This window comes from Vidua macroura, chromosome 16, assembly GCF_024509145.1.
Source record: "Vidua macroura isolate BioBank_ID:100142 chromosome 16, ASM2450914v1, whole genome shotgun sequence".
Taxonomy (NCBI): Eukaryota; Metazoa; Chordata; class Aves; order Passeriformes; family Viduidae; genus Vidua; species Vidua macroura.
Genome location: NC_071586.1, coordinates 1,001,537 through 1,276,057, shown reverse-complemented (window position 1 = coordinate 1,276,057; position 274,521 = coordinate 1,001,537). Strand labels below are relative to the sequence as shown.

Sequence of the window (274,521 nt, the reverse complement as noted above, 5' to 3'; positions counted from 1 at the left end):
CAGTCTAACACCCAGTTTTGGTCTGTTTATAGGAGGCACCTGGGGACATCACTTTGAGGTGCTCTGTGCTCGTGTCTGCAGCACAGAGCTGGCAGAGGGTGACTTTGCCTCTCGGAGCATCGCAAGTGACACTGTGAGAGCTGCCCGCGCACATGTGAGCCTGCAAGTGGTAAGAATCGGGCAGGGCAGCTGCCTGTCTTGCTTTTACTATTTCATGGAGTGCTAAGAATGTATGACCTGCATAAGAGAGCCCAGAAGTCCCTGGGATGTGAGCTCTGCTTTCACGTGAAGCTCCCCCCTGCCACACAGTGCTGTGCCGGCTCAATGGGAACAGAGCGGTTGCCCTCTGGCTGGGATTGAGCTTCTTAGATCGGACCTCTTTGCTGTTTTGCTGCACAAACATCCCTTTCTAACAGTGCAGAGGAGTAGGTGGACTAATAGTTTCTTTAAATGCACATGGCCACAAACCCCCATCACCTCTCAGCAGGTGCAGGCAGCACTCGTGGTGCAGCCCTGCCAGGCCAGGTGGATTGAGCTGTTGAACTCCAGACAAGCCTGTGAGGACCTCAAAGAGCATAATCTCCTTTTGTGCAGGGCTTTTCCTTATCTCTGAGATGGAGAGAAGTGATTTCCCAGCCCTCCATCTTAAAGCAGAGCTGTAAGATCTTGTTAATTAGTGATTAGCAAGTGCTCTGAGGCTTTTGGCTACAGGGCAGGGGGAAAGGCACGCTGGGGCATGGGGGTGTTTTGTGGCAGCACTATCTTGAGGTCTTGTCCTTGCTGTTCCAAGTGCAGGGCAAATCTCAGTTTGGCCTTGGAGTGGGAGCTGTGTAGTGCCTGAGGTACTGAAGCGCAGCCCCGTGAGCAGGTGACTCTGTGACAGCGGGTGGGTTAAATCAGGCCCTGACTGCAGGTGATTCTGAGTGAGAAGTGTTTAAACCTTCCCTGTGCCACAGCCGGCTTCCCAATCTGCCTCCCACTGCCCGCTGGGATCCCAGCCGCTCTCCGGAGCAGCAGGATCCTTGTCCCAGCCCTCAGGGTGTCAGTCAGGGGCTATTCCCTCTGCTTTATCCCTGCAACCTGACAGATCCGAGCGTCTCTTTCTCGGGCATGAGGAGAGATGCCCTTGCTGGGGCAGCTTGCTCTGAAGCTGATACATGCTGAACGTCCCTGGCGTGTCTGTAAGTACACAAAGGGGAAAACATAATTTGGAAAGGTGGCTTTTCATGGAAGTACTTGGGAAGGATCCTCGCTGCTGTGCCAGTGCCTCGTGCAGGACACCAGACTGACTCGAGGGCAGCTGTAGCTCCGTTTAGCGGCTAATGCCTCGTAAGATGGGAGGTGTGAGAGCTTTCAGGAGCTGCTGGTCAGCTCCACACACAGGGAGGCTAATAACTGTGGTGTGAAATGTGCCAAATCTCTGCGACCCTCACAGTGAGTTTGGATGCCCCGAGTTGTTCTCTTCATTCACAAAGACGAGATGAGATGTAGGTTTGTGATGGAAGAGGAGCAAACCTGCTGTGCAGGTCTGGCAGGGATCTGCCGAGGTTGGGATGTAGCAGCTTGACCTGGTGCCTGCTTTGAAGAGGCAGGGAACGGAGGGCTGCCCCCCACCGGCCCTGCATCTCGGGTTATTGCTCCTGGCTGCAGAGTGATGTTTCTCCCATGCTCTCAATCCAGATTGCTTCCCAGGGAACAGCCTCTGGATATGCGGGTGTTGGCTTGGGTTTCCTCCTATGCAAATGAGTTTATAGGAATGTACTAAGCTCCTTTACAAAACAGCTTGAGCGCTAATGAAAGACATCACTGTGTAAGAGAGAAATATTGTTAGCCCATTACTACCACCGTTAACGAGGTCACAGCATTGCCTTGCAACAAAATTAGTTTGTTTTGCTCTAATCAGTTTTAGTAGCTAGAGTGCTCAATAATTACTCGTGTCCTTGTGAAAGGGATGGGACGGCATGACTAGAGCTGCTGGCAGACTGCTCTCACTCTGAAAGGAATTGTGCAGATGATTTTTTTGAGAGTGCATCTTTCCAGCTGCACAGTGCCCCTGGAGTGATGCTGGCAGAGCCCAGTTTCAGCCAGGAACAGTCATGGTCCGTAGCATGGCTCCTGTGGAAAGAGTGTCTGCAGGGGGATTGAGAGAGGCATTAGCAGCAGGAGCATCTTTGGAGTCTGCTGTTGTCTTCATGTTTATGATCCTGTTTGACTTACAGCATGTAAATGTCTCTCTGAACGATTCTTTTCTCTAGTCTATGCAAATTTTCAAGACCCCAGGAGCTCTCAAATACAGCTGCTCTGTAAACCAGAAGATTCACTCCTGGGTATTTGCACCTCTAGAATCTTCTCTTTATTTTTTGTTTTGTGTTTCCTGATGTCGTTGGTGTGTTCCTGAAAAGACAGCCTGTGGCCACCAGAGTGGATGCACAGGGTGCTGAGAGCTGCTGCTGTGGTGGTGCCCTGGCTCAGGAGGAATGACTGTCAGCAGGCTGTGCCTTCCCTTACAGGTGTGATGGGTGTGCATGTGGCTTCTGCGTGCACAGCTGCTGCCCAGCAAGAGCACAGCTGTGGTGATGGAGACCTTCTCCTGTGCCTCGCTCAGGCTGGGCTGAGACCACAGAACCTGCTGTGCCCTCGGTCTCTCTCACTAGTCCTGCAGCTGTGAACCGAGTCTGAGTGCAGCTTCTGATCAAAAATCAGGCTGAGCTCAACCATCCCAGCCATGCTGGAGGTGAAAGGTTCTTTGGTTCCTCTCCAGCATCTGCCTGGCAGCTCCCTGGGAGTGCAGTGCAGGGACAGCAGAGCTGCAGCATTGTGGAGTTGGAGCAGGGAATGGCTCTTGCTGGCACCGTGGCCTCCTTCTGGTTGTGCTCTCCCGTGTCCTTGATGGGTCCTTGCAGGAACCTGGATCGGGCTCACAGTACCACAGCTCAGCAGTTTCTTTTTAAGTGGCTCATTCCTGCTAAAGGACAAGTTTATGCTGAAGCCCCCAGCTTTCCCTCCCCTTAATCCACTTGCTGACTTCAGCAAAAATGGTGTTAATTTTTGCTATACTTTCCATTTCCTTCCTCGTATTTCCTTCTGGCTCAGCTCAGATGTGTTTTCTCCCCTGAAACTGAGGGAGCTGCTGCTGGGCAGTGACTCTCTTGAAAGGGTGCCAGGAGTGTTGAAGTTGGGGCAGTCTGAGGGCTGGATCTCTGCACCTTAGGGTTTGCCATCTGCCTGGCCACGACCAGCGAACTGTCACTTGTCAGGACTTCACAGGGGCCTTGCTGGGGTTGCTGCTCCGTCACTGTCCCCCACACCTCGTGGGCACTGCACCAAGACTGCTCAAGGCCTTCACACCCCTGACCAGTTCTTCCTCATTTGTAGTGAGGCCCAGCAGAGTGTCTCTTCCCGCTGTCCCCTCTCTCCTGTGTTAGGGAGCTGTCACCAGTGCTCCCCAGAAGCCACCTGACTTGCTTGAGTCCCACTGTGGTGTTCCTCCAGCACATGTTTGGGTTGTTGAAATCCCGTGAGGATCAGGATCTGCAAACACAGGACCTCTACCATTTGCCACAATGTCTGAACTACTTTGCCCTGAGCAGGTGGTCTGCTGACACCCACCACAATATCACCTGTGTTGGTCTGTCCCCCCAGCCTTGCGCTCTCAACAGGCTCATCAGCTCTCCTAAGGCACAGCCTGATGGGCCCTAAGCAGCTCTTCCTTGCTGACCCACAGAGCCCATGTCCATCCATGGCAGCACTTGGTCGCTTGGCTGTCCCATGGTGTCCTGTGGAGGCTGCAGCCCCAGCCGTGCCCCAGCCCTGCCCCCAGGCACCATCCTGGGTGTGGGGCTCGAGCCATGCACCAGCTGCACCGTGTACCTCTCTCTTAATCTGTTTTGAATTTCCCACATTTTAATTCCATTGAATGCCCTTAATTCCTGTATCACGGAACAAGGCGAGCTCTGTCCAGAAAAGCTCTGGTAGAGACGTGTATTTTGGCAATTCTAAAAATACACCTCTCTCGCCCAGGCTTGTGTGGGGTAGCCATGGCAACGTGGCTCCAGGAGCAGGGTTAAAAACAATTGCACCAATTAAGGGAGAAACAGAGCTGTTCAAACTTATCAAACCTAAAAATTTAGAAAATATGAAGTAACAAACACCATGTGTGATGCTGTTTTGGGTTGATTGAACCTGTGCCCCTTCCACTCTTAAGGAGCATCCCAAGTGCTGATAGAGCTGGGGATGCTCAGTCTGGAGAACAGACAGCTCCAGGGAGAGTTCACAGCCCCTTGCAGGGCCTAAAGGGGCTCCAGGAGAGCTGGAGAGAGACTTGGGACAAGGGATGGAGGGACAGGACACAGGGAATGGCTTCCCACTGCAAGAGGGCAGGGATGGATGGGATATTGGGCAGGAATTGTTCCCTGGGAGGGTGGGCAGGCCCTGGCACAGGGTGCCCAGAGCAGCTGTGGCTGCCCCTGGATCCCTGGAAGTGACCAAGACCAGGCTGGATGAGGCTTGGAGTGACCTGGGACAGTGGAAGGTGTCCCTGGACATGGCAGGGGCTGGAATGGGATGGTCCTAAAGGTCCCTTCCCACCACTGCATGGCTCTATGAAAGGGAGCAGCCTGGCTGAAACATGGAGGGTGTTTTGTGGACAAAAGCATGATCTCAAGAACAGTTCTGGCCTGCAGTGCTGGCTTGTGAGAGGACAGGTGGATGTTACAATTTGTGTGCTGATCTAAAGTCCCTCAAAATCACTGGAGACGCTTTCATTGTTAGATTAGTTTAGGACTAGGAACACAGGCTAAAAGCGACCAGAGGAGTCTGAAAGCAATGTACTCTTGTTTTTAAACTAGATTTGCTTTAATTGTACTTGCTGGACACTGGCCATGGCCAGAGGAACCCTCAGGAGTGTCACCAGCTTGCTAGGAATGGTGCTGGGGCTTGTCTGTCTAGTGGAGCTGACTGAGCAACGTGGTGCTTCAAAAAGCTTTAAATAAAATTATTTCAAGCACCTTGTTTTTGCTGTGCCTCACAGAAAAACAGAATGAAAGGATTCAGGGCATGTCTTCACAAAATATTTCCAGGTTTTTGTCAATGTTGCAGGTGTTTTTCTTCCGTGGCTGATTGTGCTTCGCCACCTCGGCACACTGATGCCATCCCATGTTTTTTGGGGGATGGAAAAAGGGATTTGGGTGCAAATGTCCCTCTGCCTGATCCTCAGAGAAGTTTCTGAGCTCAGGGCAGAGCGTGGTGATGCTGCTGCTCCCTGTTTGTGGGCTTGGACCTGAGCTGGTGAGGATCCTGCCCTGCCTGTTCCCCCCAGGGAGCTCAGCTTGGCTCTTGATCAGCCCCATCGACCCCGAGGAGCCTCTGGAAGCTGCTTGCTGCGTGTGGAAGCACTGGAGAAGAAGACCCCAGGGAAGAGTCCCAATCCCTGACTGGTTTGGCTGTCCTGGAGCACACAGGCGAGCTGGAGGTTAAAGCCTGGCCTGAGGGAGGGTGGATGTGAGGCAGAGGCCGTGCAGAGGAAGGAAGCGGGGGCGTGCAGCTGCGTGGGGAGGATGCTGCGCCCGCTGGAAAGCAGCAGCGGGGTCTCCTGAGACAATTTAGGTGAAGGAAGCTGTGATGAAGTCACTGCTTTGCTTGGCTTGCTGGTGGCAGGAGGTGTCGTTAGCGCTGCTGGGGGTGAGGAGTTCAGGTTGAAGGTAGTAAAAAGCCAAGGGGCACATGTGCTGCGTGCAGGACACCGTCCCTGGGCTGGCAGCTGCTGTGCAGTGCACACATGGGGAGGTCAGTGCTTCACAGAACCACAGACTGGTTTGGGTTGGAATGGACCTTAAAGGTTATCTCAATCCAATGCCTTCTGTGGGCATTAACATAGCTGCCACAGAGAGGGACCTCTGCTTTCCAGGGTCTGGTCCTTCCCCTCCCTCCCCTGGGTGTGAGCGAGACCAGCTGTGTCCTGTGAACAGGCTGTGCTGGTGCTTTGGGTCTCAGGGGGGTGTTAGTCCCCGGGGAAGGCAGGCGTGGGTGTCCCCATGGCTCCTGGGAGCTGCAGGGGTGGCATTGGCCCAGGTAGAAGAAGTGCAGCCCCTGTGACTCTGCAGCAATTCCTTCCACTTGCAGAGAAGCTTCAGGTAGAACAGGAATTGGAGTCTTTTAAGATGATTTAGGCAAATTAAAAAAAAAATAGGGTTGGTGTCTTGAACGCCCTTTGAATTATGGTTTGCATCAATTTGGGTTAATGGAGCTGGAGGCCATCCCATAGTGTGGGTTTTTTTGCATAGGTTAGACCAGAAGTGTGCATGGAGCTGTTCTGGGAGCTCGGCCAGGCTGGGAAGAGGCAGAGCCAGTGGGGGAAGGCTCGAGCAGGGCTGGTGGTGAAGCTGGGGGTGCACGGTGGTGCCAGGAGCCTTCCCAGGCTCTGACTCAGGTGCTGGCTCCTGGCTAGAACTGGTTTGGTGGGTAAGGACTCATGGTGAAGCTCCTGAGGAGGAGATGTACCTTGTGCTTAGGAAGCAGTGAGCTTGGAAGGGCAGAGCAGCAGGGCTGTGTGTGGAACAGCCAAGGGCTCACGCTGTGACTGACCCTGGCCACCCCTGGAGCCCTGGCAGATGCAGGTTTGGCTCCAGGCCTTGTGGGGTGGGAGGGAGCTGGGCAGTGGGATTTCACCCTGCTCCACAGGCCGCTTGGAAGGGCTGTCCAAGGCTGAGCTTTCCCACATGCTCTCAAGATGTCACACCTTGCAATGTGTGGCACATCTCCAGCAGGGTTCAGTGCTGGTTTTCCTCCATGGCTTTGTGTGCTCTTTGCATGTTACTCAATGTCAGTCTGGTCCTTCAGCTCTCTGCAGCCCTTCCTCCAGTGAATCTGGTGTTTAAGTGTCCATGTGCCTTTCCTTTGCCCATAGCAGGGATGCTGTGGAAGTGAAATCCTATGCTTTCTTCTGTCTATTGCCTTGGTGGCCATGGCCCTGTGTGAAATGCCTCTGCTCTTCCAGCTGAGCCTGTATGGGAGGCTGCAGATGGATAATGTGTGTGTGTAAGGAAAGGAGGAGAGGTGGCATAAAGAGCTCTGTTCCCTCCCTGTGAGGTGTAATGTCAAGAGGATCTATTACAATGCATGCTTGCCCTATTCCCGCAAAATTACAATTAGTTCTAATTAAGTGGAGGTTAACCACCACTGTGCATCCTGCAAATTAATGGAATGTGCCATTACCTTATCTTGCAGCACTAGAGGTTCTTGAAAATTACTTGGAAAGGGGTATATTCTTGTGTGTTTGAATTTTTAATTTATGTTAATAGTTCAAGCTTGAATTAATTAATTGTAAATGACGGACCTTTGATCTTTTTTTAACACTCTTGCCTCTGCAGCTTAATATAGCTTTCCAGCTCTTCTCCCATTGTAGTGAAATGAATTGGGTAAACATACATAATATGATAAAAATGTGCAAAATACACCCCAAGCCACAAGGGTGGTGAAGCTGGTCTGGTCTCTGTGTGTGGGTGTGCACCGAGTGGGCTCTGCTGCTGCCACTCCAAGGGGGAAATACAGCAGGATCCACAGGTTTAGTGCAAGATATTGTGTTATTTCATCTTGGAGGGAGTTCTGGGTACAAAACTCATCCTGTGGCTTTGGGCTTGCCTTTGGAGGTGGTAATTTGGGTTTGTGGTTGTGTGTTTGTGCAGAGCTTCATCTTTGCTGGGCAGTCTTTTCTTGTGTAAGGCTCCCTGCTGCAACACCCAGGGAGCACAGGCAGGTCATGCATGACCCCAGGATCAGAGGTGCCTCAGCAGTGCCCAGTGCAGGGGAATGGTCAGTGCCCTGGGTCTCTGGCCACACTGGAGCTGGTGTAAGCCAGGTACCATAGTCCTTCTTGCCCACTTGGGCACACCTGTCTCATTCAGCTGCACCATTTGACCAGCACCCCCAAGGCCTTCCCCACTGGGCACATTCTAGCCACAGTGTTCCAGTCTCAGAGCATCCCGTGGGGTTGTTGTGACCCAGGTGCAGGACCAGGCACTGAGCCTTGTTGGATCTTCATGCAGGGGCACTGGCCCATGGATGCAGCCTGTCCAGATCCCTCTGCAGTCTTCTTGCCCTCCAGCAGATCAATACGCTGCCCAAATTGGTGTCAGCTGTGATCTGAGGGTGCCCTCGACCTTCTTGGCCAGCTCATCAAAGATCTGGAACAGACCTGGCCCCATCACTGAGCCCTGGGGAACACCACTAGTGACTGGCTGCCAGCTGGATGGAGCTTCGTACCTCACCCCTCTGGGCCCGGCCTTCCAGCCCATTTTTCACCCAGCAAACAGTGCCCCTGTCCAAGCCATGAACAGCCACTTTCCGCAGGAGAATGCTGTGGGTAACAGAGGCTTTAATGAAGTCCAGGTAGACACATCCATGCACTTTTTCTACCCATCAGCTGAAGGGATCACCCTGTCACAGAAGGAGGTCAGGTTGCTCAAGCAGGTCCTGCCTTTCATGAGCCTGTGCCGGCTGGCCCTGATTTGCTGGTTGTCCTGAGCGTGCCATGTGGTTGCCCCAAGATGATCTGCTCCATGAACTTCCCCTGGTTCATGAGGTTCAGAGGTCACACTGGCATTCCTGCAGTTCCCCAGATTCTTCTTCCAACCCTTCTTGTGGATGGGCATCACACTGGCACCTCCAGGCAGCTGGGACAGCCAGGACTGCTGGTAAATGATGGAAAGTGCTTCAGTGAGCTCTTCCAGCACCTTCCTCAGCACCCTTGGGTAGATCCCATGCGGACACAGAAACTTGTGGGTGTCTGAGTGCTGCAGCATTTTGCTGACTTTTTCCTCTTTTGGAATTGATGGGGTCTTCATTCTGCTCCTTGTCCCCAGCTTGGGGGGCTGAGTACCCAGAGAACAACTGGACTTATTATTTGAGCCAGTCCTGCAATGTTATAAAATTAAAACAACAGACATCATCTCAGAAGTTTCCCAGTCCCTGCCAGAGCGTTGACCTTGCGAGGCTGACTTCAGATGAAGCCAAATCTTCTGAGAAGGGGGGAGAAAATAGCCGAGCTTCCTTTCCCTGTGTGCTCCCCAGATGTGGGGACCCATGGGTGTCTCTGGATCCTGATCCAAGCCTGCCCTTCTGGATTGATGTCGATGGCCCTGCTCCCAGCAGTCCCCTGCTCTGGTGGGAAGCTTTGGTTGTGCTGTTCCCAGCTCCTTATCTCACAGTGCAGAGACTGGCAGAGACTTCACCATGGTCACCATCCAGCTTTCCTGTTTTCTGCCTCTGTCTAGCAGCTGTGTTACCTGAGACTGAGGGGTTTCTGTCTGGGAAGAGCAAATTGACTGGGGGAAGAGCAGGCCTTAAGGGTGAACTTGTTATTTCCTTAGCCCACAAGGGGGATTTGGAGAAGCAGAAGGGTTGGCAGCAGTGCTCTTGCTCTTTATTTTTGTGGTCAGTTGTTGTCTCTGAAATGACAGTGATGGCTGCTGCCCGTGTAGCAGAGGAGATCTTGCAGGAGGGGGAAAGAGATGCTGAAAGGGGCTGCCATAGCAGTTGCTTCTTCAACAAAGCACTCCAGATGGACTGGGCACATCGTCCAATCCTGGATCACTGAGTCCAGCTCCTGTCCCTGCACAGACACCCCAACAATCCCACCCTGGGCATCCCTGGCAGTGCTGTCCAAGCACTCCTGGAGCTCTGGCAGCCCTGGGGCTGTGCCCATTCCCTGGGGAGCCTGGGCAGTGCCCAGCACCCTCTGGGGGAAGAACCTTTCCTGATCTCCAACCTAAACCTCCCCTGGCACAGCTCCAGCCATTCCTTGGTCACAGAGAGCAGAGATTGAAACTGCCCCCTCGAGAGGAAACTGCAGACCCTGATGAAGTCTGACCTCAGTCTCCTCCAGGCTGAAGAAGCCCTCAGCTGCTCCTCCTATGGCCCCTCCAGACGCTTCACCATCCTCCTGTCCCTTTTTTAGATGTTTTCCTGTTTAGGTCCTTCTGATATTGCGGCACCCAAAAGGTGCCCCCAGGACTCAAGGTCAGGCTGGACCAGCACAGAGTGCTGGTGCTGGTGTGATGCTGTTGAGCAGTTTTAGGAGCTTACAATGTCCAGGAGTACAGAGAAAAAGTTCAGAACTGTAATGGTGATGTTCTGGAGTGACATCTCCCAGAGTGGCTATGACAAGGGCTGGTAGCACCCAGCACCCATAACTCATCTGGTCCTGGCCTTGCACGACTGTTTTGGGCCTGAGCTGGGGAAGGGAGAGATGGCTGGGGCTGGATCAGGGACTCTGCTCTGCTGGAGCCAGAGGGGCTTTTCTTCAGCCTTGCAGGGTGGGGGAAGCTGCCTGACCTTTAGTGCAGATTTGTTTCTGCATTACTTGCCCTTTTAACACATGATTGAAAACAGGCTGTAGGGGAGAGGGAGCCAAAGCTTAGAAATTGGGCTACTAGGATTGGTCAGGAGCATTTGTAGGAGAAACAGAGCAGAAAAAGGAGCATGTAGAGGGAATAGATTTTGCCGTTGGTGATGGATTGCCTGCCTGTGTGGAGATACAGACCTGGCTCTGGGGTGCTGCCACACAAACTGAACATGAGGGTCACAACCCCCTGTGTCATTGTTCAGTGCAAAAAGCTCAAGAACATGCTGTCATCTGGCATTTGGGGAGTTGTGGAAGAGACTCCCAGAGGTGTTTGTTGCAAATCTTACCTCCTGGAAGAGCACTCACCTCCAGCCATGGCTGTGCCCATGCTGGCTCAGTCCTCTGGGGTGGTGTCTGCTGGGCTGTGGGGACAGTGGGCATTGACATGCACAAATTGGTGAATGTGATCTGAACATCCATCCCTGGGACTGGCAAGGGGGCAGTGACGGGTGAGCACGGGAGCCTGCCGTGGCACCGGCACGCCGGGTCCCTGCCTGCTCATGGATGCCAATTGTTTCCCTGTGGCAACAGTGCCTTGCTGGTGTTTGTGTTGAAGTCTTATTAAATCTTTATATCTTAAGTGTACGTGACCTGTTCATTTATCTTTGGGCACTGGGCAAACACGGAGGGATATTGGATAAAACACTGCAAATATTTGCAGTTCCGTGGTAAGAGAGCTTGGTGAAACTTGAGGTTTCGTGTTACATGTGGTCCTTTATTGCTCTGCTTTTCAGGTTTAGATCTTGAACTGCTTGGCAGAGGGGCAAGGCTGATCTTCCACAGCCAGGGAATTGCAGGGCCCTGTCACCTCTGCCAGTCCTGTGCCTCACACCTGTGACTCTCGTAATCTGCATGGCACCAGGATCTGCCCGGGATGGAGGTGGGCACAGGCAATGGGCTAAACCCTCTAACCCTTTGTCCAGGGGCTGATACTGCAGCCTTGTGTGGAGTCCACTGAAATCCCATGGCTTGGCCAAGTGCTTTTGGACCTTGCGCAGGGACTTCTGTCCTTCTGGACCATCCTTTGGGCCTGGTTGGAGAGAAATGGTGAGTAGAAATACAGAGGAGTTAGCAGGCATGCCTCCAGGTAGAGGGTGGCATGATGTGGTACAGGAGAGACCCATTCCCCAGGGCCGGGATGGTATAAGGTGTTTGGAAGTCAAGTTTTCTTCTCTATCATGGACAGCATAGGAGAAAGGCCCATACTTGACAGTGGTGGCTGGAGGGGAAGGTGAGGTGCTGGCTCACCATGGGTGTGAGGGTGCTGCTTCCAACCCCCTAGGATCACCTCAAGTTGGAGCCCAAGAATTTTGGGCTTCAGCCACTCTTCACTGACTGACACATCAGCTGCTGTGAACTCTGTAGTGTTTCCATTCCACCTTTTGGAAACTTGGAAGAAATGTTTCCATGTCTACCCCAAGCAGGTGGGGTGAGATGGGAAGTTCCCAGGCTGTGAGGGTTCTGAGGGATGGTGGTTTGGGGTGCTGCATCATTTGTGCTGCATCATTCATAAACCCCAGGCACTTAAGGGCAGGGAAGTGGACAGCTTAAGTACATTGTAAATCTTACCTCCACCCATACTGGAAACATGAAGAGTATCCTTCAAACCCTGAGTAGGGAACACTACTTTAAGGATCACAAACTCTCCTTTTTGCTGAGACATTAAAATTTAACCATAACTAGGAATTCTCCTGCAGAAGTGACAATTGCAGCAGGTCTGATCCTGGAATAAGGGCTTAAGTGTGAGTAACCTGGTTTGGCATAATCAGAGGGATTGCCTGGGGCCAAGTCCAGTGGCAGCAGAGTTGAGGGGGAAGGTCTTGCCATAGACTTGAGTGGTTTTTGGCCAGGAATACTTGCTGTGTGCGTACAAAAATGAGCTCAGGATGTCCTAAACCAGGAGTCTGTGACCAGCTAAGTGTATCTGAGGTTGTTCCCAGTTTCTCTTCCCTTCTCCTGTTTGAGCTCTCAGCTGAGCCCCAAGCTGTCACTTGTTCCCAATTCACTGTGAGCCACGTGAGATGGATTTGCTATAATCTCTGAGCCAGAGCCCAAGGTTTTCCAGCTAAGCTATGCTTACAGAAATGTTCCCAAGAGATGTTTTCTGGGAGGACTTGGAAATTTAGTTGTAAACAGAGATATCAGAAACATGTGATTATATTATTCCTCTTGTTTCCCACATGATGATAACAATGTTTTCAAGCAACAGAGCATTGCAGTCCTCCAGAGCAGGGGGCTGGGAGTCAGTCCTGCAGGATGGCCTTGTGGCTACCTTCAGAGTGGTGGCTGTGGCACTCTCTCATAAGGTTTTGCTGAGGGCATGGGTCTGGCACCACCTGGGGGTGCCCTGGCCAGAGAATTTGTCAGCGGATTTGTGAAAAAAAACAGATCCTCTGTGTGCAACTCCAAGGGTTCTGTTCACCCCGTTTGGTTAGAGCCACCCCTTCCCTCTGGGCTGGAGCTGGGGCTCTCAGTGCCGCTTCCTCTGGAGTCGTGTGATGAACATGTGATTCCAGCTTTGCTCAGGAAAATTCCAAACTTCAGCACTAAGGTCAACATTTAGGAAACATCATAGAGTAGGGCTCAGGTAGAAGTTTATACTTTTGCTTCCTCACATGTTTTCAGATGTGTCCCTTGACAGGCACGTTTTAAGGTAGGACTTTGGCCCTTACAGCAAATATATGCACTAAATTTCTACCCTCACCCACTACTCCCTACTCCTTATTGGGGCCAAAATTGAAAAAAGACTCTTGTTTTGGTAGTGGTTCTCATCTGGGTTTGTAAAATAATACATGCTTTGAGGGGCCCCTTCACAAAACCACAAGGTCTCCCTAGCTCTCAGCAATCATCTGTTTGAAAAATGTTGAGGTTTTTTTCCCTTTCTTTGGAGTTCCTCCAAGCCGGGCACTTTGGGGTTTAGCAAATGTTGAGAAGCAAAGATGTAGCTTACACTGGGATCACAGGGTGTTTAAGCAAAGCCTCCTGGTGAAGCTGCTGCCACAGAGATGTTCAGGCATGACCTGAGGCAGCAGGGTTTGTTTTGTTTGCGGGGCTGCTCTCCTGTTGGGATGGATGATGGCTGTTTGCCCAAACTGTGGCTTTGCTGTTGGTCACAGCAGCAGGAGAATGAGCCAGGAGCTTTGCAGTGAAGGATGCTGCACCCCCAGCATGGAGGAATTGAGAGTCTCTGAGCCTGATCCAGCCAGCAGCTGGACACCAGGAGGTACAATGTGTTTACCACTCCCTCAGGTGCCACCATGGAGTCTGGCGTGTGCTGATGGGTCCAGGTGCTGGCTGGGTGGTGGGATGCACCTGGAAAGGTGCTCTCTGGGGTGAGCAGCACCTTGGCCCCACATGCCCCTGCAGGATTCAGCTCAGCTGTTTCTCACTGCTGGTGCTCCAGCACACAAAGCTGAGGTGAACATGGTGGTGGTGCTGGGTGGGTGGTTGGATTTTGTGATCTTAAAGGTCCTTTCCAATCTTAACAACTCTGCTTGTAAGAAGGGTCTTTCAGGTGCTGGAAAGGAGTTGTGTGATAGAAGGCAAAGGGTCAGCTGTGTGTCACTTTTGGAGTGTTAAGGATGGAGAAGTCTGTGGTGGTAACACCTCAGGACTGGTGTGGGGGCTCCATCAGCAGTCTGGAAACGGGAGTGAAATGAAATGTGCATTGATTGAATGAAAATGGAAATGAAAACCTGGTCCAGGCTTACAAAATCATGAAGGCTCTGAGTAAGAGGAAGGTGTAACTATCACTCACCTCGTCTCTCTATACAAAAAACAGAAGTTGGCAGTAAAACTCGGGAGTAGCTAATGGAAAAAGGATGAAGGGAGGTGCTGCTTCCCCGAGCAGGTAATGAGTGCCAGCACCTTGGTGCTGCAGTAGGCTTGGGAGGCAGGTGGCTCATTTGAAAGGCACCAGGCACATTCTTGGCCAGCAGGTCTATAGATGGATCCAAAAAGGACTCACCTGGGATATATCCACTGTCATACCTCATCAGTTGTGGATGCTGAGAATGGACCATGGAGCACCCAAGCTCCTGTATTCTCCCTAAGCAGCCTCTTTGGAGAAGAAGAGCAGAAAAACTGGCAGTTACTGATGGTCTTTGGGGTTGCTGAAATCTGCTGGGGACACTCCAAAGGTCAGGAGAAATGTGTCTAGAGCAAGAACATCCCCAGTCTGTCTTGAACTCTGCTTGACCATAAAATGTGTCTGTGGCACTGCCAGGCTAAACTGGCTCTACTCAGATCAGGGTCTGCCTCCTGCAAGGACTCTTTTTTCTAGGCTGTGGATTGTACGTCTCTGTTATTCAATGAATGTTCTGGGCTGCAGCAGGTTTCACTTGAGATCTGCAAAGGTGTTTTGGGGCCCAAACTCCCTTGAGAGAGCAACTTCTCTTCCCAAAGCCAAGTGTGTGCTGGTCCCCATCACGTCGGTCTTTACCCCGTGCCAGGACCGGGGCTGGCAGAGCATCCAAGTGCAGCAGTGGGAGGGCGTCAGGGGAATAGGAGGAGATCAGGCCCAGGAGGAAGGATGCTGTTTACACTGGGTTTGTTGCAAGCCAATGATTTGTCACTGGCTTTAATGGTAGAACAAAGCATATTTACTCAGCTTGCTTGGCCGGTGAACAAGTGCTGGATAAGAAACTGTCAGATGGGAATCAATTAGAGACTTCATCTCTGAGTGAACAATCCTATTTGACATCAGATGCCCCGTGAAACCCAGTAAGGACAATGCTGCTATTTATATGGTTCTTTTATTGCTCCTTCCGTGCTTCCCTGTCATCATCTGTGCTCTAATATTAGAGCACTGACCCTGTGTGTTGCTCCCAGAGCAAGCACTGACACCGACCCTTTCACATGGCTCCTGTGAAGAGATCTTTGTGTTTGTGAGGGGGAAGGAGCTGGCCCAGCCTTGCATCCCTCTCCCCTGCTGGCGGGGCTGAGGCAGTGATTGCGGAGGGCAGAGCAGCACGGGTGGCAGCGTGTGCCCTGCAGGTGCCAGGGAGATGTGGCTTGTGTGGCAGCTGGAGCCCAGGCTGCCATGCAGCAGGTCAGGGGTGGTGCCTGGGGGCTGGCTGCTGCTTTGCCTCCGAATTCTCTGCTTTGTGCTGCATTGTGGCCTTTTGCTGCTGTCCACTTGACTGCTTGGCACATTGAACAGTGCGACGACTTGCCTCGCTTTTGCTGGGAGCTGTCCTGTCACAAGAGCAGATGAAGTCCCTTCCTGCGTGATGATGGCCTGTGGCATGAGGAGGTGGGAGTGAGTGCAGAAGAGCAGAGGGGGGGCTGATTGCTGTTGCAAACAAGCTCCTGCCATCCTGGAGAACCTGTAAGACTCCTGTGTTAGGGGACAGTCACTGAGTCCTTGCCACCATGACATCTCCTTGCCTACAACTCAGCTCAGGCTGCCCAAGTGAATGAGTCAGCAGGCAGTGACTCAATAAGGTCACTGGCCAGATCTACCCTCCAGGCAGAGACATTCCTGGCTGCATTTATGACATAACTTGCCTAAAAGTCTCATCACTGACTGGTGACTCTCCATACCCTTGCCCAGGGCCTCTGGGCAGGCTACTGTGGGGAGCCTGCATTCAGCAGGGTTCCAGGAACTGCAGCTATCAGAAAGGAAAGCACATGAGAATCCCTTCCCTGACCTGGGGAAACATGGCAGCTGGAACTGCGAGCACCGTGCAAAAACATGAGGCTGTGGAAGGTTTGCAGTGGGCTTGCCTCTGCCCTACCTTGGTACCACTGACTGCATCAAAGAGCATTTCCCCTGAACACACCCAGTCCTGAGTGGGAATGTTCTCGTCATGGGTAAAAGAAAAGCTTTTCAGGGAGGTAATTACTTTGTTCTTCTTACCTCGGGACTTAATTTTGAGGTTTGCTTGAGGCTGACAGCACTTAATCTTATCATATCTTCTTAATCTCCTTTTCCTCCCTTTAATGATGGTGCAGATGAGATTTGCAACTTCTTTTAACTGCTGTCTCTCTAGGAATGCTTCAGTGGAGGTGCAAAATGCAGTAGGATCTCCTTAGATCGGTGTGTTGGCCTGTAACTGTGGCATTGTACCTTGTACATGCCTTAGAAATAACTTCCAGATCTGAAGGGTTTGAAGGGGTTTTGGTCTGCAATCTGACCTCCTCTTGTAGCAGGGGTGTGCTGTTAGATTTGGCAGAACTGAGGAGGTCAAAGCCAGCCCTGCCCTCTCTGTGCCTGGTTTGCTGGGCTCCTCCTCCACCCTCTGAGCCCCAGTGAGGTCTCTCTTCCTGGCACAGCCTCAGGCAGCGTGCTGGGACCAGCCTTGGAGCCAAGCACGGGCACTGGTGCAGCTTGGCTTTGCAGCACATGGAGGTGGACTTGCAAGAGAAGAGGAGCAGGTGAGTGTGCTCCAGGAGAGATCCTCAGAGGTTGGAATGAGCTGTGGTGTTAGACAAAGAACAGCTGGAGCTGCTGGGGCTCAAACCCAGCACAGCTGTCCTGCTTTTCATTGATGCAGCCCCTCCTGTGTATGGCTGGAGCTGATGAGGATCAGTGGATAGGGCACCTGGGAGAGGCAGAGTGACCCTGCTTGCCTGGGCAGGTTATGTCAGCCCTCTGTGTCCCACTTCCTCAGGACAGGAGTCCTGCTCTGCTTTCCCTTGGGTGTGTGCAGAGGGGCCACCATGAGCTGGGCAGGCTCTGCGGCTCAGCAAGTGGGAAACCACTTTTACCTTCTTCCCTGAATTTGACTGAGGCTGTCCCTCACAGAAACGCTGATAGCTGGCCAGGTGCTAAATAACTGGGACAGGAATTACCCCTCCTGGGTACATTGTACTGCCTGCACAGAGCTTGATGCCAGGGACAGCGGGGGTGAGGACTGGCTTTTCCCTTCCCTAATATTTTCCAGGGAATGCTGAGCATGTCCTGGCAGTGAAGGGTGGATGTGGAGTGCCTTTGGGAACAGTGCTTCCTGAGGCTGCCACTCCTCCCCTGCCCGTGGGGAGAATAGGCTGTGCTCTCAGAGGGGACAGCTGCCATGGCTGGTGGATGTCCTGTGGGAGCTCTGGCTGTGCTCTTGGCTCATCATGGGGAACTGGATGAGGAGAGGTGGGTGGGAGAGCAGCTGAGAGGGACATGGCCTCCTTGCACGGAGTGGTTGTGAAGCTTTCCCAGTCCAGATGTGTGTGTGCACCCCAGAGCAGAGCAATGCCTGTGCCTGGGGGTTTGGGGGTTGGCCCTTTGTCCAGAGAAGGCTCAGGGTGAGGTGCTGGATGCTGTGGGAGATGCCAGGCTGGCAGGACATGGCCTGAGCACTGCCAGCATCCAGCCCTGCCCTGGGGGGCTCCCTGGCCTGGCCCTGGCTGCAGGCAGCTGCTGGGAGCCATGGCAGGGCTGAGAGTCTTGGCAAGTTCTTACTGTTGATTTTGCCTCCAGTGCCAGCATCAGGAAGCACACTGAAATTAATTAAGATGACTAGAGGAAAGCCAAAGTCTCCCCATGGCTCCTGCTGGAGACATTCCCACCAGAATGCTTAAGGCCTGAAGTGTCCTTCCGTGCCTGGATCAGCTCCGGGCTGTAAGTCGGATTGAGATGGGAGCTGATGAGCATTCTCTGGGCTTCCAGGAGATGTGCATGGAGTAAATCCATCCATACACCTGTAAAGTTGTAGCTGTGCAATGTATTAACAATGCATTGCAGCTTATCTTGGTAGCTCTGTTGAGCTGAGTGTCCGAAGAGTTTAGAGCTGTAATGGCTGGGCCCTGTAAGGACAGGGCTGTTCTTTCACACTGCTGCTGGTCAGTTTTGAGCAGGGACATGGCTTTTCTTTGGTTACAGCGTACTTTAAATGTCTGGTTAACAACTCTGCTCCCGCCAGCTCTTAGCCTGGCCCTGTCTGCCAGCCTTTCCCATCCAGGATGGCAGCACTTCCAGCAGCACTTCCAGCAGCACAGGCACATCCAGGCCACGTCCCTGTGCCAGCCCCACTGTGCTGCGGCTGCTGTTGAGTTTGGCCCTGGTGCTGTGCCTGGCATTGCTTCTCAGGTTCTGGGGTTTTGGTGCGCTGTGCCAGGCTGGGCAAAGGTGAGAGCTGACTGTCCAGGTGTTCCTTGTAGCCTGCCTGGATCTCAGCCCCCGCTGGGTCCTGGTTCGTCCTGCAGCAGCGGAGCATGCTGGAAGCTCAGCAGTCAGACATCCTGCTGTCTCTTGCCCACAGATTTTATTGGTGTGGCTTGTCTTTCTGGCTCATAGGTGAACTAACAAGAAACAAAACCATTTTCTCTCTTTTCTTGCTTCATGGATTTAATTTGTGTTTTATTTGTGTGGTGTGACATGGTGGCAGGTCATGGATTTGATTTGGGTTTTATTTGCGTGGTATGACAGGTCACTAGAGCTGATGTGCAGCCTCACAGAGCCACTGGAAGAGGGAAAGGTTGGATGGCTGAGGAGAATGAGATCTCCTGTGCTAGACCCAACTGTTGGATCAGAAAAATGCTGGCAGAGACTGCAGGGAGGTTACACTGCTGAGTTCTCCCTCCATGCTGGAGCTCGTTATCTGAAGCAGCTGGATGGTGCTGCAGGGCCTGGCAAAGGGAGAGGAGGGTGATGGTGCCAGCCCAGCCCACAGAGGCCCTGCCTGACATATGATGGGTGTAATGACCATTTGTTCATCCTCTGGTACTCATAAATTGTTACATCTGAAGCTATAGAGTTCTCTTGGGCTTTTGGGGGGCTGAGTTATATTTGGAGAGGAAAGACTCCCCTTCCTCCAGCTGTGCTGAGCTGCAGGAGGATCCTGCAGTGCCCTGGAGGCTGCACCCAGGCTCAGATCACTGTCAGGGCTCTACTGGGAGAAAAACCACCCAGGCATACACAATGGGTAACTTGGCAGCCAAGAAGTGGATGGTTGGGAATTAACAGCATTTTTATCAGCAGACTTTGGTGCGTGTGTTCCCAGGCTGCTTTATTGCACAGGGCTGGGCTGCTGTACTGGTCCAGCACTGGTTATTGCAACTCATTCCTCTCAGGGGTAATCAGGCCCTGGGGAGGATGTTTGCAATCATGAGCTGCTGTTCTGGAGCTGGGGCCCTGTCAAACCCGTTATCTTTGAACATATCCGTCCCCATGAGGGGTGGAGCCAGGTCCTGTCCCAGCACAGGACAGGGCTGGGAGCTCTCAGCTGCTCCAGAGGGAGCCGTGGCAGTCATGGCTCCCCTCGTGCCTTCTCCTGTAGCTCTGAGCTGCCCCTTGCCTTTGGGATGGGTGACTCCTGTCTCCCAGGAGCACCACTGCTCTTGCCATGTGCCATTCCCCAGGGCCCAGGTGTCCTGAGAAGCCTGGTGACAGGTCCCATGGCACTTTCCTTGGGAAGCCATTTGAGCACTCAAATGGAGAAAACAATGTCTCCTCTTTTTTTATCTTTTTGTTTTAATCTATGGGGTTTTTTGGAGCTGGCAAATTTAAAGAAACACTGTTAATCAGGGTGTGGGGGAAGAGCTTTGCTCTGAGTAATGAGGCTGGTCCCTGCAGGGTTTTGCTTAGATAAGCAACTTTATCAAATCATGGAGGATACCTGAGGTTTTGGGCTATTAATGCTGGATTTACTCCTAAAGTTAAAAAAAAGGTAATTGTGTGTGTGTTTGTCTCATTACCCTGCAGTTTTGCAGAGCAGCTCCATGGTAAAGGAAGAAGCTGAACAAACAACTGGGAAAGCTGTGAGATGCTTAGATTAGGGCAGCTGCCTGGTGAGGAAGTTTGTGCTTGTGTTTAATCAGTGATGTTGTCTGTGTAGGGCTCAGGCTTGGCCTCATCAGCCTCTGGGCCTGTCAAGAAGAGAGATATATATGCATATCTCAATCTTATTTTTTAAATATATATTTTATGTGTTAAAATGGCTTTCCCGGCTTTCCTTGTGCTTTGCTGCTTTATTAAGGGGAGTGTTGTGGCTTAAACTGAGGCAGCCTGCACTTTGGGCAATGACCTCCTCTCTGAGCTGAAACAGGGGAAATTGGTTTGCCCAGCACAGGTGGGACCCCAGGGCAGGTAATCCTCACCATCACAAAGGCATGGAGTGACAGGACAAGGGGTAATGGCTTCCAACTGGCACAGAGTGGGGTTAGATTGGACATTGGGAAGAAATTCTTACCTATGAGGGTGGTGAGGCCCTGGCACAGGGTGCCCAGAGAAGCTGTGGCTGCCCTGGATCCCTGGAAGTGTCCAAGGTCAGGTTGGATGGGGCTTGGAGCACCCTGGGGTAGTGGAAGGTGTCCCTGCCCATGGCAGGGGGTGGGAATGAGATGGGCTTTAAAGCCCTTCCAACCCAAACCATTCTGGGATTTATGGTTCCCACCATGAGCAGCTGCAGGTTGGAGGGAAGAGAGGGACAGTCCCTGGGACACCCACTGCCTTCTCAGCACTGCTGTGCTCTCAGGGGAAGCTCCTAGAGTTTTGAGAAGAGGCCCTACAACTTGTTCCTATCAGAGAAATCTCTCTGACACAGCAGAAATAAAAACAAAGAGCTCTTCTTTAGTGTTTACTTTTATTTTTAGAGGACAATAAGTGAGCGGAGGGATCTCAGGCGGAAATGATGGCTCCCAAGTCCAGAGCCCCCCCCCCCGCCCTCACCAGGAAGCTCACGCTGCACGTGCGCCCGGCTGGGACGTTTGGAGACAAAGAGTTTCTTGATGCTTTTTTTTCCTCCCCCTTTCAGTTCTCTTGCCCATAAGCAAAGAGGATTTGCTTGCTGACATGCTGGAGTCTTGTAGGGAGCAGGGCTCCGGGTGCTGGGGCAGCACAGCTGTGCCAGGCCATGTCTGTTAGCAGCCTTGGCTGGAGGGAGAGCTTCCCGATTCCTCTGCTTGGATCAGTGAATTAAATTGCTGCTGCGTGGTGCTGGTGGTGATGAGGATGGGAGGCTGAGGTGGCTCCCACACCCGTCCATCGGGCCAGCCCTCCTCGGTGCGACCGACCTGGAGGTGGACGGAGCTGAGCTGCAGCCTGGCGTGGGCCCCGCGGGCTCCCGGAGCAGGATGAGTACGTAGCCCTGTTTCTGTCGCTCCTTTGCTGTGCCCTGGGGGCCGGGGTGTTCCCGAGGAGCCACAGGGCTGTGTGGCAGCATGGCACGGTGATGGGGTTTGTGTGAGGCTCCTTTGTGTTGGCTCTGGCCAGGAATCACTGACAGCTCCTGTGATACCCCTTTTCTTTTTCCACCAAGAAGAGATGCTGTGAAAAGCCAAGCTGAAAACTGAGGAATGTTCTTCTCCTTGCCATGCAGGTGACCAGGATCTGGCTGTGCTGGCTGTGTTGATCAGGCAGACAGCCTAGCCCGCTCCTCCAGACCATGTGCTCCTCCAGGAGCCGGGCTCTGCCCAGGGAGACACCCGGTGCCCTGTTTGGAGCCGTGTGAGTTATGGTGCTTGCTTTCCATGGGGGTTGGAGTTTTCTCTGTGCCTATGATGTCTCTTCTGTGTCTGTGGCAGAGGAGCCCAATCTGAAGCAAACCCTGGGCAGTGGCAGCCCTGGTGTGCCAGGTGAGGGAGCAATGGGCAGGTGCCCCTTGCAGCAGCTGTGACCACTTGTGGGGCCGTGTCCTGCCATGGTGCCGGGGACAGCTTATCCAGGGCTGTGGCTTGGGTCATGGACAGAGAGAATTCGTGTTTGTGCACAAAAGCAGCAAAAGCTCATTCATGCAGCCTGTGGCTGCCATAGCATGGCACGGTCCTTGCTCTTCATGGTCTGGTCCCCTTGCACAGCTCCAGCTGGGGTCTGCAATGTCTGGAGCCAGCTCTGAAAGCAAAGGGCTGTCTGCCTTTGCAGGGAGGAGGAGGCACAGCTGCTGGTTGGGAATGAAATGGAAGAGCTGCTGCTGCTTTGGGGACATAGTGATGCAGCCCAGCCTGCCTGTATCTGCCAGGGTGTGGCTGACAGCTCCCCATCCAAACAGGCTGCTGGGTGCCTGGGATGGCTCGTCCTGCCTTGCTCTGCATCCAGAGAGACTGTGTCTTGCCTTTAATGAGTTTTCTCCATGCCCTCGAGTTGGCAGGCAAGGGAGTAGCTTGTTCCTGAATGCTTGCCAACCCTAACAGAGTGAGTGTTTTACATGGACTGTGCAACAATCCCCATTCCTGCCGGGCAGCAGCGTGGAGGGCAGGCTGCAGAGGAGCAGGGCTCTGTCCTCCCTGCCTGCCAGAGCTGGAGGGTGGCAGGCGGTCTCTGGCAGCTATCAGTCCCCACCACTGAGCTCCTGCAAAGGCCTTTGCCGCTGTGGGATGTGGGTTAATTCCTCTTCTTGGATTGTGGCTCATCCCCTGTGCTGGTGCTGTGGGTCTGGTGCTGCCTGCTCTGCTCTTGGAGGGTCTAACCCACAGCAGAGCAGCAGCCTTCTCACCCCAAGGTCCCTTTGATCTCAGCCTGGGGAGCAAAGCCCTGCCCAAGGGGTTTAAAGGCTGAGTGTGCAGCACTGGCTGGCTGGTCTCTTGCCCCTCTGCTGTAGTATCGAGGAGATGTGGTGTTGTATTGCCCTGTGAGTAGCGTGTCTGTATCCCTTTCTGTGGACAAGTGCAGCTCTGCTTCCTCCCTGAGCTGGGGGAAACTTTATAACCCGCAGCAGTCCTCTGCCAGATCCCCACCCCGAGCTGGCTGTGGCGAGAGTTTAAGGCATTGCTCCTATTCCACATGGAGCCTGAAAATTTCTCTGTATTTTGTTTTCACACTGTATCTTTCCCAGGTGCCTGCTCTTGGAAAGGCTGGGGGAATTTGGCAGCTTGGGCAGCCCCTTTGAGGACTGCAGGGCTGTGCAGTGCCTGTGGCATCAGTGCTGTCCCTGCCCAGGACAGGGGGCTCCTGGTGTGGTGGGCTGTGGGGTTTTTTGCCTGGTGTGGTGTGAAGCTTTCCCTTCTTACAGCAGGGTGGGTGGGCAGGGACTGGGAGTCCTGCCCTTTGCCAGCTCCTGCCAGCTGCTCTGGATCTGGATGGCTGCAGAGGCTGGCATGGCAGTGTCTCCCTCATCTTGTCCAAGCAGTGACTGTGTAAGTCTCACTTCCTCCTCATTCAGTGCTTAGCTGGTGGCACATGCAATAGTTAAGGGCACAAAACTCTTTCAGTGACTATGAATTAAAAGGAAGACCAGACAAACAAAACTAACCCAAGCTCCCAGGAATTCCTGAATGGTCTATATTTGCTCTTGGCAAAAGGGGGTTTTCTCTCCTTTTGAAGGAACCTGCTGAAGTTGTTCATTTCCTGGCTTGCTTGGCTGGGACCATTTCAGGCAAAGAAGTCAAAATCATTGATGTAGCCAGTCCAGTGATCCTTGCTCTGCAAATACTTCAGAAGATTTGGCTAAAAATGCAGTGACTGAGCCCTGGTATGAGCTCAACCCCCTTTTGTGAGAGAAGACAGGTGGGGCTGTTCCTCTAAGGGATCTTGTGTGGGCTGTGGGTTTGCATCCCTGGCTGTCAGTGCTAATGTCTCGGAGTATGGAATAAATCCTCTTCTGGGAAGCAGCTGCTGCCAGACCACGGGACCAAACCTGCAGCAAGCATCCTTTTGGTCCTGTGCCGATCTGGACAGTTTTACTTTGTCTGATGGAACAGTTTCCCAGGTCCTGAGGCAACACTGGAAAAATGGAAGGAGTAAGCCAGGTTTTGTGGTAACAGAACTTTGCTGCTCTTTGGCTCTGTCCTGCAGCGACAGCAACAGGGAACCTTTCCCAAGGTGGGTTTGTGCCCAGGCACCCTCTCTGCAGAGGGAAAAGCCAGGTGCCTCTCCAAAGTCAGAAGTGTGGGTTCTCGTCGCTTCCTGCGTGTACTTTCCTCAACCTCTTGGCCCCAGCTGGACAAGTTCTGGACAGCAAACCTATGGCCAGAGGGGCTGAAACAGGCTCTGGGAGAGACAAGAAGCAGCATCCCATCTCAGCTCCTTTTGAGTCTGTCCTTTAAAGGCAAAAAACCTATTTTCTTTCCATTCCATGAGAATTTCAATTCAGCCTTGTCCTGGCTATGAAGGAGATGTGTTGCAGTGGTAAAACCTGGTTTTGCATGGATTTGGGACGAGGGCTGGGAACCACTCTTTCCCACTCTGGGTGCTATGGTTCCCTATCCACAGCTGCCACAGGTGGGTTTTGAAGTGCTCAGCCCCCACAGGAGTCTGGTCTGTAGCTCTGATGTCAGATCCTGGCAGTGAGCCCTGCCCGTGTGAAGGGGTTTGCCCTCAGGTGGGCTCATCTCTGACTGCTGGTGCCAGGACAGGGAGAACAAACTAAAGCACGGGAATTACACTTAAAACATCAAAAAATGCTGTTTTACTGGGCTATTCTCAGAGAGGTTGTGGAGTCTTCAGCCTTGGAGATATTCAAAACTCAGGTAGAAGCTGTCCTGAGCAGCTGTAGCAGGCCCTGCTGGGAAGGGTCTGGACTGGGGGATCTCCAGAGGCCCCCGCTACCCTCAGCCATACCATGATCTTCATTCCTGAAGCACCAGGTGAAGCTGGTTCCTGTGACTGCCACCATTTGAGGCACTGCTGCTTTGGCTCTTCCCTACCTTCCTTCCTTGCCTCAGGGCCTGGGGCTGCTGGTCACTGGCAAGTTGAATGTGTGTCACAGTGTGCCCTTCTCGGGGTTCTGTGGTCAAGATGACCCTGAGATGGTAAAAAGTCTTTTTCTCCCAGCCCCAGAGCCAAAGAAGAAGTCCAGATGCGTTGGTTTTGTTTCTCAGGGTTGCTTATTTTCTCTTATCTATAACATTCTTTCTCTGACCTGCTGAGCTCTGTCTAGCAAGTCAAATCGTGGCATTCTGTCCACCCTCTAGGGCGGTGTTTGCATTTTATACTATGAACTATGTGTACTTTATGATTAATTCCCAATACCTATCATCTATTTGGACAGTGTGTCTCTACTCTAAACCAATAAAAAGTGTCACCATCACAGTGAAAGATGGAGGACAGGAAGAAGGACAAGACACACCCAAATTCCTCCATCTTGCCTCCTGAACCCCATTCTAAAAAACCCCAAAATTCTGCTTTTTCACCCTATGTTACTTTAACTCAAACCCTTGTGACCTGTAAATCTTCACACAAAGTTGGCAGTTTTTTCCACGGGCTAAAATCAAAGCCACAGGTGTTTTTGACTTCGTGCCAATGTCTCGAGTCAGCCAGGGCAGCCAGAGGGATGTCCTGGGTTCCCACATGCCCTGAGAGCCAGGAGGAACAGCCATGTCCTGGGGTGTGCTGGGCCAAGCATCGCCCGGTGAGGGAAGGGATTGTCCCTGCCTGGGGCAGCCTCACCTCGAGTGCTGGGGGCACTTTGGGGCACCACAATATCAGAAGGGTCTATAACTGTTAGAGAGTGCCCAAGGGGAGGGATATGAGGATGGGGAGGGGTCTCAAGGGGAAGCCATAGGAGGAGCAGCTGAGGGCACTTGGTTTGTTCAGCTGGAGGAGATGGAGCACAGAGCTCACCAGGGCTGCAGCTCCTCCCGAGGGGCAGCTCCAATCTCTGCTCTGTGACCAGGGACAGGAAATGGCTGGAGCCCTGCCAGGGCAGGTTTAGGTTGGAGATCAGGAAAGGTTCTTCCCCCAGAGCACTGCCCAGGCTCCACAGGGAATGGGCACCGCCCCGAGGCTGCCAGAGCTCCAGGAGAATTTGGACAACGCTCTCAGGGATGCCCAGGGTGGGATTGTTGGGGTCTGTGCAGGGCCAGAAATTGATTCTTGTGGGTCCTTCCAATTCAGGATATTCCATGGTTCTATGATTTTTCTCCTCAGCAGCGCAGGCCCCACGTGTCTGTCGGTGTGTGGGACTATCACAGAGTGCCCAGTTCCCTTCGGTTTTGTCCTCTGCTCCAGCAAACCTCCCTCCCTGGCTGCAAGAGCAGCACAGTGGAAGAACAGAGTCACTGGGAGAGAAGTGATGACCAAGGCTCCTTCTTGGTCAGGATGCCCTTGATGGCCTTGGCAGTTATGCTCATCCCACTTGCTGCATTCTTTTTGCCTGCATATTGCCTTTTAAATTTCTGCAATCTGCATCACTTGTGTGTGCAAAAGTTTTCTTCCAGACCTTCTTCTTTGTCAGAAATTTGATGCTTCCCCTGTACTTTGGGAGCCCAAGGATGCCTCAGCTTTGTTTCAGTTTTCCAGACAAACCAGGGAAGAGCCGACCTTGGCTGAGAGATGCTCACAAAGTGAGAGGGAAAAGCAGTTCTGTATTGAGCTGCTTACCCCTGCCCTGCACTCAGGATGTTACTGAGCACTAGGGGTGCTGTGTGGGGAGGGTGACCAGGAGGGGCAGATGGAATGTTTTCTTTTGCGGGTCAGTTTAAGGTAAATCAGAGAGCTGCTCTGCAGACTCGACTTTCCAATCTCTAATTTGTCCAAGTGTTTCTTAACATTGGGTAATGAACTGGAAGATTTGTCCAGTGCTTAAGGGCAAACCCTATTTGCTGTGTTGCAATAAAATTTCCCTGACACCTTTCTCCATGTCAGACACAGTGATTTGATCCATAACTGCTTGGCTAAGGTTGCAGCCTCCAGTTTACAACCAGATAAATAATTCTGGCTGAAACTGGGGTTTCCAGACTTCCACCTGTCAATTGTCATAGAATCACAGGAGAGGCCCTGAAGATCATCTCATTCCACTCCCTTGCAATGGGCAGGGACATAATGGTCCGGAGTTTATATGGTTTTCTGAGGGTAAGTAATTTTTGGAGGATGCTTTCTGCTGCCTTGGCAGCCCCAGCTGGGCCAGGAAAGAAGCAGTTCACTTGGTTGTGTGCATTAATCCAGTTTCAGTCCTGGCTGGATGAGAGCAGGAGCCCTGATTAGCAGGTATGACTAAGGATGTGATGCAAATATTCCTTTTGCATCAGTGTCCAGCTCTAGTGAAGCAAAATAATGATTTGCACATCATGGTCTTAGTTGTGCTTTTTCCCCCACAAATTTGCTTTGAATGTAAATGCTGGAGCAGCAGCAGTTCCACTCTGGAGACTGAAGCCAGGCTCAGATTAGTCTGAAATTCAGTGATGCTGAAAGCTCGCAGCTGCCTTTTTCTGTCTGTCACACGGTGAATGTGCAACAGGCAGTGAGTGACAGGCATGTCAGGGCTTGGGGGCTAAAAGCGCAGGTGTCATGAGCTAAAACAGAGGAAAATATAGCAGTTGTGCACAAAAAGCACTGAGAGGCCTCTTTCTAGTGGGTGAATTTTCCCTCTATTATCCCTAATAGAGTAAAACTTGATGCTGAAGGTTTCTGTCCAGACAGCTTTTGGCACTTCTCTGTACTCCCTAGTTTTTGCTAACAAAATCCCAGTGAGCTTCCCCTCAGGGGAGCCTGCACAATGCCGTGAGAGGGGCTGTGGCTCCCACTGGCCGAGGCTCCCTGTGCATCAGCTGTTCCCTAGCACAGCAACCCCTTCAGCCCACAGCAGTGTCTGCTGATGGTCTCACCCCATTTAACCTTGTCCTTCCCATCTCCTTGTTCTCTGGAGTGCAGGCTGGCCAAGGACAGCCTGGATACAAAGCTGGGCTTTTCCCCCCTATAGTGTGACTGATCCTCACCAGTTCCCACTCCTGGGGGAGGCTTTCTCTTTCCCCAGCAGTTTGTGCCTTGGCTTCTGAACAGGGCACATCACCTCTCCTAACACCCCAGGCTGCAGGCTAACGAGCATGGGGCCATGTAATTAATAAATGACCATCAGCATTGCCACTCATGTGGCAGTGAGTGAATGCATCAGGCACTCTTGCCAAGCTGTACATGCTTGCTGCAGTCAGGAGGAAGCACAAATAAATTTTTGCTGCTGGTGCTAAATAGAGGGGAGAAAGGATATATGAATGTAGAAGCCCATAGTTCCTATCCGCACATCTGCATTTTACTGCTGAATAAGAAATTAATGTAATCCATTAGCTAATGCAATCTCTCATCAGTCCAGTGATTGATAATCATCCCAAAAGAGGGCAGCACGTCCTGCTTTAATGTCAGAGCAAGGAAGGGAGGTTTGTCTCCTCACAGAGACTCAGGCTTATGGCTGCTGAGATCATAGAATCTGAAATGGTTTGGGTTGGAAGGGATGTTGAAGTTCATCTCATTCCACCCCCTGCCATGGGCACAGACACCTTCCACTATCCCAGGTTGCTCCAAGCCCTGTCCAACCTGGACACAACCAAGACCCACAGCCCTGCTGATTTCCCTGCAGCCCTGCCAAAATGTGCCTTGGACACTTCCAGGGATCCAGGGGCAGCCACAGCTTCTCTGGGCATCCTGTGCCAGGACCTCTCCACCCTGACAGGGAAGTTTCTTCCCAGTATCCAAGCCAAACCTTCCATCCTTCATGTTAAGGCCATGAAGTTTCTCTAAACTGAGCTCATTGCTCAGGCCTGAGAGAGGGGTGTGAACTGAAGCTGCTGGGTGGGACAGTGCTGGACCAGAGGTCCCTGGGGTTCATGTCCCTGTGTTGGGGGGAAGCTTAGCTGTGCTGGGCATGGGGCTGCTCTCCTGTGCAGGACTCAGGTGTCACTCACTTCTCACTGACTGCTGCTGTGTGGGGATCACCAGGTCACTGCTGGGCAGGGTCTCCGTGTCTCTGTCCCTTGCAGGGGCACAGGCTGGCTGGGAGGCAGAGCATGGGTGGCTGTGTGCTGGCACATGGACTCTGGGCTGCCCAGAGCCCAGGAGCAGCTGCTGTGACAGGTCCTGGAGGGAGGGGTGGGATGGATCCTGCAAAGGGCCAGTCAGGCCATGTTCCCTGAGGAGTGAGAGCCAGGTACTGTCACATCTGACAGTCTGACTGCAGCAGTGGTTAAACACATCTGTGTAATCTCCATGCATGACATCACTTTCCAGAGTGGGGAAAGCAGTTTTCCTGATTCCCTTTATATTAGGTGTTGTTTTTTGCATTAAGTTGGGGGGAGAATTTGCCTTTTCAGGGAGGATCCCTTTGGAAGCATGTGCTGGCTGAGCTGTCCTGGCTGTTCAGCAGGCATCAGCAACCACTGCTAAATGTTCCCACCTGTGAGATCCATGCTGAGATCACTTGAGAGTGACCCCAGGGGTGTGGGGGTGAAGGCAGTACTGTTGTGTGACATGGGCAGCAGTGAGGACAGGCCGCTGGCTCGCTGCAGGCAGCAGAGCTGCTCTCATCCCAGAGCTGGGAAATGAAGGAAGTGGGATAAAACCTGTTGTCCTTGGGGATTTGTTTTTCTGCATATGGAAATCATTGCTGGCAGGGATGTGAAGTGCAAGTGCTGGGGAGGAACAGGATGGGCCAGGTCCAAGGGCAGGAGCACAGGCCCTGCTTTTCTTTGGTCCCCTGAAGGAACTCGTTGGAGCCCCTGGCTCTCTGCCAGTCTGTGGGCAAAAGAAAAACAGGGATGATAAAGGGATTCAAGCTGGGATGTGTCAAATCATACAAGAGGAGGGCTACAAGAGAGCTGGAGAGGGAGTTGGGACAAGGGCCTGGAGTGATGGAACAAAGGGAATGGCTTCTCACTGCCAGAGGGCAGGGTTAGATGGGATATTGGGAAGAAATTCTTGGCTGTGAGGGTGGTGAGGCCCTGGCAAAGGTTGCCCAGAGAAGCTGTGGCTGCCCCTGGAGCTCTGGAAGTGTCCAGGGCCAGGCTGGACAGGGCTTGGAGCAGCCTGGGGTAGGGGAAGATGTCCCTGCCTATGGCAGGGGTGGGATGAGATGGCTTTAATGTCCCTCCCAACTTAAACCCAAACCATTCTCTGATTATATGGAACCCCTCTTGTCTTGGTCTTCTGTTGCTATGAGAGTACTCTCATGGCCCCTCTGTGTGCACCAGGCCCTTGCACGAGGGGGTACCTGTGATGGGCCCCCTACCTGGTCTCATGAGTGGAGCAGCAAGAGAAGGGGCGTGTTGGACACTTCTGCTGCTGTCTGCACGTGGGTTACCATCTCCAAGTGAAAAGCAGCCAAAGCATTGCTCCAGTGGTGGAGCTCTCCCCCATCTTCTCCCCAAAGCTAACTTTGCCTTTGCAGACACAAAGGCGGGTCTGTGTCCCTGCCTTGGCAGGCTCGCCGTGGCCCAGCGGTGGCTTTGTGTGCCCCGGGCTCCCGGAGCTGCAGATGGGCTGCAGCGAGTGGCTGTCAATGCCGCATTGTCCGTGGCCACCCTGCCTCCCTCAGGGGGATGGGCAGGGGGTGCTGGCTGTGCCCCCCTTGCTGCTGCTCTGGGTCCCTGGCACCCCCGAGAGCCAGGCACTGCCTGGGGGCACAGAGCTGCTGTGCTGACCCCATCTGTCCCCATGGTCCCCTTGCTCCTGCAGGGACCTGTCCTCTGGCTGCCCACCCCCTCAAAGCAGGGAGGAGGGCTCATCCCAAGAGCATGTGGTCCTGCTCAGATGGCATTGCACCCACCTCAGCATTTGCCATCTGCACTGCTGCCATGTGGGTGAGAGAAAGGAACGTGGGATGTCCCCATTCCAGCAAGGTTTAGTGCTCCTGCCACGGGACAGAGGGATGGAGTTCCTTGGAGAGAGTCTACCCCACCAGGTGTAGGGACCAACCCTCTGCATTGTTGCTCTCTGGCTCCCTGCCCTCTGGTCTCCCTTTGTCCATGTCTGTCTCAGACTGCGGAAGGAAAAGGCAGAAAAACCAACCTGTGAATAGTGCAGGGACAAGCTGGGGGTGCTGGAGCTGGGACAGGGGCTTGGTGTATGTGGATTCACACAGGGCCTTGAGGGTGTGTGCTGTACGTTCTCCAAGTGCAAGTATGGACTGCAGCGTCCTTCAGGTTAACCTGAAGGAAGAGACAAGCAGGTGTGTGGTCAGGGAGAGCTTGGGAGGAGCTGCCTGTGGACAATGTGGTCTTTGTGACTGCTGTGAGAAGAGGTGGCACAAAGCAGCACATGGCAGGTGGAACCTTGCCTGGTTCCTGGCACCCTTCCTCTTTGGGTCTGCCTGTGAACACCTCCTCGGCTGCCTGGAGGTTGTAGGAATGGGGGGTCAGGGTTGTTTTAATGCCTGAGCAAAGGTGAGAGCAGGTTTCTATGGGCTCCTCTGCCCCAGGCTCCTGGCAGGAGTCTGGTCCTTGTGTGTTTCCTTCCTGCATCCTGTCTGCATGGGGATGGTCAGGGGAGTCTGGCAGCTGTCACTAGAGCCCTCTTCCCCCTTTTCCATGTTCCCACAGTGGAGTTTCAGGGTGAACTCTTTCCTTGAGAACTGGGAAACTGCAAGCACTGCCCCTGTCTCCGATCCCCCATGCAACCCCCCTGATTTCCAGATGAAACTGGGAGGAGAGGAGGGAGTAGCAGGAGACTGGAGCTGTTGCAGGGTGGGGAAGTGATTTATGTCCCCATGGTGTGTGGGCTAGGGGCATAAGAGGGTGGCTAGGCACTGCTGCTCCTATGGCTCTGGCACTTGTGGGACTGGGATGCACTGCCGGAACCCCTCATCTGTGCTCAGCCCTCTACCCTGTCTTGATCCCACTGCCTTCTTCCACCCCACCTCTGTGTGCTCTCTTCACTCAGCATCAGACTCTCTTGGGTGGCCAAATATCTGTATCTATCTCATGGAAGTTCCATCTTCTTGAAGAATTACTTCTTCATTTTCACAAGGGTTGTCTCCTGAGAAGGACAGACCTCATGCTTTTGGAGCATTTGGTACAGCTCCTGCTGAAGGAGCATCTGTCCTCCAGTGGCCTGTGGGAGTTGCTGCTGTCCTTTGTGCCCGGTCACCTGCCTGCCCTCTGTGCTGCTGGGCACGGTGGTGGATGGTACCACAAGGGTGGGCTGAGAGAGGCTTCACAGAGGCTGCTCTTTCTCTGGGTAGTGCTCCTGGGGCTTCTGCTGTGAGCTCTGCCTGGGTTACAGCTCTGGGGAGAGGGAAAATGCCTCTGCAGAAGATAGTGGTTAAGACATCAAAGGCATTGAAGTGGGAGGGATGTAAATATAATTGTCATGGGGTGCTTCCCTCTCGGTGCTAGGAGTGAGCTGTGTGAGATGGAGAGAGATGCTCTGCACAGAGATGTGCTCTGGTGGTGTCAGAGGCAGCTGAGGTGTCAGAGATGTCAGATGACAAGGTGTGATTCCCATCTAAGCTCTTGCTACAAGGTGCTGGCTCTGGCAGGAAGAGGCAGAGCAGGGTGCTAATCCCTTGGGAATGAACAGGAAGCAGAGCACTAAGGCTCTTTTTCCTTTTTTCCCCTCCCCAATGCTTGTAGTTCTGACCTAGAAATTCCTTACTACATTTGCTGAGCTGGCTTAGTTAAAGACTTAACTAATTTCTGGAGGATTAATTATTCAGAGAGTATGGGGAAGGAGGGTAATGTCTACTCCTAGCACTGTAGGCCAACCTGCTCAGGATTCCTGGCTTGGGGACAGATGCTGGTCCGTCCCCAGATGTCCTAAGGGCAGATCTGCTCTGCAGGTGCCCATTGGGGAGCACATCAAGATGTAGTTGTGTCTTGCTCTGGTCCTTTTATTTGTTTTCATTCTGTTTAAGCAGAAAACCTAATTCTGGTCTCCAGTGGCACAATTTCAGCTCATGCTGCTGTTCCTCCTCCCTGGAGGTCCCTATGACTGATGTCCCCAAGGCCCTGTCTCAGCCTCCCAGTTTGGGGTGGGCACCTCCACCTTGGCCAGGACTCTCCCAGTGGGGCCTTAGCCACAGGGATCTCTGGAGTCCCCTGGGGAGGGGCTGTCAGCAGCAGATCTGCAGAACTCTGGTGGTAGTGCTGGGGTCTGGGGGATCCTTGGGCCGTGTCTCTGTGGGTGGGGTGGTGCTGGTCCTCCCTGCAAATTGCTTCCCAGTCTATCCAGAGGCACTTTGGAGGGAGCATGCAACAAGCTGCAGTGTGGGTAGTACTTGTTCCTTTAAATCCACGTTGTTGTGCTCAGGACCATTCCTCAGATGTGCAGTGACAGCAGCTGTTTTTCAGGTTGCAAATAGCTCCATGCCTTGGAGAGTGTGTGGAGGAATTTATTCCCTTGATCTCCACAGGCTCTTGATGTGCTGATGAAAGTGGGTTCCCTGTTTAACAGCAAAGTAAGGGCAGGTTGGCAGTTTTGCTCCTTTCTCTGCTTTTCCCATGGTGTTTTGGCAGGAAGGAGTGTGAAGAGGCTGTCAGCAGCCCTTGGACCCATCTGCAGTGCTGGGGGATGACTGAGGGGCTTGGTCCTTCACTGCAGTTGTGGGAAGGTGGGGGAGAGACCCAGAGCTCCTCTGGGTTCCCTGCAGCCCTGCCAAAAAGTGCCTGGAGAGAACATGAGCTCCTCAGGAGACCTTCTGCAGGGAGTGATTGTGTTGCTGTCTGCTCCTCAGCAGAGGGGCTTTGGCAGAAGGCTGAGTTCGTCCCAGGCACCATTGTACATCTGTCACAGCTGGAGGAGCCCGGGCCACCCAGGGTTCTGCAAACCCCCTTTTCAGAAGGCAGTACCCAAAACGTCTGTTTCCCTGACCTGTGTGAACAGGCAGCTTTGCTGGTAGTGACTGCAATGTTTTTTGTTTGTGTTTTGGCAGAATGACTGCAATAAACAGTGAATGATTTATTAATAACCTGCAAATAGCTGCTCACCAGCTGAGCAGGGGGATGTGTTTGCGCTCTCTCCTTGGCCGCAGGGAGCTGCCAAAAGCACCAGCGTTCAAAGCTGACACGTTCAGCTGAGAAACAGGGGTGTGCAGCTGCTGGGGCTGCTCCTGGGGCTGCAGTCAGTGAGTGCTGAGGCTCTCCCCAAGCCCAGCTGCTTTCATTGGGCAGCGCCGTGGCTTTGGGGAGGATTGCTCTGCTGGATCCATGCTGACGCTCATAGCAGAAGAATGTGGAGGTGAGGAGTGCTCTGCCTGCAGCAGATGAGGGATGAGCTCTCTCTTTGGGATGAGCTGCTCTCATCCCAAAGGGCCAGCCCAGGGCAGTGCCCTGCAGCCTGCCCATGCCTCCCACACTGATGGCAGGAGTTGGCATTTCACACCAAGTAGTCATCTCAGGCAGTCTGCAGGCATCTCTTTTCCAGTTTTTCCAATTTCTCTCCCCGCTGGAATTTGAAAATCTGTGGGCATCCTTGCTTGGATCAGAGTAGCTGAATTTTAGCTGTTTTTTCCTTCTGTAAGTCCACCTTCATCTGGGTCCTGCAGGAGCTTTCACACAAGCTCCTGAACCATGAGGGGTTTAAAGGGAATGGGGAAGGGTTGGGAGAGGATGTGAGTGGCTCAGCTTCACCCCGCTACGGGAAGCTGGGGGGATCTGGAGGATGAGGACAATGGTGGGGAGTGAGTGAAGGGCAGGCTGTGTTTATGGAACGGAGCCCAGTCCTGTGGCATGGGGAATGACACTACAGGGTAGTGCTTGGCTGCATGGGATGTTTCCAGAGCCAGGCTAGGACTGTGGAATGGCCTTCCCAAGGAGCAAAGCACTATACAGCAGTGAAGGTGGTGGGGGCAGGTGCTACAAGGACCTGTCTCCAGGTGTGTGCAGCCTGTGTGAAGCAAACTGCACCAGAGATCCACTGCAAAGGAGTGTTATCCATGAGTGTAACCTTCCTCCGGACATTGTGTGCTTGTGAAAGCACCTGGAGTGGAGCACCTGAAAGCTCTGCAGTGGAGCCTGGCACAGCATCCAAGCCAACAGGTTCCCTTCGGCAGCTGTAAGCCCAGAGAGCAGGAAAGAGTGTGAGATGTGCAGGTGTCTGGACCTGGAAACTCACACTCAGGTCCTGGAAATGCTCCCTGCATCTGTGAGCGAGCCCAGGGTGTCAGCTCTGGTTCCCTGGGAAAATTATCTGCAGGTGCCTTGTGCTGGGTGGATGAGTTTGCTCTGCAGAAAGGGCTCTGTGGATGCCAATGGGATCTCTGCTGCGTGAACTCTTCCCCTGCATCTGCTTCCCCTGGACAAGTCCAGTGTTTTACTGCTCAGGCTCCATTGTAAAGGTGAGGGGGTGTTGGAGTCCAGTTTAATGTAGTCTGTGCTGCTTACGAAGTGGCACTTGGCTACACCCTCGACAATGCTGTACTAAACTAGGTTATCTCCCCAAAGCCATGAGATTCTTTAGCATATGATGTTCCTGATGCTGTGACAGCCTCTGCTCCTCTGGTCCCATCAGCCCTGATGAGGGAGCTGGGGTTAATTGCTGCCTGCTGTCAGAACCAGCAAGTGCTTTGGATCCCAAAGTGCCACGGTCTGGAGGAGGATGGCTGTGTCACTCAATCTTCTCTGGGAAGGAAGGTGTTGAAGCTCCCTGCTACCCCTGGCCTGGGGCTGTCTGTCCTGTTCCTGCAGCCTTAGGAGCCCCTGGATTCCAGTGAGAAGCAGTGAGCGTTCCTTTGCTTCTTCCCTTGGAATCAAGGTCTGCCTCGCCCTCCGCAGGCATGGCACAGCTGTGTCTGCACATTTGCTTTACTGCTAATGGAGCTGTTGCTTTACCCATTGGTTCCTGCATCCAGAAAGGGCTCACGAGAGCAACTGCAGCTTTTCCTTTGCTCCACAGGGCCACTCGGGTGCCCGGATAGCTGCAATGTTTGCTGGATTTCATCAGATGAAAGGCGCATCTTTCTTAATCGCCTGTGTAATTTTTTCCAAAGGGACCCATTGCATTAAATCTTTAATCCAGCCAGCTGCTAAGGGAGAAGAGTCAGTCTCCCTGCCTTTGCTGTGGAGCTCTTGCACTGCCCTGATGTTACCCGAGAGGCTTTCTCCTTCGGAGTAGCTGGAGCTGGTGCAGTTGGAGCCTTTGGGGTGGCAAAGGGCTTTGTTGCTCCTCTGCTTTCTCCCTGTCCTTTGCTGTAATGCCACATCCACTCTGTGCCAGGGAAGCAGGATCCTCTCCGTGTTGTTTGTACTTGGGACACATCAGCTGGAACAATGTGAGATAAATTGCGTAGGATTTGGGATGTGCTGTTGCAGGGCTGCTACCAAAAACCCTGTTCCAGCAGGTTGCTTCTGCTTGTGATTTCTTTTATTTCCATGCTCAAAAATCCTTGCTTGTCCCAATTTCTTAAGAGTTTCTGGGTTGCTGACTGTCATTTTTTGGAAGCTTTTTTAATAAAATGCCTTTTGGAAATGAGGTGACATTTTGCTTAGCCTGGTGCTGCCTGCCCTGCTCCTGGGCAGAGGAGAGGGAGGGCTTTGCTAACCCAGCTCACGCTGTCCCATCCTACCTGCGCTGATTTGACTTTTATGATGCATTTACTGCATGCTCTGACCTTTTCTTCCTTCCTGTCCCCTGCTTTCTGCCCTCACAGCATTCTCTGTGAGGCAAGAGTAATTTGGGAGGAAAGCCTCATTCATTTTTTGTGCACAACCACGGGTGCAGCTGTTGACTGCTGGCAATTGCCTTTGAGAGACATTTACAGAGACAGTGACCCATGAAAGAGTAAATCAAAGACTCAAAGCTGGTTCCTGGGAGGCACCTTAATCTGATGTGTTCCTCTGAAAACAGTGGGCAGGTAACAAAGACACATCTGCAAATCAGGCCGAGTTCAATAGGGGATGCAGTTTACCAAAGAAAAGGGGCCTGAGGATGGCTGGGACATCTTCAGACTTACCATAGAATCATGGAATGTCCTGAGAGGGGAAAAAACTCATAAGGATCATGGAGTCCAACTCCTGGCCCTGCAGAGGCACCCCAACAATCCCACCCTGTGCATCCCTGAGCTCTGCAGTCTTGGGGCTGTGACCATTCCCTGGGGAGCCTGGATATCACTGGTCACCAGAGCTGTGAGGCTGGAGGGAGAGTTATTAAGCTTGGATTGCACAGCTTGGCTCCTGCAGCTGTAGTTCTGCAGGAGGATTTTCTGTCGATGAAAAAGATGCTTTGCATCTTTATTTATTTTTAATTTTCATGTTATCTATTTTTATTTGCATCATGGTGCCTTGAAAAAGCCTTAGCTCTGAGCACCTCTCTGTGATCCCATGGCTGGGTTCTTGGGATGCCAGGACTTAATCTGGGGCCAGAGGAATCCTGGCCCTTGTCCTCCTTCAGGGCTGGACTCACTGCCTACGTCTGGAGGCGATTCAGGTGAATTTCAGCCATGACCAACCTCCCAGGCAGTGGCACCCAGTGTGGCAGATGTGCCCCACAGGTGACACCTGGCTCAGACACTGCCACTCCCGTGCTCTGAGCTGAGTGTCTGTAGTGGGAAAGCTGCTCCAAGTGCCAGAGCTGCCCTATTATCACTTCATCTTATTCCTGAGCCCTGTGGGGCTGCTTGTGCTGTTCCAAGAGCATTCATCCATGAGTGTTCACAGGTCTGGCTGCTCTGCTGGCAGCTCCCATCTCTGCCTGGCTGGGACAGCACCAGCCTGCCAGCAGTGACAGTGTGGCCTGTCGGATGTCCTCTAGTACTTCCCACCTTCACTGCTTGTTTGCAATTTTCCTTGCTCCGTGCATGAAATGCAGAATGACCTTTTAAAACGTGTTCTCCTGGACATGGGTGAGGATTTGTCCATAAGGCATCTGTGCCCTCCCTGCTCTGCATCCCTGGGGGTGGCACAAGGATGCCAAGCTGTTTGTGCTGGGGAGGAGGAGGACATTGTCCTGATGACTGTCTCTCCTGCAGGACAAGAGGCTGCTTCCCTGGTGCACTATTTCTGCTTTAATCTGCTGGTGCAGGGTTGGGGAGGTTGGTCCTGCTGAGCAGCATTCCTGCATGGTCACTCTGTGGCTCTGAGCAGCATCCCGACACCTGTCCAGGCAGGCAGGGACACCTTCCCAGCCCTGCTGTGAGCACCAAGCAGAAAATCATCCCCTGACCCGTTTAGGTCCTACCCATTTGTGGCCAAATCTCTGGCCAACAAGGAGGTTGAGGGCATGGATTGCCATCTGCCACCGCAGTACCTGGTCCTGCCGTAGCCCCCACAGCAAGGGGGGCGTGGCGTTCACTGCACGGGGGGGGGAAAGCTAAGCTTGGTTGGAAAATGAACGGCTGGAAAGACACAGCTGAGTTGGAACCATGGCCCAGCGGGGCAGAGCCTGAGGATATTGGAATGAAAAAGTCCCAGACTGTTTTTGGCAGCCTGAATGCTGCAGGGTAGGACGGGGTGGTCTTGCCCATTCACGGGTGCTGGTTGCCCTCACCTCTGGCCCTCCTCTGTCCATGCTCTGCAGGAGCTGATGTGAAGGAGCCCCAGGGGTTTGCTGAACAACCCAAAACTGCTGCTTCCTGTGGGGATGCTGTGGGCCCCAACATGAGGACAGAGCTGTGGTGGAACCCATGGAGATGAGCCATGTGAGGCTGTACCAGGGAAACCCATCAGCTTCTGCATTTGAAATGTGGCTGCCTGTGTTCAGCTTTTGCTTTCTATGTGTTGCCAGAGGGCTGCTGTGGGCAGATTCAGGTGATTTGAAACAACTCTGAAGAGAAGGGTGAGGATTCCTGATTTTGGTAAGGTTGAGACTTCTTTTTCTAGAACTTCTTTTGAGGCCTTTGGGAGAGAGGAGTTTTCCCTGTGTGTCCCAGGCCTCAGCTGACACTTGTGGATGTAGATTGGGGGTTCACAAAGGTGCTGACTCCTTCTACTGGAAGTGAAGGTTGAAGTGGGTTTGAGGGTCTGACAGTGGATGAGACCATGGTGTGACAGAAGGGCAGAGAGCTGCTGCCAGAGAGCTGGGGACCAAAGCAGTGACATCCAGCACTAGACAACTTTGGCTAAGATGCAATCTTCCTTTTACCCTTCCTTTTTCTTGTTTTCCCCCTTTTTCTGTTGAGGTGTTACACCTGGGGAAACATCTCCTGTGCCCTCAAGCCAGCCTGGCACCAGGTGGGGAACTGTTGGCACCTGGGATAACCATGCAGGAAAGTAGAATCCCAGGATGGTTTGGGTTGGAGGGATATTAAAGCTCATCCCATTCCAAGGTTCCACTACCCCAGGGTGCTCCAAGTCCTGTCCAGCCTGGCCTTGGGCACTGCCAGGGATCCAGGGGCAGCCACAGCTTCTCTGGGCACCCTGTGCCAGGGCCTCCCCACCCTGCCAGGGAACAATTCCTTCCCAATATCCCATCCATCCCTGCCCTCTGGCAGTGGGAAGCCATTCCCTGTGTCCTGTCCCTCCATCCCTTGTCCCCAGTCCCTCTCCAGCTCTCCTGGAGCCCCTTTAGGCCCTGCAAGGGGCTCTGAGCTCTCCCTGGAGCCTTCTCCTCTCCAGGTGAGCACCCCCAGCTCTCCCAGCCTGGCTCCAGAGCAGAGGGGCTCCAGCCCTGGAAGAAGCCCAAGAGACCTTCCTGAGCCCTGCTGGGAGGGAAGGCAGCAGCCTGAGTTCTGCTGCAGGCCTGTGGGAGGGGGCACGTCCCGATGTTAATTGGGCGGGTTGCACAATGCCGAGCTGCACCGCTGAGCTCTGCCTGCCCCTGGCGGCCGGCCCTGAGCCCGCGGCCGTTCCCAGCGCCGCGGCCCAAGGCCTGACCTCTGCCCCGGTCAGTTCATGGGCCAGGGCTGAGCCTGGGGGCCTGCGGCCGGGGAGGGAGCGGCAGGGCGGGTTTGTGCTGTGCCATGGTGTGCCGTGCCTCCCACCTGTGTCTGCTGCAGGCCTCGGGCAGCGAGGGACCCGGCTGTGCTGCCCGGGGGGAGGCAGACACGTCGGATGGGGCTCTCCAGCCTTTGGGAGGCCAAAGCACAGCACCCAGAGCTGCCTTGTCAGAGTCCAGAGCATCCTTTTGGCTGCTCTGGATGTCTCGAGACCCTGGCAGGGGGCTCAGGGACCTTGGCAACAAGTCAAAAACACCTGTGGCTTCGATTTTAGCCCGTGGGAGAGGCTGCCAACCTTATATGAGGAATTACAAGCCAAAAGGGTTCGAGTAGTGTAATAGGGGAACAGACACAGGGTGAAAATTTAGAATTTTGGGGTATTTTAGAATGTAATTCAGGGATACAATATGGAGGAATCTGGGCGTGCCCTAGCCTTTTCTTCCTTCTTCTTGTCCTCCATGTCTCAGTGTGATGGTGACACTTTTCTATTGGTCTAGGATAGGGACACACTGTCCAACATAGATTTTAGGTATTGGTACGGGAACTGTAAACATGGTACACGTAATTTTGAGTATATAATGTGGGAGACGCCCGGGGCTCGGGGCAGAGTGCCATAGCTTCTGTACTAGGTGGACCTCGGCAGGTCAGAGAGAAAATATTTTAAATAAGAAGAAATAAACAACCTTGAAAACTCAGCTTCACGCCTTCCAGACCTTTTCTTTGGTTGCCGGGCTACGGAACAAGGACTTTCACACTGTTGGGGTCTTGCCAACCTGACCACGACACTGCCTGAGGTGTGGCAGAGGTGTCTTGGCTGCTGCGTGGGACAGCGCAGCCGCTCAGCCCTGCAGGTGCCGTGGTGCTGGTCCTGCCTGTGCGCTCAGAGGTGGGGCTGAGCTGTGCCGGTGTCTCTGCTTGTGCACGGGTGCACGTTGGGCTGAGCGACAGCTCACAGCAACGTCATGGACAAATCTTTGGTGTACTTCAAGCTTTTTTTCTCATTTGGGAATACTAAGGGATGAATTCCTTGGCATTTTCGCTGAACACAACCTGTGTGTTTGTATGCTGGTGAGAGCAGATGTAGTAAGTAGCCTGTTCTGTCACACACTTGCGATGCTGGTTTTAGGTATTTGACAGGGAGAACCAGTGGCCTCAGTGCCTTGTGCTCCACCATCTCCTATCTCATGGCAGCTGGTAACTGATGTAGAAATTTCCATTTCTATTTCACTTTCTCTTTTAAGCAAAACGTTTTCCCTCCTGTCAGTGGTTGCTGTTTCCTAGCAGTGCCTGTGCAGAGCACATGCTGTGAGTTATTTTTCTCACCACATTGACATCATGAGTTTGGAAGTTTGGAGGGTTTTCTTCTGTGGGATGTGGCCGCGACGCTGGACCTCCTTCCTCCACACTGCAGGCAAGGTGTGCTCTGCTTCCCCTGTTTCTTGGCACAGCTTGACAGACCCCAGTGGGGTGTTCATAAAAGGTGTTGCCTTACAGCTGTTGCCCCCCTCTCTTTGGGGAAGGGCACTGAGTTCTGGTGGGAGCCCAGGGGATCCTTGACCCCAGCTGTTTGGCAGAAACCCCCTTGGCTAAACCCTCTGGCCAGCTAGCACTTAAACATTGGGGTTTGAATGTGCTGGATGTGCAGCAGTTATAGTGCCTTTCCTGGTGTGGTCCAGGCTCTGGCAGGATCCTAGGGTGCTTTGCAAGGGCTGGAGGCTTGTCTCCCCACAGTTCTTCAGGGCACAACTTCACATTGCTCGTCCCCTGGTGGGTGCTGGGGCAAGGTTCAAACCCCCCCGCCCTGGAAGGAGTCCCCTCCTTCCCCTGCCCCTGTGTCAGGTCCAGTGCTTGCCATGGGATGAGTCAGCTCACTCGGGTGCTGAGGCAGTGTGGTTGGACTGGGTTGTGTTTTGGCTCTCAGATCAGCTGAACTGACTCATTTCTGCTCCTTTCTGCTGGTGGTGTGAGTTTCACAGTGTGACACAGACCTGTCCCACAGCCAGTTCCCATCAGCCTGCACAGACACCTCCCTCTGTCAGCACAGCAGCATCCTTTGAAGGCAGCAGCGAGGTAAAGGTGGGAATGGAGGTGAGAAGAGCTGATGCTGCGGATGGTGCAGGATGGCAGGGTCTCCCTCCTTCTCTGCATCTTTGTCCACAGCAGCAGCCTTGGTCTCACCGCACAGGGCTGCAGTGTTGGATTTGAGCCATGTGCTCCTGGCATAGCATGAGCATGTGGAGCAGAGTCCTGGAAGCAGCCGGGTTCCTCAGGGCTAATGCTGGAAAATGGAGAGCCTCCCTGAACCCCGGTGTATGGCTGCCCCATGCACAGCTAATCCCACCAACTTCCAGACCTCTGGGTGTCCCTGAGCTGTCAGAGCTTAGGGAGCTATGTGAGTGCCCCAAGCAGCTCCATGACTGGAGCTCTGTCCCTGCTGCCTGCATGTGGGGTGTGAGAAGGGACAGCAGTGCCTTGGAGCTGTATGGCAGCAGAGTTCCTCTCAGGTGAGGAGTCTCACCATGCAACTGCTCATTTTGTTGGCACTGACCATCTGGGTAATTGTCCTGCCCAATGGGGCTTTAAATATTTTGCCTATATTGTGAAGGATCGGGTGTGATTTGCTTTGTCAGTTGTCTTATTCTCCTGAAATAAGTCAAAGTATTTGTTTTCCCTTGGGTGCTATTTGGGCTCTGTACTCTGGCAGTCCTGGAGGTTTTAATTTTACACAACTAGGGTTTCAGAAGTTGTAGAGGTTTGTTTTGACTTTGTTTTAATTAAATTGCTATAACCTGGGGGAAATCTTTGGCCTTAATTTAAATGGAAAGCCTTATTCTGTGTAAATCCAACATCCCTGTCTAGCTGGTGATTGTGCTGTTCAGAGTTTTGACAGGAAAGGTTAAAATTTTACTCCAGGCTTGAAAGTTTGCAATCATTGACTGCAACAGGCAGGGCCAGCTCGGTGGCGTAAAAGGATTACGTTAATCTATTGTTTGGGAAAGAACTAAGATTTTAATAGATTCTCTTTTGATGCAGAAATGAGATAATTACTGCTTGAGAGGTGAAAAGAAAATGGTTGGAAGTAGAAATGGTGCCTAGTGTTGGATCCTAGGCTTGTTGAGGATGTGTGTGCCCCTCTGGGCCAGTGCTTCCTGAGGGATGTGGTGCTTGTTTGGGGAGTAGGGAGGATTCAAATTCCCATGGGGTCCAAGCACCATCTCCTTCCTGGAACATCATCTCCACCGCACCAGCCCCAGCTGCCAGGCTGGGTCTGTTGCCAGTGCTCAGAGGTCCAGGTGAGCTTGAGCTGTGAAGCTCTGGGAAGGAGAGGTGCTCAGGACTGTGTCTCCATGGCCATGGGATCAGTGGAAGGACTTCATACAAATCAGAGGGAAGCTTGAGCCTGTCATTTCCCAGACAGGCTCATATTAGGAAGAGATTTTTCCCTGTGAGGATGGACAGGCCCTGGCACAGGGTGCCCAGAGAAGCTGTGGCTGTCCCTGGATCCCTGGAAGTGTCCAAGGCTGGGCTGGACAGGACTTGGAGCAGCCTGGGACAGTGGAAGGTGTCTCTGCCCATGGCAGGGGGTGGAATGAGATGGGCTTTAAGGTCCCATCTAACCCAAATCATTCTGTGATTCCCTGTTTCTGTGATTTATCCATAATTCCCTTCCAAGCAGGCCATGCCAAGTGCTGAGAGGTCAGATGTTCATCCAGCTCATTTTGTTGTGTATGAGGTGATCTTCTGTGCCTGGCTGTTGATTGAATTGTGATCCCTCTCCAGCCTGTGGCCACTGGTGCCCCCTCCCGGCCCTGGTGAGCCCCATAAGGGGACACAGCGGGCGTGGGCAGTGCCCAGCTGTCACAGGTGTTTTAGGAAGCTGAGGGCACAAGGCTGGGGTGAAGGGAACAGCAGGAGCTCACTGAACAGCCACCACGATGTGTACAGGACCAGGAGGAGTAGGGACAGCACAACACACAGTGAAAATTGTGTGGCTGGGGTGGCTTTGCCCCATGGGCTGGCAGCTGGGCACAACCCCTCCGTTTTTCCTGCTTCATCTTTCCCCAGCCACAGCACTGCGAGTCCTGGCCCCTTTTGGGAAGCCTTGAGGGTTGTGTGCTTGCTAAGGCAACCCTTGTAACAGTCCCCCTGGGTGTGACGGGGGTGGTGGGGGACACAATTGTCAGGAGCCAGTTGTGGGAGGGGGCTGCTCCTCCTTGGAGCTCTGCTGTCTGTGGGATGTCAGCAGCTGCATCGATCCGGTCCCCTGCTCTCCCAGCCTGGAGACTGCTTGCTCCATATTGATTATAATTTTTTTTTCTGAAGACTGATGAAGTTTGCTGGGCTCTAATTGCACGAATTATTCTCCTTCCCATTTTCTGAAACCCTTGATCATGTTAATGAGTTTTCCAATTTTTGCTTTGGGTTTTGCCAGGGCTCGTTTTTCAGGGGAAAAGAACAACTGGTGTGCAGTGAGCTGGGACTGTTCCCAGGCTGCTTGAGTAAGTGGGGATTATACATGTCCCAGTTTGCCCCAGTTGGGCAGGATCTGGGGGTTTTGTCCCTTTTGATTTGAAAGAATCATAGAATTACAGAATGTCCCGACTTGGATGGGACTCACGAGGATCCCTGAGTCCAGCCACTGGCCCTGCACAGACACCCCAACAATCCCACCCTGTGCATCCCTGAGAGAGTTGTTCAAACTCTCCCAAGGCTCTGGCAGCCTTGGGGCTGAGATCATTCCCTGGGGATCAAATTAATTTTGGGTGGATCTCAAGCAGTGTGAGGGCAGGGCCAGTGGGGCTGCACTGGGGAATGGTTCAGCAGAGGCAGCACCCCTTGCCCATAAGACAGTCCTGCCAGCTCCAAATGTCCTCAAATTATCCTGCCTTTGTTTCTCCTCTCTGTTCACTCTCATCACCTCACTGTTGATGTTTTAGACTTTCTTCAGTCCTTTTGAACTCAACAAACTATTTTTAGGAGGTATCAACCAATTCTCTCTCTATTTTTTTTCACTTAGCAAGTGTCTAAAGGCCTCTGTGACCTCCAGCTGCCTGTGCTGCTGGCTGCTTTTCCCTGCCCTTATCTCTTCCCTGCAAGCCTGAGCCAGGTTTTTATGCAGCCGTCAGGGAGCAGCAGCAGGGACAGCCCTGCTTTGGGAGGTAATTATCCCTGTGTGCCCATGATTTAACTGCACAGTGCTGCCAGTGGGGAGAAACTTTTGAAGTGGGATGAAATAACCTGGCAATTTCCATCTGAGGGGTTAAAAAGGGAATTGAATTTCAGGAGCATGCACATCCCATGCTGCTCCAAAAAGGAATAGCTGCTGACCAACTGCTGCAGGTGGGTTACTGCATCAGCACCGGCATCTCTGTGCCAGGGGCTGGGGCTGCATCTGTGATTCCACCTCTGCTTCCTGGCTGCTTCTCTGGGAAGGTGAATTTTCATAGAATCATAGGAAGGATCCACAGGGATCACGAGTCCAACTCCCAGCCCTGCACAGACATCCCAACAATCCCACCCTGTGCATCCCTGAGATCATTGTCCAAGCACTCCTGGAGCTCTGGCAGCCTCAGGGCTGTGCCCATTCCCTGGGGAGCCTGGACAGTGCCCAGCACCCTCTGGGGGAAGAACCTTTCCTGATCTCCAACCTAAACCTGCCCTGGCACAGCTCCAGCCATTTCCTGTCCCTGTCACAGAGCAGAGATTGGAGCTGCAGCCCTGGTGAGCTCTGTGCTCCATCTCCTCCAGCTGAACAGACCAAGTGCCCTCAGCTGCTCCTCCTATGGCTTCCCCTTGAGACCCTTCCCCATCCTTGTAGTGCAATGCTCTCCCTATGTGATTCTTTGTTATTCCAAGAAAGAGGGTATTTTAATTTAATTTGAGAATGAGGGTGTTTTACCTTAATTTGGGCAGCACATCTGAGTTTGCTGCTGGAATTAGAGTGGTTGTGCTGAGTGATACATTGGGTAAATCAGTAAATTGATGTGGTTGGCTCATGGTAGGTACCGGCATGCAAGTGTGTGAATAATGCAATAGAGCTGGCAATTACAGCAAAGTGCCTGCTTAGACTGAAATTATCGAGCCTTTTGCACACTCTGCACTTTATTACAGCTGTGTTGAGATGTAGCACTTCCCAGAGGGCCCCACAGCTCTGCCAGCAAGTGTGTTGCTCCCAGATCCGTGCTGTTCCCAGGAGCTGACTCCAGGAGCCTCCAGAGTTGTTTCTCCAGGGCACTGGGCACCAGAGAGGACCTGCAGCCTGTTGTGCCATTGTGAGCTCATGTTTGCACCGAGCATCGGCACTTTTAGAATCAAGATGAAATGCTTTGATGAATTCTGGATGGAATCATTTAGGTTGGAAAAGTCCTCCAAGGTCACTGAGGCCAAGTGTTACCTCAGCACTGCTGAGCCCACTCATGTACCCTCACAGAGAGGAATTTCTTGCCAATATCCCATCTAATCCTGCCCTTGGTCAAGGGACAGCCATTCCCTCTTGTTCTGTCACTCCAAAGTCCCTCTTCAGCTCTTCTGGAGCCCCTTTAGGCCCTGCAAGGGGCTCTGAGCTCTCCCTGGAGCCTTCTCTTCTCCAGCACCCCCAGCTCTCCCAGCCTGGCTCCAGAGCAGAGGGGCTCCAGCCCTTGGAGCATCTCCATGGGCTCCTCTAGATTTGTTCCGATGTCTCTTGTGCATCTGTTTCTTTAATCAGGTCACACATGCATTTAACATATTTCTTCACATGCACATGTTGATAATTGGTTTTGAACATTCTGTGAAATAATGTATTACATTTTTATTTTTATAACTATCCCAAAACATTTGTTGATTTTCTCGTATGCTGGGTTAACCAGCAGTGAAAAATTTGGCCTGTCACTGTGGGTATATTTAAAATAGGGTGGAAGAAGTTTACTTCTTAAACCCCAAGGATTAATGCTCAGAATGAAAAAAAAAATAGTGTTTATCAAAATTCTTCTGAATTGGCTGAAAGATTTGACTGGGAGCTGATGTGTGACAGTGGCCAGTTTTCAGCAGTTAGGAAAATTCCTGCCCCAAAGTCCTTTGAGATCCCCATGGTGCTTTCAGGTGACTTCCCAGGTAACTTGAGAGGCCAGTCCCTCTTCAGTTGGCACTAAGAGAAATTCTCTTCTACCTGACCTGAGGACACAGATGTTCTTGGGGGATTAGCAAGCTTCCTCTCACCCAGTTTTGGGGATCTCTGCAGGGATTTTTCCCTTGTGGGGAGAGGGACTCTGATGACAACAGATGGAAACAGGACTCCCATGGTGAAATGACCCCTTTGCCACAGGACATCCTGGGATGAGCAGGCAGCAGTGCCTCCTGTTCTGGCTCTGTTCCTCATGAGCTGCTTAGGCTCCAGCTCCTCCTTTGGCCCACCTGGCAGCTTTTCTAGACTGTTCTGCTCTTGTCACTGCTCAGTGTCACACCTCCAGTCTAGGACTGCACTTGTGCGTCCTGCTGGGCTCCGTTCTCTGTGTTGCTGGAGCTCTGCTCTCCAGGTATAAGCCAGCCTGGGAAAGGGACAAAGGGAAAGGGAGCCTTTAAACCAGCCAAGGTTTTGCTTGTAGAGATGGGGTGGCTGCTCCCACAATGGCTTAAACCTTTAATTGCTTCCCCCACTCACTGGGAGGTCAGGTACTGGTGAGCATCCCCCGTGCTGTCCTGGGGAAGGGATAAGCTATGGGAAGCATGGCTGAAGGAGGAACAGGATGGGCTCTGCATCAGCTGCTGGGTGGCTTTTAGGGATGCAGCACCCCAGAAGAGCCAGGGCTGGAAAGTCGAGGTGTTTAACTGGTGTTGAGTAGTCTAGGTGTGGAGGGAAACTGGAACCCTGGAGAAAAACATTTAGGGTCCTCTTGGACTGTAGGAGTGGATGGAGCAGCTGTCAGCTCAATAGAACCTCCTTTTCCTCTTTCCCTGCTTCTGCCTATCCATATTGAAGAAGTGTAATTGGAGCAAAAACTGCTTGGGGAAGCCACGGAGATGTAACCAGATCTGGTTTGCTCACAATGGGCTCAGGAGCATAGGGACTGGGGGTTGCAAGAATGGTGCAAGGGCCACCTTCCAGGGCTGTCTGGCTTGTCCCACTGTGCTGGTTCGCCACAAGACCTGGCAGAGAAGCTTCTCAGTTCGCACTTAGGATGTCTGAGCTGCTGGGATGTAGCTCTGATGATTTCTGCCTGAAAAAGCATTGTGGTCGATTGCAGTCTGGGACCGGTGCTGGTTCCCATATCTGTGATGGCTTCATTGTGTTTGGAGGGTTCTGAAATGGGGAATGTTGGTCTCTAGGGCCTAAAGCAGTATGCACACAGGAATGTGTGAGATGACCCAGACAACCAGGCTGTGTTTGACTTGTGGGTATTTTCTCCTCCCAAATGCTGCAGCCTGTGTGAGATGCCTGTGCCAGGGCTGGGTGATAGCTGTGCAGCTGTGCTCAGCATCCCTCAAGTCCCAGTGCCGTGCGGGTTCTGATTCCTGCTTTTACATCTCCTCCACAGCTCCTCTTAAAAATCAGTTTATGTCTCTGCAAATTAAACCACTGTTTTGCTTATGAAGTGTTTCATTCCACTGATAAGTGGAAGTGGGAAGCTGTTGCATCGCTGAGTGCGTGGCTGCAAACCCCAGCACAGCAGATTGTTAATGTGAAATTAGAGAGTTCAGCAATATCTTGGCAGATTGCCTCTGCTGCCTAATAGGAGGCACCGAGCTCCTCTGGGAGCCAGCTGGTGTGACAGCCCTGTTTGAAGGGCTGACCACTCTGAGCAAGGAAGGGTCTGAGGGTTGTTCCATGTCCTTAGGGCAAAGGAGACAGCCCTTCCCTTGCCCCAAGGCACCAGCACAAAAGCAGAGGCTGTAACTCAGAGGAATGATGTGGGAGCTTGTGCTGCCTCTGTGCCAGCCCTGGTTGTGCTTTCAGCCGGATGGGTCTCAGTCAGCCTGGTCCAGGGTGACTGGGGGGGGGGGGGGCTGTGGGGTTTGAATCCCCTTTCTGGGCACAGATTGAGGTGTTTATGGAGATGTCTGAGCTTTCAGGCATTGGTACCTTCAAAGCCACCATCCCCAGCTTATCCAGAGGTTTCATGAAGGTGTCATTTCCTCCTGTTTGTTTTCCAAGTGCTGGCAGTGTTGGGCTCACAGACTGAGCTCTGCAACTTTGTAGGGAGCCTGACTCCCTGCCAAGAGCTGTGGTTCCTACCTGCCCCGCACTGCAGGGAACTGCAGGAATGTGTGGTGTCCTGGCTGTAGCTGGAATGCTGGGGAAGTCTGCTTTGCTTCTTGGATTTTGTGTCCACCAGTCTGTCGAATCCTCCTGCTGGCTTTTTTCCTGCAGTCTTCCAAATTACCCTTTTGTCCCCAAACAGTTTTGCTTTGCAAATGCCAAAGGAGGATCCCTGGGGCAGCGTCGCTGCTCCTCTGCCCTCCCAGGTGATGGGAGGAAGGGGGGAAGGGAGGGATTCAAATTAACGCCACTCTTCCTCTCCACTCTTCCTGCTGCTCTGTCCAGCCCCCTCTCCTGTTGCCTTGGCATCGCCAGGAGCAGGTAACATCACCACTGCCAGGTGACCCCGCTGTCCTGCTCACACTCCAAGGTGTGTGTGCCTGAGCCCGGCTTCCTCCGGGAGAGCCGCTGCTGTGCCTTTTTCCATAGCAGGGAAACAAGAGTTTGTCCTTTTCTGCCTCCCCTTCTCTGCTCCCCACCTCGGCTGCTTCCCGCTGCCTCCTGCCAGCCCCCTCTGCTCTCCCCGTCTCCTCCGCTCTGCTCCGGCTCCTCTGACCTCCTTTGACGTGTTACATTTCACCGTGGTCGGTAACGGGGAGCCGATGGCAGATAAGAGGGGTGACAGTGTTACCGGCTCGCTGCGCCGCGCGGAGCCCGCCGGCGGATGCTGTGCCCTCGGCACAAACCCAGCGATTCGGGGAAGCGCCCTGGACCCCTCCCGGCTGCAGCGGAGCCCATCGGAGGGAGCAGGTGGGAGCCGGGGGAGGGTGGCTGTGCGAAGCAGTGCGTGAGCAGCTTTATTTCCCCAGCTGCCAGAGGGGAGCAGCCCCACTCTCCCTCCCCGTGTGTGCCAGGGAGGAGAAGGTGCCCGGGGACCGAGTGCCTGCCCGGTGGAGGTGCTGGCAGGGTCCCCCATGGCCGCGGGTCCCCCCCGAGCATCGCCAGCCCCCTGCTTTGTGTGCAGGTCTGCGGCGGCTCGCTCTGTTAGCCGGCATGAATGTCAGCGCCCGGAACGGGAGCAGGGAGTGGGGATGCTGCAAACAAATTATCCCCCCCCAAAAAGCGCGGGCGGGAACGGGGACGGGGACGGTGACGGGGACTATGACTCTGCCGGTCACAGGCAGCCGGCGGGGGCGGCTGCCCGGGTGTCCTGGGCCGTGCTCCGCGGGGCGCTCCCAGCTGCTCAGGCATTTAATTCCAAGGGGAAAGCTGAGCCAGAGTCTACAGGAAAAGAAAGAAAATAAGGGGGGAGGGAAGCGAAGGTCAGGAAGGGCTTTCGGCAGCGGATGGCCGTCCCTGGTGGCGAGGGGGCTGCTCGCAGGGGATGGCTCTAAGCAGGGAAATAGCGATGAATGCAGGTTGTTTATTTTTTAACATGGCATCCACACCGGAGGGATAAAAGGGTATTCAGGCAGCCTGGGGCTCTGCCAGCTGAGTTACCACCAGTTTTCCTTGCTGTTTCCTCTCTTGTCATGGTGGGGAGTCGCTGTCAGACACCCCTTCCCCTGGATAAGCTTCACTGACTTGATCTGGCTTTGCTCCGTGGGGCTGGAGCAAGGTTTGGGTGGTTTTTTCTGAAGCCCTTGTTTTTTCTCCGCCCAGCTGGCGTCAGGCGCCGAGGATGCAGAGACAAGTGCTCCTGACTAGGGGAGGGCTGGCAGGAGGATTTCCCTTCGGGTTCGCAGCATCCCCGTGTCTGCTGTCTGCTGTGGAAAGGCTTTGTGCTGAAGCATGGGGAGCAGAGCTCACAGGTGACCTCTAACTGGATCAGCCTCTCTTGCTTTAAATGCCTGTCCCTCTCCTTGGGGTCAGGTGTTTGGTGACAGGCTGGAAAGTCATGGTAGGTTGGTGCTGCTGGCAGCTGAGGGTGCCTTCTGCTCTGGAAAACAGGGAGGGAGGAAAGCTGGTGGACTCTGAATAGCCTTGGGAAGAGCAAGCGGGGATCCTCTCCACGCTGTAAGAACAGACCCTTTGGAAATTCATCCGAGCAGCTGATTTCTTGGGGTTTCTCATCTCCTCTGAGATCAAACCCCATCCCCTTCTTCATCCAAGGGCCACCACAGCCACGCTGGGCCACCTACTCAGAGGGCAGCTCCTTCACCTGCCCAGTGCCACTCGCCGTTGGGGCTTGCAGACCTGTGCCAGTGCTACCGAGGGACCCTTTCCAGCGAACACTTTTAATTTTTCCTCTTCCTCCTTCACTCAGCTCTGCAGCATCACATGAAATACATGTGCAGCCGCCAGCTGCCCTGAGCTGTGACCATCGCTTGGCTCAGGGAGACAGGACTTAGCACCCTCCAGATCTGAGGGCTTGCTGGAGCACGCTGTGGACTGTCCAAGTAACTGGTGGTGGCTGAACTCCTCCTGCCCTGCGCTGGGTCCCTCTGGCCCCGCTCCTTCCCGGTGCCGAGGGCTGGTGGAGCGCACGGGGCAGCAGGCACCGCTGGGGTGTAGCATGCACAAGTGTGCAGAGGGACACAGGGGCACCAGCAGGAGCCATGGCTTCGTTTGGGAAGCTGACGGAGTATTTCAGCCTGAGGAAGTCGAGGCCGGAGCTGCGCTCCAGGCGCTGGGGCCGGCGAAGCGGGAGCTGTTGCTGTAGTGTCACGGAGTGCAGGTACGGGGTGGCAGCAGCCCGACTGTCCTGGTGCCTCTGCATGTGCTTGGGGGCTGTGGGATGGCATGTGCAATCCTCGGTGCTTTGCTTTCTGTTTACCTCTCTTGGGGCTGGGAGCAAGCCAAGGGCTCTGGGAGCATCACCCTATTCCTGTGTGGGGCTCCTGCACAGCTCATCGCTGCGGGATGTCTCTGGCGGGCTCTGTGACCTGGGCATGTCCCAGGTATCAGTGGCACATCTTGGGCGTCTGATGGGTGACCACATGCACCTGTGCCTGCCTTCCTCTGCCTGGTGCTCTCTGCTGTGCCACAGCATTGTCCCTTGATCAGAGGAGTGAGGTCATTGTACCAAAATCGCCCTTCCCTCCACCTGCCCTGTGCAAAGCCCTCTCTGCAGGGGCACCAAGAAGTGGCTTCTCAGCTGAAGTGGAATCTATGTGTCTGAGGTGCTGATGGAGCTTCCTGTCATATTGGAAGGGTCTGGGCAGTGGAGAGGGGAGCTCTTCTGGGCAGACAGACATGCAGCTCATCGGCAGCTTGTCTGGGGTATGGATTGCTGAGGGGATCACAGTGGGGATGGGGAAGGTGGCTTTTGGGCTGACTGGAAATTCTCTAGGAGCATGCGAGTGCTCAGAGTTGTGTGAGGGGGGTTGCACACATCCTTGTTTTGCATGTAAACACAGTTACTGCAATTAAGAAAATTGCTCTGGGTGCCTGGGTGGCTTCTCCTTGGATGTTTTGTGCAGCATGTAGGACAGAGCTAGCATTCAGTGCTGCTCTGGGCTCTTCCACATTTATGTGGGCTCAGCCTGAGCAGTGCATCCCAAATCTCCTGCTGATGCAGTTGGTGCCTCCCTGCTGCTGTGGGGTGTAGGTTTGTGAAGGGACACACAGGGCAAAAAAATAATACCAAGGCATTCACTTACCTTGCTCCCTGGCTGGTGAGCACTTTGTACTCTGTAAAGGTACTTAAAATATCTACAGATTCAAATGAAGTTGGAGCCCCTCCTGCTGCTGCCTGTGCTGCTGCTGAGACAGTGAGGCGTGCACAGCTGCCGCTGTCTCCCCTCTTCCCTCGGTGGCTGGAGAGGAGTCGCCTCTTCCCCGCTCACTTGTTTCTCCAGAAACACTCCTGGCAGAGCCAGGAGCTTTGTTCTGCTCTTTTTTGGTGTCGTGGACAGAAACCCTGGTTTCTGCCCTCGGGTTTTTGCTGTCCTGCTGTGGAGCTGGGTGTGAGGAAGGTCTATTGTCCAAGTGCTGCTGGGCGCAGGGTGTGCCTGGGTTTGCAGTGTGCAGCCAAGCGTGTGCCAGTGCCTAGCCCAAGGGAGAGGAGGAGGTGACACCCCCGTGCACAGGGTGCTATTGTCCTGATCCTTGGGGTGTGGGGTGAGTTGGGTGGTTTCCTCTGCAGTGGGAGATGTCGTGGTGCCTTCCTAGCTCTGGGACGTGAGCCACACAAAAGCGGCATTGATGGTGTGTAGCTCACGTACCAAATTTTCCTGGGGATGCTGGCTATGGATGTGGGACTCTGAGCAGCCTGCTCTGCTGGAAGACATCCCTGCCCATGGCAGAGAATGGAATGGAATGAACTTTAAGGTCCTTTCAGCCAAAACCATTCTGTGTCTGAGTTGTCCCCTCATGCAGGACTGTGGCTCACTCTGCATCAGATGTGGCCACCAAGGCCACTGCCTGTCAGTGCCGTGTGGGGCTGATGGACCCACTTGCCCCAAGCAGAGGCCCTGTGTGTGCCTGGCTGCTCTGGTGTGGCCAAGCTCGAGTTGCATGGAGCTGTGCTCTGCCTTTTTTGCCCCCTGGGCCAATGCATCTGCTCCAGGGCAGCTCCTCTGGCCTGGATTGTGAACAGATTTCCTGGTGTCCCTGACCCCCACAGTGACAAGGCTTGAGTGCACCTGTGGATACTGAGCCCATTCCCTTGATTGCTATGGTTGATTATGAACGTAAAACTAAGTGTTGATTGAAGTGTGGGATGCTTTGAAATCAGTGTCACTTGTCAACCCCGCTGCTTGAGCTTCTGCCTGTTTCCCTGCTGCCTCCCCAGTGTCTATACCTTGAGAAACCCCAGGAAATCTCCATGGCTGAGATCCAAAAGCCAACACAATGCTGCTGCTACAATGCCTGGCCCTGCCCTTGCTCTAGATGGTGCTTCTTCCAGCTCTGCTGATCAGCTTTCTGCTTTTACTTCCTTTCTTCACTCTATTGTGGGCAAGTGAAGCATGGAGATATAAGGTCCTCAGCTCCCACATTTCCATGTGCATGGAGGTTCCAGAGGTCCTGCACCCCAGGTGCAGCACGGTGATGTCTAACAGCCCTCAGCACAGCCCTCAGCAGAGCCCTGCCCTGGTCTTGCTCAGGGCAGCCAGGCTCCCACCACGCTTCCCAAGGCTGCATAATCCCATGGGACCACAGGGAACAGATGTCGGCAGGTACTCAGTCGAGAGCTTCCAATGACTGGAGTTATTAAATTCTAAATATAGTGGTCCCACGCATTCTCATAGGACCTAACAGAAATCAGCAGGTATGCAGTTATGGTTTTAAATAATATTCCTGCATTTCTAAACTACGCCTCCAGATAAAGCAACATGAGTGAGCTGGGATGAGTAAGTCTGCTGGCTTGAGAATTTGTGAGCTCAGACTTGTGCACAGAAGTGGAGCCCAGCAGGAGATCATCTCACTCAAGGTGCTTTTGGGCAAAGGTGCTGCTTGCAGGAGCTCTTCAGCCTCTGCCCCCCTGCTCTGCCCCCACCTGTGGCACAGTGTGTCCTGCTTTGTCCCTCTGCATTGTGTCAGCTGGAGGCTCCTCCAGCCTGAGCCCTGTGCTGCAGGAGAGGCTGTGGCACGGCTGCCTCCTGTTACTAAATCAATCACCTGGACAGTTGTCCCTGGGGCTGGGAGGCCCGAGGTGTGACAAGGTGGGGATCAGGGTGTCCCCTGTGGAGCTGTGCTGGGACAGGGGCTGGCAGTGTGAGTGAACACCCCAGCCAAGCCCAGCCCAGGGGAGCAGCTGATTTATTTGCAGCAACTTTTTTTCCGTCTAGCAGGGACAGTGATGGATGAAGGAGAAACTCCAGGCTTGGAGCAGGACTGCTCCGTGAGGGATGAGAGCCCAGGGCATGGCAAGGAGATGAGGATTTGTCTGCAGAACGGGGTGCAGGTGCCTGTGGGTGAAGCACAGGAGGTGTTTGCTGAGGTCTGGGGGGTTGTTCTTTGTGTTATCTTGTGGTGCCAGCCTTGAGGTGCTTGTGCCCAGCTCTGTGTTGTCTGGAAAGGCACAGAGGCTCTGCTCTGGGATGGAGGAGAAATGGAAGGGAAAGGAAAGTTATACTAAATAGTTCTTCTTTTAGTGTGCTGTTTGTAAACTGAAAGGTCTGGGCAACTGATTTTGGGTTCCTGCAGCTTTTGCAAAGTGGATCAGAGCATCAGTGTTGTGTTGTTGTGCTGTCACTGGGCTGACAGAGCAGTGCTGCCTGCTGTGAATGAGCCAGGGGGGCTCCAGGGTAGGCTGGAACTGTCTGGAGCATGATGGCACTTCCCAGGCTGCTGTTTGCTGCCAGGGCTGCTTAGCAGTGAGCCAGCCTGGCAGAGTGTTGCCCTGATTTTTAAAAGTGTTACGTTTTCTTTTATAGTTATTTTGAAAATTTTAAAGTTCTCATAAAACTTCTTTAGCCTTCTGATAATGTTTACATATTTGAGAGTCATAATTCCCACACAATTTCATGTATAAATAGAATAGTTTACGTATTTCTCTGTGGGTAGAGAGAAATGATTGATTGATCTTTGGACCAGTGTGGTTGGAGAGGTGGCAATTCCATCCTCCAATCCACAGTCACCTTTGGAATTCTGTAAATACCAGATGTTTGAATAAAAGTGGCTCGTTTTTCTCTTTTGAACTTACCAAGCTTCTGTGTACTCATTTCGTGTCCAATAGTGACAGCAGAGCACTGGGCTGGGACCCTGGGGGCCTGCATGAATTCTGGGAGGACAGAAGTCAGAGTTAACAGGTGTGAGAGAAGTTGTCAAGGACACTCTTGGAGCTGCTCTCAGTCTTGGTACAATGCAGGAAAGCAGAACTGCCTGAGAAGGCCTGTTTTATCACCACAGAGGAGACCTGCAACAGTAACTAATTCATTAAAAAAATAATTAAAAATCCCAGTTGAAAGTCGTTAAAAATCCCAAGTCCTGTCCAGAGGTGGCTTTTGAGAGAAATTTCTCCTCTAGGCAGGGGCTTGGGGACTGATTCAGTGGCTTTCACTGTTGGCCCAGGACTGTTCTGAGATAGATCCATTCCCTGGCTTCAGGAAGTTGATGCCTGTTCCCTCTTTGACCTTTCCCCTTCTCTGTGGTCCCCAGAGCCCCACAGGGTCCCCACAGAGGGGCTTTGATGAGCTCCTCAGGATATCACTGCCTAGATATGGAAAAGAAGATATTCAGGATGGTGGAATAGAGGGGGAAATTTGTGCCAGGGTTTGGATCCTGCATTCTGCTCCTGGGGGCACCTTCAGCCCTGAAGGCAGCAGAGCTGACAACCCCAAAAACCTCAGGGTGAAGACCCTACATCCTCAGTGGGCTCCAGGAGAGGAGATTTTCTCTGGCTTGGGGTGGCCAGGGAAGCTCAGCATGGGAAAGGGGGAGGAGTTTTTCTGCGCTGGGCCTGCAGGGTGGCACCTTTAAGGGTTCCACTACCTTTCTTCTCTCAGTACCTGAGCTGGAAGTTGGTGTTAATTAACAATAAATTAGATTATGTAAGAATTAAATTACATAAAAATTCCAACTTGCTGGGCCTGTTTTTGCCCATGTCATTAGACAATATCTAGCTGAAGAAGGGGTGCTTGGGGTCATCTTTGCACTCCTGGGGGGTAGAGGTGGGTCCAGGTGTTTCTGTTGCTCCCAGGGTCAGAGCCTGTCCCAAGCCTTGTGGGAAGCTGGACCAAGGAGCTGCTTTTTGCCATGGGGAGCTGTTACCTCCTCTCCTTTAGGGGTCTGTTCCACACTGATATCCTGATTCATGTCCTCACTGTGCAGTGTGATGGGCTTTGAGGTGGGGAGGGGTAGTGGGGAATGTTTTCCTGGCAAGATTGTGCTTCGTTGTTTTTGGGTGCTTAAAAATATCTCCTCAGCTCTGACAGCATGTCTGTGTTCAAGCACACGATTGTGGTGGGGGACAGGAGGAACTGGCAAGTTTTGGGGCTGGGAAATCGCACTGAGAGAACAGCTCCTGTGTTAGCAGCATGAGGCAGGTAAAGATGGCACGTAAAGACACCCAGAGGGTGACTCTGAGGGGCTGTCCTACATGGCTGAGAGTTTGACTGACTTCTCCTACTGTGTTTTTTGGCATTTTGAACAAAACCTTTCTGCTTCCAAATGACAAGTCCATATGGAAAGATATCTGCATTTTAAAGGAGAAAACTAGCAAGGAACTTGGAAGTGTTTTGGGTTAAGTGAAAAGTTTCCACTTGGAATTAGCCAACAGTGTTTGTGACACTTACACTCCAAACTTCCCAGTGCTCACACCTCCCTTGCCTGCTGAGATGCCAGCAGGAAAATGTGTGCGGCTGCGTGGATTCCTATTTTTTGCTGCAACAGATCATTTTTGTAACATATTAACAAGTCAATGTCCATGGTCACTGCATGGGAGTCGGCAGTGCAGGTGCTGGAAGTCCTACATCCAGTGTTGGTGACTCAGCCTGTGCCTGCTTCGAGAGGTGCTGAGCACCCATTAATCCTCTTAACTGGAACAGGCAGCCGAGCACTTTTGCAGCTTGGCTGGGCAGGAATGAGGGAAAGGGCTCCAGGAGCTGGAGCTGGAAACTTCAGCCTCATTCAGCTAGAGGTTGGGAATGTGGTGACAGGTTTTGGGGTGCCTGAGGCTGCACAGCTCTGTGTGGGGCTGTCTTCAAGGGCAGCCTGTGTCCTCTTGGGTGAGGCTTGTTTGGAATGATGCTCCAAAGACTGGAGCCCCTCTGCCATGGAGACAGGCTGAGAGCTGGAGAAGAGAAGGCTCTAAGGACACCTTAGAGCCCCTTCCAGTGCCTAAAGGGGTATTATAAAAAGTGGGAGAGTGACTTTTTACATGTGCAGACAGTGACAGGACAGGGGGGAATAGTTGTAAACTACAAGAGGGGAGATTTAGATTAGATATTGGGAAGGAATTGTTCCCTGGGAGGGTGGAGAGGCTCTGGCACAGGGTGCCCAGAGAAGCTGTGGCTGCCCCTGGATTCCTGGCAGTGTCCAAGGCCAGGCTGGACAGGGCTTGGAGCACCCTGGGATAGTGGGAGGCGCCCCTGCCCATGGTAGGGAGTGGGGTGAGATGGGCTTTAAGGTCCCTCCCAACCCAATCCATTCCATGATTCTGTGCTGTTTCCCACCTGCCCTGTGTGGTTGTGCCTGGCGGGGTCCCTTGTGCCCTTTAGCTCACACAGGTGCCCCATCTCTCTTGGTGCTGGTGTCTGTGGAGGCTGCAGGACTGAGCCTTCCTCCCCTCTCTTCTGTGCCAGCCTCTCCCCAGGCTGTGTCCCCGGTGTCTCATGACGATGACAAGCTGTCAGACGTGCACAACTGTGAGCAGAGTGGCAGTGCCACGGGAGGAAATGACATTTAGCTTTTGTTGCTTGATTGAGCTGCCTGGGTTTTGTATATTAAACCTAAAGAAGCCTTTTGGCTTTGTTCTCCCTCCTGTTTGCAGCACCGTGCCTGGGATCTGGCAGGAAGGGGCTTGGGGAACAGCACAGAGAAAAAATCTGTCTCCCCATCAAACTTGTCATTGCAAGGGGCCTCTCCACCAAACCTTGACTTATCCTGGTTCTCCGTTTCTGTGCTCTGAGGGACACCTGGATGCATTCCCAGTTCCAGCCCCCACTAATGTCTCAGTTCCACAGAGCTCCTGGTCTCGCTCTGGGCTGTGGCTCTGTCCCCTCCTGTGCTGTTAGGGTGCAGGGGGAGGTGATGTGGACAGAGCCGGGGATGCTCTGGGCCTCTGCCTCTTCCTGCTCCTCAAAAGCCTGCTCCCGTGGCTGTGTGTAAAGGGATGTTTAAGATCTGTCCCATAAAAGTGCGTGTATGTGTGGCCCGGGAGCTGGCAGGGAAAGCCCCCATGGATCTGACAGACTTGAAAAGCACATCCGAGCCCTCAGGGTCATCTTTTTGGGGTTTGGGGCCATGTTTTAGGTTAAGACAAGGCTTGCACCCGCTTTTCTCCCTTTCTGCCTGGCTTCCAGTTTCTTTTGAAGACCAATCTTTGGGATGGGAGATGAGCTTGGGAGCTGCCTGGTTTCTGCACAAGCTGAAGCTCATCTTTGCCTGGATTAGGCAGAAAAAGATGAATGGGCATCCTTTATTTTGGAGTGGTAGTTGGATGGGTAGTGGGAGGAAGGGAATGAAACTGGTATTATTAAGGGGAGTTACAGACAGAGCGTGACTGCAGAGCCAGCTCCTCCAGCAGAAAGCCTTGGCCTGTGAGTCACACTTTGCTCGAAAGGCTGTTGGGTTCCTAATTCCCACTGCTTTGGCACTGAGTCACAGCTGGGTGGGGGCGCAGGTAGGAAACACAAGCCCCAGCAATCCACAGTTATTCCAGACAGCAGTGGGAATGTTAACAGCTTCTGGGAGGAATGGTGGCTCCACGGGGAAGATTCCCAGTGGGGTTGTTCCTGGGTGCCCTTCTCTGCCTGCTCCTGACTGTGCAGGGCGGTCCCTGGGGAGTGGGGGGGACACCTGTGAGCCCCCAGGGTGCAGGGGGACACTAGGCAGCCCAGGTCCTGGCTTGGGTGGCAGGGGTGGCTTTGTGTGCTCCAGGTGGGGGTGGGATTTGGGGGGGCCCTGGCAGGCACAGGGCAGCTGTGGCGTGCTGCCTGCCCCAAAACACCTGGGAAATGTCCCTCTGCATCGGCATCACCTGGGGCTGAGGGCAAGGGGCTCGGTGTCCTTGTATCATGTTGAGCTGAAGGGTGGAAGTGTCAGAGCTGTGAGTGCCCGTGGGTTGGTGGCAGAGCCCGGGAGCAGGGAGGAGATGCCACTGGGATTTGGAGGCATCCGGGCACAGAATATCCTCTGTCCACCCCCTGGGGCAGGAGCCTGGCACCCTCCCGCAGGGAAGTTTGGGTGCGTTATGTCCTTCAAACAGCCCCTTGGTGGGGGAAGAGCCCCCCTAGGAGGAGAGGACTGCTCCAGGGAGAGCACCCAGGTGATGCTGTCCTGCAGGAGGTGGGCTGAGCCAGCTCTGGGAGAGCTGGGGAGGAAGGGAGAAGGGATAGATCAACAAAAGAGATTTTCTCTGGACCCAGGAAGAAACATTTCAAAGAGGAAAGGAAAAAAGGACACTACTGTTGGGAATATTTCAAATGGTAGAACTAGAATACTTACTTCAATAATTAAAATGTTTTTTTCCCCACAAAAATTCTGTGTTTTTTCCTGTAGGAATAGTTGGCAATTATACAAATTAATGCAAGATATCTTTACTTTGCATTTTTTGACTTTTTGATGGTAAGAATGCAGATGGGAATGAGCAGCTCCTCCTGGTTCTCTTGCTGCAGCATCCCCTGGCGTGGGGGGAGCAGAGCAGATCCCCCACCCGAGGCAGCCCCTGGGTGTACTGCTGCTGCCTGGAGCATCCATGTGCTTCCACAGGTGTTTGGAAACCACTGGATTTGGCATTTGTTCCTGTTGGCTGCTTGGAGGCCCCGGGCCCTCTGCTGTCTGCCCTGCGTGCAGGATTTGTGTGGCTGTCTCTAGTACATCTATGTTTTGGCTGCAAAACCATGTTTGTAGAAAAACTGGGTGCGTTTTTATGTTGCTTTAAAAAACAAACAGCTAAAATTTATCACAGAATCCCAGGATGGTTTGGGCTGGAATGGAGCTTTCAGCTCACCTCATTCCAAGCCCATGGGCAGGGACACCTTCCACTATCCCATCCAAGCTGGCCTTGGACGCTTCCAGGGATGGGGCAGGCACAAGCTCTTCACTGGGAGATTGGGAGGCTATCCCAACTGAGATTTTAGGGGATGTTTTTCCTGCAGCAGGGATGTGTTTCCCTGGCAGAGCCTGGCTCTGCCTTCCTCTGCGGGCTCTGAGCTGCAGCTGCTCACAGAAGTGGCAGAGTCCCCATCCCTGGAAGCATTGAAAAATGTGTGGATGTGGCACATGGAAAATGGTGGTGGTGCTGGGTTGGTTGTTGGATTTTATAACCTTAGAGGTCTTTTCCAACCTTGATGATTCTGTGATTCTCCAGACAGCCTGGCAGCTGAAGCTGTGCCAGGGTTCTTGTCTGGAAGTAGGACATTTTTGGGCTCTGCTTCCTTGCATCCCATGGCCAGCCCCCAGCCCAGCCCTGTGGCTCGGTTCCTGCTGTGCAGCGGGGCCCTGGGGCTGCCTGGGACCCTGACCTGATTCCACCCTGGAGGAATCCTGTCCCTAAGTGCTGCTGCCCAGGCTGGGCTTCCTCTGGGCTGTTTTGGAGCTGTTTGCTCCTGTTCTTCCCCTCACAAGACAGATGAAATCCATTACTCTGGCCACGAGCAGCTGCTGGGTTTTGCCAGAGCTCTACTCCCTGCTCCCCTCAGACCCCATTACTCTTGCACTGAAAACCCTCTTTTTAAGGAATTTTACTGTGATACACTGGGAACATAACAATTTTTTCCTGTTCAATGATCTTGTCTCTCTGACCATGGTGGTGACCTGCCTCTTGTGCTTCAGAGGAAAATGAAAACCAGCCTAAGGCTCTGGTTGAAAGGTGGTGCCCAGGGAGGTTTAAAACAACAACATGCCAAGGATTGATTATAAATCTGCTTTTTGACCAAAACATATATGAATAATTATTTTACCAGGGATTAATAGTCAGAGATGGATCAGCTCAGCCCCTGTTTATCTCCAGTGCTGAAAAACTTGGTGATGCTGCAGAAATTATGGGATTTCAAGCAAACCAAGCAGCTCCACCAGCTGTCTGGAGTGCCTTCCTGTGCTGGAGCACATCAAATTCAGGCCTGAAGCATCTCCCCTGTGGTTGTCAGGAGCAGCAGTATCCTTTCCAAGATGATCTCAGCAGCTTTTTGTCTCCTCTGTCGTGTGACTTGGATTTTGAAGCAACAGGGGAGAGCAGTCCTGTGTCATGAGACTGGGAACGGGACCAGGAGCTGGGGGGTTGTGGTGCAGGAGCATCTTGGCTCGTCTTGCCCAGGGAATGGGAGGAGGGCAGGAGGTGGGTTCTGGAGGTGACTGTGATACTGAACCCCTTCACATCCTCCCTGAAAGGTGTTTGTAAATGCACAGGAGGCAGTTAAGTTATTTATCTTGTAAATCAGCCAACCTTTTACCATCGGAGCCGGATGTTTGTCATCCATTACTTGTGCTTCATTAGCTTTTGTCTCCGAAGTGTTTCAGAGGAGACAGGAGATACATAAACATCACAGAAGAAAAGCCGGGAGCTGGGGCACAGCATCTGGTGAAGCTGGGGGAGTGGGAGGCGTTTGCTGTGTCCTTGGCAGGTGCCCGGAATGACCAGTGACCGGGTCACAGGAGTGACCAGTGACCAGGTCACCTGGCTCCTGCCAGGGCGACTCCAGGGCTCTGTCCTTCTCAGCCGGGAGCTGCTCCTGGGGCCGCTCCCTCTGCCCGGTGCTGTGTTCCCAGCCGTGCTCTGCTGTGTCTCTCCTGCTTCAGAGCTGGCCAGGCACTGCTGTGTCCCTGTGGGTCACATCCTGCTCATGAGCTGACTGTCAGCCTGGAAGGAGCTTCCTTCTGCATCTCAAACAGCCTTTTTTGTAAGCCTCAGAGCTACTCCATCTAGAGAGTGATCCCTGAGCCTCTTGTGGAACATCCCAGATGCCTTTGGCCATCCTCTCTGCTTCATTTGGATGGCATAGCCTGGCTATAAGCACGGGGACCCTGGGACAGTCACCACACTGGTCCCTGAGGATGCAGGTCACGCTCTGGAGCTGCCAGGAGGGAGGGTGCTCATCTGCTCCACTGTTGTGCTGGGATTAATTTCACCTTTGTCTGCCATCTCTCCCCATTTTTCAGAGAGAACTCAGCAGGATAAACGTTCATGTTCCATGAATATTCCTGCTTCTTTCCCTGGCCCTAGGGAATTTTTGTCTTTGTGGACTTTTTTGTTGTGCAAGTGCAGCTCCAGCAGGTCTGAGCTGGGCTCTGCCAGAGCCTTCCCCAGCGCCTGGTCCCTGCTCTGCCCCGGTGTGATCAGGGCAGCAGGAGGGCAGGGAGTGCGCAGGGCTCCTCTCACTCCAGGATGTGGAGGGGAGGTCTGGTGGCACCACAGCGACAGAGGGTGACAGAGAGGGCAGGGTGGCCACCAGCAAGGGCCCTGTGGGATGCTGCTGGGCTGGGAAGTGGAGGGAGCATCCCCCTGGCTAGGGATGTCATTCAGTGCCTGCAACAGAGCTGGAAAAAAAGATTCTTTTAACAAAGAAACCAACATACTTCTGAATGAATTAATGGCAGTGTCTGGCTCCAACATATTTCCTTATCTGTTCAACAATTGGATTCCAGTGAATGGTGAAATAGAGGCGTTGCTACAAAACACAGCCACAGCTCATAGTTAGTGAGTGCTGCCATGAAGGGTTTGTGTTTTTTCACCTTGTTTCCCTGGGGATGGCTTTGCCCAGCTTGGCATGCTGGGATGGTGTCGTGGTGCCAGGGGTGAGTAGCAGCAGCAGCTCTTTAGCACTCGGTAAATGCCTGGTGGGAGAGAGGCTGTGGGCAGTGGCTGGTGTGACACCGGCTGTCACACACCCAAGAACTCAGGGTTTTCAGGCAGCATCTGCCACAAAAAGAACTTCTGGCCCTTTTCAAGGCCATTTGGTACTTGGCTCCCAATGTCCTTGGTGCTGGGAGCAGGGCTGGGCTTTGGGCACAGGAGGCTCATAGCAGGGAATGGTGCTGAATTCTCCTCCAGGCAGCTCTGAAGTGTTTTCCTGAGGGCTGCCCTCAGCACAAGAGGTGTGTGACCCGCCTGTCCTGCCCTCCCACACCCCTCCAAACCAAAATGCAGTTTGTAGGGACAGCAGCACTTATTCCCTGGATGGCAGTGGTGTTTAGTTCAGCGCTGGGGTGATGGCCCTGCTGCAGAGATGCTCTGCAAGTCAGAGAGGTGGCAGGAGAAGAAGCTTTTGGAAAGCATCTGGTGGAAATCATGGTATTTCCCAGTTCACAGCTGAGTACTGGAAGGTATTTTTATAGCTTCACATAGTTGGTTTTCTCCTTTTCTGAACTTGCACACTGAATGCTGTTCTGGGTTTTGTTTTGCTTTGAAACTGTCTCACAGTCAGATGAAAGATGCTCTGTTTCAGCTCTCATTTTCCACTCTTCACACACATACACCAGCCAGCCAGAAAGGAAGGTGTTTTGTTTGGGTGTTTTTTGAATGCGAAGGGATTTCTCAGTGATTTTCTCTGGCTTTGTCATCCACAGGGTCACTGGAAATAGTGCCAGTGACTCACGAGTTTGCTCACAGCTGCTAAGGTTTGCAGAGCAAACTGGTGATTTGAACAGGTGAGGATGCCCCGCGAAGGCTCTGCTCTGCCAAAATCCTCAGGCTTTGGTTTCCAAGGCTACTCTGTGTGTTACCAGTTGACTTCCTCTCACACTCCTTCCCTAGGCTTCACTACTGCTGTGTGATCCCCTTAAACTGCATTCCCTGCCCTCCATGGGGTCCTGCCACTGCTTTGGGTGTTGGACTGCACTGAAGCACATCCCAGGGGCTGCTGCCTCGAGCTTCTGTCCAGAAAGAGCTTCTGATGCACAACAGCCTCCTGTGCTTCCCCTCTCCTGCTGCTGCTGCCTTCTCCTGCAGAGCCCCTTTGCAGAAACCAGCTACAGGTAGATGTTGGCTTGTCTACTGCTGCTGTCAGGGTGGGGATGGAGAAGATCCCTGCTCAAATCTCTGCCCAGCCCCGTGGCTCAGAGCAGAGCTCACACCCAGTGAGCACTATGCATTCCTGGGGGGTCAGAGGCACAGCCGTGCCTTGCCTCGGGCTTTGGGGGCTGGGCTGGCCTGGCCTGGCTGCAGCTCAGCCTGGTGGGGTGCCCCAGCTGCCTCCTGCAGGAGCCAGTTCTGTGTCTGCCCTGGGCTGGGACACCGAGTGGGGTGAGGCACCATGGCAGGACAGGGTGAATCCTGTGCCCTGGAGCTGAGACCTGTGGGGAAACCTCACAGAATCCCAGAAGGGTTTGGGTTGCAAGGAACCTTAAAGCCCATCCAGTCCCACCCCCTGCCATGGGCAGGGACACCTCCCACTATCCCAGGTTGCTCCAAGCCCTGTCCAGGCTGGCCTTGGACACTTCCATGGACCCAGGGTCAGCCACAGCTTCTCCGGGCACCCTGTGCCAGGGCCTCAACAGCCCTCTGCCAAGAATTTCTTCCCAGTATCCCATCTATCCCTGCCCCTGTACCTTTCACACCCAGCTGCATCTCCACAAGCTGTTTCAGGAATGGATGTGGGTGTTCTGTTGATTTGTTTCCATTTTGCAGCCATTGTTTGCGTTGCCAGGGGTCTCAGGCTGTGCATCCCCCCTCCCCCCACCCCACCTGCTTTGGGAGGGTGTTTGGTGGGTAATGGCTCCTCCTGGCTTGTAACATCTCTGATTTTCTGAATCCAGATGGAACCCTTGCCGAGTTTTTAAGGTCAGGTTGCTAAGTTACATCTCCTTGGAGGAGCAGGCTGGGAAGTGAGTGAGCAACCACAGGCTAGGAAGATCTGGGAGACCTGTTCCTCTGCAATAATTGGGCTCTCCTGGCCCCTGTCCCTGCCACCCTCTCAGCCTGTACCACATTTAGCTGTTCTTCCCCAAACCTTCTGCTTTATCAACTTCTTTTGCTCGGTAGATTTAGTGAATTAATTAACTCAGGGGGTAGAGGAGCCCTCTCCAGTTACCTGTGGGATGCTGGGTGGTGCTGCAGGAGGAGGGGCTGCCCTTTGTCTACTCTGTCTATCTTTGGTTTGAGTTTTGGGGCTGTGAGCTCTTTGGGGCACATGTTGTCCCCCTTGGATCTTGCAAGTGTCGTCACACATTCCTCGCAGGGCATATGGCTGTCACCAAGCCACAGCTCTGGAGCAGGTGGGCAAGGTCTGGAGTAGCTGCTGCCCTGCTGCTCTGCCCCCTTCTCTCCTTGGTTTTCCTGCCCAGGTTAACCTCCTCTCCTTCTTGCTGTGTTCCAGCAGCAGCCTGCCCCAGGGAAGGGAGTAGCACAGTGGCTGCTCAGGTTTGTGTCAGAGGTGCTGGGACTGGGTGCTGTTGCAGGATGAAGGCTTCCCTGTTCTCAGGAGTGGGACATCTCTGGAGGGTCACCATCCTCAGGCATTTCCAGGACACATGCAGGAGGTTTCCTTGCTTTGCTCCTGGGCAAATAATATAAATCAGTGAGGCTTATTGGGGTACTTTTTGGATTGTGAGAGCAGCTGCTCCTCCTGCTGCTCTCTCTGGTGCTGTTGGGGTTCTGCTGGGGCTGCTGGGGTGACTCCCCCATCCTGCCCTGGGAAGCTGCAGACTCCACACTCTCTGGGTTGGGCTGGAAGTGCTCTCCGGAGAGCAGCTTCTCTCACACAAAAACGAGCTGGGAGGGGAGGCTGGTGTGTGTGCAGTTTGTTCCCAGCTTGCAGGAGGGCTGCAGGAGCTGGCTTTTAATTTGCATTAAACTTTTCTTTCTCCCTTCCTTCCCTTTATCTGAGCCCTTCCCCTCTCTTTCGTGGATTGGAGAAGGACATCACCATGGGGAAGGTGCTGGACACAGCACAGCTTTGGAGATGAGTTCTGCTGGGTGTGTGGGGCTGTGGCCAGGCTGTGGCTGGGCTGGGGGTGCTGGAGCAGCCTTGCCCCCTGCCTGGCACGGTCACCCCTGCCCCACAGCTGTCCCTGGGGCACATTTCCCTGTCTGGCTGTGGGCTGGAGTGACAGAGCTGTCACTGGGCTCCTGCCTGAGCTCTCACACCCAGCCAGGAGGATTTTTCAACCCCTGTCATGACTCGATTATGTGCTCTCCTTCCTACCGAAATGCCGAACAGCAGCTAAATATAGGCTGTAAAGCGTTGATTGTGGCTTTTCTAATTGAGCTTTACACTCCGTCAGGGATTTTTACTAATGGGATGTGGCATCCTTGATAGCACCCAGCTGGGACGCCTGCTTGGGAAGCAGACGGAGATGCAATGTGACTTCCCGGTGCTCTCAGGTCCTGCCTGGCAGTGGCTGCTGAGGGCTCTGGAGCTGTGCACCAGCTCTGGCTTGGGCTGGGATAGAGTTCATTTTCTTCCCAGAGCTGGTCCAGGTCTGTGTTTTGGATTCAGGATGAGAACAACGTTGATAACACAATGCTGCTTTGGTTGTTGCTGGAAAATGTTCTCCCTAAGTCAAGGACTTTTCCATTTCTCATGCTCTGCCACTGGGGAGGTGACAAAGACTGGGAGGGATATTCCAGACCATGGAATGTCATACCCAGTATGGAAACTGGGGGGTTGGCTGGGAGAGGCCTATTGCTGCTGAGGAACAGGCTGGGCTTTTTGGTTGGGCACCACTTGTCTATCTGGGATTATATTCCTCTCTCTCTTTTTCTTATCTCCATTTCCATTACAATAATAACAACAACAATAATAATGATAATAATAATAAACACCACCAGCAACTGTATTTCAATTATTACCTCAACTCACGGGTTTTACCTTTTCTCAGTTCTCCTCCCCACCCCACCGGGGGGCTGGGATGAACGAGGGGCTTTGTGGTACTTGTGTGCCAGCTGTGGTTCAACAATGACAAGTGGGGTAGTAAATCCATGGAGCTGAATTGTGCTTGGGAATTTGAGTTCAGATTTCAGTGGTAAACAGGTTTCTAGTTGCTTTGCTTTTTCTGACAATATAAATCGCTGCCTGAAGATACATAGCTTGAAAATTGCTTCTCTGACAGAGTGAATTCTTCTGGTTTTTTTCCCCATGTGACTCTTGTGAGTGGCCCTGTGAGGACAAAAGGAACAGGAGCACTAAAATGCTAATGGGGTTCTGCAGGTGATGGAGCTGTACACAGGTATCCTGGGATTTACATGCACAGAAAAAGGAATGTTTTGAACTCATTTATGCAGCAGAGCGATGTGTTAAGCTCTGTCCCTGTTGCCTTGTGCCAGTGAAATATGTTACGATGAGATGTACAAATGTTCTGTTGGAATGGAAACTGCTTGGGAAGCTAATTCTGGCTTTGTATCTCTTGGCACATCTTGTTTCCATGCTGATCCCACTGAAGCGTGGGGCCTGGGGTGGGCAGGATAGTGCTGAGCGCCGGGCACAGCTGAGGCACTGCTGCCCCAGGCCTAGGGCAGTGCTGTCCCTGCCCCAACCCCAGAGAGCAGCAGAGCAGCAGCACCTGGGAACTGAGAGAGAATGTGATTGATTTATACCAATAAACTGCTGACCTAATGTCAAAATGTGCTGCCCAGCCCTGCTCTGGGGATGTGCTGTGTGGGGCTGCCCGGGCCTGCCCTCTGCCCCAGCCCGTGTGCCCCAGGGCTCAGTGTGACCATCCCTGGGAGGTGGCTGCACGGCTGTGGCACCGCTCTGGCCCTGTGCCTGCTCTCCTGAGTGACATCAGACTGGCACCACTGGGAGCTGCTGCCATGGGAGTGCAGGGCTGTTGTGACAAACATCCCAGGGACAGGCCAGCACTGAGGCTCAGGAGCTTTGGCACGATGGCCTCTGCCTGTGTGACCCTGAGCACTGGAGCATGAAATAGGATAAAATTTAGTGGTGGAACGTGCAGGGAGGCAGAGGAGTTGCCCTGCTGTCTGCATCAGGAGCTCAGGTCTGCATGATCACTGGGCTGGAGCCCCTCTGCTATGGAGCCAGGCTGGGAGAGCTGGGGGTGCTCACCTGGAGAGGAGAAGGCTCCAGGGAGAGCTCAGAGCCCCTTCCAGGACCTAAAGGAGCTCCAGGAGAGCTGGAGAGGGACTGGGGACAAGGGATGGAGGGACAGGACACAGGGAATGGCTCCCACTGCCAGAGGGCAGGGATGGATGGGATATTGGGCAGGAATTGTTCCCTGGGAGGGTGGGCAGGCGCTGGCACAGGGTGCCCAGAGCAGCTGTGGCTGCCCCTGGATCCCTGGCAGTGCCCAAGACAAGGTTGGACGGAGCTTGGAGCAACCTGGGACAGTGGAAGGTGTCCCTGGACATGGCAGGGGGTGGAATGAAATGGGCTTTAAGGTTCCTTCCAGCCCAAACTAAACTGGGATTCTATGATGCTCCAGGATGGGTGGAGAAAGCTGAGTCCAAGAGAGAAGGAGGGCAGTGAGGGGTGTGGAAACATCCGTGGGGAAATGAAAGCTAATTTTCTGGGAGGAAAGTGAAAGAATTTGCGTTAATCAGCCTTGAAAAATGCAGGCAGAAAGGGGCTGGGACTTCATTATAATGGAAATTAATCATGGGAGCAAACACCATAGAGGGGGGATAATTATTTAAGCTAAAGGTTAATATTGGCACAAGAAGAAATGAGCATAAGCAGTGAAGAATTGAGTTCTAGATAGAAATTTGAGTGAACTGTACCATTCATTATGAGATTTGCCCATGGCAGGGTGTTGGAATATGATCTTTAAGGTCCTTTCCAACCCAAAACATTCAGTGGTTCTGTTATTTTGGAACAGCCTTGGGGTGTGCTGGGGAGCTCGTTTGAGCTCAGCTGTGGGTTTTGTGAAAGCAGGGGACAAGGGACAGCCTTGGGGTAACCTTCAGCACAGGACACCCCACAACAGTGCTGGGCTCTGTTCCTTTTTATTGCATTTCTGGGTTCCTTGGAGCACCACTGGGGCCAGTGTCGTCCCCGAGGAGGGCACCTGGGGACCATGCCCAGGTGGGGACGGGCTGGAGCAGGAGGAGGGTGCCACTCTCCTGTGCCCCTGTGGGCGTGGGCTGCCGCTGGGCTTTGGGATGCGTGGCTGTGCGTGGTCATGCTGACACGTGGGGGTGTGTCCTGGTCACCCCGGCAGATTTGGAGCCCCAGCATCAAACTCAGTTGAGTTTTGACCTCACAGAGACATTGAATTTATGTTTCTACATGTTCCATGACACTCTGGAGACCTCTGCAGTACCAGCTGTGTGAGCCTGGCTTGCTGGAGTCTGGACCTTCCCTAGTACTTGCCAGTGACCTGTTTTCTACCTCAAATCCCTTTCTGGTGCTGTGGATGGTGTTCAATGGGGGTTTTACTGTCTCAAAGGAAATTTTTATCCCTTCAGTCTTGAACTGTCTGGTTTCCTTATTTGGTTAATTCAGATTATCTGGGAGTTTTGAGGTGGGCTGGGATCTTGAATTCTTTTTGTTCTGGTTGTGCCTTGCAGCTCAAGATGCTAATCCTGGTTACAGTACCTGGCCAGGGGAGAAGGCTTCACTGGCACAGAAGCAGCTTTGCTAACAGAGAGTGGAGTGTGGTTCTGAGCCAGGTGTGCCCAGGTGGGCAAGAGGCCAGTGACACCTGGCCTGTACCACCCGTGATGTGGCCACAGGCCCAGGGCAGTGACTGTCCCCTGTGCTGGGCACTGCTGAGGCACCTCCAGTCCTGGGGTCAGTTCTGAGATCCTCACGACAAGGCAGACACGGAGGGGCTGGGGCATGTCCAGGGAAGGGAACAAAGCTGGGAAGGGACTGGAGCACCAGGAGGGGCTGAGGGAGCTGGGAAGGGGCTCAGCCTGGAGAAAAGGAGGCTCAGGGGGGACCTTGTGGCTCTGCACGACTCCTGACAGGAGGGGACAGTCAGGGGGGTCGGGCTCTGCTCCCAGGGAACGGGGACAGGACAAGGGGAAATGGCCTCAGGTTGTGCTGTTAGGGGAGAGTTAGATTGGATCTTGGGGAAAATTTCTTCACAGAACAGGCTGCCCAGGGCAATGGTGGAGTCACTGTTCCTGGAAGTGTTGAAAAGACCTGTGGATGTGGCCCTTAGAGACATGGTTTAGTGCTGGGGTAATGGTTGGATTTGTTAATCCTAGAAGGCTTTTGCAACCTGAACAATTCCATGACTCCATGAAGGGCATAGCTGTGTTCAGCCAGGGGCTGCGTGTCACAGAGGGGTCCTGGCCTGAGTGACCCTTCCCACCTCCTGAAAGCCCTGTGTCCTGTCCTAGCTCTGAACACCCCTGTCCTTTGTCCTTTGTCCTGTCCCAGCTCTGAACGCCCTGTCCTTTGTCCTGTCCCAGCTCTGAACGCCCTGTCCTGTGTCCTGTGTCCTGTCCCAGCTCTGAACGCCCTGTCCTGTGTCCTTTGTCCTGTCCCAGCTCTGAACGCCCTGTCCTGTGCCCTGTGTCCTGTCCCAGCTCTGAACGCCCTGTCCTGTGTCCTTTGTCCTGTCCCAGCTCTGAACGCCCTGTCCTGTGCCCTGTGTCCTGTCCCAGCTCTGAACGCCCTGTCCTGTGTCCTTTGTCCTGTCCCAGCTCTGAACGCCCTGTCCTGTGCCCTGTGTCCTGTCCCAGCTCTGAACGCCCTGTCCTGTGCCCTGTGTCCTGTCCCAGCTCTGAACGCCCTGTCCTGTGTCCTGTGTCCTGTCCCAGCTCTGAACGCCCTGTCCTGTGTCCTTTGTCCTGTCCCAGCTCTGAACGCCCTGTCCTGTGCCCTGTGTCCTGTCCCAGCTCTGAACGCCCTGTCCTGTGTCCTTTGTCCTGTCCCAGCTCTGAACGCCCTGTCCTGTGCCCTGTGTCCTGTCCCAGCTCTGAACGCCCTGTCCCGTGCTGTGTCCCTGCAGGTCTCTGGACAGAAAGCTGCAGCGGCCGCTCCTGGGGAAGTCGCGGACGCTGCCCAGCATCCCGCAGTCGCCAGTGCTGAGCCGGCTGCCCCTGCTCGAGCCCGCGGCCTACAGGGACGCGATGCCGGAGCAGAAGCCCTACAAGAAGCACTCGGCCTCCGAGCACCAGAAAGGCTGCACGGTCCCTTCTGCCGGTGAGTGCACCCACCCCTCTGTGCCTACAGGATCCCAGCAAAGCTTTCCTGCTTCTCCAGGGGCACAAATTCCACTCCAGCCCATGTGGAATTTATTCTGCTCTGAAAATAGCACTTCTTGGTAAACTTTTGGGGTTTTTGCCCCTGGTTGAGTCTTTCTTTGAGCTTGATACTTAAACTTTCCAATCCTTCATATTATGCTGGTGAAAAAGAAGAACTGGTTGTTGGAAGCCACCCCAGGTAGAGAGGTGACGCTTGGAGCCTTCTGCCTGAGGGTGCTGGGGTGAGATACCACCCTGGGGCCTCCTTGGCCAATGCAACAGGCCCAGGTGCCTCTTTCCTGTGTCACTTCAGGGCGCTTGTAGCTGGCCTCCACCGGGAGTGGTGGCAGGAACATCACTGCTGTGCTCCCAGCCTAGCACTGTGTTTTGGCCTTTGGGTCAGCCCTAAGGATTTTTATCATGTTCTTCTACTCTCATGCTGATCCTGATGAAATACTAATATTGCTGGGCCAGCTGCTCTGAGCAAGTTTATTGGCAAAGCCACTGATGGCCAAAGTGTTTCAGTGCTTTTGGTGCCAGCAGAATCACGCTGGGACTATAAAAGTGATGGGAATGGGGATTATTAACACTGAAACAAAGATAAAGCCTGGAAGCCAGGGCTGACAACCCAGTGCTGAATAAAATCCTTATAAAACAGCTCCCATCAAACAGCACCCTTGGATTTTTTTATTTTTATGGGTTTTTTAAAATTATCTCTCTCACAGTCAGAGCCCTGTGTTGCTCAGCAGAGCAGCTGTCCAAACCCTGGATTAATTTTGATGCTTTGCAGGCTGCATTTCATTTCCTGGTACTACTAATTTTCCCAAAAGTTGTGCACAGAGCGGATCTTTGCACATCGCTGAACCCTTCCTGCCACTCTTGTCGTGACAGAGCTCCTGGGTGTCCTGCAGCACCTGAGCCACTGCTTCCATGTGTGGGACCCGTGGGTTTTCCTTCGGTCCTTCAAATTGTTAGAGTGGGTCTTGGAATGGGAGGAAACCTGTGGGAAAGCTGTGTAGGCTCCACCACGAAGGACATGACATGCAGAGCTCCCTTGCACACCTACAGGTCCCCATTTGCTCTGTTGGTGCTTCCAGTGAGCTGTGCTGGAGGTGAAGGAAGGGAGTGGGATGCTGGTGTGAGACTGTGGGGTGATGTTGCCATGTGGGTCAGACCCACTGCAAACACCTCGCCTTCTGCTGCAGACACCTTTTGTCCTGGGAGTGCAGACAGGCTTGTGCTCCATGAAACAGCCGTCCTGGAGCAAAGCCTGTGCACATCCCTCCCTGCACAGCAGGAGCCATGGAAACTCTGAGTACACGTAAGAAGTGCTTAAGATCTTTGTTCGTGGCTGGAAGGGGCCGGGGATGCCAAGAGGAGAAGGAGTAGGAAAACCCATGGAGACTGGAGGGCTCCCTCCACAGCCAGAGCAGTGGATGAATGTGTGTGTTGTTTTCAGTCCAGATTCTCCCACGTTGTTTTCCTGGCTCAATTAGGAACTGCTAATTATTTCCTTATGAAGGCTGTCAGGATGATGTCTCAGAGGAGAAAAAGAAGAGATGGCACTGCTGGCAGGGTGGGACATTTGGACAGCACGAAGGGAATGGAACAGCATGCGGTGCTGCAGGTTAACAATCCCTGGGATGCTGACCAGGAATGCAGGATTCCCATAAGGATTTATGAAAAAGAGCTGGGCTGCTGGGTATCAGGATGGAGAGAAGTTGGAACAGGTTGCCCAGAAAGCTGTGGCTACCCCTGGATCCCTGGAAGTGTCCAAGGCCAGGTTGGACAGGGCTTGGAGCAGCCTGGGATAGTGGAAGGTGTCCCTGCCCATTGCAGGGGGTGGAATGAGATGAGCTTTAAGGTCCCTTCCAGCCCAAACCATCCTGGGATTGTCAGATAAGGTCCTTTCCCTAAAGAAGTGATGAATTTTCTGTGAGCAGGTACCACCACTCCCCATTCAAGGTGGGGGGACCCAGGACCAAAACCAGCTCAGGAAGAGGCTCATGCACAGGGACATGGCAGGAGCAGGGCTGTCCTTGGGAGAGGTGATGAGCTCATCTTCAGGGAGAGTTCACAGCTCTGGGGAGGAACCACACTCTGCTTGCTGCTGTTTTGGGGGTCATGACCAGATGGCCCAAGCAAGATGGAAGAAGTGATTATGTCTGGCGTGGATGAGATGTGACATCCTCATCTGCCCACTGGGACATGTTCCTCAACCTTTTCCTTTGTGTCCTATGGTTCCAGTATGGCAGCACTGGAGGAGGGATGTGCCCTGGCACTTGACGGGAGGTCACAGGAGGTTGTCTTGCTGTGGCACCACAGCTCCTCTGCAGGTCCTTGTGAGGACGTCAAGGTGCCTGGTGGGGATCTGGGGCCCTGCAGATGGGCAGAAGAGCTGAGCCTGTGGCTGCTGAGCCTCCCAGAGCCCTTCTTTCCCTTCAAAACAACGTTCCACTTCATTCCATGAGCTCAGGAACTGGCTGGGCTGGTCAGCAGGTCTGGGTTTCCTGCTGGTCTGGTTTTGTTTTTCCCCTGCAGGATACCCATAACAGTGCTGTGGTCAGCTGGGACAGGCTATGGGCTCTTCCTCTCCGTCCTATATTCTTCAACTCCTTGCCTGGAGCTGCTCCAGGATTAACCCCAAATCCTTATGGCTACAAGTCCTAGAGAGGAGAAGACAAGCACAAATGGGGCTTGATTGGATAGGGACAGTGCCTGCCTTGTCCAAGCCATTATCCCTTGGGTGTCACACATCAGTCTGCCAGGAGGTCTCTCACATCCTGGTGGCACAGAGCAATGAGCTGCCTGTTGCTTCTCATCTCTTGTTCCCCTGTGAAGATTTAGGAGTGGGACTGAGGAAAAGCTCTCCTTTGCTCTCTCACCTCTTCCTTCTACAGCAGGCAGGGGCTTCTCGGCCTCTGACCAGCTGCAGCCCTCAGCTGCAGCCTGCACAGAAACTCCCTGCATGGTTTACGTGCCTGGTCCTTGCAGTTCCCTCCTCTTGCACCTGGAAGGAGCAGACAACTCTGGAGCACTTCCCTGCCTCCACTCTCCCTTGTCTGTCAGGCAACAGGCAGAGCTCTTCAGGAGTTGGCTCCATGCCCTGCTGTGGGTCTGGGAAGAAGTTAACTTGTAGCATGGTTGGGGTGAGTTTATTGGAATTTGTGCCCATGGGAGGAAAATAAAGAAACCACATGGAAGCAGCTGGATTTGAGCTTAGACCAGGACCCTGGCATTAATTTTTCTTCTGCTTGTAGAGGAGGTGCTGGAGAGGCACTGTCCTTGCTGTCCCCTCCATCCTTTGATGTGTGTCCTCCCCAACACCTCAAATTCAGAAAGAAAAAAGGGTTTGCAGGAATTGTTACTGTCACGCCCAAAGAGATGGGTCAGAAGATCTTACAGAGGTGCTGATGTTGAGGGCAGAGCTCTTGAAGTGAATAAAAGGACCAGGAGACCTTGTGCTCCTTTCTTGATAAGGCCTTTATTAAAAGATAGCCTAAGGGGGTGGGGTACGGGGTTCGCGATGCTGCCGCCACTCCCAGGTGAGTCAGCGTCCCAGAGGAGGGGTAGAGAATCCTGTCCGTTACGGCAGGGTTGGAGTCTTCACCCTCGGAGGATACGTCCAAAGAATCCACTTGTGGCTTCTTCCTCTAAGGGGTTTACTTCATTTGGACCTCTCTCAAGTCATGGCGACCAGCTCCAGGGGTGTTGAAGGCTTTCTCGGATTCTTTGAGACTTTCCTATCCCGTAGATGTGGATTGTTGTGCAGTCCCTACTTTGGTTTGTGGTCTGAGTCCAGTTTTGGTCCACTGCTGGGGTCTGGCAATTAACATGCAATAGACACTAGGCCTTCTGGGAATCAGGAAGTCACCTCAGGGAGCAGCGGCTGAGTTACCCGACACCATGCAGGGGACAAAGAGGGTTCAACTTACTGGGTACAAAGGGTTCTAACAAAGGGGTTATCATCAGGGAGAAATATCGAAACTTGAGGAGTACAACCAGAGTGTGAACTGGGCATAGGGGCAAATACATCATGTAGGGAAGATACGAACAGGGGTAGAATTAGTGAATACACTCAAGCGAACTTTCGAACTGTGGAATAAGTGGATAAATGATTAAACATACAAACAATTTCCAGCTGTGGAGTAAACAGACAAATGGTTAAACATACAAACAAATGGTTAAACCCTAGATTTATTCATAACAGCTCTGAGTGACAGAGGGGTGAGCAGCTCCAAGACACAAGAGCATGAGGATTGTTGGCCTCCAGTCTGTGGGCTTGCTTCTGTTCCTGGCATTTCCTCTCCAGGTTGGATGGGACCCTGAGCAACCTGATCTAGTGAGTGATATCCCTGCCTGTGGCAGGGGTTGGAACACGATGAGCTTTTATTTCCCTTCCTGCCCAAGCCAGTCTGTGATTCTCTGACTTCTTGATCTTCCCCTTCTGACTGTTCTGGACTTGATCATTGATTTATTCTTTGGTAGCAATCAGGACAAGCTCCTTCAGCAGGTAGAAAAGCATTTTGGGGTAGACAAGGTCCTGTGGTGGCTCCCTGTGTGCAGGGAAGAAGGACCCAGTTTGGTGAGGATCACCCCTTGGGCAGGCCAGCTCCTGCTGGAGAATGCAGCTCCTATAGGTGAGAGACAAGACCAAAAGCTGCAAAATCCTTGGGGAACTGGGATTAGTGAGAGCAGATGAGGCCCAGCTGCTCTGTAGGATTTGAAACCCAACTCCTCATCCTTGGGTGAGGTGCCCTGCACAGAGGCATGGGTACAGCAGGTGAGTCCTTTCCCTCATTCAGCACATGGCCTTGGCCCTCCTTGCTTAGGGCAGCAGAACAGTCTGGGTGACCTGTGGGGCTGGGAGGGGACAATCTCGAGGGCACAGGATGGCACAGGCAGTGGTTGGGCCATCTCAGGTGAGCATCGGGGGCATGCTCCTCCTTTCATGTGCCATTTCCCTGCATGTCCCCTGCTCTCTGTGCCAGTGTTCCCTGCTGCGCTCCCAGAGCGATGCTATCTCACAATGGCAGTCTGAATCTGCCTCCGATTGACGTGTTTGTGCATGGAATAATCACAGCTTTCAAACAGCAGTTCCTGTGTTGTGTGAGGTGACATTTGGAGAGGAGCAGCAGCAGCTTAGTAAATTGAAAGTAGGGGAGGAAAAATCTACATGATGCTCAGAGTGCTGTGCTCTGGGTTGCCTCTTTCATGGAATGGTTTGGGTTTGGGTTGGAAGGGACCTTCAAGATAATCTTGTTCCACCCTCTGTCATGAGCAGAGGCATCTCCCACTATCCCAGGTCACTCCAAGCCCTGTCCATCCTGGCTTTGGACCCTTCCAGGGATCCAGGGGCAGCCACAGCTTCTCTGGGCACCCTGTGCCAGGGCCTGCCCACCCTCACAAGGAAGAATTCCTTCCTAATGTCCAATCTAATCCTGTCCTCTGGCAGTGTGTGTAGGTGGTTCCTCTTCTGGTGGCTTGTAGTCCAGCCTGTGTCTCACCATATTCCATGTAAACCCCACAGCCTTGCCGGGTAAACTGGACTGCACTGCTGAACTGGGGCTTAGGGCCATTATCTGCTTTAAACCCCAGAAGTGTTTTGCTCCTCAGCCCTGGTGTACTGGGATCCTGGTTGTTCATGCTCGAAGGTGCTGGCTTTTTCAGAAATGAGAGGCAAAGGATGTTGCCTTGGTAAGCGGCTGCAGGAGGGGGAGAGCCCCTGGAGGCAGTGAGATGCCCTTTTGGGCTAGTAATTGAGAAGGTTTTCAAGAGTGAGGCTTTTATTGATTGTTTGTCATGGCTAGAGCAGTTATTTTGGCTGAGGGGAGGAGGCAGGGCAAGCTCCAGATGTAAAGAGGAGATTGGCAACAAAAAGCCGGCGACAATCTGAGCTGAAGGGAAAAGAGTGCAGCAGTGATATTCTGGAAACATCTCCTGTTGTTTTGCTGTTTTTCCCTTTTGTTGCAATGAAATGTGGCCAGTCCTACCCTGGGATCACCAGCCCTGCATGGTGCCAACTGTGCTCTCCCACTGTCACCACTGTGGCAGTGTTAGTGAGGTCTGTCCCTGGGGCTCTCAGCCCTGCACTGCTGCATCCTGTTGCTGCTGGCGACGGGCAGGTGGGGAAAGGAGGTCTGGCTTCTGTCCTTCATGGGGCTGTTGATTTGCTCCTGGCTGTGCCATAATGGGTTTTAGGTTTTTTTCTGCAGGAGGAGATGGCAGTAAATAATTTTGTCGTTTGTAACACCTGTGATGCCTCATTTTTCCCATTCACAAAGCAAGACTTCAAGGCCAGACTGGACAGGGCTTGGAGCAACCTGATGAAGTGGAAAGTGTCCCTGCCCATGGCAGGAGGTTGGAACGAGATGAGCTTTAAGCTACCTTCCAACAAAAAGCATTCCATGATTTGAACTGTATTTGACTGATTCCTGCCAGGAGATGGTGGGGACTGTGGGTTCCTGGGCAGGTTGAGTGCAGGGGCTGTTGCCTGGGGCAGGGGTACGTGGGGATTTGTCGGCAGGACCTGCTTTCTGTACAGCATCTGTACCCTGCAGCTGTGGGATGGCCAGAGGGGGGTCCAGGGATGCCCTCTGAGCATCCCCAGAGCTGGCTCTGGGGGTAGGACATGTCTGGGTCATGCTCTGATGGGGACACATCTTTTCCTCTGCAGGGGAGGCCTGGCGGCTGGAGGATGACTGCTCGGAGCCCCCCAGGGCCCCCCAGCTCGGCACGGCCGTGGAGGACGCCCCGTTCAGCTACTTCCGCACCCGCTCCTTCTACATGAGGAAGAGCCTGTCTGTGGACAACCACCTGGGCTCGCTGGGTTACACCGTGCACCCGGCCGAGAGCAAGGCCGAGCGCGTCAGGACCAAGCTGCGGCGGCAGTTCGTGAGTATCGGCCTCTGGCCGCCCACGCTCACACGCACGCGGCTTCCCAAAAACACTGACATCTTGGAGAGCTATTTTTGTGCCCAACATTAGTAAAACAACAGAGAGGCTGCTCCAGAGTGGTGGAGCAGATGGTGGCGGCAGCTCGGCTTTGCCCAGCCTGTGACAGAGCCCCTCTCCTGGGGGTCCTGTCCCCCCAGCTCCCGAGGGGCTCAGGGCGGCTGCTGCTCAGCCAGGTGATGAGTGGCATGAGGGCCTGGACTCTGAGCACTGTTGTCCAAAGCATGGAACAAGGCTGAAAGGAGGAAATGAGTTTTCCTGTCCTCAGATTTTTGTCTGTGAGGAAGTGCACCTTCCCAAATGTTTGCCAGGGGCCAGCAGTGAGGGGCTGGGGCAACAAGGAGCCAGCACCGAGTCCCTGGGGCAGCTCAGACCTTCCTGGCCCTCGGGAGCTCCTGGTGGTAGGACAGCAGGGATGTGCCGGGGCTGCACCGCAGCTGTGGGAGCCTCTGATCAATATTTCATGGGCTCTGCCTCTTCTCTTTCCCAGAGACACCGAACTCCGGGGTTCGGATGTCCTTCCCCCGTCTCGTTAGCGGCTCAGGGTTGTAATGAGGGCTCGGGTGCCGGGGGGATGAGAAGCACTCGGTGTTGATTGGCAATGGCTGAGCGAGCCGGTACAATGGGAATGGAGCAGGGAACAAGTTGAGGCAGTACAGCTCACCTGCCCCAAACTGTGCACAAACACTTCTGCTGGGACCCTGGGAGCACAGACTTCCTCTGCCCCAGAAGAAAGACTGGTCCCTCTGGGGCCACACCTCTGGGGGTTTCTCCTGGTGCACCTGGGCAGTGTCACAGCTGGGTGTTGTGGGTCTGGGGGCTCACCCTCGCTGCTTGTGCCTGCATTGCTGGATGTAAGCCACCACTTCTGCCCCAGCAGAGCAGCTCTGGTCTCACAGCGAGTTGGGGGCAGCAGTGGGTGCGTCTGTGGGAGCTGCTCATGGTCCCAGCACTGCCAGTGAGCCTTTTCTGTGGGAACTGCTGCAGAACATCAGGGATGGAGATGAGCACAAGCAGGATGGGGCACCTGATGAGCGGCTGAAAGATGTTGGAGATGTTTAAGATGAGGCGGCCCTGCTGTGGGGTAAGGAATTGTCTGCTTTTTCTGTCTGCCTGGATCTGTGGCTCCAAGCTGTACCCAGGAGGGACAGGAGGGCAGTGAGATGTTGGGGACCATTGTCTTTTGGGGATGTTTTTCCAGAATCTCTGTGAGACCTGTTCCCCACAGCCTCTGTGCTGCAGTAGAGATGGGCACAAAAGGTGTGGAAGCACTTGGGTTTTAAGCACCGTGTCCTGGTACCTGCAGAGAACTGGGTTCTGTGCTTCCTGTGGGGCAGCCCCCTGTCCCTCCCTGCTTGGTGCCATGCCAGCACCTCTCTGTGCTGTCTGTGGTCAGTTTGATTTGGCCTTTGACTTACTCAGGTTTTGGGGACCTTTAGCTTTCCTTGGTGTACCCACAGAGCTGGCTGTCTGTCAAGGAACAGAGCAGATTTTTTGTAGAATGTGGGAATATGGATTTTTTTTCGTTGCTAAATAATTTCTGGCTCATTCCAATGTAAAAGTTGTTGCTGTAGACTTAGCCATGGGCTCTGACCTTGTGAGACCTGCTGAGAAAAGCAGACTCGTCCTACTTGGAAAGGGCTTCCAGAGGGCCCTTCAGCAGAAGCAGAAAGTGTGGAGGAAGGTGAACTGGCAGCGCTTGGCTGAGGCTTGGGCCAGTACAGGACCAGCATTCCTGACACAGCCCCAGAGCTGGGTTTGTAAGTTCAAAGAACAGATCCTGCCAAGCTGAGGAAATTATTTCCAAGAACAGTTCTGGGCTCTGTATCCTCCCAGGGCTGGGTCAGTTAGTTTCCATCTCTGTGCTGGAGGTGTTGCAGCTTCCTCTGGGCTGGTGTTGTGCCCTGGCCCTGCATGACACCGGCTCTGCCAGCCCTCGCTGGGGGAGGAATTGCTGTCAGGTGGGATCTGCTCTCCTCATGCATGGCACAGCAGTACAGGAGAGAGCACGATTTGCCATGTCAGTGCCTCATCTTTTAGGAAGAAGCTGGATTCATTTTTCTGGGCTGTTGCACTTCCCCAGCCTGTAATGTTGATTTCTGACTTTGCTCTTTCCATGCTGACAGTCTGAACCACCTTTGCTGTGTGATGCAGCTGCTGGCTTGGTTTTAAATTTCCCCAAAAATGGAATTTTGGGAATTGCTGAGAGAGGGGAGAGGCTCTTGAGTCTTTGGGTGGGACTCTCCTATGACAGGTGGATGGTGACTGGGCAGACCTGCTGCCCACATGCATCCAGTGCTGTGAGGCCACCTCACATCCACATGATTAGGTGCTGCCTGACAAGGGTTTTGTGCTGGTCATGGGCACCCGAGCTTGTCCAAGGGAGAATTTGCTATAATTTATGTGAAAACACTAGAATCTGGCTTCCCTGCTCCCCAGGCTGTGACATGCTAGATGCTGCCAGGGCTGCCAAAGCATTTTTCACTGCAAAGGGGGCACCTGCAAATCCTGCCTGGCTCCACTGTCCCAGAGCAGCCGCTCCTCCCGTGCCTGCCAGAGGCCAGCACACCTGCCCTCCTCCCAGAGCACTGGGGAGGGTGGCATTTCTCCAGCCATGTCGCTAGTGACATGTGTCTGTGGTCCCACTCTGCTGTGTGATGGATCTGCACGTACAGATTACTGGAATTTGCATAATTTGAATTTTAAATTAATTCTAATTTTTGTGATTGTCAGAACAAGTTTTCTTTCTAATAAGCCTTTCTTTTTAACTCCTCCAAGGCCTGTAGTGCTGTCAGCATTCCTGCCTTGGAGACAGGGGAGCAGCTGATTGCTTTTGACATCTGTCTCTCACTCGGATCCCCTGCCTTGTGCCAGTCACTCCAGCTGTGACAGAGACAACGACCGTGGCCAGGCTGGGACTGTGCTCTGAGGCCTTGGGCATGTTGTTTGGGGTCACTCGGTGATGGCCAAGGGACTGTTTTGGTTTTGGGCCCAGCTGGCTCCTGAGATGGGCTGTAGGAGTAGGGATGGGACCTTCTGCAGTGTCCCTTGTCGGGGGAGGAGAAGCGAGACATGGCTGAGTTACAGACTGTGCTGATCTCCTTGCCTTCACTGGAAAACTGGTCATTAAAGGCAGAATTAACCCTGTTAAACTCAGCATTAACCTTATGGAGTATTAAAAGAGGTCACCAGGGCTGAGTCACTCTTTGTGGTGGGATTGGGTGTGACTGGGACAGTCAGTGCAGAGTGCAGCAGGGCTCTGAGGGAATTGTCCTCTTCCCTTTTCCCTATGGGAATTTCAAGTTCTCTGTATCTAGGCCAGTCGTTCTGGCATTGCCCACTCGTTTTGTGGTGTTATGGCACAGACCCTGCTGCCTCTGAAGAGGAAGAGCCAGCAGTGCCTGGGGTCTCACATGCTGACCCAGCTTGGTTTGAGGTCTCTACCCTGACCCCTCTGCTGCTCTGAAATGATGTGCTGCTCTCTGAGCATCACGGAGGAGTTGCCCAGTTTGTGCAGTGGAGGTGGAGGAGAGCAGCCCTTGGCATTGCCATGGCATCCCTGATGCTGCCCCAGCTGCCCTGGCACTTCTGCTCGCTGTAGTTCCTGCAGGTTTCAAGTAGGTGACTCAAGGTTTTATTGCTTTCCTGCCTCTGCACTAATTAATTTTACTCTGTACTCTCATGCACTAATTTATTTTTTAATTATTATTATTTGTGTATGGTATTTTTCCAGGCAGTGATTTTGATATGAAATGTCTGTGCCCTGCAGGAAACACTTAGACTCTGTTTGTCTTGGGAGTTCTACAGATGAGTTGAGCAGAGGAAATCCCTGCATGACAAAGCGATGATGACAGAGAGGGGTGGATTGGGATAGCAGAGCCTGGGAAGGGAGGCAGTGAGGGGAGGAACTCACTGTGTGGCAGAGACCTGGTCACACCTGGTGCTCACTGGAGTCACTGACAACACCTGGGCTGGCACTAGCTGACAGGTACCTGTCCAGGTTTTCCTATTCCAATGAATAATGATCAACCCAGAAATGCCTCCTGTCCCTGGTTGTCACTTCCGTGATGTTGAGGAGTGCAGAAACTGCCTCACCCCAGAGCAGCACCAGTCCATGGGCTGTGATTATCCTGGTCTGGGTTTTGGGTGCCAGGTGAGCTGGAGACAAGGTAGGACCTTGGTGGAACCCAACTGTGCATTATCCTAATGGTTTGGTCTCATTCCTAAGTGTGTAGGGACCTCCCCAAGCCTGCTGGGTGCAGCCTGTTGTGTCCTGTGTGCAGCCAGTGCTAGAGGCTCTGGGGTGATGTTTATGGTGACAGGAAGGTCATGTCACCCTGCCATGATCCCTCTGGTCCAGTGAAATCCCACTCTCTCTGTGCTGGTGGTACCTCTCTCCTTGCTGTATTTTACTGGGTTCTGTTCTGACTGCTATGAACCGTGCACTCCCATACTTAATTTCAGAATGGATCAGCAAGCAGACAGAAGATTCCTGGCTGTGTCTGTAGTTCAGTGTGATAAAAAAAGAAATACGTATATAAAAATAGAATCATAGAATGCTAAGGTAGTTTGGTTTGGAAGGAGCCCTAAAAACTATCTCATCCCAACCCCTGCCAAGAGCAGGGACACCTTCCACTACCCCAGGTTGCTCCAAGCCCTGTCCAATCTGGACTTGGATACTACCAGGGGTGGGGCAGCCACAGCTGCTCTGGGTTGAAAAAATGACCATGTGAGAGGCAGGTCAGCTGTGCTTGGTGAGGAGGAGGAGCAGAGTGATGAGAGCCATCCTGGAGCTCCACACAGACTGCCTCAGCTCCCAGAGCAGAGTGGCAGTGACTGCCTGAGGGGGGTAATTGCAAAGGCAGGTGATGTTTGAGCTCTGTGCATCACTCCTGTGCCCAGCCCCTCCTCTACACATTGCTCACTTGCTGACTGTTGCTCACTGAGTGCTCAGCAGAAAAACCCAAACCTGATAAATAACGTGTTGCTGGAGCCAGAGAGCGACTCATTCCCTGGAGAGCAGTCCCTGGGAGCCGGGAAGAGGCTCCCTGTGAATCACCCCACTTTGCAAATTAGTGTGGGAGTGAACAGGCACAGCAAAGCTCGAAACCCAAACGTACCCGGCTCATTTCTCTGGTGAACGTGGTTTTATTTACAACAGCAGCTTGTGATGTCCCAGCTGGTGCTTTGTGGTGCCAGTAGGAAAGCAGGGATGGCTTGGGAAGAGCACAGCATGCTCTGGGACTGCTCTCAGCATCCCACACAAAGGAAGATGTCTCCTGTGGGAGGAATTAGGAAGCAGAGGAGCAGTTTGTAGGGGAATGCAGCAGGCCATGCTGGTAGAGAGGAGGTTCTGGTGGGGTTGGGGACAGTGTTAGACATCCCACTTTGTCAAAGCCAGACTGGGACCAGGCGGCTGTGACAATCAGAATGAGCTGGGGTGGGTGAGGCCTCTTCTGTTTGCTGTGAGAGAGGTGGGCCCAGTGCTGGGAAGGTTTAAGGCACAGGAATCTAAAATTGACACACAGAAAATGTGGGATCCTGAGCTTGAAACTGGGAGGGCTTTGTTGCTGAGGACCAGACTTTGGGTTTGATTTCAATGCTGTCGTTGCAGGGTGGATACTAGTGAGACTGACATGTCATTTTCCAAGAAAATATGCAGGCTGGCTTTGGTCCTAACCTGGGCCTTTCTGTGGAGTTTTTATCTTCTTTTTGCCAGGGTCAGGATTAAATTGCGAGATGGTATTTCTTGTTGGGACTCAGATGTTTATTAGTTCTTATCTGTGTTACAGTCTCATAAACCCTGAGTTCTATAGCACTTCACTGTAACAAACTAAAATCTCTCATCTCTCAGAGAGAGAGCCCCATCTCTCTCTCTACAAGACCTTTTAAGGATAAACTGTCCAGTTAAGAAATGACACCTAAATTATTTTTCCTTTTAACCCAATAACCAACCACTCATGCCCACAATGTGGACTTTTTATCCAATTACACAAACCCACCCACACCCATGGAGAAGAAGGACTAGCCTCTGCCCTAAAGCCTCCATCTTGCTTGCTATATTCTATAGCCTAAACTCTGAGTTTCCCACCATGTAATATTACGCTCTTCTATTCAAACTCCACACCCACAATCCCAGTGCTGTCATTCCATTTTGGAAGCTTCTCCATGGCCTCAGGTCAAATGCAGTGTTCTCTTGGGGGTCAGTGCCTGTCAGCACAGAAAGTCTCAAATTCTCAGCAGCCAGGGTTCCACCACCTTTCCAAATAACTTGTGGAAACTCCCACGACATAACCTCTAGATTCAAAATATAACAACCACAGTGAGAAACCATCACACTCTCCCTGCAAACCTGCAGTGTTTGCTCCCTCTGCTGGCTTCGCTCTGGGGAGGAAAGCCTGAATCCACCTGCCAAGGGCTGCCAGTGCTGTGGAGCATGGGGTGTCCCACAGACTGGCAGAGAGACAAGCAGCAGCTTCAACAAGCCCCCAGTGCAACGTCCTGCACCCAGGTCGGGGCAATCCCAAACACAAGCACAGACAGGACTGGGAATGGATCAAGAGGAGGCCTGAGTAGGGCTTAGAGATGTTGGTGGATGAGGGTTGGACCTGCCCAGGTCATATGCACTCAGAAGCCCCCAGGGCTGGGCTGAGCCCTGGTATGGGCAGCAGGAGGGGGGATTCTGCCCCTCTGCCCCCTCAGGTGAGACCCCACCTGCAGACCCCACCCCCAGCCCTGGGGCCCAACAGCAGCAGGACCTGGAGCTGCTGGAGAGAGCCCAGGGGAGCCCATGGAGATGCTCCAAGGGCTGGAGCCCCTCTGCTCTGAAGCCAGGCTGGGAGAGCTGGGGGTGCTCACCTGGAGAGGAGAAGGCTCCAGGGAGAGCTCAGAGCCCCTTCCAGGACCTAAAGGGGCTCCAGGAGAGCTGGAGAGGGACTGGGGGTGAGGGATGGAGGAACAGGACACAGGGAATGGCTTCCCATTGCCAGAGGGCAGGGTTAGATGGGATATTGGGAAGGAATTGTTCCCTGGGAGGGTGGGGAGGCCCTGGCACAGGGTTCCAGAGAAGCTGTGGCTGCCCCTGGATCCCTGGCAGGTTGGGTGTCCAAGGCCAGGTTGGACAGGACTTGGAGCAACCTGGGATAGTGGAAGGTGTCCCTGGACATGGCAGGGGGTTGGGATGAGTTTTAATGGGCCTTTCAATCCAATCCATTCTATGACTCTGTGAAATTTCCAGTTTCTGCTGTGTTACCATTTATATTTCTGCACAAGGAACATCAAATGCTCAGCAAGCTGCAGGGGAGGTGGAGGAGAGCAGTCGTTTGCCAACTTCCAATTTTACTTTGCTTCTACCAGTGAGACTTACCAAAAATGTGCACTGTGTCCTTTGGTTTGTGAAGTTTGTGTGGAAAAAAAAAATATAACCACAGTGCTTTAAAATAAGTGAGACACTATTTTGTGAGCTGGAGTATTCCTCCTCCGTGGCAGGACTGGAGCCTTACGTGAAACTCAAAAGATTTTTAGGGTTGGAGCTCCAGGCCTTTTGGCAGTGCAGGGTGGGCTGGGGATGCTTTGGGCTGCAGCCAGCAATGCTCCAGCTGTGTGGAAAATTAAATGCTTTTGGCTCCAACCTGCTGAGCATGAGGGCTTGTGCTGGCACGACCCAGACCAGTGTCTGGTTGGTGTGAGGGGAAGCTTCAGCTTCTCCACCTGCCTTTGGCTGGTTGTCCCCTCCCAACAGCTGTGATGGTGACAGTGGCCTTCCTGCCATGTCAGGTGACATGTCTGCTGCCCAGGCCCTTCCTGGCCTTGACATCCAGCAAGAGAGGTCCTGGCTGCTGGGGCTGTTCCTGTTAATCCCAAAGTGCACACTCTGGTGGGTTTTGTCGTCCTGATTTGCCTTTTTTCTGGGGTTTGCCAGTAAGAATGGCTTTGTGATGGCAGGTCCCTGGATCCAGCTGGGTCACTGCTTAGACTAGGTGTATTAAATCCCATCCTCTGCTGCCCATGGGCCTCTTAGTCCACCTGCAGTCCTTCCTTTCGTTTCCCTGGGAGATATGTTCCTCTGCTCTCCCTCTCGAGCCCTTTGCAGTTGTTTCCCAGATCTCAGAAAGGAAATCTGGCTGTTGCAATGTGTCCTCAGACCCACAGTCTGCAGCTCTTTGGGTCTCTTGCTGTGAGGGAGGCAGGTGCCCCAGGTTTGTGAGCAAATGGTGCCATCCCCATGTGCCTTTCCTGCACAATTGGAGCATGCCAGTGAAGAAAGTGCTTTGATAGCCTGAGGTTTAAATCGTTCTGAGCACTTTCCCTACAAGCACATCCCTGCAGGAAGGTGCTTGTGCTTGAATAAGCCCTTTGGGACACAGCTGTGGCTTCACACAGACTCGGGTGGATTCAACTACAGGACTGGGAGCTCCTGAGTGCAGTGGCTGCGTGGAGGTGGCACTGTGTGTGTGCCGGGTGCCCTCAGCTGCGGCTGCAGAGCCTCTCCAGGTGCAGCCTGCCTGGGATGTGCTGGGTAAATCACCGGCGGGCTGTAAGGCAGTTCTCCCATGAGGAGCCGGAGCTCCGAGCTGCCGGGCAGTGCTGCAGCATGGCTGCAGTAGCAGCTGAGCGCTGCAAGAGGTCTCTGCAGCACCGCGAAGCAGCCGCCCGCTGCTGCTGCTCCTCGGCCGCTCCAGCCTTGCTCTCGTCCCCTGCCTGCAGGGCTGTATCGTACCTGCCCCTGCTCTCGCTACAGAGCTCTGAGTTCTCAGCTTCTGCATCAGGGGATTCCAGGCTGGTTTGAGTTGGGATGGACCTTAAAGCTCATCCCAATCCCACTGCCTGCCATGATAGGGATGCCTTCCATAGCCCAGGCTGCTCCAAGGCCTGTCCATCCCGGCCTTGGATCCTTCCAGGGATCTAGGGTCAGCACAGCTTCTCTGAGCACCCTGTGCCAGGGCCTCCTCACCCTCCCAGGGAACAATTCCTTCCCAATATCCCATCTGTCCCTGCCCTCCAGCAGTGGGAAGCCATTCCCTGTGTCCTGTCACTCCAAGTCCCTGCCTAAAGCCCTTCTCCTGCCCTCTTGTACCTCACAATTTCCCCATTCCTTATGCCTGGCACTCTGTGGGAAACTCCCAAAGCTCCTCACAGCACTGGGGGGTCACCGTGTCAGCACCCAGTGGTCACCTCTGACTGCCCATCATTAGTGAGCACTGCCCATCATTAGTGAGCACTGCCAGGGCTCTGTGCTGTCCCTGCACATGGAGCCAAGGCTCAGCTCTTTGCTGCTGCCCACTCTCCAGGGTGACCTGTGAGTGGTGGGACACGACACTGGTGCTCCCGGGGCATGCTTGTCCTGCTGCAGGTCCCAGCACCTCATGCAGGGTTTGCTGCTTGCTGGTTATTGCTGATCTCAGCTGGGACAGGAGGGATTGAGGGGGGATGTTGTTACAGACCAGAACTCGATGTGAACATAGCTTTTTGTGGCACACAGACACAGACCTGTCCCTCCTGCCCTGCAGCTCCCGTGGGGCTCACAGTGACAGAGCTGATGTTTAGTAGTTCCCTGGCAGTGGGATGTGGCAGGACAGTGCCACCCTGCTCCATGGGACACTGGCACGTACAGGGCAGACCTGACGGTCCCACTGGGGTTGCCATGTGTCTCCTTTCCTCCTTTGTTGCACAGTGCCCACCGTGGCACATGGGAACCCATGGACACCGAGAGTTGGGGCACAGACTAGAGTTGGATTTCACTCCACTGCACGCTGCACTGGAATTCCAGTGGGGCACAGACTGGAGCTGGTTCAGCTTCTTGGGGAAGGTTGACAGTGGCAGGTTTGGTGGAGACTGGGGATGGAGAGAGCTCTGCCATCCCAGGGTCCCTGGCAGCCCCCACAGCTTTTCTCCCTCTCCAAGAGGAGCCTGACACTTCCCCTGGAGCAGGTGGGGCTGGGGAAGGAGCTGGCATCGATCTCAAAAGGGACGTTGAGGTTGGAGATTAAGTGGAGCATTTCCTGTGGGAACAGGCTGGGGTCTGGGGTCGGGTGTCACCTCCCTTTGACTGCAGCAACAGCCTTGTTGCAGTTGGAGAGGATGGAAAAAGAAAGGCTTCTGAAACCCAAGAGCTGTTTTGCTATTTACTTTGGTTCTGGTTTTACTCCAAGAATAGAAACAAAGATGATGGATTTGCATCACCACGAGCAATTTGAGGAGGGAGGAGGAAGCGATGGGACCTCACTAGTGACAGGAATGTGCTGGCAGGAGGAGGGCCCCGGTGACAGGGAGGCGGTTTGACCTGGGGGCTCCTATTAGCATTTTGTTAATCTCACTTGTGTCTTATTTTTTAATGGTGAGTTGGTGAGGTTCAGCAGCTGAGCCCTATCTCTGTAAGGGAGCACTTGCAGAGGCATAGGGTGCCCAGGCTGCTGCACAGAGGAAGGTGCCTTTGGAGGTGCCCCACTTGTATAATTGGCTCTTGATCTCCTGGAAAGAAGAGGAGATCAATCTCTCTCTGCATTGACTATTTACATGCCACATGTAAAGCTGGTTTTCCTCCTTCCTGCTGCTGCAGTCATATCTCCAGTCTGAGCCCAGCCCCCCCAGAAGACTGAGAACAGCCACAGTGGGGTCCTAGAGGGGTTTCTGTGAGACCCTCAGGCCCTCACCCTAGGGGAGGGAGGGCTGGGATGAGGAGGGATGGGATGGATGCTTTGCCTGTGGAGCTCTAGATGCTCATTTAAAGGCAAGGGGTGTGTTTGTTGCTGGCCTGCTGAACCTCTCCTTGCTGAAGCCTCCAGGCAGCCCAGGAGGAGGGGACCTGGCTGGCACCAGGAGCAACTGGGAGGGGAGCAGGAAGGCTGAATGGTGTTTTTGTAGGAGAGAATTTCCCCATTTCTTTGGCTGTTACAGAGGTGGCTTTCCAGGGTAGAGAGGAGCTTTTCTGAGATGTCCAGCTATCAGCATGACAACATTCAACTTCCGGATGTCCCTGTTTCCTGACAGAAGAAATGTCCAGCCTTGTGATAAGTTTCAGCACTTCTGGACACTTTGAGGAAAGCAGGATGAAACAGCTGTCCTGGAATGACCCTACATGCTCCCAGTGCCCCTGTGGGGTGATGGGGTCTTGGAAAGACCCCAGTTTCAGCTTGGGGTGTTGGGGTCTTGACACTCTTGTCCAGGCCCCTGTTCCCCCCTGGGGAGAGAGGGAGGAAACTGATTGCTGGAGCAGATCGGGGATGGAGCTTCGTGTCAGGAAGCTCCAAGGGACACTGATAGGTCCCTGCTGGACCTCTGGCTGGGCCCTGGTCCAGCCCCTACTGCCTCTGGCAGTAACTGGTGCACAGGGAGGAGGAGCCACACGCTGGGCTGTGGTACCTGGGCTGGGAGGGAGCTCGTGCCCACTCTGCTTGGGGTTTGTGCTGCTTCCCCTCTTGAGGGGGGGTGTCATTCTCTTTCAATAATTGGCCTCTGCATCTTTGTGGATGGGTTCCTCTTTCAGGCTTGAAAGTCAGCAGTGAACCCAGCCCATGGCTCTGCTGATCATCCAGGTTTTGTCCAGATGACCGTTCACTGTTCCATGTGGCCACCAGGTACCTCTGGTGCCATCTGCAGCATTGGCTCTGCAGCAATATGTTGTACAATGGGTGGTAGGGGGGAGCACTGGATGCCTCAAAAGTAAGGAAAGCAGAGTCCTAGTGCCTGGTGCTGGCCTGGGAGGAGATTTGTTCTGACTGCAGCCCTTTGCTTGCTGTGAAAAGGCACCAGGTTTTTTGCCCTGAGACTGAGCTTTGTGATGCTCCAAAAGGAACACAGACAACAGTTTCCTGGGAGCCCTTCTGTTGTTGATCCCATGGGAAGGATTTGGGCAGGAAGCAGGAGGTGTGCCTGGAGAGTTCCAGTGGGCTTCAGGTGAATCCAGCCTTTCCCTCACAGCTCTGGCTGGTCTGTGGTTCTGTGTGCTTTTAGCCAAGAGCCTCAGGGTGATGTTTTGTTCATCTCACTTCTAGAGAGTGCTGAAGAGGCTGCCCAGAGAATTTGTGGAGTCTCCCTCACAGGGTTATTCCAAACCCACCTGGACAGAATCCTGTGCCATGTGCTCTGGGATGACCCTGCTTGAGCAGGAAGGTGGGACCAGATGACCCCTCCAGTGGTCCTTCCAACCTGAACTATTCTGGAATTCTGTGACAATATTGGTGGTCTGATCCACCTTTCCTAACTTTTCTGCATTGTGCCTGTGAGTAGGCACCTTCTCACAGTCCTTCTGCCATCCTTCATCTTCTTCCTGAGATTGCATTGCCACCAGAGAGCCTTTGGATGTAATCAAGCATTGCCTGGTGTATCAGCAAAGCTGCTTTGGCATCTGGGAAGTCAAGTGGACAAGCTGCAGATCTTCAGCTTGAGTGTTGCCGTGGGTGAATTAATAACAGGAGCACCCCTGGACATGGCCTGCTCTGAGTCCTGCAGGACACCTGGAGATGGAGCAGCTGAACACGGCATGACCAGAGCTCTGTCAGCTGGGCACATTCTCCTCGAGGTGTCAAACCAACCAACCAAACTGGGCTAAATTCCTGGCACATTCAGAAATCAGAGTGTTTTCCTTACCTACCCTGGCATCCACAGATGGTGTCACTGAGCTCTGTGGTTGTGGTGCCTGAGCTCCTGCTGGGGGTTGTCTGTCCTCCCTCTGGGGTGGCTGTTTGTCCAGCCAGGGTCATGCTCCTGAGTGCCCTGTTCTTGCTCACAGTGCTGGCTGGGAGTGCTGAGCTGCACCACCTGTCTGTTGGAGCTGGATTTTCATGGGAACCCTGAGGAATTGTACTGTGGTGAAGTGGATCTGCCCCAGCACACGTGCCCAGGGTATGGATGGACCTGGTCACTCCTGGGGAGCTCCTTTCAGCTTTGCCAGGGTGAGCCTGCTCCCATCAGGCCTGCAGTGCTTGAGGCAGCAGCAGGCATGGCTTCCTCTGGGGTCAGGCTTTGTCCTGCGTTGTGGGAGCTGTCATGGGAGCATTCTGGGGCTCTGCTGGCAGGATGGGCAGTGCTTGGCATGCAGAGTCCTTCTGCTGCTTTTCCAGCCCAGCCACAGTTGGGTTTGGTTCACTCTCCTTGTTTTCTGTGTGTGGGTCTAACAAAAGCCCAGTTACTTCCCTTAGGAGAGCACTGGGGAAGCCATGAGAGCCACCAAGTGTGCTGCAAAATCTTTACTGAAGAAGTCAATGCCTGTGCTGAGGAAAGGCAGCTTTTTCATCCTGACAAGGAAATAGATGACAAAGTTACTTTCAGAGAGTGGTGGTGGAAAATATCCTGCGTTTGGAGACCTCTTTCAAACAGTGACAAGCCACCTTTGTTCTGTGCAGGTCTCCTTGGCCACAGAAAGGCATTTAGATCAGCAGCAAAGGCAAATCTTGGCCCAGGGATGTGAAAGTTTTACTTTGCAGGTTCTTTTTGCATAGGGTAGACCTTTATTTAGTCTTGGTTTTGTTTCACAGTTCCCATCACACACAGACTCGCACCCTCACACCCTTGAACCTTTCTCCAGGACTATCCCATGCCCCACAGGCATCACTCCCCCTTCCCAAAAAGTTATTGTTCCTAGCTCTGCTGGAATGTTAATTGGGGGAAGTGAATAACCAGGGCTCCCCTCTGCCTAACCTTCCCCAGCCCCCTCTTAACGAGCAAATTACATTTATTTAGGCATTGAAGGTCCTGTCTCTCCTCCCCTGCCAGGCTGAAGTGTCCATTGTGCAGCTCTGCCTTGGGATTTGCTGCCATTTGTTCAAGGAATGTTTCTTCAAAGAAAGGCAGTTTTTAAGGAGGGTGGGGGGGTACAACAGCCCTTTCTCTTGCTGCAGGCACAGATGAGTTACAGTGGGCAGAGGTGGGCACAGGAATGGGTTTGTCATTGGTGCTGTTCCCAGGGTCACTCAGGCTTTGTGCCTGGGAGGGAATGTGAATGTTTCCCTATCTTTCCTTGTTGAGGCCGTGGAGGAGGCAGGGAATGTGAAATCCAGCCGTATCTGTAGTGGGAAGCAAATGGATCATGTGTTGGTGCTCAGGGTGTTGCTTCCTGCCAACTGTGGGGCCTGGGTCCCCATCCCACCTCCTGCCAGCCCATTCAGTGTGGCACTGCAGGGCTGGGACTGAGCCTGTGCCTGTGGGGAGAGGTTTTCCCAGCGAGAATGCAGTTTGAGGCCAGCCCTGAAAAGTCACAAACCCATCCTGGGGGGCTGTGGGTTCGTGTCCGTGTTTCTCAGTGGTGAATGCTCCATTGGGTACAGCCCTGACAGCCCCAGGCTGTGGTTTGTGGCAGAGGTGACAGTTCCCACAGGTGTGCACAGCTGCCTGGGGAGCCCCAGCTGTGGGCTGGGCTGGGGGCCCCTCGCCAGAGCCCAGACACCCATGGTGTAAAGGCTGGAGGACAAGTTTGCCTGCAGGCTTTGAGGTGTGTTTATCCATGAAAGCATCAATATTTTTGTTTTCCTGGGCTTTGGATTCCCCAGGTGAACCACTGGAGGGGTTTTAGATCACAGAATGGTTTGGGTTGAAAAGGATGTTAAATCTCAGCTCGTTCCACCCCTGCCATGGGCACAGACACCTTCCACCATCCCAGGCGGCTCCAAGTCCTGTCCAATCTGGCCTTGGACACTTCCAGGGGTCCAGGAGCAGCCACAGCTGCTCTGGGCACCCTGTGCCAGGGCCTGCCCACCCTCCCAGGGTGCAATTCCTTCCCAATATCCCATCTAATCCTGCCCTCTGGCAGTGCAAAGCTGTTCCCCTTGTGCTGTCCTTCCAGCCCTCACCCAAAGCCCTTCTCCAGCCTTACTGTAGATCCCTCGGAAGGGGCTCTGAGGTCTCCTTTTGGTGGTGACTGTAGGGACGTGGATGTCCTGTCCTTGGATCCCCAGCTCGTGCTGCTTACGTCACAATTGTCCCAGATGTCACAGCCCAGCTGGGCTTGGGCTCAGGACTTACCACATGTGGAGCAAGTGCTTTGCTTAGATGAAAGTGTGAAATTTTAGTTACGAATGGGATTGGCTGGTGGGGCATCTCTGGTGCTGTTTATTTTGATACTGACTTTGTCATGCAGGATGTTTGCACAGGTAATTCCAGTCCCACAGCAGGCTCCTGTGGTACCCTGCAGGTGAGGCGCTTGCTGGGAGGGTTATGGCACAGAGTGGGGTCCTGGCATTGCCATGACGTGCTTCTGCCCCGAGGACCAAGGCTGATGAGCTGCAGAATCCTGGAGGCTCCAGAGTGGTGGTAGTGGAGGGGAGACGTTATTCCTGTCTGATTCTTTCCATTATAGGGAACTGGCCTGTTTTCTTAGGTACAGTGATTTTTATTGTGTCAGCATCCTGCATTTGGTGTTGTTTGGTGGCCCCAGGATCGATTTGGGAACCTGATGTAAAGTTTGGAGGGAGCTTTGTCTCGTGGTCCTGTGGTGGACGTGGAGGGGAGGCAAGGGGGTGTCAGGAGTGGGCTGGCCCTGGAGCTGGGCTGGAGAGAGGGAGAGCACCAGGAACAGTGCTCTGGGGGTCTTGGAAAGCTCAAATTCCCCAGAGAGGTATCAAATATTGTGGGGGAGTCTGCAAAAGGGGATACAGAGAGTTTGCAAGTATGAGAGCTCAGGTGAACCCCCTGGATCACCTCTCTCCCTCCGTGTGCAAACCTGTTTGGCGATCATGGAATGATACAGATTGGGAAAAAACTCCAAGATCATTGAGTCTAACTGTTAATCCAGTGCCACTGTGTTCACCACTAAACCATGTCCCCATGTGTCACATCCACAGATTTTTTAAATTCCCCCAGGGATGGTGACTCCTCCACTGCCCTGGACAGCCTGAGTCAGTGCCTGACCACTCTTTCCATGAAGAAATTATCCCCAGTAGCCAATCTAAACTTCCCCTGGCACAATTTGAGGCCATTTCCTCTCATCCTTGTTCCCTGGGAGCAGTGTCTGACCCTCACCTGGTTGCACCCTCCTGTCAGTGAAAAGCCAGAAGGTCCCTGTGCAAGAGAAGAGGATGGGGCCCTTCCCAACGTGGGGCAGCTGGGACCCTCCCTTCTGGAGCCTGATAGATGTAGATGCCCTGTTGGGATCCAAATGCTACATTGCAGTGGGCAGCAAAATGGATTTGTTTCTCCCACTGCATGAGAATATGAGCACCATGTAACTTTGAAGCTTGATGTGGAGCAGTTTGTTGTAACACAGGAAGGTGTTGCTGGGACTGACTGCTGGAGCCATGCCGTGGCACAGATTTTGGTCTCCCAGGCTGCCAGGACTGTCCATGAGTCTGTCCACCCTGCCGTCCCACCCACAGCCCCAGCACGGCCTGGCAGACCAAAGGAGAGGCTGGGTGTGCTCTGGGAGGCTCAAAAACCACTTATTTCCCTGACTGGTTTGGTTATTTTTATTTCTAAAGCTTGCACTTTGGAAGCACATCACCCTCACCCCATCACTTCTAGACAGACCAAATGAATAATTCCACAGAGTGGTTGAAGTTAAAGCAGGTAATTCTGCAGAAATAGCACTGGGTTGGAAACTGAGAGCTCAGTCCAGATCTCTGACACAATGTCCTGCAGGATCTCAGGCCCTTGGAAAGCAAATTCCTTGTGGTGTGTGCTGAGTTTTGGCAAGTGGGCCTGGGAGCTGGTGAGCACTGCACAGCTCCCAGCAGCAGGAGAGACGACGTTTGTGCTGGGCTGATGCTCAGCCCTGTCTTGTACTCAGTCCCTGCCCTTTTCAAAGAATCATAGAATATCCTGAGTTGGAAAAGATCCACAAGAATCATTGAATCCAACTCCTGGCCCTGCCCAGACACCCCAACAATCCCTCCCTGGGCATCCCTGAGATCATTGTCCAAATGCTCCTGGAGCTCTGGCAGCCTTGGGGCTGTGCCCATTCCCTGGGGAGCCTGGGCAGTGCCCAGCACCCTCTGGGGGAAGAACCTTTCCTGATCTCCAGCCTAAACCTGCCCTGGCAGAGCTCCAGCCGTCCCCTGGTCCTGCCCCTGGTCAGAGAGAGCAGAGATTGAAGTTGCCCTTTTGCTGCCCCTCCTGAGGAAGCTGTAGACCTGATGAGATTCTTTCTGTGAAGCAACCCTCTGGAAGCTCGGGATAGCTCCTGCTTCCCAGCTCTCTTTCCCATGTGGCACACAGTGCTTTGCACTGATGGGTATCACTGCCTGCCCCGTGTCCAGTTGCTCACCAGCTTTGGAGCATGTGAGCATGCATAAAACACCTGAGAGGCAGCAGAAGCGGGTGTTGGATGCTTGGGAAGGCTCCTTAGCCTGCTTGGCAGCAGCAGCCCCTGCAGAACCCCTCTTTAGCAGGGCTGGTGTTTGATGTTGAGTGTAGCAGCAGCAGTGCCTGCCTGGGGACTTGCACCCCCTCCCTGGGCTGCACGCCCCTCTGGGAACCCCCGCCCTGTGGTGCCACCCCTGCGCTCTGCCCGGCCAAGGCTGCACAAAGTGAGCAGTTCCCATCTCCTGCAGGGATTAAACCCTGTTTTTTCCTTGTCAGCTCGAGTGCCTGTGCAGCTCCAGCCCCTCTCTGTCCCCAGCCTCTCCTTCCCTCCAGCCCTTGCCCCCCATCCTCGCTTCTCCCTCTCCTCTTCCCTTTGCTCCCCTCTTGCAGCTGCCGCTTCCTGCGCAGTGCTGGACCAGCTTTGTCAGTAGGGAGAGGTGCAGGCAGCATTCCCGTGTCTGGGATTCAATGGGAGGGGCACTGTGGTGGCAGGAGGAGGTGGCAGGTCCTGGCTTTACCCATCCCCTCCTTCTTTCAGTGCAAAGGAGGGAGAGCAGCAGCTGAACCAGACCGAATTCTGGGCCTTGTCTGTTGCATTTGGATACTCTTTGTTGTTCATGTGTTGCTGATTTGTATATTCATGATTAAACCTGCAGCTGTCCAGTGCTGGGAGGATTTGGGATGAATTAGAATGACAAGAGACATGGTCTTTACAAATAAAGTAATCATTTCTCCCTGCTCTTCACATTCATCCTCTTTCAAAGGGTCTCTGTGTGACGCAGATTTGCTGCACTTTGATGCTGGGACTGCTGGGAGATGTCTGGATCTTGCAGTGCTCTTTATTCCCGTGGCAGCCGTGGGTGCAGTGACGTGGGAGGAAGGGGCAGTGTGTTAAATGGTCTGATAGTTTCTAATGGTGTCAAATTCTGCCATTTAAATTGGAACTTTCATGCTAGAGAAGAACTGAAAGGGGAAGATGGGCGTGAAAATCGCTGCTGTGGGCCTCCGTTCCTGCTCAGCGTCCCTGTCGGGTGCTCGTTTGTGAAGCTCCCTCCCCATGGTCCTGCTTCCCCTCCCACTGGAGCTTAATCCTCTGCCATGGCATCCCTGTGTTGCCATGGAAATGGCCATCTGCCGGGTCGGGCGCTTCACCTCTGCCTGCTGGAGAGCAGGAGCCAGGGGTGACCCGGTGGGGAGGTGGCACGGTTCCTGCTGGACCTCGGGGTGGGACTGTGGTGCCTGGAGGTCAGCACGTGCCCTGCAGCACCAGGGGACTGGGAAGCAGGTGGCATCAGCAGTGTTCCTATCTGACATGTTGTTATGGCTTTGACTTTTTGTTGGTGTCCGAAGTTTAACAGTCAGGAGAAGTAGTGGCCCATGCTGCTGGTGGCAGCATGGGTGGTCGGTCACTCCCTGGCCCCTGTTTTCCCATGACCAAGTGGTTCTGCATCCTTCTATTCCCAGGAGTTGTACCCTACATCCATGCTGCCAGTGCCTTAGGGCGAGGTTCTTCCAGTAATCACCCACAGCTCATGCTAAAGGTTCCTGAAATGACTGCAGCTTCTGGTCCTCACCCTCCTGGAGTCTGAGAATGTGAGCTATTTGCTCATAAAAACACCCCAGAGATGCCTGGGACCTCTCCACTGGGTGCCAGACAGGTTCCTGGTTCCTTCCCAGGGTGGTGCTAGAGGCAGTTGCTCCATTTTCCTGGCATGGCATGAAGGGTATGGGTAGTCTCAGTTCAGTCAGAGAGAAAGGAAAAGTTTCTATCAGGCTAGAGCCTGGGAGAGAGTTGGAAAAGAATGTAAAAAATTCACTATCTCTCTTGTTCACATTGTTATAGATATGTTCTGCCACTGTGCGTCATTCACTGCACACCAACGGTGTGAGATGTTTTTACTTTAAGACCAATGAAATTGGTCTGCACAATGTTCTCTATAAATACAGCAATGTATTTGAAATAAATCAGTGGTAAGAGTTTTCTTCTCACCTTTTGATCTTGGAGTTTTTCTGTTCCCGTCCTGCCTCAACAGCGACGTGAAGGGTTTGTGTGGGAGTGGTGGCAGAGGACAGGCAGAGCTCGGGGTGAGCCCTGGCCCAAGGCCATGAGGGTGATGCAGGAACCATATTCCCAGGGCTGTGGGACCTGCCTGGCTGGGGAAGCAGAGGAGTGCAGATGTGAATCAACAGTTTTGGTATTGAACGTTTTTCCCAAGCTCCGCTGAGGACTGTTGAAGCCCCAAGAATTCCAGCATGAGAGGAGGGCTCAGTGGGGGACTTGAGGTTTCTGTGGGTCTCTCTGTAGGGATGGCAGTGTCTGGTAGCTCTCGGGGTGATCTCTGACTCTCTTCTGCTGCACGGTGGTGGCAGGGGGCTCGTGGGCATATCTGCGGGAGGTTGGTGGTTGTGCCTGAAGGCCTGGGCAAGGGCAGCTCTACCATAGCTGGCACAGGCTGTTGTGGCACTGGTGGGTGACAGATACGTGGTACAGTGTTGTTTTAGGCACCAGGGCTGGGTGGAAGGAGATCCACTGGGTCATGGTGTTAGTGGTGTCCAAGGCTAGTTGGACAGGGCTTGGAGCACCCTGGGATAGTGGGAGGTGCCCCTGCCCATGGTAGGGTTGGAAAGGAAGAACTTTAAGGTCCCTTCCAACCCAAACCATCCTAGGATTCTAAAGCAAAAATGGATATGGCTGCATGGAAAAGCTGGAAGTTGTGTAGTAGGTAAGACAACATGGAAAGTACTTTTATTTCTGTGTTTTCTAATTGAAAGCCAAACATATTATAGTTTTACAGTCATCCATCTGATTTAAATGAAACCATAAAGCATCACAATTTCCCAATAAAAAGCTTTTGACAAAGTTGCTGCCAAGCTCCCAGAAACAGAAATTCTCTTTGAATGAAATGCTGGGTGCACATTTGGGAAGAGTGAGTTGAGTAAGCCTCCAAGCTGTTTTTTTCCCCCTTTAAATAGCACATTTGGAAGATAAGGAAGTAGGAGAACTGTTATTTGATAATAGGTCTGTTCCTGGAGGGAAGCACATGGAGCACGTGGGGTGTTTGCTGTGCCTGTGGTATAGAGTTGGAAGGATCTGTGGTGGGGAGGGCTGGGCAGGGCTGAGATCTTCATCCCCCTTTTTAGGCAGCACATATGTTGTTATTAGAGGCTGGCTTGGGAAGCCATAAACAGAGGAAAGTTTGCTTTGTTGCCAACCCAGATGAGATAAAATAGTTTTATAGAGATTTATGGGGATAATAAACTATGTAGGGAAGTTTATGACACATCTAGCTGTGATCAGTGAACCTTTAAAGGGTTTATTGGGCAGGGATGTTGTCTGCCACGGACAAGCCTTGTGTGGTGTTGGAATAGTTGGAATTGTGCTGTTGGTGTAAAATATTTTGATTTAAATAATGTATTTGCCTCTTCCCAGAGCCTCTCCATAAATGAGCCTGGCAGAAACTCTGTGCAGGGGGAGGACTGGTGGTCAGTCACCTCTAAATTTTCATCCAAACAAGAGATGAAGCTGAGAGAGATCAGCTGCATCACCAAGCACCTTGTGCAGTACAAGGTTGTGTCAGCTTCTAGTGCTTAAAACTGGGATAAACTGAATTTCTGTCCCTAAGCCATTCATTCAGGATTTCTGATTGCCTAGATGAGTATGTGTCCTTCTGCAAGTAACCAAATAATACCACAAAAAAAGGAAAAAAAACTACAGGAGTGGGAAACATGGAGACTGTTGGAGTGCAGGACAGCACTGCTGTGGGAGGATGCTGAACTGAGCATCTCCTGCTATGCCAAAGGAGCTCAGATGTGAGAACAATCTGGGATTCTCCATGTAGGAACCTGGACCTGTGTTGCACAAGAGATCTTAGAGTGAAACCACTGACTGGCAAATCTGAGATGACAAATGTGCATGGCTGTGGGAGAAATCCCAACTCCCCTTTTACTTTGAGCAGAGTACCACCTAGATACTACAGCTTTGCACAGACTTGGTCTACTAAATGGTCTCTGAAATCCTGAAGTAAATGCAACCTCTGTTGGGTTTTAGCAGGTTGTGGGTAGAAGAAGCTGCTTTACAGTTAAGTGACTAGAGAAGGTGAGAGATGGCTTTGGTATGGGTCTGTGTCCTGAGGTTGTACCAGCTCACTCCTTGCTGCCCACCAGCAAGGTCCCAGTGGGACCCCCTGGCTCTGCAGCAGCCTGGCCACATTAGCTCGTGCCTTCCTCATCCATGTTCCATATCCAGCAAGCATTAAGTGTCATTAATTGCTTTGATTCTTGCCCACAGCTGGGAGATTTTATGGAGAATTGTGTTCCTTTCCATCTCTTGCTGTCAGTCTGTGTGGAGCAGAAGGGGATTGGGAAGGGAAGAGGCTGCCATGGGGGTGACAGGGCTTCCCCTGTCATTGAGCTGAGCACCTGAGCAGTTACCCCAGTGCAGAGGGGTGGGTAAGTCAGGGGGACGGAGTCAGTCTCCAGTTGTGTTCCCAAATGCAGGCATGTGGCCTTCAGATCTCCCTACAGTGTTTCACCTCACTTTTCCTTATGCTTGGTGCCTTAGGAAACCTTTTTCTTCCTCTTTTGTATTTTTCAAGCAAGGGAAAGCTGGCCCTGATGTCCCCAAACTGGGGCAGTGATTTTAGATCACACTGTCATTTCTGCAGGGGGGTGTTGCACAGATGGGCCTGTCCCTCTTGCACCCACTGCTCCCCCGGGGCACAGGCCTCCACAGCCTGGTCAGTGCTGCCTTCCTATCAGCTGGAGCTTCCCTGCCCTCGCTCTGCGCTCCTGGTGGTGCTGATCTGCAGCTCTGCAGAATTTGTGGTGCCTGCTCCAGGCAGGATGCCTATTCCTGCTGTTCAAGGAGAATAAGGTGTCTTTAGTTTTCCAAGCACAAAATCGATTTACATGGGAAGATTTCCCCTGTAGCTTTGGGAGGTAAGCTCCACTCGTGATCTGCAGACTGCCTGGAGGTGGAAGCAGACTTTGCCTGTGGGGGTTTGACAGTGCAGGGATGGAGCCACATCCTCTGAGCCTGGCAGGGCTGAGGCAGGATGAGCTCCACAGAAATGGTCCACTGTGCAGCTGGGACCTGAGCACTGGCCAAGGGAGACAGAATTATAGAATGGTTTGGGTTGGAAGGGACCTTAAAGCCTGTCTCATCCCAACCCCTGCCATGTCTAGGGACACCTTCCACTAGCCCAGGTCACTCCAAGCCCCGTCCAACCTGGCCTTGGACACTTCCAGGGATCCAGGGGCAGCCACAGCTTCTCTGGGCACCCTGTGCCAGGGCCTGCCCACCCTCTCAGGGAACAATTCTTTCCCAATATCCCATCCAGCCCTGCCCTCTGGCAGTGGGAAGCCATTCCCCCCTGATCCTGTCACTGTCTACTGGCATGGAAAGTCTCTCTCATTCCTTTTTATAGCCCCCCTTTATGCCCTGCAAGGGGCTCTGAGCTCTCCCTGGAGCCTTCTCCTCTCCAGGTGAGCACCCCCAGCTCTCCCAGCCTGTCTCCAGAGCAGAGGGGCTCCAGCCCTTAGGGCAGCTCTGTGGGCTCCTCTGGATCCACTCTAACAGGTCCCACACATGGATGCTTGAAGGATCTGGCTGGAAAGGCTCTGGGACTAGAAAGCCTGATTCTCACTCTGAACTCTGCTTTCTTTTCTTTTTTTAATGAACTTGCCCTTTCTCTCACAGTACACAAGGATTGTATGAAATGCCTCCTGTGTGGTGGTCCCTGCAGAGGTTCCGTGCGTGCCCCGTGAGGAAGCGTGGTGGTGGTGGTGGTGGTTTGCTTCGCTCATGTTGTCACGTCTTCCTTCAGTTATGGGATAAACATTAACACCATAACCACCCACTAACTAGGCACTGCCTGCCATGGCTTATCATCCCAGCCTAAGCTCTTGGAAAAACTTTACAACACCCTTAAGTTTAAAACAAACACACGTGAAACCCAGTCCCTCTGGGTCTATTAGGGCTGACCAGCAAATGTGTGTTTCATTACCCAAAATATGCTGGTAGACCTAGCAGAGTGAGTGAGCCAAGGGGAAGTAGACCTGCAAAACACTTTGGATAAAATACAAAAAGTGTTTTTCATTTTTTCACCCTCCCCTTTCTCTTCTTGCTTTCTCCTGCCATGAATTCCTGGGTAAAGACTTGCATTTCTGAGGGAAGCTCGGGCGCCAAGCTGGGAGACAGATTGCACAGCCCAGGCCCAGGAATGGCAGGAGTGAACCAGTGGGCGGTCAGAGAACACACTGTGTTTTATTTTTATTTATTTTTTCTTCTTAATGGTGTCAGTGCTTGGCTCCAGGTGCCTGGGTGGGAGAGTTCCTTGGTCTCTCATGGAGGTGTTGTCCCTCCATGTGGCTCAGAGTCCCGTCAGGGTCCTGCGGTGGGAGCAGAGCTTTGCTGGACTGGCATCCTGGGGGAAGGGGGACAGGGTGTTCCTGCTCTGGCTGGGGTACTTGGCACAGCAGGGACCTGCATGGCTGGGGACCACGGAGCTTGGCTCTGCCCGAGTCTGGCTCATCCACTACCAAGAATTCTGTTTTCACCTCTGTAAATGGGAGGGAACAGTTTTAAACTAAGAGAGGAGAGATTTAGATGAGATACTCAGAAGAAATTCTTGGTTGTGAGGGTGGGGAGGCCCTGACACAGGGTGCTCAGAGAAGCTGTGGCACCCCTGGATCCCTGGAAGTTTTCCAGGCCAGGTTAGATGGGGCTTGGAGCAGCCTGGAACAGTGGAAGGTGTCTCTGGACATGGCAGAGGGTTGGGGTGAGATGAGTTTTGGGGTCTTTCCCAACCCAAACCATTCTAGGATTCACATGTGATCAGCAGGTGTGGCTCCAAGGTTAGCCCCATCCATGCAGAGTATCTGGGATGAGAACTGGTAACACCCAGCCCTCCATTTGTCCAGCCTGGTGCAAATTACAGCCATCAGGGCTCCCCTTTCATCCCTTCTTGGTGGGCTTGGCAGCAAAAGCGCCTGCCTTTTCCAGTGGGATTTTGAAGGCGTTCATTACTGTGCAGTGTTGATGATATCTCCTGGTGCTTGGAAGGATTTTGTCATCTGAGCTGTGCTGCACAAGGATCCTGTGTTGGCCTGATGTGCAGGGGAGGCCGAGGCCCAGCCCATTTCCATGGACTTCGAAGAGGCACACAGCAAAAAGTGTCTAAAGAGTTATCTGCTTTTTTTGGGGAAATATTTTGCCTTTGGATGACTAGCTCGTTGTTCATGTGGAGCAATGGTTTTTTATTCAGTAATGTCCACATATCCCACTGCTCTCCCTCCAAGAAAAACACAGTGAGCCGTGTCACCAGTTCCACCAGAACGGTCTCATGGAGCGGGGCTGGCTGGTGGCTCCACGCAGGGAGTGTTATTGCATGTGAGGAGGTGAGTCACAGCGGGCCTTTGGGCAGCAGCAGCAGCTCAGGGCATTTTCTCTGGCTGCTTTGGGACAGTTTAACAGAGACATGTGAACTCTGCCTCACTTTTCAGATGGAAAAATAGGTGGGGAACGCATAGTTGATCAAATTAAAGAAAATTCCTCCATTCCAAGTAATATAAAGAATGGTAGTGGCCACACTTGAGAGCTCTACCATCAGTTCTTCATTTTGGTGGTACTGGGAAAGGTGGAATTTGGTCACAATTCGGGAAAACTTGCAGAAAAGAGCAGCAATGGGAGAGCACGTAGGGATGGCTTCAGGAGAGGCAAAGCAAAAATCACCCCCCAGGTTTGCAAATGTCATGGAGAGGTGCAAAGAGCTGAGTATCCCAGTCCCTTCCCATCCTGTGCCAATGGGAATCAGGTTGGATGGGGCTTGGAGCAGCATGGTCTATGGAAGGTGTCCTTACCCATGGCAGGGGTTTGGAATAAGATCAGTTTTAAGATCGCTTTCAGTCCAAACCAGTCTGGGGTTTGTGATTTTTGGCTTTGCCCTTTGCTTTGGGGGTAAAGGAGACGCTGAGCAGCACCAAGGCAGAACAGCCTGTCCCTGTGGTGAGACTCAGCTCAGGCCTTTGTCTTCCTTCACAGAGGATGAATCTCTGGAGAGAGAGATTGGCCTGTCAGAGCTCTGAGCCCCTGGGGATGAGCAGCTGGAGCAGGATGGGCCGGGATCTGTGCCAGCATCCCTGGGATGGGCTGTGGGAGAAGACCACCCTCTGGATGTCATCTTGCAGTCCTGCATGGCTGCTGTGAATGGTCCAACCCAAGTACTGGGAGCTGTGCAGGAATCTTCAGTGCTGTGTGTTCAGCTGTGTGAGCAGGATGTGTTTCATTGGCTCTGGATGGCCCCTCTGCTGCTCAGGAGCTGCCTGCTGTGGGGTTGCTGTGGTGGCTGAGCAGTGGGACACTGATTTTTTGCTGGGCTGCAAAGGGTCCCTGATTCAGCACTGACTGCATTTGTTAAAGTGAACTAATTTAATTCAGGATGCAGAATTCCTGACAAACTGCTTTTCAGTATTCGCCTGCAGTGTGCCATAAGGTGGTGATCTGCACACCTTAGCAGGTTTCTTTATTACAAATTAATTAATTTGATTCACAATTCACCTTTCAGTATATACATCAGTCTAAACCCTGCTCACTTCCCAGTGCACCAATGTGTGACCTGGTGCAGATGTCAGGGCTGACCCAGCTGTTGAGCTTGGATAGCCCTACGTGCTTCTAGTGGTGGGTCATGCTGTCCCTGAGCTGCCCCAGGGGCTTTGCTGGTGGCAGCAGGAGGTGCTGTGCTCTTCCTTCTGCTTTTAGAATTTTAGGATTTCTAGTGCAGGAATGTTAAGGAGCAGAATTTGTGGTTATTTTTTTCCTGTCTGTGGATTAGCTGTGCCAAAGTGCATTGGGTGGAAGTGGGAGGAAGAATGGAGACTGGGTTAACTTCCCTGAGTTAATGTAGATGGAGAGCAGAGCCCAGGGATGGAGGATGTGCTTTGCCTTCACTGAAGTGGAACAGAGGAGCTTTCTAGTGGTACTGGGGAAGGAGAACAATGTGAGGGCCTGTGGGGCTCAGTGGGGTCCCCAGCAGCAGCTGTCGGTGCTGGGGCTGCAGCCTCAGCTCTGGGACCAGCCTTGGTGGGGAAGTGTTTCCCAGTGGCTTGTGCTGCAGGGGGGAGAGGTTCTGGAAGCCCCGGGTGGCTGATGGAAGCCCTTGCCTTGGCTTTGGAGTTGTTCTATGCCTGTTTCTTCCCGTGCTGTCTTCACTCCACTCGTGCTGAGACCAACCTTCTCCACACTGGCAGAGCCCCCTGATCATGTTCCCAATGTCCAGTTTTCCTGTGGCCTTTTACCCTTTCCTACACTGGTAGAAAGGGAAGAGTTTAATCCCCAACCCAGTCTGTGCAACAGGTGGTCCTTCTTTCTTCTTGTTCTCTCTTTTCACATCCTTCAGACCTCCAAGGAGCACCTCCCCTCTTGCCAGCCCCTTCCAGAGCTGGGCTGATCACTGTGCTGGGAGGAAGACGCCGGTATTTGGGACACAAACCCAGGATGCTTCGGGTTGGAAGGGACCTTAAAGCCCGCCCTGTTCCACACCCTGCCATGGGCAGGGACACCTTCCACTAGAGAGATTGCTCCAAAACCTTACACTGACAAAGCTTCCCCAGCTGGAAGAGCATCACTGCAAAGGGTTGGGCTTGCTGAGGGCAAAAGACCCTGCTCTGTGTGACCCAGAGGGCTCAGCAGCACAGCTGTGGGGCTTGTGTGCCTCCTGGGCTCATGGGTTGCCATCCTGCCCCTGTCCATGTAAGCATGTCAGGGACTTGCAAGGGATTTTTGGAAGCACAGATCTTGATGGCTTCAGTACATGTTTCTTGGAGAAGCAAACAGGCTGCTCTCTCACCAAACTTTAGGTTTTTTCTCTAAGAAACGAAGTGCCCAACTCTAGAGCCTTCCCAAATATCCTGTTGGGATCAGGACCCTGTGTTTCCTCTTATAAAAGTAGAAGGGATGTAGTTTTTCCATGGGCAGAACCACAAAATCTGTCCCTGCACAAGGTCGTGTCTGGGACATCTCTTCCTGGGTCTCACTTCCCCAGCGCTGCTGCTTTTTGTGTTTTAACCTGGCTGCATCTCCTGCCATCATCTGCTTCTCCTTGCTCTGTGTGGAGAAAATGGACCTGTAGGTGCAACCACAACAAGGAAAGGTAGAGTTGCTGTGGTCTGACCTGTTTTTTGGGGTTTTCCCAAAGCGAGTAATCCTGCATGATGGGTAGTGAGTGCCCTGTTACAGTTGCACAAGCTAGGGCAGGATAAAGAAGGGATTTCTTCAGGTTTTTTTTCAAGGGATAGCTGTGGCAAATACCAGCCTGGAGCCTCTGTCCCCACTCTGAGCTGCCCAGATGTTGTCATTCCTTGTAGGGGACCATGAGCTCAGTATCTTGCCCAAGACCACATGCACAGAGAGTCCAGACTCAAAGTCTCCAGATGCTCCAGATCCAAGTTTACTCAGCAGCCCGTGCTGACTGGGGGTGTTCCCTGTGTGAGCCCAGAGTGGGTTTAGTTAAACATCCTCCTGTAGGAGCTGTGTATGTGGCTGCTCCTGTGAGCAGGAGTGTCTGAGCGGGGTGGCTGTGTCTCCAGGGGTGTGTTACCTGCAGAAATAGTTTCCTATAAATAAATAAACAGAGAAAGGGGTTGCTGCTGCGGGATGTCCCTGCACAGAGGCTCTGGTGTGTCTGCAAACCCTTGTGTGTAAATAACCTCAGACAAAAACAGGGCAAAGTGGCCTGTCTGGGGAGGGGTCTGTGAAGGGAGGATGTGATGGTGGAGCATGTAGATTCCTCCAGAGCCCACAGCAGGTACTGAGCCTTCCTTCCTCTCCCTGAGGTGGATGGAGTTTATCCATGATGGGGGTGGGCTCCAGTGGTGGCCCTGCCTCTGGTGACACCATGGCTCAGACAGAGCCAAAAAGGGAGAAGAGATTTCTGGTGTCCTGCTTTGCTGGTAAGGAGCTGGTTGTTTGGGAGCTGCTCCTGCTCCCATTGCCCCTCGCAAGGGATGTGGCCGTGACTCTGAGCAGATTCAGGTCAGGGTGAGCCCGAGGCCACCAGGGCACAGGGGCAGCTCTGCTCCTGACTGTGATCATGGGATCACGAGAGACAAAGTTCACAGTGCCCAAAGGGAAGCACAGCTGGACTTGAAGAGATCATGGAATCATGGAGTGATTTGGTTACGAAAGGACCTTAAAGACCATCTCGTTCCACCCCTGCCATGGGCAGGGACACCTTCCCCTACCCCAGGCTGCTCCAAGCCCCATCCAGTCTGGCCTTGGACACAGCCAGCGATCCAAGGGCAGCCACAGCTGCTCTGGGCACCCTGTGCCAGGGCCTCCCCACCCTGCCAGGGAACAATTCCTTCCCAATATCTCATCCATCCCTGCCCTCTGGCAGTGGGAGCCATTCCCTGTGTCCTGTCCCTCCATCCCTTGTCCCCAGTCCCTCTTCAGCTCTCCTGGAGCCCCTTTAGGCCCTGGAAGGGGCTCTGAGGTGTCCCTGGAGCCTTCTCCAGGTGAGCGCCCCCAGCTCTCCCAGCCTGGCTCCAGAGTAGAGGGGCTCCAGCCCTAGCAGGATCTTCATGACCTCCTCTGGACTCGCTCCAGCAGCTCCACATCCCTTCAGTGCTGGGATCCCCAGAGCTGGAGGCAGCTCTGCAGGTGAGGTCCTTCCAGATGGAGCAGAGGGACAGAATCCCCGTCTGGGCCTGCTGCCCACAGTGGGGGGATGCAGTGTGGGGTTGCTTCCAGAAGGTGAAATGCAGGTTCCTAGATCTGGAGCCAGTCTGCTCCTGTGCTTCCCCTGCCCCATGCAGGTGTTTGTGCCACTGCCAAATTAAAGGGGTGGCTTTCCCTGGTACCTGAGGGCAGCGCCTGGGCACTGGGGCAGGAGAGCCTTTCCCAGCCTAGAGCCCAGAGAGCCAGGATGTCCTGTGATTCCTCCCAAAAGGGAATGAAATCCTCCCAGAATTGCTGAGTGAAGCCAAGCAGCTGTTTGGCTAAAGCAGGCTGCGAAGGGCTGCGCCTGCCGTACAGGGCTCTGGCCTCTGCTGGTGGAGCTGGAGAGGGTTTGGGGGAAAGGTGGGAAGAGAACATTGAAAGGAGAAGGGGGGTTGAGACAGCAGGAGTCCCTGGAGCAGGAGGAGGATAGGGGCAGAGGGGCTTGAGATGAGTGGGAGGAGCACCCCACACTTGGAACCCCCAGGGAGGGGCTCCCATCACTTCTCTTTGTCACTGCATCTTTCAGAACCATAAGGGGGCTCAGAAACATGAGGGAGAGGAAATTTTGTGTGGGCAGATAGCAAGAGGACAAAGGAGAATGGTTTTAAACTGCCAGAGGGCAGGGATAGATTTGATACAGGGAAGAAATCCTTCCCTCTGAGGGTGGTGAGGCCCTGGCACAGGGTGCCCAGAGAAGCTGTGGCTGCCCCTGGACCTCTGGAAGTGTTCCAGGCCAGGCTGGATGGGGCTTGGAGCAACCTGGGAGACTGGAAGTTGTCTCTGTCCATGGCAGGGGGGTGGAGTGAGATGAGGTTTTAGGGTCTTTTCCAACCCAAACCATTCCATGATTCTATCTCAGGTGTTGGGAGCTGGCAACTCAGAAGTGCCCCATCCCCTCCCAGCTGGTTCAGTCCCTGCTCTGTGAGCAGGGCTGTCACAGCAGCCCAGCCCCTCTGCTGGCACAAGGACACAACTGGGCCCTCTCTCAGCTCCAAGCTCCCTGCAGAGTCTTTTATGCCCGTGTGCCACTTGTGTGTCTGTACGCTGGGGAGCACTCTTACCTCTCCCTGCATGTCCCACACAGGATGCTCAGAGCATGTGCAGCTCACTCCGAGGCATGGGGACACTTTCCTCTCAGTGGTGCTGCTTTTCTCCTGCCCTTCACCAGCTTGGTTAGAAGCAATTTTGTGGACAAGCCACAACTTCAGTTTGTAATTTGCTTGTCAGTGGCTCTGTGGGCTGGAATTCCTCCATAAAATGCTTTTCCCTGGCTAACTGTGTATGTTTCAGGGCAGAGGGAAGAGCTGATGCTCAGGTGTGCTGGGAGCTGTGTTGAAGATCCCTTGCCCAGAGCAACTGCTTGATTTCAAGACTTCACGTGCTCAGAGGGAACAAGTGAAGAGGCACTTTGACTGCCCTGCTTTTTCTTTCCCCTTTCTCAAGAGAGATTGGAAGGAAAAGGGGGTTAGATGACCACTCAAGTGGTTATGGAGCAAAAGCACCCCTTTGGAAGAGGGGGCACAGATTCATTTTGTTTCTGGAGCTGCAGGGCCTGGCAGTGCTCAGGTGCCTTGACACAGCACAGCTCTCCCTGGTTTTCACACTGCCCCTTCCTGAGCTGCCCCAGGACCCTGTTTCAGAGGTGAGCATCTTCATCCCACAGCAAGTGGGAATATGAGCTGGATTTTGGCAGGCAATGCCCCCCCCTGGCAAAAGGTGGGTGCTGGGCTGCATTCCCCAGGCTGGTCCCAGCCCAGAGGATGCTCCAGGTTTGTTTTCCTTTCATGGCTCTACTTTTCTGCCACAGAAATGCTGAGTGACAGCTATCCATGGGTTGTGCTGATTGGTTTGTCTCAGCAGAGGAGTGTGTCTTGAGCTGGGCACTGCTTTGGTCCAGGGGACAGTGTCCTCCTCTGTGCCTGTGTGAGGGTGTGGCAGCTGCTTGACCCTGGTTCAGATAAAGGCACAGGATGAAAGGGCTCGGACCTGCTGGGAGTGAGCTGGGATGAAAGCAGCAGCTGCAGCCTGGCATGCCAGAGCTGCCACCTGAGGCTGTGGTATCTGCCACCAGAAATGTTTCCTTGGAGCACCAGGAGTGGGGCAGGTTGCTCTTTTTGATGGGTTTCTTTTAAGCACATGGCAGGGCCATGGACAGAGTCCTGGGCACATGGCAGAGTCCTGGACAGTGGGGAGAAGGGGGTGGGGTGTTTTTCCCTTGGCCAGTGCTATTGGTGGCAGAAGTGCCACATCCTGTGCCGAGCTGCTGGTGCCAGCAGTGTGTGTTTATGCTGCCCTGAGCAGGATACAGGACCTGGAGGTTGTGATGCTCTCTGTTCCTGGAGTTTTCCAAATACCATTCAGCTTTCTGGGCTATTTTGGGAGAGGAGAAACTTCCCCAGTATCAGCAGAGTCTGCTTGGGTGCTTGCAGAGGGGGTGGGAAAGGAGGGGTTTTCTTGGGAGAGGTGTCCTTGGCAAAGCCTTGGCTCTCCTGTGCTTCCCAAGGTCCGGCAGCCCTTTCCCTTCCAAGCTCATTCCCTGATTGCTGCATTTGAACCTCCCTGTTATTCAGCCCCTGCTTTTTGGGGCACACCCAGTGACAGGGGTCCTTGACAGGGGCTGGGGGGGCAGAGGGATTCCATGGGGCTCAGTGAAAGCTGAGTGTGAATGTGTGGGACACAAAACACGCTGCAAGCTCCGAGAGCTCCAGCTGTGATCTTCAGAGCTGTCACAAGCTGATCAAAACCAGATTATCTGCATCCATTAGAGATCTTAAAGGGTCCTTCTCACTTCTTGGGCCTTTGTTGTGAGGCTGTGACCACCACATCCTTGGCTGGTCCAGGAGGAGGGAACTCTGAGCAGAGGGGAGCGAGGGGTGGGAATGGGAGCCGTGGGGAAAAGCGCCGGTGGTCCCGCTCTGAGGTGTTAAATGTCATTTTAATGGGAGAGCAGCCCCTAAATGGAGCAAAATGCAACATGAGATGAATCAAAGCTGTGTTAATGATGGAAAATGTCCGTGGCTTTTAAAAACTAATATTGCTGTGGGACTCGGGCTGCATGTCACAGGACACCCTGAAAGGTTGGCCCTTGGCTTGGCCCAAGAAAATGGGAGAAAAGCTCCTGGCTGCATGGAATGTCTCTGTTGAACTTAGGGTGGTGGGACAGAGGATGGAGGGAGAGAAACAGTTACCCAGGATTTGCTTAATTGATACTCTACCCTTGGATCAGCAACGATGGAGAAAAGGGAGCAGGGAGAGGGGAGGGAAAATCTTTTCTGTCACCATTGTTGTGGGGGGTAAAGGGGAAGCCAGACCTTCCCCCTCCTTTAGAGTACCCCATCCCGTGGATTTAAACTCTGGCTTTAAAAGGAGAATAAAAAATAATGAGGACATGGATAGATGGTTTCTTTTTATCTCTACAACTGAAGAGATAAATGTGACATTAATTATGTGACACAGCTTTGAAAATCATTATGTATCTCTGCTTTTTTTTTTTAAAAGGGGTTTCGGATTTCTGTCTGGGACTAATAAAGAAGGACAACTTGAAAAAAAAAAACAACCAACTTTAAAGATGATCTGTAGGGAGAGTTGATTGTCTTAATTTTCCCTTCTGTGGATGAAGCTTGTTCAGCTCTCCTGACTCTTGCATGGAGTGAGTGCGGGTGTGCAGGAGCTGCTGAGGGAGGGAGAACCAGGAGGGCAGCATGGCAAGTTTAATGGGACAGGATGTGCTTTGGAATGGCTGGGGGTGAGATGGGGCCATGGGAGGGGGAAGCGTTGAGCTCTGCACCCCTCTGCCCCCAGGAGAGAGGAAATGACAGCAGTCAGCAGCACTGAGTAAACAGTTTGTAATGTTCTGTCTGCAGGCAACTGGCTCTTGAGCTGGGTTGGGATAGGGCAGGGAGACCATCAGGTGGGTGAGCTTTGTGATGGCATTTGAAGTGATGGTTGTAGGATTCTGTAATCATTTGGGTTGGAAAAGCCCTTTAAGATCAAGTCTAGCCATAAATACAGGACTGCAAGGCCACCACTTAACCATGTCCCCCAATGCCACCATATCATAGAATCATCACAGAGTCCTGGGATGGTTTGGCTGGGAAGGGACCTTAAAGCTCATCTTGTTCCACTCCCCTGCTACAGCTGCTCTGGGCACTCTGTGCCAGGGCCTGCCCACCCTCACAGAGAAGGATTCCTTCCCAATATCCCATCTATCCCTGCCCTCTGGCAGTGGGAGGCCATTCCCTGTGTCCTGTCCCTCCATCCCTCACCCCCAGTCCCTCTCCACCTCTCCTGGAGCCCCTTTAGGCCCTGGAAGGGGCTCTAAGGTCCCCCCAGACCCTTCTCTTCTCCAGGTGAACCTCTCCAGCTCTCTTAGCCTGGCTCCAGAGCAGAGGGGCTCCATCCTTGGAGCATCTCCATGGGCTCCCCTGGACTTACTTGCCTGTGCTGGGGGCCCAGAGCTGGAGGCAGCTCTGCAGGTGGGATCTCCCCTGAGTGGGACAGAATCCCCCCCTCCTGCTGCCCGTGCTGTGGCATCAGCCCAGCCCAGGGGGATTTCTGGGTGCACACAGCTGGGGCATGGCCATTTCCTTACCCATCAGTACCCCAAGTCCTCCTGCTCAGGGCTTCTCTTGATCCATTCTCTGCCCAGCCTGTTCTTGTGCTTGGGATTGGCCCGACCCTCGCCACAGGTGCTGGATCTACACAGTGCCAGGGATTCGGGCTGCAGGGATCAGCACATTTCAGGAGCTGTGACCTGTGTGTCTGCAGGGCTCAAGCTTGCACAGCATGGTGCTGCCTAAAACCCAGCCTGGCCCATGGTCTACCAAAACTTCATTGAGTTTGAGCTTGGATCCCACTGTATCCTGCTCCATATCTGAAGCAGCCTGTACAGGGAAAATTATTGTTTCAGAGGGCAAAGCTTCCCAAAGTGTGGTACTGGCTTGGTACCTTGTCCCACTGTTCTGGTGAGGAACCTGCTGCCCTGTGCTCCCTGTACAGGGCCAGGGGAACTGTGGGGTGTCACCCTGATTTTTAAAGATTTTCTAAAGCCTTCTGAGTTTACATTCTTGTAGCAAACTTTCTCACACACTTTCTGTAAATAACTTACTGTTTTTGCATCCCTTCATAGAGGCTGAGAAATTTGATGTACTGGTAGTTTGTCCAGTGTCGTTAGAGAAGTGGCACTTTCACCCTCCAATCCATTGTCACCTTTAAAAAAGTATAAATGCTGGAGTCAGAAAAATAAACTTACCTTTTAACCTTGACAATAGCAGCGGCTTGTGTCGTGCTTTCTCGTGTCCTATAGTGACAGTGGGGCAATGCAGGTTCTGCTCCACTGCCAGGGGACGTGGGAGTCTGACCCTCCAGGGTCCACTCAGGCACCCATGGCCCTGCACCACTGCTCACCCGTGCAGCCAGTGCAACTCTTCAGCTTGGCCCAAGCTCTGCTGTGAATCTGTCCTGTCCTGGTGGGACTTTCCTGTCCTCTTTCTCAATCTCTCCATGGATGGGCATTTCTACTGGGCGAGGAGCAGAGAGAGGGAGGAGCAGAGAAGGCTCTCGGTCACTGCTGCCCTTCAAAGCCCACCCCAGTGGCAAAGCGTCACTGCACTTTGCAGTCAGTGTCAGGCACGTGCAGGGTGATGGGGACACAGACAGGACAATGTCATGGTCACCACAGGGAAAGACGGCAAGGAAACACCCTCGTGAGAAAATGGGGAGGATCCTGCTGGTGTCAGTGCCCTCCCCTCCAGCACTAAATTATTCTGGAAGCATGTCCCAGAGAAACGCACCCCTGCGTTTGGGTGGTTTGGGTGTCTAGAGTCCATGGTGGCTTTGGGATTTTTATAACATTCCTCTGCATGCTGGATGATGAAAGGCTAATAACTCCTGGGTGGGAGCTCTCGAGGGAATTCCATTTTGCTGCCAGCGATGGGCTCCAGGGAAAAGCCAGGCAGCTCAGACCCCTTCTCCAGGGGGGATTTTTCTCCTGCCTCATGCATGGTGGCCAGGAGTCTGATGCCTGTTGCACCCTGGCATCTTCCCAAGGCAGGATCATGCCTGGCCTTCCTCCTCCTCCACCCTGATGGATGGTGGCCGGGCCACTGGAGGACCTGCAGGATTATGTCACCCTCTGTGGTGGCTCCCGCTGTGTGGTGGCTGCGCTCAGCTGCGGTGGCCCCACATCACCTCCAGTGCAGGCCCTGCTAATATTTGCTTTATGACGCTCCTCTGATAGTGCTTGGTGCGTGCTCAGGCAGTCCCTAGGACTCAGCAGCGCCGGCAGGATGTCAGACCAACAATAACAAAAATAAATCACTCCACACTTTCCATTGGGTGTATATTTAGTGGTTACTGTGCATGAGCCCCCAGGAGAACCCGATGTGTTTATTGGGGCCAGCCCTGCCCCTCCCAGGGCTGCCCCATGCTGGTGCTGCTGCACCGCCGAGGCTCGGTCATGCCGGGTTGCACAGCCCAGGTCACCCTCGGGCTGCCTGTCAGCAGCTCCGTAAATCGTGGAGCTCTCCGTGCCCTCGCCCAGCGTGGACTTGAACTTTCCTTGGAACGCAGGCAATGAGCAGAGCCCACCCAGAAGGTTTTGAGGAGGGGAAGGGGGGAGGCCCAGGGATGCCTCCCGTGTGGTGCTCCCCCTCCAAGCTCAAACACTGGCTCTCATTTACACTCGGGAGCAATGTCCCTTCTCCCAAGCTGCCTCCTCAGCCTCCTCCCAGATGGAATTTTAAACGCTTCAACCTCAGCGACCACCTTCCAGCTCCAAAGTTTTCTGAAGAAACAGAAGTGTGTGAGCTGAGGGGTCGTTCTTCCTGCTGCCCTTCCCTGCACTGTGTCTAGCCTGTGGTCCATGGCAGTTCATGGCAGTACCTGCTGCTCAGCTTAAAAACCTCAGTGTCCTTGTCACTGAGCTAGCTGCCCATGCCACAGGGGGTTCCCGGGCCCATCTCCTGCTCAAGGTTTGCACATCGTCGGGCAGCTAGGCAGATGCTGTGTAAATGGGCAAGGGAAGAGGTACCTTCACTCCTCTGACATTCACCTGAGCAAAATCCCTGTTTCCAGTGTGCCAACCTGGCACTTTTTTAAAGGATCTGGTGGTATCTTTTTTTTCTCCAGTAGAACTGGGCATGGTGGGAGGTGGTAGAACACCCTTGAAATGCTGGAACCTCTGTGCCCTAAATCTTCTGTTGCTTTGGGATACGTAGGTGGGGAAGTCTGGGAGAAGAGGTAAGACACGGCCATTTCTGTGGGCAGCACCTCCATTGGGAAAGGCTCTGGCCTCTCCTAGGGGACAGCTTGTCTGTGGTAGTGCTTGAGCTGCAGGGATTGAACCTTTCCAAATGGTGACAGGGGTTTCTCTATTATTAAGATCTGTTGTGTTTTTTCTTCCAGCAGGATACAGACAAAATGGTTCTCATCTCTCCTGTGCATGAGATGAGTCCAAATGCTCACACCTATTCCCTACCCTGTTTCTTCTTGGCTAAAGCCCTTATTACCAGCTGTTGGTCTGGCACTTCCAATACCCGATCGTTTAGCTCGTGGTGTCGTGTCAAGTAATGGGTTTGTGATGAAGTAATCTCCAGGTGGCTGTGTGTCCTGCCACACCTGGCTGTGATCCCCATGGCACACCTGGATGGGATCTCCAGGCTCACCAACACACTGCCTCACTTGTCCTGGCTGCCCCGAGACCAGGGTGTTGCTCAGGGCTTGAGCTCTGCTGCTCCCACTCCTCTGAGCTGCTGGGATCCTGGAGGAGGCTGCAAAGGCCTTTTTGCTCTCCATCCCCCTCCTGTCTTCCCCCCCCTGGGCCTGAGGAAGGGGCAGCCCTAGCCCTGACAATGCTCTCAAGCTGTTGTTGGTGCCTGTGCTCATGCCCAGCGCTGCCTGAAGACAGGACATGTCCCTTTTTTGGTTTCCAGCTGGGTATGGATGAGCCCCTGGGTATCCAGAGGGAATTTCCACCAGCTCCCAGCTGGGCAGCTGCAACAGAGGGTGGGCAAAATGAACCTTGGCTTCTGGGCTCTGGCTCCTTTCTGCCTCCTGGTCCCCAGGTGGGCACTGGTGGAGTTGGATACATCCCTGGTGCTTGCAGGGCAGCCCAGGGCTCAGCCAGGCTCTGCTTCACCCCACCACGGCCCCCAAACATCTCATGACTGCCCACCCAAGCCTGGGAGAGCAATGAGAGCTGGAAACAGCCTGGGAGCGAACGCTCCTGGGATGTGGGGAGATTGATGCCCAGAGCCCTGGGGTGTGCAGGGAGGAGGCAGCAGGGTGATGCCTGCAGGAGACATGGCCAGCTCAGGCCAGCTCTGCTGGTGGCCCTGGGCAGCCACTTGGCTGCTGAGGGCTGCAGAGTTGTCTCCACACTCCCATGCCAAGCCTGTGGCAGCTGCTTGGCTGTCCTCATGTCCAGCCTGGAGCTGCTGCACACTTTGCTCGGGTGGAGCAATGCTGGAGCAGGAGTGTGATCCAAACCAAACCAGGACTTGGCTTTTCTGCAGGGAGTCTCTAGTCTGATCTTGCTCTGCCGTCTGCAAAGTCTTTTTTCCACTAGAACACCCCTCATGACGGAATGCAGGAGTGGTTTGCATAATTTTAAGCTCAGTACAGTGTTAGGACCAGGCTTAATGCAAAACTTTAGAGGATGTTTTACCTACCACACCACCAGCTGATCTTCTGAGTCAAAATCTTTGTCCCACTGCTAACTGTCTTCATAGTGGAGATTGTCACCTGCCTTCCTTGATCCCCAATGGGACCTTGGTGCAGCCTGGGATAGTGGAAGGTTTCCCTGCCCATGGCAGGGTGTGGAAAGAGCTGAGCTTTAAGGTTCCTTCCAGCCCAAAGCATCCCGGGATTCTGTGATTTCCTGGGGGTCATCAGAGCAGAGCGTGGCAATTGTCAGGGCCCATTCCCCTGGGCAGAGCAGGGCAGACAGGCCAGCTCCCCCCGGGTGGGAGCATCATGGTGAGGGAGCAGTTCAAGGACAGCAACCGCAGCCTAAGGAGGATCATCCTGCTCTGAGGTCAAGGCACAGGTTGCCTCAGGAGCCCAGTGGATGAGGAGGTGGCCATGGCCTCCAAAGCCCCCAGGAGCCCCAGCAGTCACCTTTGAAAGCGGCTGGTCCTTGCCTCCCTTGGGCCTGGCTGTCCACATCAGTGATGTGTTTTCAAGCATCTCCTCCTCTAGGCAGCTGAGCCTGGATCGTGCCCTGGGCTGGCCTTACCCTGCTGCTTACATGGATCATCCCTCTTTGCTCCAGGGCCCTGGCAGGGTGGGCAGAGGCTTTCCCCAGTAGCCCCGGAAGCCAATGTCAACGTTTCTCTTGGCATCAGTACGTTTCAGATAAGAACTGTAACTGCTGCTCAGCCCTGTAAACTTCAGGCTCTTCCGAGCCTGAGTCTGTCTGCCTTGGACTGGGAATGCTGTGGAGCAGAACATCTGTATGTCCTGTTTGCTGCAGGGCTGCTCCTAGCAGTGCAGTCAGATATCATTGAATCGGCACAGTCCCAGCCTGCCAGCAGCGAGGCTGGTTGGCTTTGGAAGCAGTCTGTGCCCTGGGATCTGGCAGTGCAGCTGCTTAGAGTCACTGAATGCTGCACTGAGTGGGTCCTTCAGCTCTGGAGTGGGCAGAGCTAATGCCAAGGAGCAGGAGGCTGGGCAGCCCCAGCCACAGAGGAGTGTTGTGCTGGAGAAATGTGGCTGTGCACAAGGGGCAGCATCAGGCAAAAGATCTTCATCTGGTAGGAAAAGCAGCCCCTGCTGTGGCAGAGAGCATTATCCCAAGATCCAGCAGTCTCTGAGGTGTCCCTGGAGCCAACCCACACACTGTTTGCTTGGCTGGGGGCAGGGATGCTGCATGGATTGTGCTGAATGGGCCCTGCCATTGTAGGAGGTCTGGCCTTTAGATGTGCCCTGCTCAGCCTCTGGCTCCATCTGTAAATCATGGGCTGATTCTCAGACTGACCCTGCCTTCATCTCTGTGGACCTGCACAGTAGCTCCAGGCCTGATCCTACCCCAGGCTGTGGCTTGGTGTCCCAGCATGACCTCAGAGATGCCTCATCCCACCAACTCACTCGTTATCCAGACTCCTGCTTGAACTTGGCCATGACCTGCAAGTGTCCCCTGCTTCCCACAGGGGAGTGATGGTCCTGCCATGACATCCTCCCAATTCCTGACCCTTGCTGCACCCAACGCTTCCCACTGAGGCTTTGGGAGCAAGTTGGAAGAGCTGCCTGGGGCTGGCAGCAGCCTTACCAGCATCTGCTTCAACAGAAAGTTCTGAACCACAGAGCTTTGCAGGGATCACCTTCAAAACACTTCCAGAATCTCCAATGTCATGGGAGAGAAGGTTCTCATGCTAGGTCTGGCCAGCTGGAAAAGATGTCACAGGCTGGCTCTGGTCTCATCCCCACACACAGCTGTGCTGGACACAGCTGAGCAGAGAGCAGTGCTGAGGGGCAGCTGGAGCCAGGACTTCTCCACTTCAGACATGAGGTGCAAGAGAGACCCAGGCCACCAGTGGAAACACACAAGCGTCTAAAGGCTGCATGGAACTACATGGATGGCTCCATGATACCTACTGCATCCTGCTGGCCTCCTCAGACAGGACCTGCTGTTGCCTCTTGCCTTGGAAGGGAGCAGGAATGCTGCTGGAGAGGCATGGACTGCTCCTGCTGGAGCAGATCTGGAGTGTTCTGGCTGCTCAAGGATTTCCAGCTGACAGAACATCCCAGGGAGCAAAGGCAATGGACAGGAGTTGGGATCTGCAGATCCCACCTGAGCTCTCAGGGCTCCTCCCCTTTGGCCAGGAGCTTGGGAGCATGGAGCAAAGAGCTGGAGGTCCAAAGGAGAGCAAACACTGCCGAGCTCATTGTGACTTTATGGGAAGGAGTCTGTCCTTGTTGGGGAGCACAGGGGCTGGCAGGGGCCCAGGGCCCGGCATTGTCACCCTGCAGAAGGTGCTGCTGTTGCACTACAGAGCTCTCTCTCGGGGGTCTGGGGTGTGTGGAGAGGAAGGCTTTGTTCCCCACTGTGATGAAAGACCAGACCATCCCACTCCCTTCCCACCTGCCTGGGGTGGAGGGAACTGGTCTGTCCTCCATGGCTACTCCAGTGCCCTTGGAACAGCAGTCCTGAGCAGGCACACCCAGGGCAGGCTGCTGTCTGCTGTGCTTTAAAAATAACCCTTGTGGAGCTCTGTTCCCACAGTCTCCTTGGGTCAGGAATTTGTTACTAATGTGCCTGTGAAATGAGCTGAGTGGTTTTTTACTCCCCATCATTTCTGGGAATGTTGCAGTGACAAGGAAGGTTGGTTCCCTCGGGAGCAGATCTTCCAATGGCACAAGTGCTGATCAGGGAGCAGGGAAGAAATCAATTACTGGAGTTCTGCCTGCATAGGAAGAGATCAATGAATTTGTGCCTCTGGCATGACAACAGAATCCCCAAACCTTGTGCTCTGCCACACACACGGCGATGGGGGCTGCACTTGCACATATGTGCAGATCACTAATGTGGTCAGAGACTGTCATTATCTGTGTGTTGGTTCATGTGTGTTTGCACACACTTGCTTTTACACTAGAAACAGGGATTTTTGCCTCTGTTTTTTTCCTTTGCTTTTTTTTTTTCTCTTCAATAACTGAGAAAGACCCAGAAGAGTGTTTTGTTTTGTTTCTAGAAATTTCTTTGTTTAAAGACTGAACAGTCATAATTGTTAAAAGTCTCTTTGTTCCTAAAATTAGGTTCTTTATGTCTTTAAGAAAGATCCAAAGGATCAGATTTTCCCTCTTACTCAGTGTCTCATTCCAATTGGGATGTTGCATATGTTGGTTCTTAGGAATCCTTGTGGGTTTTAGGTGCTCCATTGCCCAGGATTAAGCCAGGAGTGAGATGGAAGCAGTTAAAAGACATCTCACCTGTGGGAAAGCTCAGCAGGTGAGTTGTCCTTCAGCCAGGCAGGTACTCACACTCCTATGTGTTTCCTGGTCCAAGACTTTCACCAAAGTCCTGGAAAATGGTGGATTCTTGCTTCCAAAGGGACAGGAAAAAGGTTTCTCCCTTCAGCTGCTCCCTTGCTGCAGGACACAGTGACCCTGTGGTCCCAGCACTCCTGGTGTGCTCCAGCCTGGCATGGGGCTGGACCCCTGGGGTCAGTGCTGTCCTCATCCAGCTGAGCAAGGCGTACACTGACTCTGGGTTTGTTGGGTGTTCTCCAGATCAGGAAGCTTTACCTGAGGAGAGGTGGAATTTTAAACCATCTGTGCTCATCCAGAGGTTTCTGGGAGCAGCAGGTGGGGGGGTATCCCTCCTTGGTCAGAGCAGGAGAGATGTCTCTCACCTGGCTGTTGGGCCAACTGCCAGAATCCACCTGAGGGCTTCTCCATTCCTCCTGGGATGTGCTCTCTGATGTCTCGTGGTGCTCCTTGTCTGTGAGGGACAGAGAGCCACTGGCTGGCACAGACCATGGCTCCCGTCTGTGCTCTGTCCAGTCCTGGCTGCAGGGGTCACGTCTGTCTTTATGGGCTTTTCTGACATTTTCATGCTGGGTTTCACTGCTGTTGGCTGCTGTGCTGGAGGGAGCTCCTGTGGGCTCTTCTCAACACAGCCCAAGCACTTTCTGCTTCCTTCCCCCAGCCAAGAGCTGGGCATTACCAGACACCTTCATCAACAGCAAATGTCTTCCTCTCAGCCCCTGGGGGTTTTCATGCCCTCATTCCTTTCTTTCTCAGGTGCCTGTCTTCTGCAAAACAGGCTCTGCGTTACCCAGCTGACTCACCTGTGGGACAAGCAGAGAGCAGTTTTTTGGGAATGCCAGCATGAGCTGCAGGCTCTGTGCTTGAGTCACTTCTTTCCTGGTGGGCCACAAGGTCTGCTCTGGATGTACCTGTTTCATAGCATCCTTTCTGCATCCCTGGGATTTTTGGTGTGGTTTTGGACTTGTCAATGCCCTTGGGGCTCCCTGGCCGTTAACTATTATCTGCATTTGGGCAGGAGTAGTTTGTGGGCAAGAATGAGTGGCCACCGTGAAGATTCCTTGGCTCCTATGGCTGAGATACAGCAGCTCAGGCAAGCTGGGATTGCCAGTTCCTGCATTTCTTTAGCATTCCACCTGGTGAGAACCAGATTTTAATTTAGGCACATCCTCAACCTGCTGAACCCTGCAGGGCTGCCACCACACCCCTCCCCACATGTGGTGATGACTCTGCCTGGGCCCTCCTTGCTCATGCAGGTGATTTGCTCTGCAATTTGTTTTGTTGCAGTAGCTCTTGCTCTTAATTACAGGGAACCTGCAATCAAACTGAAAGTGTCACAAGCCTTGTTGCTGCTCTTGCCTGTGACAAGCAGCAATGGCAGCAAGGCAGCTTCTATGTCCCATCTCTGGAAGTGTTCAAGGCTAGGCTGGACAGGGTTTGGGGCAACGTGGAAAGTGTCCCTGCTCATGGTAGGGGGTAGAATGAGATGAGCTTTAAGGTCCCTTCCAACCCCAAACCAGTCTGTGATTCTGTGACTGTTTCCACTTTCGTTTGCTGCTCAGTGGAAAGTGCAGGAAGATCCCTTGTCCTTCAGGCTCTCCTGGATCTGGGTTGTTGGGACCAGCTGGAAACCAGGCACACACCTTTCTTAGGATGCTCCCACATATTCCCTTCACACAACAGCTGGATGAGAAGAAAATCCCATTTCCCTGTGAAAAGGAGCATGCAGATGTCTGAGAGCAGATGCTGCACATCCTGCTGCTGTGTCCTGCAGCTTCCCAAGATTTGGGGTTAGAGTGATTAATGGGTTTAATTCAGCCTGGAATTCCCATTCAAATCTCAGCTGCTGGATTGCCCAGTGCTAACCACAATGTGTGGGGATACCCAAAACCAGCTTGCTGTGAAGGTAGAGAACCAAATCTATCCAGACAACTCAAGTCTGGTGTGTGAAAGCAATGTGTACTTAGCTGTGCTCTGCTTGCTGCCCTGGGTATCAGCCTGCCTTGCTGTCCTCTGATGATGCCTCTGACAGGGGGGAAATGGGAATGGAAATAATGACTCCTTACCAGTTCTGCACACACAAAACTTGACTGCTGGGTAGCTGCAGGATAATGACCAAAATTTGGTGGTGGTATCACGTGGAAGCATCTTGCTGTTGTAAATAAGGATCTAAGACAGCACCTCCCCGCCTCTGGCACTGGGATCTCTCCAGCTCAGCTTGTGAGGTGCAAGGCTTATCTCACAATATTAAAACTGATAACAATGAGTGCTTCTTAAATCCTTCCAACTTCGATCACACTCATGGTTTGTGGTTCTGTAGTGCCTTTCAGCTGAGCCAGCTCCAAGCTGGCAGCAAGAGGGGAGGCAGAGAGTCCTTGTGCTCCTTGGCAGAAGAGGCAGCTCTGAAGCAGGGTTGGGATGTGCTCAGCAAACCCACACAGGTCTGGGGATGGGATCCCTCCCCTCTTGATATATATGGCACAAGTGTTCCCCACTTGTGGCACAGCAGGAGCGGAGTCATTGGATAGAGCAGATGAAATAATTCCAGACTGAAGTAGAAATTATGAGTGCAGCGTCAGGTACCTAAAGGGGCTCCAACAGAGCTGGAGAAGGACTTTGGGCAAGAGCCTGGAGTCACAGGACACAAGGAATGGCTTCCCACTGCCAGAGGGCAGGGATGGATGGGATATTGGGAAGGAGTTGTTCCCTCGGAGGGTGGGGAGGCCCTGGCACAGGGTGCCCAGAGCAGCTGTGGCTGTCCCTGGATCCCTGGAAGTGTCCAAGGCCATGAACAACCTGGTCTAGTGGAAGGTGTCCCTGCAATGGGGTTGGAACCAGATGATCTTGAAGGTCCCTTTCAACTCACCCCACCCTATGATAGCTGTTATGCTCTGGGTGTAGGTTTATCCTTGCTTCCCAGAGGTGAAGGTTGTCAGGAAAAGGCTCCTGAGGATGCTCTGCTCTCTCCCCAGTGACAGGGCTGAGGCTCAGGGGCTGTCACTGCCCGGGGGGGTCTGCAGGCACTCCTTTGTCCCTTCTTACACAGGCTGCCTCCCTGCTGGGGATGCTGTGTGGGGGTAATGAGGTGGAGGTGGATCAAAGTTAAGCCCTGCCTGGCCTCCCTGTTGCAGGCAAATGGATTTTCAGCTCCAAACAGTTTGTCGTGACTGCTGGGACACCCCCATACTTTCTCTTGCTCTGTGGGTGCCAGAAAAAGCTTTGTCTAACACAGCTTCCCATCAGGGAAGGATGGGTTTCAGCATGGCCTCAAGCACCAGTCTGCAGCAGGACTGAGTTTTGCATTTATTTTTCATCTTCACTGAGCATCTGCTCAGATTCTTCTCTGGGGTTATCAGACAGTAACTGTTACCTTCTCCAAAATGGGATCACATCCCTGCCTTGAATGTCATGGAATGTCTGGTGGTTCCAGCCTGTTCCACCCCGAACAGCAGCTGCTGGGAGTCCCAAAATGAAGGGGGACAGGATGACAGAGGGCTGATTATGGAGGGGAACTCTCCTCCTGTAAATAAGTGCTTTGAAACCCATGCTGGACACCAGGAAATTCCTCCCCTCCCTCTGTCCGGGCCTTCACGAAAGCAGGTGATGGTTTTGCTCCACAGGGAACACCTGCAGCCAGCAGGGTCGGGGTTGTCCCTACAGCAGCCGTGAGTCCTGGGGGCTGGAATGTCCCCACAGCACTGGGGCTGGAGCTGTGCCGTGTTTTCCCTGTGTGGAGGCTCTTCCCAGCCAGTGCCCTGTGCTGTGCTGCAAGGGCTGGCCAGGAACAGGGCTTGGGGCTAGTGAGGTGGCACCAGCTGCCCAGGAATGGGACAGGGTTGGGCAGCTGCTCTGGAAGTAAAGGCAGGGAAATATGCTGCTGCCTGCTGGGCACCCACCCCTCCTATCCCAAATACCCTCTAAAATGAGCTGGTCCTCAGTGATCAAGGTGGGGTTGGAGCAGTGCTGCAGCACCCAGCCAGGAGCCTGGATAATTTCAGGCTTATTTTGTGTCTCCCAAATAATTTTCAGCAGAGGTTCCCAAAGCACATTTCAAATAATAGGCAATTTTTCTTTTTACTGCCCCTTTCAGACTACTAAATGCTATTTTCCTTTTCCATGGAAGCAGTTTTGGGCTCACGGAAGATGCTTGGCCTCTGCAGACACATACAGTGCAGCTGGGGCTGAGAGAGGATTCATTTAAGAGTCCCAGGCTTGAGTTCTCCTTTTTATGCTGTTTCTGCCAGATTTGGGTCTACAGTTCTCCACAAAAGGTAGCCAAGGCCAAATAGATGCGGAATTAGATGGTACATGGAAGCAGACTGGGTGATGGGTCCTAGCCAAGCTCCAAATCTGCTCCTGATGCCAGGGTTTATGGATTGCTGTTAATGTGAGAGGTAGCTTTGTACACTTAATAGGTGTGTGACTGATCCTGGTGCCAGGAGATTGGCCGTTCTCATCAGGTTATTCTTTATTTTTAACCTAAAGCAGCTGGAAGTTTCCTGCTGGAGGGAGCACAGGTCCTGGAGCTGCACTGGCAGGGACATGGCAGGGTCAGTCCTTCTGCTGTCACTAGCCTGCTGTGAGTTGGCCTCAGGGTGAGTCCTGGAGCCGTGGTGGCTGGAGCTGCGATCTCCCTCCCTCTGGCATGGGGAAGGAGCAGAGAAGCAGCTCTGGAGAAGGACCTGCGGCTCCTCTCAGCCCACAGGCTCTCTGGCAAGGAGAGGCTGTGCTGGGAGAGACAGTGCTCGGGATGGAGAGGGACTCCCCTCCCTCTCTCACTCAACCCCTTCCCACCCATCCATCAGTTTAAAAATAGCTGGTGGGGGTCGTTTTAATCCCAGCAACCTCAGGCTGGTGATGAGACTTGCTGGGAAGGGGGAGGGAGCGATGTGCCTGAGTGTGCACTCAGTTCAATTAACCAGTGCTGTGTCAAACACCACCGAGCTCCCCGTCCTCCTGCCCAGGACCAATTAGCTCTCCCTTTAATGAGAGCCTGCCTCTTGCCTCGCTCAGCTAATTAAAGAGCCCATGCCAGTAAGCCGTGGCACCAGGTTGACGGTGGGGAGCTTTTCTGAGCAGGATGTGAAGGGAAGAGGGATCACGCTGGCAGCAGCTGCTTGGCTGGGGGCCCTGAGGATTCAGCTCACCCCCAGTGAGCTACTGGAAATGGAATATCAGGTTTTAAAGCCTGGTTATAAATACGAGTGCGGGAGCTGATGCAACCCTGGCAGATGAGAGTGAGGTGTTTGGAAACAGGAGACTGCTGGTAGGGGAGGCAGAGCTGCCCTACTCCCCCTCACTGCCTGGGAAAGCTGCTGAGGAGTGAGGGGTCCCTGCCCCTCCCTTCCCACTCCCACCACCTGGACCGACCTGGGGCTTCCCTGAGGGAATTAGCCAGGGGGCCCCATTGGCTCCTGGGTCTCTCTCCCCCTCTAATAAGTTATTGAGCCTGGAGAAGAGAAATCTCTGGTGAGACCTTAGAGCCTCTTCCAGTTCCTAAAGGGGCTGCAGGAGAACTGGTGAGGAGCTTTGGCCGAGGAAAAGGTACTGAGGGTGACAAGATAAGTTTCTGAAGCACTCAGGACATCTTGATTCCCCCCTCCAAGAGCAGATTTGTACCGAGGTGGCTCAGAGAGGGGCTGGATGGGAAGCCAAGGGAAGGGTATTCACAGACTCCCAGAATGCTCTGGATTGAAAGGGATCTTCAAGATCATATCATGCCACCCCCCTGCCATGGGCAGGGACACCTTCCACCACAACAGGTTGCTCTAAGTCCCATCAACCTTCCTCCAGAGGAGAGGTGTTCCATCCCTCAGCTGTTTCAGGATGTGCTGAGCCCTGGCAGCACCCATGGGTGTTTTCTGGCTGAGGTCTGGGGTCAGAGCTCTGTGTGCAGCCAACTCATCACCTGCAGGGATTTGGGAGTGGTACCAAGCCAAATGGTACCACTACTCTGCTCCCTACATTTGTGGCTGCTCCAAAAATCCTGTTCCCATTAATAGAACAGATGTTCTGCTCTGAGTGGGGCAAATGGGGATCTCCATTTGTGATTACCCCAGTGATTTAGCTGGGTGAGGCCCTTGCACTGCAATCTCTCAGCTGCTTCACAGCAATGACTGTAATTTGTTAGGAATACACCTTTGTTTGGAATTCAGGAAAGAATTTTGCACCTGCTGAGGAGTATTTTGGGCTGGTATAGAAAAAGCACAGCAAAAACTCTTGAGAATAATAAACTCTGTAGGTTTCAAAGGAATGTCTTGAGCTGCCTAATGGTTTGATACCTGTGAAGTTCCTTGCAGGACTTTGCCACAAGGCATTTATCAGGTGTCAGAGAGTGATGGGAAGCAGGGGAGGGCAGGGCAGGCAGAATGAGAAGTTTTGGATGTGGGGGCTGCTCATGGCTCTGTGCTCACACCTGCTGTGCTCTGCACCTTTCCATCTTGCCTATTTTCCTTTTCAGTAGTAGTTTTGTTCCTTGCCTGAACTGAGTGTGGCACCAACCCACGGCTCTGTAGAGGATAAAAGGCAGCCCCCGCTCTGCTCCTGCAGCCTGAGCCCTGCTCCTCACCTTCCAAAGTGCCCTGCAGCTCTATCCCTAAGCTCTGGGACATTTGGGCCAGGTTTGGATGTGTCTGCAAGGGGCGGAGCTGCTGTTTCTGCAGCCCCTGGAGAAGGTAAAGAGCTGGTAAGGAGATGTTGTTGCATCCCCGCAGCCCCCGCAGCCTCGTCCCCTCTGGCGCTGAAAATCCGTGCTGTTATCGGCGAGTTCTGTGCAGTCACTGCGGGATTTTAATCCCAGCACCGCATCTCTCTCCTCCGAGCCCGCTCCGAGCGCGGTGCTCCAGCCGCGTCCAGCAGCGGCGCCTGCAGCCGCCGGGATGCGCTGGGAGCGGGGATGCAGCGGGGAAATCCTTCCCGTGCAGCCGCCTGTGGAGCCCTTTAGATGTCGCGCTGGAACAGCGAGTCCTCCGCGAGCCCTCGGCCTCCTCCTCCTCCTCCTCCTCCTCCTTCTCCTCCCGCTCCTGCTCGCCTCCAGCCCGGCCGCGGGAGGCTCCGGTAACTCTGCCGGCGTCTGGCTCCGGACGAGTCACGCGGAGCCGTGACGACCACATCGCCTGGCACATACGGAAAGGGCTGGCACGGCTCTAGACTTTGACTTGGAAATTGCTTGGAGATCTGTTGGGATCTTTGGGATCTCAGGGGATCTCCCAGGGTGCTGCCTGGTGCCGTGTCCCCCGCCCGTGGGGGGCTCCCGCTGCTCCCCGCTCTCCCGGGAAAGGGATAAATCACTGTCCCTGCCGGAGCCGCCGGTGTCCGGTTACCCTGGGCTCCGAGGCATCCTCCTCGCGGGGCCGGTGCTGTCTCACATGCCGACACTTTGCTCAGGGCTCTTGGCCGGCTTTGGGGAAAATCTCAGTTGGCTGGCGGTGACACGGTGTGGGCAGTGTTTTGGGGAACGTTGGGAACTCCTGGGACAGGAACACTCATCTCCTGTTGCTCCATGTCCCGTGCACTGGTGATCAAGCAGACATCCAGCTCTGGGGTGGGATGCGGGATTGGAAGGGGTCAAAACGAGAAGCTACCCCCACTCTGCATCTGCTCCTACCCCCCTCCCCCAGGGCAGGCTGGCTGTGACCTCTGCCGTGTCTCTCTCCCACTGGGACTTTTGCCCCACTGTTGTGCTGCCTCTTAGCTTTCCATTTTCTTGGCCTAATGTTGCATTTTCTTGTTCCTTTTGCAGTCTGAGCCTTGGTCCCTTCTCCTCCCATTGCTAGCTCTCTTCCCACCCCTGGGTCCTGAGCCAGCTCCTGGGTGATGCTGCCCCATGGAAGGGGAGAGCGCTGCCTGGAGGAGGAGATGGAAGCTCCAGGGGAATATGGGGAGGGGGAGTCTCCAAGAGACCCACAGCCCAGTGTGGCACCTCTTTGAACAGAGCTACCCAGGTGTAAAGTATCCTTCTGCTGGCACATTAAATTGCATTTCCAGTCTTCTTTGGGGTCCTGTCCAACCAGAGGAGGACAGGTTATGCACCCAAACTCTTGTACCCTGCCTGCATTTTGTCTTGGCTAGGCTGTTTTTGGGCTGGCTCATTTTGTCCCTGCCCTGACATTTCCAGGGTGAGTGACATCAGAGGCTCCAGAGCTTAGCCACTGGAGAAGGAGGGATTTGGTTGTGGAAAGATTGGATCATTCAGTTCAAAGGCAGAAAATCCTGCTTCTCTGGAGGTAGTTCAAAAAAGCCTGGAATTACTTCCAAAATTCCAATTACCTGACCTTGGGCATGAATGCTGTGCCCCCTGCAAGGCGCCCCTGTCAGGCTCTGGAAGGGATGTCATCCCAGCAGGATGCAGCCCAGCCCTCAGGACATGCTGGGGTGCTGTTTGAGGAGCTGAATCAGGTCCTCTAACCCGATGGCCCTTGGAGCTCCCTGGTTTGCAGCAGTCCCTGTGCCACGTTCAATGCAGCTTGAACTCCTGCCTTGCAGGTCTGAGCTCTTCCTCCACCTGTGGTAGCTTTATCTCTCCTTGGTTCCCACCAGGAGATGGATACAGGGAAGCTGCCTTCTGGAGGTGTGGAAGGGGCAGGCATTTGACTTCACTTGTAGGTGGTTTCCAGAAAAGCCACCATGGGCAGGAGGTGTCAGTGCCTGAGCGGTGACAAACGTGTCCTCTGTGAGCAAGCTGGCTTCCCGGTCCACCCGGATGTCTGCCCTGTGGAGCACAGCTAATCCTCCACCAAAGGTCAAGTCCTGCTCCTGCTCTCTGGGACTTTGACCATCCCTCTCAGCAGACAGCAAGTTCTGGGTTGATGCATTTGGGAGAGGGAGGAACAGAATAACCAAATATTATTTAGGGTTCTTCTGTGGGTCATTTGCTGCTTGCGAGAAGGAAGCTGTGTTGGGTTGCTGGTTCCCAGGGGGAGGGGACCTCCATGGATTCCAGCTTCTTTCCACAAGGCTGAGTATGGTGAAAGGGGAAGGCAGAGGCAAGGAGAGGAGTTGCATGGATGCAGTGCCATGAGGAATGGTACAACACCTAATGGTGACCAGCATGCTCCCAGGGCTGGAGCATGATTCCTCCCAGGGCTGCTGGGCTCTGCTGGGTACATGAAGCACCAGTGGCAGCCAGGATATTGGTGAAACAGGGAAGACATTCTCATTCCCTATCCCAGCAGGCTGGAGGAACAGAAAGAAGCAGGTTCAGTGCTAGAAGTGTGGGAGCACAGATGCCTCTCCCCTTCTTTTCTTTTCCCCTGACTCCATAGTATTCTTTGGGGTTCCTCCCCAGCCCCTCTGCAGCTCTGCACAGGGAGGCTGCAGCACCAGGCACAGCTCGCGGGGCTTTGGCACCCGCACACTCCCAGGGTGCAGCATGCGATCCGTGGGAAATGTGGGATGGTGGCAGGAGGGCAAGGGGAAAGGAGCAATGGGAGAAGGGGATCCCCCTGAGCCCCCCCCATCCCCTGAGTGTGCAGTGAATTCCTGCTGGCTGGGCTCATGTGAGAGCATTATCCCCAGGATGAGCTCATGCGCGAAGCGCGCGGGTTATCCGTGTGATTCCGGGTGCTGGGGCACCGCTGGCGGATTCCCTGGAATTATATGCAGTTGCCATTTCCACGCATTCCTGGGTTAACAGCCGATCAGGTTTCGCTGTTCACATCCCCACTGAGCGCTCAGGGCCGTGGCTCCAACGCTGGTGATGGAGCGAAATCCCTTGGCTGTCTGGCTTTTGCTTTCCCAAACCTGGCCTTCCCCATTCCTCTTCTTTGATCTTTTCCAAGCCCTCCCTCCTCTCCCCCATGGCATTGACCATATTGCAGCTTCTCCATCCCCTTCCTCATTTCAAGTTGAGCTTTAATTTGTGATGCTGCTATAACTTGGTTGGGGCCATTGCTGTGTGGGATTCTTGGAGAGCTCTTGTCCCCTTGCTGGTGTGTGAACCAGGCTGGAGATGAACCATCACATCCATCAGAGCCCTTGCTCTGCTCCAGTGGGGTGTCCTGGCAGAAAACCAGAGTCTTGAGCAGGGTATTTCCCCCCTGTCCCTTCGTCTCTGTTTCCTCATTCATGGGAAGACCTCAGGGAAGGTGGACAGCTGAAGAGGGAGACCAGGCTGTGTTTGACCAAGAGACTTGGCTCTCTGTTTATCCTCCAGTCTCTGGTGGGTCAGTGATGGGACCGGCCCTGGAAGGGTGTTTGTGACTACAGTGGAGGTTCAGGTCATCTCAACCACTCCACCCAGGTCATGAGAGGGTCTGCCAGGCTCTGGGGTGTCTGCATGTGGCTGTTGGGTACCTGTGGCAAAGGACACTCTTTGACTTGCTCATCTCTTGGCTCTTTCCCTGGTGAGGAAGGGGTGGGGGAACCAGGACAGCCATAGCTTGCAGAAAATGACCTCTTCTAGGTTTGGTGGGTGTCCATGTGCAGTGAGAGGCTCAGGGCTGACACCAGGCTGGGCTATGTCCCAGGCCACAGCTCGCTGTGACAGTCAGGGTTGTGGCCCCTCACCTCCACCCATCCAAGGGAGAGTCCTGGGAGAGCCCAGGTGTGTCTCCAAAGGGTGAAGGCAATGCATGTAGCTCAACGTCCATCTCATTAGCATCATTGCAGACGTGGCTGGAGCCTGTTCCTCTGCTTCCCAAGGTCACCCCAGCTTTGAGAGGGAATATCTGCATGGAAGCTCATGGCTATGCTGGCATCTGCCCTGTAATGTCAGGGTGTGAATTTGCTGCCAGTCCATAGCACAGACAACTCTGCAAGCCTTGGAGTAACCTTCTAAGCCAGGGTCAGGCAGGGAGACCATGGAGGTCATGATGTGGAGATACCACTGCTTAGATTTCCCTGGTTCCAAGTCAGGGAGTGAGGTGGGTGAGGAAAGAGCCTGATCACCCAAAATGGGTTTCCATGCTGAATCCAAGGGCCCACAATGCCAGGGTGGAATCGTCTCATCCCTTGGGGACTCCACAGAGGAATGCTTGGAAAGAGAACTGTGGGGAGGCTGGATCAGCTGGAGACCAGGTGAATTTTCTGCTCTGCTGAAAGCTGAAGGTATTGGCTGAGCCTCGGGAGGTTGGGCAGATACTCTGCAAGTGTAAGTGTTGGTGCTGGCTCTCCACAATCCCGAGCCCATTCCCTCCCTCCTACTCACCTCTGCAAGGATGGGAACTGTATCCCACTACAGCAGGGAAGAGCTGCTTTGCATGCCTTAGGAAGTAGCCTTTTAAAAGAAAAATAATGCATGAATTGCCCTTTTCTGGAGAGTTCTGTGCTGCCAGTTTGTTAGGATGTGAGCAAGAGGCATTTATGACATCAGCCTGAAATAAATTGCTGAAACTGTCTGTGAATGGGGCAGAGGGTTAAACTCAGAGGCTCATTTTATTGTTTTTCCATCTTCTATGCCTTAAAAAGCAAAAGATGGAGTGACGTGAATAGACATAAAACACGGTAATGGCCAAATTTGGAAAAATCTTAGAAAAAAACTGGAAGGACATGGCTGTGATCACGGCAAATGTGTGTGCTGCCTTCTGTGCTGATCCTGCCCTCTGTGGATACCGGCACTGGCGTGTCCTGCCCTTCTGGGGGGGGGCTGGACTGGCACGTTATTTTAGAAGATATTTTATTTTATATACATCCTAGCTCTGCATTGCAGCTCTGTTACTGTTGTTATAAGAACCTTTTTAATTTCCTGCCTTTTTTATTTCCCTGTGCAAAGTTAGGATGCTGGAAGTGAAGTTCCCTTTGTCGGTGCATGAAGAAAGAGGGAGGGCTGAACATGAATGGTTGGAGGGAAGATGCTCCCCTGCTTGGGGAGAGGGACTTGATGAGATGGGGGTACTCTGTGCTCCCACCCTGGAGCGATGGAGGGGAGCGAGGTGGAAAGAAAACACAGCCGAGGATCAAACATGTGAGTGTGCACTGAGCTTTGCTGGTTCAAACCTTCTTGTTCAGCAGCAGTGAGGTGAAGGGTGTTGACATATTAAGTGGTGGCAATGAGGCCGGGAGTTAACACCTTATTAAGCGGGTCTGGGGGCAGTTGGCACCTCCAAGCCTCTGTGTCTGCAGGCTCGGCAGGGACACGGCTCGGAGGGACTTGCTCCCGACCATTGGGGCTGTGCCAGTCGTTTCTGAGATCCATAAAACTCTTCTGGCTTATGGACGAGGCAGCAAACCCTCGGCAAACCCAAGGGCAAAATGGAAGTCTGTGGGAGTCAGAGGAGCCAGTTCAGCTCCAGAGTGGCGGCACTCACACCCTCCCTCTGGCCACCTCTGCCATGGCAGCTCAGGGCAGGTGCTGCCTCAGCTCAGGTGTTCTATCAGGATTGCCAGCAGCATTCCCAGATCCTGTGCCCACTGGGATCTGGGGCTCATCCTGGGAGTTGGATGGGGGACCTGGCAGTGTGACCTCTCCTTACCCTGTGTGACTCCAGCTGCTAAGGGAGCGTGGTGTGCCAGCACCTGCAGTGCTGCTCCATCCCCCGCTGCAGGAGTGTCCATGTAGCAGCGTCAGGTGCTTCGGGTGTCCATTCCCCCTGTCCCACTCCAGCTGCTCAGCCCAGGCAGAGGAACCAGCTGGGTCAGGGGTTTTGCGCTTTGGAGCCCTTTGCTACCAACTCTGCCGGGACACTGCAACTAGCCGGGAGCTGCTTCCCAGCCCATCAGCCATTCCCAGGCTTGGGAATGTGACTGTGAGAGGGAGAGGAGGCACCAGGCCATGAAATGCAATGAATCCTGTCCTGTTGTACTTTTTATCCTGATTACTGGGATGCATATCCATAAGAGCATTTCATGAGACCCAGGCCATGTATTTGCCAATTGGCATTTACTGGCCTTGTTTATCCTGCTTCTGATTCATCCCATCTGAGAAATTCCAGCAATGCTGTTGGGCTTTCTTGGGTTGTTGCCCCATTTGGAGGATGAAACCCTGGCCAGTCTCAGTGGTGGCAATGGGGACGCCCTTGGAACCCCTTGGTGTGGAACAGGACATGGCCCATGAGGCTGGAGATGTTTTGGAGCTGGCCTCTCTTCCAGGTGGCCATAGTGCAGGAGGAGTTATGCCTGCCAGGACATCCCAAGACAGGGCAAGGGGAGCAGATTTTCCTACACTGGTGTTGCCTGGCATTCCCAGGTGCAGCTGAGGAATGCTCAGCTGACTTCCAAAATTGCTTCCAAGCCCTTTCCTTGCAGGTTCCTTCAGTGGGATGATCACATGGCCTGGGGATGGAGTGAGGTCAGTTTCTGCTTGGACAACCTAGGTGCTGCTCTGCTCCAGCCTCTGCTGAAATCACTGGTGGAGTCAGCATCCCTGGAAGTGTTCAAAAAACGTGTGGATATGGCATTTGGGGACAAAGTCCAGTGGCACACCTGGCAGTCCTTGGTTAGTGGTAGGACTCAATGATCTTAGAGGGCTTTTCCAACCATAATGATTCCATGATTCCATGATGTCCACACCATCCTGTGCCTTTTCCCCTGCTTTCTCCCCTTCTCCCCATGCTTGGGAAGGGGGTAGGTTTGCCTGCCTCTGTGAGCTGTGATGTCACTGCTGTCATGGTGGCATGGCAGGGTGATGTCACGGCACCGTGATCCTAAGGAGGAGGAGGCTCCTGGCAGGCGTGAACACGCAGGAGGGGCTGCGGGGGGAACCATTGAACTGAACCAGGATGGAGCAATATCAGAGCTTCTCCGCTGTCAGTGTGATAGCTCTCAGTGTTTGCTTTTATGTGACAGCTGCTTCCAAAGGCTGGCGGCTCTCCAGGAGCCCAGGCAGAGTAAGTGGTGTGGCCAGTCCCCCGGCAGCATGCCCTGCCCTTCAGAGAGACAGGCTCTGTGCTGTGGACAAGAGGCATTTTTGTGGTTCTTGCGGTTCCCTGTGTTTTTTGTGAGAAGGGAAGAGGCAACTGGAGCACAGACTCTCAGCTGGAGCACGCTCCAGGTCAGGCGAGCGGCCCTGGGGGGTTGCAGTGCCTGGCCTGGCATGGTGCTCCCAGCCCAGGGCGCTGCTGTGGGTCCCCAGGGACTGCAGCCGGCTGAAAGGGAGATGTGCGCTCCCCAGGGCCACGTCCCTGGGCTCCTGTGCTCACTGTGCCCACCCTGTGAGCAATGGCATGGGATGATAGCCCCTGCCTTGCCCACTGGGCCAAGGGAAGAGCCCAGGGTAGCCCAGGACATTGGGGCTTTGCTGTGGCCTGGGGTTTCAATGTCTGCTGCTTTGGCACAGGGCTGTTTGAAGGCATCTTTTACCCTGACAGCAAACCCATGGTGACAGCTACCGCGAGGGGTGAGATTAAAACCAGATGCACCCCTCTCTCTCAAACGCCAACAAAGCCAGAAACAGCCCTCTGGGGACAGATAGTCTGGGACGGGCTTGGATGTGCTGCTTTGCCCCTGCTTGGCCTTGGAGCCCAGAGGCACCACTCAGCCCTGGACCAGGAGTGCTCAGCTGGTGCTGCTGGGCAGCAGTGGCCATCGTGGGGCCCTCGCCCGAGAGGCAGCGTGGCCCGGAGCACGCACGGCTGTGGCTAATGAGAAAAGACACCGCTAATTAGAACAAGGCAGCGCGTCGCATGTGTGGCGCCGGCTTTGAAAGCGCTTTGCGTGTTGTCTTCGTTAGGGGTGTGAGAATGCAGCTCACTCTCTTTTTCTTTCTGAACAAATTAAGGACACATTTCACCCATCAGGAGATGAAATAAAATATGAGCAGGGAGGGAACGTGCCTGGCGAGCTCCCTGTGCCCGTCCAGCCTCCTCTGCCCCGCGCATGGCCAACTCCGTGGTGTGCAGGTGCTGCTGGACCACTGCCTGCCCTCGCAGCAGCATCTGCTGGCCCCTACCTGCCATCACGTGGGGCCTCATGACCTTCCCAGTGTACGTGGGGTGGGCAGAGGGACAGGGTATAATTCTGGGCTCCTGTAGGCTTGATAGGGTGGAGATGGCCAAGGCTGGAGCAGCTGGTGGAACCTGAAGCCCTCGGGATGCTCTGGCCTTGTGGCAGACCGAGGTCTGTGCCATGGTGGGATTCCTTTCCTCAGTACTGGCTGGATCAGTGACACTCCTTAAATTATTTTAAAATACTCTTTTCCTGCTGCTGGACTTGACCTCCCCAGAGAAGCACCATCACCATCATGGGGTCTGGAGTGGAATATGAGGTGTGGGCTGGAGGGAGAGACAGGGAATGAAATACAGCTGTTCCTGTGAACCATCATGATGTTGGTGTTCTGCAATTAATGGTTCCAAGGGCCACAACCATCCTCCATGAGCTGGAGGGAGCCCCTCTGCTCTGGAGTCAGGCTAGGAGATCTGAGGGTGTTCACCTGGAGAAGGCTCTGGGGACACCTTAGAGCTCTTTCCAGTGCCCAAAGGGGCTCCAGGAGAGCTGCAGAGGGACTTGGGACAAGGAGCTGGAGGGAAAGACCAAGGGGGAATGGCTTCCCACTGCCAGAGGGCAGGGATGGATGGGATATTGGGAAGGAATTGGTCCCTGGGAGGGTGGGGAGGCCCTGGCACAGGGTGCTCAGAGAAGCTGTGCCTACCCCATCCCTGGAAGTGTTCCAGACTGGTTTGGACAGGTCATGGAGCAATCTGGGGTAGTGGGATGTGTCCCTGCCCATGGCAGGGGCTGGAACAAGATGGGCTTCAAGGTCCCTTCCATCCTGGCATCCTGTGAAATTGGCACAGACAGCTGCCAGCCCTGGCTCCATGGGAACCTCAGCACTCAGAGCCAGCAGGGATGTGCTGGGCAGCAGGGCCAGGGTGTACTGGGCAGAGCTCGTGGGCTCTGCTGGGAGAGGCTCTGAGGCCAGCACAGCTGGGGAGGTCCGGCCAGTCTGGGGATACGGGTCTGGCCAAGCAGCTGTGAGGGGACTCCAGTTCCTGACACCACTGTCCCACTCCTCATTTCATAGAGCATCAGAACTGCTGAAGCCTGAGAAAAAACCCAGTCCAGCCATCCCTCCCCCCTCAGTAATCCATTCCCTGAGCTGGATTTAGGGATTCACTGTGGCATTAAATGCAAATAACAGACGAGTCGGTTTCGCCCCAAATGGGGGAAGAAAATGAGTCTGGGAAAGGAGTTTGTGTGCGGTAACGTAACCGTAGCTCAGAGGGGCCCATGGCTCCACGCTCTGTGTGTCTCTGCGTGCCTCTATTTTACCCCTAATACTCGTGGACTGCTGGCTTGTAATGTGACGACTTTTCAACGTCAATAATGTATTGAATAACACTGTCAGAAACAGGGGAAGCGTTAACTCTTTCCCTGGGCTGCAGCTCGCTCTGCAGAGGAGCTGCGGTCCCATGGGCAGCGCTGTGGATCTTCAAACCCAGCCCTGGGGGATCTCTCATCCCAAGGTTTTTCCCTATGCCCCAGGCACAGGGACAAGAATGATGGGAGCCTGGTCCTTCCCCATCTGATGGTAGTCTGGCTGAGGGTGGCAGAATGTGGCACATTTTAGCACAGAACTTTTGAATTAGTTAGGAATTTACCAATTAAGTCACGTTAACTGACAAGGCATTGCTTGCTGTTAAATTTGGCACATCTCTGATTTTTTCCCTGTCCTGGTGACTGAGGAGCAGCTTTTAGCAATTCCAGAGAGGATGTTCCCCACATGGGAAGTGCCTCTGCCTCTTGGCTGTACCAGCCCAGCTGGGACCACTTCCCACCTCATAGCGGTCCTGCCCTGTCCTTGGTGACATTTCCTGCTCACGAGGACAGCATTTCCTTTTTCCCATTCCTCGATGAACGTAATTTTTTCCCATCGTGGAGGCTCCCCTGCTATGGCCAGCAGGCAGCAGTTGCTTTGTAAGCCATTCAGCACAGAATCATAGAGTCACAGAATTACTAAGTTCGGAAAAGACCTTTAAGGTAATCAAGTCCAACCATTAACCCAGCACTGCCAAGCTTCAAGTGTCATGTCCACACGGCCTTTAAGTCCCTCAAGGGGCAGGGACTCCACCACTGCCCTGGGCAGCCTGAGCCGGTGCCTGACCACCCTTATTGTAAAGAAATTCTCCCAGTATCCAATCTGAACCTCTCCTGGTGTAAGTTGAGGCTGTTTCCACTTGTTCTGCCCCTGTTCCCTGGGAGCAGCCCTGTTCCCCCTTGCTGTCCCCTCCTCTCAGAGAGTTGTGCAGAACCACAAGGTGCCCCCTGAGCCTCCTTTTCTCCAGTCTGAGCCCCTTTCCCAGCTCCCTCAGCCCCTCCTGGTGCTCCAGCCCCTTCCCAGCTCTGTTCCCTTCTCTGACCCTGCTCCAGCCCCTCAGTGTGTTTTCTGTCACAGGGAGCCAGAACTGACCTCAGGACTGGAGGTCCCTCAGCAGTGCCCAGCACACGTCACTGCCCTGGGCCTGTGGCCACTATGGTTGATCCTGGCCAGGTGCCATTGACCTTCTTGCCCACCTGGGCACACCTGGGCTCCCGTTCAGCTGCTGTCACCAGCACCCCCAGGGCCTTTCCTGCTGGGCACTTTCCAGCCACCCTGCCCCAAGCCTGGAGCTGCAGGGGGTTGTGGTGACACTAGTGCAGGACCTGGCATTGAGCCTTGTTAAACTTCATATGATGGGGCTTGACCCACTTCTCCAGCTGTTATAATTGTTGAATCTGTGCATCTCTAATGCAAGTAAAGAATTTCAGCTTCGGTGTTTGCAGCAGACAGCCGGGCAGGAGGATACCCAGGCTGGCAGACCCTCCCCTGCTCATCGCACTCTCACCCCATTCTTACTCTGCTCACACTCAGCTGCAGAGCAGCAGTGCCAGGCTTGCCCTGGGGCGATCAAAGTTAAATTTCACAGCTCTGCCCACTGTGTGTGAGTCTGAAAAAGACCTGTTATGGTGAGGGCACTGTGCGTACACTCCTCTCCTGCCGTCCCCAGAGTCCCTTAGCACAATGGACTGATGTGCCCACATTGTGCAGCACTTGCTCTGCATGGGACAGCCCAGCACTGTCCCTTTGCCTGGTCTGGGCTGGCACTTTGCATGGTGCCTTAACACCATGGACCTATGAGCTTTGAGCTTTGTTTTAGCAAACCATGCAGCTTTCCAAGCCAGCTCAAAGCTGTTTGGGATTTGCAGCTCTGGGGCTGCTGTTGAGGAGGGGAAGTGAGAGACCAGTTTGGGGGGTTTTGGGCAGCCAGCCAAGGTAAGCCTCAGCCATCCCTGGCAGCTGGGGCTCCTCACTGATCCCTCCTACTTTTCCTGCTTGGGGACAGGGCTCAGCATGTCCCTCTGCTCCAGTGTTTTGGAGAGTGAGCCTGCCTTCCAGTTGCATTTCACTGTGCTCTGTAGCAGAGTGGGATGGCATGGTATGGTGGATTTGGATGCTTGGTGACAGCAGAGAAGCTGTGCCCTCCTCACACTGTCCCATGGCTACCAGCCCTGCTGTGGGTGGTGTGGATAGCAGGAGCCTCTGTGACGGTGACAGATGAGGTTGCCACTAGCTCATCAGAGTGGCACAAACAGGGCTCACTTCAATACCCATGTGGGCCATTTACTTAAGAACTGGACTCAATAATCCCTGTGGGTCCCTTCCAACTCAGAATATTGGATGAATCTGTGTCCACTCTGCAGCCTCGAGGTGTGATTCCCTCCTTTCTAACTGGGCCGTGCTTGCTGTGTTCACACTGTGTAGGGGACAGCCTCCAGATCTTTTTTCATGTTCCTTGGGAAGCCCTGCAGCTCCTGATGTGGCTGTGGAGTCACACAAACATGACTGGTGTTATCCCTGGAGCTGCATTGTCCTTCCTCTCGCTTGCTGTCCTCAGGGAGGTTTCTGAAGAGGGACACCCTGGCTCTCTGTCTGTGGAACCCGGCAGTGCTTCCCCAGCTCCTCCAGGAGCAGGAGTGATTTCCATGAGCTGGGAGCAGACAGTGTCCCTGTGTGATCGCTGTGTGCCTGGTGCCACAGCATCACTCCAAGGTGTCATCCCACAGTGTCACCCCACATGCCCTGCTTCCCAAGGGCTGCTGTGGGCATGGACTGCAGGAACACGGCTGGAAATAGGAATTGCTGCTTTCCAGCCAAAGCAACTTCGTCTAAGTGCTGTGCGGGACCCCTTCTCCTGATTGGCCTCAAGGAGAGGAGGGAATTAAAAAAAAAAAAAAAAAAAAGGAAAATATTGGTTTTGTTTTGGCTGGGGAGCTAGAGCCACAAGGAATGTCGGGAAGCCACAGCTCGGGTTACCCTGTTCCAGGCACGGCATGGTGCTCTGGTGAGGCAGCACGAGGGGCTTCTCCCTCCCTGCCTCACTAAGACAGAGCACAAAGCCCAGTCCTGGCCTGCAGGAGCTCTGTGGGAAGAGGGATCGCTGCTGGGAAGTGGCAGTGTACAGGCAGGGTGGGGGTTGCTCACTTTAGATGGCAAATGAGGCTCTTTGGGAGGAGAAACCAGTGCAGGTGGCACTGGGAGAGCAGTGCTCTCCCCACTGCCTGATGCGACACACACCCCAAAATAGCCAGAGCTCTCTTTTAGCTCGTGGTTGTGAGGGGTTTCGTCTTGGGTCGAGCCTCCCATGGAAACGAGAGCTACACGGAGGAGCACTCAGGCAGAGATGTTCTCCAATGGACGTTTATGGGTTTTCTCAGTTCAGTCAGAGAGAGAAAGAGAAGTTTCTAACCAAGCTGAGCCTAAGAAAGAGTTAGAAAAGAATATAAATAATTATCTCTCTTGTTGTTCACATTGTTTATAGCTCTGTTCTACTACCGTGCGTCATTCAGAGCGCACCAATAGTATAAGATGTTTTTACTTTAAAACCAATGAAATTGGTCAACACAATATTCTCTATAAATAAAGCAGTACATTTAAAATAAAGAAGTTTTTCTTCTCACCTTCTAAGCTACAGTTCTTCTGTTCCCATCCTGCCTCAACAGCGACAGATGTGTATGGGATCTGAGCCTCCCAAAGAACCACCTTGGGGTCAGTGGTTCCTGCAGTGATGGTTGTGCTCCTGGATACCCTATGCCAAGCTCCCTGACCAAGCCAGAGCTTGTACTAGTCAGAACCCTTGGAGATGGTATTGGTGGACACTGCTACCACAGGGCATGGGAACCTTCACCTTTGGGTGTTGTCCCCATGGTGCAGGGACCTCACCTGGACAAACAAAGGTCTGAGGGCACTTGGTCTGTTCAGCTGGAGGGAACTGAAGTCAGACCTCATCAGTGGCTACAGCTTCATCCCGAGGGGCAGCTCCAATCTCTGCTCTCTGTCACAGGGACAGGAGCCAGGAATGGCTGGAGCTGTGTCAGGGGAGGTTTAGGTTGAATATCAAGGAAAGGTTCTTCCCCCAGGGGGTGCTGGGCACTGCCCAGGCTCCCCAGGGAATGGGCACAGCCCCGAGGCTGCCCCGAGCTCCAGGAGTGTTTGGACAGCACTGCCAGGGATGCAGAGGGTGGGATTGTTGGGGTGTCTGTGCAGGGCCAGGAGTTGGACTGGATGATTCTTGTAAGTCTTTTCCCACTCATAGCATTCTGTCATTCTGTGATTTTATGGATTTCTCAGAGACAGCTACATGCAGGATCAACGAGAGCTCATACAGAGCCTTAGATATCCCAGTTAGTCTTTTCTGTTGAAGAACCAATATTTGACAAAGGACATACCAAGAAACCTGTTTTTCTTTTTGGTCTGAACACAGAGACACTGGGGAGCAGGGTGGGGGGAGCAATAGTTGTCCCTGGTCCAGAGCCATGCGTGTCCACCATGCAGAGCCTTGAGCTGGTTCAGTGCCAGAGGTTAGAGGAAGGTTTTACACTAAATACTGTAGGTTTTTTCCATCGTGATAACCTTAATCCAATGCAGGTCACCTATGGCACACCTCTGGGGCAGGTGAGGTTTTAAGGTCACAGTAGCTGTGTGACCCAGGGCAGGAGAAGCACCAAATTGTTGTGCTGACATGCAGGTACAGTGTGTCTCCATCCAGGTAGGCTGTGATGTGGAGAGGGACCTCGTGTTGCAGGTGTGGGCTGTGTCACACACAGTACATGGTGTGACATGTCAGGTGACTGCAGTAACCCGTGGGACAGCTCTCACTGTACAGTGCATTGCTGGAGGGCAAGAGGAGTTTGCAGACAGGAACAGGACCCCATCTGCTGCTGCCCATGGTGGGTGAGCAGGAACGGGGGAGGTGGAAGCACCAGCAGGGGCCCAGGAAAGTCTCCAGAGCAGTGGGATGTGGCACCTGCCCTGGGAATGCCCAATTCCACCCCTTCTGCCACTGAGAGCTTTTGGAGTATGACAACTGGGAGCTGAAAGCCCCTTTTCAGGAACAGAAAAGCAAATTCTTTTATCCTTTGGTCTCCAAAACCATCCACTTCAGAGGGGACAGCTTGAGAGGAAGGAAGGAAGAAAGAAAGAGCTGAAACCAGAGCAGGAAGTTCCTGAAAGGCGAGAACAGCCTTCATCCCGATGTGCTGAGCTCTCTTCTCCAGCGTCATCGCCTGAGGACTGAGAGGTGCTAAATCTTGACTGCAAACTCTCCTCAAGTTCACATCCTCCCTCCCTGTAATAAATCCAACTGTGACCATTGCTGAGTTCCTTATGTGGCTCTTCTGAGTTTACCATATCCTCTGACCTTTGTTTCTCTGGGTCTGTTCTGACCCTTCACCACCATGTGGTCCCCACGGATCTGCTGGGGATGCATGTCCCCCTGCAGGGGAGGCTGAAGGTGCAGAGCAGGGTGAGAGCACAGAAGCTGTGGGGTCCTGGGGGGAGCAGAGCGCTTGGAGCCGAGTCCTGCAGGTTGTCTTGGCTCCTTAGGTGCTGTGTCTGAGCACATCCCTGCTGTGGGACAGGGGACACAGGTCCTGCAGTGCTGACCCATCAGCAGCAGACACAGGGTGGGAGCCAGCGAGGCAGCAGGACTTAGTGCAGGGACCCTGTGCCTGGGGGCTTGGGGTGTGCTCTGGGATGGTCCCTGTGGGGAGAGGGGCATCTGGACAAAACAACTCAGCACATCAGTGCTCCCCTCCTCACTGGTGGGGAGGACAGTGATGACATTGGCAGTGCCCAGGCTGGATGAGAGGCCCTTTTGGCCACTGAGGTATGGTGTGGCAGGACAGCTCTGTGGCCGTGGAGGTGTGGGTGGCAGGATGGCACTGTGGGCAGTGTCCCCACTGCCATTGTCCCTTCCTGTGGCACCGGCAGGGAGCTGAGGTGACCTGAGCTGTGGCTCTGGGCCTGGCCCACGCCTCACAGCGTTTCTTGCTGATTCAAGGGCAGGCACGTGGGGGGACTGGCCAGGGTGGGAAGTTCTGATAAAGATAGCATGATTTCCAGCCCATGGATTAGGCTGGGGCTGGATGTGCTCTGTTTCAGTGCTCCTGAGCATGTGCTTTCCCAGTATTTCCCAAAGCCGGAGCTACTGTTGAGTGACTGTGGAATTAAAGTATCGTTTGCAGTTTCTACATTCCAGAGTGGTGTCGGGTTTTGGCAGAGGGCAGGCTCCGTGTGTGCCTGTGCTTCCCTGGCCTGCAAGCCCCCAAATGTCCCGGAGGCCATGCTTTGGTCCTTGCAAACTCCAGCTCAGGGAAGTGTGGGAGAGCAAAAGGAGGGAGCCCAAACTCCCAGCAGCTAGGCTGGACAGCCAGTTACTTCCAGTCCAACACTTCCAAACCAAAAACTTTACCTCAGCAACATAGATCCATTTTCCCAGGATTTTGAACTATGGCAGGATTGGAATCCAAACACACATGAAGTGTCCGTGGTTTCAGAGAGCTCTCTCCGGCATCAGGCGGGTGGATGTCTCCAGAAAGGCTGCCCACAAATGTAACTGAAATCCCAGTCTAAACCCCGTTAACTCCAGCAAAAAGAAAAAAGAAAGTTGTTGTTTCACAGCAGCCGATCCATGTGCTGCCCCTTGGGGGGCTGGTGGGGCTGTGGGAAGGCAGTGGGGCTGTGGGAAGGCACTGGGGCTGTGTGGGAAGGCAATGGGGCTCTGTGGGAAGGCAATGGGGCTCTGTGGGAAGGCAGTGGGGCTGTGGGAAGGCACTGGGGCTGTGTGGGAAGGCACTGGGGCTGTGGGAAGGCACTGGGGCTTTGTGGGAAGGCAGTGGGGCTGTGGGAAGGCAATGGGGCTCTGTGGGAAGGCACTGGGGCTGTGGGAAGGCACTGGGGCTGTGGGAAGGCACTGGGGCTGTGTGGGAAGGCACTGGGGCTCTGTGGGAAGGCACTGGGGCTCTGTGGGAAGGCAATGGGGCTCTGTGGGAAGGCAATGGGGCTGTGTGGGAAGGCACTGGGGCTGTGGGAAGGCACTGGGGCTGTGGGTTTGGGTGCCTGCCTCCATCTGCACACTGGGGTTAAACAAGCACCAGCTTGGGGTTTATGTGGTGGTGGAGGGGCGATCTCGGGGACTTTGCAGGGATGAATTAAGCCTTGCTGTGTTGCTGGTGTTGGGGTGGGATGGCACCCACAGGCTAGTTTGCTCTGCCACGGGGGAAACTGAGGGATGGGATTTGCCTGTCCAAATAGAGATGTAGTGGTGTCTGGGCTGGGTGTCTGGAGTGTCTTCACAGATGATGGAGGGAAATGGGCATCACCAGAGCGCCATGGCTTGTGTGGGTGGGGGTGTGATGCAGGAGAGGAACACATTTGGATACCCCCATGTTGCCATGGACTGGAGAAGATACCTCTGCTGCAGGCATGGAAAGGAAGATGGGCCTGGTGATGAAAGATCCAGCAGAAGCAGAAGTGAGATTTGGCTCTGTCGTGAGCCCTGTGTGTGTTTAGTTGTCTGACTCCATGGAGAGCTTGGTCAGCCCTGCATCAGCTTTGAACAAGGAGTGTCCTAGTTATTATGGAAGGAAACAGGACCTCTGTGGAGGCTCTTACAGCCCACCTCTGTGTCCTTGTCTCATGCATCCATGATGCCCACCTGGGCCCTCCTCTGTACAGCTCTGAAGTTTGTCCTGGAAACACTCAAACTCAACAGGAGTTGAGTGGTCTGGAGCCTCAGCTGGAGGACTGGATTGGTGGAAAAGGTGCTTCTTTCCTTCTTGGGAACCTTGGGGTTGCAAGGATACAAAGAGAATATTTGAAGCAGGCAACCCTTGTGTTCATGCTGGAGCAGCTCCTGAGGCCTCCCCTGCTCGTAGGAGTCATTTGTAGATACCAAAATTCAGTTGTAGGCTGTAAGGCTCTTGTGAAGAATTGATCAAAAGTGAGATTAGCTCACTCTGAGTGAGAAGTGGTTTCTGTCTGAATGAAAGAGAAAAGTTCAGCCCTGTCCAGTGGAGACAGATGTGTTGGGAGCAGATGTCTTGCTCTCTTCCACTGGACGAGGGAGCCATCTCCAGAGGCTTCCTCCTCACTCTTCACATCCTCTGACTTCTCCAGAATGAGATAGGACACATCAGGTGTGGAGCTGCTCCCATGACATTGTGGGGCACTAGTCAATATTCCAGCAAAGTCTCCAGGGCTGATTGGAGATGGAGACATCCTTAATCACCATATCCCCCAGACAGGCACCTCTGCTATTTCCTTAATCAGCTGCGTGGCTTTGAAGCAGCCCAGATGATATCTCCTGGGCCTGCCTGCCCTGGTGCTGGGGCTCCTGCATGGGAGGGAGGTGCTGAGGGTGAGGAGGTAGTTTGTGTATTTGTATATATACAAATACAGACACAGCAGTGCTTGGGGAAGGAAATGAAATCCAGCTGGACTTTCCTTCTGGTCCTCAAATTTGGGGGGTGGTAGAGTATTTTTGATGACAAGGTTACTCCATGAGTGTCCTCTCCACGGAGCCTCTGTGGAGGCAGCTTCTACCTGGCCTGCAGGGCCAACTGTCCAAGTCTGCTCTGAACTGCTTCCCTCTGGTTGAGGTTCTTGGATCTCTGGTGCTTGGACACTCTCGGACTTCTCTGGTGAAGAAATAGGAAACAAAGACTTGTTCTTCTTCCCCAGAGCAGCTGTGACTGCCCCATCCCTGGAAGTGTCTGAGCCCAAGTTGGACACTGGGGCCTGGAGCAAAAACAGATTGTGGAAGGCATCTCTGCCCATGGCAGGAGGTGGAATGAAATGAGCTTTAAGGTCCCTTGCAACACAAACCATCCTGTGACTCCCGGAGACTCCTGGTTTTGGAAACACTGAATAGCATTGAGATTTTCCTCCAAAAACATCTTTTCCATGTGGATATTTAGAACCCCCCTCACGCATAACACAGTGTCTTGTCAGACACTGGGAATGTTTTCTTATCCCTTTGGTATGTCATTCATGGCAGGATGATGATTCACTCTTGGGACACGACTTTGGGGAAGAGCTTTGGTTATCTCCAAGCCCATCCAGCAGTTCCCTTGGGATGCCCCCTCTGTGCCTCTCCCTGGAGAGCCACAAGCCCTGGTCTGACCCACCAGGGTCCCTCCAAGGAAGCTCATGAGCTCATAGCCTAGGGCTACCCTGGCTATGCCTGGTGCTGAGCACACATTCCAGGCTCTTGACTCATTTCCCAGGACTGAAGCACGCAGCCCATGGTCTAATCCTGATTTCCCCAGTGTGCCTGAGGCTATGAGGGGAACAACAGAAAGAAAGGACCCTCTTGGCTTGAGTCTCTTGGTATTTTTCTCAGTGATTGTAGACATTCTTACTGTTTCTATTCTAAAATTGTTTTATTGTGCAATCCATGTGGGTCTGTATTGCTATATTTAATACTTTGCTAGTATCGGATTTTGCTTTCAAGATCTTTCAAAACAAAACCAATAAAAAGAAATCTTCTTGCAGGAGGTCACTGAGGTGGAGTGGCTTTTTCCCAAGTGCTGACATGCTTTGGACTTTTCCCTGCTCCCTGTCCAAACTTATTCCCCCTTGCCTAAAGGCTCTTTTCCCCCATCAGCTGTCCCTGTGCTGAGGTGAAAGAAGCATGTGATGTGTGGTGCTCTGTGTCTTCACAGCTGCCTGTAGTGGAGGATATGGAGGACACTTGTGCAGGGCAGTGACAGAAACATCTGTCCTTAGTGTGCTGCTGCTGCAGAACTTGTGCTTCCAGGGCCCTTGGTTCTGGGAGCTCACTGGTCCCTTGGCCTGAAAACATCTGTTTCTAACATTGAGGTTTTGGACCATTGCGGCAAACAGGTTGCCCAGAGAAGATGTGGCTGCCCCATTCCTGGAAGGTCAGGTTGGATGAGGCTTGGAGGAACCTGGTCTAAGGAAGGGGTCCTGGCCTGTAGGAAGGGGTTGGAGTAGGATGAGTCCTATTAAGGACCTATTTAAGGTTCTTCCAATCCAAATCATTACATGATTCTATGAAATCTGTCTCCAGCTTCTTCCAGGTACTGTTGTTTCCATTGGGGAAACTGGTCGGTGTGATGGACCACTGAACTGCCCCGGCTGGCCAGACAAAGCAGAAAGGATGCCATTCACAATCCCTACTGGAAATGTCCCATCAGGAGTCCCCAGCGTGCTGCTCCAGAGCTTCTGTCTTGAAGCTGGGGCAGAGCAGCTCTGGAAAGGTCCTGCTCATGTCCTGACCCGCAGGAAAGCACCTGTGGTGCACAGATCTCTGGGAGGAGGATGATGGTCCCGGCTCCCTGCGTGGCTGTGTGAGTTGCTGGGCACTGTGCAAGTGACTGTGCTGTATTCTGAATTTTCCAAAGTTGGGTGACGTAGGAACTGAGGCTCCCACTGCTCTGTTTTATTTTTATTAGCCAAACCATCTAACCAGCAGAATTGTTTGCAGAAGCAAAGCACTTTGGTCCCTGAATTGTTGAGCTTCCGCTTTCCATCCGCTCTCAGTAGGACAACGATCGTGTGCTAAATCCCAATTAATCATTAAGAAGATATTTGAGGTTTAACAGCTATGTTATAAGATACAGTTTTTACTGGTTTTGACCTCAGTTAAATATGTTTTTAATAGTGGATGGTATTTAATTAAACATAAAATAACAGAGGCTTATTAAATCTAGAGAGACCTTTCCTAGTGATGGATATTGAATGTTAAGTAAATATCACTTGATCATTAGAAGCATATTTAGAGTGGTTTCACAGCTATGTAATAGGCAGGTATCTGATTACCCATCTGCCCAGGTCCAATGAATAAGCTCTTAATAATCAATTGCCACTCATTTAATATATCATAATAATTGCCCTATTAGACCTGAATTAGATCCTTGTAAGAGCAAACAGAGGCAACCTGGTGCTCCCTGGGATTTTGAGTGGATTTTGTTTTATTTCAGGTTGATGGTTCATTGAGATTGGGTTGGTTGGAGATTGGATGACCCTAGGCTGGATCATGGACAAGGAGGTTTCACATTGTGTTCCTGTGGGACCTGCCCAGCACCAGTACCACTGCAGTCAGCCCAGAGTGGGGCATGGGGGGTGGAGGGGCTGCTGGCAGCACTCAGGGCTGGGACCATCCATCCGGGATGCAGAGGCTCCCAGAGCTGTACTGGGGGGTTGGTGGCTGTGGGATGACACTGTGACTCCTGGTGTGTCCTTTGGGCACTTGGTCTTTCTCTAGGGCAGGACATTACACTAGGCTGGAAGGAAGGAAGGAAGGAGATGCAGTGCTGCCACGTGTTCCCATTAACCTGCAGAACTTGCTGCCATGCAGCACCTTCAAAGCCCAGTCATTAGCTGGTGTCAGGGGAGGTTGAGGCTTGTCTGGGGGTGATATGATCAGAAGGAGGCACTTAGGGCACAGTGATGTTTGTAATTCAGGGCTGTGTTTAAGGGCAGACCAGCAGCTGACCCTGTTTCTCAAGCTGATTCCTGTCTCTCTGCTCCATGAATCCAGGTTCTAGTCCCTTGGTTCTCCAAGTTTTTGCATCCTGTGTATCAGCAAAGTACTTTCCAGATTGCCAAGTGTGTGGCTTGTGGGTAGACAAGGACCCTAAAAGGATTTGAGACACTCCCTCCCAACCTCAGGAAGCAGGATGTTGAATGCAGGAGAATTTTGCTTCATTTTGAGGTGAAATATGATTTATTTTACAAGGCCCAGGAAGTGGTGGCTGTTCACACTGCTGCATGTCAGGAGCTGTTCTGGGGTTGCAAAAGGGGACTGGCACACCTGACTGGAGTGGGACTTTTGCCATACCTGGGAGAGATGGAGAACCCTGGCAGCTAGGGATGATCAGGAGAGTTTGAGAAGGGTGGTTGTCACTTGCTCTGAGACTGCACTTTCTCCAGGAGTTAATGTTTCCCTCATCCTTCAAAATCCCATCTTGTACTTTTGGAGGAAGTGATAGACCAGGACTGTGAATTTTGGAGCTGTGGGAATAGCATAGGTTTGGGTTGGGAAGACCTTAAAGCTCATCTCATTCCACCCCCCTGCCATGGGCAGGGACACCTTCCACTTCCTTGGAGCATCCCAGGATGCTCCAAGTCCCATCCATCCTGGCCCTGGACACTTCCAGGGATGGGAAGGGCTCGGGCTATCTGTGTGCAGCGCACGTGCAGCCCAGCTGGGGTGGGAGGAACGACCAGACCACAGCATCCAGGTAAGGTTGAACATAAAAGTGATAAATTCAGAGGTGGTAGCTTTTAAGCAGAAAGAAAGCTGCTGATGCCAAGCGCAGTGCCCCTGTGAGAGGCTGGGGGTTTGGATTTGTGGAGGGGAGGCTGGAGCCCAGAGCACTGCTTTTCTGGGACTCCGTGGGTAGCCCTATTAGCTTGCTTACAGCAACACTTCTTTTTTGATTTCTCTGTGCTACTGCATTTCACAGGCCACAAGTTTTGCTGGCTGCCGTTGTTCCCTGCGCAGCAGCACTGACTCAGCGCTGGAACAATGCGCGAGGCAGCCGGAGCCTGGTGATTCAGCTGCCGCCTCAGAGGATGAGCCCGGCTCCTCTGCTCGCTTATTAATCTCTGCTAGTGTGTGAGTCAGGCTCTCCTCGCCCCCGGGCAGGAAAGCAGCCGTGGTGGGATTTAACCAGGGAGCCGGGAAGGGGCCTAGGGGAGGGTGACAGGCAGGGGCTGTTGCTGTGGCCAGCCTGCTCCCTGTGCTGCCGGCTCTGAGCCATCCAGTGTGTGCAGAGGGGACGTGGATGTGCCGCCACCGAGGACATCTCTTGGCAGTTCCATCCTAACAATTGCCTGTCTCGCCAGCTCGGGGGTCTCGCTGCCTTCCCATGGATTTCCCTGGGTGGTTTGCAAGGTGGGCTCATGGCCAAACCTGCTTTGTGCAGCCTGTGCCTTCCTGCTGCTTGTCACAGGTTTGGAGGCAGAGAGGTGACTGTGCCCTGCTCACCCCTCTTGGGTCCTTTTCCCACCCTGGACCTCTCCACCAGCCTGCCAGTGTGCCCTGGCGCCCATGCTCCTGACCAGTGTGTTTGGCAGTGTTCCCTGCGTGCTGCATCCCTTGGCAGAAGCCAAGGACAATAGGACAGTTCTGAGACCAAGCAGGTTCATCACATGTGCAGCAGTGTTACAGAATGGGATTCTTGTGTCCCAGCAGGATCCAGGCCTGGATTGCTGCAGGATACCAGACCTCCAGCATCAGCGCCGGCCCCAGGACAGCTCAGTTACGGCTGTGCCAATTATCAAGCAGCACAGCCTATGAGAACTCCAGCCTGGCAGGAGGTGAAGCTGTGAGAGCAAAGGTGTGGGAGCACCCAGGTGCTGCCTTGGGCTTGGCTCTGGCTAGGTTGGCAGTGGAGAACCTGCGGGAATTCCTGTACCCTCTGGCAGAAACACACCTGAGGCTGGGAGACAGGAAAAGTCACCATGGTTGTTGTGCCACCCTTCCTCATCCATAGGATGGGTTCTGGGGCTGCCAGACTCACCTAGCAGCTGTGGGGTGGGCTGGGGACATCGGGGGCAACCCCACATTGCAAGCCCTGGACAAAGGGTAGTGCAGCCTGACCCTGGGGGTTCACTCTGCCGTCTCACTTTGTTCTCCACCCCTCCTCACAGAGCCCTGAGCCGACCCAGCCGCCTTGGCCAGGCTCCCCAAGGCCAGCACAACCATAAAACCGTCTAATCCGAACAGGCTGGGGCAGAGCCGCCTGCTGCCATCAGGACAACTCTCTGTGTGTGGTTCCCATTTAGTGCAGATTTATTTCCTCTGGGTCGCCGGCTCTGCTGTTGCTCACTCCTTGGCTCTGCTTCTGGGAGCATCCAGCATTTACCTTCTTACAGCAAGGGGCTTTGGGGGACTGTAACTTCATTGTACGTGTCAATTAGGAAAACACCCTCAGGAATTTCCTTTCTGATGTTGCCTGGCTCTACAATAACCTCTGTCTCCGTGGTTGCCGGCTCCCCAGAGCCCGTCCCGCCAGAGCAAACCGACGGGGAGCTGGGAGCAGGCTCAGCTCCGCAGACGCCTCCAGCTCCTGTTCCAGCTCCCCCTGAGCGCCGAGCCCCATCTCGTTTCCATTTCTTCTGCACTCCTCACTCCCTCTCTGGGCGCTGGAGTTTGAGTTGTTTTGGAAACCGCTGCGACTCCGGCATGACGTCACCAGGGTTCTGTAGTATCTCTGTCTCCATCCTAGTTAGGCGCTTCCTGCTCCCTGGCTCTCACTCCAGCTCGCCTGGCGTGTCTATGCTCTTTCTTCTTCTCCACAATTCCCCAGAGATTTCTTTTAAACTTTTCTTCCCCCATTCCCTTAATCTCTTACACAGTGGTTTTGTCTTTCCCTTTTCTTTTTTTTTTTTTTCTTTTTAAAATTATTTTCTTTTCTCCCCTCCTCTTCAAAAATGGCTGTTTTGCCCCGAAACTGGCTCTCCCAGTTGTAGCAGGCACCATGCCCTCTCTGCTGCTGCTGGGAATCCCAAGGTGTTGGCGTGCTTCTGGCCAGCTCATTCCCAAGGTCTGGGGGCAGGTAGGGGAGCAGGTGATCCCCAGCCCCAGCAGTGCCATGGTGGCATTGGGCAGGGTCTGTCCTGTGGAGGGGGTTTTCTGCTGCCCCTTTTGTGCCAGCTGCAGGACTCAGGCTGCACCTCCCCTCTCCTGCCTCAGCTCCTCTCCCAGCATCCCACCTCAGCCCAGCTTTTCAGGCATAGCAAATCCATTCTTCACCCCACATCCCCAGCCAGAGCTCCCTGTGCTCCGACACCTCCTTCCCTGCCAGCATCCATCCTGTTCCTGCTGTGAGAACCCACATCTCTGTGCCACCCTGGGACCAGCCCTGATTCCAAGCACTGCTGTCTCCTGCCTGGAAAAGCATATGTGTGGTTTCATCATGACTCTCTAGTGAGTGTTCACTAAGCACGAACAAAATACGATTTATTTCTTTAATTTCTTCCCTCACCACTGCTGAAATGCTGCCTGATTGCAGGCAGACCCCCCAGGGCCGTGGCTTTCCTCTCTCCTCTTGCTTATTCATCCCGACCCCCAGCCAAAGCAGTATGGGGCTGTGCTTCCCATGGGAGCAGTCCTGGGAACAGCACTATTAAACTTAAAATACAAAGATGTATATAATATGTGTGGGCAGGAGTGTATATATATATATATATATATATATATATATATAATTACATATTTATGTATTTATATATTTATATGTATTTGTATTTGCAAGGGCATGTAGTGATAGGACACAGGGGAATGGCTTTGAACTGAGAGAGAGTAGGATTAGATGGGATATTGGGAAGGAATTGTTCCCTGGGAGGGTGCTGAGGCCCTGGCATGGGGTACCCACAGAGCCTGTGGCTGCCCCTGGATTCCTGGAAGTGCCCAAGGCCAGGTTGGACAGGGCTTGGAGCAGCCTGGGATGGTGGAAGGTGTGGGATGGATGGGAGGATAGGAGGGGTGGGATGAGATGGGTTTTAATGTTCCTTCCAACCCAAACCATTCCATGATTCCATGATTCTGTGATATGCACCTGACCACCTCCTGCCCTGCAGGAGCTGGGCAGTGCCACACCTGCCCATAATGACTGGGTAAACTGAGGCACATGGGGTGAGTGCCAGGAGGGCCATATGATCACAGCCCTATTGTGACACACACCCTTACTTTTCTGTCCCTGGGTGTGCCTGGAGCTTGTCAAGTCACTTAATCCCTGGAGTATCTTTTTAATGTTATTTGGATTAAAGTTGAATTTGGGCATTGGCTGTCTCTGGCTGTGTGAACATGTGGAACCCAGGGGTGAAACCCCAGTGAAGATCAGAGGCTTTAACACAAACTCCTGTTAAAGTTTTGACTCTTTCTGGGGAGAAATGGGATCTGGATGCAAGAGTTTCTTTATCCCAGTTCAGCCAGTTCTTCCTCAGCCTTTTTCCTCCTCACCCTTCCCAAAGATCTATGCTCATATTTATTTCTAAGTCGCTTTCTACACCTGTGGTCAGCAAGATTTGGGTGCTGCTCACTTGTCACAAGCTCGTGCTGGACCAGGGGCTCCTGCATCCTCCCTGCTGTGCCCATCTGCCACATGCCCCTAAAATACACAAGCAGACCAGCAGGAAGTGACCGGGGAGCTCCTTGCAGTGCTGCTGCCTCTGGGCAGTGGATGGACAGGACTGACGGTCCTGGTTGTGCTGCTTAGCAGGGAAGTGTGAGGGCTTTTATGGACAGACTGTGGGAGTGGGAAACATGGGACCCTGTTGAGGGAACAAACCCCTCCTGGTGTCAGAGGCTGCTGTTTCCAAAGCACAGGGAAGCTGGGGTGAGTATGTGCTGAGTGTTAAATGTGGCAGGGCCGGTGCTGCTGGGCAGGGCTGGGAGTCACATGGGGATAAGGCAAGGGAAATGATGCCTTCAGTGGCTCCTGAGGGATGGAACAGGAGGAACAATGTCATTTGTTGCTTGTAGGGTATGGAGGGGTTTGTGGTGAGAGGAGCTGTAAGTTTGCTGTACCTAGTGTCAGCAGCGTGGGCTTGGTGTCTGCTGCAGCTGGGAATTCCCAGCTTTGCCCTTTGGATGGGGGTTCTGAGCTTTCATTATGATCACACCCAGGAAGTCAGAGATGAAGTGAATGTTTGGTGAGAGCCACAGCCCGTCACATCTGTGCCCCACTGCCTGGCTGTGCCTTTTTAGGGAGCAGCTGCACCCTGAGCTCGGGGGTTGAGGCTTCTGCAGCCACTGCCCAGGGCCCTGCCCTGCACTGCCCAGTGCCCCAGCACCCACATTTCGAGTGTGGCCACCAAAGCTTGTCCTGTGGGTTTTCACCAGTAACCTTTGGATGTGGATGTGGCATTAAAGGATCACTTTGTCTTTGCAAATGCTGGGCTTGTGCAAGCTTTTGGGGTGGGCACTCCAACCCCACAGACCTGTCTGTGCTGGGAAGAAGCCATGGGACTGGGGATGGGGCTACTGGAAGGATGCAGGGACCCTAGGAAATCTTATACCCTTGTTTTCTAGGGACAGATTGGTGTCATTTCGTTTCCCTCCATCCAGTTGTTTGGGATCGTCACGCTACCAGGGTGTGCAGGATGCTCCTTTCCAGGCAGGAGTTGGCAGGGACAGGGAACCCTGCCTCTGAACAGACATTTCCATGAAGTTGCCTCGAGGTCTGTCATTGCTGCTTACCTGGGACAGCTGCAGAGGCCTGTAATTGTTGGGAGAGGCTGTGGGCGGCCGGATAGGAATCTTGGAATAGGCTGCTGCCCTCCCAGCAGGGAGAACCTGGCCACCCAGGAGGGAGAGGAGGAAGACAAGGAGAGAAGACAGAAGAAGAAGACGAGAACGAAGAAACAGAGATAGAGAGACAAGAAAACGAGATAGGGAAGAAGCAGGGACCTCTGTGCAGCTCTGAGTACTATAGAGATGGTGAGTGATTTCACATCAGACTAGGGGGTACCAAAGAGATTTACTGGGAAAAAGCTAAAATGCATTCAAGGCAGTTGTTCTTTTCATGAGGTTCATAGAGAATTTTGTGTTTCTGTCTGCGGGGAAGGCCAGATGGGCTCAGCAAGCATCCTGGAGGACTGCTGCCCTGTGGAGTGCAGAGGTGAGCTCTGCCCAGACCCCTGTGTGTGGGAGGATGTGCCAGAGGAGGGGCTGTGCCTGATGAGGGACACATCAGAGGAGGGACCTCTCCAGTGGCATTGCAGCAGCCAGCCCTGAGCTGCCGTGGCTCTGAGCCATGGCTCAGTGGGGTGTGGGTTTGACCCAATCCTTACCCCAGTTTTGGAGGGTTCCCATGCCCTCTGAGCTGGAGCTGGGCAGGAGCCGGTGGGATGGGGTGAGCATGAGGACACGGCAGGAGCTGCAGGGTGGGACCAAGAGTAGGTGCCACAAGGAAGGGCTGTGGGTGGCACAGGGAAGAACAGGAGCCCTGCCCAGCCCTGAACGCCCCAGCCGGTTGGAGATGTGCCTTTCGCACGCAGGATGTGTCACCTGCCTCCCGAGTGGCTGCTGCATTTCAGCACAGCCCTTCCAGCTCGCCTCTGCTGCCGCAGGAGGATGCCCTGCCTCAGTGTAAGAGTGCTCCGTCCGTGCGCGTTGCCTTGCCCGGGGATGCTGGGCTGGGCTGCCCTCCAACTCAGCTGGAGCTGCCTGGGGTTTTACTGGAGACCAGGTGGGTCCTGTCTCCTGGTTTCTGTGTCCAGGGGGAGTGAGAACTGTCACTGTGCTGTCCCTCAAGTGACAGCATGCTGCCACCGAGGTGCTTTGTGGGGCTGGGCCTCTGTGGACTCTCCCAGCATGCCACTGTCCCACAGGCATTCCTTAGGCTTGTTTGGCTATGGACTAAAAATGGTTCTCAGGTCCTGAGTGGTGGAGGAGAAGGGACTGTTTGGGTTCCAAAGGGGCCGGGCAGCAGTATGTGGTACCAGCTCTTGTGCTGGGTGGCCCCAAGGAGGTGGATTTGGATCTGTGTGTCATGGCCCCTTGGCAGAGCTGGTTGGGAATTTTTCAGGAGAGGGTTGCTGCGGCTGAAAGCTCTGCACAGCTCTGACCTTACCTACTGTGAGACAGTACGTGGTTTTATAAAATAAGATGTGGATATGACATGGTCTGAGCTCTCTGGCAGGATTTACTGAGGTTGTATCATGTCAGGGGCATCCCTTCTGCTCCATCTGCGGACGCAGTTGGAAGTAAGTGCTGTGGCAGTGTTTGTTTAGAGGTCTGCTGTGCTGCACTTGGCCAGGCTGATAGCATCAAATCTCCTCTGCCTGCAGGAACAAATACTTTGTAGTGGTGTGAGGCATCCCAGGGACCCTGTGGTGCCTCACGCCCTGCAGCTTCAGCCCAGGAACAGGAGGGCACCAGTGGGGCTGGGATGCCTCTCCCTGGGCACAATTACCGTCATCTTGGCATGATGTTGGATGAGTCTCTGAGCCCAGTCATTGAAAACACCATTTTCTGGAGGCCCTAAAAGGCAAAAATTAAAAAAAAAAAAAGTTGTTATGTGATCGGTTCTGGTGATAGCCATCCCTCTGTGTGGTGTTGGGGTCACTGGGCCCTGCAGTGAGGCACCTGGTCGCTGTCCCTTCACTTGGGCACGCGGGTCTCTCCCTGCACCCTGGCACGGAGGTGCTGCCCTGTACCTGCTGTGATGTGGGGACTGTCTGAACCAGGCAATGCAACAGACACAAGTGCTGTAGCAGGTTATCAAATTCTGAATAAATTTAGAAGGGCTTTCAAGTTCCAAAGGGTTTGTCAGTTGTGTTCTCAGTCTCACATCCTTGGTAAAGCTCCCAGGAGCTTTCACATTGAGTCCAGAAAGGGGTGGAAGGTGGATGCTCCCTCATACACACTTTATTCTCTGTGCTGACAGCAGGAGTGCCAATAAAACAGCTTTGTGTTGTCTGTGGTGGTTTGATGTGCTGCACTAAGAGCATGTGGAGCTCGTCCAGCCCCACCTTCCCAGAGCGCTATGTGAACATGACGTGTGGCTTCTTGTGACCAGTAAATAGCATTTGGGGAATGAAAAGAAAAACAGAAAGGTTGGTTTGTTATTCTTAGTGATATATGAAAGAGCTGTCAACTCCATCTTGAAATCATGAATCCCTGGGTATTCCTGGGACAGGGCAAAGGAATGCATCCTGCAGTATTTTTTCACTTGGAACGACCATTTGGCTCTTCTTGGTTTGAAAAGTTAAACTTGGGCTGAGTAACAAATTAATGCCGTCTCTTAGTCACTGTCTGGCCAGGATGGAAACACTTCTCTGACCTGGTTTATCTGCATATCCATCCTGATGACTTGGACAGGGCTCACTGTTGGCTGCCGGCTCCTTCCCAGGGCGCTGCCGGCTCTGGCGCCAGCACCGCGCAGTGCCGATGGTGCAGGGGGAGCTCAGACGTGGAGATGCTGGTCCTCATCAGGGTCTCAGGGCATGAGAAGAGGTGCTTTCTAGAAGGTTCTTATTTTTTAGGTTTTATTTTTTTGTTTTATTTTATAAGGATTTTTATTAGATTGGTACAGCTGGAGAAAATAATTTCTTCTTCAGGCTGCTTCTTCATATGATCATGGAATGGTTTGGGTTGGAAGGAAACTTAAAGCTTATGTTGTACCAACCCCCTGCCATGGGCAGGGACACTTTCCCAAGCCCTGAACAACCTGGCCGTGAACACTTCCAGGGAGGGGGACCTGGGAGCTTCAGACCAGTGACAAAGGGTCTCTGTGCCTGGCCCTTGACTGGTTTAAAAACTCATGAAAGATGGGCTGTAGCCCTCATTTTCATCTCGTGGCCCACATTTCCATCTCCTAGCCATCCTTCCTATCTGCTCACCTCCTGCTGTGAGCAGTGGCTCCACAGGTCTGGTGGGAGGAATATGGAGCTGGGTCTTCTGCACAGGAATTCCAAACAGGAAAGAAAACTTGGAAAGATACCACCTGCACTTTGTGTATTGTTTGTGTAGTTCAGGTGAGGAACCAGCTTGTTTTGCGGTTTCAAACATGACAACACATTCCTGGGGGCTCGGGAGTGTGTAGCCAGATTCAGGGTCATATCCTGCCTCCCATGTTTGTGTCACTGGCCCCTTGCTGCTGTGCCCCAGCCCACACCAGTGCCATGTGCCCATGCTAACAGCATTCCCAGTGTTGCATCTGCAGAAATCCAGGAAAAAGGGGGATTTTTATATACCTCAGAGCCAGTGCAGGATAAGGGGAAGCTTGAGGCTGCCCATGTAGGGGTTCCTGCATGTTTGGGTGCTGTGGTCAGCACCCACATCCCAGGCTGGGGATGGAGCACCTCGACAGGGGTCAGGCTGAGAGCACTCTGCCTGGTGCTAGCCCTGGCCTGAGGCATCCTCACTCCTCTGCTGTTCAGGAGACTCCGGGCTGAAGACTAATTAAAAAAACCCTAAGGAAGAGATGATTTCCTAGTGCTGGCCAAGAAACGTGACACTGAGCAAATAGTAGAAAATAAAACAAAAATAAAGTTCACATTGGATCTGGAAACGGACATTTAATTTGCAGCATCGATGGTCTCTGCGTGCAGAAATCTCGATTTCAGCTCGGATCTCACGAGGCAGAAGTCCCTGTAAATGATATTCCTGTGTGCACGTTCTGGAGCCCTGTGCCATGTCGTTAACAGAGCGCTCCTTCTGGGAGTACATTCTTCCCTCATTTTCTATCCCCATACATTAAATTGATAGTTTGGGGGATTACTGCTCTTTCCAAGCTCACATGGGTGGAGTCCCCTTTATATGGCCATGCTGGTATGTAGTGAATTTGAATTGGCGCAGCAGAAAACTGGAAAATTTGGAACAGATAACTGTCTCCTATCTTTATATGGGAACATCAGAGTTCCTAGCTTTATTCTGGGGTTCTTGCCATTCCAAATATAATTTATTCTTTTATATAACTGTTTTCATATGATACACTCTGAAGAGCGGATAATGGTTTGGGGAGGATATAATCATTTTTTTCCCCCTCCAAGGCTGTCTTCCCAATTAATGAGATTGAGAACACGTTCCAAAAATCTATTTTTCCTCTCTGAGCTTTTTCTAATGTACTCAATTTATTCTGTAGTGTGTCTTGTGCGTCCTTTATGGAGCTTGATTCCTAAATATTTGGTGGTGGTTGGCTGGCTGGAGCCTGTGTAAATGCTCAGTTGTGGGAGCAGTGAGGGACTGGCTGTCCTGGTCCCTTTCCACTTAAGCAGGTGGACTTGGGGACATAGTAAGGTCATCATTGTCCCCACCATACTGCTGACCTCAGTCTTACTACCAGATGGGGTGGCTCTGTGGGAAGCCGTGTGCTCTGTGGGGATGGAGGGGTATCCTCATCCCCTGGCTCCTTCTTCCCTCCTGTCTGGATGAGAAATAGATGGCCAGGACTGAACCATTGCCTCCATCCCTCAGGAAAGGCTGTTCCAAGAGAAATGTGCAAAGCTCTAGGGGCTCTTTCTTCTTAAAGCTTCACCTGTAACCAAAATTAAGTTATTGTACATTTTTCTCTGCTTACATTGGTGATGCTCCCAAAAACCTGTGGCATATTATCCTAGAATCATGGAGTGGTTTGGAATGGAAGGGACCGGTCTCGAAGGGACCTTAAAGCTCATCTCATTCCACCCCCTGCCATGGGCAGGGACACCTTCCATGGTCCGAGGTTGCTCCAAGCCCCATCCAACGTGGCACTTCCAGGGATGAGGCAGCCACAGCTTCATATGAATGTCAGAGAGCTTGCTGCTCTGAAATGGGTCGGTTGATATGTTACAAGCCCTATTTAAAAAACAAACAAACACTTTTTACTTGAGAGTAAAAGTGAATATTTAGGCCTAGAGGAGTTACTTGGGCCAGTGATGGTGGCAAAGGGTGCTCAGAACAGACCTTTCAGTGTTACCCAGGTAGGGAAATGGTTCCTGCTGTGTCTGAGCAGTGGATTTGCTCTGTATTGTGGAGCTCAGGTGCTCCCTCTGAGTCACATCTGTCCCTGTCCTGACCAAATTATTTTAGCTCCTGTTGCCTTGAGATAAAGCTGGGGCAGCACCCCAGGAGCGTATTGTAGCCTTCTGTAAGACCCAGCTTGCCCAGCCCCATCAGCTTCCCGGGGATGAGCAGTGCAGGAGGAGCAGGCTTCCCGTGCACTGGGCTCAGAGCTGGGTGCTGAGGAGGAAGAGGAGCATGATGAAGAAGTCAGCTGTGAGGAGCATCCTTGTTTTGTGGTAGGCTTCTCATTCTGCAAACAGCCCTGCTCTTCCTCCAGGGCTAGGAGCGGTTACGGTCATTTTGTGGTGGCAGCCACATTCCTGGGAGTGGGGATTCACATATACACTGATTGAGTCAGATGTTGTGTAACTTTGGGGAGCCACCTTCAGGGCCAAAAGCATGAGAGAACTGCTCTCCAATGGTGTTTTGAACTCTGGGTGGACGTTGTTGTCCAGAGAAGCCGTGGTTGCCTCTGGATCCCTGGAAGTGTTCTAGGCCAGGTAGGACAGGATTTGGAGCAAGCTGGGATAGTGAGAGGTGTCCCCATGGCAGGGGGTGGAATGAGATGAGATGAGATTTAAGGTCGCTTCCAACCCATTCCAGCCCTGTAGAATTCTGTGTCTCGTGTGAGGGCTGGGTTCTGTTCATGTTCCTGCAGGTCTCATGTGTGCTGTGCTTGTTTATAACTTGTGGTGGGTGACCAGTCAGGTCCCCTGGATCCCTGCTCTGCTCAGATCCTCCCCATTTTCCACGTGTGTTACCCCAGGAGTTGTTTGATGACAGAGGACACTTCCTGAGGGTGCTGTGCTTTGTTGGTCCTGGTCTTGCTCACTGAGATGACAGCATTGCTGCCTGCTGAGGGGTCTGTGCTGCCAAGGCTCCCCTGTGGGGCAGCAAACCCCAGGCAGTGGAGGTGGGACACCCCACTGTGGTCCTCTTACATCTGTGCATTGTCCCTCTCAAGGGGCTGAGGCTGCCGGGGGAGAGGGACATTCCCATGAATTTGGTTTTCCAGGCAGACTGGAGGGGTTCCCCCAGACCCAGTGCTGGGGGTGTATGAAGGCAGTGGGACAGACAAGGGAGAAGCAGAGCTCTGTCCAAGGAGAGGTGGGGTGGCTGGAAGGACAGCAGGGATGGCATGGGACCAGCAGCCTGGCTCTGCACTGGTGTCAGGTCATGGTGGGGGTATGGTGGCAGGCCTGTTCCCTGCCCAGGTACCCCTGGCGGGGGGTGGTCAGGGCCCTTGGACATCCCCTGACACAGTCTCCTGGGGACTCTCATCCTTGTGCTGCTCACTGGTCCCCCTAGGAGCCTCAGGGAAGGGGTGTCCCCAGCCCGAGCTTCAGCCCTGTGTCCTCTTCCTCAGAGGCTGCAGCGACAGGGGAGCAGCCAGCAGGGAGGGGAGGGGAGGGGAAGGGAGGGGACAGGAGGGGAAGGGAGGGAAGAGGAGGGCAGGGAGGGCACCCTCGTTTGCTCCCCACGCTATAATTAGCTGGGCTGGCGGGCAGAGATGCTGTCAGGCTGCTGACATCCAGCCAGGCTGCGGGCACGCAGGGCCGCGTGTGAAGTGCACGCTGCAGGACAGGGTGTGATAGGACAGGGTGTGATTAATTAGCTGCAGGTTCTGGGAGCTGCGAGCTTACTACTCAGATCTAGCTTCTTTTCCTGCTTTTTTATTTTTTTTAACCAGTGATGAAGGATAGAACTTCACCTATAAACCAGTATAAACATGTAGGAGGATGGAAGTGTTCAAGGCCTGGGTAGATGGGGCTTGGAGCAATCTGGTCTACTGGAAGGTGTCCCTGCCCATGGCAGGGGGTGGAATAGGATGAGCTTTAAGGTCTCTTCCAACCCAAACCAATCTGGGATTTTATGACCTGGTGTGCCCAAAGATTAAAAAACAACAAAACCATTTGTAAATACCAGGCAGCACATGAATGCAATTATGAGATCAGACAGCTGACATCCCCAAAATGAGGCAAAATAAAAAACCCACCAGGTTTTAGCAGGAACACAGGCCCGGCCACGCTCCCCTCCAGCACGTGCTGTGCTCAGGGCTTCCCGCTATAAATAGCAGTGAGTTCAGCTCCACAGCTCAGCCCTGATCCTGCAAACACTTAAGCCCAAGCACAGCTCCTTCCCAATGTACTCCAAGCTGCTGTAATAGTTTGCAGGCTCTAATCATGAAAAAGAAGGAAAAATAAGGTGGAGAAGGGAGGTGTGCAGCCCACCGGCGGTACTGGCCATGGGTGACTGCAGCCCCGTGACTGCAGCTCCCCTGGCACGGCCTGCTCCCTCCCTGCCACTCCGGAGGGCCGGCTGAAGGACAGCATGGAGCCAAGGTGCCCAAGCCTGTGCGTGCATGTCACTCTGGGTGCTGTGGAGCTGGCAGGTTTACAAGCTCCCGTGGTTTTGCCAGCAATTTGACAAGTTCTTCCATCCGGAGAAGCAGCAAGTGCAGGGTCTGGCTGTGGTGGCCCCGGCAGGGCTCCGGGAGCTCCTTCCACAGGGAGACTCCAGCACAGAGCCTGTGCGTGCCTGCGTGGCTGTCTGTGCATGAATGAATTCCTACAGGCATGCAGCAGTACAATAGGAGTGGAGAAAACAAAGTTTCCTGGATGAGCTCGCAGTAAAGAAATGCTTTGAAGCTTGGGTCAGCCTAAGCGTGGTGTGAGCTGTGAGGGGTTTGTTTGCGGGTGAGCTCCCCTTGGCACGGGGAATGTGGCTGGGAAGAGGCTCAGCTGGGGAAAGCAGGGCTGGAGAGATGCTACAAGGGGTGGGAGGGCAAGGAGGGAGTGCAAATGGACCTGTTTAATGAGGGTGCTGGCAGATGCTCATGAGCAGACTCACTTTTCCTCCCGCAGGAAGGCAGGCTGGGATGGAGTTGGCCCTCCCTTCACAGCTGACAAGGAACCCCAAGTGACTGTGAGGGTCTGTGCTTCAGCCAGCCCAGTTTTGTGGGTGTAATTGCTGAGGGACAGAGATGGTGAGGGGTGGGGGGTCCCTGGAGCCATGCTGGCATGGCGTGTGGAACCGGGGCCTGGCTCCTTTCTCCTGCTTCAACACAGATCCCTGCTCCACTATGCAGTGCACCTGTAGGTGAGCTTTGAGCTGGAGGAGAAGGCAGAGGAAACAGCATTAATGATGTTAGGAAATTTGACACTGTTCTGGTTGGCCTGGCCCTGAAGAGTGTACAACCTGCTGGCAGGGCAGGCTGAGCTGCAGAGACATGCTTTGGAGTGAGGGGCTGGTGATGTGGCTGCTGTCCCAGAGAGCCCATGCCATCACTGCCCTGGGGCTCAGGGAGAGGCTGGGTGGAGATCATAGAATCATGGAATACCCTGGAATGGCCCCACAGGGATTGGACCCAAGTTGAACCTAAGAGCTGGACCTAAGTCCAGTTCCTGTCCCTGCACAGATCCCTCAACAATCCACATCCCTGAGATCATTGTCCAAACCCTCCTGGAGCTCTGGCAGCCTTGGGGCCGTGCCCATTCCCTGGGGAGCCTGGGCAGTGCCCCACCACCTTCTGCTGGTCACCCCATTTTCCAAAGAACCAGGCTTATGTTTGTATTTCAGGCCCTAGAAAAACACCAAGGCCTCCCCTCCTGGGTCCAGCTATGAGGGTGGGTGAGCAATCAGAATGGCCACTGACCCTCTGCTGAGCTGAGCTGGAGCAGGGTGGTGCTCACCTGCTCACACGTCCGGGCATTGTGAAGGGCTGGGGTCAGGTTGGTGTCTGAGCGAGGCTGTGGCACCAGGGGGACACTGAAACACAGCCCCTGTTCCCTGCTGGCTCTGTGTCTTGGGCAGGTGCCTGGAGGACACCACGAGCTCCCCAGCTCCCGAGTGCAGGCTTTGCTGCTCTGCTGGGGGGTGGTTGCAGGGCCTTGGTTCTGTTCTCTGGATTGCTTCAGTGTACCATGTGTGCACAGCCATGTTTCTCTTCTCCTTCCTCCCTCAGTGGTCCAAACCCCCTTTTCTCTGGTTTCCAGCTTGTTTTTCACCTTCTATTGGACTCAAAGCCCAACTTGGATGTGCATCACTGCCCTAGGCACACGCGTGGGGTCAGGGCTGTCTGCAGGTGAGTGTGAGAGCCAGGTCAGGCTCCTGCTCTGAGCTGGCTGGGATGAGGTAGCTGTGGAAGAATGAACGTGCTAGAGCCACTGGCATCCTCCCTGGCTGGGTCGGGTCTGGGGGGCATGGCCACCCTCTCCTCAGATCCTTTGCAGTCAAGGCAGGAAAAGGCTGGGGCTGAGGGCTCACACCCCTCCCTGTGGTCCCATGGGTGCTTTGGCCTTGCCAAAATACCATCCTCTGACAAAGACCCTTCTGTAATTGCCAGGGGTTGTGTCCTCTTCCCTCCTTCCCTTGAGCCAGCCATTCTCGTCTGGGCAGCTCTGCCTGCCCCCCACTGACCCTTCCGCTGCCACCAGATTCATTTTGCTGGGTCATCCACGCTTTACTAAGACACCCCAGGTCTCCATTCCTTGTGCTCCATACTTCAGCACACAGGTAGGATCTGCTCTCCAGCCAGGATGGCCTTTGGGAGTCTTGGCTGCCCCCAGCTTGGTGGCCTGGAGCTCCCTCCAGGCTGGCACCCACACTGGAGGCAGGAGTTACCTCTGTGATTTTCAGCTCAGCAATCTGGTTCATCCAGCCTGAAATTCAAGTTTTCGGATTTGAGGGTTCATCTGGCCTCAGCTGATGTTTTGGGGCTGCTTGGGGCTATATTAGCTCGGGGCCCTGGCAGTGCTGGGGCTGTTTGAGGAGTGCAGTGTTGGGAGCAGGTGGCAGGTGGGATGGGTGCTGGAGTCCACAGAAGGGAGGCAGCATTCCCAGAGCCCTTTGGCTCCTCAGCCAGCCCTTGCCAGAGGGTTGGAGGGAGATGGGGTCCATGGAGTACCCAGCCTGGCCCTGCTCCAGCCCTTGCTTGAGGGGATGCTATGAGCTGGGGTGGGGGCTGCCATCTCCTTCTTCCTCCTCCTCCCGAACAACCACTCATATCCCAGGCTCTGAATTTTATTCCCCTTCCGACAGTCAGGCATCACCTCCTGATTACTCATAACTGCAGCATGTTGCAGATACACAGAGCCTGGGGAATGGCTGTGCCTGGGAGCAGAACCACCAGGATCCAGGGTGACAGCCAGGAGGGACTGGGGGGACAGGCTGTGCAGCCATGGTCCCCAAACCCTGCCCTGCCCTGCCCTGGGGGCCAAGCACCTCCTGCCTGTGCCCAAATCCCCCTGGAATCTGTCCAGCCCTGCTCCAAGTGCAACTCAGGGATGCTGAGGTCCCGGCAGGTGAGCAGGTGACAATGGCCGTGGGCAGCACAGCCTGCAGCCAGCAATGGCTTGTGAGTTTGTTTTGCAGAATCCTCTTCTAGCATGGAAAATTCAGTCATCCCTCAGTTTTCTTCTGGTTTGTTTGTGTGGGCATTGATTACGCTGGGAGTTACTGAGCCAGATTTTATTGGAGCGACTTAGAAAGCTGCCACCTGTGAGCAGCCACTGGTCTTTGGGGATTATTTTGGTATAGTTGCTAAATAATTGCATGAGGCTTCTTCAGCCTTGCTAATAACTCTGTTCTTGCAGGGACACTGCCTAGAAAAAAAGATGAGCCAAGATTATGCTTGGCAACATTTATGGGAGGAAAAAGTACAACAGGATTGATGTCTGCTGGCAGGAAGAAATAAATAAAACAATACCTCTGTCTTAGCCCCTCCATGAACATCCTTGTTTCCAACCCCAGGTCTGTAATCTTCGTAGCATGGCTGAATTTTGAAATTCAGCACACTCCTTTAAGTCACTCATCATGTCTGTCTGCAGCATGTTGTGCTAATTCTGACTAGGGACCAGCAGGGCTGGCTTTGGAGATGAGCTGGCCTAGGGAATCTGGGCTGCTGTCTTACCTACGCTGTGTAACTCACAAAATTATTTAGTTAGTGCCTGAAACGTGAAATCGAACGAGCAAATTCAAGCATTCCTGTTGGCCCAGATTCATAGAATCAAGGAGTAGTTTGGGTTGGAAAGGACTTTAAAGCTCATCCTGTCCCACCCCTTGCCATGGGCACCTTCCACTATCCCTGGTTTCTCCAAGTCCCATCCAACCTGGCCTTGGAGACTTCCAGGGATGGGGCACTCATCATCTGGGATAGCACCCTTGTATCCCACCTTCCTCTCCTGGCCCTACTGGGGCACTGGAGGGATGGAGCACATGTTCTGGGAAGTTTTGGTGGCTACCCTTCCCAGTGCCATGTGCCAGGGCAGCAGGGGCTGCTCCTGCCCCCACAGGTGCCTCTGTGCTGCCCATGCCTTGGTGTCTCAGGATGAAAGGGTGGAGATGGGTGCAAGCCTTGCTTGAGGTATTTGTTTTAGAAAGACAAGCTGATAAAAATTATTTAATTAAGGGACTTAAACTGTGCTTCGTCAGCCCTGAGTCATCAGTGAAGTGAGCAAGTGAGGAGCAGCAGTGGGTCCCGCCGGAGGGTGACTCACGTTGCAGCGTGGAGCTCACAGGGACTCAGAGCTGGGTGATACTTCTCTCCCTCTGTCAGGATGGCTGGGGCACCCTGAACAGCAGCAGGAGGTGTCTGGGAGTCTGTGAGACTCCCAGATTGTTTTGGGAGCTGAGCCACACTGTAGTTGCACCTCTCTGCTGTCCGCAGCTCTGCTTTGATGCGCAGGAGCCATGAGCAGTCACTCCTCCAGAAGCCTGGAGACCATCCAGGAGCAGAGCATGCCCACAGGCCGGTATTTGAGCTTTCATTGTCTATTTGCATTGATAGAAGCCTGTAAATCCCCTCTCAGTCCCAGTTCCCAGTAAGGTCAGGACCTGTCCCATCTACACTGGTTTGTTTAGTGAGTGCTGTAAAACTTGCTCTATCCCTCTCGCTTGGAGGTGTTGAAACTCTGCTCAAGCCCAGTGCCAGGACATTTTTCCTAAGATCCAAGATGTGTGTTCTCTTTGCCTGACCCTGCTTGCCTAGTCCCACCCTTCCCTCGGCCACTCTTCCCTTATCTTCCCCTCCTGTGGATGTGGCTGAGGCTGCGATACCCAGTGGGACCGAGGTGGCACTGGTGGCACTGTCCCTTTGTGTGTGACACTACAGTGGGCAGTGTCCATGGCCAGTCCTGCCCACAGCCTCCCCCATTCCCTGTGTGATCCCTCATTAACCTCTTCAGGCCATCACCAATCCCCCAATGAGGAGAATCTTCCCAGGCAGGGCTCTGAGCTCTCTCAGTGCTTCAGCTCCTACCAGGATGTTGTGATGTCCCTGCCCTTGGAAAGGCCTCCAGCAAGCTCTGCTCCATTCACTGGTGGTTATTGTGCTTTCCTGGACACTCTCCCAGAGCCCTCTGGATCCATGGCCACCTTGGTTTTGTGCTTGCTTAGGAAAGAGAAATGCAGCATGGTGGGATTGACCTGTGCAACTCCATCTGCCTATTGGGCATGGTCCTGTTCTCTTTTGGAAAGAGTGTAAGGAGGCAAAGGGCTGTGCCTGAGCAATATGGGGACACTGAGACACAAAGTGGAAAGAAATAGCTCAAGGGCAGACTTTGGGATGGTGGTACCACCACCAGCTGATTCAAAGCTCCTGGTCGTTCTCCAGACCCAATTCCTTGGACATATTGCTGAAATTCTGCTTTTCTTCTTATTTGCTATTTTCTTCATGAGTGTTAAAATTAGTAATTTTGGCTCATCATTGCTGTAATCACTGCCCAGTTTATTGGTGTTTTTTTTTTTTTTATTCTCTCTGCAAAGTTAGTTCCTCATTGTTTTATCCCAGATATCTAAAATCTTAGTTTTCCACTGGCTATGGCATTGATGGGAGCTTTTCCCGTGGACCTCTGCTGTGGCTGAGTGGAGGGTCTGGCTATGTGAGGTGCAGGTTATCCAGATGTTGTTTCAATGGCATTGAGAACACTGTTTGTGGGTGATTTGTCCTTAAATATCAGCAGTTCTCCATGATCCCCACTTGCACAGAGAGCAGAAAGAACTGAATTTGTCGTGGCTCATGAATTTTGTTGAAACTGATCCATAGTTTGGGAAGTACCACTTTGGGTTTTGGGTGTAAGTTTAAGGAAGTAAGGAAATATCATATGGGAATGCTGTGCTGGAAGGAGTGGAGCTGTTCCTGGGTGTGCTCTGGGCTTGCAGGGCAGCTCCCATTGCTCAGGTCCCATCACTCACTCTGAGCAGTTACTGCTGTGCTCATTTTTCTGCTGCCTCAGGAATGCATGGAGTGGTTTTGGAGACCTGGGGATATCCTGGAGATCTCTCAGCCCAACCCCCTGCTCAGTGCAGGATCACCTAGTCTGGATTATCCTGGACATCCAGGTCCATGCCCAGTGGGTCTTGGATGTCTCCAAGGATGGAGAATCCACCACCTATCTGGGCAGGTAGTGCCAGTGTTAGATCAGCCCAATTTGGTGTCTGGCCATTTATTCGTGGGGCTTTGGTGCAGCTCCTTGCTGCTGTGGGGTCAGAGGAACAGCAGGGACAGGCAGGGCCTGTCCCCATCTCCACCTGGCAGGGCTGCTCAGAGATCTTGCATGTTGACAATCAGCACCAGGGCAGGTGACATCTTAGAACCGCAGAACCACAAAATCTCCTGAGTTGGAAGGGATGCACAAGGATCATCCAGTCCAACCCCTGGCCCTGCCCAGGACACCCCAACAATCCCACCCTGTGCCTGAGAACAGTGTCCAAGCACTCCTGGAGTTCTGGCAGCCTCAGGGCTGTGCCCATTCCCTGGGGAGCCTGGGCAGTGCCAGCACCCTCTGGGGGAAGAACCTTTCCTGATATCCAACCTAAACGTGCCCTGGCACAGCTCCAGCCATTCCCAATGAGCTTCTTGCCCCAAATGGAAGCTGTTCCTGTGTGCTCCCAGCTGTATCCGCAGACCTCTGTGTGCCCTGGGCTGAGCAGCAGGATGTCACACACGCAGACTGTCATACCCTGTGCTGTGGGGTGGCTGCAGCCTCCCCACCATGCCAGTGACCAACCAACATCTCCGTGCCATGGAAAGGGTCAGCCACCACAGAACCACATCCCCATCTTGCTGGTTCCAGAGCTCCCTTTAGGTTATGTTTTGGTGACAGTGGATCCCTGCCTGCTTAAAAGCTGGGGTCCTCCTCTCCCTGCTGGCTTTGGTGGGAGCTCTCTTTGGCTTTGGCTGGCAAGGAGAAACTTTGGGATTGCTCTTGCGGGCCTGATTAGCATTCGGCCCCACTGCTCCTGCTGTTTCGAGCTGGAGCTCACCATTGCCTGGCAACCACAGAGCAAAACTACAACAGCCGCCCTGGAGTCCAAGCGGCTCCCGCAAGCCTGCACGCAACGACACACGGAGACAGGGACGGTAGTGGGGCCACCCTGCACTGCTGCTCCCTGCCCTCCACCCCACAAGGTGCACAGACAAGGATCATCCCCAGGACGAGGAGGAGGAGCAGGAGGAGAGGGCTGTGGCAGTACAACAGCTTTGGTGACTCCCAAGTCTGGTGGGTCTGTGTCTATCTGTCCCAGTGCCACCTGCCATGAGCATCCCACTGCGTTGGGCACAGCCTGCCCTGCACATCCCTCGGTGCAGGTATTATTCTGTGCTCAGGGAGCTCGTGTCATGCACTGGGGCCTCAGAGCAGGGCTGGGGGCCAGTCCCTGCTGTGGGTGCCTCTGGGACAAGGTGTGTTGGGGGAGAGACTGGGATGTGTGTGAGGTACACGGCCCCATCCTCACGGTGTGAGGAGCTGCACACGCACTCTCTGTGTGTGCCATGCACACACCTGGCCCTGCACCCCAGGTGGTGTCCGTGCAGTGCCCAGGGCCCCCATGGGGAGGCTTGGCCTCACTGGGGTCTCACAGGGGACCATGGCACAGCCCATCTGTGGTGCTCTCAGACTTATACTCCGTCATGCTGGGGGTGGAGTTGGAGGGACAGGAATCTGAGCGAGCATCCGGGCTGTCTCTGCTTCCCAGTTTTGCATGTGCTTGAGGCCTGATGTGGTTTTCTTGGCACTGCTCCTGGCAGGAACTGTGGGCCTTGGGCTCAGACCCTGACCTGCCAGAGGGTCTTTGCAGTGGTGGTGGCTCAGCCCCTTCACCAAACCCGGCACTTTGTCCTCTTTCCAGCTGGCTGGACTTGACAGGACTTGAGTCCCTTCCTGACACAAGGTGCCACATTTCTGCAGAAGATACAGACACGCCTGAGTACATTGAATTCAGATCTAATGCATCCTCTCACCTCTAGTTTAACTCCCTATTTTTGCATCTTTGGTGCTGTGGGCACTGCCTATGGCTGGAGGGCCAAGCTGTCCTGTCCAGCCAGTCCACTAAGACCCATCGGGCAGGAAAATGACAGACACTGCCTTTCAGTGCTTCCCCACACATCCTCATCAGCGATACTTGCTTGGCAAAGGGTTAAAAAATTAAATACATCTGTCTTTTGTGTCTTGCAGAGCCTGGGGTCAGCAGACAAGAAGGACTTTTACCAGCCAAAGTAAGTGCCAGTAGCAGTGGTGAGTAATTGCATGGAAATTCCCGGCTAGTCCATATTACCCAGCAGCTCCATGGCTTGCTAAGATTAGACATTTCAGTGTGCAAGAATAGCTGCTGCAATTACAAAAGTGAGGATAACAGTGGAAAGGCTGTCAGTCATGCTGGCTTCAGGGCATATGCAAATCCTTCCATCAGGTCAGAAGGAACCATGACAGCTCGACTGAGCCTGGGGGACAGAGCTGGGAGAGGGGGGCGCACTGGTGACCTTTCCCACCTCTGGCTCCCTCTGCTCCTGGTTTGCACAGCTGAGCTGCCTTGGAGAATTGAAGGACTTCGCTGCGTGTCACAGCGGGCGGATCTCGCAGTGCATCTCCCACAGCTGTGTATCCACACTGGTGCCCATTGTCTTCACCCGCTGTGCTTGGTGCAGCTCTGAGCTGCAGGGGGAGAGGGCGGCAAGGGGCTTTTAGAGCTATGGACATGAGAAAGCAGTTGGCTGCTTGGTGTGTGAATAGGTTACAGAACCTCGCCACAGCATGGCACCTTCCAGGTAAGAAGGTTGTGCTTGATGGATGGACAGGTTTGTTCCCATCATCATTTGGATAATGGCAAACTGTTAAAAGCCCTGCTGGGAGGTTGGGTTCTGCCCTGGCACTGCATTATGTGTTGTGCTGCTGAGCACATCGCCTGTGGGACCTTGTGTTGCTCCTGCTTTGCTTGGGAAAATGAAGGTCTTCAGGTTATCACCTTCCTTCTGAAAAAACAAACAAACCAAAAAACATAGATGGATTTGAAGTTGTGGGACAGTGCTCTGATGGGCAGGATTGTCAGGGGAGCATGGCTTTGGACAATTCAGAAGGAATTGGGTTGAGTATTTCTCCTCCAAAGCTCACTGTACCTCTGATCTTGCTCACTTTTTGCTGCTTTCCCAAGCATTCCTGCAGTGCTACATCCCAGCAGTGCAAGCAGCGTGGCAGAATTCTCGGTCCGAGTCAGGCTGGCCTCAGAGGGAGCAGGTCCAGGAGTGACAGGCTGTGTCAGGGAATGTTGTACAGATCTGCCTGCTCACTGTCTGTCCTGGGAGAGCAAGTGTGGGGTGTGTGTATGCTCTTCAGTTGTCTGCTGATTCCTCTTTATGCCACCAAGAGTTATTAAAACTCGGTGCTGGTTTCTAGGTCTGTACTGAAAGTCTGATTTGAGGGAACTCCTTTGCCTGTTCACCCCAAGGCAGTGTGGCTCATCAGCTTTCCAAGACCTCAGGCAGATAAAGACTTCTGGAAATACAGAATATCTGCTTAATCCTGCATGGCTTTCTGGGAGATCAGAGGAATATCACAGGAGGTTATGGAGTCATTGTGGATGCCACAACAACATGAATACACATTTGGCAAAGAGCTTGCGATTGTGTTTTTGTGACCTCTCCCAACAGCTGTCCAAGATTTTGGTGCTCCTGAATGTAGTGCTGTGTTTGTGAGGAGTCTGACAATCAGGTTTAAAACAGATAGAAGCATCTCCCATGTCTCAGTTCCAGCTGAAGCTTTGGGGAGGCTTGAAGTAGGAGATTTGGAGGAAATCTTTAAAGAGCTCTTACTGTTCAGATTTCCTATGGTCTTGGAGGTTGGTAGCAATAATTTGTAGTGCTGCATTTATAACTAATCTCCTCTGAGAAATGAGGAATGTTTCTCTACCTTGAATAGGAGAACATGGGCTTCCCATCTCGCTGAAGATGTGGAGCTTCTGGGTCAGAGTGGGGGGTGCTGGTGCTCTTGTAGATACAGGATGTTTCATGGGAGTTTGTTTCTCTCTGCCATGAGGCCACGGGACCTCCATGGTTTGGCCGAGCAGCTGTGGTGTGCCTGGTCATAACACTGTGACTTAGGTTAATGCCCAGCCCATTTACACTCCTCAGTGCCTGTTTTGGGGTTGTGATGGGTAAGTTTGTGGCCTGATGTGGCCTGGTGCCACTGCCCCCATCCCATCTGGCTTTTTGATCCACTAGCTGATGCCACACTGTGTCTGTTGGAACCCATCTGCAAGGCTGGACCAGGTGCTCTCTGTGGAGCCCTTCAGTTTCTGGCAGGGCTGGAGCTCGTCTTCCTCAGCAGAGAAAGGTTGATGGAAAATGCCAGAGGTTGAGTGGACCTGCTGAGGACTTGAGACAGCTCAGCTTGTCTGCAGCAGCTCCACAGCCCAGATTCACAGTTCCCCGAGCCCTGGGCAAGGCGGTGGCGAGCAGCCAGAGCATGGGAAGAGCTGAGCTCAGCTGTGGTGGTTCCTGGACACATCTGTGCAATGAGGGTGGTGAGCTGAGAGAAATCTGGCAGTGTGTAGCTGGTCCTGCAGCTCCCATGTGCCAGAGCAAACTTGACTGTGCTTCTGCTTTTCCTTTTCTGGCTTCTGAGGCATTGGCTCACCTGCCACCAAAGCCCTGAGCTGTGGGAGCAGGGTTGGAGCCACCCTGCTCTTGTGTCAGGCTTTGGGGCTCTCCCACAGCAGATGTTGGTCCTGAAAGCAGAAAAAGGAGACACACATGCCAGAAATCTCAGCAGTGAGTTTTGTCACTGCTTGTCCTGGGAGTGACTCCTGCTCCGTTCCTGCCGTGTTCAGCTTTCTCTAATCTTCCTTTATGGACATCAGATATTCCATCTGTTGAATTTTCTTGTGTCTCCTGGAGTGATTCCTTTCCTTCCTTTGTTGCCTCTTCCCTTCAGAAATGGAAATGTGTCCTCACCTCACAGTTCCCATCAGTCTGTCTTAGCCAACAGGCGGGTGTATCCTGAGCTCCTGGAACATGCCAATGCTGATCAATGGCATGGAGACATGTCCACCCTCGCCCATCAGCCTCTGAGGGCCCTTCCCCTCCTCCCAGTACATCCATGAGGTACAGATCTCCCACTGGATTGCTTCAAGATGCAGTGGAAAGCACACAGGGAGGTGTAGTGCAGGTGGATCTTGGCTATAGAAAGTCAGAGGTGCCCAGAATGGAGCTGTTGGAGCTGCTGCCTGCTCTGGGAGACGCCCTTCTGCTTGCAAGGGCTTCAGTGATGGTGCTTATGGATATTCCTGTAAGAGCTGGCCCATGTCAGGAGCTGGGTCTCCTGATTTTTAGTCTGGGAGGTAATGTTCCCTCTTCCATGGTAAATGGAGGGATGCAGCCTGAGTCCAGAACGCTGAAGCATTAACCTTAGGTAAAGTTGCATCAACTGAGAACTGAAAGGGGTAGAGACCACCAAGGAAGGACCAGTACTGGCACATAAAGAGCTCCTGTAGCTGAAATACCTGAGAGAGGAACCTGGCATGTTCGGACTGGCCACAAGTCCAGTTGTTAGTCAACATCTGCACAGGTATCCTCACCTGCACTGACTGCTGCAGCCGTCCCACATGAACAGGCACAGGTGCCTTCCTGTGTTTCCAAAACAGTGTGTTCAGACGTCAGAATGGTTTATCCTGACCTAACAACTCTCATCTGATGCAGTCTGGGCCCATGCCTCCCCTGGTGCAGCCCTGGCTGCAATTCTGCTCTGACCAGAGTTCGTAGGGATTGGGGAAGAAACATGGGGTGGTATCAGTCCAGCCCCTGAGCTGCTCACTCCTTTGCCACCCCACTTTTGGAAGGTGCTGATACTGGCAGCTGTAATGCTGTCAGAATATCCAGGCTTCCAGAGGTCCTGCCAAATTTCTAACACAGGGCCCTGGCTTCTCTGTCAAGGCAGCAAGGAGCCACTGGATGAGGAGCCAGGGGCAAGGACACCATGCTGTAAGAAAGGAATAGGCTTTCCTGGGACAGGAGGTAATAACTCTCCTGGCAGGGCTGGGTGGAAGTCTCTATTTCCTCTTCAGGGTAAGGAACTCATATTCTTTAAAGCAGAAAGAAATGTTGGTAGTAATGGCACTCATAAAGCCCCTAGCAAATGCAGACTGAAACACCTGGGCTTAATAAAGTGTCACTGCTTTGCAGTGGGAGCTGCCCTCATCCCCCTCGTGCTGCTCAACTGTCAGGAAGCTGTCACTCGGGAGCAGGGAATATCTGCTAGGCACTCTGAGGTGTCAGGAGGGACACAGCTGTAGTGACAAAGTGTTCTCCATTGATCCACTCCTCCCGTCCCCTGGGACGGTGGCCGTGCAGAAGAGAGCGGCTGTCTCGGAGCCCGCCCTGCAGCAGCAGGATCCCACAGCCCTTTCGGGCAGGCACCTCGTGGCTCTGTCTCCATCTCGGATTAAAGGCTGCCCCTGCCCTCTGTCCTCCAGCCTCAGATGTGCAAACACGCTAGGAACCTTTGAAACCACCTCCCAGAAAGCAGCAGCTCCAGTTTGTTTTGCCTCGAAGTCATTAAATGGAGCTGTCTCCACAGCTAATTCTTTGTCACCTGGCCCTTACAGCAGAACATTTCATCTCCCAGACTCCAATCTTGCCATGCCAGCACTTAGATGAAAGTGTTTCCTTGCTGAATCATTATCTCATAAAACATTGGTGGTTTTAAGGCTCTAGAAATCAGTATTTACATTTTGGAAGCATTAAGGACAATCATAATAAGCGTGATTTGTTCCTAAGCCAGGTTTTCATTTCAGTGCTTCCTTCCCTCAGACATTATTGTTATAGTAATGATGATAATCACACACATATAGGCAGTGTTTGACTTCTTCTGTGGTGGCTGAGAATTGTTCAGCTGGGAGCTCAGGTTCCAAGTGCTGAGTAGAGGGAGGAGGACACACATGGGAAGTGGGGAGAAAGAGATGGTGCCAGTGACACCAGGGAGCTGTGGGGTAGGAGAAGCAATGCCAAGACCACCTCTGCATAAAGGATACTCATTAGGATACTCAGTGATGGAAGAAACTGTCCCAAAACCACCTGCACAGGTTTGGAGAATGCTCCCAGCTTTGGCTGTAGGAAAGGATGAAGCACCATCACCAACATCTCTGGTGGCAGTGGGACGGCAGAGCTGTGGAGGGTGAAAGAGAAACATTGGGGTCTGTGGGGTGGGGGCTCTTCGGGCAGGTGCAGGTTGGAAGCTGAAGGGGAGTGTAGCCCTCCAGAAGGGATCATGAGCACAGTGTCTTCACTTCCAACCCCAAATCCTAGCCAAGGCAGATCTCTGGAGAGTCGAGGCATGATCTCCTTTACACACAACATATTTAAGGAAGGTTCTGGTGCTGGTTTGGGGTATCCTGGCAGTGGGGCTGACCCATTGAAACTGTATAGCAAACTTATAAAATATTCCCCCTGGAGTTTGGCCAGTGGATTCAGTCTGAGCTCCAGGCAGGTGGAGGAGCTTAAATACTTTGGAGTGCAGAGAAAGGAAGGGAATCCTGGAAAGGCACTTTGTAGAAATGTAGTCATTCAACAAATGCCAGTCTGGGAATGGAGAGCAGAGCTGACCCTGAGCAGCCTGGGAGCAGGGAGTTAGGAGAAGCAGGAATGAGCAGTGGGGAGCAGCAGGGAGCTGGGGATTAGCAGGAGTGAGAATGACCTGAGGGGTATCTTATGGCATGGCAGAGGGTTGCCCTGGACCTTTGCAGTGGGTGCGGGAGTTCAGCTGATCTCCTGCCAGTTCAGAACAGCCAGATCCAGGCTGTTCCTCTGGGCTGTGGAAGAAGTTGGGACTGGGCCCCGAGGAGGAGTGGTGCTGGCAGGGATCCGACAGGAGCTCAGGCATGGAGGAGCCATCACCCTGCTGCTTTGCACTGTGGCCTCTGGGCTCCCTGCCCAGGCTAACATTGCTGTTTGCTTGGGAAGCTGGAAACTGGTACCAGTTTGTACCTGGGGATGAGGGTAGGGCCCCCTGCGAAAGGCCTGGCTGTCCTGCTCTGGTCCCCTCCCCACTGCAGCCTGGGAGGGCAGCACTGCATGATGTGCCTGGGAGGTCCTGCTGAGGACCGTGGCTCTGGTGAAGTCTGGATGAACACTGCTCTTACTCATTTTCTTTTTTATTGCTCCTCGGGAGAGAATGCCCACCCTGGGCTCCTGTGCCCACTGGGCCTGGCGGATCATGGTGGGATGCTCTGCACACAGAATGGTTGCAGAGGAGGCCACAAAGATGCTTCCAGGGCTGGGCCCTGTGCTCTGGAGCCAGGCTGGGAGAGCTGAGGGTGTTCAGCCTGGAGAAGAAAAGGCTTCAGTGGCACTTCATTTCAGTTTTCCAGTACTTAAAGGAGCTTATTAAAGAGAGGGAGAGTGTCTTGTTTACATGAGAGTGATAGGACAAAGGGGAATGGTTTTAAAGTAAAAGAGAAGAGATTTAAATTCGGTATTGGGGAGAAATTCTTTCCTGGGAGGGTGGGGAGGCCCTGGCACAGGGTGCCCAGAGAAGCTGTGGCTGCCCCTGGATCTCTGGCAGTGCCCAAGGCCAGGTTGGACAGGGCTTAGAGCAATCTGGGATAGTGGAAGGTGTCCCTGCCCATGTCAGGGGGTTGGAATAAGACAGGCTTTAAGGTTCCTTCCAACCCAAACTATTCTGGATCCATGGTTTTTCAGGATGACATCAGGACCCTTGATAACCAGAATTAAATATGTTGGCCCAAGAAAGGTTTGAACAAGGATTTAGTTTTAGTGGTCCCTGGAGCCCAGGGGACAGCAGGAGGAGTTGCTAGGGCTGGCTGAACTCATTTCAGCCTGCACTGGCTGCACAGGCCATGGGAGCACTGCACCAACCCCAGGCCCTGTGCCTGCTCTCCCCTGGGAATGGCCCTCGTGCACCTGGTATAAAATAAACTTTAGGGTTTCATTGTTTCTCTGCAGCTTTTAACGTGTTAAGTGAGGTTGCAACGTAGGCTCTCAAAGTGGCAGTTGTCATAGAAACGTGCAGGGCTTTTTGCCTGATCCCCAGCCCCTTTCTTTACACCGAAGCAGGGTTGGATTTTGTCCCCCCTGTAATTTCAATCCCATTCCAATTAAAAACCTGCCTGGGCCTGATTCCCTGTCTCCAGCACTGCCACGCAAGGACTCAAAGTCTTTCTGTCGCGCTTTCTGTTGTCCCAGCTGAAGGGCGTGTTTTCCCCTGCACTTCCCTGGGGGGATTCTGTCCCTATGAAATGCCAGCAGGGATTGGGGCTCAGCCCTTGTCCCCCTGCAGAGCCTCTGGGCAGCACAAGATTCCTTGCTCACCATGGGAGTCCCTCTCCTCGCTGTTTTTTCCAGAAGGAGGGAGCAGAGTGGGCATGGCCCCTCCGTGCCTGGGCACTGGGGCTCCCCGGGCCACTGATGGGGACATGAGGATGGCATCTGCTGTCCTGCTACTCTGGGCCTGGGGCTGCCTTCCCCTCTGGTGCTGGGAGGACAATGCTGCCAGCTCAGCACTCAGGCTGGCACAGGAGTCACCTAAGCACCAGCTGCAGCCCTGCCACGATTGCAGTGCCTGGCATTAATCATGGAAAGGGAATTGAGCGTAGGAAGATGGGCATTTTTAACAAATAACCAAGCCTGCTTTCTCCCCTAAGCAAGAGAGCAAAATGTTTGCTGCAGTGAGTCAACACAGAGATGCTTTAGCCATGGGAGGTACCGCTGCCACCCACAGCAGCCATCGGTCCTAAAGACAGCCGGGTACAAGAGGGACAAGTGGGGAGAGGAGTTTCCTGAGCTGCTCAGCCAGCAATCCCTGCTTTCTCCAAGACAGAGGGATCCTTTCCCTCATGCTTTGCTTCTGGCACAAGACTTGATGGGGACTCCTCAGAGGTAGTTGGACTTTTAGCTCAGAACTTCTGCTTTGAGGAGCTCAGTGCCACCCCAGCTCCTCATGGCTCCAAGGCCAGGACTATCTCATAGGATCCCAGAATGCTTTGTGTTGGAAGGAACTTGAAAACTCACCAAGTCCCACTCCCTGCCATGCCAGGGACACCTTCCACTCTCCCAGTTTCTCCAAGCCCCATCCAATCTGGCCTTGGACATTTCCAGGGATCCAGGGACAGTCACAGCTTCTCTGGGCACCCTGTGCCAGGGCCTCCCCACCCTGCCAGGGAACAATTTCTTCATAGCATTTACTCCAAGCCTGCTCTCTGTCAGTTTAAAGCCATTAAACAGCCCTCCTGAGCCTTCCTCCTGTGCACAGCAGGAGTCAGCCCTGAAGCTCCAGTTGTCTGCTGGGATTCATTTGGGTGGGATTTAGGTCGATTACATCACTCCTTTGGCCTCCCATGTGTTGCAGGGATATGAATTGCCCACAAGCTCCTGTAGAGGTTTTGGTTGCCTTCTGAGAGTTATCTAATTCTCTGAGTGTCCCTGAGATGTATCTAATCCTGACCCAAAACTTGCTAGAATTTGCTGGGCTCCACTTCCCAGTCCCTGCCTTCTGGCACGTCTTGCTGATAAAAGCAGTTGGCACCACTCTGGTTTTTGGTGGGTGGCAGATTTTTATCAATAAACTCAATATAGCTCAAATCTTTTGCAGCATGGTATTTTCTCCAGCCGTCAGATCAATTTTGTGACTCATCCCTCCAGGCTGTGCTGTTTTAGTGTCCCCTTTAAACACGGACACCTTAATTGCAGGAGTGGCAGTGACAGTCCCAGCAGCGCAGTATGTGCAGCTCTCCTGCTCTCCCCCAAGAACTGCATCAGCTTTTTTCATCACAGCATCACATTAGAGCCTTGTGCTGGGCTGCTCACCCGTGGTGACCCCTGACCCTTTCTGGAGGCTCCCTCTTGTCTGGGATCCAGTCCCTGTTGAAAAATATGGCCTGAAATCCCTCTCCGAAGCTCTGTTATCCCAGGCTGGGCTGCATTATCATGTACAGTGTTTGAATGGGCTCAGCATTACCAGACATTTCCCTCTCTCCTCATCAATATTTACCATCCCATCAATCTTCCTGTCATCCGCTAATTTTTTGAGTGAGGATTTTGTATTTCCATCGTGATCATCAATGGAAATATCGACCCATGTGTTCCCTGTGGAGCCTCGCTAACGATTCCCCATTGACACCTCCTGTGTGAGACCTGTCAGCCGGCTCTAAACCTATTTAAAGTGCTTGATTTGGGCTACACAGCCCCATATTCTGAAATGAGAATATCAAGGAGCACTGAGAGCTCTCCCTGCGCAGCCGGGATGTGCACACGGCCTTTCCTGCAAGCGAGTGTTCATTACAGAGTGACATCAGGCTCATTTGACAAGATCCCTTCCACCAAGACACACCGACTGACTTTAATTAGAACTTACATCCTTTAATTATTTCTTAATTTAATTCCAGATGAGCCCTGCCTTCTGGGTCCTATATCAGGCTGACCATTTGGTTGGTAACTAGGTCACCCTTACTGCCGGTTGGGAATGCTGGGGGGAAGGAGCCATTTCCATCTGGATGTGGTAGCCTGAACTTGGCTCAAAACAAGCAGCAGAGCCCAAAAACCTCTCCCCAGCTTTTGGCTATGTGTTGGCTGTGCTGGCTGTTTGGTGCTGTTTGGCCACATTTGATACACATGGATGCTAATGATTCAGGAGAGCTTCATCTCTCCTAGGAATTCATTTACTCACTTTTTTTCCCCAAACACAGAATAAATATGGACTATGTTTTCCTTTTCTGCATCATTTGACCACTCCTACAAACTCTGCTTAAAGTAGCCCCAGTGACCCTCAAAACCAGAAACATATTGCTAGCCTTTGTTTGGCTCCCAATATCAGATTTTCCATGTCCAGCCACACATTTTCCCTTTAGTTTCCCTAATAATTTTCCTATATATTGTAATATTTCATTTGTATTGACCACTGTATTCTCCACTCCATGGCAGGAGGTTGGGGCTAGATGGAACCCAAACCCTCCCATGATTCCATGTTTTTACTGCTGGCTCTGCGAGTCTCCCTGTGTGCTAACACATTATTTCTTATCCATTGGAAAGATGCATTTAGGGCTGAGCTCCTGCAGCTGGCTTAGGTATGATGCGCTGTGCCTCGCCCCAGTCCTTGGGTGAGAAGGCAAGTGTTTATTCAAGCACCAACTGCTAAAAGGTCTGTAATTGCAAAGAAAAACGTATAATGGTGTGTACTGTAAGTGTGCAGTGCCCTCCTCTTCACTCCCTGCCACCCTCCCACGCAGGCACTGTGATCACGTTCAGCAGCGTAGCAGCTCCAGGTGTGTCGAGTGCTTTCAATTTCTGCTCGTGAGAGAAAATTTCCCTTTCCTAATTCTGCGTTCTCCACCTTGCTGCCTCACATCATCTCAAGAGCTTTGCCCTCAGCACAGCATGAGCAGGGCTCTGATACGGTTTCTTGGAACAGACACAGATTAATCTGGGTGTTTATTCAAATACCATTGTGGTATTTTGTCTCCATGCTCCCACCTGCAGTGCCAGATTGACAGCTGGGCTGCGGCACTGGACAGTCACACAAAGGTTTGGGTTAGAGGGAACCTTAAGGATCATCTCTGTCGTGGGCAGGGACACCTTCCACTGTCCCAGGTATCTCCAAACCCCATTCTTGGAACACTTCCAGGGATGTCACAGGTTGTGTGAGCAATCAGCTGGATCCCAGAGCTCTTCCTCTGGGAGGGATAATCAGGCGGGACTGGGCTGTGCTTGGCAGGCTGCAGGGAGACATGGAAATAGTGCTCATTTACTCAGGGAAAAGTTGTGACTAAGGGTGTTAAAGGAGGAAACGCACTGTCTTTCCTGCATCCTGGCAGAGCTGTGTGCATGGAGGGTGATCTAAGGATTTCAGCTTTCTGCAGGTTCCTGGCATTGGCAGACACAGCATTTAGGGTAGTGTGGTGGCTGTGCAGTGGGAAGGGATGAGGGTGTTCATTTGCCTCTTTAGGCTTAGGACATCATGTGAAAGGGCATCATGACCAGCATTCAATCTAATTTATGGGGAAATGAATTCTTACCTCCCCATGGACTGCACAGGGAGGCTTTGGGCAGACAGTGCAGAGCTCTTCCATCAGTGCTGCCTCTGGTGGCTTCAACACATCCTGAATGTAGGATGAGCTGATAATAATCACTGAAGAATCATGGAATCCCAGAATGGTTTGGGTTGGAAGGGACCTTAAAGCACATCTCATTCCAGCCCCTGCCATGGGCAGGGACACCTTCCACTATCCCAGCTTGCTCCAAGCCCCATCCAACCTGGCCTTGGACATTGCCAGGGATCCAGGGACAGCCATAGCTTCTCTGGGCACCCTGTGCCAGGGCCTGGAACAATGAATAATGGTATTTACACCTAAATTAAAGACTTGACTGAATCAAGCTGTGGACAGCCCTGGCAGGCTGACTTCAGGCAGACTTTGGAGCATTTTACTGATGGATTGTGGGAGATCAGCTCAACCTCCAGCCACAGGAAAACATCACCTTGCCCCACAGTAAATGGAAATGTGTGTGTTGCTTTGAGGAAATGGGCTGGAGAAGCAGAAGAAAGGCACTCTGGGACCTGCCAATTCACATTTTTAGATTTGAAATAGAAAAGCCTTCCCAGTGAATGCTTCAAGAACACCTCTGGAGCTGACAGCTCTCAAGTAGGGTCTGTTGAAGGTTTTCCTTTGCAGTTTGAGGTAGGAAGGAAAAAGCACCCAGGGAGAGAAAGCTCAGCTGCAGTTATTGTCCCCTCAGATGTCAGAAGTGCTTTGTTTTCCAGAAGTGCTTATTACCCATGCAGTGTGTCACCAGGCAGCTGGAACACAGCTCCAGGGTGGGGTTGGTCCTGGCATGGGCTCTGCCATGGAGCTGTGCCATGGCTTTTCCCTCCTCATGGGACATCCCAGCAGAGCCTTTGGCACCACTGCCAGGGGTGGTTGGGTCATCTTTTCCCCATGGTGTTCCTCTTTTGTCCCTCTGCATCCTAGGCCATCATCTGGCAGCTGTGGGGCTTTGTTTTGCTTGTCCCCAGGGTGCTCCCAGCAGTGATGTTCCCAAAGGAGGCACAGCACAAGATCTGCTATCTCCAGATGTGTCCAGACAGTTCCTCTGCCTGCATAGCATCTTCACTGCCTGCCTTGCTCCCAGCTGTGCCAGACCCCTACTGTGCAGTCTGTCCACTTGGCTTTGCCATTTCCATCCCAACTGGATGGTTCTGAGGACTCTCCTTCTGGGCTTTTATCACATCTCTCTGTTCTCTCACCTCCCCTCAGCTGGAGTGTGTTGCTGAAAACTCTGGTGTGAACCAGAAACCAGACTCAGACTCCCAAACCGTCTCAAGCCATCTCAGACTGATCTCTCACCATCTTGCCTTGCTGCTGTAAATCAATGAAGCTGATCTCAGAAGGCTGGGAGGAGGAGCGTGGCTGCTTCTGCAGACATTGGCTCTGCTTCATTGAGAGTGCGCTGGGAGTCAATCCCACCTTTCTTTGGGATTTAGATGGCTGGCTGGAGCCCCCAGTGCTGTCCCCAGGAGGGACCGCATGCATCCTAGCAGTGATGGATTCTCCCAGCAGAGCAGAGCGTGGCCCTGGGCGATCTCCGGCCCGCAGGGACACCGGAGGGGTGTCAGCCACAGCCAATGAGAAACTGTCAATATTTGTACACAAAGGCCACGCTGAAATCCCTATCCCAGTCCAGACATCTGAGGTGTCAGTTTTGATTTCCCAAACACAGAGAGAGCCCTTTCAGCCCCAGCCTGCTCAGACACTGCTGCTTTAATGTCCAAGCACCCAGCGTGTTTCCACTCCCCTCAAATGCATCAATCAGGTCTGGGTGAGGCTCTGAAAGAGCCAGTTTGTTAAACAAACACACTTAGTGTAAAAAGTTTATTCCAGTTAATTGGGACTTCATTGCAATGGAAACAAATTACCCAGCTGTCATCTGCCAAGGCAAACAGCAGCGGGGGAGCGGGGGTCCTGGCCAGGCGGGAGACAAACAGCCATCTCAGGCAACCTTATTTATGGCCTTTTTATGTATTACTGTATTTATTTGGACATTCCTGAGCTGAAGAGCTGGGCTATTGCCGAGCTGCGTGCCCCAGCACTTGCACAGTGCAGGTTATCTGCTCTGGGGCTCCTGGGCAGAGAGCTGGCACTGCCCCGGGTGGGCACTGCCATGGGGAACCCCGGGCTGGGGTTTGTGTCCCTGGGTAGATCCCTCCAGGCATGTCCAGGGCTCTTACTTCACAGCCAGAGAGGAGGTGCTGGATGGGAATGTCAGGGTCAGCTGCTGGACCCTGGAGGTTGGGGATGTGAGGGATGTGGGGGTCCCTGCAGGGAGCGGCGGGGCAGTGAAGCACCCAGGAGGGGCTGGTGGCCACCGGAAACTTTGCTCCTGTGCTCCCACAGTTCCTTGCCCAGCGCTAAACCTACTACACCCTCGCAGGGGTGCCCTGTGTCAGCACCGACCCCACGGGCGGGTCCCCAGCCCCACGCCGGCCCTGTTATCCCCTCCCAGCCCAGGGAAGTACTGTGTGGCAGGAGAGTTGGGAGCACTGCCTGATGAGGCTCCCACTCATTCCCAGCTCATTTGATTTAACAAACACCCTGTCAACACCCTTTTTCCTCTCCTGGAGTTTTTATGGCAAGGGAGGGAGGGAGGAGCGGGGGTGGGGAAGGCAGGCAGGGAGCAGAGCCCGGCGAGCCGGGGGTCGTGCAGCACCCCGGGAGCCAGGCAGGACGGGGCTGGGTCCCGCAGCCGGCGCGGAAGTGACAGATAAAGTGACAGATAAAGCCCTGGGATTAGCAGCGTGTATGGTGTCAGGAGAGCAGCGTCCCTTTCCTGCAGCACTCGTTACCCGAGCTGAGCTGTGCTGGCGGAGGCAAGGGCAACACATCGAATTACCGCCTCCTGCCCGGCTCTTGTCCCTGCTCCTGGGTGGCCTGTCCTTGCCTCATGTCCCTGCGGTTCTGCCCTTCGGATCCAATGGGGCTGTGCCGCGGCTAGGGTGGGGACAGACAGGGATGGGTGCAGCCCCCCATGGCACATCTCTGCTTGGCTGTGGACGTGCCATCGTGCGTAGATGGCAGCCTGAGGGGTGGGCATGGCATGAGCATCCCAGTCGCCCTGGGATGCATTCTTCCCTGCTGGCCTTGGGGATGTGGGGGACAGGAGCAGCTCTCTGACCCTGTGCTGGGACCTTCTGGCGGGCTGGGAATTCTCTTGTCTGCCTGGTGAAGAAACCCAGGGCTCCTCCACCCTGCTGACTTACCACATACAGGTCCTGTGAAGTCCTAACATTCACATATGAATTTCACATTGCAATTGAGTTGCCATCCAGAGCCTTTTATCCACTTTCCAAGAGTGTTTCTGTTACTTTACAGTTGTGAGGTCATGGTGACCTGCACTCTGGGGTTTCTGTCTGTGATAGCACATGTTCAGGGGCGGAAGGCCTGGATTGGGATATGCATGCTTGGAGGGGTCTGGGGTGGGGGGAAATATCAGACCCGAGCACTGATAGATACAGAGATGAGTCCTAAGATCAGACTGATCTTACCAAAGGGATGTGGGAAAGATGGTGGCCAGAACTGGAAAGGACACAAGATTTGGCTCCATTTCTAGAGCTTGGAATGGAGTGGAGGACGGATTGGGCAGTTTGGCTGAAACACCTTGGTTCCTTGGAGTCAGCTGGCCCATCTTGAGAGACAATCTGAAACCATAAAGGTAAGAGACAACAGGGAAACAATGCCACACTTCCCTGTATGGGAGCTGGTGTGTGTTAGAGGCAGAGGCAGCGATGCCCCCTCAGTCCCACATTCCTGTGCCCCCGCTCTCTGCAGGATCCTTGGTGGGCAGAGCCAGGGTGCAGGATGCCAGGCACCTCCCTCCTCCACCTGGCAACCCTCTATTATTAGGGATTTTAGCTTTCTGTTTCTAGATTGATTTGGTGGTGGTGGTTATTTTTAGCTCCTCCCAGTGCCTTGCAGATTCCTCGAGGGATTCTTTCTTTGCCTCTCCCTCCCACAGGTTTGTTTGTAATGGAGCTGCCTTGATTTGAGCCACAAGTGAGAGGTTCCAGCGCCAGCGGGGGCTGGGCTGCTCGTTCAGGGAGCAGATCTCCCTCTGTGGTTTAACTTGGCTTGATGTGTCCATGGGGTGCTTCCCTGTGTTGGGAAGGAGCATCCCTCCCCTCTAGAACCACTGGTGTGGGTCCTGTGCAGTCCCCACCCAAAATCACTGCCAGAGCATACTGGGTGGCTCCTTGTCCCCTTGCTCCTCTCAGTGCTGCCCTCCCCGAGAGTTCTCTCTTTTCATTGCCCGTGGGGAGAAATTCAGATCAGCATCACCGTACGTGGAAACAAACCCAGGCTCCTCCTGCAGCTCCACAGCCAGGCTGGATGGAAATTTTTCAGCATATTTTAAAGCCCAGCACAAAGTAATTCAAAACAAGTTGTGGGTATATTTTGGACTCTGGCAGAGCTGTTGTTATCGCCTCACTTCACCCGCTGGCTGTCCCAGACAAGGGCTCACTTTGAGTGTAGCCTTCTGCTGAGCAGGGGGGCAATGTTTTCATTCCTAATTTAGAGCGTCCGTCCCATGGGGCTCCAGCCCCGGCTCCCACTGAGCCCAGCACGGCCAGGGGCCCGGAGCTCACCTGTCACCACCAGCTCCAGGGCTGCATTAATGTTCCCTAGAAAATGTGACTCTCTTTGGACTCAGCTGCTTCTTCTCACCCTGGGTTGATGCTTGGTGGGGCACGTGTGAAGGTACAGTTTGTGCTCTGTTTTTTCCAGGATTTTTGTTATTTTGTAGAGTGGAGTGAGTTGTGCTTGTTTTTAAATGCCTAACGTATAGGTTGATACTCAGTATAGGTTTGCTGTTTTTCCTGGGGAGAAGCAGCCTTGGGAGGTCTTACTCAGGTAGGGCTTTGGTGGTGGCATCTCCATCACATCCAGGAAAGTGGTTTTCTGGAGCACTGATCTCCACAGGCTACTCTTACTTGGGAGATGAGCACATGCTGAAGTGTTTCATTGGACTTGCTCCTGTTAAAGCAGTCCCTGCAGTGGCCAAGGAGATGAAGCCTGAAAACCACTCAAGTTTTCAAGCAAACCATTCAAGCAAACCTGAAAGACACTTGTAAGGCCACAAACATCATGGTGTGGCAGCTCCTCTTCTTCTCTGTTGATTAACTAGCTCCAAGGAGGTGTGAGGAGAGAGGACACCAGGGCCACTCATCCCCAAGACAGGAATCTGTGTCTGCATGGTGCTCTTAGTTGCTTGCAAAGTCCTGGTTCAGCTATCACCTAACTGCTTTCCATCAGGACCGGTGGTGGCTGGCTGAAATCATACCCAGAATTAGCAGAGGGGCCTGCTAATACCTCTGTGATGAGGCTACAGCCAGACTCTGCTTTAATGGAGTAACCTGGTGCTGGAGGTGAGAGTTGTGGAATGTGGACCCAGAATCCACAGTGAACTTTCTTCATTCTTGGCTGTTTACCTTGAGGTTGAATGAGAGCTTTTCTACAGCAGAAGTTGTCATTGAGGTTTTCCTGATCTTTAATTTTATAATGTTCATTAGCACAGTTCCTGTCAAAGAACAGCACGTTCCTTCCCTGTGCTCGCTGTCTCCCTGGTTAATAACCCATTACTGCTTTGGCTCTTTTGGAAAAAGGTACAGGAGCTTTGGGAACGACTCCTGGTATAATAACCAGACGTCAGCATTGTCAGTCAGATCTGAAGACCAGCGTTAATTCAAAGGGAAATGACTGCAGAAGGCCCAGGGTACCTGTTGGGGGACATTGAGCCAACCTGTCTCAAACCACAGCAGTGCCTGTGTGTTCCTCCAGCTGCTGAGAGGTGCTCTGAACCCAGATGGTTGCTTTGCCTTTCAGAAATGGCCTGTAACAGCAGCTTCCTGCTCCTCCCTTCTCTCCCTGAGGTTCTGCTTTGAAGATGTCCATTCCTGAGGCTTGTGGTGCCATGAAAATACTCTGTCAGGGTTGGGCAGTGCAGGAGAAGACCTGCAGTACAAGAGGCACATGCTGTGCTTTGGCTGGGCTTGGCTGGGGGGTAGTCCTGGTTTCTGAGCATCTGCTCTGCTGCTGAAGCCTCCACCATCTTCCTCAGCTGGGTTTTATCATCTCTGAGGTACAGAACAAGGGCTCCAAACTGAGGTTTGAAGTGAGCAGGGGCAACCTTTGCAAGACCACAGTGCAGACCTCCTGCCTTGGGAGAGGTGGAGCAGGTGCTGGCATTCACCCCAGATGCTTGGCCCATGGCCTGTGGGTGTTTCCTGGAGTTTGGGAGCCTCAGAACAGGGTGCTGGCTGTGTCCACTGCATGGTTTCAGTCAATCTTGATTTAGTTCCAGGAGAAATCAGGATTGCTGTGTGAGTTTGGTAGTCAAGGAAAAGGAAGCAAGAGGCACCAGCATGATGTCCTAAATCTTGGTAGGTCTTCAGCTTATGTGCCCTGGCCTTTACCATTTCAGGGTGCTCTTTCTGCTACCTGTGAAGGCACAACTTGGCCCAGAGACATTCTAGCCACTCTTCTCCAGAGCAGAGGGCTCAGCTCTGCAAAACCAAGGTGTCTGTCTGCAGAACCTCCAGCAACTCAGCTCTTGGCTGCAGTGTCATGTTGACCTGCTGCCTCATCACACCACAGTGGTGCTGAGGAGTTGAAAGGCCAGTGGCAGTGAGGTGTGAAGAGTGCTGTGTCCTGGGGACCTGCCTCACGTGGTGTTCCCACCCCATGGGCAGTGTTTGGCGAGCACCAATGTGTGGCTTTGGCAACAACGTGCAAGATACTCTGCTCTGGAGCGGGACGATGCCACAGCTGGAGACCATCCATGGAATAGCATCCATGCTGCTATTGCCAGTGTGAATGCTCCACCTCTTCTTTGTTCTTCAGGGCCACAGGTCTTCCGCAAGGACAAATTCTTCCGTGGTTTATCTTTGCTTTCCAAGTGTCAGAAACCCCTTCTGAGGCCTTCAGGCTGACAGCAGCCAGCAGAGAACACTGTGCTGGGATTGGCTGTGTCGGCTGATGCCAGGTCTGACGCTGTGGCTTTGTCCCTGTGGTTCTGTGTCATGGTGTGTTGGTGGGCAGCTGTTGTCCTGTGTCACACAGGGCCTTGCACAGCCACAGGGCAGTCTCGTGCTCTGGCCTGTGAAGCCCAAGCCCACAATACAAAGCAGGTAGTGAGGAGGCCACCTGCATGGCTCATGTTTCCAGTGCTGACTTCACCCAGATTGTGGTCTTTGCTGCAGAATTCCTTGGTTGGAAACGAAAGTATCTCCTGCATCATTCCACGTTCAATCCAGGATGATGCACAGCCTCTCACATCTCTGTCCCCTCATCACCACCCTTGCACCCCAGGGCATTTCAGGTGTGGCAGTTCTGCTGCTGGGCAGTGCCTCATCTGGAGGGTGTCACATCACATGCCACTGGTTTTCCTGCTGGGAGGTGACTCTTGCATGCAGGGCGTCTTGTGTCAGAATGAAATGCCTTTCAGCAGCCTGCCTGGCACAGCTGTCCTTCATGGGCTCAGAGGAAATGGGCCTGGAGGTGATTTAACGCTGCTGGTGCAGTGTGAACAGCTGCCTTCTGAGGAGTTAGCTCCCCATGGGTGTTCAAACAGCAAAGGCCAATCCTTGCAGCCCTTGGGAATAGGGGGATAATGAGTTTATGGGGAAACTGAGGCACAGAGGTTTTAGCTCACAGGCAAGGCCATGCTCCAGCCAGGTTCCCAGCCCCGGAAATGGCTTTGGCCTGTCTCTCTTGGCCTCTGCTGCAGTGCATCTCTCTTCCCAGTCATCAACACCTGGTTTTTGGGTTGCCTTCTCTGGGTGCCTCTCACTCTCCCTCGCTGTGGAGCTGGAGTCCCTCCTGCCCCAGGCGCCAAGGAGCTCTCCTCTCACTTGGCTGCAGAAATGGGCTCAGCATCCCAGAAATTCAGGCTTTCGTGCAGGAGCCAATAGTCACACAACCTCCATCCAGAAACCATCATTATCGGCTGCTTGCTTTTTCTTAGTTTCTTTGAACTACAGCTCCCAGGATGCCTGAAGATATGCAGACATTCTGAAGACAGTGGTTTCCCATAAACTTTTGGGGTTTCATGCTTTGCAAGCAGGAATGTTTTTATTGCATCGCAAATCCCTTCAAGTCCCTCAAACCTCCATGGCAGCCGCGGGGGCCGGAGCCGGCTGCGTGGGAGGCACGCCAAGGGCTTTTCTCTCCTGCATTTTTCCCCTTCTTGCAAGAGGGACCTTTGTAACTCCCTGTCATGACTTTTCAAGGGAAAATTTGGACTAGGAGGAAGTTTGAAGAAGCCATGGTTTGCCTGTAGGGATGTGTTTCCCATTCTCCTGGTCCCCATTATTTCAAAGGCTGCTAAATTGTGTCCTGCGTCCCTGTGGGTATTGAAGTGCCTTGGGCAAGGTGGGGAGGGATTTTCACTGAGCTGGGAAGAACTGGGACACAGGGAAGAGAAAAAGATGCAGATTCCTGCACTGGTGCAATGAGCCCAGAAGACTGGGGTTTAATTCTGACACAAATCCTAAGGGAGAGCCAGAGAGGGACATTTTTGTTTAGCATGGACAGATGTGGTTGGAGCTGCAGCCTGGAGGGTCTCCAGCCCCAGCCCCCAGCCAGATCCACCCAGGGGCCAGGGCATAAGTTCCACAGGTGCCCCTGCAGCCCTGCATCTTCCTGCAGCCCATCCTGGGACCAGGAGGTGCTGGCAGTGAAGTGGGCTCTGCGGTGTGGGCCCAGCTGTCCCTAATAATCGCTTACTCTCTGCAGGAGGGGAACCGCAGAGGGCAGAATAGGGCTATGGTAACACGGTGGCATTTTATGGTTGTGTTCTTCTGATCATTAAAGTCCTTCAGTGAGTTTTTCCTCTTTGGTGCTGGTGATCATCAGTGCTACATCTCATAATCAGACTTGTGGTATTTTGCCATTCTCCTTTTTCCCTTTGGTTGCCCAGGACCCTCCATAGGTTGGGATTTTATAGGTCTTAACTTCTTTGATAGTTCTTTACCAGTTTGAGGAACTTTGTGAGTGAAACAGAGAGGTACTGTGTGCCCTTGGGGGTCATCAGAACCCCCAGCTACCCAGACGGTGCAGAGGCAGCAGAACCATGGGTCAGGCTGTGTGTACCATGGGATCAGGGAATGGTTGGGGTTGGAAGGCATCTCTGGAGATCATCTTGTCCAACTCCTGCTAAAGCACAGTGTCACCTACAGCAGGTTACACAGGGTCGTGCCCAGGTGTGTTTTTAACGTATCTGGGGAAGGAGACTCCCCAGCCCCTCTGGGCAGCCTGTTACAGTGTTCCATCACACAAAGGGACATGTCCTGGCCCTGCTTGGTAGCGTTCCTGAGCACTGAGGCCAGTGGGATGCTGAGGGGTTCATTTATGGGCAGCTGTCTGGTGCCTCTGGGGTCTGGGCTTGTTCTCTGCCACCCTTCTCCCATCCTTCACCCTCCCTCCAGGCCCGTGCAAGCACACTTGGACACACGAGCGCATCCATGTGCCCGGCACAGCCAGCTCCTGTCACCTGCCTGTCCCGGCGGCGGGCGCTGGTGGCAGGCGTTGTGGTCTGGAGGAGATGGGTGCCAGCCAGGAGCTGATCCATGGAGGCTGTGGCCGGCTCGCCCTAACCACATCCCTGCTCCCCGCTCCTGGAAGGGCCCGGCCGCCCAGCAGCCCAGAATAACAAGCTTTTCCATTCCTGTGCGCAGCGTGGGACGCGGGGCCATGGAAAACAAGAGGCGGCTCCAGCGCCAGGGCTGCGCACAGACTAAACAATGGCACATCCCCCGGGGCGTCTGTCCCCGCACGGGGAGGGCAGGCTGCAGGCACAGGCTGTGGTGGCTGGGCACGGCACGGCACGGCACGGCACGGCGGGACTGCCAGCGCTCCATGGTGCTGCCTCTCCATGTGTGGGCTCAGTTGGCAGGAGTGGAGGGAGGTGAAGGTCCCAGAGGACTGATCCCCTCAGGAACCTCCTCACCCATTGTTGCTGAGGGAACATGAAGAAAAACATTGGTTGGATTTCGTCCTTTTCTTTATTTTCCCTGCTGTCTTTTTAATTAGGACAAAAGCTGTAATTGGTAGTAGGGGAATTCTGAAAACCTGGCTCCTGGCAAGACAGGAGCAAGTCTGCACGTTCCTCTGACTTGGCACATGGACAATCCATCATGCTCACACAGCCTGCTTAGAAGAGCCTAAGTGCTCCGTCCTGCTGCTCAGGAAGGAGTGATAGATATCTTCATTAAAAACAATCACAGAGGGAAATGACAGGATTCTTAAAAACAAGCAAAGTGATGGGAATTTTGCCCAAGGAAAGGAATTTTTGACCGTGTTATTTTGTAGGTTTTATTTATTTGTTGTCTGTACATGGATGGATTTTTGGGTTTAAAGTAGAGTGTTAATTTTGAGAGTGAAGCACACTGGTATGTGCCAGTCATGAAATGGTCCTTGTTAATGATCTGGTTCATGGTTGGGAGTCAGAAAAAGATCTTTGCTTACGTACAATCGTAGGATCGTGGAATGGATTGCACTGAAAAGGACCTTAAAGACTATTCAGTTCCACCCCCTGCCATGTCCAGGGACACCTTCCACTAGCCCAGGTTGCTCCAAGCTCTGTCCAGTCTGGCCTTGGACACCTCCAGGGATCCAGGGGCAGCCACAGCTGCTCTGGGCACCCTGTGCCAGGGCCTGCCCACCCTGCCAGGGAACAATTCCTTCCCAATATCCCATCCATCCCTGCCCTCTGGCAGTGGGAAGCCATTCCCTGTGTCCTGTCCCTCCATCCCTTGTCCCCAGTCCCTCTCCAGCTCTCCTGGAGCCCCTTTAGGCCCTGCAAGGAGCTCTGAGGTGTCCCTGGTGCCTTCTCTTCTGCAGGTGAGCACCCCCAGCTCTCCCAGCCTGGCTCCAGAGCAGAGGGGCTCCAGCCCCCAGAGTATCTCCATGACCTCCTCTGGATTCACTGCAGCAGCTCCATGTCATTCCTGGCCTGGGACTCCAGGGCTGGAGGCAGCTCTGCTGGTGGGGTCTCACCTGAGGGGGCAGAATCCCCCCCTCCCCTGCTGCCCACACTGGGGCTCAGCCCAGCCCAGGGGGGTTTTGGGTGCACATGGCTGGGGCAGGTCCAGCTCTCAGCCAGCAGCACCCCCAGACCCTCCTTTTCAGCTGTTTTAGAGCACCAAATGGCAACAACAGGATCTTAATGTGACAATGGCACAGGTGTGCAGATCCCAGCTTAAATATTGCTTAGAATCTGGAGAGAGGAAACTTCCTGATCATCTTACATTGTCTCCAGGATCCCACCTCTTGCAAGGTCCTGTAGCCCCTTTTCAGACCACATTCATACTCCTGGGCTCTCAGCAGCACATCCTGCTGCCTCCTTGCTGTGTCCACCCTTGGGATGTTTCCTGTGGGGGTGGGTTTCCAGCTGGAAGATGTCTGCTCGGGGTGGGGAATGATACTGATGCAGGTCCAGTCTCCCCAGTGGCACAGTCATGCTGGGGTGCAGGATGACTCAGCAGGCTGTGGCACATGTTCCCAGCATCTCTGTCACAGCACAGATGTTGGTCAGAGAGGGGACAGTTGTTATTGTCAAAATGCAAATGAGTAAAATTATTGTTTTGAGAGAGAATTTTTAGGGGAAGGACATGCAAATTTACCTTCCATTCTGATTGTGCATTAGTATTAAAATGCAATGTTTGAAAGCCAAAACAAAGGAACATTTTAATTTGGGACTCATCAGATGGTTCCTTCTGCTTGGATTAGCATCATATACTTTGCATCAAATGCTCTAAGTTTGAAAAAACTCTGGTTTTCAAAGAAAACAAAAAGATGTTCTAAAAATGCCAGGGATTCTGGCTGCTGTCAGCTGTCCTTAAGTGACTGGTTTGGTGCTGAACACTGGACGGGCCGGTGGGAATAGGCTTTGTGGGGTTCAAGTAGGACATGTATTTGGGTTCCTTCCTGGATGCTGCTTCAATTTGGCTTCTAAATAGCTTAGAAAAGTTCGGATGTTAAAGAAAATTTCCTCTCTGGAAGAAACAGAAGGGTGCTCAGGCATTGGAAGGGTGCTCAGGCATTGGAAGAGGCTGCCCCAGGGCAGGGGTGGAATCACCATCCCCCGGAAGGATTTAAAAATTGTGTGGCTGTGTTACCTGGGGACATGGCTCAGTGGTTGCCTTGGCAGTGCTGGGGGAATGGTCGATTTGGATGATCTGAGAGGACTTTTCCAACCTTCACAATTCCATGAAAAGCTGGGCTCGGGTTCAGCTCTGAGGCACAGGACCCCACAGGTCTGGTGGGACCCCGAGCTCTCCTGGAGGGTGCGGACAGCCCTTACCATCGGGGGGGAGGAGCGGGTGCGGGGTCAGGAGCTGCTTGCAGGTGACTGACGGAGGCTGTGCAGAAGGGAAGGGTTGTGTTTCTCTCCTTGGCTTTCCTTATAAACACCCTCCAAATAAAACTCGCCTGTCCACAGCACCCGGAAGCAGCTGTGCCGCTTATTTAAACACACTGTGAGGTATCTCCGTCCTGCTCCCCCTGCTTCCCTTCTCCTTCTTCCTTGGAATACCAACCTGCCTCGTGTTGCAGACCAGAAATAGAGACTGGCCACTGACTTGCTAATTGCAATGCAGCCTGATAATGCCAGCTATAATTAGATCAAGGTATCCAAGTCCTTTTGCTGGCAGACGTTTCTGTGACCTTGTTAGCATACTTTAAATAGAGAATCCCATCTGCTCTGCCTGGCTTCTGGCTGCAGAGCCAGGACCTGCAGAGTCCAGCTTGGTCCTTTCTAGGGAATCCAGCCTAGCATCAGTCCTGGTGTCTGCATCTGCTCAGCTTGTGAAGAGTCAGGCTTGGCACAGCAGCACTCACTGACAGGCTTTAAGCACTGATTATGGCTCCTAATATCTGCAAATGTCAGTGACCACTGAGACTCTTGTTGTTATAAAAACCCCTTCCTCAGCTACCCAGTGACCACAGCTGTGTTGGGCCAGTGAAAGGGGCTGCCCTGCGCTGTGGTTTTCACGGGGTTGTACTTTGACCCATCTTTTCTTTACTGTTTTAGGGTAATCAAAACAACTGCTCATATTGAGGTGAGCTGTGGCAGGGGGAGGAATGGTTCAGGGTCTCAGGATCAACTTGTCTAGAGCTGCAGCCTCATATCCCAGGGCTGTCAGACATCTCTTCTTGTTCCCTTTTGATGAGCCCTCTATATTCATTCTTTACCCTCCCATGCAAGTTCTGTCACTCCTTCCCCATCTGCAGCATCCCCGGGGCCCCTCTCCCTGGCCTTGGGAAGCCTCAGGCTGCTGCCCAGCTGTCCTGCCCTTGAGCACCCTCCTCGCTGGGTCAGAACAGGCATCCCCAGCTCTGTCCCACTAGACAGGATGGTTTGGGTGTGCAGCTGTGCCCTCAGCAGGTGGGTGAGCCAGGGCCCTCACAGAGCTCATCCCCTCAGCACTGCATGAGCCTTTAGCTCCTTCTCTGCAGCACCACCCAACCTGTACATCAGATCCCCAGCCCTCTGGGATAACTCATGGAAAAGTTTGGTTAAGTGGATATGCCTGAATTCATCACTTGCTCTCAGTAGGGCTGCCCACAGTTGATCTGACATTCTGCCTGATCTGTCCTGAGCTTGTCAGGGAGGGAACTGAGACCCCCTTGAACACCAGTGTGCCCCTAGGGGGGGAGAGTTTTCCTAATGTCATATCCTGCAGGCAGGCCTGAGGCTGTCACAGCAGCAGAGCTCACCAGCTAATCATGGCTGAGTCAGCCTGAGAAGTGGGACACTGAAATACCAAAGGAAAACCAGGGACTTGGAGGAACTGGATAAGCCAATGTCCCATCCTCTGGGTTGGAGCCAAACCTCCTGAGATGTTCTGCTGCCTTGCTAGCCCAGCTAAGCTCCTGTGCTCTTCCATGGGGAAGGCACCTCACTGCTGTGTTCTGGAAGGACATCATCCTAGACTGCCCTTTCACAGAATCCTAGAAATCATGGAATGGTTTGGCTTGGAAGGGGCCTTCATGATAATCTTGTTCCACCCCTCTTCTGTGGGCAGGGACACCTCCCACTATCCCAGATTGCTCCAAGCCCTGTCCAGCCTGGTCTTGGACACTTCCAGGGATCCAGGGACAGCCACAGCTTCTCTGGGCACCCTGTGTAGGGTCTCACCACACTATAAGCAAAGAATTTCTTCCAAACATCTAATCTAAATCTCCCTTCTTTAAAATTGTTTCTCCGTGTCCTATCACTATAAAAAGTACCCAAGTAAAAGGGCATGCTGCCTCTTTTTCAGTCCTGGGCAGTACCTGGGGAGTGGGGGGTGAGAGGGGGTTGAGCTTCCAGAGGTGCAGCAGAAGAGCAGTGTGTCATACAGACGAGAGAGTTCATCAGCAGAAGCCCTGGGTGGGTGACCCTGGCAGGCAGCACTGGTCATGTGCAATCAGCATCTGTCCCCAAGCTAAGGAAACACATGGGGGTCCTCAGGCAGGATCCTCAGCACTTCCCAGCTCACTGGGAGCTAAGGTTTGGGCTTGGGAAGTCCCTGTGGGCAGTGTTCTGTGTCAGTCCCCAAAACAGTGATGGAAGAGCTCAGTTCATGGTTTGCGTGCCCCAGTCATGGGCACTGCTCGCAGATTTGGGAGATTGAGGCAGAGGAATGTCAGCAGAGTGGAATATGTGCCTGTCTGCAGCTCACCAGACTGTCTGCATGGTCACCCATGAGTCCATGAAGGTTAGAGACCAGTGGCCCAAAGCACTTTCCTGAGTGCAGAGGGCAGGGGCAGAACAGCCTGGCAGCATGAGGGAGTCTTGGGGCTTCCTCCTCCAAAGCTCACCTGGGGACCCCAGAGGTTTTGGTGAGACTCAGAGTAGTTTTCAGCATCCCTGCCTCTGTTTTCTCCCCTTCTCAATGGAAACAGGTAGTGAGGCAGGGCCATGCAGGGTGAGAGGGGTTCATGGGGGCACCAGCAGGGTTTGGTGGCATGTAATTGCATCAGGGGTGTCACAGCAAACCCAAAGCAAGTGGAGGTGAGGCATCGCTGCCTTCTGCCTGGTAGTCCCTCCACAGCTGAGCCTGGTACTCCTCACCTGAGCCTGATGCCGCTCACTTGAGCCTGGTTCTCCTGGTGTCCCTCGTCCCAGCCCGGTACCCCCATCTGAGCCCGCACAGGCTCCTGGTTATGTAAAGCCACGGCAAACGCAACCAGGAGATTCTTCAGTGTCGGAATCTGAGTCACATGGGGCTGTTTTATTTCCCCCTCTGCTAATCTCGTTTCTATAGAAACAAGATTGGGAGGAAAAAAAAAATCAAAGAAAAAAGGAGCCAAGCACAGAGCAAATGAGAAACCTGAAGTGATGGGTGAGGGAAGCGGAGGTGGCAGCTGAGGAGGTCGGGCAGCGTGGATGGGAGCAGGGACCCCGCTCAGGATGGGAGTGTGCATAGAGGGGACAGGGACTCTCCCGAAGAGACGCCCTGAGATGAGCTGCTGCTCTGGCAGTGGGTGAGCCAAGCACCAGGAGCAAAGGGAGCAGAGGCTGTGCAGGTGAGTGAGCATCGCTTGTGCGGCTTGTGGGCATCTGTCCCTGTCCCCATCCCTGCAGGGCACAGCTGGGCATGGCTCACTGGGGTCCTGGCCCTGGGTGCTGCTTTGGAAACACTTTCGTGACTGGTGCCGTGGTCAGTGGGAAGCATGCCACCGGTGAGCGGGGCTTGCCAGAGCGGTGTGCGCAGCCAGCACTTGCCTGGAGGCTGACTGTGTGTTCGTGGCCATGAGGGTTTCCAAACCCTCTCTCTCCCAAAAGACTGCTCCCTGCTTGGGAAGAACCTTTCCAGCTTTGGTTATTTTCCTTCTATTTTATCCTGACTGTACCTGTGCAAATAAAGTACTGACAGCAGCCAAGCCCCACAGCCCAGGGAGTGCAGGGCTGTGTGCTCGCAGCACTGCTCACCCCGGCCACAGCCACCTTCCCCAGACCTGCTGCAGCCAGGGTGCTGGTGGGGATAAGCCCGGCTCAAAGCTGTTTGTGCAGGGGCTGCTCCTCAAGGAGGGAGGACCAGCTGAAATGCTGCTGGTTTGCCTGGGCTGCTGGCAGCCCATGGCTCATCCCGGGACTGTTGCCTGTGCTGATGGAAGAGGCTGGGAGCTGCCTGCCCACATCTGGGTTAGTTCAGAGCCACAGGCACGTGCTGGCTCCTGAGTCTCAGGCTAAGGACTGTGCAACAAGTGGGAGCTTTTCCTGCCTGGATGTGCTGTCTTGTGGGATGGATGGCTGGTATGCATGTGGTGGTGGGGGCTTTGGCTGGGTGCATGGTGGAGCAGAGGTGTTGCTGGTGCTGGTCATTTTGTGCCAGTGGCTGGCTCTCTCGTGACCTCGGGCATCCCTCACTCAGTGCAGCTGTGCCTGCATGGTCCCTGGTGTCCCTGCAGCTCCGGCCATGGCAGAGTGCTGCTGTGCCAGCAGGCGCTGAGGCACCCGGGCTCCTGCGGGCACACGCTCACCCCGGCGGCTGCAAGCTGCCAAAAGGCTTTTAGCGGATCACCACAGGGGAGGGAGGGAGGGATGCGGAGCTGAGGGATCAGGACTTTGCTTGTCATCACTTCCCAGTTGTGGTGTGAGGAATGTGGTGGTGATTGCGAACCCCCGGCCGGATCCACGCCTGTGTGTGGCGGGTGAGGCCGGAGGATGGATCCAGTGCCCGAGTGTTTCTGTACTGAGCTTTGGGAAATGTCACTGCTCATCCGCCTGCCTGGCCAGCGAGGGGGCGGAGGACGGCGCTTCAGCCCCTTGTCCTCATCCCAGGGCGGCTGAGGGCTTTGTGCACTGGGGTGCCGTGTCCAGTGCCGGCTCAGCAAGCTGCTGGAGGCACAGGCAGGATGGGGACAGGCTGCCAGCCCTCCATGTCCGTGTTCTGCCTGCCTTCCCACTGCCTCAGCAGGCTGAGGGCTTTGGCAGTCACCCCTGTGGGGTTGGGCTCCCAGAAAATCTGTGGGGTTGAAGGGATGGGTACAGGCTTGTGTCACACAGCGCACTGGGGCACTGGGAGCTGTGCCCTGTGCTTAGCTGGACTCTTCCCCCTTGGCCAGGCTGGTGTCCAGGTGCTGCTCTGGGCACTCTGTTCATGCTGGTTGGACACTCCTGGGCTCTCAGCACTCACCAGGCTGGGGTCAGCACTGTCCCTGTCTCCCTTTAGCAGCAGCCTCTGCCTGTCCCTGCAGGTTCAGGGTGCTGGGTGCCATGGCTGATGCCAGTGGGGAGTTTGCCATGCCAGACCCTGCCCCACCCTGTGCCTGAAGCAGTGGGCTTAGGGGGGACATATCACATGGAGGCTGTGCATCGCTGTGCCACAGTGGTCCTGCCCTCTGGGAACGCCAGCTCTCTTCTGTCCAGAGCTTTGGAGGGAAGGGCTGAGGATGGATATTGCTGCAAGAGCCTTCAGCACTGATAATTATTTCTGGAAAAAGATGCCGTGTTCTGACTTAAATGCTGACATGGGACTCTGAACACGTGTAATCTGGCTGACAGATGGCAAAGTCACAGAGGTGTGATTTATGATACAGCACAGTAGCTGAACAACCTTCTCTGGTTGTTAGGAGACAATTCTTCCCGGTGCTGCGGTTGATGCTCCAATTGATGGCTTTTCCCGTGTGTCCCCTTGGTGTGAGGGGACTCTTCGGCAGGTGCCAGCTGTGTCTGCCGTGTCAGTCCTGCTGCTCCAGTGCTGAGCTGCTGCAGAGATGCTGCCTCTGAGGGAGGGCTGGGCAGGTGAGCCCAGATCTTGCCCGGATGGATCTGGGGCAGTGCTGTGCAGTGGCAGGGCTGGGGGAGCGGTGCTGGCCTTGTCCCCATCCCATGGCTGAGATGAAGCTGGCTCAGGATGACAGTGGCACCTGGGGCTGCCTGTTCCCCAGACCAGCACTTGTGGGCCTGAGTGTGTGGTCCTGATGGGGGAAGGCACCGAAATCTCGCCCATCAGATAAACGCACAAGGGAAACGATGCTGACAGCCACAGGGAATCTGCCTTACCTGCATGCCCTCTCCCTGCCTCAGTTTCCCTGCTTCTACCATAAGATCCCTAACACTGATCCTTATTAAGGGACAGGGACATCTATTAATGTTTGGAAAGCACTTGAGAAGTAACACTGTGGTCTCCACAGCATCCCCCTCCCCGTGCTGGAGTCTCACCCCGCCTGCCACCCAGAGAGCCCAAACCCGGCACAGTACCCAGTGCTGTGGGAATATTCCAGCCCTGGGCACACCATCCTGGCCCTGGGAGCACTCTGACCCCAGGGGACCAGGGCAGCTCAGCACAGGAGCTGGGAGGAGCTGACCCACCAGCAGGGCCCTGGCAGAGCAGGTATGATTCATTCCCCTTCTGCAGCATGGTTTATGTAAAGCAGCTCTGTATAAATTGCCAGATGATCTGTAATGTGCTCCTGGCTTCTAATTAGTGATGCTTCTGCTGAAGCTTTGGGGTCTGGCAGAGGGGAGGGAGGCTGGTTCATGGCTGGATGAGTTGCTGACAACTCCCAGTGGGGAGGTGTTGGGCTGTCAGAGCTGTCACAGCCATTCCTTTACCTGGGCTGTAGCAGCTGGAGGTGGTGGCCAGCAGATCTGGGGGGTGAAATCAGCACCCCAAGGTTCTTGGTCAACTTCTGACTCATACATGGACTGGCTTGTCTGTCCTGCATCAGGCAGATCTGGGCAGCACCTGCCCTGGGCTGGAGAGCATCCATTCCCTGTCTCCCTGTGCCTTCCCCTTGATGCCATGACTGGGGACTCACAGCAAGGCCACATGTTCCTCAGCACCCAAGTGGCTTCTCCAGCCCCACCAGCCCACCCTGCCCCCAGGACTAACTGTTCTTCATGCCTAACCCTGATGATATGTGGCACATTGCCCTGTTTTCACCCACTAGCTCTTCTTGACAGATGCAGTTGGTTTCATCCAATCTGAAGGATGCAGTGGCTGCTCCTGCTGTGCTTGGGCAGGTGGATTCATCCAGGTAAAGATCCTGGGTGTGGAGTTGTTCCCGTGGTAGTCGTTGCAAAGGCCATGTACTGGCACCACAGAGGCACTTGTGACAGGGGCTGCTGCCTTCCTGTATCTGTGCAGGGTATCTGGGAGTTCCCAGATATCTGGGATTTCCCAGCCCCTCATCCCTGCTGATGACCAGTTTGGAGGGGTGGCTGTAATGGTGCAGGGAATGTGGTGGAGGTGGGGTCAGCACAGCAGACAGGGCAGGATTCTGCAGGCAGTCCCCAGGTCTCAGGAGATAAACACTCCCAGCATCCTTTCAGCTGGGGCTGGAGCCCTCATCCCTGCAGCGTGACAGGAGCTCCTCCTGGGCAGGTGGGAAGGGGCAGGAACAGCCAAATGCCACTGAGGAGGGGCTATAGGGAACCAGCAGCACCTGTTCCCACTGCCCAGCCCCATTCCTGGGTCAGCCCTGCTCATCCTGGTGTCGACACCGTGCCTGGGGCTGCTGCAGAGCGTTGGCTGTCAATGCCCACCTCTCACTCCTCCCTAAATGGGATCTTCTTCATTCCAGCTGAGCTTTGACACCAGATCAAAGGAGAGTGAGGTGGTGGGGACAGTGTTGGTGCCGGGCTCTCTCTATGAGCACCAGGATCACTCCTCTTCATTGCCTCTTTCTCTGGCTATGAGCAGGGGAAAGCTAGGGTTTGGGTTTTGTGTTGGGTTTCTTTTAAGGCAAACCTCATCCTTTACATCAAAGTAGGATTTTTTCTCAAGAATGTAAAGAATTGCCCTGGGAGGTTTGAACAGCTCTTTGCCGGCGGGGACTGGAGAGACAAGAGCCCTCTCCAGAAAGCTGTCTCCACCCGATCCCCGGCAACAGCAATTCATAAGCTGAAAAATAAATCAATAACCAGTTAATGAATTGAAGATGTCTGTGTTTAAAATGTATCAGGGAAAAAAACTGTTAGTTGGTCGGGGCTGGCCTAATTACTGTGAGGAAAGGCAGGGAGCTCTCAGTTCTGAGAAACAGCTTCTCTTTTTCTCTTTCTTCGGAGGTATTTTGTTTGGTTGAGAGAGGAGAGGAGAGGAGAGGAGAGGAGAGGAGAGGAGAGGAGAGGAGAGGAGAGGAGAGGAGAGGAGAGGAGAGGAGAGGAGAGGAGAGGAGAGGAGAGGAGAGGAGAGGAGAGGAGAGGATTGGCTTTAGCAATGTGTGTAGGCTCAAAGTTTCCCCCAACTCTGTCCTTCACCCCGGGACCTCTGTCGAATCACTCCTGTCCCCTTCCCTGCCCAGCCCGGGGCTGGCTGAGTGGTGGGAGCAGGTTGTGTTGGCACATTAAAGGAGGACAGGAGGCAGTGTCTGTGGCAGTGTGTGTGGCAGGGCTGGCACACAGCCCCAGTGCCTGGTCGTGTGCCCAAGTCTGGGTGTCTCAGCTCCACAGGCTTGTCCTGCCTTGCTCCCACGCTGGCAGCAGGGATAGGCTGTGCTGCCGTGTCCAGCCCCGGGCTGGGGATGCCACCCTTGGCACGGGGGGGGGGGGGGGCTCTGGGGGCTCCGTGTGCCAGAGGGAGGCAGAGGGCCGAGGGTCTCTGCAGGGCAGGTGCCTCCTTAGTCAATCTCAGCCTGTGAGCCTGTGAGCCGCTGGGCTTGGAGACAGGGCAGGTATGCCCTGTGCCAGCAGCTCTCCCTGAACAGGGCTGGCATAGATTGGAATGTGCAGCACGCTGGAACCTGCTGATGTGCTTTTCCCAGGTCCCAGGGGCTGGGAGTGACGCTGGAGCACCCCACCTGGTGAGAAGGGGCTTTGTCAGCACAGATGGGTCCTCCAGTGGAATCCATTTGCTCCCACACATTTCTGTTTCTGTCTCCAAAACCTCTCCAATGTGGGCTGATTTCCATGTCAGCCCTCCTCAGGGAAGCTGTTCTGCTGCTTGGGAGGCCACAGGGGCTCCAGGGTCTCTCTGAAGGAGTGTGTGGTCTTTGATTCAGTCTGCATTGGTTCTCTTCACTTACATGTCCCTGGCTGTTTCTCCTGTGCTGGCTGTCACCCGTTGGAGTTTGGGGAGGAATGCACAGCCTGGGGAGGTGATTTTGCTGCACAGGGAGCAGGACCTGGCTCTCTCAGCCTGCCAGACTGCAGCTCCAGTTTGGCTAACGTGGACCAGTGCTGGTCCTGGCCTGCTGAGCAATACCAAACTTGCTGCTAATCCTCCACTTCCCACCCCCAGGGCTGGTGCCACTGCCCCATCCTTTCAGCACTGAGCACCTCCTGGCGCTGTGCCCCGGCTGTGCCCTGGGGCCAGGGCTGCAGTGCCATTAACGCCTTTCCTCTCCCCTCCCCAGGTCGGAGAGCAGCCTCGCTAGGTTTGCCCACCGCTTGTCGGTGAAGCAGAAGCAGGAGAAGAGAAGGAAAGCTGAGTATGGCTCGGCCGAGCTGTCTGCCTTCCGGCCCAGGTCTCTGAGCATTGAATGGTAAGAGCTGCAGGACGGGACTGGGGGAAGAAGCTTCTGCCTCTCCAGTCGCCCTCCTGTCCCCTTTTCCCACTGCTGCCATGGTCGAAGCAGTGTCCCATGGGACAGCAACCCTCCAAACCCCTCCACCTGCTGCAGAGGCTCCCCCAAGGTATCAAAGGAGAACCATCCCCCAGCTGAAGGTCTGTCAGGGCTCATGTGGGTAATGGGAGTGTCTGCTGAGCTGGGGCACATGAGCACACAGCCTCTGGCAACCCCCACCACTGCCCCCTTCCCTTCCCTTCCCTTCCCTTCCCTTCCCTTCCCTTCCCTTCCCTTCCCTTCCCTTCCCTTCCCTTCCCTTCCCTTCCCTTCCCTTCCCTTCCCTTCCCTTCCCTTCCCTTCCCTTCCCTTCCCTTCCCTTCCCTTCCCTTCCCTTCCCTTCCCTTCCCTTCCCTTCCCTTCCCTTCCCTTCCCTTCCCTTCCCTTCCCTTCCCTTCCCTTCCCTTCCCTTCCCTTCCCTTCCCTTCCCTTCCCTTCCCTTCCCTTCCCTTCCCTTCCCTTCCCTTCCCTTCCCTTCCCTTCCCTCCCCTCCCCTCCCCTCCCCTCCCCTCCCCTCCCTTTTCCCCCAGGAAGAGCAGTAAGGACACACAGGGAATGGAGCTGCCGTGGTCCGTCACTGCCCAGTGCTCCTCTGTTGGATCGGCTGGAGATAACAGCCACAGCGGGGTGGCCTCAGCCGCTGTGGGAGCTCTGGGATCTGCAGGGACACCTCCAGGGGCTGCCCTCTGTCACCATGCCCGGAGCAGTGGGAGGGTCCTGGGCTGTCCCAGAGGGTGCAGTGCTCCCTCCTTCCCGCTGCTGCGCTGCCTGGGGCCCCTCGTGTGAGCACAGGTCTCAGAGAGCTGTCCCCACTCGGGCAGGGAGTCATTCATCCTGGGTTTCTGAGCTCTGATGCAACAGTCTTGGAAGCAGATCACAAGCCAGCCATCCCAGCGTTAGAGGTGACCTGCTAAGGATATTTAAAAGAGCTAGAAATTGTATTGCTTTCTGCTTCCTTAGATGGATAAAGGAGGGTAAAACTTAAAAAAAAAAAAAAAAAAGAAAAAAGAAAAATGCTTAGAAATTGCAAGAATGTTGAATTTGGCTTTCAATTTTCCTGCTTTTTTTGGAGATCTTTCTGGCATTTATTGTGTGTTCTAACACTTCAGTGTAGAACCCTCCTCAAAGGCTTCCTTTATCTGTGAGGTTCCTTGAGCATCAAAGCTCACCAGGTATTAATGAACTAAAGAATTCAGGATATTTGGGGACAGACTGCTTTCTTCTCCACTTACACAACTTTCTTCACTTTGCTAAGAGGATGTCATGAGAAAACCTGGTCTGCAATTACTCTCAATCTCCCAAAGAGACAAATATGTGAATTTGTAATGTAGCAAATAGGGAAACAACAAAGAGCTCATTAAAAACAATCAGAGTTTGTCTTTATTCAGAACAAAGAAGCACGAGAAGCCAGCAAATCTCTTTCCTCTTTCAATGTGTCTTTGAAGCCCCCGGGTCCCAGTTTAGCCCTGTCGGGGGATATTTGTGGTACATTTTCCCCCACTCCATAGCGTTTTCCTGGGGGAAACCATCTGTCTTGCATTTGGCAAACCACCTTGTGCAGGGAGGACTCACAGCAGTGGTAGACGATGCTCTTTTAGAGGGATTCTGTGGAGCAGCCTGGAAAGGAGCTCTGGGTGAGGAGGGGCTGCCTTTGCCTTTGGTTTGCCACGTGCTGTCATGCTGCAGCTCAGGGCTGCAAGGCTGAGGGAGACAGCCCTGATGTCCCCATTCTGCAGGGACACAGGCACAGCCAGGCAGGACTCTCACCCTGTACTAGGGTTTTATCCATAGCTTGGAGACATCTTGGGTTGGATCAGACATCATCCTAGCGGCCAGGATCAGGTGGGTCAGGCTTCTGGAGCTCAGGGGCTGTCAGGACACAGAGGAGGGGTCACCCCAGAGGGTCAAAATGATGAAGTGTGGCAGTGGGCTGGGGACCCTGCCCGCTGCCTGCTCCCATCCATCTCACATTGCACAGGTTCTCAGAGAGGCATTCAGAGATTTTTCCAGCCTTCTCTGCAGCCATGACCTGCTAAGGGATCTCGTGGCCTTTTCCTTGGTGTGAAACAGCTTTTCTCCATGTTTCCTGTACATCACCAGGAATCTCTGCTCATCACAGCAGGATCAGCACCCTCAGTTAGTCACTCCAAACCATCCTGGGCTGCAGGTGGGGCTGCTCCTCAGTACTCTGGCTGATGGGAAACTTGGCTCATATACTGGCAAATCTACAGATGCCTAATTTGTCTTTCAGAGCAAATAACTGCCCGCATCAAATCTGTCTGTGTTTATAACCCAGGGTTACCACTGCATCTTTTCACCTGCCTCTGCACAGAGGTGAGCACCCACACTGAGTGTGATGGGTTCAGCTCATCCCACATGGGTAGGAGTGGCATGGAAAAGCAATGGACCATGTTTTCCCAAATTAGCAGCTTCTGAGAGTCCCACCCGTCTTGACCCCAAGGCTTGAAGGCAGAGGACAGCTTCTCAACCTGCTGTTGCCTGTTGCCAAGGAGGAGGTAGAAAAGCATGACATCATCTGTGCTCTTTGCTTTGAAAAGCTGGGTGTCAGTCTAGGGCAGGGATTAGAGTTTCCTGCTTGAAATTCCTACTAAAGCATTGTCAGTACAACCCATCCCCACACAGGGCAAGCTGAGCCAGTTTTCCAGTGTTCCAAATTACTCAGATGCTCAGGTGGGGGTGGATGGAGCTGAGGTAGAAGAGGAGGAGCTGCATGGAGCCTAACACTGTGTTCCTGCACTGAGCACAGCCAGGTAGGACAGGATACAGATGCCTTCACCTCCACTTGGCCCTTCTCCAGGGAGCCCTGTGCCGGGAGGTGCAGTTCCTTGCTGCCACAATGAGTGAGGGGCTGGATGTCCTGTGCTGCTGCCGAGCCCAGGGATGCTCCCGAGTCAGGTCTCACAGTGTGTGTGTCTATCAGAGCACATCTCCCTGGCTCAGTGGACACACTGATGGGCCGTGCTCCCCCAGGCACAAGGCAGCTGTATTCCCATGGCACACGTTCCTGTGCTGCACCAGGCCAGCAGAGCACGGCTCTGCTCTCCAGCCCGGCCAGCAGCAAGCGAAGCCCTGTTAGTTCCACTTATTAAAAACAAAATTGCTGGGGGGAAGGGAGAGAAGGCAGAGAAAAAGTGAAGTATTGAGAAAACACTCCTTTCATTCATACGTTGTTTGCTGAAATAAATACTTCATTATTAGACCTTTTTTAGGGTATTTTTTTTAAAGCCAGTACCACAAAGTCCCCAGTGTTCGGGCCTGTGAATGTGCTGGATCACCTCAGCCCGTGGCTCCCTGAGCCAGTGTCCTGCTGCTCAGAGGTGCTGGAGAGGAGCTTTCCCAGTCTTCCGGAGAAAGCTGGGGGCTGCACATGTCTGGTTTTGCCCAGGTTTGCTGATTCCCTTCTTCTCTTTGCTAGATGGTGTGTTCTGGGTCACTAAGGCAGCTTATGCTCCAAATGAGGCAAAAGTAATTTAGGCAGGAAAGGATTTGGGATTTTGTTTATTAAAGCTCTGCTTTCTGTGGTCTGTGGTCCTAATCTAGCTCCCAAGCCTAAACAGCACAAGGCTACTAAAGCCCTCTTGACTTAAAGTCCACCACATTCTGCTGTTGGGGCGAAGAAGGTGAAAGCTGGTGATTCCCATGGAGGCCTCACACTGTCCTACAGCAATGCCAAAATTCCAACAATCCTGTTCTCCCCACTTAGAGTGAGCAGAGGCCTTCTCTCCGCCATATCTCCTGTTACCTGAGATATGCTCCACATTTATCTTCCCTCTTAAGTGAGGCTTAATCCAGTGGAAAGGCTGCGATCCCTGGTTTACTCTTGTGTGAGAAGAGCTGGGAGCTTCTGTTCCCTCTCGCATCCTCTCAGCTCCATTGCTCATTGGGAGTTTCAGCCCTGCAGGTTTGTCCTTCTGAAATCCTTTTGTCCCTTCCTTTTCAGTTCTAGCTCTAGCTCTGTTTTCCTTCTTCTGTTTGTTCCTGGGTCTGCTTTCCCCCCACACTCCTTTTCCTATACTCACCGCTTGTTCACACTGATTTCCCTCTGTTTTCTTCTTCATTGCTTATTCACTGCTTTTTCTCTCTGGGCTCCTCGCATTTTCCCTGTCAGACAGCCTCCCTGTGATCCATGGTTGGAATAGCCTATTCCCATGGTGCCAGGAAAAATGCAGCACATTCCTGCCTCCCCCCATGCCGTTATCTGGGTTGTGCTCCTTGGCTGCCCACCACGAGGCTGAGCCGTGCTGGCAGCAGCGTGTCAGTTCCTGGTGACAGGCGCCTGCCTTGGGCTCAGCCCTGCCTGCAGCTCGTGTTCCTGCCTGACCCTTGGCTCGGCGCTGGATCCCAGCTCCTCGCTGCCAAAAGCTGGGATGCTCAGGGAGCTGCCTGCCCAGTGGCCACCGTGCACACCACACAGGCCTGGGTGGAAGGTGCCAAGTGAGCAGGAGCCACCAGACGTGGGAACCCCGCTGGCACCATCTGGTTGGTGGAGGTGGCACATGACTGCTGCCGCACTCTGCCTTCTGCTTCAGGTTTGGTTGTAGAGAAGTTTTTTAAGGGAACTGTTATCATGGAAGTTATTTAAAGTGTAATATTTCCCTCTGAGTGGTCTCGAGTGGTATGTTGGTTCTCCCTGTATGGCTGGGTATGGAATCCCTGCTGTGGAAGTGCCTCCAGCATTGGTGCTGTTGCTGCTGTGGGCAAGCAGCCAGGTGACCTGTTCCCATCCAAGAGGTCCTCTCCTCCTGGCACCAAGTGCCACGTCCTGGTGGAGCTGCAGGGCTTGGAGGAAGTGCTGAGCTGCAGACTGATCTATCCCACTATTCCTGATCCAGTGCATGGGAGTGCTGCTATTGCACAGCTCCCTGAGAGCTTGGTGCTGTTCCCACAGCTGTCCACAGTCGTCTGGGGCTGTCCCCAGGACTCTCTGTGTGACATTTGTCCCTTTGCCAAGTCAGCCAACACAAAGTGAGTTGTCATCAACTTTCTGGGAGGCAAAGAGTAGCAGCACCATGAAAATGGTGGGCTCAGAGCTCTTCCAGGTTTCACAGCCCTACTCGAACTGTCTCACTCCAGAAAAGTCTTGGAGCTCTTTCTCTTCCCAGACCAGGAAGCTCTTAGCCTGAGTGAGGAAAAACAAGGGAAATGAAGCCCTGAGCCTTGCAGTGGAAGGGAAGGAATGTGAGAGCCTGGGAGCTGTGGGGGCATGTGGGAGCAAGGAGATGCTTTGGGTAGGCTGAGCTGCGGGCACCGCGTTGGCAGCGCTTTCTGTGGGGGAGCCAACCTTGGACAGTGTCACCACCCCCATTCCGCGGTGCTAGCTGGGTCCGAGGTGACACACAGCCCCCAGCCCGGCTGTGCCGAGCACAGGCCCAAGGTGACACACAGCCCCCAGGTCAGCACAGGTCCAAGGTGACACACAGCCCCCAGCTTGGCACAGGTCTGAGGTGACACACAGCCCCCAGGTCAGCACAGGCCCAAGGTGACACACAGCCCCCAGCTTGGCACAGGTCTGAGGTGACACACAGCCCCCAGGTCAGCACAGGCCCAAGGTGACACACAGCCCCCAGCTTGGCACAGGTCTGAGGTGACACACAGCCCCCAGGTCAGCACAGGCCCAAGGTGACACACAGCCGCCAGCTCGGCACAGGTCTGAGGTGACACACAGCCCCCAGGTCAGCACAGGCCCAAGGTGATACACAGCCCCCAGCTCGGCACAGGTCTGAGGTGACACACAGCCCCCAGCTCGGCACAGATCGGAGGTGACACACAGCCCCCAGCTCAGCACAGGTCCGAGGTGACACATAGCCCTCAGGTCAGCACAGGCCCAAGGTGACACACAGCCCCCAGCTCGGCACAGGTCAGAGGTGACACATAGCCCTCAGGTCAGCACAGGCCCAAGGTGACACACAGCCCCCAGCTCGGCACAGGTCCGACCCGGCCGGCGCGGTGGTGAAAGAAACGCGAGGCGCTTTGTCTCAACTGGGAGCGCTTTAAGCCCTCGCTCGGGAACAATGGCCAAGCTATGGGGTCATTTGTTCTGGTATTTCGGCAGCTCCTCATGATTTATGGGATGTTTTGTTCTGCTGCTTGTCTTAGCTTCCCCCTCTCCACCCTCCCCGTCTCCATCCCTTCTCCATTTCAACTCCTCCTCCCCCTGCTCCCAATTCCCCTAATAGCTGTGGAGCCTCTGTGCCTTATGAAGTCATGGTATCTGTGACTTATTGAATTAGGCGGGTGGGAGCTGGACTTCCACACTGCACCGGGCTCTGCCGGGGTGTCCGGGCTCCCAGGGAGGCAGGGCCCCTCGCCCGGGGCTCTGTGCAGCCAGAGCTTCCCCCGTGTGGCAGATGGACGTTGCCATCAGCAGGACGCTGCAAAGTTGGTTTAGAGGCAATAAATATGGTCAAGAGAAGCTGCAGCCCCAGCGAACAAGGAGGACTCTGTGCACAGAGACACTCAAGTGCCAGGGGCTTTGCTGGCTGTCCTGGTGTGCCATTCCCCACCTCACCTCTCTGGGAGTGAGGTGGATGCCGGTTAGGGAGCCCCAGAGTTCCTGCTGTTGAACTGCACATGGGACAATGTGGTTCAAGAGCTTGGTTGTGTCCCTAGCATCCTGAGAATGGCCATGGCCAGTGCCTCTGGATGTACTGGGGGAGCAGGGGTTCACATGTCCCTCCCCAGAGCGGGAGGCACAGTGATTTAACAGTGACTGTGAGGGACATCCTGATGGAGGTGGGGAGGAGCGAGCCCTCTGAACATCCCTAGAAGTCAGATTAACCTCAGGAAAGCATTTGCAAAGGAATAATTTACTTGAGAACGATCACTTTTTATCCTCATTTTCTGAGTTTCCTGGAGATAGGCAGAGGCTGGAGGGCAACTGCTGGTCCTGGTGGGACTGGCATGGTGCTGCAGGCAGTCCTTACCCAGAGGCAGCTTTGGCAGAGGAGCCACAGTCCATGCAGCTCCGCTCCCGCTGCCTCATGCTGCCAGCAGGGAGCCGGGAGTATCCTGACCTACAGATGGGTGCAGATGGGAAAGGAGAGATCTTGTGCCTCCCCTCCTGGCGCCACAAGCCTCTGGGAGCCCAGTTTTCCTCCTCTTTTCAGGAGAGGCAGCTCAGCTTGTGATTACAATGAGGCTGGAGAAGTTGGGAGCAGAGCGAGGCCTGGAGACTCTCTGTGCTGCCACAGGCTCCAGCAGGTCCAGCACTCTCTTCTCTATTTGTTTCTCATGTCACTGCAGTGGGAGAAATTGCATCCTCTGGGGAAGCAACAGAAGGAAAATGTTCAGGGAAGACTGATGTCCAGGTTCTCCCTTGTCTGGGACCAGAGCCCTCAGTCAGATCCCTTTCTCTCTGAGAGCACAGGCAACAAATAACATTTAAAAGACAAATATAAAATATTGTGCTGATTTGGTGCTCTGGCCGCTTCCCTCTGCTGGTAGCTGATACCTCCAATAAGATTATTTCTCAGTCCATTACCCTCAGCACACTTTAATTTCTCTCAAATAGCCCAATTGCCTGATTTGTTTTCTTTTATTGTCATCATCCCTCTGCCATTTCCTGTGGCCAGGATCTGCAAAACAGGATGTATGCCTTGGTCCCTGCTGAAGAGTGCGGAGGATGCTCTTTATCCTGCAGAATCTCCACTGGTTCTTCTCCATGAATGTGCCTCTGCCTGGAAGGTGCCAGTGGATTTCCACAGCAGGCAGCCCAAGCCCCATGGATATACTGGGGAAATTGCAGAGATGTCACAATCCTTGGTGAGAAAGGCAAGCCTCCTGGGTATCTAAATCTTAGTGCAAGCCTTTCCACACCACCTGCTATTCCTGTGGAATCCCAGAATGATTTGGGTTGGAAGAGACCTTAAGGCCCATCTCGTTCCACCCCTGCCACGGGCAGGGACACCTTCCACCATCTCAGGCTGCTCCAAGCCCCATCCAACCTGACCTTGGGCACTTCCAGGGATCCAGGGGCAGCCACAGCTGCTCTGGGCACCCTGTGCCAGGGCCTCACCACCCTCCCAGGGAAAAATTCCTTCCCAATATCCAGCGTAAACCTTTTGGTCTGAAGCCATTCCCCCTTATTCATCGTTACATGTGCCAGTGCACTGGATTTGGAAGGTCTTTGCTCTCCCAGTCCCCTTAACCAGCACACAAAAGTATCTCAGTATGTTTCTTTTAATGGGAGTATCCATAACAGTCCTTGTTTCCTACTACTGGTCAGGTCTTCAGATCTCCAGCCATGAACCTCCTTCTCCATGAGCCAGTTTGGACTTGGGGAAGGGCAGCATTGGAGGAGTTGCATGTCTAGAGCAGCTCCAGCAAGGGCAGCAGGACACTCCAGTTCTGGAATGCCAGGCTCCCTCCATCCCTGGGAGCAGAAGGGATCACTGGTCTTGCTGCTGATGCTTCTGGAGACATTGGGTCAGGAAACACATGGACATACCCAGATAGTCCTGACAACTGGCACTTCCAAGGTATTCCAGTACTTTTAATCCTTCCTTGTCTCTTGAGCAGTGGTGGTCACTGTTGGGCAGGTTTCCTCTGCTCTTAGATAGTTTCCTCTGGCAGAGACAATTCTGCCTGCCAGGGCTTCAGACACCTCCTGTTTATCTTCCTGGAGAGTATCTCACAGTGCCAAGTTGATATTGGATCTACTGGCTTGGATGCTAGCAGGATGGGCAGCGCTCTGTGGGGAGGCCAAATGGGAGGGAGGAGTCAGCCCCAGCCCAGGACATTGGGACAAGGAGGACCATGTCCTTGGATGTGCTGGGCCCTCTTTCCACCTTTGATGGAGTCTTACTGCACACTAAGTCTTCCCCATCCCTCGTACTCACCCTTCCTGTGTGTGCTGGATGCTTTTCAGGGAAGTTGTGAGCCCAAGTGGCCTCCACATCTGCTAAGCCTTATGCCTGGTGGAGGTCAGAGAGGGACGTTATGTTCCCTTCCACTCCTGATTTCCACATTTCCTCCCTTTCTCCTCAAAATTATTCATCGATCTACCCCAGCAGTTTCCACCCCAGGGACATTCCTTTCCCTGTCTCACTTTGCCTTTGTTGCCTTTATTTTTCTGAGAACAGGGAAAGTCAGACAGGGATGAAGATGTTCTGCCACAAGGAACTGTTGGGCAATGTGGAGGAGAATTTTCCATGCGGGCAGTGCCAGATAGTGCAGGTCTGATAGATTTCAGGCCAGGAAAAGGCAAGGATCATGCCTGGCTCTGTCCAAGGTGGAACTGGACACTTGGCAGCAGCTGCCAATGTCACCCTGAGAACTTGCATGTGGTCTTCACCCTGCCCATGGTGCAGAGGTTCACCTGAGCCCCCTCCAGGTCTGTTCAGAGTCTGGTTTCCATCCAAGAAGTGTCCCAACAGGGCCTGTCAGGGCTCATCAGGCAGTAACTGGAAGACAAATCTCCTGCCTGTGGTCAGGGCAGGGTTTTTACTAATGGTTTCATACAGTCACAGAATCATGGAGTGGGCTTTGTTTTGCCTACCCGTGTACTGGAGAGGTCTGAGCTCTCCTTAGCTTTCAATCATAGAATCATGGAATGATTCAGTTGGAAGGGACCGTCATGATCACCTCATTCCAACCCCATGCCATGGGCAGGGACACCTTCCACTAAACCAGGCTGCTCCAAGCCCCATCCAACCTGACCATGGACACTTCCAGGGATCCAGGGACAGCCACAGCTTCTCTGGGCACCCTGTGCCAGGGCCTCACTTCCCTTGCAGGAAAGAAATTCTTTCCAATACCCAGTCTAAATTTGCCCTCCTTCAGCCTAAAGCAATTCCCCCTTGTCCTATTACTGCCTGCCCTTCCCAAAACTGCCTCTGCAGCCTTCCTGCAGGCTCCCTTTAGGCACTGGAAGGGGCTCTGAGGTCTCCCAGGAGTCTTCTCCAGCTTTCTCAGTCTGTCTCTAGGGCAGAGGGGCTTCACCCCTTGGAGCATCTTCATGGGCTCCTCTGGAATCTCTCCAACAAATCTACATTTTTCTTGTGTTGCGTTCTTAATTTGCAGTAAAAAACTGGATTTTATGAGCTTTGAAAAATGAACATATGGCATTACATAGGGTTTGTTAAGCATGGCCACAGAACAGCTGCTGAGATGAGCAGAGCTATGAGGAACATCTCTTCTTGGTCTTATCAGGATGCGCTCTGGCCCGCTGCCCCAAAAGGAGCCACCATCACCTTGGGTGGTTGCTTGTTGAACTGAGGTCCCCATACAAATCCTGCAGGTTTCCGAGTGTGGGGTTGTTAAGGCCCCTGAGAGGGCAGGGACTGTAGGATGACCTGGCACCATGGTTACTCACCTCTTCCTCTGGTCTTGCTTCTCCTCTCCACCCCCAGACTCCACATTTAAAGTCAGAACCTAAACTGACTTACCAGAGCTTCTGAGCTTCACCCACTGCAGAGAGGACTGGGGTACCTGTGGTACCTGTGGCTTCTCCTGGCCCACTGAGCAGCAGAGGACAAGAGCTGGCCCTCCTTGTCCCTCAGCTTCTCACTCTTTAAAAGGTGCATGACAATATTGACCTCCTTTTTCAGGCACTTTCGCATTCCTGCCCATAAAGAGGCACTGGAACAAGATGATCTTTCAGCTCCTTTCCAACCCAAACCATTCCAGGATCCTCTGATTCTATGAGAGCTGCTGGTGAAGGAGCTGCTCTAGGACTCCTGGCATCTGGGTCTCATGCTGGCCATGCCCCAGACCCATGGTTGACTTAAGGGCTTGCTCTGAGCTCCAGGCTGGCAGGTCAAGTTTTCCCGGTAGGCTTTCTATATCAGCTTGTGCTGGCGTTGTAGCTAAGAGCACCAAGGTCAAGGTTTCTGTACTGGAAGTGGTGTCCAGAGAAGTTGAAATTTCTGCCCAGGGAGCACGTTCTAAAAAAGTGTCCTTTTTCATCTCCAGTGTTCTCATTCCTGAGCATCTTCACTGGGGAGGAGGAGGCAGTGACTGTGGTCAGAGGCAGTGACAGGAGCAGAGGTAATCTAGGGAGAGGTAATCTAGGCAGGTGTAATCTTAGCCCAAATTCTTTTGGGTTTAAAGATGTCACTATGCGCCAGGCCTGGAGTCGTAGGGTGCTCACTCCCCCTGTGTGCTGGAGGCATCACCCTCTGTAAGCCTGGCCTGCGTCAGAGAACACAAGTCCTGAAGGAGTGACCCATCAGAGGCTCCTGGGGGATCAGAGGCTCCTGGGGGATCAGTCCCTGCTGTCCCATGCCGGGGACCAGCCCCAAGGGCAGAGGCACTTCGTGAGGCTGGGCTGGGTTGTGGTCCCAGGAGGGGCCACTCTGCCTCTGGATCTCCTTGGGAAATGGGACTGGGCAAAGGCCTGGGTTTGCTGTGCAGGTCCTGACACGTGCCTTGTCCCTGCCTGTGCCCCATCCTCCTGCTCCATCCTCCCTGCCCAAGCCGGGCTCCAGAGCCAAGTCCTGCTGTGCCCATGGGTCTGTACGGGCAGGGGACTTGGACTGGGTTTCCTGTGGCCTGAAATCCTGCAAAGCACTAGGCCAAATTCTGGGAAGCAAGAAGGCTGCTTCTGGACACAGATAAGCTGCTGTGTTGTTTAGTCAGTGCTCCTGCTCTCCCTGTCTGTGCCTGGCATACTGCTGCTGTCCAGCTGGGGTCTGAGGAACCTCAGTGGTGAGCACAGTCCTGGAGCTCCATGAGCCAGGAGGTGGAATTCCCAGTGGAATCCTGCCTGATTTCTTTGCAAGTGGAAGAAGGATTCTGCCAAGCAATCCCATCCTCCCAGTGCAGTCCTGGCCTTGCTCTGCCCCGGTCATGAGCTCTGGAAGGCTCGTGTCAGGCAGGAAAGTTTTGCTTATGGAGCACAGCTCAACTCGGATGAACTTCACATGAACTCAAAGTTTCTTTGGCCATTTTCTTTTCTGATGACGCCGGCAGGTCAGGATCAGGATCCTGCACTGCACAGGGACCCAAGGCTGCCTTCCTCGTGCACCAGCACAATCACCTCATCCTTCTGAAGCACAGGGACAGCTTCAATCTTTGCTCTCTGTGACAGGGGACAGGCCCACAGAACGGCTGGAGCAGTACCAGGGTAGGGTCAGGCTGGATCTCTCAAAAAGCTTCTTCCCCCGGAGGGTGCTGGGCACTGCCCAGGCTCCCCAGGGAATGGGCACAGCCCCAAGGCTGCCAGAGCTCCAGGACTGTTTGAACAGCGCTGCCAGGGATGCCCAGGGTGAGATTGTTGGGGTGTCTGGGCAGGGCCAGAGGCTGGACTTGTGACCTTTGTGGAGACAGATGGAGCTCTTCCCGTGTTACAGTGGGACTGTGTTGCTGTAACTTTTGCTCTCGTTGGTCCCAGGGGATGGTGGGCACCCCACTGCAGCACCAGGGCTTTAGTGGCATGCTCAGGGTCACCCAGATGGTCTGTGAGAGAGTTAAATCCCCCTCCTTGTGATGCTCCCACACTTTACCTGGAGATCACTCTTGCTACCTCCCTCGTCTGCATTCAGACCACAGAAAAATTGGGGTAGTGGAGCCAGGGGGGGCCTCAGGGCTTAGAACTTGTTGGATCAATGATGGGAAGGTGTGATTGCAGCGTGAGCCACCCGTGTGAGCACGGGGACAAGCTGTGGCATCCTAGGCCAGCATGTGGCAGGACACAGTGGGGTTTTCCAGATCAGTGAGCATCCTGGTCCTGAAAAAGCTCTTGCAGCACATGTGAAAAGCAGGGTGAGGAGCATGGTGGGGAGAGCTGGGTGTCTGAGGAACATGAGGGTATCCCCTCACCTCACTGCTCAGGGGATGAAAAGGGGGAGGAAGGAGGCAGCAGCACCTACCATGTGTTGGGGTCACCAGCTCTGGAGATATTTCCCAGCCTCTTGGTGATGGAGGGGCCCAAGCTGGCTGTGTGTGGCTCAAAGGTCCTGCTTGGTGTAAGTGTGTGAGCAGGGATGTCCCAAGGGCTTTGCGAGATCTTGGAAGTGCTGTCTCCTCTTGCCCCCTCCGCCACCTCCCATCTCCAGGGCCACCTGCAGCCATTGGCCCCTGCCACCCTTGCTCTTTTGAGTTGCAGGGAAGTCATCTCTGTGAGCTGCATGGAGGGACGAGGAGGGCACCACAGCTTGGAAGGGCCAAGGATACAGCACTTCCCAGTGGAAGTTTGTTTGCTCTTACCTTTGCCAGGCTTTAACTGTTTGGGCTGGATTATTCCATGTTTTTCTGCCTCAGGCTGAACTTTCTCCTTTTTTTTTCCTCTATTTTTCCCAGTTTTCAGCAGAAGCTTGGGGGAAAATTGTAGCTTTGCCAATTTCTCTTTTTTCCTGCTTCTCTTTGTTTGAGTGCTTCTGGTGTCTCCACTCTTTGAAAAAGAGACTTGAAATTTGGCAGGGATGATGCATTCCTGCTGGAAGTCAGCATGGATTTGGTCAAATGGTTAGCCACTGGAAAGAATGGCTGGGCATGCCTGAGGAGCTCTTCAGGGGCCAGCTGCTGTCCCCCATTTGCAAAGGGACTCTGGCCACTCGGTGTCCTCCTGTCCGTTTCTCTAGGAACACCTCCTTGCCCAGACAAGTCCAGGTCAGGAGCAGTGGCTGAAGGAGCCATTTCCAATTAACAAGTCTCAAAAGCAGTTTACCCAAGACAACGTTGTCTTTGTCCCCATTTCCCATGCGTGGCAGTGGCTGTGGGTATCACCTGCCTCTCACCCTCGGCAGAGAGAAAGAGCAGAGCTCAGGCCAGCTTGGGCTGTGCCAGGCGAGGGGAGGAGAAGCTGAGGAAATGCTCCTGTCATACCAGACCTGGGAAGAGGTGTTTGTAGACCTGCCTGCCCCATGTGTGAGCTCAGCAGCATCATATCCATGCATGGAAGGACAGAATCCCAGAACCATTATGGCTGGGAAAGACCTTCAAGGCCATCAAGTCCAGGCTGAGCAGGTCCTGGTAGCTGGAGGTTTGATCTGGTGATCTCTTATGGTTTTCAAAGTTGTTCTTTTATATTTGAGTGGAAACTTTTTCTAATTGCTGTCCTGGGGGCTTTGTAAATTCCTCCACAGACTCCGTTATCTTCAGCTGGGGTTTCTCTACTTGATGGTATCTCAGAGCTTTCTGCAGAGGGAGGAATGACACATGAGCTGGGAAAGCTCTGGTCTGATAAAGGAGCAGGCAAGCCCCAGCTGGAAGGAGGCCCTGCTAGTGGTTACTGTCCCCAGTTATTGCAGTTACAGGAGTGCTTGGGCACTTGCAGGATGTTTTCTAGCAAAATGGTGGAAAAAATTGGCTTCTCCTCTTGGACTGCAGGCTTTGATCCCTGACTCCGTGGAAATGCTGTTGTAGTTGGGTGGCAGTGACCCAGCCCCTCTGGTGTTGCTCATGAGTTGGGTGGTGGTGGCATGAGACCAGCCCCAGGGCAAGGTGGTGGGGTGGTCAGAGAAAGTCCCAGTGGGTGCTGGGCAGGGAGCTGATCTGGGTCAAGCTGTGCCAGGCAAGGGGTTTACCAGGCTGGGACATGCTGGTCCAGGGAGAGCCCAGTGGAGGTGGCTGTTGTTGGTAGTCGTGCCAGGGACAGTCTGTGGGCAGTGGCCAATGTGCCCAGTGCTGCTGGCTGGCTCCTGCTGTGTGCCTTCCAGCGGGAAGCGGGTTTCTGACTCCAGTAACATTTACCAGCTGGGACAGCTCTGGAGCTGGGTGTGTGCGTTTGTCTGCTCTTCCATTGTGACTTGGCCGATGTCTCCTCCTCCCCACTGAGATCAGTGGCTGTGGGCTCCCTTTTGTAACCCCTTTGGGTGCAGCTCTGGAAGTCTTCAGCCTAGTTTCGGTCAGAATGCTGGTCCCATCTGGCTGGATGTCTTGGGTGGGACAATGGAATGGAGGTGGGTTTCCACCAGAAGGAACATCCCAGTGATGGACTGGAGGACTGGGAAGTACACGTGGGATGTAGGTGGCTGAGGATGAAGCCCAGCCATAGGCATGGGGAAGAGAGCTCAGGGGACCTCCAGAAGACTTCCTTGGGCCATTTTTCTACCATTTGATGGTTCTGGAGAGGATGTGGTTTCTGCCGGGAGGCGCATCCCGGTGGCACGTCCTTCCCGGTGGCACCAGGTGGCGCAGGAGGTTAAAGGATTTGGTTCTCTGCAGGTCTGGGTGCAAATGGATTGCCTCCCACTGCTGTGATGAGTCTGCAGGTCTCAGCCTCCAGCACGTGGAGCTGTGCCCCCGTGCCAGGCCAGCCTCAGCCCCAGGTCGAGGCAGTGGGGAAGGGGCTCCCTGGAGCCCTGTTCCAGCAGAACCAGGAGCTGACCCAACCTTTGAAGGGGAGTCTGTGTGTGGACCCACCATGCCAGGAAAGGCACGGTGATGCAGATGGACCACACCCGGGGGAGAGCCCTGGTGGTGTCAGGGGAGTGGGGAGACACTGGAACATCACCCTGGGGTGAGGCCATGACAAAATGCATGACATCCTCTGGCATAAGCTCAAGCTATCTTGGGAATAGATAGGTGAGTGCTTCTTCCTGGCTCCTGGAGGGTCCTGGGCTCTTTAGTAGGGTGCAGGTACATGGCAGCAGCTCTCAGAGCAGCTGGGACACTGCCCTCCCAGCCCCCTTCCTTCTCCCATTAGAACAGCCTCTGGCTCCATGGGCTCTGCCAGCCCCCTGCCCTGCTCCCTCCCCAGCAGTGTGTGTCAGGACCCAAGGAAGGGGACAGGACCAGGCTTGGATGAGTGTGACCTTACATCCTTTCTCACTCTTCCCAGCATGCCAGCTGTGCCCTGGGCATCTCCATGCTGAGTATCTACCTCCTGCTCTTGTTGGATCCAAAGTGGGCTCCTGAGAACCCACAGGGATACTTTTTCTCCCTTCTTTTGCCTTCAGTGGTCTTTGGTTTCAGTCATAGTATGACTCAGCTCCTGCATTTGATCCCCTGGAGCAGGGTTTGCACACATGCAGCTGTGGCAGGAGTGTTGCTTGTTCCTGGCAGGCCAGGCTGGGATAGGGTTTCCTCCTGACAGAGGGGCAGCGAGTCCCCACGGCTCATCTGCTTCCCCATGTAGAAGTCTGATTTAACCAGGATGGTGTTAGTGGCTTAGAGGTGTCTCCTAGAGCTCTGCTGACCTGCTCCAGCATCTGGGCTTCTGAGATCCTGGCAGGGTGGGAGTGGAGCAGAGCAGGTGCTCTCTGGTCCCTCTGTGTGCTCAGTCCCTACCTGCAAAGGTCTGGCTGGTTGCTGGTGCTGGAAGCATCAGGCACATTTGGGTGTGGGGCTGAATACTGGTTCTGGCAGTGGGTGTGGGACACAGTCACTGGAAGGTGACACTACACAGTTCCCATGAAGGGCAGCCTGGGCACTGACATTTAGGTGCTGACTCTTCTTGCTGCCTGTTCCCCGTGAGCAGCTCTGGTCTGGAGCAGCTCTTGACTCAGCAAGGACCAGCCAGCAGCAGTGCTAAACTCCCTCTGGGGTGCTGAGTTCTCTTGCTTAAGGGGCCAGGCGAGCACAAGCCACAAACACCTGCAGAGGTTTGCAGGGAACAGAGGTTTACAGAGTGCAGGGATTCACTGGGCACAGATATTTGTAGAACATGGGCTGTCAGGGGACAGCATTTTTCAGGGGACAGGAGTTTTCAGGGGACAGAGGTTTGCAGGGGACAAGGATTTGCAGGGATTTGCAGGGGCAGGACTTCACAGGGAGAAGAAGTTTGCAGGGGACAGGGAATTGCAGGGTGGCTGCAAGCTCCCACCGAGCCAGGCCCCAGGGCTGTGCGCTTGGCTCTTGGCACCAGAGTTCTGGCTCTGTCTGCCTCCTCCCTGACAGTGCCAGGGTTTTTGGGTGGTCACAGGGCTGTGATCACAACCAGCACTGCCTGTTGTGTCGTGGGTACCTGGCAGTGGGCTTACCACACTGCACTTCCCCAGGAACTTTGGTCATGACTCGGGGCAGCTTGTCCTGCTCTGTCCTGTCTCCATCAGGTTCCAGTTAAAACCAAATGCCTTCTCCAGCCTAAGCTGCAGAGCCATTTGAGCCCTTCCAAAAATGAAACAAATACCCACGGACTGCAATTCGAATTGCAGCTCAATTAGGGCTTGTTCCCAATGCGATCATAAAACCTCCAGTACGAAAACAAACAACCCAACGAAACCACATCCAAGCCTGACAGCATCCTCTGGAATGCCTTTAAAATAACAAGGAGGGCAGAGGAAGATGAAAGCAGTGTGGCCAGTGGGAAGAAGGCTCTTTGGCCCTGAGGGGCAGCTTGGAGGTGGGCTGAGCAGGTGTGGGGCAGGACAGTTTGGGGAGAGCACAGGAAGTGACAGCTGTGATGGAGACGGGCTCCATGGGTACCGTGGAGATGTGGGCCAGTGTAGAAGTGATGATCGCGACAGAAATGGGGCAGCCTGGGGCCCAGGCTTGGGCTGTTCACAGGCAAGGAAGAGGAAGATGTAGAGGTGGTTTGGAGCGTGGTGGTTGTTCTCGGGGACGCTTCGATGTGTGAGCAGGGCGGGGGGAGCGCGGGGCCGGACCCGGCGGCTGGAATGCGTGTCCCGCGTAACCCTGGCTTGCACCGCGTCCAGCCAGTCTGGTGCCGCGGTTCGGGTTTCACGGCGGACTTTAAACCCGGCCATATTTAGCGTGAGCCTCGCTGGCCTGTCAGGGAGGGGAAGCCGCAGCACAACTAATAAAAAAAGCCAAACAAAAACAATGTAATTAAAGAGACTCAGCACTGTGTGTTCCCATAGCAAGAACATTTACCCAAGACTTCCTTGCTCAGATACTTAATGTCAAGCAGCAATTAAAGGCTGGCTGTGTGGCGAGGCAGCGAGAAAGGTTTGCCCTGGCCGGGAGATAGGAGCCCCGGGCCGAGCCTGAGCCGTCCCCCGTGCCTGTGCCGGTGGGGAGGGACCGGCGGCGTTTGGCACTGGGAGGTGCCCCAGGGACATGTGCGGGTCACACAGGGATGCTGCATCCCGAGCAGCAGCTCCCGAGCCCCTCCAGTCAGAGATGGCCTTAATCTGTAATGCACAGACCCACTCAGCTCCTTCCCCACAAAAGTTTGGCAGCAGAGAAACAGAAAAGTTGATTTTCTGTGGATTTTCTAGGTAGGAACCTCTGGGCAGGATACGCAGCAGCTCTGCTGGGTAAATCCTTGTGAAAACAGTAAAATCAGCAGAACTGGGCTAGGTGTAGAAGCTTCCAGCATCTCCTTCCTGACCCAGATCTGTGGATGGAGACTGTGTGAGGCTCTGAAATGTTGAATTTCCTCCCTCAAGGGATGGTTTGGGGTGTCTGGAGCCAGGCTGTGCCCACTAGTGCCCCATTCACTGCAGCCCAAGGTGTTGCTTATGGGCTGCTGGTGTTGGCAGCATCACCTGCCTTGGCTGGTGAGCCAGTCATTGTGCCATGCCCCTCAGCACAGTCCCCAGGGATAGGTGGCCCCATGCCTTGGCAGTGCGCAGGAGGGTGCCCTGCACGGCACGGCCGGGACAGCAGCACTTTATGGTGGCAGCCCTGCCTGACAGCAGTCCTGACCCTGATGGCAGATTTCACAGGGACAAATTCTGATTTGGGCTGCATTTTAACAGCCATTGAACCACAAGATCCTTCTGGTCTCACTTTTAAGCAGTGATCAGGAGGTCTAATTTAAAAAATAAAGAAAAGCAAGAAGCAGCAGCATTATTGTGTTGCAGCGGAGTTTGCTCAAGTGTCTCCACTCCCTTCCTCCCAAAGGCACTGCTGGGCCTGCAGCAGTGGGGTGTTTTATGGGACACTGTCAGCAAGTGATGTACTTGGTTGGCTCCAGACCTCTCTCGGAGCCCTGAAGTCTCTGACTTTCCCAAATTCAGCCTGTGATTTAAGTGGGGATGAGACATTTGGGCAAGCTCTTTCGTGCTGTGCCAGGGGACATGGCTGTGCCTCAGGAGGACACTGCTGATCCCCAACTGGCTCTGTGGTGTGGGATCTCATGTGTCCAGCCTGTGTGAGTCCCTTCTGCCACAGCTGAGTGAGCACTGGCCCCGGAGGGTGAGGGGGGGTGTCCTTGCCATATGCTCCCAGTGCAAGTGTTCCTCAAAGGATGCAAAAAACCTTCTGATTTGGTGAGTAGCCTGGGTGGCACAGGGGGAATGTTCGGAGGGGAAGTGCTCCAAGGGGGAATGCTGCTCTTCATCTCCTGGAGAGGTGCAGGGTGCTGGGCACTGCTGGGTATTGCAGCTCTCACCCAGGATGTGCTTTTCATTTGGGTACTGAGCTGCTGGGAGTCAGCTTTCCCCTCCAGAGCCCTACTGTGCCAGGGTGGGCTGTGTGTCCATGGGGCTGTTCTCTGCTGCCATGGGCCATGAGCTCCACGGGCAGCACAGACACACTGCAGTGTGCCCAGCCTGGGGACAGCGGGGACCATGTGCTGCCATTGGTGCTCAGGAAGTTCTGCACTGACCCAGGGGCCTGACACCACGCTGAATTCCTCCAGGCATTGGGGTCTAACAGCACTGGGCTTCTGGAGCTCCAACAAAAATGTTGTGGCAGGAGAGCATCTATATGAGTTAGTTGTTATTGCTAAACAAAAGAGGCATGCTCGCTTCAGCTCCACTCAAAACAAAACCCAGCAGGTTTGCCAAGTGGGGAGAAAAGAGAAAAGCTGGAGGAAACACAAACAAACAAACAAACAAAGTCTGCTTTGGTGCCTTTCCCTGGACCCAGGTTTTGATAGGCAAGTGCATTTTCTAGGCACACAGATGTTTCCATGCAGCAGGAGTGTTTTGCTCCATGTCTACATGGCCAGGTCACTGCACAGCACCTAAATGCCTTGGTGGTCTGCACAGGCCAGGGTGGGTAACTGCTGTGCCTGCTGCTCTATTAGCCCTGCTGCCTTGCAGGGATGCTGATCATTTGGTCCTCGTTCTGAGCGTGCTTTTTGGTGGGTTATGAAATCCCACTCTTTGGAAGGGCTCCTCTACTCATGTTCCAATTTTAATCCAGCTTCTATTTTGCCAGTCATGAAAAATTGCTTATGCTTGGGCAAAAAGAATGGAAAATGCAAACACATCAGCAGCTCCTCTCCATGCTGGACACAGCACCTCTTGTTCCTGTCCCCATGGTTGTGGGGGAGCTGCTCTGAGTGTTGGTCTCTGCTGTAGAGTGTTGGTGTCCAAGTGTCCATGGCCATAGTTGTGAATTCCTGATGCACAGGGGTGAGCACAGCCCTGGACGTGGGTCAGACCAAGTGTGCTCAGGTGTGGAGAGACCTCTCACACTCAGATTTTTCTCTCAGGAAACATCTGTATGTTGATCTTCCCACTTGATCTCATAGGATAATATAGACATGGAACAGCTCAGGTTGGAAGGGACCTTAAAGACCATCCAGTGCCACCCCCTGCCATGGGCAGGGACACTTTCCACCATTCCAGGCTGCTCCAAGCCCTGTCCATCCTGGCCTTGACACTGCCAGGGATCCAGGGGTAGCCACAGCTGCTCTGGGCACCCTGTGCCAGGGCCTGCCCACCCTTCCAGGGAACAATTCCTTCCCAATATCCCATCTATCCCTGCCCTCTGGCAGTGGAAACCATTCCCTGTCCTGTTCCTCCATCCCTTGTCCCCAGTCCCTCTCCAGCTCTCCTGGAGCCCCTTTAGGCCCTTCAAGGGGCTCTGAGCTCTCCCTGGAACCTTCTTCTCTCCAGGTGAGCACCCCCAGCTCTCCCAGCCTGGTTCCAGAGCAGAGGGGCTCCAGTCTTTGAAGCATCTCTGTGGCCTCCTCTGGACTCATTTTTCTTTGCTGGGGTCCCAGATCTGGAGGCAGCTCTGCTGGTGGGGTCTCAGCTGAGTGGGGCAGAGATGCAGATTTGCCCCCTTTCCCTGCTGCCCACGCTTGGTGCTGGTCACCTCTTGCTGTGAGCTCCCTGTTGGGGTGAGCTTGGCTGCATTGGGTTGTCTTTCCCTGGTAACTGGTTTTTAGGCTGCTCCTGTCCTTTGCCTGTTCCATCCTTGGATACCCCTCTGGACTGAATTGGAGCATGGTTCAGGAGAGTATCCCTGGCATCTTGTGCTAACACACTACTGACATCCACGTGGCTGTGAGGCTTCAGCAAACTCTGCAAGGGCCCAGTCCCTCTTCTGCTCCCAATACCAACCCTTGTCCTTTGAAATCCATCAGCACCTTTCATCCCCCGTCCTTCAGGCTCCCTTTTTCTTGTGCACAGAGCCCTGATGTTTCCTCGTTTGCTGCATCAGGCTGGGAATGGTGGGAGCAGCTCCCTGGAGTGACAGCCACCCACACTGACCCCAGGCACTGGAGTGTAGAGCTGAGCTCATGTCAGCTGCTGTGCCTGAAGCCTGCCTCTCACTGCCACCTTGGGCAGGCACCCGGGAGTTTTCCTTCCCACAGCCAGCCTGGGGGCAGCAGGGACTTGGAGGCTCGGGGTGTGGCTGGAAGGTCACTGCCCCAGCAGCAGCACTGCTGGCACATGAGCTGTTCACAGCAGGCTCCTGGTGCTGAGAGGGCTGTGGGATGGCCACCATGGCCCCCACCAGCTGCATCATAGAATCATGGACTCCTCTGGGTTGGGAGGGACCTTAAAGATTATCTCATCCCACCCCCTGCCAGGGGCAGGGACACCTTCCACTGCCCCAGGTAGCTCCAAGCCCCAATGTCCAACCTGGCCTTGGACACTGCCAGGGATCCAGGGGCAGCCACAGCTGCTCTGGGCACCCTGTGCCAGGGCCTTCCCACCCTCATGATAAAAAATTTCTTCCTTATGTCTGGCCTGGTGACCTGTGGGCAGGGTGGTCGTTCCCTGCCTGGCCAGGTACCCGCTGGGCTTGGAGTGGGCAGGGCTGTCCCAGTCTGCCCTGGCTCTGGGCTCTGTCCTGGGGCACAGCAGCCGTGTCTGTCAGGGACTGGTGCTCAGCTGGAGACTCGGAGGGGCTACGCCCTTCCACAAAACGCACTTAAAATCAAGGAATTGCAACAATTATTAACACTTTTTACTCGGCCAAGATCTGCAGTGTTGCAAACATTAACATTCAGAATATTTATAAACCACATTGTAAACTACCTAGTCGATTTGCTTGTGTTCGATGCTGGAGGAAGGGAGAAAATTAAGATGTCTTATGCTCATCCATCCTCATGTGCTTTTTTTAAAAAAGAAAACCACCTCTATTGCATTGGTTTCCTGAGACAGAATCGTAGTTAGAATCACTAAGGTTGGAAAAAAAATTAAGTTCATCAAATACAACAATTAACCCAGCACTGCCAAGGCCACCACTAAACAATGTCCCCATATGCCACATCTACACAGCTTTTAAACCCCTCAAGGGATGGTGACTCTACCACTGCCCTGCGCAGCTGTGCCAGTGCCTGACCACCCTTCCAGGGAAGAAGTTTTCCTGATATCCCATCCAAACCTCTCCTGACACAACTCGAGGTTGTTTCCCCTGGGAGCAGAGCCCAACCCCCCCGGCTGTCCCCTCCTGTCAGGAGCTGTGCAGAGCCACAAGGTCCCCCCTGAGCCTCCTTTTCTCCAGGCTGAGCCCCTTCCCAGCTCCCTCAGGTGCTCTTGGTGCTCCAGCCCCTTCCCAGCTCCATTCCCTTCTCTGGACATGCTCCAGCCCCTCAAGGTTTTTCTTGCCATGAGAGGCCCAGAACTGACCTCAGATGGATGTGACCAGCCCCAGCTCATCTTTCCACAGAACCTCAGCCTCTTCTATGGGCAGGGTGATGGAGTTTGCTGGTGTGTGGGTTTGTGGCACTGCAAACCTGATGTCCACATCACCTCCCTGATGGTCACAAACACATCTCCCATGGCCAGAGAGCTGAACTGCTGGGGGAGGCAAAGCAGGCAAAGTCTGCTTGCAGAAATTAGCAGCAAGAACCAATTGTGGCTGGGATAAATTTAGTTTGGCTGCACTCAGACTCTTCAGGCAGAGAAGATGGGATCTTCTCCCACACCTCCCTGCAGGATGGGGCTTCGCCATGGGTGAGCTGGTGTTGGCTGGTCGGCCCCTGAGGGCAGGACATCTGCAGGTGTTGTTTTCAGCTATCAGTTGCTCCAGGGCAAAGTTTAGCTGTAGATAAATCAAGACCATTTCACTGAGTCCAGATGACTCATAACCACAGGGCAGGAAACTCTTTTATCTTGGGGGCACCTAGTTTAATATACATAAATGTTCACTCCTGAGCACTGAATAATTTCCATCTCTTTACTTCTCATTAAAAGCAAATCAGAGGAGGGAAAACAGTGAGAAATTTCTCTCTGTCTCTGTTTCTGCCATCTCTAAGGGAGCTTCCTCCCAGCTGTGCAGTCTGCCTGCACTGGGTCATTTGCTGTGTATTTTAATTGGCAGAACAAATGACTTTCTCTTCAAAGCACCACTCCATTTTAAACCCTGATTCTTCAGGCACGAATGGAGCAGGGATCTGTTCCTTTGAGGGAAGAGCATTCTGTGTGGGGCAGCATTGTTGCCTCCTTTGAAGAAGGGGAGCCGGAGTGGAATTTACACATCTTGTTGATGAACCTGCTGAAAGAGCCATCTTCACCTCTGAGCAGCAGCTACAAGTGGAGAGGAGAGAGAAGAACTTGGGCAGCAGCAAACTCTTAAACATGAGAGAAAGGGCAAGATTTTGCTGGAGAACCTCTCAAGTCAGTTCTCTTTCCTAAATATGCCAGGCAGTGCTTTGCATCTCAGGCTTCTCCTGAGGGTCGGAACCTGCCTTTCTGTCTCTTCTTGCCAGAACAGTTCTGCCTGCTCAGGTACAGGTGGCTTTTCTCTCATCTCTGTGCACCAGTGAGAGCAGAGCTGTGCTGCTGCTCCACTCCTGTGCCCTGCCCTCTGCAGAGGCTGTGTATGCTGTGTGTGAGCCCTCAGGAGAGGCCGTGACAGCAGCTACTCCCTGTCCATGATGACATGTGGTGTGCACAGGATACTGAGGACGCTGTGTCTACAGCCAGGCAGACTGTAGGACTGGTTTTCCAGCCCTTCCTTGCATTGTGCAGATCTCTCCTACCATGGTGACACACTCCTGGGTGCTGATCCCTTCCTCCCCATCAGAACCAGTAGGACTCTGCTGCTCAAAACTCACCCACTCCCACGTGGCTGCTCAGGAGTATTTTGCCACCTGAAGTGACAAAACACTACTCTGCTTTTGCAAATGGGCCTTTGGTTGGTGTGGCTGGTGCTCAGTGTCTGATCCATGAAGCCCTATGTTCAGATAATGTCCATTTCTGGAGCAACCCAGGGCAGCAACTTGACACTGTGGCTTGGGCCACACTGGAGACCTCTAAATCCACAGGCTGAAACTGATGAGATGAATGATTGCCAGGAGCCAACCGTCGCAGCATTTTCCACTCTTAAATATCACAGTAATAAAAGGTAAAATCATTAAAGTCCTTCTGCAGCCCCCTGTGCCTCATCTGAAATGAGGACGATAAAAAGTGTGGAGCAAGGGGTTATTAATATCCTGTCTCACGATGATGGCTTTATAAACATCCTTACCGCAGGCACAGCCTCGCTGGAGTGTTCTGGCATGACCTTCAGCCAAATGCCATGCTTTTATCACACTTGATATTTAACCAATAAAGCAGGAGGAGGAAGACTTTGCCCCTAAATATCTGACCTTATACACTGGGGGATGGGGTCAAAACTGAGAGAAACTCTGTTAAGTGTATCCCTGCTAAATGCTCCTAAGACCTGATGCTCCTCTCTGGGAGCCGTGCCAGAGCTCCAGCAAGAAGGAGATCAGATGTTTGACGCAGTGGAAACCCTCCATGCCATGGGGGATGACTCATGGGCAAAAGCCCCACACAGCAACAAGGCCACACTCATGCCAAAGCAGGGGATTTTGGCTGGTGAGATGAGGTCTTGATGGAGACAGGAGGGTCCTGACTGCAAGAAGAGGAACAGCTCCCACTCTGGAGAGCCCCAGAAAAGACACCAGCTTTCCTTGTGACTGGTAGATCTTGAAGATAAGAATCAAAGTCATGTCCCAATGATAGGGCACTGGAACTAGATGGTCTTCAAGGTCCCTTCCAACCCAAACCAGTCTGTGATTCTATAATCAGAGAGGAGAAAAGATTTTGTATATTAATGGATGGAAAAGGTAAGGAGCAGCTGTGAAGCCTGGATCTCTTGGTGAGCAGAAGACTAGGGTCACTGGTCCCTGTCAGGACCTGGCATTGTCTGGATACCCTTAGAAATGGCCCTTAATGTTCCCTGCTCCCACTTCCAGAGAGTGCCCTTTGCTGGAATAACAACTCCGAGAAAAGTGATGTACCAAAAAGGGCTGAGGGATGGTGATAAGTGCAGGACACAGGGTCCTGTAGAAGGGTGGGTGTGGAGAGGGTACACGAGGCTATCCCAGGACAATGCTGATGGACAGCAATCACCCAGCATGGGTCTGGGGGCTGCCGGGCCCTGCAGCCTCCACTCCTGAGGGGGCTGGGCATCCCCGGATGGGGCAGCCCATCTCTGTAGGAGCTGGATGGTGGAGATATTGCCCTGGTGGGATGGATCCAGACCAGTTGTAGAGCTGAGCAGCCTGAGGTTGCTTTAGGCATCCCAGCTTGTGTCTGGAAGGAAATGTCTTATCTGCAGGGATCATATGAGCCCCTTGGCACCCTGCAGGGCCAGCAGCAGTGGTGAGGAGGAGGAATAGATCTGCCACAACTGAAAAGAGATGGGTGAGAGCATTGCTGGCACTGGCATTCACCTTGCAGCTGCTCACATCGGTGCTGCTTGGGAGTGCTCTGGCTCTCCAATTCCTGTCTTGGTCCTGACAATACAGATGTGCCTCTGCCTTTCTGGCACATCCTCCATGCCTCATTTCCCTCCTGTTTTTTTCCCAGGTCATCCTCCCCTAAAATGACGCAGCAGATGCGGGACCTGCAGCTGGCGCAGGCCAGGAAGCCACCAGGCCCTTCCTCACCAAACGCGGCCAAGAGGCTCTATCGAAACCTGTCCGGGAAATTCCGCGTCAACTACACCTCCTTCGACGAGGGCAGCCTGGTGGGACGGGGCGAGAAGGAGAAACTCCGCAAGTCCTACCTGGTCAGTGCCTGCTGGCTCCATCCAGATGGGGACAGAGGGTCCCTCTGTGGGTGGTGCTGGAACCTGGGTGGGAGCACAAGATGGTGTAAAGTGAAGCTGTAGCAAGTTCAGTTGGAGCTGGTCCAGGTGTTTGCTTGGCATCATCCAGATATGTCTGCAAAGAGCTGATGCTCCCAAGCCCTTGGGATGAGGGCACCCTCTCCCTGCTTGGGTTCATGGGGTGCTAGTGAGGGTCCAGGGTATGTGGTGGGATGGAGGAGGGTGCCCCATGCTCAGCCCAGCTGCATTTCTCCTTTCACCCAGTTCCAGAGCAATGCTGCACTCTTTGAGGCTGTGGAACTGCAGGATCTTGACAGGGTGCAGGAGATGCTGAAGCACTACAGCCCTGAGGAGCTGGACCTCAACACCCCCAACAGCGAGGGGCTCCTGCCCCTGGACATTGCCATCATGACCAACAACGCTCCCATCGCCAGGGCCCTGCTGCAGGCGGGAGCGAAGGAGAGTCCACACTGTAAGTTGGGACGGGGAGTCATGCTGTGCCCATCACCTGTGTCTCCAGTGTGGTGCAGTGGAGCACCCCAGGCATTGGATGCAGGTGGGGCAGTCATCACTGGGCTCTGGGAGACAGATGCAGGCTGCAGCAGGGCTCGAGGGGAACCACACACTCAAGCGGACCCCAGGACCAGGACATGGAGAGGAGGATGGGGTCTCAGGGTGGGGATTCATTGCCAGCAGAGGCAGAGCTTGCCCCTAACCACCTTCTCCTCCCTTTCCTCCTGGGCCTGTGGCGATGTGCACTTTCCCACAGTTGTGAGCCTGGAAAGCCGCTCGCTGCACCTCTCCACGCTGGTGCGGGAAGCGGAGCAACGTGTCAACGAGCTGATGGCACAGGTGGTGAACGAGGCGCCCAATGCTGACTGCTCCGAGAAGGAGAAGCAGCTCAAGGCCTGGGAGTGGCGATTCCGGCTTTACAAGCGCATGAAGGCAGGGTTTGAGCATGCCCGTGAGTGACCACAGGAGGGCTGGGGGGCTGTGCCTGCTCCAGGGGAAGGAGTGGGGCTGTGCGTGGCACCAGCATCCATCACCTGCACCCTGTGGCCAGAACTTGCGCTGTGGGTGCATGGAGGGGAGACTATGTTCCATTAGGGACTATGTCCCTGGGACCGGGGAGAGGTCCAAGAGGGACACAGGGAGGTTCAGAGTGACCGTCATTGCTGTAGCAGTCCCTGCACTCTCTGTCCCCAGGAGTGCCAGATGCCCCCAGCAACGTCCACCTCTCTGTGGCCAGCAGCTCCTCATTGCAGGTGACCTTCTGGGAGCCCCTGAGTGTCAACTCAGCTGTTGTCACCAAGTACAAAGGTAAGGATGAGGATCTCTGCAGCAGGGCAGGGTCACACAGCCACAGCAGGTGCCTTGCACCCCGTGTCAACACAATAGAGCCATGGGCAGTGCTGCCAAGCCCCAGTGAGGCCACTTTTATACTGGAGGACAGAGGAAGCCACGCCTGCTGGACAGCCTGGCCACCATCCAAATGCTCTGAGCTAGACCAAACATCATCCTGCACCAAGGCAAAATTCAGGGTGTCACTTGTTGGCTGCCCCCTCATCCTGCACACTGGGAATACTTTGTTGCTATGCATGCCTCACCCACTTAAACCAGATCTTTTTGGCTTCTGGAAGAATTTCTTCCATCCCCCACTTCTGAGCCACCAATTAAAGGTGCTGACCCCATCTTATGTGGCTTGGTGATGTCAGCAGCTCCCCATGACCTTCCCCCCACTATGAATCACCTTTCCCATGCCTGCACTCCGCTGCGTCCATCTCATGTGCTGTCTGCAGTCCCCCTGCAGCTGCTGTCTGTGACATGCTGCCCCAGCCCTGGTGGCCTGTCCCCCACTCCAGGGCCTCATGGCACCTTGGGGTCTCTCTCCTTGCAGTGGAGTGGAGCTGCTCCCCCACCTTCTCACCACTGCTGGGAGAAGCCGTGATCGACAAGCTGAAGGACCTGCACTTCACCATCCAGGGGCTGGTGTCCGTGAGTGCCGGGGGTGCCCACAGCGGGCAGGGCTCGGTAGGGAGAGCCCACAGCTGGGGAAAGCCACAGGCCATAGTACAGCCCATGAGGAGGGAATCAGGCTGCCCAGGGCAGTGGTGGAGTCATCATCCCTGGAAATGTTCAAAAGACGTGTATTTGGTACTTCGGGACTTGGTTTAGTGATGGCCTTGGCAATGGTTGGACTCAGTGATCTTAGACACCTTTTCCAACCTTAATGGTTCTTTGTTTCTATGATGGTTCTGAGCAGGAACTATAGGATTGTGTCACGCTGCATGCCATGGGCACAGCCTGGGCAGAGCCGAAGTGTGGGGCTGGGAGAAGCATCTGTCTCTCCCCCCATGGCTGCAGCCACTGACAGAGGAACCTCCCTGACAGGGTTCCTGGGGACTGGGCAGTGACAGGCAGAATGGGCCCATTCACCCAATGCCTGATTTATTCTCTGTCCCCCTCCCCACTCCTGTCTCCACCCAGGCTCTTCCTGGGCAGTAAATCAGTGGCTCAGTCCTCTGCCACCTGCACAGTCCAACCCCTCGCCCCAGCCCTGATGTCACCGAGAGGAGGGACCAGCTCCATCTTCATCTTTGGGAGCTCGGCAAGGTCATGGCTGGTGGGACTGTGGCTCCTTGCTGTTTTATCTCCCTGAGAACCACAAGAGTCATGCCCGGGCCAGCACCAGGGACACAGGGACTGCAGTGGGATGGAGCTCAGGATGGGAGCACAGGCAGATGCTGGGATAAATGGGCTCACCCTTAGCAGGGGTAGGCAGGCAGGGAGCACTGATTTGAAGAGCAGAGAACCCCCTTGGTGAGGTGAAAGGGGCTTAGGCCCAGCAGCAGTTCTGAGCTCAGGAGCGCTGTCAGGGTGGGAGCTGCCTGCAGTGTGGCAGGAGGGGCTCGAGCGGCGCCTGGAGCAGCATCGCTGCAAAGAACTGCTCCAAGCCCATCAATCACACTCTCAGATCTGCTTCATAGGCTCCTGTCGCCTTCATGAGTGCCTGGAGGCCTGGCAACATCTGGCAGCTTGACTGGGCTTTCATCAGAGACTTTAATCACTGTCACTGTGCTACAAGCCCTTGACAGTGCTGGGCCAGCTCCCTGTCTCCAGGGGCTGGATTCTTACATGTCCCAGGGCATTGCCAGCACCCCAATCCACAGAAGCACTGAGTCTTTCAGGCTGGAGCACCTCTGGCAAGCACCTCTTGCAATGTCCAGTCCTTCCTCTGTGTGCCCCAAACCCACCCAGCAGGGGCACGGGGATTCTCTAGTGCCTCATAACAAGGACTTTGTACAGGAGGGGAAGTGAGAGCCAGTGACCCGGGCTGTGGGCTCCTAGCTGAGTGCTCCTCATGGTGTACTGGACCAGTGAGCTGGGGAGAATCCTCCTTGCCTCACCTGCCAAGCCGGGAGAGGTGGGGCCGTGCTGAGTGTGCTGCTCTCCTTGCAGGGCACGGCGTACCACGTCCGCGTGTCTGCCTACAACATGAAGGGCTGGGGTCCCCCGCAAGCCTCCACGCCCCCCTTCGCCATCCCTTCCAGTGAGTACCCCTGGGAACACTCCTATGGCAGCCAGCACAGGGTGGGGGGGACAGGACAGCTCCCTGTGCCATCCAGGGGTCCCTCTCACTGCTGGGATGGGAGCAAGTGGACCCAGAGGCAGAGGCAGAATTTAGAGTCTCAGGCCAGGCAGGGAGGCTGTGCCTGGGGTTCTGGGGTGCTGCCTCCAGCCAACAAGTGCTTTCCTAGAGTGAGTTTTCAGCCTTGAATTACCCTTGCTGCCTGTGAAAGGCTGAGCCATATCAGGCCTGGATCAGCTCATCCCATGGAGGAAGCGATTAGGTGGCAGAGTGGTCCTGGGTGGCAGTGGCCTCCCACTCTGTGCCACCACATGGTTTCTCCCATCCAGCCCAGACCCAAGGACCTGCATTCCCCAGCATGGAGCTGGGATGGGGGACATGAGCCCCAACAGAGACCAGCTCTGGGCTGTTAGCACTCTCCTCCCCATGCTGGCCCCAGGAAAAGTGTCAGGAAACAGCCACCCAATGTCATACAAGGCACCCTGGGGTGCTGGGTGGAGAAGGGCCAGGAGGACTGAGCTAGAAGGAGCAACCCAAAGGTGAAGTTCAGGACTAACGGGGTTCCAGAATGGCCTCTGCCACTTGTCACCAATCCCAAAGCAGGTGCCTGTGTGGTGTCCCATGGGACTGGTGCTGTAAATAAGTAAGGAACAGCCCCATGGGAGGCTGAGCTTGTCCCAAGGATCAGGCCATGGAAGCCCATCCTGTCCCACCATGCTGCAGGCACGCAGGGAGCAGGGCTGCTGCTCCCGGGAGCAGTGAGGGCACTGGGAACAGGTGGAGGTGAACAGTAATGGGTCAGAGATGTGCAGCACCATGCACAGCTCTGGCTGCAGATCCACAGAGCACCGACATCACCAAAAATCCATTTGCATGTCTAGGAATGCACATAGCAAGGGCACAGCAGTCTACTACTGTGGCTTTGTCTTGTCCCTGTCATATTTGCACCCACTTTAAAGCCCATTTGCCACCTCACACAGGTCACATTCCCTGTGACCGAGATCCAGGTGGCATCAATTGAGTGTAGCTGAAGGAAATCAGACAGGAGTGGGGTTTATTTATTTTTATTACCAGTAATATTTCTCCCTTCAGTAGAGATTCCCTCCCTGGCCCAGCAGAATATAGTCAGGCACCTCCCTGGGTGTTTTTAAAGCTACTAAAAATAGCGGCAAGTTCTAGCCAAAGTTAACAGAGCTGAACTTTCCATGGAAAACAGCAGCGGGCAGGACATGGGGTGTTTAAAGCAATTAATATAAAGTTGAGGGAAAAGAGCCAGCAGGTCCCCAGCCCTGCTCATGGTCCTGCTGCTGGCCCACAGCGGGTGGAGCTGGCAGGAGTTTATTTATGTGTTTGTCGAGGTAAGCCCAGCTTCCAGCACTCATCTGGAGTAACTGGGGAAGACCTGGAGGAAGAGACTGGAAAGAATTTTATTTTTTAAGGCCAGTGAAGTGTAGCAGCAACAGACAGACCTTGTTCCTTCCCCCTGGTGTGTCCCTGCCACGCTATGGGGGGGACACCCAGATGATGTGGGAGGAGGGGATGGGAACCCCTTTTGCCCCAGGCAAAGGGGTGCCGGGGTGATGCTGGTTTGTCCCCACAGACTGGCGGGAGTATGACGGCCGGGCACCACGGCGGAGGGGACAGGCTGAAGCTCTGGACCATCTCCTGGGCCAGGTGAAGACTGTCCACCAGCACTGCATTTGCCACGGTGAGCCCACAGCACAGTGCTCCAGGGAGGCTGAGGCGGGGGCAGCTGAGTCCCCAGGGTTATGGTGTGATCCACAGAGCTGGGGTGGTGCAGGAACAGGTCTGTGCCATGGATGAGAAGAGCAGGGAGACAGCTCAGGCAGTGGAGACCTCACTGCCAATGCTCAGGCAGTGGAGACCTCAGCCTTCCCAATAGGTTGGTATCAGTTCTTCATCTCCTGCTGCAGCATCCTCTGATCTCTGCTCCACAGAGCCCTGCAAGAACCAGCCCCAGAGCAGAAAGCATTCAGTCTCCAAGAGCCTCAAGCACCTCTTCCACCCTGGCAGCAAGTTTCTCAAGACACTGAAGCGGTGAGAGGCTGATGCACGGGGTTGGTGAGAGCCCCTGTCCCAGCAGGGCTGCAGAGCTGCCCATCCTGAGAGCTGTGCCTGCACATTGGGGGCTGGGGCTGCTCAGAGCAGGGTCTGCACTGGGAGTGAGCTGGTGGTGTCAGTGGAGATGAGTCCCATGGCCTAGAGATCAGAGGTTCTCTTGGTGTCTCCATTTGGACTGGCCAAGCTGTGCTGGTGCCCAGATCCCTGCATCACCTCTGGGGCTCACCTGGCACTCCAACTTGTCCAGACCCAGAGTGTCCCCTGCACAGTCTGGCCCATCTCTGTCCCATGTGCTGCAGGGTCATGGGCCGTGCTATCTGCTGGGACAGGTTGGGTTCCTGCTCCTGCTCCCATACCAGCCACAAGCCTCTTCTGCCATGGGCTGTTGGAGAGAAGTGGGGACCTGGGGCAGGGCATCTCCCCTCAGGAAAGAGACCCTTTGGGAGATGGAGGTGGGGGTGGCACTCAGCTGGGGGTGGCACTGAAGTCTGTCTTCCCTCACATGCAGGGGCCTCTACCTGACAGCCATCTTCTACAAGGACGACAACATCCTGGTGACCCACGAAGACCAGATCCCTGTGGTGGAGATTGATGACACCTACTCTTGCCTGCTCATGCAGGATTTCCTCTGGCTCACCAAGGTGGGTGGCTAAGGGACCCTGTGCTTGGGCAAAGGGCCAGGAGTACCAAGGTGACCCAGGCAGGCATCAGGCAACACTTCTGCTTCTCCAGTCCTCTCCACTGGGGCTTGGCAGTGCAGGCAGCCTGTGGATTTGCTTCTTGCTGGGGTTCAGCACGGACCGGGAGACTTCCAGGGAATGGTATTTCATCCCAACCCCTAGAAGTCCAAAGATGGGTGACAGACCAGAGCCACACTGGGCAGGCTGTGTGCCAGCGTGGGTGGGCACTGCCTCTCCACAGGGATGTCAGTGGCTGTTGAACTGCTTCCCCTCAGCATCCTGCCATGGCACCTCTGCCTCTGCTGTAGGATGCACAGGGAGCTGCTGGCAGCTCCTCCGATGTCAGCAGACTAAAGGAAAGGGCATGTGGGCAGCTCAGGGCCAGAATAATTTGCTGGGTGATCCTCATCTACTGATGGAGAGTGCTTTCTTCTCCCTCCCCACCTTGGCCAACTTGTATTCAAACTTAAGGTTTCAGTCCTTGATAAAGATGGATGTCTGAGTGGACATGGCTCAGGGCTGCCCTTGGGTACAGACTCTGGAGGCATCTCAGTGCCTGTGGCACAGGGATTTATTGCACCCCTGCTCAGAGGTGCTGCATGCCCATGCACATTCCTAACCCAACTCAGAGAGGCAAACAATTTCCCCAAAACCCTGGTGTGACCCAGCTGCAGCAGCGGGGACACTCTTTGGTGTGTGCAGGTGTCATGTATGTGGGACGAGATCCTGTGGCTGCGGCAGTGTGTCACCGTGTCCCAGTCCTCCTGCTCCTGCATCCTGCAGACGCGCTTCAAGATGCTGCTGGCCATCTCACAGATGCAGGTGAGGGTCAGCCTGGGCGGGGAACAAACACTTTAAGTGGGATGCTGGGGGCTGAGCTCCCTTGGGAGCACCATGCAGGTGTACCACAGTCAGGATAAACCCAGGATCTGCTGGCCATGACTGTGTGTCCCTGCCTTGTCCTCCCTGGCAGGACTCCAGCCGTGGGACAGGGAGGTGTCAGGTGTCATGGCAGTCTCCTGCAGAGGGGCTTGGGACCATCAGGGTGCTTTTCTGGGCAGACTGGTTTCCAGCAGGCAGCTGCAGGCACATCCCAGGTGCCCAGACCCACCGTGCCTCCGGGATGTCTCCTGACCCTCTGCTTTCTCCTGCCTTCCCACCCTGTTGCACAGGGGCTGCTGGGCATCCAGGACCTGGGGCAGGTCTTCTTTGAGCCCATCAAAGACAAACAGGGCAACATCCTTATCGTCACCCTGAAGGAGGTGAAGACTAACCAGACCTTCGAGAGTGTCCGTTGGGTCCCCATCTGCAAGCTGCAGACCAGCCGCAAGTCCGTGTCCTCCCCCGAGGAGCCCACTGCTCTGGACACGCTGCTCATCTCTGTCCAGGTGTGTGCTGGGGCAAGGATGGCAGTGGGCTCCCCTGGAAACACCAGTGCTCCCTGCTCCCCCTCGGCCTGGAAAGGTCACAGCAGAGGGGGAGCAGAGCCCAGCCAGCCTCCAAAAATCCTGTTGTTTCAAGAGGAGGCATCAAGTTGGTGCCAGATGCGACCTGGCAGCACTGGGTTGTCTTCCTGTGCTGCTCCCCTTCTCCAGCTGGACTGGCTGTGCTACAGCATCAGCCTTGCTGTGAGGACTTGCTCAGTCCAGCAGTGCTTTGTTCCCAGGACAAGCTGGCTTATCACCAGCGGAGCAGCCATGCCCTCTCCCCGGGCCTCTACCTGGGCTACTTGAAGCTGTGCAGTGCCGTGGATCAGATCCGAGTGCTGGTGCCAGAGCAGCTCCCCAACATCCTATGCCACGTCAAGATTCGCTCCAACCCCAACATCTCCAGGTGGGATTTGGAGGGCTGCCCAGCCAGGGCAGCCAGTCTGCTCTGTCCCACCCCAGCTAACAGCATCCATCTCCTCCTGCTTCAGCAGCAGCATAATATTCCCTTTTATCCCTGCCATGCAGCGCTCTCAGGCACAGGGTGGGGTTGTTAGGGTGTCCTGTGTGGGGTCAGGGCTGAACTCAACAATCCGTGTGGGTCCCATCTAGCTTATTATATTCTGTGAGTCTGATTCAGCCTAGAGCAAACCAAGTTCCCTGTCTACCTCCACCTCTCCCATACCTCTGGGGATGCTGCACTGTCTGGGAGAGGAACAGCCAAGCAAACACAGCTCTCACAGAAATTGTGTCCACGTTCACCCAAACTGCTCCCTCCTTCACCTGTCTGTCTCTGGCCTTCTGCAGGGAGGAGTGGGAGTGGCTGCAGAAGATGGCCAGCGTGGAGGAGCCTGTTCCCACAGAGACAGAGACTGACAGATCCCAGAACCCCTTGTTTCAGGAGCTCCAAGTGGCCATCAAGGAGCTGATGACGCTGGTGAACATCCCATTTCAAGAGGTAGAGGCTGGAGCCAAGGTCCAGGCAGAGGGAGGGGATGGGGCTGTGAGCACAGTGCTGGTGGTTGCAGAAGGCGGGGAACTGCATGGCGGGCTCTCCTTGTGAGGCTGGAGCACCTAGATTTTAGTGCTGTGCAAGCTGAAGGTGAGTGCTGAGTCTGCCCTGCCCAGGGACAGTGTCCACAGGAGCTGTTCGTCCTTCCCACACTGTACCCCAAAGCAACGAGGGCGAATCTGGGTTTGTTACTGCTGCCAGTGGTTTGGTCCTGAGCAGCACAAGACCAGCCCAACTCTGCCCCTCCAAAGCAGGCTGGTCCCTGGCCGGTGCTGGGCTGGAGCTTCAGCCCCTGGAGCCAGACTGCATGGGGAGAAACCTTCCTCCACCATGCCAAGTATCTGCTGGGAAACAACCCAGCAGCTCCAATGCCAGGTATGTGCTTCTGGCTGGGTAGCTGGGAGGGCACCTCCCTGCTCATCACTGAGCCATCGCTGGTGGCACGTTTTCGACACCCGGCCACGGTGACTTTGACCAGAAGTTTCAAAACTTTTAGGAAAAATTTGAGAAGAAGTGATGAGATAATGCAGATTATGCCAGAAGCAAGGGGCCTCTGGTTGTGTGCTGAAGCTGCAGTGTCCCCTGGCTGCAGGTGGTCCCTGAGGACTAATCTGTGCAGGAGGACTGGGCAGAGGCCCCACCAGGTGATGTGTGCAGCTGTTACCTGCAATGTCTTCTTGCAGGCCAAAGACTTCCGTCTGTACAGCCAAGAGGTGCTGGACTTTGGGGATCAGGTCTCCTTCCTGCTGCTGCTGCCTCCATCAGATGATGTCTGCACTGCTCCAGGCCAGAACAACCCCTATACCCCTCGCTCTGGCTTCCTCACACTGCCACTGCAGATCTTCGAGCTGGGTGAGGAGAAGGAATGCCAAAACTCACCTTGTCATCTGAGGCCTCCGGCGAGCTGGGCTGGGCAGTGGTGTGCCTAGACTTCCCTCACTCCCTGGGGAGGAGGGATGGAGGAGTGTACTGAGGGCTGTCCAAGTGGAATAATGGACAGTGTTGCCTCCTCATCTCAGGTGATAGGGAGGGGGCTGTAGGGCATCCACAGCATGGATTTTCACGTTTTTCATCCCTTCCCCTCTTGTTTCCTCTCCCAGTCCACTTCTTCACGTACAACCGGGAGTTCATCACTCAGTACTGCCAGGTGTCCGCCCTGCTGGAGCTGGAGTCACTTCTCTCCCAGCAGAGCCTCAGGGAGGCTTTCTCTGATGCCGAGCTCTCCACTGCCAAGCAGAGGCACCAGCAGGTTCAGGACTACATCCAGGTATGGGGTGGGAGCCAGGCTCAACAGTGCTCCTAACCTGCCAGGACTCAGGCAGCAGCCTCTGCATCCAGGCTGTTCCCTGGTCTTGGTGGCCCCGGGGGATTTCTCTGATGTGGCTGATGGGCAGCAGCAGCCTGGTCTTTCATAGATTCATAGAATGGTTTGGGTTGGAACAGACATTAAACCTCATCCAGTTCCACTATCCCAGGTTGCTCCAAGCCCTGTCCAACCTGGCCTTGAACACTGCCAGGGATCCAGGGGCAGGCACAACTTCTCTGGGCACGCTGTGCCAGGGCCTCAGCACCCTCACAGCCAAGAATTCCTTTCCAATTTCCCATTTAACCCTGCCTTCTGGCAGTGGGAAGCCATTCACCCTTGTCCTGTCACTCCAGGCCCTTGTCCTGTCCATCCAGGCCCTTGTCCCCTCCCTCCGTCCCTTGTCCCAAGTCCCTCTCCAGCTCTCCCTGGAGCCCCTTTAGGCTCTGAAGTGTCCCTGGAGCCTCCTCTTCTCCAGGCTGCAGTTGCTTTATCAAGCAACTTCTTACTGCAATGATCACATTAAAAATCCCAAGGAGAGACCCAGAGTGCACATGCCCTCCTTGCTAGAAAAAGGCCTGCAAGTGCATTTTAGGATGGACTTGCAAAACACCATCCCACACTACCCCTGTCCCCAGCACCCCTGCTGAACCAGCAGCTGTGTCCTCCTCCTACCTGAGAGCACTTTCTTTGCATTTCCCGGCCCAGGGATTTCCCCAAAGCTCTGGGGAGATGTGTGTATACAGACTCCGTGTTTTGCCATGGCACTTTCTTGTTGCTGTCGTTTGCTGTGTGAAAGGGCTCCTCCATTTCCTCTGTTGGCAGCAAATGGAGGAGATCTGGCGAGAGATGCGCTGGATCATGGATGTCCTGCAGCACGCCCGCTACAAGCAGCCCTCCTGTGGGATCTCTCTCAGTGGCTTCCTCAGTGAGGCCGGGGGGACAGTGAAGGAGAAAACCCAATCCTCCTCATCCCACATTGACTACCTTCCATCCCCAGTGCTCTCACCAGAGACCAGCCGCAAGCTCAACTCCGGTAAGGACCTGGCTGTGCCGAGCTCCTGCCTGGTGGGCTCAGGGGCTGCCCGTGCTCGGTGGGTCGCGGGGGCTGGAGCCGGGTCTGTACAGGGCAGTCGGTGTCAGCCGGGACCCGCCCTGCCTGTGCTGTGGCTAGCGCAGCTCAGGTGTGTGACAAGGGGGTAAACTCAGAGGCTTCCCTGGATTCCACCTCAGCGGGGGTTGTCCACACTCAGGCTGAGCCGCTCTTTGCTCCTCTCACTCCTCGCAGACTCTCACGGCCTGTCGGACGAGGAAGGCTCCTCGGAGGTGTTCTTGGCCACTGACAGCGACTATGACTCCAGTCGGGCGCAGAGCCCGAAGGAGCTCGACCTGGTGTACTCCACCTCGGGGCCCGAGTGCTGCAGCCGGAGGGTGGCCCGCACCCTGCGGGACAGTGCCCCGGACGTCCTGCAGAGCCACGAGCTCAAGACCCCACCCCCAGTGCCGCCACCGTCAGAGGAGCCCCGGCCACCGCCCAAGCTCTATGACAGTGACTTTGTCCTGCCCAGCCGGCAGATCGAGCTGCTGCGCATCACCGAGAAGCGACAGGCGTACTGCGTTCGGACCAGCAGCCTGGACTTCCCCAAGTCCCACTGCCCCGCTCCGAGAAAGTCCTGCCCCGGCTCCGTGGACAGCTCCCCGGCCGAGAGCAGGACCACGGGCCACTGCAGCCAGCTCAGGCTGGGGACTGGCTCGACACCCAGCCCCGAGCACCGCCGGGGCGGACAGGGCTCCGAGCCCGTCTGCCGGACGCACTCAGATGAGTGGACTCAGGACTTGACAGAGCAGCAGCCAGAGCAGCCTGGGGGCTTGGCCGACAAAGGGAAGAAGCCAGGCTCTGTCACCTTGAGGGTCTGCCCTCAGTACGAAACGGGACTCTCCAAAGAGACCAGTGTCAAGGTACCAGAGCCTGTAATGGGTGGCGCAGGGGCTCTGCTGTGCCCGGAGAGATAGGGCTGGCAGGATGGGGACAGAGACAGCAGGACTCATGTGTCCCACACCTGGCACTGCCCTCCCCATCCTCCACCATCCCAGGGGTGAGGTCCCCTGGAGATCCGCAGCACTCCTGCCCTGACTCCCTCTGTCCCTGCTGTAGATGAAGCTGCTGGTAGGACAGGGTGTCTCTGCAGGAGCGATGGCTACTGCTGCTGCAGGAGTGAGCCAAGGCCACACGTAGTGAGTTCTGGGGACAAGGCAGTGGGGCTGAAGTTCAGCTCTTGGTCTGTGGTTCAACAGGTGACAGTAGGTTGGTGCCACCCAGAGTGGGCAGGCAAAGCAAGGGACACTTTTTTGTTCATTTTTGGTGGGTTTTTTTTGTTTGTTTTTTTTGGTGGTTTTTTTTTTTAATAAAGAGAGAAGAAAAACCTGACTGTTCTAATAGGGAAAAAAAAAACCAAAATAGTAGATGAGTGTATTAGCAGAAATCCAAATCTTCCTTGATATATCTGAGCTATTGATATAATAACTGAATCCATTGTTTAAGATGGTGTCCTTGCCACATCCTTGCCATGTCCTGGTGTTCAAACATATCATCCTTCCAGGCCAAAATTCAGCTTCAACCCCTGCCCTGGCCATGCTCCTCTGACAGCCTCCTCTTCCCAGGTGTGTGGTCTCTGCTCCAGCCTTCCCCATTAGGGAGGGGAGAGCAGGAGCCTTTTGTCTCCAGCCTGTGGCAACTCCAGTGTCAGAACCCACTCCAGTTCCAGCTGGTGCAGCAGGCAGAGCTCCTTCAGACTATGCTGGAGCAGCTGTGTGACCTGACTCCTCTTCATGAGGGCTTTGCTGCCAAGAGCTGACCCCACCAGCTCTGATCACTCACACCTGCTCCAGGTGGGGTCGCCCATAGAGGACCATCCCCCTGGATGCACATCTTGGCAGGTCCCCCTCTGGCTTTGTGGCTTCCTTTGGTCCCAGCCATGGAGATCCTTCCCCTGTTGAAATTTCCTTTCCGAGACATTCCTGGTGCCCAGGACTGAGGATGATGGAGCAGAAAATCATTAAATCATGGACTGTTATGGGTTGAAAGCAACCCTAAAGTAATGGCAGAGGAAGAACTGCGACAACAGGCTGATTGGTTTATTGCTGGGGAGGTTTGATAGCCAGTGTCTCTGCACCCAGCCGGGACATCCTAGCAGAGACAACTGTGCCTCGCCGGATTATTTTCCATTTGAGGAATGCCCATAGATTTCTATGGAACTGAAGCGGAGCCCTCAGGTTCTTGGCGGGCTGCCCATGTGGTTTTTGAAGTTGCAAAGCTTTGGACACGCCTGCTTGAAAGCATTTTACGATGTTCTCCTCGAAGAAAGGCGAGTTCAAAGGCACGGCTCCTTGGCTGGTGTAAATCAGCTGAGCCCTGCCACAGCTGTTCAGGGCTGGCAGTGCTCACGTGGGCCCAGGGCTGGGACCACCCTCACGAGGCAGCACTCCTGGCGCTCCGCAAGCCCTGACAGATGTGCCAAAGGAAACGCTGCCTTGCCTGGGTGAGGATGGATGTCCTGTCTTTGGGCCTTTGAAGCCAAGCAGTGGCTCCTGGCGTTAGCAGCCAGGGCCCTGATGAGCTCATTTTCCTGACAGGATTTGGGATTCACAGGGCTGTCCCCAGGGAAGCAGAGGGCAAAGGCAGCTGTTGGTGGGAGAGCCCCACGCTTGTGCACAGATTAAATTTATTGCCCTGTTCCAAAGAGGTTTCAGTTGTAGTTTGGCAGAGCTGTTGTGGTCCAGCTGATCTGAGGGTCTGGACCCTGCTCACAAGAGGGACTTCACACAGGTCCCTCCATGGTACCAGGAGCAGGGCAGAGACTGTCCCTCTCCAGCCCCAGGTGATGAGATAGTGGGGCAGCCTCAGCAGAGCTGTAGGTGACACATGCAAGGGTTGAGTGGCAAGATCTTGGAGACAGGAGTGGAGGCAGGAGAGTAGTCCATAAGTTTGGGCCGTGGCATGCTAGGGCACCCCTTGGGCGTTCCCTGGGCATGGTGTGCCCATGGCTCTGTACCAGACTACTGCCACCTGCTCATGGGCACCACTGGGCAGCTGTTCCTCCACCCTCACCATTCCTCCACGCCCTTTGCTGCCTCCGGCCCCTGTTCCTCCTCATTCCTCCCCCTTACCACCCATCTCTCCCATCTCTCCATCTCTCCCATCTCTCTCTCCACAGCTGCACATCACCAGCCAGACGCCTGCCAGGGAGGTGGTGAAGCTGGTGGTGCTGGAGATGAACGACATCTCGCGGGACGTGTTGGGCGGCTTGGCCGCCGTCTGCTACAGCGAGGAGCAGCTGGAGCACTTCGGACTGGTGTTCGCTGCCAACGAGAGCGAGCGGTGGCTCCCCGATGACTTCCTGCCTCTGTCCCTGCACACCAGCCAGCCCGAGGGGCAGTTCTACGTCCGCATCAAGGAGACATCCCCTCTGGTGCTGCAGTATGGGCCAGCGACCACCGTATGAGAGGAGAAGAGCCGGCGGGACGGAGCGGAGACCTCGGCTTCCAGTGAGCAGACAGCTCGTCTCTGATGCTTCCTTCTTCCACAGACACCCTCTCATCAGGCGTCCGCGGGGTGGAATGGGATCATACTGGGTTGTGTGTTATTTGTTTGTGCTATTTTTTAATTTTTTTTTTTAACCAAAGAGACATCAAGACTCAGTTTTTCTGACTGGAGAAGAGGAGGGTGGAGTCCAGAGACCTCAGAGCTCAGGAGGAATCTCTGCAGGAATGGAATTTTTGAAAGTAAACATTTTTAAGGAGAAACAGGGGGGAGAGAGAGAGAGAGGAAAAATATTACAAGAAGAAGCAGCAATACTTTTTTTCCCATTTTTTTTTTCTGAAAAACCTTGTTTGGGATTCACTGAAGGCAAAACCACAGAAGACTACTAGGGAGGGCTGTGGTGTCAGTGAAGAGAGGGCAGGAGCCTCAAGGACAACCCTGGAAAAGGGTGTTTTCCTATCTGCCCTCCTTTCACTGCATCTGGAGAAATCATTCTTGCACAAAGTTCTTGGAACAAAATTATATTAGTATTTTTTTTCTGAAAAAAGTCAATAATCATTGTGCTAGAGCCACTGGAGTTGGGTAAAGGTGAAGACCCTTTGACTTGTGTCCAAGACTAAAGGAACCCATGCAGCCAGCCCCCTGCACTCACAGACGTGTCAATACCACACTAGACATTTGCTATAGGGCATCTCCTGCAACCCCCTGGCCTTCCCTGTCCCCCTGGGTGCTGTTTTGTTCTGGTGATTGTGCTTCTCTAGTACGTCCTACAGCATGACATTTTGTTAGCCACTAGGTCTCCTGTTAACAAGGTTACTTTTCTGATCTCCTGTGGTCCATAGTAAAGACGACTGCTGCTGACTGCATATCACTTGTCCTTCTTGTGGCTGGGTGCATAGCATTCCACCATCCATCTCCCAGACCAGCTCTGATTCCAAGGGCTGGGCTCCTCTTTCCCAGGAGTGTTTAGTGGGATGCTTTCCATGCTGTGCAGCGTTACATTAACACACAAATCACATGTGTGGGAGCAAAGTAGTAGTCAAAAATGCTCTTCTGGGATTTTTTGCTCTGTAAGGCAGAAAGATCAACTTGGGCATGCCAAAGCATCACCTCCATAGGCTGGTGAAACCGCAGAGCTGTAGGGCTGGATGCCTAAGTCAAGTCCTGCAGCTTCCACTGAGGGAAGAACGCCTGGAGAGAAGCAGGGGTGGCAGCAAGAGCTCACAGCTGTGTCACAGCTGGCACAAACACTGTGAAGAAGGTGCCAGTCTGGCACCCCTTGGCAAGGCGAGGCTCCTGATGCCGATGTCCCTGCAGCAGCTGCCTCACTGCCCTTCCCTTGGCACAGAGGGATCAGGGCTGGGCAGCAGCCCCTGTCACTGGGTGCCAGGGTGCAGGAGGGGCTCTGTGGGCAGCCATAAGGGTCAGCTGTCACTCTGCAGAGGTTCCTCATTCCTCACCTTGTGGCCACCAGTGTGGCACGGGCAGGAATATATCCCAGCATGAACCCTTCCTGCCCCACGTCAGAGGCACTGTGGAGGGGAGGATCCTGTGCCAGCCCCTCAGCTGGTGCAAATCAACCAGCACCACATTGACGTCAGTGCAGGCACTGCCATGGGATGTGGAGGCGAGCAACAAAGGAACTTTTTCAAAGGCGCTTCTCCCATCTCCTCTCTCCTTTGCTTGTCTTCTGCCTCAAGTTAAAACCAAGCCCACTCTCCCAGGTCAAGGAAGAAGTGGTTTGGTGAGTGTAGAGGTTTCTATGGTGTTTGCCATTGTTGGGCATCCACAGGCATTGGACATCCCAAAGAGGCAGGAGCTGCAGGGTGGCCCTTCCCTTTGCATGTGTCACCTATTGATGCTCAGAGCCTGAGGCAAGGCAGAGGGAAGGCACAACTGGTGGAAAACTAAGTGCCTTTTTAGAAGTCACAGAGTGAATTCAGTGTTAGATCAAGGCTATGTACAGAAAGCTACATCTGTGTCCCTGATGCTCCTCAGCATGGAGCCGTGCAATCCTGATGCCCTTTTATTTGACCCCAGAAGGGAAAAAGTCCTCCTCTTGCCTTAAGAATTTGTTCTTCCTTCCTAGAAGCCCAGTTCCATCAAGAGAGATGGAGCCATGACCCCAAGCCCTGTGCTGCTCTTTGAGGTGGGCCTGGGACAATGTCTGCAGCTGGAGCTGCTGCCCACCCCCCTGTGCAGAGCTCTGCCTGTGGAAGGGTCTCGCTGGCTGTGCGAAGCTTTTCTGCAGGAGCTGCTCTGGCCACACAGCAGCTTGGATCACTTGGCTGCAGGGAACACTATGGGACCTCCTCTCCTTGCCTGGGAGAGGAAGAGAGAAGGAGCCGGGGCCTGGGTAGGAGCAGAGTTGAATGCAAAGTGGGAAGAGCGGGAGTTGCACAGCTTTTTAGTGGGAAGCCCCACAGCCAGGGACACGGGAATGTGTGATGTCCTGATGCAACACACTCCTCACAGAATGACAAAAGATTTGGGGTTGGGAGTGACCTCTGGAGATCATGCAGTCCTGACCCCTGCCCTGGCACGGTCACTTGGAGCAGGTGACACAGGAATGTGTCCAGATGGGTTTCGAATGTCTTGAGAGAGGGGAAACTCCACACCCAACCTGGGCAGCTGTTCCAGTGCTCTGCCACCCTTCTTGGAAAGAACTTCTTCCTAATGTTGAGGTGGAACTTCGTGTGTTTTTGTTTATGGTCATTATTCCTTCTCCTGTTGCTGAGCTCCACTAAAAAGACTCTGGCACCATCTTCTTGGCACCTGCCTTGAAGATATTTGTATGGATTGATGGGATCCCCGCTCAGTCTTCTCTTCTCCAGACTAACTAGGCCCAGCCCCCTCAGTCTCTCCTCATAAAGAGGTGCTCCAGACCCTTCATCCTCTTTGTGGCCCCTACTGCACAGCATTCCTTGAAGAATGGCACTTGCAAGGTGGTTGTCTCTTTTCATATTTTCCTTCTCTCCCTCGATGGTTTCATGGGCACGTACCAGTGTTTTCTATCTGAACAGGTTGCTGAGCCTTCAGACACTCTCCTGCCTTTCCCCACAGTCAAGGACTAGGAACAGAAGGCAGCAGGCTCTGTCTGTGGCATTTTTTAAGGCTGCCATCTCAGTGCTGGGGCTGTGGTGGCTCTTTGAGGCAGTGTGAAGAGGTATTGGGTGAAGGGCAGCCAGGGCACTAAGCCCTGGCAACACCAGGATTCAGTGTTAGCCCTGTAGATCTCCTTGCACTGGTACAGAGGGTTGGTGAAGGGGTTTTCTCCACAGGGACCTGGCACTCGCTCTGGCATGTGCACCGCGGCACAGGCTAGGGAGGAAAATCCCCAAAACAGCTGAGCTCAGCCCTGCTGTCTCCTGCCATGGAAGCTTTGTAGAGTCTCTTTCTCCAGTATTTAATGAGCAAAGCAGGTGAGAATCCTGGAGGGCTGGGACACTGTACCTGCACAGAGCTGTGTCACCTATGTCACCTGGCACAGACACTACTGTCCCTGCAGCCCCCATGTCCCCAGCACTGCCAGACAGGGGCACTGCCAGTATCCAGGCACAGACACCCCTGTACCTGTACGTGCACCCCACCTTTGTGCCATGCACCCACCTGGACCCAGGTGAGCACCTTGGGTGCTTGCTAGCCCCTCTGCACTGGTATCATAGAATCAGGGACTCACCCAGGTTGGAAAATCGCTCTAAGATCATGGAGTCCAACCATTAAATCCAGCACTGCCAAAGCCACCACTAAGCCACGCTCCCAAGTGCCACATCCACATGGCTTTTAAATCTCTCCAAGGGGGTGACTCCACTACTCTCCTGAGCAGCCTGTGCCAGTGCCTGACCACTCTTTCCATGAGGAAATTTTTCCAATATCCAATCTGAAACTCCCTTGCTGCAACTTGAGGCCATTTTCTCTCCTCTTGTCCTTTGTTTCCCTGGGAGCAGAGCCCAACCCCCACCTGGCTGTCCCCTCCTGTCAGGGAGTTGTGGAGGTGAGAAGGACCCCCTTGAGCCTCCTTTTCTCCAGCCTGAGCCCCCTCAGCTCCCTCAGCTGCTCCTGGTGCTCCAGCCCCTTCCCCAGCTCTGTTCCCTTCCCTGGACATGTTCCAGCCCCTCAATGTCTTTCCTGTCATGAGGGGCCCAGAACTGATCCCAGGACTGGGTTATGGTTCCACCAGTGCCCCAGCACAGAAGCGCTGTCCCTGCCTGGGTCCCACTGGACACACTGACACCACCCCAACACCCTGCACACACCATCTCTGAGTTTGGTACCAACTCTCCCTGGACAATCCCATATCCTGGAGATGTGTGTCCTTAAAAATCCCATCCAGGCTGGGGTGGGTATGAGTAGTGCTCATCTGGGAGGTGGGAAGAAGCAGGGTTTGAGAGCAGCAGTGGACCCCACAGGGGGATGCATTTCTCAGCTTCCCTTGGAGGCAGTTGACATTCTACTCTTCCAGGTGCTGGGGAGCACCAAGAGATGATGCTGCAGAACAATTTGTACTTTTGGAGGATTTTTTGTCTCTTTGTCGTTGTCATTTCTTCACTAACAGCACAAAAATGTAGATCAATGTGTTGCGTTTTGCTCCTGGGCACAGTGAAGCAAAGTATGAACCTGTCCAGGTGGACAAACAGGTCTTCTCCCTTCACTTGGAGGTAGGCCCAGGGCCAGAATAACAGTGGGGAAAACCAGAGTACTTCCATGCAGCTTAATGGGAATGTGTTCATTTCCACTGCCAAATGAGCCGTGCCTGCTCACATCGTATGAATTCAGAGAAATAAACCCAAATTGTGACACTGAATTTTCTACCCAAAATCAGGAGCTTGTTGGCATCAATTCTGAAGTATCTGATTTGCTTTTCTCCTGTCCAAAGGGAGTTACTCAGTTTATAAGACATGAATTCAGGTTTGTGCTTCCCAAAGTTTGCTCTCTGAGTCTGAGACATGGGAGTATTTTGTTTAGGTTTTTTGTTTGTTTGTTTGTTTGTTTGGGGTTTTTTTAGTTTGTTTTGAGGAGTTTTTCCTTTTTTTTTTCTCCTCATCTCTCTCTCTTTTTTTTTTTTGTTTTTTTTTTTTTTTTTTTTTTTTTTTTTTTGTTTGTTTGTTTTTTTTCCTGGGACACTTCTGTCCTTAGTTTTGGTTGGGGATGGCTGAGGAGCTGCTGTAATGGCCACAGAGATGGGATGCTCTGAGCCTGCTCCATTGAAGGCAGTGAAAGACTTTCTCCCCTCAAACAGGAGGTGAGAACATGAGCAAGACCCATCCCAGCCACCCAAAACAGCATGGAAGTTCCAGGGCAGTCCCAGCACATGCAATTAGTAAGTTAATTAGTTCTCTATCATCTGTAGGAACTCTGTACCACCCTGTGCAGTGCCAGGGACTGTGTACCCATGGAGCTTATGAATAGCTTTGCTGTATAATTGCAAGGTGGTCTAATGGGATTCATGCTGGTGAATCGAGAGGCTGCAGGGTGCCCAGACCTTTCATCCCCTGCCCAGATGCCCACAGAAGATGCAGCTCTGCTGAGCAAAACCCCTTTGGCCTGAGGCTCGTGTCCAGGAGCCTTTGCTCAGGATCCCAGTCTTCCCTGGGAAACCACACTGGTCTGCTCTGTACGCTGTGGGCAAAACCACTTCCCATGTGGAACCGGGCTGGACAGCATGGATCTTAGAGCAAGACTGCAATTTCTCAACCACAAAGACACTTGGTCTGGTAACACTAGCACCATCGGAAAGCTTTGTATAACTTTGGTGTGTCTAGGATTTTTTGGCTTGAGGTTCTCCAAACCCATGTACTGACCAGGCAGGAAACTGCTCTTTCCATCCCAAGAAAATTCCTGGGACACAGGGAAGTCCTCTTCTAAAATGTGAAAACAGGAACTGAGAATACAAAGATACAAATTCATGAGGAAGCAGTAGTGCATTCTTTTATTTTATTTCCATTTCAAAAGGAGAAGCAAACCAGAGTGGTTTTTTTAACCAAACTCACTTTCATTGAAAAACTAAAACATAGAAACAAACCAGTGACTATCTACAAGTTTATTTTAACTCAAGAATTTTGGAAGATGTCTTCTGTTGAAACCAAAAATCCTTTATGAACATTTATACTATGTATAAAATCGCATTTTTTGGTGGGAAGAAAAAAGAAAACCCAACAGATAATATGTTAAGACAATGTTTTTATATCAGTATTCACTCAAGCCCCAGCTTAATGCCATAGATCAAAAACCACATGCTCAAAGCTGAGTGTGCACTTTGCTGTCATGGGCTTCAAAGAACATTTGAAGATGCAAATGTGCTTGTCCTAAAGCAGTTTAATTTGATCTGCACATGAAGATAGCAACAAAATATGGTTCTGCTCTTCTTTCTTTGATAGTTTTTAAATGGATAGACTGCAGTCCTCAACTTCACAGACTCACAGAATGGTTTGGGTTGGAAGGAACCTGCAAGATCACTTCCTTCCATGCCCTGCCATGGGCAGGGACACCTCCCACTGTTCCCAGTTGCTCCAAGCCCCAATGTCCAACCTGACCGTGGACACTTCCAGGGATCCAGGGGAAACCACAGCTTCTCTGGGCACCCAGAGCCAGGGCCTGTGCCAGGGCCTCCCCACCCTCACAGGGAATAATTCTTTCCCAATATCCCATCTATCCCTTGTCCTGTCCTTCCATCCCTTGTCCCCAGTCCCTCTCCAGCTCTTCTGGACCCACTTTAAGCCCTGGAAGGGGCTCTGAGTTCTCCCCAGAGCCTTCTCTATGTGAATCCCCCCCAGCTCTCCCACCCTGGCTCCAGAGCAGAGGGGCTCCAGCCCTTGGGGCATCTCTGTGGCCTCCTCTGGAGTTGTTCCAGCAGTTCCATGCCCTTCTTATGCCAAGAAGCCCAGATTTGGAGGCAGCTCTGTAGAGCTGAAGATGCAGCCCAGGACACACTTGACTTTCTGGGCTGTGAGCACATGTCCAGCCTCTCATTCACCAGTTTCCCCACCTTCCACTTGTCTCAGGCCCCAGGACATCTCAGGTTGGACCTGGCTGCCTGCCTGCTGAGGATCACGGCAGCTCCTCTGTCAAGCTGCTGTTTGCTGTGGCAGGAATAGCTCTGGACCCAGCCACATTCTGTGCACATTGCTCTGGACCCAGCCACATTCCTCTCTCCACCAAAGCCCTGTGTGGAGCCAGCCACAGCCAAACCACAACAGAGTACTCTGCAAACCAATGTCATGGCTCCTGCTTGCAGCTGAACAGGACCTGTCACCATGCTGGTATCAGTTAACGTGACTCCTGGTGGTTTCCCTTAACACAGCTGGTTTCCAAAAATGCCTCAACATTGGAAAACAAATGCACTGGGTGCCAGGTCATGGAAACCCATCCCGCTGATCACCTAGCCACACTGCATGGAGAAGGAGGCAGAGAAAGGTGAAGTGTCCTGGAAAGGATTAGAGTGTGTGCTGTTGTTCACAGGCAAGCGATGTGGTGGGACAGTACTGAGAGGTGTTATGGCCCCAAGTGCTCTGATATTCCTTACTCCCACTGCTGTTCCTGCTCCTTCATGAGCAGCACACTCAGTAAATGATCTGTATTAAGAACAAATCTGGCCTGGTGCCATCCACTGATGCAAAGCTCAGCAGGTCACGGATGGAGGTTTCTGTACAAGAGCACGGCAGAGATGAAGTCCATACTGGATTGTCACTCACGTAAAGGTTTGCCCTGCAATGTCACCATCTGGTGACATTGGAACCAGGTGGAAAAGTGGTGACATTGGAACCAGGTGCCAAAGTCTGCTAAATTTATCTTAAAGGATGTGGGAAATGAGCTGCTGATTATAGATCCATGTATCTGGATCTGTGGTGAGGCCCTGACACAGGGTGCCCATAGAAGTGGTGGCCGCCCCATCCCTGGAAGTGCCCAAGGCTGGGTTGGACAAGACTATCCCACCTGGGATAGTGGAAGGTGTCCCTGCCTGTGGCAGGGGGTGGAACAAAATGAGTTTTAAGGTCTCTTCCAACCCCAGCCAAGACACCATAAAATCATGGAACCAACCAATCTGTGGTTCCATGATTTTATAGTATCTTTAAAGAATAGGTCCCTTGGGTGACATTTAGTAGAACAGCCCCAAATACCATATGTGTTTGGGCACAGAACCAAGGGAGGGAGAATATTCCAAGGTCCCACAGTTATCCTTGTAAAACATGACTGTGGATCCCACTCCCAGGCTGGCAGACAGCCCCTGGCCATTCCCAATTTATCCTCTCACAGGAGCTGCCTGGTCCTGCCACCCTGGCTGTTGCAAGCACCAAGTGAGAAACCCTTGGTGAAGTGGTGGTGCCCAGCACACCCTGACCAGGCAGGAGGATGGGAAGAGAGAGGTGGATGGGCCTGCATGGTGGGACCCAGTGCTGCCAGGTTTCACCAGGGGGTTCAGATTTCTTGATGCCTAACAAAGGGGAAGAGCCTGTGGTGGGGTCAACAGTCTAGGCTGAGCACTCAACATGGATTATCGGTGCACCCAAGCTCTCACAGGGATTTAAATCCCAGGTTTCATTGATTTGACTGAAAATGGAAACATATCTTTTTGCCCAGGCTGAAATACAAATATTTGTACCAAGTCTGGGATGTGGGATTGGCCGGCTCAGAGCCAGCTGGTGCCATTACTGCCATGCAAGCAGAGATGGAATTCTGCTCGCAGAAGGCTGTGGTCCCTTCTGGTCACCCCTGAGGACACAAGGCTGTTCATGATGATGCAGACGGCAGCTGGTACACTGCCAGGGGCTGGGATTCCTGGATGCCCACAGTTTAAGTAAATTAGAGGGAGAAGATATAACAGAGAGTCTCTAAGAAACACCAATCTGGACAATTTTGTAGTGATGTTTCCTTCTAGATGGCTTTCCCAACCTTCCTGCTTTGCTGGGTTAACTGAGGGCCAGGTCTCATTGAAGTCAACTGGAGAGCTGCCCTTGGCACTGTTGGGATCAGGGGTTTGGCCTGGGAGCAGACTGCCAGGCCAGGGGAGGTGACTTGCCACTGCAGCCAATTCCTCTCCCAGCAAGTGCACAGGCAGCAGGTCCCCCCCATGGCTTGGGTGCTGTTTTCAGGTATGGATAGTGATGAGGAGCTGAGCAGGGACACTCACTCTCTCCGTTGGCATCTATCTCCCATTTGCATGTGTGGCTGGTACAGGACAAACCAAGCCCTTTTTGATTTGTCATCGATTCTGGGTGACTTCACGAAGCCAAGCTCTGTTGCGCTGTCATGCTCTGGCTGGAAGTGACTTTGAATGGGTGTTTAATGAAGATGTTAATTGAAAGCACGTGGGGAGGAATTTGAGTTTCTCTGAGCCGTCTCAGAGCTCCTCAGATCCCAGAGCCATCATCCCCTTCAAAACAGAACAGAAGAAGAGTTATTACAAAACAAATAGTGTTTGTATAGGCACTTAAAAAAATAGTCCTCTCCAGCTCTGTTAAGCTCATGTTACTGGCAGGGCTGAACTGGAGAGACCATGTGGGCCATTGAATGCCTTCACCAAATTAAACCAGTGTCCAAAGGAGAAACAGGGCAGTGCTGTCCAGATCCTGTCCAGACTGCAGCAAGACACAGCATGACGCCCGGCAGCTGCAGGTCCTGCTCTGCTTGGCCAGGGGCCCGGGCTTGGAAATGTCCATCCCCAGTGGAAGGACTTCTGCCTACTGGGAGCCCTTGCCTCCCAGTTGAGGACCCTCAGCCCCAGCTCTCTGGGGAGCTGGAGGCAGTTCAGCGCTCAGCCCCAGGCGTTCTGGCAGCCATGGCTTGTGCAGACTCAGTTCTCTCTGCCCAGACGAGTGCAAAGGAGCCAGAGCTCCATCTGTCCTTCCCAATATGCATTTTCTCTCAGCTTAGGGTGCGCATCCGGCTCTGGCCACAGCTGGAGAGGTCCTCTTCCCAACAGGGCTGGGGCTGCCTACTGGCCACCAACTGTGACCCTGCTGCTTTTCTCCATGACTTTGTGTTGAAGGTGCTCCTATTCCTCACATGGTCCAAGTTTCGTGCCCCCCATTTTGCCACACAGCACACTGCGAGGAGACTGGGCAGTATGCAATATTTTGAGACCTCTCCCCATCCGACAAATTGGATTGGAATTGGCTGGTGGACTGAGAAGTTATTAGGAACAGACACCCCCAGACAATGTGATTGCACAAGTTTCATTTCCTTAGAAAAGCAGGCCAACAGTGCAGGAGCCTGTCAGTAAACATGTTGATTCCAGGGTCCTTTCGGTGCTGCTTGCAGGAAGGAGCACAGCTCTGGCGCTCAGCCTGCACCTCCAAATGCTGCCTCTCGCTCGGGGATGCCTGGACACAGCTCATCTGTCAGGGGATTGGCAGTGTTGGAGTGGAGGGTGTGTTACTGTGGCTCTTGGCAATTGCCAGCAGCCGAAATCTTTCCCAAGGCAGGCAGGGTGGATGAAGTGGGGTGAGCCATTGACTGCTCTGGGGTACCCTGGGTGCAGCGTGGGCACCAGTGGGGCTGGACCAGAAGCGTTAGGCTCCACCACTGCCCAGAAGGGGCTGAGAACACCATGGTGTTCGTATCCAGAGCCACCCACACTCAGAAAGGTGCAGAAGGATGAGATGTCCCTATGGTGTATGGTCCGTACAGCCCAGCCTCTCTTGATTCCAGCTTGCCTTCCGGCTGGTACTACTCAGCTGGGTACCTTGGGGCTTGCCTTCACCCTTTCTTTCACCCAGACACTTATCCCTGTGCTTCCCAGCCCCTGGAACCTCTGAAGCCAGGCTGAAGGAAGATCTCTTGCAACACTGGAATGCTCTGCAGTCATTACCTCCCTCCCTAGAAATTTTTGGGGTCAGAGGACATAAGTCTCAGTAATCGTCCAACAACGTCAATGGAGCTCCGTTGATTTACACCAGCTGAGGATCAAACCCCTCCCTTTCCTCTCCCATATTTAAGATATTTTCCAGACTTCAGACATATACAGAGGAGGGAGTTGATGGCTCCTGGGTTGTTGAAAAGGTTCCAGCTTTGGTCCTGGCCTGGAGTAACAAGAATAAGGTGGCTACCCTGGCTCTGTCTCTGCATAGAAAAGCCGTGCTCCTGCGGTGTGCTGGCCCTCGAGCTGGCAGACCGCCTGGGCAGGCATTAGTGAGCCCACACATCCTGAAGGTCTCTTCAGGCTGAGATGTGGCTCCATCACCATTTCTCTCATGGCCAACACAAGCATGGCCAGCACAAAATGCCATCACTGCTCCATGGTGTGCTATGGACCCCACAACTTCAGTTCCTCATTTCTGCAGCCGCAACAAAATCTAACACACTGAAACCTTGCATGATCCACCTTGGACCTCACCACATCCCTCCTCAAGCCTTTGCCAAGCAGGACATCACTGCCACAGGGCCACCAGAGTTGGAGCAATTCTATAGAGTTCAGGATGCACCACCAGGGACCAGAAAACCCAGACACCTTGAGCACAGCCCTGTCTAACTGCAAGGAAAAAGCCCCCATGAGTCTTGAGGCAGTCTCAGTTTCGATAACAGTGACAGTCTGTAACAGTGAAAGTTCATTCTGAGCCCAATGTTTTGGTCTGGGCAGCTGGGCCAGTCCTGAGGGGAAGCGCCTTTAATATTGCTGATAGCTGGATCCAATTTATAAGGCACTCAGCAGAGACAATCATCAGGGAAGGAGAAAAATAATCTTCAGGCAATTAAATTTAATTGTTCCATCTGAAGATTATTTATCTCCCTGCCTGATGAATGTCTCCTCTAAGCGCCTAATAAATTAAATCCAGCCATCACTGATAGTGGCTGCTTTTCCCTTGCAGCAGGGAAGGGTGTGGAGAGCAGAGCTGCGCTCAGCTCTGTGTGTTACTTAAGATCTGTCACCTTGGAACATTTTTTTAGCAGACTTGAAAGTGTCCACAGGCTTTATCAATACCCAACTCTGGTGCAGAGAGCTTGGCAGTCCTGGGTCATGCAAAAGCTCCCAGACCAAGGGACTGGGTGGAACGAGATCCTCTTCAGATCTCATGTATTGGGCTATAATGTGAGGCATCAGTGAAGATTTGTAACTCTCTCTGTCTGTCTGTCTCTGCTTCGTCAGCTTCTGGTCTGGCTGTTTCTGGAAAGGGGTGGGGAGGAGGAAGGGGAGGAAACCCCACCGGCAGGAGGTGGGTGAGAGGTGATGTGCTACAGCCCAGGATTTTGGACAAGGGTCTCCTGTGGGATCGTGGATTATGACATCACTCCTGGAAACCCCCCCAGCTTCTCCATCCCTGCCAGGGAACACCTCAAGCCTGGAGCAGGTCAGTTTAGAGCTGGCATAAGACCTGTTTCTTTCATCCACCTTCTCTTTCCATTGCAAACACTGGACATGCCTTTGCTGGTTTGTAACCCACACGGAAATGGGTCTGCACTGCGTGGAGGGCACAGGACAGAACAACAGACCCAGGCGGATTAAAGGGAAGGAAATCTCAGAAAGCAGTGTGGTGAGGAAATCTTATCAGGAAGGGGGAAGAGTAATCAGTGAGTAGTATGTGGAGCCTTTCTCTCCAGGGACAAAGAGCAGCAGTGGAGCAGGTTTGGCTCTGGCCTGGTCTGATTCCAGGAGACAGGATGAGTAATCTTTGTTCACCATCATTACCCACCTGGACAGTGAATTACATCTGTGTTCAAAGAACCATAGAAGTGCTAAGATGGGAAAAGCCCCCTAAGATCAAGTCCAACCCTCAACCCAGCACTGCTGAGTCCACCACTGCACCATGTCCCCATGTTGCCAGAGCTCCTTATAGACAGGGCACTTGAACTGTGAATGCCTGTCCTTCCTGCAGCCCGTTATCAGAATGGATTGCAGGCTGAGAACAACAGTAAATAAAGTCTTGGGAGTCTGAGAGTGTTCTGAGAGACTGTGCATTTCTGAAATTGTGTCTCTATTCACCATCCAAACACCAAATAGTTCAGTAGTATTTAATTAGCATACAATAACTGTCCCATTGAATTTGATTGAATACATAATTTTGGAATGCTATTTACAGTGCTAGTTTTCTTACAGAAATCCATGTGTCAGAGCTTTATCCATTATTATAATCTTTAAAATAGGCAGATGTGCCTTTCATGGCCAACTGCATGCTTTATTAATGGGCTAGAACTATCAGATGTATTGTAAATCACAGGACACAGCCACCAATCTGTTGCTTCTCTGCTCCAGTGTCCCAAGGCAAGGGAGATTAATTGCCTGAGCAGCTCTTACGGAGCAGTGGGGCACGTGCTCACTTCCCTGCTCTCAGAGCAGGTTCTCCTGACCACTGGTAGACCTCTCTACCCTGTCATCACTGCCTCTCCTCCTGGCCACAAATTTGGCATGCAAACCTCCAGTTGGCACATGCAAACCTTCACATTTATATATAGATAATAAAATTAACATGCGCTGTTCTGCTCCTCCAATTCCCTCTTTTCTCACCTCTGGTTCATCTTTTACCTGCCCCTCTCCTCTCCACCTCCAAAGTCAAGGGCAGGAGCAGGGAACCTGGGACCTCTCCAACAGAGCCAAATTCCCGGGTTTGCTCTTTTATCAAAGCCCTCACACGTTGCACACATTGCACACAAACACATCCTGTCTCACTGAAGCCAACAGAGCAGTATCTCTCTTCATTAGAATATTCACTAACAATTCAAATGACCTCTTTTAGTGGGATTGGAAATACGGCATGGGTGATTACTCCATAGGAAATAACCTGGAAAGGCAGGGGAGGGATATGCTGAAGGTGAAAGTTGGATTCAGGCTAAAGGCTTAGTTGTAAAGCTCTTGGCAAAGCCACACTGGCCACAGTCAGACCCACCCAGGGACCCCCAGGCGTGTGACAGGGCTAATGAGGGTCCATTGTCCGAGTGACAGGACTGTGCCCAAGGACATCCTAGCCAAAGGCTCAGTACAACGTTTCCATCTTCCTGGCAGGGCTGGCTCTTGGCAGGAGCAGCCTCCTGCCTTCCACAAGCTCCCCAGGGATGCTCCCAGCAGCCATTCCTAAGCCAGTGGCTCTGCTGCTCTGCTCCAGCTCGAGTTGTCCCTGTGGAAACACCAGCAGAGCACTCAGATGCTCTCCTGCAGACAAACCTGGCATGTTTGACACAGGGCTGTGACAAAAATACCCTTTTGCTGCTATCAGGGAACACAGCCAGGGGCTAGGCTCACCAAAGAGGTGAGTTGCAGCACGACACATATCTAGCCCTTGGCGGGACACTGCCTGTTATCACACTTTCTCTGGATGATGAATGAGTCCAGCCTTTGAGGCCTGTCCCTGAATCAGGCTTGGAGACCCTCATTCGGCCCAGGAAGGTGATCTCCATGGCTAGCTTTGGAGACGTGTGAAGGACCACCCTTTGGCTCCTGCCTGCAGCTTCCCCAAAGCATCCTTGGGTAGGAAAAGGGATGGGAGAAGGTTGGAGAAGGCTGGAAAGCACTCAGAGATTTGGGAATAGCAGGACCATGGGCAATGGGAGGCATGGCCGATGCAGACAAGGGAGACGGCAAGAAGGAGGGAACACAGGGTTGTGCATGACCATCTCTGCTTTGTGCGTCTGTAATGATAGCACTGGACATGAGCACAATGCTAAAATCCTGGATCTGTGCATAATACTCCGCTGGGGACAGATGTCCTCCCTTGTTTTGTACACTGTAAATGCAGTACTGGTCCCAAACCCAAATGATTCTCTGCATCCAGCATTGTCCCCCCTCCCATCAGCTGCAAATGACACAGATGGCTGGAAAAAAGGACTAGTTATTTAAAAAACAAAACCAAAAACAAAACAAAACAAAGCAAAACAAAAAAAAACACCCACCCCAACACTGTTATTTCTGCATTTTTTCTGTGTGAGGACACTTCCTTCCAGGAGAAATCAATTCAGCAGTACCAAAGTGTTAACCGCTTCTCAGCCGCCTCCTCCAAGCAAGGTGAAGTTGTGCTGGTCCCTGACAAGCATGGCACCTGGCCATACTCCCAGGTTGCCCCTGGCTCCTGAAGCACCCCTTGTTCCCTGAGAAGAGGGACTGGGGGGCAGGTGTCACAGCCAAAGTCATGGGGAGCCTTCAGGAGGCTGCGTGGGTGGCTGGAGGTGCTGGATGGAGAAGGCTCCAGCCGTGCAGCAGAGCAGGAGAGGGTGATGGAGCTCAGCCTGGCTGTCTGAGCAGTTGGACTCCCAGCGGATCAGGAGCAGGATGAGTCCTTGGCTGGAACAGCCCATGTGCAGCTCAGAGGGACTGGAGGCCAGCAGACCATGTCCTCATGGGACCACAGTGCACTGCAAGGACAAAGCTCCTGCTGTGCCAGAGACCTGCTCCAGCCTGGGGACTCGTCACCCACACAGCAGACCCTGAGAGTGGCCACACTCCTCACCCACACAGCAGACCCTGAGACAGACTTTGGTGCCTCCTGTCAGATGCGTTTAGGAGCTTGAGAAGGGATGTGGGGTGCAGAGCAGGCTTGGATGCTCAGTGCTTGCTGGTATGAGTCCACAAGCAAGGGTTGTGCTGCTCACTGGGGTCTCAGAGTCCCTCTGGCCCTAAGAAATTTCAACTCTCTGCTGAACCTTCAGCCTGCCACCTGTAGAAGAGCCCCCAACTAGGGTCCCTTGTCTTGGACAACTTGGTTTCCATGCATGGAGGAAGCCCAGGTGTCCAGACTGGTGCAGGCTCTTCCGCAGGGCCTGCAGCCCTGGTGTTGTGGCGTGACCCTAGCCAAGATCAGGACACCCAGGCAGGGCCAGGAGCTGCATAGGAGGGATGAGATGATGTGATGCCATGGGTGAGCAAGGCCAAGGGGCAGTCAGAGGAACTGGAGCCTCAGGGGAAGAGGGATTCAGCAGGATGTGTGGGCAGTGTCAGCAGTGCTGTGATGAAGGGTCTTTTGCACAGGGAGGAGCAGGGAGGAACCAGCAAAAGTCCATCAACACACACAACATATCCGACGTCAATTCCAAACTCTTCCTTTTGAAGAGCAGTTTGAAAACAAAGTGTTGCCTCTGGTTTTGAAGAACCAGCTCACGATTCAGGGGAGAAGAACACATCCCCTTGTCATCCTGGAGCTGTGGGGAAGTGGAGAGAGGATCTCATCCCTTAGGTTCCCCTTGGATTGCCCGCAGTGGGGATGGGGTCCCTCAGCATCCAAATAACAAGCGATTTGCTTCCATGGGACCCTGGAGGTGGTGCTGCTGGGGAAGCAGAAGTTCTGTGACCCCCCCCAAGCCCAAGAGCTGCTGCTCTGTGCTCTGAGGTATCAGGTGGTGACAGGCTGGGCTGGCCGAGGCGCAGGGGACATGTTCCTTCCAAATGTCTCCAGACACCATTTCACAGGAAACTCCAGGATAATACTTTAACTTTGCTGGTGGAAGAGCAATTGTCAAAGGGCTGCTGCCTGCAGAGCTCCTCAGCCCCTGCCTGCAGGAGGCTGCACATAGGAACCCCATGATGGCAGAGATCCAGGTGGAGGAAGCCCCCACTGAGCTTCCTCTGGTGCCCAGAGGGGATGATCCAGACAGAGGGGTGGGAATGGAGAGTGCTGCAGGACTCCCCCACATGGCCATCCCATCTGGGCCATGCGCAGCTCCCTTGGTGAGATCCCTGTGCAAGGAGAGCTCCCTCAGCAGTCCCACGTCCTGTCCCTCCCCAGCTGCCCTTGGAGCACTGCCTTGGCCAAAGGGATGGCATCTCTTGCTGGCTGTCCCCTTGGAAGGTTGTGGGAAATGGGAGAGGACAAGGAGCTTGGGAGGAGCAGTCTTGCTGTGGGCATGAGCGGGAATCAGGAGGGATCAAGCCAGGCTTGGGATGGGGTGGCTGGGAGGAGTGAGGCAGGGGCTGTGTGATCTGAGCTGAGGAGGGACCTCAGAGCATAGGACAGAGCCCAGGGGTCATGAGCTGGAGCTGCTGCAGGGCTGGGGGGGCCTGGGGGGAACAGCCCGAGGTGCACTCAGGGGCTTTGTGTGCACAGCCCGCACAACAGCTGCCGACAGTATGGTTGGCTCCAAAGCTGGTGTTGACAGTCCTTCACTTTTATGGGAACTAAATTTACCCAGACACACGCAAAAAAAAAAAAAAAAAAAAAAAAAAAAAAAAAAAAAAAAAAAGAAGAAGGAAAATATAGGGGGGTCGGAATTAAAATAAATTGCAGCATCTGCTGTTTTGTGGTGCAGTCTGGGTTACAGAGAGGGGAGGAGAAGTCCTCGAAAGGGAGTAGCACTGCAGCCCCAAAACATCCCCCATTTGTGAGCTAAGTGTGTTTTCACCGTGTTGCCTCAAGAATGTTTGGCATCCAAGATGCCAAAGAAATGTACCCGCTGGGTGGAAAATGAAAGCCCAGGGGTTTCCTGCCAGTGGGTTAGTGGGTGTTTGCCAGTATATAGAAGCAATTGTGCTCTGTGTTGTTATCACAGGAGGAGCTCTACCAGGAGTAGAGAAACTGACAGGAAAAAGATGTGAGGGTACTTGAAGCTTTTATCTCCTTCCTATTCAGATGTCCTAGAATTTTTGCTTGAATTTTTGATTATTCTTTCATGTCTTTTCTCTTCCCTCCTATCCTCTAAGGCCACAGGTGTGCATAGTGGCGTTGGTGTGTTCCTTTGGATGGTTTGGTTCTATACTTGGTGTCTCATCTCCTCCAGATGTGAGGCAGCAGACCCAACACACAAAAGATTGGACTCCATTTCACTGGCTGCAAAGAATTCCAGGTTGGGTTTCAAAGGGGGTCCTTTTAAAGGTGGAGATGCTCTGGAAGTTGCTCTACCAATGAAAAATGTTTGTGCCACGTGGGCACACCTGCCAACACTGTGAGTGCAGAGAAAAAGTGCTGCAGCCCCGAGTGCTGCACCCTCCTGTCTCCATCAGCGAGGATGGCAGCATGGGCAAGCTGGGGGCATCACCACACCTGTGTTCCCAAGGCATGCTCAGCCCAGCTGTTGCCGAGGTATGTTCTTTGTCTGGGGTGGTTTGGAAGAGCAGGGATCCAGGTCACCGTGGGTCTGGTGCTGGCTGGGCACAGCCAGGAGCAGGTCCTGGCACAATCATCCTCCCCATGGCAGGAGCTGCTGCAGCATTGCCGGGGTCCTGAGGGTCTGCAAGCATCTCTGCAACAACACAGGCCAGACCAGGACTTTCTTCAGAAGATGGAGAAACATCTTTATTTTTAAATATCGCCGCCACTTTCATGGGTGTTTAACACTGCAAACAAACTGTGCAGCCAGGGTTTGCAGAGAGGCTGCTTGTCAGCAGGGCTCAGCTGCCGGCCCCGGCAGCTGCCGGCGCATGCTGCTCCTGGGCTCTGTGTTTAAACTGGTGCCCAAGCAGAGGAGTGGAGGAAAAGGTTTTGATGACTTCGCGTGTGACTGGAGCGGAAGAAAGCCAGCACAAGTGGGCACAGATTTTCAAAGTTCAGAAGAATGCTATTTTTAGCTGCCTTCTGTCTCATTTTTCCAGATGACAAGTGCGCTGCTCTCTCTAAAAATTGAATTCTTCTTGGGTGTTTTTGGGCCGATCCCTAATTTTTTAATTAAAAAGAAGATGCTGAAAACAATTACTCACTTTTTACAAATTGGAGCCAATAGTTTGTTTTGCTTTGTTCAGCTATGATGTGACCAAGGCCAGAAGTTATGCTCTGGGTGGAGGTTGAACACCAGGGTGGTTGGCACTGATGTGGCATTTAGTGGGTGTGTAAAATGAGTGAAAATTATACCAATCACTGAGTTATTCTCTGAGGAGGAAGTGCAGCCTCTGAGATGAGCTTTGAAGTCAATAGGAAATACTGTCCATCCCCCCAGCACTGGACTGCACTAGGGACGCAGGGACGTGGCTCTTGATGCACGAGAGCTTATCCAGCCTGCAGTCACTGCTCCTGCTCCATGTGCTCCTCTTGCAGGCATGAACAGCTCCTCACTGCTCTTCTGCTCAGCTTTCTGAGGCACCACAGCTCATCTCACTGCTTTGGGGCACCAAGAGATCTGGCCCAAGCTGCCCCATGGGGATTTAAAGTGTTTTTCCTCTTGCAATAGTCAGCTGGAAGGATCCTGGTGACTCCAGTAATGCCACCAGTGCAGCAATGCTGGCTTGAAGTGAGCGCAAGGCAGATGTGGTATAGGGTGATGGGTGATGTCCCTTTGGTGGATGGGAACTGCTGCTCTGCACATCCAGGGAGAAAATCTGGTGGCAAAGCCGGTCACTGATACATATAGTCCATAGCATTTCAATATTCCCATGTTCTTCACAAGTTGCTGAAGGCTGATCACACACCAGGCTTGGTTATGGCAGTAGTCAGCACAAGCAGCACCCATAGTGATGCTTTCCCACCAAATCCCCAGCTCCTGGTGCCATGTGATGCTCTCACAAGGAAAGGCTGGAGGAGCTGGAACTGTTCAGCCTCAAGAAGAGATGGCTGAGAGGGGCCCTCATCCCTGTCTGTCCCTGTCTGCAGGGAGGGCTCCGAGCAGGGACCAGGCTCTGCTCCAGGGGCCCAGCAATGGCACAAGAGGCAAAGGTAGAAACTGATGCACAGGAAGTTTCACCTGAACATGAGGAAGAACTTTCCTGTGCAGTGACCAAGCACTGAAGAGGCTGCCCAGAGAGGGGGTGGACTCTACCTCACTGGAGATATTCCAGAACCATCTGGACACAAACCTGTGTCATGTGCTCCGGCATGATTGTGCTTGAGCAGGGAGGTGGGACCAGATAAGCCACTGTGGGCCCTTCCAACCTGACCCATTCTGTCAGTCTGTGATTCTGCAATTCTGTGATGCAACAACCCTTTCCATTTTCACTGGATAAATTCCCAGGGCCTACCAGTTGTGGAGAATGTTATAAATTATAAAATTTCTTTCCTGGCTCATCAGGAAAGAAATGCACAAAACCCAGTGGTGCTTAATGACTGTCTAAAATTGGAGCCCTGTTTCTAGGTGGTCAAGCAAATCCCTGTCACTGCTGTAGCACCACTGCCTGCCAGCCCAGAGCAACTCCCAAAACCCAGTACGGTGGTTCGGTTATGCTGAGGGTCCCTGAACATCCCTCGGGCCACGGAAAGGCCGGCTTGGCTTTCACAGCCCCGGGCAAAGAAGCTGGAGAGCTCAAATGTGAGCCGGGCTGTGGTGAGTGCACAGAACTAAATCCTCCAGCCCTTCTGCATCCCGGGAGCACAGCGGATGCTCGGAGGCTTCGGTGTCCAGCCCGGCCACCACGGGTATCCCGCGCTGTCCGTGAGGCATCCCGCGGGCATCCCGCGCTGTCCGTGCGGCTCCGGCCCCGTTCACACGCGGCCGTGGCCCGAGCGCTGGGATGTTCGGGCAGCCCGGAGGCGCAGGCACGCTCCTCCGCGGGACTTCAAAGCAGGCTCCTTTGTGTGTGTGCGTGTTTGTTCCCCTCCCCTCAGTACGGCTGCTCTGATCGATGTGACATCACCTAGATACGACGCGGGGGGACCGGACCCCGCCATTGTCCCCGGGATGGGAGGCGATGTCCGTCTCCTAGGAGGCGGGAGCTGGGGCTCGCAGGCATGCTTTCATCTCCCTGACCTTCCCCGCTGGCGAGAGGGTTCTTCCCAAGGCACCGGCCTGGGGAGAGGCGTCCCCACTGCACAGCAGAAGGGACACGAGTGAGAGACAGACACGCTCACAATGTTTAAAGACATCATCAAACGCCCCCGCCCTGGAAGCCCGCACTTGCCAGCTATACCCATCTGTTGCTTTTCATTGAAGAGAGCCCGATCCTTTCGGAGACGAGTGTGTAAGGGTATGGGGGTGTGCTCGGCCCCTCCTCAGCACCCTCCATCACAGCACCCGCAGAGAAGGAGGGCGGGAGGCAGCTGGGGCTGGGAACCATCCCAGGCACACAAGGACAGAGACGTGAGAGCTGCTGAGTTATCCGAGGGTGGAAGGGAGGAGGTGGCCATCCTGCTTGGATCCCACAGACAGCACACTGGCACTGTCCCAGATTGGGAGAGAGAAGGCTGCATCCCAAAGCTGGATGGCAGCAAGCACTCTCTGCCCCACAGGCAGGAGGAAAGCACTGTGTGCTGACACGATGCCTCCCCACACCTTGGTGACAGCCATGGCCCAGCAAGGCACCTACAAGGCACAGGCAAAGTGGCTTTTAATGTCTGGTCCTTACCTTGGCTGTTCCCCACGGACAGCTCACAGGGAGAAGCTGGCCAGGATGGGCCCATCATCCCCCAGCTGAACATCAGCTGAACATCTCCCCCAGAGAGACATCAACACCCCATGCAGTGCCTGCATTCCCCCTGGAAGGTGTTGGGGCAGGGACCATCCCCCTGAGAGCAGTGATACCAACCAGTCCTAATTTTGGGCAAAGAGAGTGAGGAGGGGATGGAACTGGGCTTCCTGGTGCCTCTGCAGGCTCCCGCCCAGGAGCAGCTAGCCGCAGGCAGCTGGTGGCCAGAACGGTCCTACAGTGTCACAGCACTCCTCTTCTGTGCTCCACAACCCCAAGGAGGGGGACACCCTTTCAAGACAACCAGGGATCTCCTCTGTGTTTGATGCTGGGGCTTTGCACAGCACGTCTCTGGCCATAGTGGGAGGCACTCTTGTTCTCACCCTGTCTCATACAAATGTGGAAGGTGTCTCCAGAACATTTGTCACCAAGGTTGGAGCCAGAGACAAGTGGCTGGTGCTGTCTGTCTCCAGAAGATGCTGGCTGGTGAAGGGCCCCCACTAACACGGCAGAGCCAAATGTCCCCCTTGTACCCACCCTGCTGGCTGTAGGGCTGTGCTGTGCATCATGGGGACAGAGCACACACACTGTCTCAGGATACTGTCCGCATCCACCCAAAGCATGGAACAGGACAGCGGGGCTGGGATCTGCTGTGGGCAAGAGCCCAGGGCTCTGTTGTTAAGATGGATGCACAGGAAGAGATGGATGAAAAGCTGAAAAGGACAGTGGTTTGAAATCACAAATGCAAAGGGATTCCTGATCTCACTGTGGTTATCTGGGACCATCCTTAAGGACCTGCTATCACTGCTGGTACCTTTCCCCATTTCCCCCACCTGCCTTCCCATGGCGTCATCACTGGAGGCAGGAAGATGGGGTCAGGCTTTGGCTGTCTGTGGGTCAAAACTCCCCTTGATACTAAGCCATGGACACATAATGCTCTCAGCATAATGATGGGCTTAATGACAATGACCAAGGCCATCTCCTGTGGGCACCAGGGCCGAGCTGAGGGCACTTCTCCATATTTCCACCCCATCATCTCTCTCAGAAACTCACGCCAAGGGCAGGCAACTGCTCAAAGCAAGCATGACAGGGCCACTCAGGCTCACCCCAGAAGTAGGAAGCCAGAAATATTTCCATGTCATCCCAACAGGGGATCTGGCAAGGCTTGCCATGTGGGCAAACATCGCAAGGAGGGCTCCAGAAAATGTACCCATTCTGCAGTGACTCAGACTAGAGTGGGTTTTTAGCCCCTTGCTGAAGCGGTTTGCCTGCACAGTCATGCAAGGAGAAGGTCCAGGAAAAGGACAGGCAAAGTCTCTGGCCAAGTGCCCACATCCTCTGTGCTCCCTGGCCATGCAGCCCCATGGCCAGAGGGTCTCGGTGCCATGGACTCTGACATGTCGGGGTGGAAACAGTGGTGGGATGTCCCCCTGAGCAGTGACAGCTCTCTGCCAGGCAGGACATCTGCACCTTGCACAGTTCTGTGAATGCTCAGCATGTGCCATTCACCACCTCTGGGAGGCACCGGGCATCCCTGCCTGGCAGGAGGAAGAATATTGGGAAGGTAAATTACTCAGGGACAGGGCTCAGATCAGCCCTCATGTCTGCAGAGGATGCCCAGAACTGGCACACAGGGAGCTCGAGGAAGGAAAAAGTCTCTTTCACACCCCAGGGATGGGAGGCCTAGAGAGCTGAAGTGAGGTGCCCAGCTGTGACCATGTGTGCAGCTCAGCTCTGGGATGGGGCAAACAGAGCTCCCTCCTGAGGGGTAGCACATGGGCAGCTCCAATCTCTGCTCTGTGACCAGGGACAGGACCTGAGGGAACAGCTGGAGCTCTGCCAGGGCAGGGTTAGGTTGGATATTAGGAAAAGCTCCTTCTCCCAAAGGGTGCTGGGCACTGCCCAGGCTCCCCAGGGAATGGGCACAGCCCTGAGGCTGCCAGAGCTCGAGGAGTGTGTGGACAATGCTCTCAGGGTCCATTCCAAATCAGGATATTCTGTGATTCTATGGGTTTTTTCTGGATCTGTCCTTGGCAATCCAGCCCTGGCATGCCACTCTGCCTGGAACACACTGGCCTGGCAATGACCCCCAAAATGCCCCTCGCTTGCCTCTCCTGCCTCCACAGCTCCGTGGTGCCCAGTGCTGAAGGAGCAGGGCAGGGTGGCAGGAGCTGAATTGCTCCCCTGGCCAGTCTCTCCCATCAGTGCTTGCTGCCTCAACAAACCCAGGCTGCCCCATGGAGAGCAGGACACAAGCTGGGGGCTCTCTGGTCTTCCAGCCAGGGTCTGCCTTCCTGGACCACCCCAAAACTCTCACACTTTGCACCCGCATGGTGAGCTGGGGCTGCTCCCCCACCAGCCACCTCGTGAGGGGGTGGCCCAACCCCAGTGGAGCTTGCATCTCACTGAGGCATTCTGCACCTACTCCCCACCCAGGCAGACCCCGGGGTGCAGTGGGACCCCTCATGAGAGGACAGCAGGGAGCTCTTGGAACAGAGCAGTCCTGCATTTACAGACCAAGGCAAAGTCAATCAGCATTATTTGCTGTTGGGATTAACTGGTAGGGGAAGTTGATCTTGGGAAGGACTGGACTTAATTATCAGCCCATCGTTAGCTGGCAAGCTATCTCCTTAGCTGGGAAGCACCGAGCTGCTGCCATCAGGCACTTCTAACGAGGTGGGCTGGAGTTTAAAGATTTACGGTTTCTGATGGGCAGTGTAATTCTCCATGTGTGAGGGAATTGAGCAATTGCTGTTAGGTGATCCAGCAAGGAAAAGGCAGAGGGCACCTGGACGTGGAGTGTGGAGGAGGTGATCCGGGCTTAGTGTGCATTGTCCAGGGAAGGGAATGGAGCTGGGGAAGGGGCTGGAGCACCAGGAGGGGCTGAGGGAGCTGGGAAAGGGGCTCAGCCTGGAGAAAAGGAGGCTCAGAGGGGACCTTGTGGCTCTGCACAACTCCCTGACAGGAGGGGACAGCCGGGGAAAGTCAGGCTCTGCTCCCGGGGAACAAGGACTGGACAAGAGGAAACAGACTCAAACTGTGCCAGGGAAGGTTTAGACTGGATATTGAGGAAATTCCTTCACGGAAAGGATGGTCAGGCACTGGCACAGCTGCCTCAGACAGTGGTTGAGTCCCATCCCTGAAGGGATTTAAAAGCTGTGTAGATGTGGCACCTGGGGATATGGGTCTGTGGTGGCCTTGGCAGTGCTGAGGAAATGGTTGGACTCAACAATCCCAGAGGGCTTTTCCAGTCATAACAGTGCCATGACTCTGATTTATAGCCAGAGTATGCTTAGATGAACATCTCACATCCTGGCAAGAGTGGGCTGTGTGAACACTGTTTCCCACTGGTGGCTTCACTCGCATTCTGTGGGCACAGAGCAGCAGTGAGCCTAGGTGATTTGTCATCTTCTGAAGGCCTGGCCTGAGACTCCCAGAAGCTTTGAACCATTGCCCTGGACCTGCTGCAGCCCTTTGCCTGCCTCCCCCAGCCCTGCTCCATGCTGGCATGCATGGGATGAGGTCTGCTCCCAGATCTTCATCTGTGGGACGCAGATGAGCTCCCCCTGTGAGCTGGAGCACCAAGCTGGGCAGTGGGCTCACTGGGGACAGGGATTTTCTGTGAGTCCCTTGGAGGAAGGAAGCATTTTTTCTGTCCTTCCACAAAACTATGAAGGTGTGGGAACTTGTGCTTCAGTGAGAACATGAGAGCCTGAGTGAGATGCCTTGGGGCTGGACCCTGCTGGTAAAGGCACAGAGGAGAACTTCCAGCCTGATTTACCATGGCAGCAGCAAGGAACAGCCTCTGCAGATCCAGCTGGGAATAGGTCAAGCATGAGCCAGGTCTGGCAGCCTGGATGAGTACGTCTGGGTCAGCATGAGCGGGGCCAGGGCTTTGTAGGTTGCTGGACCAGAGCAGCAGCAGGTGATGCAAAATTGTCCCATGGCACTGGGGGCTCTTCCCACCTGGTCAGCAATCTCCCATGAGGTCCCACACCTGAGCAACTGGCATGGCTGGTGAGCTGATGTTGCAAAGATGCCAAAATAATGAGCTTTATCCTCATGAGTTTGTACTGAGTGATAGGTGCTTCTGATACGGCTTCCGTGAGAAAATTACTGTGAATGATTTCTGGGGATTGCCTTTCTTTTTTTTCAAGTCAGAAGAATGTAAGTGAGACTCAGGCTCTGGGGAGCACCTGAGCACCCCTGACACACTGTCTCTCTGAGCCAGTGGGGTTTCTCAGCATTTGCTGTCACTGGGATATGTGCTGTGCTGTGCCATTCCACTCATTCTGTGCAGCAGGAGGAGTTCAGTGGGCTGTCAAGGAAGTCCCTTGTTTTGCTTGGCTTGAAGAAGGAGGCCTTGTAACAAGGGAAATGAGGGCAGTGGAATGACTGCTTGACCAGAGAAGGTGGCACACAGGCCAAGGAGCTGATGTGAAGGCACTGGAGGCCGTGGGAGTCCTCCCCCAGCTTGGCTGGGCTTTGATGGAGAGGCAGATGGGTGGCCAGGGGCACTGGCAGAGCCCAAGAGACTCTGCTGGCAGAACACAAGCTGCTACCCTATGAGGTGATGATGTCTCTGGGTTATGATTCCCAGCAGGATCCAGAGCCCTGGCCCTTCCAGCAGTCATATTCTATTCTCCTCTCCTCTCCTCTCCTCTCCTCTCCTCTCCTCTCCTCTCCTCTCCTCTCCTCTCCTCTCCTCTCCTCTCCTCTCCTCTCCTCTCCTCTCCTCTCCTCTCCTCTCCTCTCCTCTCCTCTCCTCTCCTCTCCTCTCCTCTCCTCTCCTCTCCTCTCCTCTCCTCTCCTCTCCTCTCCTCTCCTCTCCTCTCCTCTCCTCTCCTCTCCTCTCCTCTCCTCTCCTCTCCTCTCCTCTCCTCTCCTCTCCTCTCCTCTCCTCTCCCCTCCCCTCCCCTCCCCTCCCCTCCCTTGTCTCTCCTGAGCTTCTGTTTTGGACCTTTCTGTGTTTCCTGCCCTCCCTGCCCACTCCCTGCCCTCGTGGAGCCAGAGGCAGTGTGGGGGGGTTGACTGCTCCGCAGCCCTAATGCAATCCAGCACCCTAATCTAGAGCTCTGGCATTGCTGCCTGCCCTTATGAGACTAAATTGTATCTGCACTTCAGGAAAATACAAAAAAAAAAAAAAAAAAAAAAACCTCTTCCATGCTGTCCCTAGAACTGGCTTTAAAAAGGATTACACATCAATACTCAGGCACCCTGCTCCCCACCCTCCGCCACCATTGTTCTTTCCAAGGCGCTCCTCTTGCTTTGATGATGATCACTGGCAGAGTTTCAAAACGATGTATTATAAAATCTTTAAAAAAAAAAAAAAAAGGGGGAAAGAAATCCAGTTGCCATAACGTAATGCAGATTTTTGTCACCACTCCACGGCTTCTGCTTTCAATTTCCAGTGAGGGGGAGAGACTCAGTCGCAGTCAGATGGAGACCAGCTCGCATCCCTGCTCCGTGGGCCCCCAGGCAAAATCCCTGGAATTTGTTCCTTACTGTTTGAAGGCAGAGATGAGGGAGGAGAGTGCAGAGAAGAGAGGGGGGAAGAAAAGAAGGTGCCAGTCCCCAGGGAAGATGGGCACCAACACAAACTGTGCCCCAGGTGGATGTGCGTCTCTGGAGCTCACACTTGAGCAGGGATGGGAAAATTCCCAGAGAAGCAGTTTTTCATGGAGAGGCTGGGATTACCATCCTGCAAGGTCTTGAGCAGTGATGCAAGGTGTCAGCTTGGCTTTAGGTTCTTGCTGTCTGTCTGTCCATCCTGCCTTGATAAGCACCTGACGAGGGGCTGGGCTTTGGTCCCACTGAGCACCTGCTGCTGGGAGCAGCCGAGCATCAGCCCAGTGGTGTCCTGCAGGAACTGGGACATCCTCACAGACTGTGAAGGCTGCAGGCAGGGCAGGCAGGGGGAGCACAGTGACACTGCTGCCCACAAAAGCCCTTGCCCTGCAGTGGGTGCAAGGGCTGAGAGGGCCCAGCCTGCCCCCATCACTGCTGTGCCTTGCTGCAGGCAGGTGAGAGAGGCCAAACCAGTCTCTGCCAGGTCAAACTCCAGCTCCGATATTAACTGGTTTTCGTCTATCCCATGGGCTGTCAACCTGCCCACAGCTGCTGCCACAAGCCAAACAAGCTCAGGGATCAATGCAAAAGGCCACCAGGGTACTCCAGCACATGACACTGTGGCATTCATTGTCCAGTTTATCCTCCATCTCTTGTCTCAAAAAAAAGGTTTTGCAGCTGCAGAGGTTTGGGAGGGTGCTGGGATGTATTCCCAAGCTTGAAAAGACCTGGGACACTTCCAGAAGAGCAGTGACAGCAGGGCTATAATCTATGAGCTGCAGCCTCCTCCTCAGGTGGGCTTTCCCCAGGCTTGCAGCCCAAGCTGCCACATGTGGCCACTGCCATGGTGGGAGGGATGGAATGCAGCTCTCTTAAGTGAGGCATGCCTCAAATTTTTTGGAGAAAAGGAGCTGTTTCTGAATAGTTGAGAAGTTTCCAGCATTCATATCACAGTGCTGTGAGAGCAGGGCTCGCTCTGGACCAGGCAGCCAGCGCCACAGAGCAAAGGGACACAGGGATGGCTGCAGCTTGGGTGCACCCTCTGCCATACCCAGAGTGGATTTGGGTCCAGTGCCTCAGAAGTTTCTTGGGCTACAAAGGCTCCCTGGGCACCAAAAGCAATGTGCCCCCTCTGTGACTTCTCTCTGGCCGGTGGCACTGTGCACCTGAGCAGACTGTGCCTGGTGAAGGGGAAACGCCCTGAAGCTTAAGGGTGTCCTGAGGAACCCTCACTTCTCCTGCCTCCAGAACAGACCCCACTGGACTTCCAGCTTCCCAAATGGGAGCTGCATCCAGTAACTGGAGAAAACAACCAGACAGGGAGAATGGGGGAATGTTTTGGCTCCACTCTTGGAGAACATCCATTTGCAGAGGCTTCTGCTTTGGAAGGGTTGACCATCTTCCACTTAGAAATGGTAACTTAACCTGTAGCATGTGAATGTGGGTACAAGTCATCTCCAAGTCCAACGTCTTCATCTGTGGAAGCCTTCCACAAATTTTACTGGGAACAACAGCACAGCTGGCTCTTGGTGCTCATGAACAGCTTCAGCATAGGGGTACTTGGGCATCCCATCATGGATTAAACTGTGGATAGCAAATATCAAAAAGCATTTGAAAACAAAATGTACTCTCTCCATCCATTGCAGGTGCCAAGCAAGTCCTGACTGGAGCTATCAGTACTTGTCGTGTCCCTAACCAATCCCCTGTGGCTGTCACCTCTGGGGGCTGGCATCTCCAAATGGTTGTTACCTGGAAGGTCAGTCTGCACCCTTGTTTACTGGGTTTCTACCGAGGACCACAGAAAACTATCCAGCCTGACAACAACTGCTCTTGGCCCTGATCCTCCTATGTCCCCCCAGTCCCCTGCAGGCCCTCCAGCTTGCTCTGTCCCCAGTGCTGATCTCCTGGGGGGTGGGAGGTGACTTGGTGGGAAGCATCAGCTGCACAGTGCTGCCTGCCTCTTAGAGCTGTGTCTGATCCTAAAAGGGAGCATTTCTCAGAGAGTTATGAGCCTGTGCAAACAGGGCTTTATAAGGCAGCATCACTAATATGGAGCATAACCTCCTCACCCACAAACATCCTGATAGCCTTTCTGGCGTGAGTTTGGCTTTGTAAGCCAAGCCAATCTGATCAGGAAAATCCTGGGGAGAAAACAAACAAGGAGCCTGGGGAGGAGGCTGGAAGTTGCTTTTCAGAGTCAGAGCAGATGTTGTTTAGTAGACAGTGATGCCACAGATGTGCCTTGGCTGGCTGATCTGCAAGGGCTCAGCAGCCTGACCACAGGGCAGAGGGGGCTTTGTCCCCACAGTCCTGCCTGCCTTGGCCCTGTTTCAGCCCCTCTTCCCTCAGTAGCCACTGGGACAGGCTTTGGGAGTATTAAAAAGATGGGGGAGCCCCCTGTGTCACCCTCAGTCACCCCTCCTTCCCCCTCACCAGGCCATAAGATGGCATTTCAGGGTCAGCTGCTTCTGTCCCAGTGCTGGTGCCAAAGGTTGTGGAAAACCCTTTTTCCCATTTTGGCAATGCCCTACTCCTCCCAGCCACAATGTCTGCAGTTCCACATAGGGGGGAGAGGCTGAAGCTCCAAGGACAGGGCTCCTTTTTAAAAAATTTATTTTCCTTCCATTTCTCAGTACCACCACAGCCGTGTCCATCCCGTCCTGTCCCCCCCACCCCCCAATAATGAGCTGTTGTCTTGTGCAGCATTGAAAGCTAAGTAAGCATGAAAAATTGGAACAATAAAGAAGTAGTTCTGGGACAGCAAAGCCCCTTGTTTGACAAGGCTAATTCCACACCCCCCAGTCTCATTTTCTTTCAGCCACCTTCCCCCTCCTTGCTCCTCCTTTATTAAATGAACTGGCTTTTATTGGGGTGGAAACTGGGTTTCCTTTTCCCCTCTCGCCTCCCCCTCTGTTCACATGTAATTTGGAGAGTTAATCTCCTCAGGCAGGAAATGTTGTTTCTTTCACTCTTTCTCTCTGGCAATTTCCATTTGGCTCTTTTAATTGGGGCCCAGACCAAGGAAATGGCCACACCACAGAGCCTGAGCAGGAAGAGGGCTGGTTCTCCTGAGGGGCCCTGAGCATCCCCTCCCACTGCCCCAGCTTGCACAATCCCCTTTGGCAGATGCACCCTTTGGCCAGAGATGGGACTACCCAGCTCGCCTTGGCCACCTGGTTGGACTGGGGAAATTTGGGCTGGAGATGTTGGTTGGCATTTCTGCTTCTTCTCTAAATTTCTCTCCCTGCTTTAGGTCAAGTCACCCAAAGATTTCAAGACTTAACATCACCCAGGACCATCTCCCCCAGCCCTCCACAGTACGGAGGCACTTGGCTGATATTTTCCATGGAATCTCTTTGAAAGACATGACATTCTAAAACCTCATGGAAATTCTCCAGATTTTTCTTTATGCTTCCCCCTCAAACTTCTTCTAAAGAAAATAATTCAGTTTTAATGAAAAATTGAGAGGAGGAGACCTATGTTTCCCCCCACAACCCTCTCTCTGTCTCAACCCTTTGGTTGAAGGAGATTTACCATCGATGAGTGTGTGTGACCCAGCGTGGGCATTGTCTTGGGTGGTGCCAGTGAATCCAACCCATGGCACAGGAAACTGAGATGGACGATGTTGTGAGTCCTGATGGCTCCACACTGCCCAGGCCATGCAATGAGAGTCATCACAGGGTCCTGGAATGGTTTGTGCTGGAAGGGACCTCAGAGACCATGTCTTTCCAGCCCCCTGCCAAGGGCAGGGACACCTTCCACTATCCTAGGTTGCTCCAAGCCCTTTCCAACCTGGCCTTGGACACTTCCTTCTTTCAGAATGCAGAAGTGAAATTGCAATCCGTGCTTCACTTGAAGGCAGGGCAAGACCACGCTGAGCTTTTTTTAATAGAATACCCCAGGAATTTACTGGAAACTCATGGGGAAAACCCCTCCTAGAGCAGAGTAAAGCTCGGCAGAAGCAAAGTCTGCAGCAGGCTCAAGGTGTTGGGAAGCATGAGGAGGCTTGTGATGGAAAGAGCTGCTGGAGCCCTGCCTGCTGCTCAGAGCAGAGTCTTGTTCCCACCATGTCATAGGATGGTGAAGAGCACTAGGAACAAATCTTCATGCCTTCTGCACAAGCCTGTGGCTGCTTCCAGCTCCTCTGGACACCCACAGCCAGGGAGATGGAGCATGGCTGCTTCCAAGCAGGGCTGAGAAGCTCTGGAGATGCCAGTCTCCTCCTAACCACGGTTTGGCCTGAATGTTCCCAGCTCTCTGGCAGCAAAAAGCTTTTGGATTGCTGTCTGGCACCGTTCATCACTCCCAACAGGGCAGTGATTCATTCTGGGAGGCTCGTTTTCATTGGATACCCTCATCCCTCCACAAAAAACCTCTGGGATGGACTGGAGCTGCCCATTCATCACCTGCCATCACCCATGGAACTCAATCCAATGCAGGTGGCATCAGTGTCCTGCAGTAGTGGTGACATGGAGGAGCCTGTCCACAGTCCTGGCTCCAGGCAGTACCTGAGAAGCAGCAACTCAGTGGGCAGCACTCGGTCATGCCGCAGGAGCAGCACCCCCTGCTGCACCATGCCCAAGGACAGCCAGGGGCTTCTGAGTGTGCCATGCGTGGCAGAGATGGAAAAAGTGGGTGGAGTTTGGGAATATCTAACCAGCTTCTTGGCATGAATTGCTCTGTCCTGAATGGAGCAAGGTTTTGCTGGTCCATAGCTGGTGAGCATCTCTCCTCTGGAGTGGGAGGTCAGGTGGCTGAGGACAGGGATACCTGGAATGGGGATGTCCTCACTCAAATGTGAACCCAGACATGCTCATACCTAGGGTATGTGAATCCTCCAGAGGGAGGTAGGGAAGGAGGCTGGCACTGCAGGCAGGAAGAGCACTCCATGCTATTTCCTCTCTCACCTTGGGGACGTGCTTAGTGCAATGAGGACCTGAGTCTCCAGGAAGCTCAGCTCCCACGAGAACCTCAAAGGGACAGACTTCTGGAAGAGTTTTTTAAACATTATGATAAATCCTGCTCCTCTCCATGCCCCATCCCTTCACATGGGGACCCAGGACCAGTGTCCAGCTTTGCCTAGTGCTGTGCCTTGGTCACGGCTCAGCAGTCTGGCCTTGTGGCTGGGTGGGAAGTTGGCTTTGGAGAGACAGGATGGTTTGTGCATCCTGCCTGCAGGAACACTCATAGAATTCCCTGCACAGGTGCTCAGGAGTGCTGCATTTCACCTCGTGCACCTTTATGTCACCTGAGTGGACATGGTTCCGTTTATCCAAAGCAAATTAAATCCCAGCAGCACCCCTTTGGGCTGGCCAAAATTCCTGTCTCCTCTTCCAAGGAATCTTCAACCCTTTGCCTCCAGGTAAGAGGTCTCATGCCAGGCTCAGGCCAGGTTGTGAGAAGCAGGGAAGGGCAGCGTGCCCTGCCCAGAGCTCTCTGCGCTGGGCAGGTGAGGAGCAGCTTCCCCGGCATATTGCAGGATCCCACGGGGCTAACCCTGCATTCCAGGAGCCAGTGACAAGCAGGCGGCTGAGCTCTTCAGGCCTGTCCCCAGCTGCCTTGAGAGGTAGCTTATGGCTCAAGGCTTGGACCATAACAGGTAGCAGGGGGCTCACAGACACGGCACTGGGACAGGAACAGAGCAGCTGTGCCGGGAAGCAGAGGGGGACTCGGTGCTGCTGGACACCAGCAAGGCCTTTGATGCTGCCCGTGTGTGTAAGGAAGGGAAACAGGGGTGGAAAAGCTGTGGTAGATCTCACAGAGCCTGTCTGGGACGGAGCCAACCCCATGTCGAGGTAGCAGCAGCAACACTCGTAGCTGGGGATCCCTGCTGCAGGGGACATGGGGACATCAGATGATGGGTCTGGCACGGCTGATGGCCCCAGAGGGCAGAGAGGAGAGGGTTAACCCTACCCCGGCTCCTCACTCTTACAGAAGATGCTGCCACGCTCCCCAGCTCACCGCCTGCCGCCTTCCTCTCCCTCCCCGCTGCCCCTCAGAGCTCTGAATAGGGAATTAGCTTTGCCTGCGTTTAGACCTCTTAATTAGCCATTCTTTTTGCTGGGCTGGGGAAGAGGAGGGGCAGAGGAGACCCCCGGCTCCCAGCTGAGCCCTGGTCCCGCTCCTGGAGCAGCAC

General features: G+C 53.6%; 1 protein-coding gene and 1 long non-coding RNA gene across 3 annotated transcripts; both read left to right on the top strand.

Moving 5' to 3' along the window:
• The first annotated feature begins 51,418 nt into the window (after positions 1-51,418).
• LOC128815364 (ankyrin repeat and fibronectin type-III domain-containing protein 1-like) lies at positions 51,419-242,505 on the top strand. The gene is made up of 23 exons (XM_053992058.1): positions 51,419-51,629; positions 71,354-71,547; positions 78,265-78,482; positions 168,581-168,621; positions 200,739-200,867; positions 226,766-226,967; positions 227,271-227,478; positions 227,776-227,970; positions 228,213-228,326; positions 228,904-229,001; positions 230,466-230,556; positions 232,196-232,303; positions 232,554-232,653; positions 233,186-233,318; positions 234,060-234,179; positions 234,530-234,745; positions 235,024-235,190; positions 235,592-235,742; positions 236,480-236,648; positions 236,897-237,063; positions 237,925-238,135; positions 238,388-239,058; positions 241,314-242,505. The coding sequence occupies exons 1-23, from the start codon at positions 51,511-51,513 to the stop codon at positions 241,599-241,601; spliced, it is 4,110 nt and encodes a 1,369-aa protein (XP_053848033.1). The 5' UTR covers positions 51,419-51,510; the 3' UTR covers positions 241,602-242,505.
• On the top strand, positions 93,517-94,709 carry LOC128815369 (uncharacterized). Of its 2 annotated transcripts, none has more exons than XR_008439626.1 (2): positions 93,517-93,628; positions 94,319-94,709. It is a non-coding gene; the product is annotated as an uncharacterized LOC128815369 (long non-coding RNA). The 2 variants fall into 2 exon arrangements; XR_008439627.1 differs by having other exon boundaries at positions 93,517-93,669.
• Positions 242,506-274,521: the final 32,016 nt, after the last annotated feature.

Bases quoted from the DNA above. Each gene is read 5' to 3' on its own strand.
- LOC128815364 (XM_053992058.1), top strand. From the start codon at position 51,511: ATGGCTTCGTTTGGGAAGCTGACGGAGTATTTCAGCCTGAGGAAGTCG. The intron at 229,002-230,465 runs GTGAGTGCCGGG...CTCTCCTTGCAG, and splicing joins CCATCCAGGGGCTGGTGTCC to GGCACGGCGTACCACGTCCG. The intron at 234,746-235,023 runs GTGTGTGCTGGG...CTTTGTTCCCAG, and splicing joins CGCTGCTCATCTCTGTCCAG to GACAAGCTGGCTTATCACCA.